This window comes from Balearica regulorum, chromosome 19, assembly GCF_011004875.1.
Source record: "Balearica regulorum gibbericeps isolate bBalReg1 chromosome 19, bBalReg1.pri, whole genome shotgun sequence".
Classification (NCBI taxonomy): domain Eukaryota; kingdom Metazoa; phylum Chordata; class Aves; order Gruiformes; family Gruidae; genus Balearica; species Balearica regulorum.
Window position 1 is genome coordinate 826151 of NC_046202.1, and position 205236 is coordinate 1031386.

Consider the following 205236-nt stretch of genomic DNA (forward strand, 5'->3'; position numbering starts at 1 on the left):
CTGAATAATTCATTGCAAATCAGAAGCTTGTGCGTGCGTGTGCAGACCTTCAGACCTCACTCGTCACCTTTTCTCCTGATTTAATGATTTCTCTTTTAGAATCATGGAATTGTTTAGGTCAGAAAAGCCCTTTAAGATCACGGAGCCCAACCGTTACCCCAGCACTGCCCAGCCCACCGCTAACCCATGTCCCCAAGCACCACATCTACACGGCTCTGAAATCCCTCCGGGGACGGGGACTCCACCACTGCCCTGGGCAGCCTGGGCCAGGGACTGACAGCCCTTTTGATGAAGAAATTTGTCCTGATCTCCAATCTAAACCTCCCCTGGCACATCTTGAGGCTGTTCCCTCTTGTCCTATCGCTTGTTCCTTGGGAGAAACTGACCCCCACCTGGCTGCACCCTCCTTTCGGGTAGTTGTAGAGAGCCATCAGGTCTCCCCTCAGCCTCCTCTTCTCCAGGCTGAACACCCCCAGCTCCCTCAGCCCCTCCTCATCAGACTTGTGCTCCAGACCCTGCACCACTTTGTTGCCCTTCTCTGGACACACTCCAGCACCTTGATGTCCTCCTTGGAGTGAGGGGCCCAAAACTGAACCCAGTGCAGCCTCAGCAGTGCTGAGTACAGGGGGACAGTCACTGCCCTGGTCCTGCTGGCCGCACCATTTCTGATACAAGCCAGGATGCTGTTGGCCACCTTGTCCACCTGTGCACACTGCTGGCTCATATTCAGCCAGCTGCCAACACCTCCAGGTCCGTTTCCACTGGGCAGCTTTCTGGCCACTCTGCCCCAAGCCTGTAGCATTGCCTGGGGTTGGTGTGACCCAAGTGCAGGACCCAGCTCTGAGCCTTGTTGAACCTCATACAGTTGGCCTCAGCCCATTGATCCAGCCTGTCCAGATCCCTCTGTAGAGCTTTCCTACCCTCAAGCAGATCAACACTCCTGCACAACTTGGTGTCATCTGCAAACTAACTGAAGGCGCATTCGATCCCCTCGTCCAGACCATTGATAAAGATACTAAAGAGAACCGGCCCCAGTACTGAGCCCTGGGGAACACCACTTGTGACCAGCCGCCAACTGGAGTTAACTCCATCCCCCACAACTCTTTGGGCCTGCCCATCCAGCCAGTTTTTCACCCAGCAAAGAGTAGGCTTGTCCAAGCCACGAGCAGCCAGTTTCTCAAAGAGAATGCTGTGGGAAATAGTGTCAAAGGTTTTACTGAAGTCTAGGTAGACACATCCACAGCCTTTCCCTCATCCACTAAGCAGGCCACCTGGTCATAGAGGGAGATCAGGTTAGTCAAGCAGGACCTGCCTTTCATGAACTCGTGCTGACTGGGCCTGATCACCTGGTTGTCCTGTACATGCCATGCGATGGCACTCAGGATGATCTGCTCCATCGCCTTCCCTGGCACTGAGATCAGGCTGACAGGCTTGTAGTGCCCCAGATCCTCCTTCCAGCCCTTCTTGTAGAATTAAACTCACCCTCCGTAGAAGAGCCCTAATCCCAAGCCCAGCTTTCCTCTGCTGGCACCAAGCCAGGCTGTACCACACCACTTTGCATGAGATAAGGGTCCAGTCTTCCGCTCTTACAGCGCAGGGATGTTACAAACCCCCCGTATTACACCTGGAGGATGCTCTCCTCTGCCTGCAGGCACAAGGCAGGGCTATTTCCCACGGCGTATGCTTTGCATAGCGTGGGCACTCAGAGGTCTGAAGCATCCAAGGGGAGGAAAGGATGTGGGATTACAAGATACCACAAACCATACCCTGTGGGCTGCCCTACAACACATTCACGTTCTGTTTGTGCACGGAGGACTGATAGACTGAAGGTCGATGTGTACAGATAGCAGCAGCTTTAACGTGAGGATGGCAGCACAATCCAGCTGAGCATCAGACCAGGAACACTGCACTCTCTGTAGCAGATTTTGGTTTAACGGAATGGGAATCAGCAGACTGTCAGCTGACGGGGAGGACGCTACCATTTCTCGGCGCCTTCGCTGCCACGTGACATGGAACAGGCCACCGCATCTGAGCTTCCCCTGCTGTAAAAGAGGCGCAATGAAATTAGTCATCTTTGAAAGTGGAGCCCCAGCTGCTCTGGATATCGCAAACAAAAGGCCATGAAGAATTAGTAACCACATGAGTAAACAACCTCTTCTCATCCTCTCTCTGACCACAGCTCCTGGGAAGCTCTTTTTTTTGACTCGCTCTTCCCACCGGTGTCCTCGCTGAAGCGGGGACTGCCCCACGTTTGACCCGAATCGCGTTAGCAGTAACACCCCGCAGGGGACCGAGCGCTCTGGCTGCCGGCAGACCCCGAGTTCCCCGGCCCGCGGCCAGGCGGCTCCCGCAATCGGGGCGGCACCGCGGCTCCGGGCGGCTTCAGCACCGCGGACAGCGGCGGGGAGGAGCCGAGCCCCGGCCGCCCCGAGGGACCCGGGGGAGCGGAGCCCCGGCCCGGTGGGGGGGGGTGTCCCGGGGAGCGGAGCCCCGGCCCGGTGGGGGGGGGGGTGTCCCGGGGAGCGGAGCCCCGGCCCGTGGGGGGGGGTGTCCCGGGGAGCGGAGCCCCGGCCCGGTGGGGGGGTTGTGTGTCCCGGGGAGCGGAGCCCCGGCCCGGTGGTGGTGGGGGTGTCCCGGGGAGCAGAGCCCCGGCCCGGTGTGTGTGGGGTGGTGTCCCGGGGAGCAGAGCCCCGGCCCGGTGGGGGGGGGGGGGGTGTCCCCGGGGAGGGGAGCCCCGGCCCGGTGGTGGTGGGGGTGTCCCGGGGAGCAGAGCCTCGGCCCGGCCCGTGGGGGGGGGGTGTCCCGGGGAGCGGAGCCCCGGCCCGGTGTGGGGGGGAGTGTCCCGGGGAGCGGAGCCCCGGCCCGGTGGGGGGGGTGGTGTCCCGGGGAGCAGAGCCCCGGCCCGGCCCGGTGTGGGGGGGGGTGTCCCGGGGAGCGGAGCCCCGGCCCGGTGGTGGTGGGGGTGTCCCGGGGGAGCGGAGCCCCGGCCCCAGTGCGGCTCCCCCCCCCCCGGGGGGCAGCGGAGCCCCGGCCCGCCTACGGGGCTGGGGACGGGGAGGGGGATGTCCCCGGCGCGGGGGGGGTCGGTCCCCCGGGACCCCGCCGCGCCCCGGTGCTGCCGGAGCCGCCGCGCCCCCGCAGGCGCCTGCCCCTGCCCGGCTCCCGGGTCGGCCCCGCTCCCCGCCCGCCCGCGCCTCGCCCCGGCGGAGCTCCCCAGTTCCGGTCACGTTGCCGCCTGTTTACGGCGCGGCTGCCGGCGGGCGGCGGGGCCGGGCCGGGCCGGGCGAGGCGGGGCCGCCGCAGGCAGCGCGGGCAGCGCGGGGAGCCCGGCGCGGCCCCGGCCCCGGCCCCGGCCCCGCCGCCGCCCCATGACGCCCAGCGGGCGCCCCGCGGGGCCCCGCCGCTCCCCCCAGGTAAGGGACCGGGGCTCGGCGGGGCAGGGCGGGCGCGGCGCGGGCTCGGCGGCGCCCCCCGGGCAGGGAGAGCGGCCCCGGCGGGCGGGGGAGCCCGGGGCGGCAGCGCGGAGCTGCCTGCGGGGCTGCGAGCGCGGGGAGCCGGCGGGACGCGCGGCCGGGCTGCGGGGAGCGGGGAGCGGGCCGGGGAAGGGACCGGGCGCTGCGGGGCAGCCGTCCCTCCAGAAGTTGCCTCAGCCCCTCCGGTGCCTGTTCTGGAAGTTGCTGCACGCTATACATAACCACCGGAGGCTCGTTCCTCCCGCTGCGGAGGCCGTTCCGAGCGCAGGCGGATGCTCTGCCCGTTTGCGCTGGCAGCTGCGGAGTTAAGTGTCTGTGGAAGGACTCAGCTGGGGACCGGAAAGCATTGCTCCAAAATTCCCAAAGTGCGGGACGGCACCACGGGGATCACCCACTTAAGACGATGATTGATTCAAAGCGTTGATGGTGGGCCAAATTCTGCTCCTGACGGAGAGCTGAATCCATAGATAATTCCCCCGGAGCCAGCGGGAGAAAACACGGCCTTGCTTTCAGCATCTGCAAACACATGACGAGCTTCAGCTTTGGCTGGTAGTCAGGCAGTTGTGTTTAGAGAATTGCGAGAAAACACAATAATTTATAATCAACGTTTGTATCGATTTTTATCTTTAAATAGATACTGGTAGACAATGAATAGCAAATAGGAGTCCGAGTGTAATTCTGCCTCTACCGAGATCAGGGCAGGTTTCCCACTGACTTTCCCAAGGCCAGGATTTCACCTCTAGTTTCTATTCCTGGCGTTGCTGCTACCTCTGTGACCTTCGGCAAGTTTCTTAGCTTCCTCCTGCCTCATCTTCCTTACATGTAAAGACATACTTGCTTCGTGGCGTTGTGGCGAAGTTTGCGTTCGTATTCTTTGAGATCGTAAACACTGAGCTGTATAGATTTCTAATATGTATCCATGTTTGTTCCTGCGTATGTTTTAATGCGATGGAGAGGGGGTTGCTGGCATCCACAGCGGGATAAATTATCGACCTGTTTCTGCAAACCTTGTTTGTGCCCTCTGACTCCTCATTAATTTGCCATTTGTGGGGAAAAATGATTACGTGGATGAGGGCTGGATCTCGGTGTGACGGCGTTTGTGCTGGGGTCTGTGTACGTGCACTACTGTATCTGCCTTTCAAAATGCATCGTCAGGAACTGAGGTTTTTTTTCTTGGGTCAAAGTTTTGGGATTCTGATTGGCATTAAACAACAGACTTCAGGATAGTTTTGCCCTGGAAGCAAATTCTCAAACAATCCGTCTGTGCAAAGGAAATCAGCGCTTAGTAGACTTGCCACTAAATCGGCCGTTGTAGCTACTTCAGGAGGCTGCTTCGGTCATTTTGTTTTGTGAAATAAGAATTCCGATCAATTGGGATGAAATTGCGAATCTCGCTGAGGTCTCCTGATGGCACTTGGAAACACCCAGCTGAGGTCAGGACTCCCAACATGCCTCGTCCCAACGACTGTGGTCATCATCTGGTGAAAAGACAAGGAGGGACAGAAAAAAATGTATTTTAGAGGTGGGGGCAGGCCCACAGGGAGGGTCAGCAGTCGAGACCGTGCCCACGATCACCCAGCGGGGGGAACTGCAGGGGACTGAGCCCAGCACCGCCGCACCCCACGTCGGTGCCGTGCCCAGGCGCCAGCCCACGGCCTTGGAGACCCTCTGGCGAGGGACCGGGCAGGGCCAGAGCGGGCAGGGGGTGGCCGAGCGTAGCAGGGAAGCTTGCTCTGGAGGCAGCAGCTCTCCAAGGCCCGTTGTGGCGCTCGCTCACCTGTCCTGGTGAATATGTCCCCATGTTCATGCTTGTGGGTTGCACTCACGCAGACTCCCATGAACTGCTGGTGCTCAGCAGCCCAGAAACCTCCTCTAACGTACCCGTCACTTTACCAGCTCAGCTTTCAGAGCTTCTCTGAGTAAATTTGCAGTTGAGGGTTAAGATATTTTTAAAGTTAAAGATCTGGTCCTGAGTGCCCTGCTGAGGGCTGTCCCACCACTCCGAGGAGAGGCCTGGGAGTCCTGTGCTCCAAACCTTGCATGGTCAGCAAGGGAAACTTGTTCCTGGAAAACTGTGATGGAGCAAAGCCCCTTGGATGCCCAGTCTCCAAAACCGGAGACAGTGTTCAGCCACAGCTCTGCAGGGAGAAGGGGCCAGCTCAGATTGTAGGTGCCACCTTTGAATAGGGGCAAAAATCAGCTGATTGCTGCCTCCTTTCCAGCTCTGTGTGTCTGTGTTATCAGAAGCACAAGGGCACAGAGCACCCTTCAAACTAAAGGGGACTATCACTTACCCTTGGCTTTCATTCTGAATGACTTTGTTTTCTAGAGGTGTAACCTCGTACGTAACTCCTCAAAGCTGACAGTACGTGGTCACTGCGAAGGCTTCCACCACCAGTTGCTCTGGCAAGTTAGAACCAGCCTGGAAAAGAGACGTGACAGCCACAGCAGCAAGGCAGGGATCAGAGCAGGGTCACTTCCAGCCCCGTCCCTACCTGCTGCACTACAACCACCCTTTTGGGAGCAGCGCTCCGAGGCCGCGGCGAGAGGAGCTCGTGCTTTTAAGCTTCCCTGGGAGTGACAGCCCTAGTCACCGTGCTTTGGGTCTCGTGCCTCTGACACAGGCTGAAGGTTCCCACCTTGCTTCACCCCATAGAAACATGGTCACGAGCACTTGCTGGGTGCCTTGAAGCCCTTGACATGGGGAGCAGCAGCTAATTAACTAATTAACTCCCAACACCTCCCAAGTGATTGTGCTGTGTGAAATGACCAAAGGCATGCATCAAACTAAAGGCTCAGAATGCTGCTGCCATCTCCACTTGACTTCAGAAGCAACGGAGGGAAGATACCAGTTGTTGAGAGTTCGGCTCTGAGACCCTTTAGGGTGATGGATGGACGCAGCCTCGGCGAGGCGAGAGTTCATCCGCTGCCTTCTGGTGAGGTTAGAGGCACTCAAACGGCTTACAGATGCTATTGAAGGCTCAGGACTAAATTGCAGCTTTGTTAATAGCTCCTGGCTCTTGCATCATTACCTGTGACACAGCTGTCTAACGGCCACGGAGCGGGACGGCACGTTTTTCCCCTCGCTCGTGGGGGCTGTGGGGCTGGCGAAGCAGCAGCAGCCTCAGGTCACCGCCCGCGGGTCTCTCACCAGGAGAGATCTCCCCATCTCTGCTCGGCAGCAGTGCGACCGTCACCGGCGATGTCCCCGTTTGCCTGTGAAGGCAGCTCCTGCCCTGCCTGCCGTGTGTCCGTAGTGCGGCCGGGAGTCTCACGCGTGGGCAAAACGAGGTGCTCTCCCGCAGACACGATACCTCTGACGTTCCTGCCACGAGCCGAGAGCTGTTTCTCAAGGGAAACGGTGAAAGTCATGTTGGACAGGCAAAGCTGATCCCAACCCGCTAAAGATTTCTCATAGCAATTTTGAAAACAGACTTTCCCCCCGCCCTCCCGAGGTAAATTATGCAGGCTTTGTATCTTCCAAATCAGGGACAGCAAACAGATCTCAATTCCAGAATTTTTTTCTTTGACTTTACAGCTTGATGTTTATCAACTATTTATTTGTAAAGGAAAACATTTTCATTGGTAAAAAAGGGCAATTTCCCACTTAAAGGGAGGAGGGAAAGTTCAATGGAAAATTTGCGGCCATTTCTACTAAAGACATTTCAACTAGACAGAACAAAGTGCTTGAAAATAGCACTACGTATCCCCCGGGCTTCGTCCAACCTACTTTCTGACGTTTCCTGAGATGAGGTGCCCCAACTCCCATCATGAAGCTGCTCTGGAGCGCAGCACGTCGCGCTTTCACAGCCCCCCGCAGCCGGGGCTGGCGGGAGGGTACGTGCTGTGATACGATTTGTGTTCCTCACCTACGGCAGATGCCAGGTAACTTCCACAGCTGGTGCGTGGCCCAAGTAAATTACCCCCCACCCCTTTAACGAATCCCCATCATTGCCAGCTGTCCTGGTACAACGAACGAATGCCAGCTCTCTTGTCTGTTAGTTATGGTGCCATCAAGAAAGGCTGGGGGACTTACAAGAGTTGGAAATCACCACCTTGTCACTCAGAAGAACAGGAATGATTAGGAAGTAGAGTCTGGAGCTGGGTATTTTTTCCACTGATCCGTTTTAAGGGACTGCAACCCCCCTGGGGTTCCTGGAATCGCCCGCGGTTTCCTTGCGCAGAGCGTGCGCACCTTCCGTTCAGCCAGGCAGGGCTGAGCAGGCTCGTCCAGGGCTACTTTCACTTCCATGGCATTGTTCCACAGGGAAGCTTTAACCCAGTATAAATCATACCTCCCACAATAAGCACCTGAAATGAGAAGCAGGACCTTTGTTATCTGTTGCTTTATGCCTCACACCAGCCCTGTTCATGCTTCCCCATAGCATTCATGGGGCGAATGTTTGGAGCGTTTCATTCCCTGAAGAGCAGAGCCACGCTAAACTCCAAATTGCATTATTTTGCCTCCAGGAATGGCTCCCTGGGACATGAAAAAACCCCACTGACAACCCCCCATGCATGCCAAAGCCAGTTCCCATTACCCAATATTCTTATTTTCGGCTTTATGCAGAGCCCCCGCAGGCAGACGCACCCCCAGGCTGCAGAGCGAGCCCCGAGCCAGCCCTCCGAGGGGGACGGCCAGGGCAGCCCCCAGCCCCCCCGCACAGCTTGGTCTGACCCCCTCGAGCAGGGGGCAACCACAGGAGAACACAGTTTCTATGATTTCTACTTAATTACACGCAGTTGGGTGTTGCAGCTGCCTCTAACCACCCTGCCTGTGCACCGGCAGCATCACAAGTTGGGGTGCCCACCCGGCCCCCTCCCAGCACACCCCACGCCGGCTGCAGAGAGGAACGGCAGCACCGGAGCTCCCGAAACCCTCGGCACTGCCCTCAGGGGCATTGCAACCGAGAAGTCCCCCGCGGAAGCCAGGCCGACGGCTGGCTGCTGGGCTTGCAGGGGGTGCAGCAAAGCAGAGCTCCCCCCATGCAGCGCCCCGGGAGGCAGAGCAGCACCAGCCCCTTGCAGGGGGTTTATACCCCAGGAGGGACGGAGGGAGGGAGGGATGGCTGGGGCGGCTGCGGGGCCGAGCCCGGGGCAGAGCTGGAGCAGAAGCAGATGTGCTCAGCCTGGGCAGGGGGGCGGCGTGAAGGCAGCATCGCGCTGCGCCACGGCCCCTTCTCCCCAGCCGCAGGGCTCACCCCCCTCTCACCCGCAGCCGCCGCCGGTGCACAGGGGCTGACGTTCCCCACGGATCCCGTGGCGGCCGTGGCTACGCGAGAGGTGTCGGCGGAGCCGCCGAGTTGCCGACGGGAAGGGTCACGGCCGGTGAGGGAGGGCTGGGGCTGGCCATGGGGCGATGCCGCAGCAGTGGGGCACGGCAGGCAACACCCCAAACCCGTTAGTTCTGGAGCCTCGCTGCACCCCGCCTTCCATGAAAGAGTAGGAACATGGAGACCGGACTTTAAGGTTGTCACAAATCTGGAGAGGCTTTGGGAAGAACGAAGCTTTGAACTCGGGGCACTGCCAAGATTGCTTACTGTGGAATCGACCTGAAATGCAGTTTGATTCAATTTTGGTTGCAGGAATTATCTTAAAATGTACTACACTACGGCGCTGGGCATGCCGGAAACAGGAGCCAAAGCCCTCGCTTGAAGTTTCTGTAGAAAGAAAACTGAATTCAGACGCGGATGAAGGAGGGAACGGAAGCAGCTTCCCAGGGACAGGACGGTGCACGCCGTCCCTCAGGCTTGCTGGCACAACGTCTCCGCGCTGTCACCGCCGTTGGCTGTAGCTCCCCCTCCTCCTGCACTGGGTGTGGGGAGCGAGGACGGATCCCACATCCATACGACATGGTATTTCCCAGGATTAAGGGTTCTTTCAGGGGTTTATTTTTATCTCCCTGGTGCAGCGGCACAGGTAGGCAGCTCGCGCCGCTGCTTTGCTGAAGCCATTAATTAGCACGTGGTGATGGACCCCCGACGCGGGCTGAGCTGCCTGGCGCAGCACTGACAGCAGCTCTTGTCTGCCAGGCGAATTACTAGGGAAGACGTTTCTTCTTCTGGAAGACAACATGACTGTCCTCGCCACGTAACACTGATCGGGTTAGATGGATCATATTCTATTTTTCATGTGTTAGATCTCTCGCTGCAGTTACTGCTTCATAATGTGTGGCTTGTCAAGTGAGAGCGAAAATCGTCTCTGGTGCAACTCCCACCTGGGGACTGCGGGGAGCAATCCTGTCCCAGATGTAATCCTGCTCAGTGATAAAACATTTCCTAGGGCCAAATTCAAAATAGAAACGAGCCGTTCCGACGCCAGGGTCCGTGCAGCAGCATTTTCTGCTCATGCAGTCTTTGAACCTCCCAGCCTGCGTGCAGGCAGGACAGGAGCCGGCCCCGAGAGGTGCTGGGGCGGTGGGTGGCTTGGGGACCATTCCCTGGGGATCTGCTGCTTCGCCCGCAGCCACGTCCCCGTGGAAAGGGTAGATGAGAGCAGTCACCCACCTTGCACCCGGCAGGCTCTGCCCCTCGCAAGGGCTCCAGGGATGGGGCTCGCAAGCCCAGTGTGCTGCTGCGTGTCTGATCGTGAGCCGTCTCCGCTCCCTGCAGGCCTGGACCGTGAATTTGGTTGCGATGGAGACCGTGTCCCTGGAGCACCAGATCCAGAGCGTGCAGCGGCACATCGCTTTCCTGAAGAAGGAGCAGATGGAGCTGCTCCATGACCTGCACCTGGAGATCCTCCGCTTGCAGAAGCACTGCTCAGGTGAGTGTTGGGGTGGCCGTGGCGTGCGGGAGTTGCGTGTCCACGGGGCGCATCGGGCAGGAAAGCTCCTGCTGGCACCCTGGGGCCGGGGCCGGACCCGTGCAGGAGCTCACGCTGGCGTTCAGCAGGATGCACAGGGGATCCTGCTCAGTGTGGGATCAGGGGATCTCCATCCCCTTCAGCCTCCCACTTGCACCCCTGGCCCAGGTGCCACCAGCCTCTCCCTGGACCATGTTATGTGGCCACCAAAGCTGGTGTGGATCAAACTCCCTGAAATCGCTCCTCTACGAACGGGTGCCAGCAGCTTCGTCCAGCTGCAACACTGAAGAACCAAAGCGATTTTTATTCTGGGCATCAGCTGGCCGGGTGGGTGATAAGACAGGAGGCTGTGTGATAATCCATCATTAAAATCCTCTCCCTCTGTCTTCACGCCGTGCTCAGGGCACGCTTCTGAACGAGGATTAGCCCCAGCAGCTCGGCACTCTCCCCGGCTGCGTGTTCCTGCACCTTGCGGTAGTTTGGCTGCAGGAGTCGCTACCCCGAGGGATTCACTGGGGTAAGGAAAGGGAAAACCCAGCATTAGCCAGTGAGATGGCTCTGCCTTTGCCTCCCGTGATCTGTGCCCGCAAAGGTATTCTGATCGTGAAAATGGAAAAGTAATTCATCATTTCTCCCAGGTGCCAGTAGACTGGAGGAATGAAGAGCGTTGAACGCTGCCAATAACGGGGGCGGTCGAGGCCACTTTAGAACAGGAGGAAATGTGATTTTCTTGTTTGTATTTTGTTACTCTTTGTTCTCTTGCACACAGAGAAGCAAAATCGATTCCCTTCCTGCCGGCCCAGCCCAGAGCAGCCCGGCACTGGTGCCGGCGCTGGTACCCCCTTGCCGTGCTTCACCGCCGCAGTGCTGAATGAGCACGAAGGCCAGCAGCATCAGCACATCTCTTCCCCCGCCCCAGGCTGCTCCCTGCTCCGGAGGGAGGGTCCCTGCCAGGCACCCTCAGCAGCCCTTCCCGCAGAGGCTGCAGCTCTGCGGCCGCAGAGCAGCCTCCCCGCCTTTCCCGAGGTCGGGGGCTGTCGCCAGGAGCCCTGTCCCTGGGGACCCAGGGTCACTCACGGCAGCCCCTGCAGCGGCCGGACGGGGTCTGCCTGTCTCCAGGCTCTGGGAAGCATGGCCACAAGCCTGGCACGGGGCTCGGGGACCTGCCCCGGCTGTGGGGTGCACAGTCACCAGTCCCCCACCCACGGCCCCGCTGCGGCAATGTCACCCTCCCCTTCAGCCAGCCTCGCGAGAGCGATGGCTCCCCGGCCTCCTGCCTGCCGCCGAAACTCGTTCCAACTTGTGCCATTGCTCTCATCAATAATTCAGCCGTAGCTAATTACTTCTTGTCTTCCAGCCTCTCGTCCTCCCTGATTCCTGGGAAACAAAGACAAGTCTGCATTGATAAAATTGTCTATTTTTCCCCATCCTTTGGCGCTTTTGCTGTTCTGTTTTATTGTTTTAATGGCTTCATCTACAGCCTCTCCAGATAGGCGAGACAGCAAAGTTCTCATGCCTAAATCAGGCCGGGGGGTTCTGAGTGCCCGGGGCAGAAATGAGCCCGTTGCACAGTTGTTTATCAGTGATCTGCGCTTCCCGGTGCGACCGAACGACAGCTCACTCTGACCGGACAAGGGTCACAGCCTCGTCTGTAAGGTGCGTGATTCCGCAACGCCTTTCTGCTAGGAGTGATGGGGGCAAACCCCTGGCTAGTTTTAAGGTGGCTTTGCTGGTGGTCTGAACGCCGTTATCTGGTGGGGCTGTTTGCACGAGGAAAGTGGAGTTGGTAAGTCAGTGCTTCCCCGGTTGTGGCCCTGCGGAGCTGCACCGCCTGCCCTGGGGCTGCTGTTTCAGCCCTTAGATTTTTCAGAAAGCGGGACGGAGCCTCTGTCTGCGCGCTCAGCCCCCGCCGGCCCCTGACACCCCGCAGCCTCGTGCCCTTCGCCGCAGCCCGGCGGCAGGAGGGGCGGCTGCTTTGGCCAAGCACCGCAAGCCCTTGCTGCGCGGCCAGGGCAGAGCCGGCCCCAGCAAACCCCCGCAGCGCGGCGTTCCCGGTCGGAGGCTTTACAGGAAGGTAACGCAGCCCAGAGCCCCGCGCTGTGATTCATTTATTGGAACGAGCTTCGCGTTACAGAGGAGAGTTGGCTTCCCTCCCACTCCCGTTTTATTTGCAAGGTATAAACACAGCAGAAATAGCAATAGATTCCTCTGACTCTTCTGTTTCTCCTTTTCCTAGAAGATGAGCTCAAGCCTTGTGGCAATAATTAGCCTGCTCGGCGGCGTTAGCAGAGCGACGGAGGGAAGGCTGGTGCCGGGAGCGGAGCGGGGTTTGGGGGATCCCTGCGGCAGCGCGGTGGATGGGGCTGTGCCGACGGTCCCTCCACGCTCTCACATGTCGAGGCACCGGGATGGTCCTCCCGGGCAGCAAAGGGAAGTCCGACGTGTTGAGAGCAACCGTGTCTTAAATAAACCCATTTCTAGCTTGCCCATGAGCATGTAGGCTCCCTGAGGGGCACATGGCCACCTCCAAGAGGGTCACAGCCCCTCGGGCAGCTGGGGGGCTCCTGCAGGGCAGACCCGTGTGTCCTAGCCCGCGGCAGGGAATACAAAGCCCTCCTCAGCCGTGTCCTGCGCCAGGCGGGTTGAAGTGCATCACCTGGCCGTGCCCCGTGCCCCGTGCCCCGTGCCCTGCGCAGGGGACACCCGGAGGCACCGGGGTCGGGGGAGAGCCGCTGGGAGCCGGCTGCGGCCGGGGCGGCGGCGCAGGAGGTGGGACACAGCAGTGCAGAGCAGCTGGTTCCATCCCGCCGAGGCCAGGAGCGCCTGGGAGCCCTGCAGGGTGCTCTCCCCTGGATTTGTCCCTCGGGGGCTGTGGGGACGGTACCGCAGCAGGTTCCCACCAGCCCCCCTGGCTCCAGCACAGAAGCTGGGACCCCGGGTTGTGCATCAGCCCAAGCCCTGTGCTCGCTCAGCAGGACAATGTCTTTTTTGGAAATGGGCAACTGCTTTAGTTTTCATTTGAAATAAATCTGAGACTCCAAACCTATTATTTTAGCTCCAGAAAAATAACACAGTTGCCATTGATTTCCAATGGGGCAGTTGGGAGTGCTGAAAGCTTTCCAGAAACTGCATTACGTTCTGGTTACTTCTGCCTTCTCGCTACAGATTTGTTTTCCAAGACAGACAGGCAGAGCAGCCTGAGCCAAGCGTTTCGTTTCAGAAGGATGGCAGTGATGAGGATTAGAGTCAACATGAAAGCAGATTAAAAGAAAAATGTAGGGCAAAGATTAACCGTTTGAACTCATTTTCAGAGAAAAAAAAGTCCCAAAACAACTGAATTCTGCTGCTGCCCCTCTCCTCCTCCTCTCAGAGCTGCTGGTGGTTTGGTGGGCTGTGATAATTAATTCAAAAGAGATTGTCTGTAAAAGTGTGCAGGGTAAAGTGAACTCCAGAAAGTCCCTGAGCTCCCTCCCTCACTGCCCTGTGTGAGCTGGTTTTGTGCCCAGGGCTAGGCAGAGAGCAGGCAGAGTGCAGGCAGAGAGCAGGCAGCGTGTCAGGGCTGAGCAGGTGGGCAGGGGCTGCAGCCCCGCGATGGGCTTATCCCCGCAGGACGCTGCCCTCGCTGCTGCTGCTCCTGGGTGCAGCGCGGGCGTGGGGCAGCTCTGCGGGCAGCTGCCTGCACCCGGACCCACAGCATCGCCGCCCTGTCCTGGGCCCAGAGCAGCGGGAGACGGGACAGTCGCAGGGACACTTTGTGGTGCCCGAGGTCTGCAGCCCACGTCCCAGCGCCCCTGAGGAGCTTCCCTGGGGAGGCCGGGGCCACCTCCCACAAAAAGCTGCTCCTCTCCAGCGCTGCCGCTGCCTCGCCCCGCTCTGCCCGGGGAGATACCTGCAGCACCCGGGCTGCGCTCGGTGGCAGGCTGAGAGGGGAGTTTGACGCTACACGTGGTCCCCGGAGCAGGGCAGCACCCTTCTGCAGAAGGCCATCCCGCTTGCGTTGTGTGCAGAGGCAGAGATCAGCCTGGAAGAAGTAAATTATGAAATACTTTGGGTGGCACTTACACTTTGGTCTATTTTCAGTCCATTGCTCTGCTCTTTGTCCTGATTTAAAGCACCGAAAATGGTTCAGCAACTCTTGTAGAAAAAGAGAAGGCATTACCGGAGAAATGGAGCCTCCCTCTCTGCTGTGGGGCAGGACCCACAGACACTGCCTTGGCCACGTCGCGGGGGCAAGCGCTGTGGCAGATTCCAGATCCGAAGGCTGCTTAATAACGTACAAATTGCTGGAATTGTCTGTTCTTGGCTCAGCCTGTGGCTGGTGCTCTGAGATGGCCGCGCTCGCACCGTGGCCCAGGCAGAGGCGGCACACCGGTGATCGCCAGTGCCCCCGGCAGCCCCGGCACGGGGCGGAGGGAGACGCAGGGAGCGCGGGATGCACGGGATGCTCCTTCTCACTCCTGTCTGACTTCTCTTCCAGAGCTCACCCATGACCTGGAAATAAAAGAGCTGGAAGCCCGCCAGCAAGGTAAGAGCACAGGTTTGTGCAGGAGATAAGATGAGGGCTGTGGGCGCGGGGAGGAGGGGGCCGGTCAGGGCTGCCCAGCGAGGGGGACGCAGACCTTGTCTGCAGGGGCCGGGGGCTGAGGGCAGGGCTGTGCACGTTCACAACCTCTTGGCAGCCCCTTTACATGCCTGGGCAGCCACCTAGGAAGGTTTTGCACGTGAAGGCCAGCATCTCTCGTTGGCTTTGCTGATGCCCTGACACAGCCCCCCCAGGAGCAGCTCACAGACTCCCGGGGCAGGACTCAAAGCCTGCAAACCCTTCAGCCCCAGGGAAAAGCCAACAAGGACATTATCAGCCCCCCTCCAGCTCCCCTCACCGATTGCGATCCAGACGCTGATTCAGAAAATCTCCCGGCTCTCTTGGTTCATCAGACAGCCAGCTTTGCTCACAAAGTAATCTTTCACATTCCAAAATAAGAGGGAGAAATGTCTTTGTGCATGAAAAATGCCTGCAAACTCCAGGCACCATCCCAGGCCTGGAACCAGCAGCGAAGAGCTGCCCGAAAGGCATTTCACAACACGCTGTCCCCTCGGACCACCGGCCCCGTGTCCCGCAGCCCCTCTTTGGGCAGCCCCGGATCCGGGACAGGCAGCCCTGCCCGGCTGGAGAGCCCTGGCAAAGCGCTTCTCCAGCCCAAAGGCAGCCTCAGCCGCCGGGAACAGGCCGCTGGGGCTGGAAACTGGAAACCCGCGGGCAATTCCTCCATCCAGAGGCCACCACGGGCAGGACATCTCCTGCCAGAGCAGCGTGGCACAGGGCTCCGGCGTCTCTCGGTGCTGGCAAGCAGCGCGCTGGCGCCTGCGGCCTGATGGCTATGGGCAGGTTTTCAAATGAAAGCCTGTGCCGAGGGACCCCAAAGCGGGGAGCTGGCGCTGAGCTCGCCCTGATTTCGGCTCGGCTCCTCCAGCAACGAGTGCGCAGACGGGCAGGGGGCTGGCCACGGGCTGGGCTGTGCCTGGCTGCGCACGGACACGGCGGTGGAGCAGGGACACCCCGGGCATGGCATCCTGCTGCCAGCACACAGCTGGGCACTGCTCCCCCTTCCCGAGCATCCCTCTGCCGTAGCCCCTCATCCGGAGGCAGGTGCAGCCGCTCCCTGCATCTCGCACACGCACTCACACACGCACACACTCGCAGCCCTGACCCGCGGAGCAGAGTCTGGCCAGCCTGGCGCCTGCGCGCGATGCGTTGGGCAACTCTGCGGGCAGTGGACTCTGGCCACGGACGTCCTCCCCGGGCAGCTGCCGTCCCCTTTCCAGCTGCCCCCGCCTGGCTGGGGCCATGGCTCCGCTCCGTCCGCAGCCCGGCGGGGAGGGGCTGCATGTCGGTGACCCGGGGGTGTCTCTTGGGGCCCCATCCTGCCTGGCCTTGCCTCTGTGCCGAGGTGCCACGGGCTGAGACCAGCCTCGCCGTGCTGCTCCCGCGGGCCAGCAAATGGCACCGCACAGCGCCAGGTGACACTTCCCTCTCGCCGGGGCCGTCGGGGTGGTGGTCCCTCAGCAGCACCCTCGCTCAGTGCCGTGGCTGGTTCCTGGGGCATTTGGTGCTCCCAGCCTCCCACCTCGGCCCCCTCCTCCCGCTGAGCACGGGGTCCCTTCCCCGCGCGGGTGGGCTCTGTGCTGGCGGGAGGGCTTGGTGTCCAGCCCGCCAGGTGCCATCGGTGTGTCACAGCCCACAGCGTGCAGCGAGTCCCACCCACAGGTCTCTGCCCAGCCTTCAGCCGTTTAACAGCTTACGAGGAGTACAATCATATTTGCCACGTTTATGGGGCAACCACCTAATCTAAGATGCCATCAAGTGATTGCTCTTCAAATGCCACTCATGTAATAATTACCGCGTGCAACTGCCTCCCTTAAGATCTCATTATAAAGCATTTTCCTCTGCAGAAGACACTTAGGAGCTGAGGCTATAAAGCGGTTGCAAATCATACTGTAAAAAGCAGAGATTATTGCAGACAATGGGAGCAGGCCTGGGCAGGCAGGGGTGAGTGCAGGCGGGTGCCAGCCTCGGCGGGGAGCGTTCGCTCCCCTCCCTGCACCCTCCAAGGGCTGGGTGCAGGAGCTTGCGGCCAGGGCTGCCGGAGACAGGAGTCCAGCTGTGGGCAGGGAAGGTGCCCCAGGGCGGTTTGGCCCCCTGTGCCGGGCTCACGGCGTGGCCGCACGGCAGGGATTGGGGAAGTGCGGAGCTTTGTTACCCAGGTTGTGCTACAGCCGTTTACTCAGTGCAGTCTCTTGAGGCCACTGTGGCGGGTGGGATGGAGGAAGGATGGATGGCGAGTGGGATGGAGGGAAGGAGAGAGGGAGGGAGAGATGGATGGATGGAGGGATGGAGGGATGTCAGGCAGGTGTTATCCTCCTGCAGGCAGGTGGAAGGGAGCCCACGCGGGCTGGCTGGAGCAGCGCAGGGTGTGCAGGAGTAGCGTGCAGGGCTCCACGTGAAGTCACGCTTTGTTGGGTGCCCGTGCTGTGACTCAGAAGGGCTGGGGCAGGGAGGGTGTCTGTCACCTGCCGAGGTGTGGGAAGGGCAGGGAGGGTGGTGGGAGCCGTGGGGAACCTGCCGCTCGATGCAGAGCCTCTGTTTTAACAAGTCCCGTCCCCATTGCTGGCAGTCAGCTGCTGGCAGGAGCAGAAGGGGGAACAGGTCAGGCGTTGGAAACCAGAGGTGGTTGGTGAGCACACAGCAGCCGAGGAGAGCTGGCTGCCTGGCCATCCTGCCCCCAGGACAGGCTCCCCCTGAGCCCACTCCTCCCTCCCGGGGCGGAGGTTCCTTCCCTGCTGAGCACAGCCCAGCTCCTCCGTAGTCCTGGAGTAGCATCTCCATCCTCGTTAATCAGGCTGTGGAGTCTCAGGGTTTGAGGTTAGTGACCCCTCCTAAGTCAGGCTGACGGTTTCACTGCCGAGGTTTCCTTTTCTCTCCCAGCCTGTATGCTCCCCTGTGCTCTCTGCACACTCTCAAAGTCACTTTTAGGGTGAAAAACTAGTTACCTAGGGAAGTTTTAAAACTGCAGCACAAGGCTGCAGCGAGGCAGAGGTGGCAGGTTCCATGGCAACGGCATCCTCCGCTGAAACTGCCTTTGCTTTCACCCCCCCACGTTCGGGTGCTACGCATTGCACTGTGCCCACAGCACCGCAGCTCAGGGCTGACGGGGGGTCCCGTGCCTGCCTGCGGTGCGTGGGGAAAGGCTGCCCGCGCTGGCAGGGAGCCTGCGCTCAGGCAGCTCCGGGGAGTTTTGGAGCCCCAGCTCCAAAAAGCACCTAGGCAGCCCCGATGGCACTGCTGGGACATGCTGGCACTGTGGAGTGGCCAGCAGCCGCGTCCACGTGCCCTCACAGCCATGTTGGGAGCGTGCGGGGACCCACGGGAGCTGTGGGCTGTGGTCATCGCGTCGGGCCGAGCCTCTGGTGCCTGCCCTGACCCCTTTCTGTGCCTTGTCCCCACAGACATCCTGGACCGGGAGCTGGAGGAGAAGTGCCGAGCGATGGAGGCCCAGCTGCAAGAGAAGGAGAAGGACAACCTGGAGCTGCGCAAGGAGCTGCAGCACAAGGAGACGCTGGTGGCCGCGCTGCGGTCCAGCCTCCGCAACAAGGAGCGCCGGTTCCTGGAGGAGCTGAAGCGGCGGAGCCATCGCGTCACCATCCTCGACACCGAGCTGCAGAAGCAGACGGAGGCGGCCGCCTACCTCTCCCTGCAGCTGCACGCCACGGCCCAGCGCTTGCCAGGCCCCCGGGCAGGCGGGCGGCCCCCCCCCGAGCAGCCCCCCACCGGCCCCCCAGCCGAGGGCAGAGCCCGGCGCCGCGGCCACAGGGCTCACCCCCGGCGCCCACCTGGGGACGGCACCCGGCCCAGGGACCCCGTGCAGGAGGAACACGATGCCATGCCTGACCCGGCCCTCTTCCTCTACACGGTGCGGCCGCACGCCCCGCACCGCCCGCCACCGGAGCCCCCCACCCAGGCCTGTGGCACGGCCAGCGCCGCCGCGGCCCCCCGGGTGCAGAGGTCCCCCCGGCAGCCCGCACAGGAGCCGGCAGCCAGGGCCAGGTCGGGCAAGGGCGAGCCCGGCAAGAGGCAGGGGTCCGGCCCCCGCGGTGCCCCCCAGGCCCGGGAGTAGGCGGCAAGGGTGTGGGACGGCCCGACTGGCCGGGAAGGCCTGAGCCCGGCGGCACCAGGGTGGGTGCCGGCCGAGGTTGCTTTCCCCCGTCCCCTCAGAGGGGAAGGGGCAGCGGAAAGCGGATGCCCTGCCCGCACCTCCTGCCCGCAGGCAGCCAGGGAGGATCCCCTTGCCCGAAGGGTCTGAGCCGGGGTGCTGCCGGCAGCACTGCGGGGCAGGTGGGCAACCCGGCACGGGGTCTGCAGAGCGGAAACGGCCTGTCCAGGGCTTCCAAGGGAAAAAGAAGAGAAGAGAAGAGAAGAGAAGAGAAGAGAAGAGAAGAGAAGAGAAGAGAAGAGAAGAGAAGAGAAGAGAAGAGAAGAGAAGAGAAGAGAAGAGAAGAGAAGAGAAGAGAAGAGAAGAGAAGAGAAGAGAAGAGAAGAGAAGAGAAGAGAGGAGAGAGGAGAGGAGAGGAGAGGAGAGAAGAGAAGAGAAGAGAAGAGAAGAGAAGAGAAGAGAAGAGAAGAGAAGAGAAGAGAAGAGAAGAGAAGAGAAGAGAAGAGAAGAGAAGAGAAGAGAAGAGAAGAGAAGAGAAGAGAAGAGAAGAGAAGAGAAGAGAAGGGAAGAGAAGAGAAGGAAAAGAAAATTAACATTTCTGGGATGAGATCTTCCTGCTGCTGGTGCCCCTTGGAACAGACACCGTGTGTGTTTTCCCCAGCCGGGGAGCCGGGAGGTGGGTGTGCAGCAGCAACCGACCAGCTGTGCGGCACACAGCTCGGCACAGCGGGATGAGTTCAGCCGTGCCTCCAGCCCTGGGCATCACTGGCACTGGGGCTGGGCTGGAGAGGGCCCCACACATCACCAGGAAGCTCCTCGGGGAGGCAGGCAGCTGAACGACGGTCGGTCCCACGGGTGCAGGAGGGATCCCCCGTCCATGGGGACGGTGCAGCTGTGCCAGCCATGTCCCCGGCCCTCACTCCCCTGCGCAGTGCTTCGGCTGTCTCTTAACACGGATTTCCCCCCCCCCGTTACACTTACACGCCGGACTTGGACAAGGTGGCTGGACGTCAGCCGCGAGCGCCAGCCCCGCCGGATGCCCCGCATGGCTCCTCGCCCAGCACAGCCTTGCTCCACGTGCCACTGGAGCAGGGCTGCGACTCGCGTCCCCGCGCCAGGCAGGTCTCGTCTCGGCACCAGCATTTCAGTTCTCGGTCACGTCCACGGCCAGGCCTGGGTTTCCCGCAGACGACTGAGCATCTGCTGATGGTGAGCGATGGTGCACCACGGTACACAGAAACCTTCCCAGGGGCCACGACCAGCCCCAGGATCAGCTTCCACGAGGAGCAGAGGCTGAAAAAGCCACTTCACCCATGTCCTTTGCTGTCCCTCCCAGGGCTGAGCCACCGCGGGGCCCTCCAGTTCTCCCACACCTCCCAGTCCCTCCCAGTACAGAGGCTGTACAGCACGCAGCCTTCATCCTGCCGGGGCAGCCTTGCCAAACCAAACCAGTGGCTTTATACATCCGTTCCCTGGATGTTCTGAAACAGCAGAAACAGGGAGAGGAAAGAACGGCTCCGGTGGCCAGGCAGGGCGAAGGTCTCGCTGCTCGGGCACCAGTGGGACCTGCGCTGCTCCACCATACCCGGGGCGGGTTTCGCCCTGGCGGTTTGGCTCCCAGCCCCGGCTGGCCCGGCTGTGCAGGCGTGCTGGGGAGGCGATGCCCAGCCGGGAGCCCCTGCCCGCAGCCAGCCCCTTGCCTGGTCGCCTCCCACGGGACCCCGCTGCCTCCGCGGCTGGCACGGGCAGGAGGAAGCCGTGGGCTGCGATCGGACCCCATTTACTTCCAATTTAGTTTGAAACCTCTTCAGAAACATCGCCCTCGTAGACCAGTCGGGCTTAGCCTGCCCGAGCTCACCCGCAGCGTGCCCATGCAGCCAGAGGTGTCTATTTTTGTAGTTCAATATTTATATACTATATTAAAATGCTTTTACGAGATTCTCAGCAACAGTCCCTAAGCCAGCTCTTTGGTAAAAACCAACCCATAAACGGACGAGCTGCACTAGCAGGACAGAAATTAGCAGGTTTTGTACCTTTTCTTTGGCTGTGATGTGAATAGTCAGGCTTTGGAGGGCAAGACCCCTCCTGCTCCCCCCAGGGCACCCTTGAGGGTTGGGACCCCCCACTGCTGCTGCTGTGGTCTCTAACGCCCCCCGAGTTCGGGAAGAAGCCTAGCAAAGCTGCGCCTGGGCAGGTCCCCAAGGCGGGGGCCCAGAGAGCGGTCCGTCCCCCTGACTGAAGCCCTGCAGAGGTGTGCAGCTCCTGGGCGCGAAGGCAAAGCCCTCGCAGGAAAGTTTTGCAGCCGCTGACGTGTCCGGAGCCGCTGCCTCAGGAGTGCAGAGCCCAGCAGAGCCTCCGCTGGCTCCCGCCTGCCCTCCCCGCCTGCCACCCCCCGCAGACAGTGTGCTCCCCTGCCCTGGCTGCGAAGCCGCGAAGCACGGTGTGCGCAGGCTGCCTTCCCGAGGCAGGCGGGGTGCAGGGCCAGCGTGGGGTGCCTTGGTGACGCCCAGCTGGGGTACGAGCACCGGGGTACAGTTGCACAAGGGAGAAAAGCCCCGAGCCTGGCTCTCGGGAAGGCTGCGGGATGCTTCCCGCCGTTGCAAAGTGATTTAAGGCAGGCTCTGCCTGCGCCCCGGCTCTGGGGTGAGCAGGGCGTGCGCGGGGCCCTGCTGTCGGAGCGGGGCAGTTTGTGCTGCATTGCACACGCAGCACCCGGGGGTGCAGCACCGCGGCCACCCGCGTCCCGCTGGTGTCACACAGGTGAGGCACCGTTTGGCCTTTGGGAATCGCTGTTTCTCTCAGGTTCCGAGAGGTTCTGCTGAGGATTTGGCTCTATTCTCTTTTAACATGAAAGAGGTAATACGTGTCGCTGCGCTGTTGGGCTGCTCCTTAGCTGTGGTGTGCACAGCTGCTTTCCTCTCTCCCTCCTAGACAATCCTGATAGACAGAGTATGTTGCGCTTTTGTTGTAAAATCCTTGATAAGATCATGGTGTTCCTGACTGACCTGAGCATTGAAAAGGGGAGGGAGAGGTATGATCCTTCTTCTGTGTAAATACCTTCCTAGCAATCAGCATTTTTAGTGCCTAGTATGTAAATGAAGCAACCCTGTCTGAGCTGCAGGATCCTTTCCTCTTCACCGCTAATTAGCAGCTTGCTCACGGAGTTGATCTCATCTCCAGTCCCCCCATTGCTTCTCCCTCCTGCCGGTGCTCCCCGGTGCTCGCGGGCAGCTGGGCAGGCCCTGAGCCCCGCAGCCCTTGGACGTGCAGGCAGAGCTGCCTACAGCGAGGGGGTGTTCCCAAAGGGATGGAGAGGGAGCACCCCAGTTCCCCCCCTTCACGCCAATGTAACGTGCTTGGAAATGAGTTGTCGGGGCGAGCCCTGCGCTTTTCTCTGGGCACCCTTGCCTCGGAGCGGGAAGGATCAGCTCCTGCGTGCTGTACCTGCTTCAGTCACTGCTGCTGTTCTTGGGGGGGAGGGAAGCTCTAGAGATACTATATATACACTTATATATATATATATATACACTCACGCACTTGTTTTGAAGGGAAAACACTGTATGATTGTAATAGAAATGATGTTGAGATAAATTATTTTAATCTTTGTATTTATATAAAATGATCCAATAGATCAAAACGATCAAAAAAAAAAAAAAGAACAAAAAGGTAGCGTTCCTATTTTTTAACGAGTAGGCTGCTGTTAGCCCCAGCGAGCCCTGGGGAGCAGCGGGAGCCCAGGCAGTGCCTGCCCTCCTCTCCCCGGGCAGGGGGCTCTTACAGACCCCCGGTCGGGCTGTAAGTCCGCCCTTGGCATGTCAGGTGTAACAGGGGTCTGTGGGTGCACCTAGTGCTGCCGGACTCCGTGGGAGCCCAAAGGGTGCAGGCAGCTGCGCCGTATACCTGACACGCGTAGAGCCAGGGGTGTAACCGCTGACACCTATGTGCTTTGTGTGCAACAAGCGATGTTTGATGTTGAACTCGTAAAGCTTAATGATTAGACTGGAAATGGATGCATAGCAATAAGGCTCGGTTGTTAAACAATGTCTTATGTGTATAAACCACAACGTGCTGAGAGCTTTCTGCGTACAGACGAACAGCCAGGCACCTCTCCTCTGCACCCCCCTTTCTTTCTGCAGCTCTGCAGAGGCTCATGGATTTGATGTGTTGGGTTTGCTAATCTCTCTCTTCCTTATTGCTATTATTTCTCCTAATGCTCTCTGAGAAAGTGATGTCTCAGATGGTGCAACCTCGCAGCAGGCGCGGGGTGAGCGGTGGGCGAGGAGGAGATGCACCAGTTCCACTCGCTGCAGCTGCGCCCGTGCTGGAGCCAACGGCACCGGCGGCAGAGCCAGTCCTGGCGACTCGGTGTGCCCTCCCCTGGACTTACTTTAACCCCAGGCAGACAGGTCGGGAAGTTCTCCCTCTTGACCCTGTTAATTAAAAAGCCATATTTTCTGAATGTGTTTGCTGGGGCTAACCTAAGAGCTCCCGGCTGCGTCCTTCCCGTCCCCGCTGTGAGGGTGCCATTGCGAGGGCCTGAACAGCGCAGCCGCTCCCCGAACCCCCCTCGGGAGGCTGCACGACCTGCCCGCTGCTGCAGGGCGCTGCAGAGACCTGTCTGCGGCGGGGCCTAATCCTGCTGCCTTGGGGAAGATTTGCCCCAGGTTTTCTGTAAACCGCCTTACTGCAAGCGAAGGTGCAGGGCACAGCTGATGGGTGTTACACGGGGCAGCTGCCGCGGAGGGGCTGCAGGGTGCCCTCTCCGGGGTGCCCAGGAAAGCTGGCAGCGACGCAGCAAGAATCCTCTTGCCTGAAGTGGCTGGAGAGCCGGAGCCCGCGGCAGTCAGGGATCGCTCTGCTCTGCGCAGTGCATCTCCGTGCACGGTTCCCCACAATAAGCTCCCAGGAGGCAGAGGAGAGGCAGCACCGCAGCGCTGGCTGGCTGGCTCTCCCCACCGGGAAGGTAAATCAGCAGCACGCTGATGGACTTTCATTTTCGGGACATTTTGGGGTGCCACATTTTGGGTCCTGCCCTTCTCCGGGAACACCAGCCCTCACTTCCCAGTGGCCCTGACCAGCCAGTCTCGCTGTAGTGACGCCGCAGCTGCCTCGCTGCACGTCTGTTCTTGTCACCCTCTTGCACCGTCGGCACCTGGCTGCCAAGTCCTACGGGGAATGCGAAGGAGGGGAGAGCCTGAGAACTCCCTGACATCCAGAGGTTGCCTCACGCTGTGGATAAGATCAGCAATGCCGGTGTGCCGGGGCTGGGTGAGCAAGAGAAACCTTGGATCAATGAGCACAGCGGCCAGGAGGATCCCACCGGACGACACGCTGCGTAAAAGCACGAAGATAAAAGTGCCGCGTCTCCTAGCTAGGTAAAAGCTGCCCGTTGCTCCCCAAAGCCAGGTTTCTGCCTCTGGCTCCTCTCTGCGGCCCTGCCCGGGGCTGGCCCTGCAGTGACGCTGCCGTCCCAGCTCCCTGCTGCAGCCACGCGAAGGGCCGGCTCCCGTGGGCAAGGGGACACGGCGTAACGCTCGGTACTCTCACCGTATCCGCTCCCTTCATTTCACCCTCCCTCCCCTCATGCCTTCGGGCAGGAACAGGATTGCGAAGCGGCAGGTGTGAGTGTGAGAAGCGCACCCAACAGAAACCCGAGTGGCACCTGGTCCTCCGCGGGGTGTGGGGATGCCTCCTGCCTCTTCCCGACAGAGCTCGCTCTTCTTGTGGCTTCCAGAAAAGATCCCCTTTCCTGACATTGCAATTCCAGCAGGAATGAAGCTATTAGGCCATGGGAATCCCTCAAATCTTTGTATGTCTGAAAAAAACAGACCCTTTCCCCCCAGGGGATGTGGGTAAGTTGCCGAGCCGCAGCCCCGCAGGGACGAGCACGTCTGTATTCGCGCGGGTGTTTCAAGGTCACGCAGAAGGTCGCTGTCATCCAAGTCCTTGCCGAGGCTGCGACAGGTCTCCCTAGGTGGGGACATCACCTCTGCCTGGCCAGAGCTGCGCTCCAGACCGCGGGGAAGGCCCTGCAGAGGGGACGGGAGGGAAGCACCCCGGGGTACAGCTCCCCCGGTCCCAGAACAGCTGCGGTTTCATCGGAGCAAAAATATTCTCCTTGGCTGAGCTTGCGAAGCTCAGCTGAGAACAATAAAAGCCTGTGCCTCGTGCTGGGGAGAGCCATTGCGGTGGGACAGATGCCAAAGGTTTGACACTGCTCTGCTTTATTTGAATGTTCATTTTACTACATGACACCGTTACTCGCCAGGACAATGTTAATGTCGACTTTGCTTTTTAACCAAGTGCTTTTCAAAACGTGTTAATACCCAGAGACTAGAGTATGGAGCTGTACTTCAGGAGTCGTTGTAACACGCCTTTTTCTTAATAAAGAGACCGAAATCTGCGGAGGATTGTGCTGTCCTACCCCAGCCACAAACCACGAACGTCTCCCGCCTCTCCGCTGGGCTGGAGCCGCATCGGCCAGCGGTGCCGGGCGGCGGGTCGCACCCTGCCCGCCTGTCCCGAGCGAGGGGTGCACGGCCGCGTCCCGGCTCCCGGCCCCAGCGCACCCCCCGTGCGCCCCGCCGCTCCCCCTCCAGCCCACCCTGTTCCTGGGACCTGCCTGGGGCGGCAAATGGCGGGTTCTCGAAGTTTCTGCCCGTGTTTACCGCCTCCCCGCTGCCCTGGGCAGCACCCGCGGGGCCCGGCCCAGCCCCCGGAGCTCCGCCGGGAGCGGGAGCAGACGCGGCCGTGCGGGGCAGGAGCCTGCCGGCTCCCCGGGGAGGCAGGCCGGGCGCTGTCATCCCCCCCCGGGCGCGGCCCGCCGGGCCGACGACCTTGCGGCCTCCGGGAAGGTCGCACGCAGCCGGGCGGGAGCGAGCGGCTGCGGCAGCCGGTGACCTTCACCGGGGCCTGCGGGGCCTCCCTGGGCCGTGCCCCCGCCTGGCGCCCGTCCGAGCCGGCAGCCCGCCCGCGGCTGTTGCGGGCCCTGTGCGGGGCCTGCCCGCGGCCCCACGGCACGGCACGGCACGGCACGGCACGGCACGGCACGGCACGGCACGGCACGGCACGGCACGGCCCTGGTCGCGGTGGCCGCCCGGAGGGGCGGTTCGCGCAGGGCGAGCCAGCCGCGCGGCGCTGCCCCTTTAAGGCGTTGCCGCCGGGCGCGGAGGTTGGTCCCGGGCGGCGTGCCGTAGCGGCGCGCGGGGTCGCAGCACCACGTGGGGCCGGAGCGGCGCTGTCCTTCGCGGCGGGCGGGCGGGCGCGGGGCTCGGCGCGGCCCCATGGTCATTAAAGCGGACGAGATGCCGCCGGCCGCCGTGCCGGCCGCCGCGCAGGGCGGCGAGCAGCAGGAGCCGGGCCCCCGCGGCAGGAGGCCGGCGGAGACCCAGCAGCGCCCCGGTAAGGGGGCGCCGCGGCCGGGCCGGGGCTGGGGACTGCGGCGGGAGCGCGGGCCGGGCCTGGCGGGGCCTGCTGGGGCCGGGGTGCCCGACCCGGGGTGCCCGACCCGGGGGTGCAGGCCCGCTCCTTCTTCCCGGCGCTAGCGCGCCCGGGGCCCGCCGGGGAGGTCGCGGGGTGCCGGGGGAGCGGGGGTCGCCGTGGGTCCCGGGGCACTTCTGCCAACTTCGGCTGCTCGTCCCGCCAGGGGACACCCCGCCGGAGCGGCCCCGGCCCGGCCCGCCTGTCCCGCCGCGAGGTCAGGCTGCCGGCCCCCCGGGCCCAGGGGCCCCCGTTCCTTGCGGGAAAGCCGTGCCGGGGCCCGACGCCCGCTCCGCGGCTGGGGGAGGCTCCGCGCAGCCCGCGCCGGGGCCGCCGCCTCCCCGGAGAGGCGCTGGTTGCCGGGGGCGGAGGCCGCGGCGCTCGCAGCGGGGCCGGGACGCGTGATTCCCGCTGCTCGTCCGTGTTCGGCGAGGCCGCAGCCGGGGGAGGGGGCCCGGGGAAGCGGCGGGGGGGACAGGCCGCGCCCTGCGGAGCCCCAGCCCGTCCCGGCCGGGCCTGTCCCGGCGGAGCAGGGAGCCCCGGGCCCCGGTGAAGGTCACCTTCACCGGGCCGCACCACCGCGCGGCCGCGGGGGGGGGGGGGAGCGGCCGCTCCGGGCCCCGTGCGCTGCCCCGGCTGTCCCTGCCGCGGCCCGGGCCCCTCAAAGGGCTGAGCGGAGCGGCGGCGGTGGCGCGGCCCCCTCGGCGGTGCGGGCCGGGGCGGGGGAGCCGCGGGGCCGGGCCTGCCCGGTGTGCCCGCCGGTGCCCGCGCCCTGGCTGCGGGGAAACGGCCGCCGGTGCCGGTAGTGCCAGGAGCAGGGCGGGCGGGGGCGGCCGCTCCTGGCGCAGGGGGGTTACGGGAATGGTCACCAGCCACCATGTCCACTCCGGACACCGGGGCGTTGGGTGCACCCGTACACGGGGTGCTGCTGGCGCTGCCCGCACTACGCGCGTTGGTGTCTGTGTTGAGCGAGGTGAGAGAGGGCTGGGGTGTCCTGGAAGTTTGGAATACAGGAGCCATTGACACGTTAGGAAATGCTCAAAAGCAAGAACTTGGGTTTTCCTGGGAAGGGCAGATGGCTTGTATGAGAGCTTGGCTGAAAATGACACGTTTTAACTAGTTATCTGCTGGCTGCCCTTACTTTACATCAGAGCCCGGGTGGCTCAGGCCAGGGATGAGGTGCAGCCCCACATCCTGACCGTCCCCAGCACCTGCTCCAGGGCTCTGGGCACAGACCCTGCGAGGCTGCCCCCTGCTCTGGGTTTTGCTGAGTTTGGTGCGTTGTATTTTCAAGAGGTGACAGTCCTGAGCGCCGGTCTCTGGCTCAGCCAAGGCCTTTTTCTCCAGTCGTTAACGTACAGGAAAAAAGGGTAGAAGCAACGTGGTTTGTGGCTGGCCTTCTTCCCGAGGCACTTGTATCCAGTGAGCGAGTGACCCGCCACTTCCTCCCTCTCCTGATTTTATGGTGGTGAGGTTGATTTTTGAAGTTTGACACCTAAAGCAAAGTTCACCAGCATTTGGTGCTGGAGCAGGCTGGACGCAGTTCAAGAGTGGGGAGCGCAGGGCTGAAAGCCTCCCCCTCCTCCTGCGCGCCAGTTTTTAAAGCAGGCGTCACACCTGCAGTGCCAGCAACTGGGTTAAAAAGTTACGCTGCGTAATCTCTGCCTCTTAGGGCGCAAGCTGACTGACGAAGGAGGCAGGGAGGTGGAAAAATCCTCCCCGTGTTTCAGCACTGCAGGATTGCTCAGGCACCTTGTGGGTCTGGGGAGGAGGGGGAGGAAGGCTCTTGTCTGGCCTGGGAGCCTGGGGCTGAGGCAGTGCCTCTGGCCGCGTGGCTCCCAGGCAGAGGTACTGCAGTGGAGGTGAGGACAGCCTGTCCATGTTGGCGTCGGCCTGATGAGCTCTGGCTCCCAGGCCTCTCTTTCTGCCAGGGAAAATCAGCCTCCGCTCTGTGTACCCGCTGTTGCCCATGCGGCTTGCAGAGCACCCGTCTTGGGCACCCTGCTTTGAAGGAGCCAGTCAGTACCGCTGGGCGGTGGGCAGGCCCTGTGCGGGCTTCTCGCTGAGGAAATACACTGCTCTGCCAAGCGTTGAGCCTTGGGGGTTACCTTCTGTGCATCTGAAAAGGCGAGAGGGCAGGTGACTGCTTCTGGCCACCTACTTGAGGCCACTCCATCCTTCTGAGTGCAGAAACACACAAAACCATGAACAGCTGGGGTTCCTGTAATGATTTCTGATGGGGCACTTATGGGTTAAGTTACCTTTCTTATTAGCTAGCACAAGATCAAGAGACAGCCATTGTATGCAGCATTTCTTGGATTATTTCTGTTCCTACAGTTGTCACTGCCTTAGAACAAGTTTCTCATGTGCAAGTTTAGCAGTGCTTCTAGCTACCATAAAATGGTTTTCAACCTTGCCTTGCCCAAAGATTTGCCTTTTCTAACTTGGTGCCCCTGTCCTTCCGGGCCACCCATATCTTCAGCCACGTCTTCTGTTAAAAAAGCGGAGAACGCAGGTGTTAATGGAAAACTGCTGTGGAGGCAAGGGTAGCTGTGCATTAGTAACAAGGTCAGAAGACTGATTTTTAATCTCAGGATCTGCTATCGCTGTCTGTCACCCGACCTTGGAGGTTTGCTGGTGTTTTGGAAAGGGCTGAATTGCTGGCAGTCGGGGTTTTTTAATATGCGGTTGTAACAGGCTTGGGGGAGAGGATCGGAGGAATATTGTGCAAGAGAAATCTGATCACCGCTACAAGGTTAAGAGGAGGAAAGGAGTGTGATAACACAGCATCTGTGTGGCAAGCTGGGGGGGCGGGAACCCGAGGGGATCGTGTCTGGAGCCGTTCTGCTGGCGGAATAAGAGTCGAGCTCCCGCTAAAAGCTCGCTGCTGTCTCTGCCTGAGCAGCCTCACTCATGGGTTTCCCAGCTGAAAAGTGGAAGTAAGTAGGTCAGGAACACGCACCTAGATAAATCCACTGCCTCGTGCACAGTGAGAACAGCGTTGTGTTGCAGAGTCCTGTGTTTGTCGTCTGTAAATGACTAAACTTGGCAGCGCACCCTCTCCTGACGCAGCTTTCCAGCGCTCCCTTTGCGTTCTTGCGTTGTGCTCTATTGGTTGTACTAGCAAGTTGTTGTTTCTAGAAGCTTTAAAGGTCTGAAGTTCATGCATTTTTTGTTTGCATTTGAGAAGTAAAACCAGTCCATAGAGCAGTGCTTGGACAGAGAAAGATGAAAACCAAAGTGTGGCTACTGCCATGGTGATGGTGGCTGTTGCTCTTTGGAGCAGGTCAGTTTTTCGCCAGTAGTAGCAAGGCTGTCTAAGGGTTAGCGTTTGGTTCTTGCCTCCTGCAAGTGGGCAGTTGATGTAGCAGAACTCGCACATGCCCGTTTGGTGGTTGAGCTTTCTGTTGCATTCCACCTTTTTAACGCTGGTGAGTCTGGGGCGTGTGGTTATCTGGCATTTTCTTGACAACTTGGCATAGGGGCACTTAGACAGGTGACAAACATTCCCTCTTTGGGTGGGAAAATAGATCTGTGCTTGCAGGAGTAAGCTCTTTCCTCGAGTTGAAGAAGTAACTGCTGTGGTGCTCACCAGCTGCTTTACCAGTGCTGAGGGAAAAGTCCCGTGAAGCAGGCCACTGAAGTAAGGTTCCCTACAGCTAAGTGACATTAGAGTAATGGCGCATTTTTTAAAAAAAACCATTTCCTTCATTTGCCTTTCACTTTGAAGAGAAAAGCTCTACTGTAGCCCTTTGACAAAACTGCGGGCTCAGAGGAGTTTTATGTAGTTACTGTCCAACAACATAAAACTGCAGGATCGTGACTCTTGCCCTGCTTGCCTAGAGCTACCACGGGTCGGATTAGCCTGACGCCAGCCCTCCTTCCCGGGCTCTCTGCTAGCTAACCTCCTGCTGTTACAGTTGGATGAGGCTGGGAGAAATGGTGACGTGGATATTGGCTGTTAGCAAGCCGTGCCGCGCAGAGTGCCCTGTGAGCAGACACTGGGGGTAAGTGTCGTTACCGTTGGTGGTGCTGGAGCCTCCGCCAGCCTGGAAGCTCAGCGTGCGGGTTCGGCTGGGCTTGAGGTGGGCTCTGGTGCCAGCTCGGGTTATGGCACTGTGCAAGGTAGGACAGGGTGCTCGGTGTCCCTGGCAGAGGGGTTTCTGCAGGCCAGGCCGGTTTCCCAGGCTCCCGCCTGTCGCACGCTCTGGTAGAGCTGCGGGGAGCAGCCGTCCAGCCTGTTCCCTGGGGCTGTGTGCGGCTCCAAGCAGGCCCAGGGCAGCCACGGGCAGCTGGCGCAGGGCTGGCCGGGTGGGAGGCTGCGGGCTAATCGGCACATCTGCACCGCAGGATGCAGGAAGGCAGCGGGAGCTGCTGAGGACAACATGGCAGCTGTCGGATCTCCCCTGCAAACCTTACCTGGAGCTCCCGGCCGGTACCTCTGCGTGTCTTGGGGCTCTCGGCCACATTAGAGTTTATATAGGGCTCTTGGGACCGGCAAAGTTGGTCTTTCCAGGCTTGTGCTGCGTGGAGTTTTCCCCAGAGCTGCTGCGGTTGTGGTGACAGGTGTCAGTCGCAGCGTGGGGTGAAGCTGGAGTTTTTGCTGCGACACTGTGGAGCTGTGGCTGTTGCCTCCCAGCGTGTCTGCTTCTGTCTGCAAGCCTGATGTTCCACTGGTCCCACTGCGTGCAGAATCTAACGGGATAGCTGGCTGTCTTGGGCTCTCGCTGTCTCAGCAGCTTTCTGAAACTAAGGTATGTGCCAGAATAAAATACATGTACCTGGAGAATTATCGACTGATGCTCGGTGCCTGTCTGAAATGTGATTCCTTTATCCAGCTCTCCTCTCTTGAAATTTGAGAAATGTGCTCTTACTAACAGAGTTGATGTTTTTGTTGGTGCTGATCTTTGCACTTTGCCTTAGGTCCTAGTCTTTGCTCCTGATTCTGTGGTGTTTGAATTGCATGTTGTTGTAGCAGAGTCATCCAGCTAGCTAGTTTCAGGACTTAAGTTTCGAAAGTTTTGGCCAGATAGAACGTTTACAAATGGGTTTAGATGTAGTTCCCAGGTGTGGAGAGCACAGCGCGGGTAACTCGGGGTGCCAAATGCAAAGTAGGAGGCATTTCAGTGGCTTCTAAATGCCTGAGCAGGCAGCTGTGGGACCCCATGAATGCCCAGGGGCATGGCTGCAATGCAGATGCCCCGGTATCTGTACAAATACAGAAAAGCCACAAACTTCTAAGTAGGCTGGAATGTGGCTTGAGTTGTTAGGTCTATCCAGCCAAATCTTACTGTGGATGCGTAAGAGCTAGGAATGAATAATTTCCCCACTTGTCATCCTTGGATTGTTAATGTCGCAGGACGTTAACTCTCTCTGTCAGGACCAGAGCGCCACACGCTGCAGCCCTGCCACGCTCTCCATGCGAGTCAGTCGCCAGCGTTGTAAAGCTGCTGAAAAATAAACGCAGTGCTTATACCTCTACCCACAGATGGGTTATAACCAATTTGAGTTTAATGATGGCAGTAGAGCAGCTCTAACGTTTCACTGTGGGCCCTTATTCAAAGAAGTGCTTGTTGCACCTAAAGTGCTGAAAGTTTCTGGGAAGCTGTGGTTTCCGCGGGGAGGTAGAGGGAGGCACGTCCGTGCTGTCTCCCACCTGCCCTGCTGGCATGTCCTGCAGAAACATTTCTGCTAGGGCCATCTGTGGAGCTAATGCCTATTCATTTCGTCAGTTTCTTTACATTCATTAAACTATTTATTTTGTTTAATTTATTATTCAGCTAAATGTTAATTTGCATTAGCTATACTGACACCAGCCTTCACGTGTTAAAGGCAGCACGTACTGCACTGCTCTGAACTTGGTTTGGCTTGAGTTGAAGAAATGCTGCTCAGCTTCACGACACCTCCTGACCAGGTACTTCTCCAGGAGGAGATTTCGCCTCTGCCCAGAAGCCTCTTGATAAGGAGGAAGAGTTGAAGTTGTCAGTACGTCTAAACGCCTTCAAAAATCATCAGAAAAACATGAGTTACTGATGCCGATGTGATCTGAAAGTTGGTGCTGGCTCTTGGGGCCGAGGGGTGCCTGGTCTCAGGGCTCCCAGGCTCAGCGGCTCCTGCGTCGAAGGAGCAGCCCTGGGGTGCCCAGGGCTCCTTGCTTCTTGGGCAGGAGCTCAAACGAGCTGGGGTGGGAGAGTCTTCTGATTCCTCTTCCCTTTGAAAGGACCACAGAAGCTAGCCAGGAGGTTCTGTGGAGAGCTTTTGCTCTGTTTTCAGCTGGTTTCTGCCTTTCTCCTGGCAGATGGCTTGCTGGCACAGGGGCTCCAGGGGCTGCTCCTGGCCTTCCCAAGGCCACCTTTGGAGGAGGGATTGTCCTTCCTCTGCGTGTGTTGTGTTGGCCTTGAGCAAGCGATCACGTGAGCCGTGTGATCTTAGCTTTGTTCTGGTTTTGAGATTTTTGTGCTAGGGATGTGGCACGTACTTTTCTTCTGCTCGGTGCAGAGTTGGGCCCCTTCCTGCCTGTGAAGCAGTGTCGAGCGCTCAGGAGACTTGCTGAGGAAGCCTGTGCTGAAACCTGGGCTGCCTGGGAGCGGGGGGGCTGTCAGGTTTGCTCACCAGACGCGAAGGCTTTCCCAGGCAGGTCCGAGGCTGGTCGGTTCAGGCTTGCACGTCACATCACGTGTGTGAATGACCTGGCTCTTCGCATGTGTCCCAGGAATCCGGGATCACTGAGGGGACCTGAGTAGCCAAATGCCAAGCAGCGTGTGCGTCGGTGCGGGACGTGTGCCCGCGCACGAGGAGCCGTGATGCCCGGCTCTTGCTGCTGGGGGAAGGCGAGGAGCGGGCGGCTGCGGCACGGCCTCTCTGGGGGCATGCTGCGGCCTGCTCAGCTGCAGCCTCCCCGGGGTGCCTGGGGCTTGCAGAGATCTCCAGCTCCGTAATCCCCGCTTCAGTTGCCGGGATTTCTTAAATGCAGAGAAAAGAGTGATGTTAGGGGGTTGTGTGTGTGGTTTTGTGGGGTTTTTTTCTGTGTTTGACATGGCAGAGCAGGGTGAGAGGACACAAAATTCATCTGGAAACTACTTACTGGTTCACTGCCTGGCTGTTTTGTGCTCGCCTGCTTAGTATGGATGGCTGTGCCTGGGCCCAGGCGTGCCATAGTAACTGCCCTCGCCTTGTAATTCAATGCATCTCACTTGCTTACAGGTTTGGCAGCACTGAAGCGCTCTAGCACTCGTCACATGCTGCACTGGTGCAGCACTCGAGATCGGACTATTTATAACCACCTCTGGGCCGGGGCGATCGGTCCGGCATCCCTCTGCGAGCGTGCCTGAGGAACCTGTTAGATACACGTCTGGTTTTCCTCTGGCGCGGCGGGGAGAGGAGAGCTTCAGCTGTGGGGAGCTGCTTTTGGTCTTCACGGATAGCGTGGCGATGTGAGCGTGGCGGTCAGGGAGAGGGGCGAAGGTGCGTGGTGGATGAAGGTCACTGGGCAGCACTTTGGGAGAACTGCTGCAAGCCCAGCGTCTGATTCTGGCAAGCATACGGGACGGGAGCTCAGGGTGTGCAGGATACTGCGCAGAGTCAGACAGTCCTCTGCGTCCCGCCACCCTGGGGCCAAGTAGGAATTTTCTTCGGAGAAGGCGGCGTGAGAAGGCGAGCAGGTCCTGGCTGCAGAGGGCGAGGGCTGCCGCGTGGGAGTTTGCCTTGTGGGGACTTCAATATATGTGTGCAAACAAAACGAACTTTTCTAATCCGGTGCTGCGTGAGCCAGGCTGCTTGTGATCATGGGGAACAGCCTTTTTGCAAACTGCTGCAGGCATGTCACCGATCTAATCTTCCAGACGCGCAGCTTTAACTCGCCCGACGAGAGGTCACCCCTCTTACCAAAGCCTCCCATGAGCTGCGCTGTCTGCCCGGAGGTGCCAGAAGCTGCCCAGTGCGCTGGGCTGTATCCAGACATCATCCCCAGCGAGGCAGTGGCTGGAAGCCTGCAGAAGTGCACCGAACACATCCAAGACCTATCCAAAGCCAAGGACGACGAAGGAAGGGTGACGGTCTGTGATGTGAGCCGTTTGAGACCCCGCATTGGCAGTGCCGGCCCGCTGCGGGAGGCAGAGGCATCCTGTGCGGTGGCTGTCCTTCCAGCCGACCTTGGGGAAGGGCCGGTGGGGCTGGTTGATCATGCTCAGTCGCTTGAGGCCCGCCAGAGCTGCGTGAAACTTGAGGACAGCAGCTTAGCCCACAGATCCTGCCGCCGGGCAGAGCACGTGGCAGCAGCTGACGGGGGGGATGCGGCCCCTGGAGCACGTCCTGCTGGCTGGGGCCACGGCGAGGGACGAGCAGCCTTGCATTTAGACGCAGCCTTAGCGGGTCCGGACAGCGTGCCGAAATGCAGAGGTACTGCTCTCTCCCCGGGGAGCCCTGCGACACCTTCCTCTGCTCTGCCAGCAAGCGCGGGAAAAACCCCGCTGGCCCAACAGACTGTCGTGCCGACTGTCCCCCCTGGTGAGGTGCCATCTAAGGCTCGGGACAAAAGTACTGGTTTTGTAGTGACGGGCCCTGCCGCCTGCCCTGGCGGCAGGTCAAGCTGTGATCCTGGCTCCCAGGCGCAGGCACTGTCGTCAAAGCAGCAGCAGAAGAAGAGGAGGAAGAAAAAGAAGCTCACACTTCTAGGTGCTCAGTGGCATGGTGCTCTGTCGTTCTTCGTGTAGCCAAAATGCTGTATGCCCGTAACAGGGGTGGGTGGCTGCGTACGCCCGTGGCATGGGGCAGGACGAAGGGGATGGGAGGCGGTGTTGTAACTTCATGGCAGAAGGAAAAGGAGGAAGGTGGTGTGATATCCCACCTGGTCACCCACAGTGACCTGTCTGTGCCTTCTCCGTGTTAGCAAAGCAAACATAAGGGGTTTTGCTTGTTTTTTTCCTTAATTCATAAGGCAAATCCTTCTCTTGTTGACTGCAAATGTGTTCTTGTAAAGAATGGGAGCAGATCTGCCAGGCCCAGCCTGCAGCAGTGCAGACAGGAGCGCGGGGCGGCGAGGGACCGAGCAGTGTTTGCTCAGAGCCTTTGGCTCCCTTCAGCTGCACACGGGTGGGAGGAGATGCCTGACCTGCAGGGATGGAGCAGCTCAGCGGCTGCTCCGAGCGCAGGGACGGGATGTTCCTTCTCCTTCACCCAGCACATCTTCCCAGCATGGTGGGGACAGCGAGGCCTCAGCCAGTTGCTGCAGCGTGGGAGGGGAGCAGCTACTTGATCGTATCCTGCTGTCGTCCTCTCCCACTTCTGTGCGAACTGACACAGCATGGCTGGAGTCCACGCCAGTCGCTCCTGTGTGGCACCAGTGGTAACTCAGAGTGGCTTTTGTCCTTGCCAGGACTTGTAAGATATGAGAAACTCAGATTATTATTTTTTTAAAGTCTCACAGTCCAGTTCTGCTTTTCTATCACCGTATTTTGGTTTTGTTCGGTCCCTGGGCAGTAGCTGAATTTTGGTCTCAAATGCTGTCTCTTGGTGTGCCTGGTGGCATGAGGGGATGTGTGGCTGACCCGCTGGTTGCTTGGTTTCTGGTAGAGCGCCTGGTTGGCTGTCCACATGCCTGTCAGCGTGCCAGTGGTGCAGGCACAGCTGGTTGGGAGACCGTGCGGAAACTGTCTTACGCTGCTCAGAATTCGAAATACCTTTGCAGTGGGAATGGCAGAATGACACAGGAGTGCATTTCTTATCGGCTCCAAAACTCAGTGATGGAAAAGGTAGGGTTTGAATTTTCAGTTTTTGCACCTCTAATAGTGTCTGCTGTTACTAACTGTAGGGGAGGAAACTCATCATCTACAGAGCAGTCCCTCCAGACCAGGCTAACTCACAGCAACATAATGTTACCATCTTTTTGACCTGATAATATAAGAAGAGGATTAGTGACTGTCTTTGGTTTAGAAGATTTGTTTGAACATTAATAAGTTATTAAAACTTCCCATGATCTATGCTGTCTATTACTGTGTGCAGCAGCAATATTCAGGTTCGGGTGTGTACCCCTTTTTGTGCCGGGATCCTGACCGGTCAGGCCTGCAAGGTGTCCGCCACCTCTGCAGGCTCACAGAACGGGAAGTGTGATTAAAACATATGTACTCGTTGTCCAGGTGCAAAGATGAAACTCAGTCCTTTTGCTGAACCTCTCTACCAGGTCTGAGCCGCAGTCAGGCAGTCGATTCCTCCCGGTGAGGTGGTGTCTCCGCCGCCGCCTCCTCCCCTCTTCAGTGCTCTGCTTTGCCTGTTCTCCTAACGCTGTAGTCTTGCGTGCACTCGGGATTTGTTCACACTGTGCTCCGCGTAGCAATGAGAACATTGCGTTACAGCTCGGCTGCCAGCCAGCACAAGCCAGAGCTTAGCAGCCTCAGACGTGCCTGCTGGTACAAACCAAGGGCTGAAAGGAGAAGGGTCCTTGCTGGGACGCTCCTGCGTCCCTTGGAATGACAGGGGAGCCTGGAAGTCACGGCCTCTGATCGAGACCGCAAAACCACGTCTCAAGGCTGACGTATTCTGGGAGGGACCTCCTGCTCAGTCTCCAGCAGCGTGAGCAGGGCGGTAAGCAGGAGTGGCGGGGTAGCACCCCTGGAGCGGGTGGGACTGCTTCCCCGTGACTCAGCTGCCTTCTGCAAAACCATCCAGGGTGCATCGCACGGCGCTTTCTCCTGCGGGCGAGAGCTTGCAACTAAACGCAGCTACTGACCCGTTTGGGGCTTGAACCGAGAGCAAGTAACAGGAGAGAGGTCTCTGCAGGTGTCTTTTGGGTGTCCATATTGCTCTTCACGCCATCTTGAATATGCTGAAATCAAGTGCCTGATGCTTTCGCCTCGCTCTCCCTGCGGGCGCTGCTGAGGCCGTGGCACAGCTGGTCTGCAGCAGGTGGTAAGAGCTGGTGACCCACTTTAAGGCAGGCGGGTGAAGCTCCGCTTCCCCGTGGGGAGAGCACACATGGTGAGTCAGCACCCAGCAGGCAACACATCCTCCAGGCAAGCTCGCCTGCGCTGCCATCAACTGGGGTTAAAACAAAACGCACTGTTTTCAGCAAAACATACCTGTTCTGTAAAATCCCACTGGAAAGCCTTCACTGGCCTTAAATCAGAGGGTTAACCTGCTGGACAGCCAGTCTTTCTTGGTCCGGGCTTAACTTTTGTTTCTAAACGTAAGACAGTGCTGGCTGGAGCTGGATCTTCTGGCGTAAGGAGATGTGAAGGTGTTGCCTCTACATGTCTCTTCTGTCACGCAGTGCAGTGCTGCACCAGCCCCGTCTTCACTCAAGTAGGAAAAGAGGGATGGAAAGGGGGAAAATGTTGTATTTCTGCAGACAAGAAATGGTCTTCTGATTTCCGAAACAATTGGTAGTTTGGGGATCTGATACCACTGAGTAGGGAAAAGCAGAAGTGTGGTCCTGGTTGGTAACTTTTCCTTTCTGCATGCAAGCTTTCTCTGTCTTGCTTTGCTTTGCAGCTGAGGGTGTTCGCTGTGCTCAAGACCGGTGTGTGCATGGGTTGTTCGGTGCTCACGTGAAGCCTCTCTCCTCCTGGTCTGGTTAGTCCCTATGCACTGCTTTCCTTCTCCCCACTTCCAGCTCTGGCCAGTTAATTTCTGTTTGCTATGGAGGCACCTTCTCTGCTGGATCTTGCTGAGAAAAAAGATGTAAAACAAAATCACGTTTACTCAGGATGACAGTGTCCCTTTCAGGAATATCCTGCCAAATGTTGTGGCACAGAAGTAGCTTCAGTGCCCACCTCGCTACTGCTGCTAAGTTGGTTGGAAAGCATCCTTGATCGAGCCTTTAGCATGACTACCAGTCACAGGAGTGTGCCTGGAGCATGGCACAGACTGCAGAGCATTGGGACAGGCGATGTGACTGGGAATGTGAGCAGAGAGACAGGAGCTGGTACATCCCATGGGCTGCTCCTTCCACGCCTCAGCTGCCAACAAAAGTCCGCTGTTTGTCAGCAGCACCTCGAGCTTGTCATCTGTGACGCTGTTGGAAAAGGTCCTTGGCCGTGGACGGGTGGAGACTGGGGGTCTCAGGGTGTGGGCAGCACCGCCGCGGCTGTGCCTGGATTTTGCCCTTGGTGTCTGCTGCCACAGCAGTTGAAGATGGGCTGTTGGGTCTTTTGTCAGTGCTACGGCCTTCGTCATAGCCAAATTCTGCCTCCCCTTTCTGGCTGCTACAGCAGGAGCAAAAGCTCAGAGATCCTGCCCTGCTTGGGTGGGTAGGGGCTGGACCACACCTGGCTTGGGAGCCTGCCGGGCTGTCCTGTCTGCAGGACTAGTAGCCCCAGGTGTAGCTGCCTGCGCTCCCTCCTCTTGTTCAGGCAGCACAGGAGGAGCGTGGCTGTGCTGGCTGTAGGGTGTGATGAGGGGCTCTCCCCAGCCCTCTGGGCATGGCCTGGCTGTTCTGAAACCGCATTTCTTGGGGCACTCTTGTGTGGAGCTTTTTTCCTCCTCTCTAGCATGACTGCAGCTTGCTAGAGCCAGAGCCCAGCCTCTTGTCTGGCTTGCCCATGGTTTCATCTGTCAAAGAAATGAACAGCTTGCGTTGGGGACATGTGCAAAGTGACAGGGAACATGAGCAGCAGCTGCTGAGATGCTGAAGGCAGCGGAGGCTGCTTAAGGTAGCTGGGTTACCTGCTGCCTTTTGGAACGGGTGTGCTTTCCTTGTGTTTCGTGCTCTCTTTCACCATGTCCTAATTCAGCCTTGACAGTCGTCCCTGAGGTGGGTTTGCTGTTGGCAGTCGTAGCCTGGAGCAGGAGCGTGACCCTCCAGGGACACCTCAGCAAGGCTTGTCGCTGCAGCCTCGTGTTGTGCTCCAGAGGTGTGCAAGCGGCTGTAGCGTTTCCATCCCTGTTCTTATACATGGTGATGGCTGGATGACTCTTCTGGGCTGCCGGAGCAGTTGGGGCTGATAGGCAAGAACTAACCGTGGTAGCTTTAGGTCTTCAAGCCACAGCGCCAGTCTGCCTTTCAGAAATGACAGAGGTTGAGCTGCCATCTCCCCTGGAGCGCAGCTGGAGCTGGGACTGATGCCTTGCTGGGAGGTGAGGAGGAGGAGGAGGAAAGAGGCCTGCCAGATGGAGCTGGCTGGGGGACTGCAGCTTGGTGCTCAGCAGCCTTGGGGCATTAACCTGGCTTTGTGCTGCCCCAACCCGGTGCAGCCTTTTGGAAAGGCCATTCCCATGCCTGGGAAAGTGCCCAGCCCGCTCCACCTGTGAGTGGGTGCCTGGGAGCACCAGGCTGGAACTGCCATGTGTGACTTTGGGGGTCCAGTGGCCGGGTGTGCTGGCCGTGCATGGCTGGGACGGGACAGCCATGCTGTGAATGCACCCTGCGGGCCGTGACGCCCGCTCCCTTCCAGCATTTGCTGCTCGAGGTAGGCAGGTCGGAGCGATGCCCTGCTCCCAGGCTGGGGGCAAGGGGGTCTCTTCCCTCTCTCAAAGGCTGTCATCAGCAGCTCTTTCCACAACTCCAGCTTACCCCAGCAGCACCTCAGTCCAACAACACAGTGTGTCCTCTTTAGCCTGCTCCCCAGCCTGGTTTGGTGGGCGTAGGCTACCCTAGCAGACCAGCAGCTTCCTGATCTTATCAGCACTCTGACATTATCCGCCTTATTGGAAAAGAAAACAAACCATTGCAGGAGCGGTGGAGTCGGTACAGAGAGCTCCCCATCCCTGTGATGCATCTGTCTAAATGAGCACTTAAAATGTCGTCATCTTTTTCTTGAATAAAATTGTTTAGGCAAAGCCTCGCCCTGGCACCATGGGATCTCTGCGAAGTATTTTGGAAATGCAGAGGGTGGCCAGATGCAGGCAGGGGTGTGGGAGCTGTTTGTGTGCCTGTGGAGTAACCTGGCTCCCACGTGATGCGCAGCTTAGCAATGCAACTGCCGTCTCTTCCCCTCCCTTCTCTCCTGGCTGAGCAGTAGCGTACCAGGAGGTATGTTAGGAGCTGCGTAACATGTTGGTGCAGAGGTTACAGCTGCCTCCAGGCCGCAAAGCACCACACACCCATTTCTTTTAATTAAGAGGCTTCTTAAGACTAAGCTGAATGTGTTGTACACTGACCCATCCTTCCTGCTTTCCTTCCCTCCCCTCTCCGCACACGGTTTGTGGAAGATGCAAACCCCGCAGGCGAGCGAGAGCATGTTAATTGTGCTGTGAAGGGAAGGGCCTGGCACACCTATGTCTAGTAAACACCAAGTGCAGGATAAAACCCTTGCTGCCTTTTAACCCCTGGTTCACTTGGGCTGGCCAGGGGACAGTGGTGCTGTCCGAGCCAGTCTCTCCAGGCACTCAGAGAGGACCGTCCATTTGCTCAGACCATGTCTAAATCCCTCTCTTCTCGTGCAGAGCACCCGTCTGGCGTGGCACTGATGAATGGCAGCGGCCCGCACGAGAGCCTCAAGGGTGAGAAGGATGCCAGGCAGAACGGTCACGAGGAGGCTGACCCGGGAGAAGATGGGAACGACCAGGAGGTCATTGTCATACAGGACACAGGATTTACGGTCAAGATCTGTGCGCCAGGGATAGAGCCCTTTTCCCTGCAGGTACCTCCCTTTGTCGGCTGGGGAGGGGAACGGAGGCGGCGCTGGAGGAGGAGGAGGCGGGAAGCGTTTGAGCCAGGGCGCATACACCACTGTCCATTCAGCCAGGCAGGGAAGGGGACAGGGGACTGTGCCCAGGAAGGTCCCTGTTAGCCCCCATGGTCTGGACAGTACCTTCAGGCTGCTCGCAGCTCCCTGTGTCCTCTGATGGGATTGAGTGGGGAAGGAGGCAGCAAAGCATGGAGGGTGCAGGAGAGAAGCTGCCTGACCAGCGGCTTCTAGAGAAAAAGGAAGGAAGAGGTAGAGGTGAGCAACAGGCTGTCTGGCACAGGCCTGCCTGGGCTTTGCGAGGATGAGGAGGGTGTTTTGCTCCGGATCCCAGGTGTGGAGCAAGGAGAGGGGGAGTTAGCCAAGGTGTATGTGCTCCTTGTCCAACATGGAGGAGCTCAGACATGGAGCTGAGCACAGGGCAAATGCCTTTCCACTTCTGGGCTGTTTTAAAGGAGGGATGTGAAAACATGATTTCTGGATCTGACTGTCAGGAAGGGAAAATCCCTTACTTGCCCAGTGGTTTTGGCATGCTGCTCCTTTGGGCTAACCTGGGTTTGGTACAGTGACGGGCGCTAGCACAGCTCGGGTAGCTCAAGCACCAGCCTGAAGATCAAGGGAACGATGCTCTGCACAGCGCTCTGCGTGTTGTGTGGACAACGGCATGTGCTGCCAGATCAGGACAGGCTTTGACGTGCCTAGCTGATATTCTGATTTAGCTTGATACTTCACTGAAAACCATTTGGATGAAGTATCTCTAATTTTGAGGGGAGACATCCGGAGTCTAAACCGAGTGAGAAGTCTTATCTCCCCAAGACTAGCAGAGAGTGCAGTGAAATTATATCCCCTGTGGAACTAGCTGTATCTCAGCCTAGCTTATTTCTCCTTTAAATCCCCTTGGCTGTTAGTTTTAATAGACTAATAATAGCAGGTCATGTTGTTTACAGCAGCTTATGTAAAATACCCTGAGTCCTCCTAGCTTGAGAGTAGTGTCGGTAGTGCTGGAGCCAGAACATGGAGGCAGGAGAGCCGCCCTGGCACACGAGCCGGGGCGGTTTCTTGCATCACAGGAGCTGTGCATTTGCAGGTGGCATGCCCTGGACGTGTGGCACTGGCACAGACATGCCGCGCTGCAGGTACCATGGCAGATCGAGTGGAGGAAATGGTCTGTTTTCCATGTGCATTGTTCAAAGCCTCACCACAAATATGCAGTGTGAATGGGTGAGGGAAGAGCCCTCGTTTCCCCATTGCCTTCTATTCCTTCGCTGCCCTCTCTGCCACCTCTGTCCCATGCCGAGTGCTTGGCACAGCACCAGGCTGTGACACCTCTGGGTGCCAAGCCCTGTGGGACAGAGCTGGGGTGGCCGACCCTGGCAGCACCCTCCCAGCAGGGACAGAAGTGATCTCCCTGGGAGGGAGAGCCTAGAGTCTGCCTTTCCGTGTCTGGAGAGGTACAAAAGGCATTTGATTCTGCGGCAGAGGGACAAAGTTTGGCAAGAACATGTGTGAGGATTGAGAATAAGTGTCTGGGTTCTTCCCTTCTTAAGGTCTCTCCTCAAGAGATGGTGCAAGAGATCCACCAAGTTTTGATGGACCGCGAGGATACCTGCCATCGGACTTGCTTCTCTCTGCAGCTGGATGGCAATGTTCTCGATAACTTTGCTGAGCTGAAAACTATTGATGGACTGCAGGAGGGCTCGCTGCTGAAAGTGGTGGAAGGCAAGTTCCTTCAGACTTCGGGAGGGAATGAGTGAGGGTTTTTGTAGGGAGTGGCTTTGGCCACCTGGCTGCCCTTTCCTGTGGTTCCTTTTTCAGACCTGTGTGCCAAAGGAGTAACCAACTGTGTAATTCCAGTTTCTTTCCTCCCTTTTTGCTCGTCAGAGCCGTACACGGTGCGAGAAGCCAGGATACATGTGCGTCACATTCGGGACCTTCTGAAGAGTCTTGACCCGTCAGATGCTTTCAATGGTGTGGACTGTAATTCACTGTCCTTCCTGAGTGTCTTCACGGAAGGAGACCTGGGAGGTACGGGGCAAAAAGGCTTCTCTGGTGTGGTCAGTGTTTTCATTCCCCTGACTCCTTGCTTCGTTAAAACATGTCGTAGCAATCGGCTGTCCCACATCATTCAGGAGTGCAGAGAAACACTCAGAGCACTCCTGCATTCCTCCTTGAATAATTACTGGAGGAGGGAACGCTATGTTTTTTCAGCACTGACTTGTTATCTGTGTCTGTTCTAGACAGTGGAAAACGGAAGAAGAAAGGTGCTGAAATGGAACAAATTGACTGCACCCCTCCTGAACATATCCTGCCAGGTAGCAAAGAGAGACCCCTGTGTGCCCTTCAGCCCCAGAACAGAGACTGGAAGGTAGAGTTCTCCTGTGTCATTAAAACACCTATTGGCACATTCCTTGCAGCAAACTGGTGTTCAGGGATTGAAAGCTGCACTGAAGTGGACTTTGGGATTTGCTCTCCTTGATGCTTAATGAGTGCTGGAATAGCACTGCTTAGCCAAAAGAATAAAGTCCAAGAGCTTGTGCGCAAAACACTGGCCACCGAGTCTGGACATCTGCAGAGTGTGAAATGGCCAGTCTTGTTGGGAGTGGTGGCAGGGAAGGAGAACAGCATTTCTCTGCAAAGTCCTGGGATGGGATCTGCAGATCACTACAAATTACCCTTAGCTTTCCCATACCCTCCCTCTTGGATTCCAGTTTAGAAGCTGCTATTTGAAAACCAGTACAGCAAGAAATCCATGCCTTGTGCAGCCCAAAGGCCCAGGGTGTCTGTTTTTACCTGTGTCTTGCGGTGTGAAAGACAGCAAACTGAGGCAAATTAGTGGACTGCAAGCGGTTTGAGGAAGGCTGTGCTCTTGAGAGCAGGGTTTTTTGTAAGCTGTGTTTCTGGAGCCAAGTGAGGGTGGCAGGTAAAAGGAATCTGGCATGTACATCAGGTGGCTCTGTAACTCAAGGGAATTAATTCCTGCTGACAGGAGTTGCTTGTGTTGTGTTCTTCTGTAGCCTTTGCAGTGCCTAAAGGTATTGACGATGAGTGGCTGGAACCCTCCACCCGGTAACCGGAAAATGCACGGAGACCTCATGTATTTATATGTCATCACGGTGGAGGATCGGCACGTCAGTATCACTGCATCCACGCGAGGATTTTACTTGAATCAGTGAGTAACTGAGATTCCTCTTGTCCTGCCCTGCAGCAGGGAGCTTGTGATAGCCAACTGGAAAAGAACTTGCAAACAATTGGTGCTATTTTATTTTTTTGGTAGAAAATAGCCTGTTTTAATTCGCTGCAACATGGGTTTGTAGGAGTTGCTATACTGGATTGGGCTGTTCAGTTATGCCTGGTACCATTTCTCCGCAGTGGATAAATGCCTGATGCTTTAGGGAAAGTTTAAACATCCCATAATGTCATCAGCTAATTAGAGCACTTTGAGTTGGGAGAGAATTCCTTCCTGACCACTGCAACTATCTCATTTTGCCCTAAAGCAAAAGCACAGCCTGTCAGAACTTCCTAGGCTGGGCACAGATTTGACTAGACTTATTTTTATTTTTAAATAGTGACTATTTAAAGTGCTGAGGAGTGTTAAAGTGGCTGCGCTGTGCTGTGCCTGTCAGAGCAGCTGTGTTGAGGGAGGTGCAGCGTCCATCCAGCCCAGTAGCTGTGACAGAGACCTGTTGAGTTGAGGGTGACCAGGAGAGAACTCCAGAGCAGCAAACCCTGCTGTACCTGAGCAACCATCAGCTCGGAAGCATCTCTGGATGGCCTCAGTCCTGCAATCCAGATAATTGCCTGGGCAACCATAACTGTGTGCTTTAAATACAAGGTTATAGTTCACAGGAGAATGAAGCTGCCTGAAAAGGAGACCTTAAAATATAGAAGGTAAAATTCAAGCACATTTCCACCTTCTGTCCCATTATGAAGTGGAAGTGCTCTGTGTTCAACTGGCTCGTGAAAGAAGTGATTTGTAGTCCATTGTTTCCCCTCAGATCTGTAAAAATAAGTGTGTACCCTTACACTCATTACTTGTAACATCTGAGTGCAGGTCCCAGGAGACCAAGTGGTGCAATGAACAGAAAACGAGTGGCCTCTCTGAGTTTGGCAAAAGGTGACCAGGAGAGGAGGACCTGTCGGTGTGCTCCTGGCAGTCTGGTGCTCAGCCTGCCAGCCGGGAGACCCGGTGTCTTGAGACGGCACCGGCTGTTTGCTGTAGTTGGTGACATTACCGTTGGGGTCTCTGTTTAGCAAAGGCCCTTTTGGTGTGTTTGGAAAGCTCCATGAAATCGGTCCTTCCCAGCTATAAAAATAAAAGCCTCTCTTGAACCTGGTGGTGGCTGAAGAAGTTCTAAATTAAATTTGCTGTGCAACCCATCAGGGCCCAGGTACAGGGTAGCTAACTGTATGGCATGTGGAGGGACTGGAGAGGGTCTTTGCAGCCCCTGTGTCACGTGGTCTCTGCTTTGCAGGCACATTGTGCAGCCCTTTCATGCAGTGCATATATGGAAAGCTCTCACTCATGTGTCTTTTTTCTTCTTTTCATCTCCTCCTTCAGGTCTACTGCATACAACTTCAATCCCAAACCTGCAAACCCCAGTTTTCTCAGTCATTCCTTGGTGGAACTACTTAACCAGATCAGTCCTACCTTCAAAAAAAACTTTTCTGCACTGCAGAAGAAACGGTAGCAGCATTTTCTCCTCTCTAGTTGCCTTGAATAGTCTGTTGTTAAGTTGCTTGGTGAGGCTCAGCTATGTGGTTGGTTCTGTGGGAAGTGGATGCCACTGATATAGCAAGGATTGCAATGCCTGCGTTTGCTGAGCTCATGTAGCGGTGGGGTGGTTGGGACATGCGAGTCTATGCAGCAAGGACCACCAAACACCTGACTAAATATCATGGCAGCACCCAGCTTTCCCTTGCTTGTAACATGGAGCTGTGAGAGCTGATGTGACGTTCAGCACGACAGTACCAGAGGCCGGTGGAAACCCAGAGTCCCAATCCTTATCCACTGGATGGTTTCTCTTGGCTGTAGCTCCCAGATGACTCTTGTGTAGAGCATGTAGATTTAGGGATTTTGGTTCTGCCTAAAGCAAAGGGTGAGAGGGCAGCAGCTTTCCGTTGCCATGCTGTGAGCTGTGCCTGGAATTCAACACTCTGTCCCTGCTGAGAAACGGAACACGAAGGGCTCTCTGCCTGGAGAGAGAGAGCCCAGAGATGGACTGCAGTGTTCAGACAAGGGAACTGCTGATGTGTTGAGCAGCTCCTGAGATGTGGGTCTCCCTGCTGAGTCTGTGTGTGGGCTACGTGCCTTGTGGGAGACTTGATGTCCTAGCTAGCCAGGCAGCAAAGAGTTCATGCCAAGTGCGGCCACCTGCTGCAGCAGGGACTCACTTCCTAACCTGACCAGTAGGTACTTCTCCCCTGAATCCAAAAAAGAGCCTGAAGCCTAGAATACTAGGGAAAGTAATGTATCAGGGCTTTGTGTAGGCTTACAGTGGAGAGAGAATAATTATTTTAAACATGTCTGTGCATGTTCATTTTCTCTAATATCCTTTAGCTCCTATAATAATAACAATAAAAACCAATAATGTATTGTTTTATTCCCCTGCCCTTGCTGCAGGGACCATTTATTCTGCTCCAGGACAGTGGGTCCTGTGCAAAAGCCTGTCATTCTTTAGAGTCCACTTAATGAACTGCCTCGGCTCAGCAGGGTGCAAATTGACAGGCACATTGTGTGGCTTTCAGGAGCTCTGCTTCTGCTCTCATTAAGAAGATGAAAGTGACACTAGACAAGGGCTGGAAATTAGCAGTGGCCTCCAGCCACCACTGTGACTATCTGGCCATTTAAAAATGATTATACTGTATTGCTGCTTGGGCCAGAAGTAAATACAGATGAGACTCCAGCACCTGCTGAGAGCAGACAGATTACACAAGAGGCCATTCGGTGAAGCTTGCTTTTTTGCTTCATTAGTGGATGTGTGCTGTAGGCTGCTTTTATAATGCAACCCGTATGGAGCAGCGTGAAAGCTGAGGGGTGCCTGGGTGGGAACGGGCATCCTCTGGCTCTGAATACAGAGGGTGATGGGGATCTCCAGAGATGCAACTGAGGATAAAACTGGGGAAAGGGGATGGGGAGAGCCCAGGTAATTCTGCAGACTGTTGTCGAGAGATGCTGCCTGTGGCAATCAGTCATCGTGGGGTATAGTACTTGTTAAATGGAAGTCCACTGTGCTGCTCCTGAGGCCTGGTCTTGTTCTGTTGTTTGTCAGAAGCTCATGTTGCAGCAGAAGGAAAATTCTCTTAGAATAGAAAGAAATCCTCCTTTGGAAAATGTCTAATAGTTTTCACTCCCGAACTAGGGTTCAGAGACACCCCTTTGAAAGGATAGCCACCCCTTTCCAAGTGTACAGCTGGACGGCTCCACAAGCAGAACATGCCATGGACTGTGTCCGGGCAGAAGACGCTTATACTTCTAGACTGGGCTATGAAGAGCACATACCCGGACAGGTACTGGTCTTGCTTTGCCTCAGAATGCTGGCAAGAGTTTTGCTGCCAGCTGCTCTGGGAACCAGTTAACTATTAACGAGTAGACCTCTGGTATTTGTTGAAGGGTTTTCCTCATCAAGGGAAAACTTGTGGGAGTTCTTGTTCTTGACAGTGCCCTTGATTATAGGGGCTGTGCCACTCAGGCTGCAGCTCCCTGAGTGCGTAAAGGTCTGAGAGGAGCAGCTTCTGCTTGGGTGTTTATAAATCCCGTGTCCCTGCTCCGATGAGCACCACTGCAGAGAAGGCAGAGCGCTCCTCCATGCCAGTCAGGCCTGGAACGGCTCTTGCATCTCTGAGCAAACTATTCCAAATGCTTCAGTTGCAGCTCGGTAGCATAAAATCTTGCAGGCTGTGAGCAGTGCAGGGCTGTAACGGCTGCCTGTGGGTGGCTGTCTGCCTGCGGTGTGACTACGTTGCAGCGTGCTGGCCATTGGAACCTGCACGGTGCTCCTCCAGAGCCAGCCAGCTGCTATTTCCATTAAACTGTGCTGCATAGGCTGGGCTAATGTAAGGCCTGTCCCAAACTGCTGTTGAATAAAGTCCACTCACGAGGAGTGTTCATTCCTGCTGCTAATTCGCTTCCTGTGAATTCCATGGCAGCCTGAATTCTTGCCCCTTCCCCTCCCTTCTCTCACGAAGTGCCTCGTACAGCAGAAACGCTGACTTGCCAGCCCCTTCCTACACAATGCATTGCTTCCCACAAGGCTTTGACTCTTTCAGACCAGAGACTGGAACGAGGAGTTGCAGACCACGCGAGAGCTGCCGCGCAAGAACCTGCCCGAGAGGCTGCTGAGAGAACGAGCCATTTTCAAGGTAACTTTGGGCTGTGCAGGCAACTCCTCCCACAGACCCTTCTCTGCTGCCCGTATCACATCTGGATGCTTCGCTTAGGCTGCCCTTTAGAAACTGCAAGAGGAGGGTCCCCGTTTCTAAGCTGGGGGGGTCTTGTTCTCTCTCACGTCTGCTGTCTGCTCCCAGCCCCACAGGGGAGAATTGTGCTCTTTGACCCCGTGTCTGCCTGCTGACCCTGAGGCAGCCTCCTCTCAGTCCTCTGCTCTTCCGTCTGATCCAGTCCCCCTTTGGGTTGGGGGGACACACACCTAAGCCCTCCTCTGCAGAGAGCTAATGAGTCTGAGCCATGCTGATCCCTCACGTTCTGGCTCCTGGAGCTTGTATCCAAGCCACTAGCCAGGCTCACAAAAGGAAAAGCCAGCTGGCTGGCCTGCCTGCCCGCTGGAAGGCTGTCAGGAGGAGAGGAGTGACAGAAATCTACAGGGAGCTTGGAGAGCGAGGTGCTGGAGGATGGGAGCCCTTCCTTACCCAGCTTTCTCTCCGCTTACCTCCAGGTTCACAGCGACTTCACTGCAGCAGCAACAAGAGGTGCTATGGCTGTCATTGATGGCAATGTCATGGCCATCAACCCCAGTGAAGAGACCAAGATGCAGATGTTCATCTGGAACAACATTTTCTTCAGCCTGGGCTTTGACGTCCGTGACCACTACAAGGACTTTGGCGGAGATGTTGCTGCTTACGTAGCTCCTACCAATGATCTCAATGGTGTGCGGACCTATAATGCTGTGGATGTAGAAGGGCTGTACACGCTGGGGACTGTAGTGGTGGATTACAGAGGTTACAGGGTGACAGCTCAGTCTATTATTCCTGGCATCTTGGAACGGGAGCAGGAACAGAGCGTCATCTATGGGTCAATAGACTTTGGCAAGACAGTTGTCTCGCATCCCAAGTACCTGGAGCTGCTGGAGAAGACCAGCAGGCCACTTAAGATCCAGAAGCACAAAGTCCTCAACGACAAGAACGAGGAGGTGGAGCTGTGCTCCTCGGTGGAGTGCAAAGGCATTATTGGCAATGACGGGCGTCACTACATCCTGGACCTGCTCCGCACTTTCCCTCCAGATCTAAACTTCCTGCCTGTTGAAGGGGAGGAGATGCCAGAGGAATGTAAGAAAATTGGGTTCCCCAAGCAGCACAGACACAAGCTTTGCTGTCTCCGGCAAGAGCTTGTTGATGCCTTTGTAGAACACAGGTGAGCTGAGCTCCCCACTTCCTCTACCCGCAACTGGTAAGGGTCCGAGTCAGGATCACGCTGCATTGTCGCGGGGACATCATGACAGAGCTCCCACACGTGGGCAGCTGATTCCCCGTTGCTTGGCCCTGCAGGTGCAATTATAGAAACGTAATTACCAAGAGGTGAAAACAGTAGGGATTCTGATGGGGTAAGGGGAGCTGGGGAAAGAGGTGGTTTGCTTTTCAGTCTCCAGATCTGTTTGTTGTTTCCTGTCCAAACATTTGGAAGCTCTTCTTTCCCTGCAGATATTCTGTGCACCTGATGGCTAGGGAGGTGGAAGGATTTATGCTTCTCTTTAAGGCTCTCCAGATGTTTTGAATGCTACCTGGTTTTGCCTAGAGGCTGGAAAAAAATTACCTATGGGAACTGCCATAGGCACTTTTGTGGTGGGATGTGTTGGTGTGCGGGCTCACTCAGTGGGGGCGAGGAAGCGGGGGCTCTGGAAGCAGGAGAAGTCGAAGTTGTGTGGTGCTGGTGCTGTTAATGCTGCTGGCCCCAATGTGAAAGGCTGCAGGTGCTCTGCTATCACAGATGGTCAGAGCCTGTGCTTTGCTTGCCGAGCAGACGAACCCTTCCGGTGCTGACAGAGGAGCCCTGCCTGCTGAGCAACCAGTTCTGCAGCCAGTGCCCTTCCCAGTTCTGCTGCGTGCCTGCAGGCAGGCTTTGCTGCTCCCTGGGAGAGCTTCCAGACCAGCAGCCTGCAGGACTGTGGCCGTAGGGTGCTGCTGCTCCTCCTTGGCTAGCAGAGGCTGGGCCTCTCTGTAAAGGTCTCCTGGCAAAAGTGCTGCTGGTTTGTGTTTGACTAGTCCTGTGCATCTGGCAGCAAGAGTCTTCCCGAGCCATCTGTGTGCAGAAAACAATTTGTAACCGCTGCAAGGAGATTAGTTTCCCATTGTGATGGGTAATGAAAACCCACTTTTTTTTTTTTTTTTTGCTTCTTCTGATAAACTAATGTGCGCTTTTTTGACTTTGGAAAGCTCATGGGCAGAGGGTGTACATCCTGCCTTTCCACAGGGAAACTGTGTGGTCTATAATGGTAACTTTGTGAGGTTTTTCCTCACAGAGCAGCAGTGATCTGTGATTTTGGATTCTCCTGCTGTGCTGAATTCCTCTTTTCCTTTACTGTAGGTATCTCTTATTCATGAAGCTGGCTGCGTTGCAGCTGATGCAGCAGAAAGCCAACAAGCAGGAGAGCTCAGGTGTGCTGGAAAATGGTGCCTCTCCGGAGAACGGTACTGCAGACAGCGAGAAGTCTGAGTCAGAGGATGGTAAAATAGATGATAACGTGACTGGACTTGATCAGGTGAAAGAGCTTGCTGAGACCATTGCCTCTGATGATGGAACAGGTATTTCATCCTCGGCGCAGGCCTCCTGCCCTAGCTGGTGGGCTGTGTCCCTGGGAGGAGCTGTGCCAGGCTGGGGGTGGTTGGGGTGACTGCTGTTAAACAGGACGAGCGCTGGCTGCTTCTGTCAATATTGTCTTAGCTCTTTGCGTGGACCTGTTCCTGCACTAACAAATTAATCACCCTGGGGGCCAGTCGGGTAGGTGGGCAAGTGTCTCTGACAGCAGCAAGCCCATCAGCTCCGCTGCAGGAGCGAGAGCCTGGCTGGCCTGCAGGGTTGGTGGCTGGGGCTGGGCTGCCAGAGGTTCGGTGCAGGCAGAGGGCAGCGGGCTGTGGTGGGGCTGGGGAGTGTGCAGACCCCCTTGGGGATCCCAGGCTTGAATTTCTGAGTGTCTGTGGTTGTGGAGTGGGAGGGCTCCATGGGTTTTCTGGGTCATCTTACATGCTTTTGTTGAGACTCTGCATTTTGCAGCCATCCTCCTTTCCAAATACCTTACCATTGATTTATTTTTTTTATAATGGATTTCTGCAGTACATGCCATCATTGTTGCTTTTAGTAACAAAGCGTTTCTCTTAATTTAATAGCTAGGCTTGTCATTTTCTGAAATCCACGTTCATTTGTATTCTGTTTTTCTTCCTGCTCCAGTGGATCCCAAAAGCAGAGAAGTGATTCGAAATGCTTGCAAGGCTGTAGGCTCCATTAGCGACACATCATTTGACATTCGGTTTAACCCAGATATTTTCTCACCAGGTATGTGTACAAAGAGCTGGTTTTAGTCCTCCTTCAGAGGATTGCTGTGTCCAGCCAGCTACAGACAAAAGATTGTGTTCTGTAGCTAAGAATATTGCTGGCTTTTGGTTGGCTGGGCACGGTGCAGGATGCTCTGTGAAGCACACAGATACGGAAAGAGAAAGAAGTGTAATTGATTGCAATGCTCGAACCACCAAATGCAGGCAGTAAGCTGTCTCCCACAGCTATGCTTGAGGGAGGTCTGCAGATTGCTGCCAAGAATCTTCTTGCAATTCTCCAGCATCCCAGCTGCTAGACCACATGAAAAGAAGCAGAGGGAGGGAAAAAAATTAAATTTGATCCTAATGTAGTAGTTTACACAAAAAACCCAACAGTTGAACAACTGATGTTGCATCCTCAGTGAAGGTCAGGGTTTGTTTTAGTAACATTATGGTAAGCAGGTCACAGTGCCCTTTCAAATGCATGCATCAGTCGCAGGTGTTGTATGTAGCTTTCCATGGCTGGAATCAGTATTTTTTTTATTTGGAAATACAGAAGAAGCTCCCAGAGTGTTTATGGGGGTTAATGCTGAGGCAAATTGCATGCAAATTGCAGGGGAATGGCCGTACAGTTGAATTTAGCTTGGAATGTATCATAAGGAGCATGTGTTTTGAAATGCCCAAGCATCTTCTAAGGCTGGTACGGATTAGTGCTTTGGCATCAACTTTTGCAGCTAGAACTTAAAAACCTTATTTTAATTTTGGTCTACAAAAGCAAAATGCTCTGAGTTTCTAGCACTTGCAGTATTTCATAGAATCCTAGAATGGTTTGGGTTGGAAGGGACCTCAAAGCCCATCTAGTTCCAACCCCCTGCCATGGGCAGGGACACCCTCCACTAGCCCAGGTTGCCCAAAGCCTCACTTGCTGGTCCACCTGCTGAAATGTTCCCACTCCAGTCTAGCTAGTTGACTCTTGCACTGGAAGTGTACACAGACCTTTGCAGTAGGTAGAATGGACCAGATAAAGAGCAGAATTTGGACTTTTAAAAGCTGTGTTAAGAATGAGTGAGTGGGCAAGAGCAGCACAGCTACTAACCAGCCAGAGCAGTAATGCTCTTTCCATTGAAACACACAGAGCAGATGAGTTCTTGAAGAAGCGTCTTTAATTCCAGGGAGACAGAATCACTTTACCTGCTCTTACTATACACTTTCTGTATGTGAGTTGTTTCTTCTTTGAGTTGACGTGGTTTATGTTTGTCTCTCTTACTCTCCTAGGTGTTCGTTTTCCCGAGTCTAGCAAAGAGGAGGTGCAGGATCAGAAGCAGTTGCTGAAGGATGCTGCTGCGTTCTTGCTGTCGTGCCAGATCCCAGGTTTGGTAAGGAGCTGAGAGCCAGCGGTGATGTCCCCTCTGAAAGCTTGCCTCAAGCTTGGCCGCTCTGAGCAAGCGCTGACACAGCGGTACGCCAGCTTTGCCTCCTGAGCTAACGCTGTGTTCTGCTGCAGCCGAGTTCTGGCACCCGTGGTGAAGTACAGCGAACAGTGCAAGCATCTCTGGTGCAAGCACAAAAGGGGCTTTCCATTTCCTGTCTTGCATCATGGCACAATTTTCCCACCTCAGTCCAACAAAGAATCTTTGGCACTAGTAATTAACAGCTATTGCTAATAGTTTGGGATAATAAAGACCACATAAGCCATCCTCCCTAGCCCTGGGCATCCTGCACAACATATTGTATTATCTGACCCTGATTGTGACTCAATTGGTGACTAATAATTTTGAGTGAACTGGGAAATTGTTCTTACTAATATCTATTGTAAAAACTCCTTCTGTAAGTCTTAACCATTTTGGATGCTTACCCATACACCTGGCTGGATAAGAAATACCAGCTTTTCCCTTCTCAAGATGTTCTCTAAATTGACTGCCAATGCATATGTTACAGCAGGCACTGTAAGTAGGAGGGTAGGATTGATGATCTCCACTCCAAGAGGTTCAGGAGTTGTTGGCCTTGTGTAGGAGGGGATTTTCCTTGCTGGAAAGTTTCTTCTGAACTCTAAATCTGCTGGTTTTGTAGTCAGTGTAACCTTTAAGACCACCTATTCAGTCTTCAAATAAAAAAGGAGTGAATCAGAAAAGGGCTTGGTGACTGTTGTTTTACAAGATAGTTGATACACTAGTATATAAACCCAAAATGCTGCACAAGCATGCGTGAGGGCAAGTTTCAGGCCAGCTGCTGTAAGCAGGCAGTCCTCCATACTCTGCGTATCAGAGAGTAACGTGTTACTCCGTGGCGTGAATTAACTGACTCTTTATCAGCTGACGCTTTATCAGCACTGCAGCACAACTTCAAATGCAAGTGCCATTTCCCCTTATCACCTAAGTGTGCACAACTCCATGTAGTCTTCTAATTGCCACGGGAGCCCTCTGAGTCCCTGCTCTGCTACTGAGCTCCTGCGTGGCCTCAGGCAAACTGCTGGAAGTCGTGTGCTGAACGCCGTCGCTGTCTGCACTGGTCTCCTTGGCCACTCAGGACGCTGCGTGCTCAGCACTTGGTTTCAATCCTCTGCGCTGCTCCGCGGGGCCGTTGCCTCCGCTTGTTTTGCACAGGGAGTTGGATGAAGCCTGAGCTGTTGTACTATGACAGTTATCTCTGCGTGCCTTGGTTGCCCAGTGCTTGTTGGAGTATGTAGTGCTGCTCATTCTCCACTGAGACGTGAGTGAAGATGGTACAAGTGGCAAGGAGCTTGCACAAGCTGCTTTGGGCTGTCTGCTGGAAGTGTTCCCCCTGCCCGTGTAGCACGGTGGTCTCTGGTACTCCCCACTGAAGGAGCCTTGCTTGGGGTCACTGTGGGCCTTGGGGTGACCCCGAGCCCCAGGTAACAGCTGTGTGTGACCAGCAGTGGGGAGCAGCTGTCCTGCCCCCCCCGTCCTCGCAGCGCTGGTGGAACAGCTCTCGCTCCTGCTCCAGCCCCGCAGCTGCGCGGGGGGCTCGAGGCTGTGGCCGCTTGGTGTTTCCTTCATGCCGGGTCCCACAGCAGCAGTCCTGCCACAGAGGCAGAGCAGAGACAGCACTAACCGAGCTCCTGAGGAGTCTTTCCAGGCTGAATTTATCCGCTTTGCCCCCTGTGGAGCCTCTGGCCCAAGGCAGGGAGCACCCAGCAGCCCAGGCTCCAGCTGATCAGTGCTCTGTACTGGCAGTTCTTGCTGTGTTTGTAACTTAAATGTCATGCCTGGAAACTGTCTTCTCTGTCAGGCAATGCCTTTTCCCCTCTTCAGTCAGAATTTTTTTTTTTTTAATTGAAATTCTTTTCTTCACGTTTGCTGTCTGTAACTGAAGTTTGTGTATACCCTGCAGGTCAAAGACTGCCTGGATCACACGGTGCTCCCGATGGATGGGGCTACCTTAGCGGAGGCCATGCACCAGAGGGGCATCAACATGCGTTATCTGGGCAAAGTGGTCAACTTCATCACCAAGACCCCTGGCCGTGCACAGCTGGATCACATTTTTGTAAGCTTCAGACTGACAATTAAAACTGCCTCTGACATCATTTGCCCCATATAGATTCCAACTTGGCCAGTTGTTTTCTATGTGTAAAAAATAAACAGCTTCAAAAATGGAGGAGGGGGGAGAAGGACCTGTAAGTGGTAGATGGGGAGTTTGGCTCCCAAATCCTTAGTGGCTTTCATAACTTTAGACGGTTTGAGAGTCCTTTGGGATAGAGAAGTGCTTCAGGGATTCCCAAGCACAATAGCAGGCACCACACTGTTGGATTTTAAGCCACGCATTTTTTTTAAGTCTCTAAGATCCATCAGGGCTTTGGATCCAATTGGAAGGTGCCCGTGAGCACACGCAGGGCTAGTGCTGCGGTGGCTCCTGCAAGCCACAGAGCTGAGCTGTGCTGCTGGCTTGTGGTCACCGTGCACGGGTGTGCAGGGGGCTGTTCCCTGGCACTAGGAGCGTTATCAAATGCAAAACTGCTGCAGGCTAAGGACTGGAGAATGAGTCTTCTGCAGGGCTTGATAAAAGCCCACTTCAAAAGCAAAGCATATTTTTAATTGTTATTGCCGACTGACTCTTAATCTCTGTTCTGTATTCTTTTGGGTAGAAAATAGGAATCAGTGAATTGATCACCCGATCGGCTAAACACATCTTCAAGACATACCTCCAGGTATGACCTGCAGTCTAACCTCTTGCCTTCTGTGTCCTCTCTAATGACTTTTTTCCCCAAATAGAGCCTGTTGGAGCCTTCTCTCATTAGGCAGTTCGCAGGGGTTGCCTAGCAACGGGAAGTACAATCTCATTAGTGCTAAAGTAGGTGCAGGCCTGTGTGTAAGGGAAAACAAGTTCCCACTTGAAGATAGCTTTCCCAGAGAGTAATCATTCATGCTTTTCTTCCCCAGATTCTCACTCATTATGTTGAAGGCTTTTAAAAGGGAAATCACAGCTTGTTTTCCTTGTAATACCCTTTCCTCTTAAACACTGTTGCTTTTGCCCTTCTAAGAAGCCTTTTTTAATTGCATAACACTAGTGCATCCGTGTACTGGTCCGTACATAGCATAGCAATACACCTGCCTTTATTCCAGTCTCAAAATCTTCTTTATGCTCTCTAGTTCCTCTGTCCCAGGTAGCAGCCCAAAATGGAATGATATATTTGTGTGTAGGTATATACTTATCTCTTATATCTGCATAATTCTGTCTGTGCTAGTTCCACTTGCAAATATTGCCTTCCTCTCCTGGAAGATTTTCCTGTTTCTAGTAGGACTGGATTTGTGTGAGACTCAGGGTCGGAGTTGTGCCTGCATGATGGCAGGTGTCTTCCCAACTGATTTCGGTGTCTCGCTGTAGGGCGTGGAGCTGTCGGGTTTATCAGCAGCCATCAGCCACTTCCTCAACTGCTTTCTAAGCTCCTTTCCAAATCCCATTGCCCATCTTCCAGCTGATGAGCTGGTCTCCAAGAAAAAGAATAAGAAAAGGAAAAACAGGAACCTTGGAAATGCTGATAACACTGCATGGGCCAGCATGACCCCTCAGGAGCTTTGGAAGAATATTTGTTCAGAAGCAAAGAACTACTTCGATTTTAGTCTTGAATGGTAAGCAGAGCAAGTTACCCTCGCTTGTGCCTGGACTTTCACCAAATGTCTGTAGCTCTTATTGTTCTTCAGTAGGATCTGCCTTTTTGACTTGTTTTCTGTTTGAATATAAATTTGTGTTCTTGAGGGAGTTTTACAGGCTTATAATGGAAAGAAATCAGACAAAGAGCAGCAGGGGGAAGTGCAACTGAAGTTTGAAATGTGGTGAAACCTATGAGGCAAAGGCAGCTAGGAGAACCAGAGGAGGAAGGGAAACCTCTCCTTAGTGGTGCAGGGGGAGCAGAAGGCGAGAAGCTGGAGGAGTGTAATCAGAAGAGATTTGTCTGGGTAGATGGTGATTTAGGCTGAAGGGCTTATGTTCCAAACCAGGGACAGCTTCTCCTGTGTCGGAAACAGAGATGGTGAATGAGGCTGCTGGAAGGTGCAGTAGTGAGTGTTAAACTGGAAGGGCAAACAAAGTGGCCCAAGAGAAAAGCGGTGGCTAGTTGGCTAAATCAGTGATCATCCCTTCACGTCAGGGACAGCTCGCTCTGTACCAAGAGCTGAAGGCATTCAGCCTGTCACCTGAATGAGTGAGCTTTGACATGAGCACACCAGGATTTCAGTAAAAAGTACTGTTGTGCATCCCTGTAAGCTTACAGAGACCGTTAGCAGCCACTGTAATGTCAGTCGTTGGTTCCAGTTAGCACCCAGCTGTACAGGGGCCTGTGCTTCAGATACACCACAGCGGAGGGATGGCTGTGAGCAGAAACCTACCCGAGAGCTGAACCTTGTGTGTGCGTTTTGCAGTGAGAATGCTGACCAAGCAGCTGAAGTGTATAATCTACAGAAAATCACCCTGCTTCGTGAAATCTCCCTCAAAACTGGAGTTCAGGTAAGATCCACGTCTTCCCTCCCTTCCCCATCATGTTCTGTACCGCTCATCAAGAGTGAAAACATCTCTATCAATGCTTTTTTCAGCACAAATCCAAAACATAGCCCTGTACTAGCTACTCTGAAGAAAATTAACTCCCAGCCAAAACCAGCAGAGTGGTGTTAATGTTGGAATACAAGTTCCAGCCCTGGGGAACGAGACTTCGATCCAGTTCCCTTTTAGGGTAGACTTGCTGTGCATCTCCCTTGGAAGATTAGCCAGCCTGAATGCAATCCCTGCGGCTTGCTCTGTCTGACAAACCAAACTCACACCTTAATTAAGTTCACGTGCATGCATGCTCCCCATCCAAAGAGAAGCAGCTCTTTGGCTGAGCGGAGCAGGACTTCGGGGTTGTCCTTGCGTGAAGGTCCAGGGGTTTCCTTCCTCACAGCACTGCCTCTCGCCCCTCTGGGGTGCGAGAGTTTGGCTGGATGGGGTTCCCCGTCAGGGGCTCCAGTACTGGCACGGCCGTGTGGTGTGATTTTGCCATGCACACCTACATGTGACCCCCCTCCAAAGCGCTGTCCCCAGGTAGTGATACTGGGGATGTTTTGACTGTGAATCCACACGCAGAATCCGAGGCTCGTTTTCCCCTCTCTTCTTGCCAAGTACCTATGAAAGTGGTGACCGTGACCTCCGGTCTTTTCGGTTCCTCCAGATACTGCTGAAAGAGTACAACTTTGACAACAGGCACAAGCCCACCTTCACGGAAGAGGATATTCTCAACATCTTCCCTGTAGTGAAGCACGTAAACCCCAAAGCCTCAGATGCTTTCCACTTCTTCCAGAGCGGGCAAGCGAAGGTTCAGCAAGGTACAGACCCAACGTGCCTCCGCCTCTTGAGGCAACTGCTGATAAAAGGAAGGGTGGGGGGGTGTGGCATGGCACGGTACACCCCCCAGCCACCCTGGTTTTGGTACAGAATTGTGGTCTCCAGGACCACCTGAAATGCACACCTGCTGTAACGTTACCAAGGACGAACGGGTGGATGCAGGGCAGCCACCTCCCTCTCCCAGGTTTTAGTCCTTGACGTAAGGCAGTGACCTATGGCTGCGTGTCCTGCTACTGTTTTCACTGCACAGGCAATGCACTTCTCCAGTGGTGTTAGGGGTTATTTAACATACATACACGAATATAACTTCTTTCAGGTTTCTTGAAGGAGGGCTGCGAGCTCATCAATGAAGCCTTAAACTTGTTCAACAATGTGTATGGTGCTATGCATGTAGAAATCTGTGCCTGCCTGAGGCTGCTGGCTCGTCTCAACTATATCATGGGAGATTATTCAGAGGTGAGCAAGGGCTCTGATAGAGTCTGTGTACTTCTCTCATTCCTTCCCCGTGCTTGCTTGCTCAAGTGCACGGCATGTGTGTGACTTGCTCTTGGGTCTTCTGTTCTGTTTAGGCCTTAAGTAATCAGCAGAAAGCGGTGCTAATGAGCGAGAGAGTCCTGGGTATTGAACATCCCAACACAATTCAAGAATACGTAAGTACAGGGTGCTGGGGGAGAAGCAGCACCTCGTGTGTCCACCTGGAGTCTATGAGCCATAATTCGTGTCTGCATCTAGAAAACAGTTGCTGTTCTCCTCCTCCTGTAATGTTCTTCCCAGAATTCTCCACTTTCATAATAAGCTTTGTGTCTTACGATTTTGTAAACAGAATACCTTAATGTTTGCATAATAAATGTCCTGCATGGTCAGTATTTGTCTTAGTGTAGAATTTTGGGGGTTTGTCTGCTGAACGTTTATATTCGTTCATTCTGCTGGCTTTTGCCCTGGGCTTATGTCAAAAATGAAGAAAGAGCAAGTACTATCCTGAAAGTGCAATCAGAGTATCGTATACATACAGGTCAATTTTGAAATATTCCTTGAGGTGCGTAAGGGAAACTGAAGTGAAACACTTCAACAGCTTCCTCAGTGCTGGGTCTTAGGTGGTACCTCAGTGGAGCTGTGAATCAACCAGCAGGCTTGGACTGGTCTGAGTGGTCAAAATCCCTGTCCATAAAGGAAGACCTTTTTATTTGTATGTGGCTGAGGAAAGGAGTAGAAAGGACAGATTAGTTTGCTTTACGGAGTGGGAAGTAAAAAACACTGATGCTGGGTTACTTCTTTTGTTATAGATGCACCTCGCTTTGTACTGCTTTGCAAACAGCCAGCTCTCGACAGCATTGAACTTACTGTACCGTGCACGCTACCTCATGCTATTGGTATTTGGGGAGGATCACCCAGAAATGGCACTCTTAGATGTAAGTAATCTTTTAGACTCTTCAAGTTTCTAATCTCCAAGAAACCTCTTGGCCTTTAAAATGCCCATAGTGCTGGCTATTAAATAAACATTTAGGCACTGCTTTTCCCTCTCTGGGTTACTACCAGTTAGTGCTATTGGAAGAAGGGAAAGGAGGAATTTGACTCTAGCTGGGAGGGTCAGCCTTCTGTGGCTGGAGCTCTGCACTGGGACGCTGGAGACATGGGTTCAAGGGCCAGTAGTCCTTGGGCAAGTGCCTTAATTTGGCCTGTTCTTGTTGCCTTTGTGTAAAGTGGAGAGAGTTCCTTTTGTCTGGCTTGTTTGGCCTGAGCTCCAAAGGGGGATGTTGGTCTCCCGTCACGTGTTACGTGCTATAGAGATATCTGCGGGGGACTTGTGGCTGCCACAGCCTTTTCAACAGCGAAATACCTGTGTGGTCTTGGTGTTTATGAAGCAATAAATGCGTAGTTTGACTTTGCCTTTCTGAATGCCTGCTTGGCTGCTTTGTGCAGAACAACATCGGCTTGGTGCTCCACGGGGTTATGGAGTATGACCTGTCCCTCCGGTTCCTGGAGAACGCGCTGGCCATCAGCTCCAAATATCACGGCTCCAAGTCTTTGAAAGTTGCACTAAGGTGAGGCAGGGTGGGGTGCTGGGCTGGGCCACTGTTCTGTGAGAGTGAGTACGTTCACCGTGCGCTCCTACGGGCAGGATCTGATCCAGTTGTGTCCTCCTAAATTAGAGATTCGGTCTTGTCCCAGCTGTCAGGCTCCTTGGGACTGCTGAGCTGTGCGAGTAAGGTCATTGTGCAGCGTATGAGTGAGTTTGTCTCGAAAGACAGAGATCCCTTGTTCTTAATTGTGGGATCTGCTATAATGCTGATTGCCCCAAAAGTCTGTCAAGATGACCCTGGTCCTTGTGGATTCTCTGTAGAAAAGAGTACGTGGCAAGTGATGGTTGGCGAGCAAGGCTAACGTAATTATACTGGGAGACCGGGATGATACGTAAACACTTGTATTTAATTGTTTCAGCCCTCAGGGAGCTATTTTTGAGAGCATATAATTTGCTTTTGTCCTTTACCATAAAGTCTTGTATTTGAATAAAATACTGAGCAGCTTTCTTGTGTTTCCAAGGGAGCTATGAGTGGTCAGCACCTCTAGGATCTGCTCTAGATACCTGCTGCTCTTCAGCACTGCATGCACTGTCCTTGAAAGCAAAGCTGGCTCGCTATCAACCAAGCAGTGGCCCACTCCTAATTACTACTACCACATTGCAACCCATCTGTTCTTCGTCAGGGTGAAAATAAATCTTATTAAGCACCCACAAGAGTCTGATTTGTTTTCCAGCAGTTGATGGATACGCATTCTGCAGAAAGCATCTTGCCTGCCCTTAGTAGCACTGGGATGCGTGATGAGATTCGTCACCTCCCACAGACTAATACTGCCAAAACCAGAAATCCTGTTTTCATTCCAGAAACACTAAGGAAGCCAAGGCCAAGCCAAGTCAGCTCTCCCACCTGGAGAGAGCCCAGGTGACTTAGGTCCCAGCTCTGCCACTGCTTTGCTGGTTGTTTCTGTGCCAGAAGATTATTTTTTTTTTACTTTCGGCTGTGAATAGACAAGTAATTCACACTTTGCTTTCTAAGAAACAAAAAGACCTGTTTTGAAGGGTAAGGGCTTCTGGCTGCTTCCTCCTCCTCCAGTTCACAAATCTAGCCCTGAGATGTTCCCGTGGATGTGCTGCCTCTATCCAGTTCACCACTGTGACCCTCAGCTTTCCTGGGAGCAGGAGGAAAAAATCCCCAGTTCAGACTTTCCTTTTGTAGGTCAATTCTCAGCATTTCAACAAAAATCCAGCCCAAATCAGCGTAGTACATTAATCCCCAAACGGGGTGGGGAGAAGTAACTGCCTTGGTGCTGTATTCAGAGTCCAGTATCTGCCTCCTTTGACACTGGTATTAAGACTTGTAGCTTGAAGGTTGTCACGTTAGTGTCATGCTCGCTGTGCTGCAGAAATATTACTTCGTCATTAAAGTTCCTCTGAACCCTTTTCCTTCCCTCAGCCACCACTTGGTAGCCCGAGTGTACGAGAGCAAAGCAGAATTCCGGTCAGCTCTGCAGCACGAGAAGGAAGGCTACACCATCTACAAAAACCAGGTAAGGAGCCTGCGTGCTGCTGCTCTGCGTCGTGTCACTTTGCTGCCAGAGACGAGCGGTACCGCTGCAAACAGTGCCACAGCTTGGAACTGGGGGAGGCCTTTCTTACAAACAGCCCTGAGCAGACACCAGGAAATCCCCTTTCTAGGGATGGGGCAGAATTGCTGTACGATAATTGACCGCTTTTATGCCAAAAGTCCCTGAATATCCTTCCTGCAACTTGTTCGTGCTGTACCCCTGTCGCCAGACAGAAACTTCTGTTGGTGGCATGGCCCCGCGTTCTGGCAGGCACCAAAAGAGCTGATCTGTTCTTTCCCCTTTTTTGTACCACCTGTCTTTTAAACACCAGATCCAAACTAGTTCGGTAGTTGCTGTTTCATGGGCAGTGCCTTCTCCTGCTCACAGCCCTTGCTGATGCACAGTGAAACTTCTGCATCAGCCCGGGTCTGTCTGAACACGTCTGCCGCTGCGCTCGGTGACTCGGCGCCGCCTCGCTGGCTGAAGGCACAGCCTGGCAGAGGGAATGCCGCTCACCCTGCAGACTTGCTCCTACTTGATGGAACTGTGTGACGTTGATAATAAGGCTCCTAGAGGAATTTTTGTTTGTTTGTTTTTTGAATGCCAAGGCAGGTGAAATCCAGTTCTGAGTTTCTATAGGGGTGTTGAGCTAGCAGAGACTAGGAGTGCACCCTCATGTGGGCCCTGTTCTCATTTGTAATGTTGTACGTGTTTTTTTCTCCCCCCCCCCTTCTGATTAGCTTGGAGAACACCATGAAAAGACCAAAGAGAGCTCTGAGTACTTGAAATACCTGACTCAGCAAGCTGTTGCTCTTCAACGCACAATGAACGAGATTTACAAGAATGGCTCCAACGCAAACATCATGCCACTTAAGGTAACCTACGTAACAAGAGCGATGCAGAGTGCTTGCCACGAAGGCAGAGGTTTGTGTTTAGCTGCTCCCAAAGGACACGTCAGTGTGCGCAGGCAGGCGCTACCTGTGCAGGCTGGTGGTAGCGGCTGTGTCGGTGGCAGACCCTTCACGGGCGGGAGATCCCTGCAGCGGCTCAGACCCAGCACAGCGTAACCGATGGGGACTGAGCCTTCCTCCCCTCCGCTTCGGAATAGAGTGGGTCTGGGCTCAGGCTCTTTCTCCTGAGCTCAGGCAGTTGAGTGCCGCTGACTGCGTCGCAGGGCACCCAGGGAACTCGGTAAGGACACGCTGGGCAGCTCGCAGTGCGGGAGCCTGGGGCACCTACGCACAAACCTGCCCCTCGGCTGACTCACTGGCTGTAGGCAGGTTGCTCAATCCAAAAGTACTTCAGTTTCCTCATCCTAAAAAATGCTGTCATCTTTCACCACGTGCTTTGTTCTCCTTCCAAGGATTCTGTGGTGGGGGGAGGCTGGGCAGCAGAGCAGAGCACTGGGGCTGCCTCACCTTGCCTCACACAGAGCACATCGGCCCTCCTGGGCCAAACCCAACCGCTCTCGCCTGCCCCGGCAGATCACACCAGCCCCTCTGCGGCGTGTCCGGGGCAGTTTGCACTAACGCGTGCGATGGGCGCTCTCCCTACCGTGCTGCACGCCAGTGGCTGCCAGAGGAGTGTGAGCTAGCGGGTTGGGCAAGAGGCTTCCAGCTGCAGAGGCTCCCTCCAGGGTAGTGCTCTGCAGGGGCAGCTGGGTTTTCTTCTCACTGCAAAGAACTGGGTACAGAATGTGAGAGTTTGGGGCAGAGTAATTTGAGCATAAGGCCCTTGAATCAAGAAAATGGTCAAGTCCAGGAAATAGTGTCCAGCTAAGAGGCTCAAACCCATAAAACAGTAATAAAGATTTTCCCCTTGTTACAACACTTGAATGAGAAAAAAGAAACCCCACCACATTTTTGAACTCATGTGTATGCTGTTTTTAACTGAAGTCCCGCAGAGGTCAGAGGGGAGGTTGCCCACAGGACCTGGGGACCTCTACATGCTGCTTTTCAACTTATGGGTGTAACGAGGTAGGAAATACAAATTATGCCACCTTACAGCTACTGCAGTGTCATGAGACCTAGCTTTTTCTGAGCTGTTGGTAAATGGTGTGGACTTGCTTAGGAACTGCGAGTTCTTCTGTCTGAGTTTTAATTTTAAAAACTGTTTTTTCTCTTGCGCTGTAGTTCACAGCTCCCAGTATGGCCAGTGTCCTGGAGCAGCTCAACATTATCAATGGAATTCTCTTCATTCCACTAAGGTAGAGTGATACCTCTCTGTGTGTTACTGTTAGAAATCAAGTAGTCCTTTTGTGTAAGCTTTGTTCCTGAGACAGCGTGACCCCAATGCTTCCCTTTGCACTGACCCAAACCGCAGAGTTCCCAGAGGTCGTTGGTCCCTCTTCTCTTTGGGCAGCACTAGGCAAATAATGGCAGAAATTGTCACTTCCACATAAAAAAACTGCCTTTGAAGGTGCTGGCTCTCCTGAAGGCACTGCTGAACATTTGTGAAGGGATGCTCTACGCAATCCCTGGGCAATCTGCAGTGGCACTAAAAAAAGCTCCTGGCTGGAGGAATGTTGCATGAGCTGTCTGGGTCTCTTTCAGAACCCTGACCCTGTAGCAGCAATCTGATCTCATAAAGCCTAAAGCCCCAAACTGCTCAGTGAAGCTAAAGGAAGTTGGGCAACTTCCTGGAGAATTGATGCATCTGTGGGCAAGACCACTAAGGTGTGACTTGCCCTGGGGGTCGCTCAGCAAGTAGCAGGGAGCTGGCATTGCCCCTGGGCGCCTGTTCTCAGCCCATCACCCTGCAGCAAAGGGATTCTTTGGTTTAGCATTATTTGCAGAGTGGGAGATAATTGAAGCGCAGTCAGTGGTCTCTACCCAGAAGAAATGAAGTGAGCAATGCCAGGCTGTGCAGAACAGCATCGGCTCTTCCACAGACAAGGCTGTGTAGCAGGGTTGTTGCTTAAAGTACAGCTCGCAGCTATTCCTTCCCAGCTCTGCTGGATTTGTTTACAAAGAACAGGAGCTGAGATTGTAATACCAGCCCTGATTATGATAATCTTTAGGACCACTACAACCAGCAGTGCTATTAAAACGTGGGGTTTTTTCATTTACTATAAATTGTCTCTTAGACTTCTATTGAAAATGTGATTGGGGTGGTGGTAGAAAAAGATGACCTGAGCTGAGACTGTATTTTTCTAATGCTGTAAATAATCACTGATGGTAAAAATTCACCAGAAGCAGCTGGAGGCTGCCTGGATCTAGACCAGATCAACCTCACTGCCTCTGCCCTGAGTGGCCAGAATTTCCTAGTTTGTTGAACGCTACTGTGGCCCTGTGCATCACACTGTCCCTAAGGCTGGTCTATTTACTACCCTTCCTGGTTTCCCCTTCAGCCAAAAAGACTTGGAGAACCTTAAAGCAGAGGTGCAGCGACGCCAGCAGCTCCAAGAAAGCATAAAAAGTGGTGAACAGCTGGAACCAGAGGACAAAGCTATGGAGGAGAAAGAGGCTGAGCCAAGCATGCCTTCTGCTGAGATCCCCTTAACACAGAGCTCTGCTTAATGTGTACCTCGCTTATAAAAAAAAAAAAAGTTTAAACCACCCTTTTTCTGAATCTGAACCAGGGTCTCGGACTCCCCTGGCGCAGCTCCTCCTTTTTTGACAATGTTATTGCACTGGTACAATTAATACACAATGCAAAGAACTAATCTGAGAAATGTAATCTGTCTGACTGAGCTTGTGTCTGCCACGTGACGGGAGAGGTGGCCAGGATGCAGCAGCGTACGAGACCCATCCTAGGTGAGCACAGCCTGAGGCTGTCACGCCTCTGTGTGTGTGTACGTGTTGTGTGTGTGCGTGCATATCATCAGTTATTTCTACTTTGTACATATGGATTCCAAATGAACTGTCTTGAGGTATGTAACATTTCTCAGGTCATTTTTATGTTGACTAAGGACACTGCTTTGCTAAACCAGTACAAAACCAGCCCCATCCACTGCTCAGCGGTCTTGTAAAATGTGGATTCCAAGCCAAAAGATTCATTTCCCCCCCCAGTCACTATCCCGATCTGTGCTAAGGAAAGCTAAGCAGCCATATTTGTATTGCTCAGATGACTGAAGCCTGTAACGTGTGTAAGTGGGGGAATGTACAGCGTTTTCTACATCAGGATATAGCCATTGGATTCCTTTAATCATTTTTTCTACTTTTGGTTGGCAGTTTGGCAATTCAGTGGGGTTTTGTAACATTCACATTCTAATTTTCAAAGTAAAGATATAGATAGATATATATATATATATGATACTCACAGTTCCACCTCTCTGCTCTGCTTGCAGCTGAGTAACTTAGGATACTGTATCCAAAGAGTGGGGGCTTGATGTTTAAAAAAGCGCACAACCTTCCATTACAATGGAAACCCCAGTGCCTAGGAGAGATTGATATGGCGTCACATGAGGTCTGAACAAGAGTGAGGCAGCAGGAACTCGCAGCCCTGTTAACAGAGGGGGGAAGAGGGGAGGAAGAGTCAGGAATGGGGACTTGGTCTCATTCGCAGTAGCAGCTGTAACACAGAGCTGATGGACTTTAACCTGACAGGCAAGTTGAACCAGAGTGGAACCCTCTGTTTCCCACAACCTGAAATTGCTGGCCTTCAGGGAGGGTGTTAAATAAAAACTCACTAAAACTGCTGGCTGATACCTTCTTACTGACTCTTTTGCACACTGGGTGGGAGATTGGTGCCAGGGAGTTTCCATTGCTGGCAATGGATGTTACTGAAAGGGTGATGCCACTAAACAAATCCGTACGTCCCCTCCCATCACATGCGTCCTGTGGTGGCTGTTGCCCACCAGCGTGTGCTCCCCCAGCCGCGCGAGCTGTGACTGCTGCAGGCCGTGGTATGCCGACAGAGTTGAATGTCCTGTTTCCAAATGGATCAAGCTGTAGAAGAACTCCTGAGCGCTTGTCCACAGCCACCCTGTGCTGACAGAGTCCCCCCCCCTCTCGTTGTCTGTCGTGGATAGTTCCCTGTGCTAATTTGCGTTGCTTCTTTTACTGCTGTTTGGAGAAGAAGTGCTGTCACTGTGCTCTGTACCCTGGTTCCTGTACTACAGGACAGGTCTCTGTAACTTTGGGGGGGGGGGAAGGAGGGGAGCAGCCTCCCAGGTGGTGGAGCTGACAAAGCAAGAGGCATCTTTACTTTGCTCCTACTAGAAAAATTCTGAATTTCCTGAAAAGCAATCAATAAAAATTACTACAGTGCATCTTTCCTACAAGATTTCTCTTTTACTAGTGTCTTTCAGTCCATTAAAAGCTTTTTAAACTATTTTAGGTACTTTATTTATTGGTTTCTTTACAGTTTGATGTGGGGTACCATTAATCTGAACACCATCACCAGAGCCTCCACCTCTGTTCCTTTGAGCAGGAGCCAGGCTCCAGATTCCCTGGAGGCTTTAAAGCCTGTAACTGCCCCGATGCTGCGGGGTCCAGTGCCCATTAAGCACTCCTCCACCCGCAGTATGCATTCCCTGTACCAGTACACCCAGTTCTACTGCTCGGGTCCTACTGACCTGCACAGCAGCAGGCGTGAAAGGGCTTGGACCACCGGGGAAGGGTTTGGCACAGGCGCCTTCCAGCAGCTGCAGCGTTCACAGATGTGCAGGTTAAGGCTGGCTCTGCGCCACGCACCCTCCTCCTCCTCTAACAAAACGCCCCTGTGGACAAAGGCATCGGCTCCAAACGATCAGTAATAAGCCCAGGGCCACTCACAACCACCGCACCCCCAAACCCTCCTCATCCAGCAACAGATGCTTCAGCACCACTTGGCCCTGAGGGAGAGGAGCTGCTGCTCCATCTTGGGGAGAAGGGGGGAGCAGGTGCTCGGGGGTTGTAAATGTGAAATGAAGCTGAAGGAGGGCAAGCCTGGCTAATAAGGCTGCACAGCTAGGCAGCATGAACACCCGCCTTAGCTGTTAACGTAGCTGCATTTAACACCATCAGGTCTAATATTCTCTACCTCCTTTGGGGTCTGGGTGTTCTCAGAAACTCAGTTCACAAGTTCTTAACCAAAAAATGATGCAGAACTGACTCCAGCCAGCACTGAGGAGTACCAGGGCACAAGGAGGGTGGACAGTGGGGGACTTGTACATAGCTCTCCCGGCCCTGGAACAACACTCCTCCAGCCCATAGTTCCACGTTGTTCCCAGCCCTGGTCTGGCTCAGGCAGGATTTGCCACTCCACATGGAAATGTCTGGGAGCAGCACTGAAGCTGTTCCCAGAGCCGGCAGGTCACTGCCTGAGAAAAATACCTACAGCAAATGAAAAACATCAGTGATGCTGAAGGAGCCACATAGACACACACTGTTCCTATCCTCCTTCCTTTCTTCCCAGAGGGATTCCCAACACTTCACGTCATCGGACATCGCACATCCCCTAAACGCTACAACTTTTTTCAAGGAAAAGTCACGTTACACCTTCTCTGCATTTAGTGGTCACACAGGCCAGAGAAGCCCTCTCAGTTGAGCACCTTATCTTCCCAACATTGACCAAAACTCCTATACATGTAATTTCATATTCAACCATGTCTGCTGAACTCACTGCACGATCGACAATTCACCCAGCTGGAGGGGAAAAGGAAATTCTTCCCCAGTTGCTCTTGGCAACTTACATCTTGACATCCCTCACCTCTCCCTTTCATCCAAACGCCAGGCTTTCCTTCCCAACCTGCACCCTAACACCGCCTCCGGCCCCCCCGTCACCTCAGCCAGCACCTCCACCTCACTCTGGCAGAGCCTGAAATTCAGGTGTTTTTCCCAAATGAGAGCCAGTCCCCCCCCAACTGCCAGTCCCAGCGCCGTTCCTGCTACTAAGCAGGATGCGTATGCAGAATGCATTTCATTCCCTCCCCCACAGCATGGTCGAGGTCACGTCCTCGCTCTGCCATCAATGAAGAAATGCCCATTTCCATTCCAGTGCACAGGCCCGTTCATAAGCAGCACTCGAGGCAATTAAGGCCAGATCAGAGGAGAGGAAAAACCAACAAACCTACACACCATCTGAAAGACACCAACGTGAAGACAAAAATTCCAAGAACCACTCAGCGCCTCAGCTGCCCAGGTACACACCTTCCACACAGGACTTCTGTCGCCTGAGAAGGCAGAGACAGACCCACTGCTGCCGGGGACAGACCGACCAACCCACTGGTGCCAGGGACAGACAGACCGACCCACCGCTGCCGGGGACAGACCGACCAACCCACTGGTGCCAGGGACAGACAGACCGACCCACTGCTGCCGGGGACAGACCGACCAACCCACTGGTGCCAGGGACAGACAGACCGACCCACTGCTGCCGGGGACAGACCGACCGACCCACCACTGCCGGGGACAGACCAACCAACCCACCGCTGCCAGAGACAGACAGACAGACCCACCGGTGCCAGGGACAGACAGACCGACCCACTGGTGCCAGGGACAGACAGACCGACCCACTGCTGCCAGGGACAGACAGACCCACCGGTGCCAGGGACAGACCGACCGACCCACCACTGCCGGGGACAGACCAACCGACCCACTGCTGCCGGGGACAGACAGACCGACCCACCGCTGCCAGGGACAGACCGACCGACCCACCGCTGCCAGGGACAGACAGACAGACAGACCCACCGGTGCCAGGGACAGACAGACCGACCCACTGCTGCCAGGGACAGACAGACCCACCGGTGCCCAGCTGCATCCCTCAGAAGATTCACCCCAGAGTGCAGCCTTCAGTGCCAACAGCACCAGCCGTACCAAGTAAAGAAATAGTGAAAGACAGTTCTGGTGCTGTAAAAGTAAGGTTCAAGGTAAGGGGAAAACACCAAATCCAAACCAAACAAGAATGGGGAAACGCACACTGGAGGGGAGCGGTGCAGAGGGAGCTCCCTGCCCAGCCACAGAACACGACCACGCAGGGCAGGGAGCCTGTCTGTGCTGTGCCTCCGTCACCAGGCACAGGATTGTACCCACCACCTGCACAAACACCCCGCGCACAACCCGCTCAGCAGTTTCCACCCCGCGTACGCTGCGGCAGACCAGGGCAGAGGCGGCAGCAAGAGCCAGCACAGCCCAGCCCAGCACGCGAGCCAGCGCTTCACAAGGGGCCAGACCCCCAGCGCTGCATCAGCGCTCTCCCAGACCATGCGTGAAACCAGCTTCAACAACAACATTTGTATAAAATCCCACGTCACCGCATGAACCAAGACAGCCTTTGGCTATTCCAGCAGTAACCAACTGCCTGACAAACGCTTCACGTTTCCTCAGGCGAGCACAATTTAAATTAACATTAGATAAGAGAAAAGCAGGTGTGGAGCAAAATCTGAAGGGTGAAACACCAGTAGCTTTTTTCAAAATAGTTTTAATTCCTGCATCCAAGGAAACAAAAACACATCTAGTTTTATATGCATTTAATAGTTTACCAATTGGTACAATAAGATTTTTTTAATATGCAGAAAACATGAATAAATTTTGTTTTACACAGTCTGAGAGCAACAAATCTTACTGTAAAACACAGAGCAGTATTATATACATTCCTTTACTGATTTTTTTTGTTTTTTAAATTGTGTCAATAGCTTCAGTTAACTCCTACAGCCTGGGAACTGTTTTCTCCAATTGCAACCTCTAACATTGTTCTTATGAAAAAATTTGACGTTTGCCTTCATGTCAATGTCAGGATCAACTTCTAAAACTTGAAGATTTTCTAACTTATCTTCAGAATGAACCTGGGGAAGCCCGAGGGACAGGCAGGACAGGAAAGCAGCTACTTACATGACACAGTGGAAGGATAAAAAGGCCAGTCAAATCCAGTTGTGACTTGTAAATCCAACTCAACCTTCCCCACCCCTAATGTGTTTATCCCTACCATTTTATGCACGTACTCTCGCTAGAAGATTCTCAGTTTTGACTTTTTTTAAATACACCGGACTTTATGTACAGCTGGACAGCAAATAACTCATTCTAAGTGCGTTTTTCCTTCACTCAACTCAGGGTTTTTTTAATATTCAAATCATTAAAAGGATTATCAAGCCACCACTGTCTACAAAAACAAAGTATAATCTTTTTCTTTTAAATAGCTTTCATGCGAGTCAAAAGCTATTTAAGAGTGATATTATCAGGCAGTTCACATAAAAACAGGAGGAGGCAAACAGGAGAAGCAGGGTACTGACAGTATAAGTAGACTGGGCCTGGTGAGTCTATAGCCAAAGCTTTCAAAATACTACAGTGCTCCACAGCCCTTGGACAACTTGCTAGCAACTATTTTTTTTTTTCTTTTTAATTAGTGCCCCGGGCACATCATTGGTCACACCATACACAAAAGCAGGACGGGTTTTTTTTAATCTTCTAAAGTGCAAGATGCTATAAAACATCAACTTCCGGATTATGTCTAAACCACAATAAATGTTGCACTTTTTAGAATGCATCTAAGACTTCCTGGGCACGTTACATTAGTGTGGCACTGGAATGTCTGTCTGGTTTTAAGCCAAAAAGTCTGTATTGTCTATTTGGTAACTCGGCCTATACATAGGTACTTTTTAAATGATGCCAATTTTAGTAAGGGAAGTGACAAAGCAGCAGTGAACCTCTTAAACCCTCCAACAAATTTTGTTTTGTAATCCAAACCAGTAACCTCATTATTGTAGTTATCATCACAGGAAAGGCACAGGATTAGCTGACAGAAAACACTGCAAACAGCGGAAAAAGTTCAACACAGCGTATTATCACAGAGCAACACTGCAGGAAACCCTCACAAACCCAACTCCTGTGTTGTGGCTTTCGCTTCTTCGTCTAAACAGGGCTTTAACTTCTGATCCATTCCGGACCATCCCTGAGATTATTCACTGCTCGTTAAAGGAGAAGGTTGCAAATTGCATTGCAGAAGTACTTAGAGTGTTTCGCACAAGCAATTAAATGCTGCTTACATGACTTTATAGTTAGTTGTCTGTCCTTGTAAATAGTTGTATGCTAAAGGGAAAAAACGCAGTAGACAGCTTCCACTTCATAGGTACCTTTAATTTCTCATTCACGTTTATGAATTATGTACATGAGTGTGGTTTACTTTATACTTAAATAAAGTTTATAGGTCCTATCAGGAATCAAACAGATGTCCTACTTTACAGTTGCAGTTGCACTGAGGAATTTTAAGATGCACTCACTACTTGTGTATCTGGAATTCTCGAATAGGACAAAGCAGCAATTTTTTCCAGTCCAAGCAGCTAACAAAAAAAAATACTTTATTTGTGCATGCTTAACTGCAGAAACACACACTGAAAATGACATAAACCACTGGATTTAAGAGATTAGCCTGAATCTTTGAGACTGGCTCCAAACCCCCCCCATCAGAAGTCCATCTCCCCCAGCCCTCCCCAGAGGCAAGCCTACGCCAGGATCCAGGAATCCACCCCCTCGCAGAGGAGGACGGATGCTGCTGAGGGCAGCTGTAGGAAGCTAACCACCGTACCCCGCTCCGCTTCTCAGTGTGTACACCCTCCAGCCGACGCTACGGTGGTCAAGGATTCTCATCTTTAAAAGGGACAGTTTTAAAAGCCATGTATTAAACAAAATGCATAAAATAAAGCACAAATTCACCTGTTAAAACATCAGACTGGTACTTCATTATATTGTAAATTTTAAAGTGGATTTTTAAAAAGACCTGGTTAGTTTGATAAGTATTGTAATTCTTAGTTATCTACAATGGAATTTGTCACAAAAATGCTGATTAAAATATTACTTTATAACATTTTCATTCACTTCAGATCAAAATAGGTAACTTTTGGGATATGCAAATTAAAAATTGTGTATACACCAAACAACATAAATAACTGATGCTGACAGGATTTCATTTTGGTTTTAAATATTTACTTGATAGCATCATTCCCACAGATGGACTTTGTTTTGTTGATGGTGTTTTCTTTTTCTTGTATCAATCTGTATCTGCCATTATAATCTGATTCTCAAGGTATTTAGTGCTTTCTTTAAAGCATTTAAATACTGTAACCCAAGGTATTTCTCAATATGCAAACCACAGTACGTTTTTATTCAAGCCACATTGTCTTGTCAAGGTAAGTATAACCTCATTTTCAAAAGGGTTTCCAAGGAGGCACTAAAGAAACCAAGAAACCTTTGTATACTCCAACCTCCTGTGAATGAACGAGGGAAGTGTACTTTGATACTGTTGCGTAATAGGAATTGCACATCTCTAACAAACATTGAAAGCAAACAGCAAGTTGTACCATGGCAGTCATTTGGGAGATTAAGTTCTATTGGAAATTAGATCACTAAATTCTAGTGGGATGGACAACTCCTCCTGGAAGTTTGTCTAGCACAAAAAAAAAAAAAAACCCTCAAACAAAAAAAACCCATTTAAACTTAGTTTAACAGCACAGCTTAACCATTGAATGACCAAATAAAAAATAAATACATTTATCACATCAGCTGCTACTAAGATTTGTTGTCTTATTTCAGATTTACAGTTAGTTATATAAATATACCAACCCTTGTGTGATAGGAGGCCAAAACAAGTGTATTCTGTTGATTTGGCAAATGTTTCATGACAAATATTCCAGAGTTTAATTAATTTCCATTAATTACATATAAGGTTCAGAAGATTCGGAATTGCAGCCTTATTATCTAGTATTCTTAGAGAAGATTTATTAAGCACACTTAAGTGATGTTACATAGATACACATTTCTGAAAGAGCCCTACAAAACTTTTCCCAAATGAGGTCACCAATTCAGGCACCAACAGACAGCAGAAAGAAAAACAGGTATAATTATCCGACATAGAACGACACTGTCAACTATTCAGTTAAGTGCCCTATTTCAATTATCCAACTTCTGCCTTCTTAGGTCTGATGTGACCAATGCCAGCCCATGTTCTTAAACCTATGGTACTTCTAGACAACGTATGTAAATTTACAGTATACAATTTGGATTCACCATGCATGAATACTTTGTGTGTAACATTTAATAAGCTCAATCTACATCCAGAATAATTTACATGAAAGGACAATATTTATTTAAACAGAGCTCAATGGGTAACCATGGTATCTGAGTGCATCCAGAGGAAAAAGGGGTCAAATGTGAATTCAATCAACGGCACTCCCACACTTTTACTGTTTGATCTACACTTCCAGTAACCACATACGGTGCCGTCTTGTGGAAATCTGCGAGGAAAGAAAAGCTTATGTTAAGAATGAATCAGTGAGAGTGGAAAATACTAATGTTTTGGAATGTCATTACTTTTTCAAAAGAATGATACCAGCTCAAAGACTAAATTTCAAAGCTCAGTATGTCTGTAGTTCTGAAGGCAAATTCTCTCATGCTATAATTTTGTAAAGGGTGAAAATCTACTTTCAGTTCATTTATAAAGGAGCTTTCATGGAAAAGAAATCCAGACAAAGCTGTAACAGAGGGGAGTCCAAAACATCTCAAACTGATAAAACCCTTGAATACCACCTGAAGACAGAACCTCATGCAGTTATGTAAGAGGTATTCAGAATCAGAAGTCAAGAAACTTGACTTTTTCTTTTTGCTGCAGACAGTACAGGCTGTGAGCTAGTATTTAACAAATGTAAAGTGCACTGTTTCTCAGGAGATCCCAAAATATTTCATATATACAAGTCAATTTTGGCCTGGGTCAGCGGACGGTACTGGGAAGTTTAACCAAGAGGAATCAAATGGCCTCACTGTGTAGGAAGGCTTCAAAGGAATCTGTAAGCAAAGCAGTTGATTCCAAGGTTAGCCAATCCATGCTAACTGTTTCACATTCTTCAACTCCTAACTCTTCTTTGCCCCTTTCTCATCAGCTGTCTTCAACGATTTAAGAGTGAAGTCAGAAGCCCTGCATTTTGATTGGACCTGCAAGTTTGATTAGCAAACCTTAGCAGCCAACTCCAGGTCCACTGGAGTAACCTAACTCACACAGCTTTCCTGAAGAAGCTACAAACTGCCAGAGGAGCACAGAGAAAGAAACAACAGAGAAGATTCCAGAATAACGCTAGCTTTGTTCAATGGGGAGGGGTTTGTTAGGTTTGGCTTTGCCAGGGCAGGGGGGAACTAACACCTACCAACATCTGGTAATACCAAAGAGGCATGCCCAGGAATTCCAAGTATAATCTTTCCTGACCATTTTGCTTTGCCCCTTTGCCCCCCTTGCTTTTTATTTTTTATTTCTTTTTTTCTTCTGGGCAAGCATTTGCAATATGGCACTCCCCAAATCCCTCCACACTCACTGACAAAAGGTTCCAGGACACCCTGGCAGTTAACATCTTTATCCAGTGTGCAACACTAGCAACAGAAGTGGGAAAATCCAGCACGTTTGAAATTCGTATCTGTCCTTATTTGATTAAAATATACATAGCACAAAACTTCACTGGAATCCAAAACGTCAATGTCTAGCTTGGTGCTCAACTTCAGCTGGTGAAGACGTAGCAATATCTGTACCTCTGGCTCTGTACTTTGCAGTAAGCACTGTAGAACAATACATACCCAAAGAGGTAACAAAGTGTTCGTGCGCATTGAGGGTTTTCATGCATCGTTTGTTCTTGAAGTCCCAGACGCGTAGAGTCTTGTCATCAGCACAGCTCAAAATAAATTTTCCCCCAGAATGGAACAGAACGCCACGTACCCAGTTATCATGGCCCACCTTGTGCATAAGAAGAAATTAGTGAGCAGGTGCATGTTTGAAGGCTAAACATCCTACAATTTATGCTACGGCAAACTGAGCCTTGCCCTGTTCCTGCAAGGATATCATTTAGCTTTCTAAAACCTATCAGAACTCAAAGTTTATCTTCAGTTTCTATTATTACATCTGTATCAGCACTACCAACAATGTGAGTTCCTGTCCTTGAAGGCAAACAAACAGAAGTCCTCATGTGATCTGCGCCAATTCTGCTCCCACCCCCAGCACCAACAGCAGTCCTAGCCTGCGGGGAGACCACGCGTTCAAAGAACACCGCATTTTACAGAGGACAAAATTCAGATGATTATCAGCATTTCTGTAGACAAACCAAGCTACTCATCACAAACACTACATCACAGTACTCCTGCATTTATACTATGCCTTTTGAGATTCTTAGTATTTCTTGCCAACAAGAAGATCTGAACTGGAGAAGCCATTAAAACTGTGTATTTCCAGTGTCTCTCTTATTGAAATAACCTTGGCTTCTCTTGAAAACAAACGTGAGATAATTCATTCCATTAAAACTGGTTTTACATATGCAGCTATGACCACCAGAAAAACACCAGTGAACTTACAAGTGTCATAAGGCACATGCCAGTGCTAATGTCCCACATCTTAATGGTCTTGTCTCTGGATCCAGACAGCAGAAAAGGCCCAGGCTTGCCACTCTTCTTAGTCTACAGAAAATGATGTTTCAAGTTATGCCACATGGGGGGGGGGGGGGGGGGGCGCACAAAAGGAGGGCAAAAGCAGATCCCTTCTGCCCTTCTGAGTGCTATTTCTTAGTAGAAAAATCGGATCCTATGACAGCTTAGGGTTAATAAACACAACACCAAAGCTGAGTCACAGGCATTTTGTTACTAATACTAGGAGAAACAAAAAGTGAAAGGAATTAAACAATCCATTTAAAGAAATGGTTGTATGTCCTGCTGATGCACCAAGCCAAATAATACTTTGAATTGACACTTGCCTACTGCAAGACATCCTCTTTTAATAGACACAGTTCAAGTAGACTCAGACATCTCAGGATAAAAGAGTGTGAAAGTTCAGACATACCTTTGTGTTCTCATTGTTCATAAAAAGTAATGAAGCAAGTTTAAGAATTTTCATAAAGTTCCTACACTGAACTTATTTCTGTCTGTAATCATGCAAAGTATGAATGAAAGACTTAGTTCTCAGAACGTGAAACGTGTGAAGTCAACCCTAACCTGCTGCTGTGCCAAGCCAAGCACTGTAGTGTGATGTACACAGTTGCTCAGACCAGCAGAGGGCAGGGGAGACACCACTTCAGATCCTTACCACTGCAAGAGGAAATGAGCATTTGGAATGTAGTTTTAATCACTTTTAATTAAAAGATTATAAGGATCTTTTAAGGACGCAAGTAAAATTTGACTGAAATAAGCTGTAAAATCCATCACCAGACAAGTCTCTGTCTTCAGCATATCTGTTTTTTCCCTTGAGTATTTGTGTTCTTTTTGAGGAAGAGGGCAAGGCAGAAACACTTGGAGTTTTTTAACTAGGAATTGGTGTTAATTTCTAGTTCACTTCTACACTTAGTCATCCTTAGAAGGAAATTCTTGCTGGCATGCCAGATAAGCGACCTTCCACATTTCTTCGCTGAAATAGGTGAAAGTGGTCTCACTCTCAACCCTCTCGCAAATAGAGCATCTCTCCAAAGTTCACTTTCATTAGTGCAAAGGTAAGGTCCTACTGTAAAAAACACAAAAAACGTAGGTCCTATGAAGCCCAGATGGGGGATTAACAGTACACCAAGTATAGTCAGCAAAAAATACTCATACACCTGCTATATCGGCCAAGAGCTTTGAGAACAAATGTTAGTTGTTCTAAATACTATCCAGTAAGTTCTACATAGAGCACTGTCAATTTACTGCATGCGCTTATTTAATAGCATTAGAAACATTACCTCTGATCCTGTAGCTTCTGATATGGTGGAGTACGAGCTCTCGGGAGCCCAGGAAATGCATTCTACCACGTGCTCATGTTCTCGGAGCTCAGCTTTGCATTCCTTTGTCGCTACCACCCAAACACGCACTGTCTGGTCGTTAGAACAACTGGCAATTAAGGTGCCATCCTGGTTAGGCCGCACCATGCGCACCCATTCTCTGTGACCCGTGAAAGTCTTCACACAGTAACTATTCAAAAAAGAAATACAGCATGACTCAATATTGCAATAAACCCACTACATATGCCTTTGAAATTTAAGGATGCTTGACCTGCTCTTAGAAGTTAAAATATTTCAGCATGCACATGTCTGTCCTAGATGGTGATGTACAAGGCCATAAAACAGTTCATGGAAAGGAAGTTGACATGAGAAAAGTGACAGCTAAGAACTGGCAAGTCCTTGTTAAGGTAGAAAGCAGGAAGCTTGGGAAAAAATGAAGTTGACACAACAGCTTGCATTAAATAGCTATTTTAAGAACAAGTACAGATTTTTACAGGTCATTCGGATAGCCTTCATCTACAACTTTTAGCAAATAGATGGATTAAAGAGATAACTGATGAACGAAACAAGACAAAACCAAAAATCAGTAGACACCTTGATCTGTGTCAAGAAAGTTAACAGATTTCTCCTCCCTCCTCTCATGCTCCCTTTAAACTTATGGTTAACCGCTAAACTTATATTCCTACCTTGTCCTGAGTTATGGTGTTCTACCCTCCTAGCTCCCATAAAGATAAAGTCAGTTTTAATTAGTTGGTACTAAAACCTAAACCCCTGTGCTTCATGATTTAAGGCAGAATCCTTAAATGAATTACTCTAAATGGTACAATACCATAACTCAATTCAAAGAATGTTTGCTGACATTCCAGATTTATGTGGTGCATTTCCTCTGTAACAGTGGTTTATGCTTGTTTTGTTTAGGTGCTGATGTTTAGCCAGAAGCGCACTTACCCTGTTTGGACTTCCCACATTTTGATAGTTTTATCCCTTGAGGCAGAAACTATATGATCTCCATTGGGCATGATGGCTACTGAAGAAACATTATGATCATGACCTAAAAACAAAATCAAACCTTTATTAAGGTTTTATTATTACTATAAACAGTTTTTACAGAGTACAGAGGACTTGCTATTCATTTATCTTAGGTAAGTAGCTACAGCAGTAGTGCATGTTTTATGGAATAATCTCTACATGTGAACTTGAGATTTTATGAAAAATTAGAACTTCCCAAAGCGGCAAACATTAGAATTAACTGTTTTCAAATTTTAGCATTATCCAGAAGCAGCTGTTGGGTAGGATGGGGTTTTTGACAAGTCCAGTGTACAAGCTTGACTATAACAGTTTGTATAGACTTAATGCACTTGTCTTACTTTAAGCTCTGCAATTGTCCCTACTTAAATTGTCGGGACTAGAAATGAATCTTCTGAGATCAGTAGTTTGAGCATATATAATTTCTAAACAGATTAGAGGCATGAAACAGCTTCCTTTTTTTCATCCAGAGATCTGATGTTCTTTTTTCCAAAAAGTTATAGCCAGTAAGTTCATGAAGTTTGTGGGGTTTGTCTTTCTTTTATTGCCAGCTACATTGCTTCTTGCAAGCCATATACCTACACTGTACAACGTCGCAATTTTCATTTCCATTTTTTGCACTAAGAACTCAGAGCCCCTGGTGAACTTCTACTAAAAAGCAATCACACCAGTGATTAAGTATGTGAAGTGTCAGAGAATACTAGTTTCAGTGCAAGTATGGTACTTCACAACTCCTCACTGAAAAGATTATTTATTTCTTTTTACTTGAAATGAGTTGAAGGGAAGTAACTGGCAACACACACGAAGCTAGTTCACCCATGCTCATGTTACAACATCCAGTTCATAAAAACAGACATACTGCATGTGTGCTCATCAAGAAATCTTTAAAGACCAAAAAAACCCACTGTAGCACTGCCTTATTTCCTTGCGATCAGCCAGCTTCAATGTCTGTTCTTCCTCTACAGTAGTGTTCTGTGGTGTTTAAAGAACTGTATGGACAAAAGTCAACAGCTTTCTGTTTTCTTTGGGGGGGTGTGTGTGTTTATTTTCATAAGTCTCAAACATTCTTTATTCCTACTCACCACTTCTACAAGAAGATATTAAAAGCAAGACAAGCAGCAGTATAAAAATGCCTTTACATCAAGACTATAAAATAAATAGTTGCTGTCAATATTAGAATCTTATAGTTGTGGCTATTTTACTTGCCCATTTTTTCTTACGGCTTTTAAGCCTAATGCAAAGGGATGTTCATTTGAAATCCGACAAACACGAAGCGAATCACTGCACAGTATATATACAGTGAACACCTTTTGCACTAATCACTTCCCTCCTGAAGCGGTATATATCAGGGAAAGAGAGGGGTGAAGGAGGAGGTAACATTTTACTGATTTGAAGGCACAGTTTTATTGTCTAGTAAACATTTAATTTTTAGCACTAATCCCCTCTAAACCACCATTTCATTTCAATATCATTACGGGATGCTTCCCACAGCACCACACATAGCAGGTTTGAGATGTTATTTCATTCCATAGACACTGAACATACACCTTATTTACAGAGCACTCAAAGCATCAAAATATCCCCCTCTCTTTCTTTTGGACAATACTCTGGTTTATAACCCCTTTCCACATCAGCAGTTTTCCTGGATGAAAAAAATCATCTCTTCACTTTACAGACTAAATCAATTCCCTTTATACCTTACCATGCATAGTTCTGATGCACTCAAAGCCCTGGAAATCCCATAGCTTAATGGTCATATCAGCAGAACAGGAGGCCAATAGTTTACCAGTGTGGTCAAAGGAAATATCTTGCACAGAGTCTGTATGCCCCTTAAGGGTTCGTTCAAAGTCTCCTGTCTCATAATCCCACACCTGACAAGTGAACAGAAAATCTGTTAACAGCAACCTATTACTCTTTGTATTCTCGAGCCTTACATTTGCACTCTGCAGGCCAGCCTGGAACCTTATTCAATAATTAACTGAGCAAGAGACAGACAGCACTAAAAAGCCCAACAGCATAGAAAAATAAGCATTATTTTTATATGATTTTGTTACTTACAAATTAACTGAATTAATGCATCTTGAAAACTGTTTTTCAGCTAACTTAGAACATTTTTCTAACTTAGAACTGTTTTTCAGCTAACTTAACACAGCAGGAAAATAAGTTCCATGTATCTAGAAGTCTTCACACCCAATACCCTTAAAAATAAAGAAGATTCATTTGGAAAACATTGGTCCGAACAAATCCACTTTGTACAAATTGTTTTTCTCTATCTCGTTCTATGCTAGTTCCCTAGCTTCAGCAACATTGCCCATTTACAGTTGGTGGGGAAAGCATCATCTTTAACAATCCCTCCTGCTCCCCCTTTCCCAAGCTTTACTGTGGCTCCAGAATTTACTTGCTTCTTCAGAACCAAATAGCCAGTATTCTGCATACTGAGGAGCATTATTCAGAATGCTCAGTTTTAGGGATGATAATCCAAACCACGTTGAAGTGTTTGATATGCCCACATTAGTAGATTACAGAATTTGTCAAAGATTAAATAAACATTTGCAGTTAATAACTGCAAGATAGCATGAAGTCCCCATTCTCACCTTCTAATTAAGTCAGTCCTCTATTATCAAACTGCAAACAAAAGCCTTTGAAACAAAGCAAGCTCCTACAGATTTTATGGTGTGCGTCTCAAGCACAAAATTAGACATTTCATTTTAAATTATATCCTAAACAAAAAAAACCTCAGCCAAACAAAAAAAAATCCCCCCCCAAAAACCCGCCCAACAACAGAAAGAATCCATGATCCCAACAGACTGCAATCATCGGGAATGCAACAGTCAGAAATTAAGCTATACAGCTTGACTTCAAGAATAAGGAAATTCATCCAGTGTATCCATAAGAGGGAGCAAAACCAAAGCTAAATAGGCTCCTCTGTAACATCCAACAAACACACAGCTGTCACTGTTTCAGCTAGCCCTGCCTGCCCGAAGAACAAACACCAGTCCTCTATGTTCAAGTCTGCTGCAGAAATGAGAAAAGGTTCAAGCTTTTCATGAACTAGATCTGGCTGACACTTCTTATGCTAATGTTCTCCAACAGGTAGCCACTGTTAGAACAGCTTGCATTTATAAGCACATTGCTTAATACACTACTCAATGTTTTTCAGAACGGCACTTTTCCAAATAGTTTTCAAACCAGCAAAGAGCAGCACAACGAGAAGTATCCTTTATCAGTGTAATTCCCTTAAATTGTGACATTCCATCAACAACAAAATGCACAGTCATGTCTTTATTGGATGTTGAAATAAGAAACTGCTTGCACACTACAACAAATCTCTTCATGCCACTGTACATTGCAATAAAGGCCTACGAAGACCATTTAAAGTTACTGAAAGTCACGGGGACTTCATGGGACTTTATTCTAAATGGGAAGACCTAATTTTCAGTTAAGAATACAGCTGCATAACCACTTTCACTCAGCTTTACTCACTTCAGATGACTTGGGGAAACTGTCTTCCTCCCTCTCATCATGTCACTGCTCTATACACTATGCCGTTCCTCCGCTACCGAGCAGTCTAAATGCATTCTTCCCCCATCGATGCTTTATCTATTTCTACAGTCTCTAAATCCACATTAGCTTAATTATTTTTTCCTCAGGTCAAAGGATAGTAAAATACTCTTGAAGATAGTAATTGGACCAGCATGAAACTAAAATTTGTAGATTACACAGGACATTATATTTGAAACAACTGTCCCTACTGAAGCTAAAGCAGAATCTGAAACAAACAATCGTCCATCAGGGAAACACACATCCACTCTGAAGTACTGATGTTACACATTACACATCCTCTGACTTGCTTTGTTTAATTTTCTGTAGCAAGCACCTACCTTTATTGTGGCATCCTCTGAAGCAGAGACCATAACACTGAAAACTGGATGGAAAATTACTCGAGTGACAGGACTCCTATGTCCACTCAATGCATACTTCTCTGGAGGACGAGGAATCCACTCTTTAGGGTCTCGTTTCTGACCAAGAGGTCCACCTGATGTAAATTCTTCCTTAGCTTCATTCAGCTTCGATTCTAATTCCATTACCTAAATTTATGAATTTTAAAGAGACGATTCATTTCTAGTTTATACCAAGGTTCACCTTCACTCATTAAAAGTCCAAATACCAACTGGCTGCCAAACTCACAGTAAAGCAAAGACTGCGTGATCCAAACTGATTACCAACATTCAATAACGTTAGTATTTCTAAAAACCAAACCTAATTTAATCATATCTCGTTTATTCTTTATAATTTAATCATTAGTCATTTATTCTTCTCCAACTTCCCAAATATTTTGACAGGGAAAAAAAAAAAAGTTCTACAAAATCACAGTCACTCAAATACTGTACAAATATGTTTGAGCTACTATTTTGACAAACTATTGAAGGAGGCTGTGTTAACAAAAAGGAATTCTACTACTGCAATAATTTTTTGTATCTCTGAGATGGCATGCATATTAACCAGCAGCAGAGAAACAGAAGGTGTAATAAAACTAGATATATTAACCTAGGTCTTTATAGTTAGCGCACTGTGATTTTTATTTTTTTAAAGCTTTTAAAACACTCTAGATCCATTGAAGCATTGCTAAAAGAGTTTTGTACTGTCCACTTGCAGTAGAATCACTTACTCTAATGCACTGGAGTTAATGGTTTCTTTCCTTTAACATAATGGCCAAAGACAACTGGCAGCACAGGTTTTTACCTTCTTTCTAAACCAGTTAAGCCTTCTGGAGACAGCTATTCAATCTTTCCATGCACAAACTGCCTTAAGGCACCTTTTTCTTTCCAGCTTCAGAAACTGCACATGCAATCCATAAACTGAAGTCAAGAAATTTTAATAAAGAAACTGAGAGATGTCTCTGCTAGCACTGAGATAGACAAAACATTGTCTACAACATGGATTTAGGTATTTTTCCTACTCAAGTCCTCAAAATTCATCTTTGGGGCATAATTTTCTAAACCTCGCATTTGTCTGATGAGGAAAATAAGTAGCTTTCTGTTCAGTGATGAATGTTTGATTTCAGTCATAACTTTTTACACAAGTAAATCCATCAGATGTCTACTTACCTTCTTTTGTAATCTTATAACAGATGTCCATTTTTTTTCCAGAAGTCCAGCATACTTCTTATCTAACTCTTCATTCTGCATTTAAAGAAATAAGTCCTAGTTCTAAAGTGTTTCTTCAAAGGCAACATAAACAACTCATTTTAATACAATCCCTTGACCACAGAAAGAGGAATTCAAGTAAAAGACTATAATCAGTTTTACTAGTTACATGTAACAACCACGCTTCAAATTTTAATAGCTAAAATTTACACACACAGAGAAGAGGAAAACATTTTAAAATATAATTTTTAATTAGAATCAGTACAGATTATTGATGCTAGATTCTGCAAATAAAATAAAAAACTAGGACTAAAAAAACTAGGACTAAACTGTTATCTATGCTGGTTTTTGTCTTCGTTACTTGAAAGCTTTTCAAGTGCTCTGCGTATCTGAGAATGCCGTATTTGTTACGGGATTCCCTCCATCCCTCGGCCCAACTAACTCTTCTAGAAATCAACAGCAGACAGCACACATTGACTGCAAGGACCAAGACATACAGAACTGGTAATCAGTTCTCACGGATAGCCTCCTTGGTCATATCCAGCAACTAAGAGCATTAGGAAATCATGAACTCCTACCTTCAGAGTTAAGACTGCTAGCACTATTACTTGTTAGCACAATGCACTTTTTCTCTGATGGAAGCACATAACATTTGAAACTGGCAGCCAGCTGTCAGAGTAGGATCACATATACTTCATCTCGCTTGAAAAGCAGTTAGCCCAAACTAACTTTGATTTATTTTTTTTTAAACTTGATTATAGTTAACCTCCAATTACCAGCATAATACTGGATTATTTTGTGCTACCTTCGCAAAGACAAGCTTTAAGTCCACCCTCTCTGCATCTTTACTTCAGTAACTGAAGCAGAAAGCAGACTAATACACCTGCCCTACTGAACACCACCTCAGCTACTGGAGAAATCAACACTGAGTTTGCAACTCTAATGAAGAATCATTTTCTTCCACTAAATATTTTTCTCCTTCAGGCTCTAAGGAATAGCCGAGGAGCAACAATGAACAGCTAATGTTATAAAAGCCAGAGGATTATACACTTTTTTCCCCTCCCACCTATTAACACAAGTAAGAGAAAGAAAAGCAACACAGAAAACCAAACAACAGAGGCACAGTAGATTAATTAAATGCTGCACACTTTCTTTCCATGTACAAAATTGCAATATCATACTAGAATAACTCTGAATTAGATGGAGAATAACATAGGCATGGTGAAAATAACAATGTCATGGCTTACTCCATAAAAGCCCTGAGGACTGGCTACCTTGGTCAGAGACCGGATGTTAACCTACTACTTCAGCAGCATTTGTAAAAAGTTATCTGCAGGAATAATCAATCCAAAAAATGAAATCCCTCTTTTTAGAGTTACACTTGAATCCTTTCCATTTACTGAAATAATTTCTGCCTTTAATTTTTTTTTTTTTGTCATTTTAGTATAGCCCCATCCAATTCAGATTTTCTTGCAAGAAAGTCATGTGGAACTTTTAGCAACTGCATTTTCTATTTCCCTCAGGACCATGTAGCCTATTTAGATCGCCTTTTTAACCTTTGGGAAGAGAAGACTTAATTAGGTTGATAGATAAGGCAGATAAGGGAATGGTATTAGGATTTTCAATTATAAGTATGGTATTCCAATTTGTCATTTCTACATATTTATTAGATACTAGAAGCAGACTGAAGAAATCAAGTCAAACCAGCCAAGCATCTTGGAAAAAGAACAACGCAAGATTTATAACAGAGAAAAGGCAAGGATTTATCAGAAGTCAGCACACAGAAGTTTACTACTCAATCCAAGTGTCTCCAGAAAAAGTTAAACGCAGATGAAATGCACACCACTTACACTAATAAGTGGCAAGTTTAAAAATTATACCAAGAATCATCTGTTACAAAGGCAAATGAACAGAATTAAGTTGCAAGAAATGACTGGTCTAAGTCACTAGCATCCATACAGTCTAACAAAATAGTGTTGCTTACCAGAGCTGATCAACTTATATTAACTATTTAGGCTTGCCCTCCTACTGTATGATTAACCAACTGATATGCTACAGTTTCAGGCAATGCTTTAACTACCGATCCAATTCCAATCACAAAACAAGACTTCTACCATTTGCTCTGTATGATAAAGAAGAGGACAAAAGCAATCCTGTTTTGTCTTCCCGTTTCTTAAACATTACCACGTGAAGTCAGCCCCCAAAGCTGCATCATCTTATACCATTTCAAGTCTGGTTACAAGAGAACAGTCTTCAGTTTTCTAATTTTGTATTGCAGAAAGTTTATGCTTTTATGCAGAATTCCATGACAGGAATACGCACAGTTAAGGAAATGAGTTACAAGGAGGGGAGGGGGGGGGATGGACACAACAGCAGGAAACAGAAATTAAATGTGTTAAACACATTGTTCTGAATATTATGCACAGAATAGTTCAGGTTGGAAAGGACCTCTTGAGATCTTTACGTCCAAACTCCCTGCTCAAAGCAAGGTCAGCTGGAGCAGACTGCCCAGGACTGCATCCAGTGAGGATTTTTAATATCTCTAGGGACAGACACTCCACAACGTCTCTGGGCAACCTATTCCACTGTTCAGTCACTCTCATTGTAAAGAAAAAAGTTTGATATTATGTTCAGATGGAATTTCCTGTGTTTCAGTTTCTGCCCACTGGCTCTTGTCCTGTCACTAGCAGCACCAAGGAGAGTCTAGCTCTGTCATCTTCACACCTGCCCATCAGATATCTATAAAGAACAAGATCCCCCTAAGCCTCCTCTTCTCCAGGCTAAACAGTGTCAGCTCTCCCAGCCTCTCCCCACATAAGAGATGCTCTAGTCCTATACAAAGTTGCTGGAGCGAGTCCAGTGAAGGGCCATGTCTGTCTGTTGTTTTCGTTTAAATACCATCTCCTATCACCTTTCTTATACATTCATGTTGCCTTTTGTTAGCTTTCTTTTCTAGGACTTTTCATCTTGAAGTATCTAGGTGCTCTCAGGACCAGAACCCTTAAAAGGCCATTACAGGAAAAACTTAGCATTGTATAGATGAGTGGTAGCTAGATTAAAAAAAAAAAAAAACAAAAAAAAAATTAAAAATATGCCTAAGTCATTCAGTAGTTGAAGAGAAAGGTAAGAATTTTGCTCAGAAATCACCAAGTCATCCAATAATTCATAGAGTCATACAATGGTTTGGGTTGGAAGAGACCTTAAAGATCATCTAGGTCCACCCCCCTGCCATATTTTTTAGTTTTATGACAAGGCAGTAAGTTGTATGAGTTTATCACCTCCAGTTCTGAAACTGCATGAATTAATAGGTAGATAATAGATATACATGTTCAGAATGGGTGCAAATGCCATAAAATTATAAACTCTTTACTTGAAATACAGATGAAGAATCTTGCTTGAACTCACCACATCCAACTCAGCTTCCTTTTTAAAAACCGAATATGCCTCTTCATAGCCATTAGAACGAAGGTAATCTGCTATTGCTCGATTTCTAAAAAACAAAGAACAGCATCTTCAGACACAATTATGAATAACAGAGTAGAAAAATTGGTTCAGACTTTTTTTGTTTTAAAAAAGCATGATCAACGTCTAAGTCTTCAGTGCAGTACAACACCTGGGATTATTATGTTTGCTAAAAGCCCGAGCAAATTTTATAAATATATTTGGCAAACAGATTTTGCTTCACAATGTCAAAAGCAGGATACACTTTTTATTTTAGGTTTGGTGAAGGGATTTTGTGGGATTTTGTTTGGTTGGTTTTTTGCTTTTAAGTTACCAAACACTGGAGTAGCACAAATATACTTACCAGTCTGTATCATACATAAAACCCATAGCAGATAAAAGAAGTGACACCCATATCTACATATTAAAGTTGTGGCTTCATCTCTGAAGAAAAACTATTTTGGGTAGAACAGTTTAGCTTACAAAATTTTACTTCAATTGAACTTGAATAAAATGCTCAGTTTAAGAGAACAAGTCTTAGCTTTGTTTTTCAGAATGATACAATAATTTTTAGTTAGATTACAGGAAGGGATACAGCCTGTGACCAAAATGTACAGTGCTTAAAATTTTACATTATTCTTCGAAATATTCTGCACTTTGACACAAGACAATTACCAAATTAATCTGTCTTGAACCTCTCTCTCAAGATAGCATACATTTGTGCTGGGACCTAACTCTTACAGTTTCTGTATTATTTTAAGACTTCAACAAGCAGTCAGCACCTTTTGTTTAAGAGAACCAGACTTAGGAAACTCTGCATTTTCAACATTTACTTCAAATGGATAAATATTTTCAAGCTACACAACAAAAAGTTTGCTTAAGAGAAGTAAGCTGAATGTTCTAAACAGATTTAAAGGTAAAATTACTGTCAGTTACTTTCTCAGCCTCCAGAAGCAAGTCTAGTTTTGTTTTCTTATTGTCACTTACTTTCTTGGGAAGGGATATGTGTGTGTATACATACATATATGGGGAGGGTGGGGAGAAGATACTACATATTTAACATACTACAAATATTTAAGTAAACTGATCTACAGATACTTTATTAAAAATCAGAAGGTCGTCTACACAAGGCATTCAAGAGAAAATTAATATCTTTTGGTAGCTGAATAAAGAAGCAATAATGACTTTTGTTGTGAAAAGAATTTGCTGTTTTTCTGAAAATAAATTGCTTGTCACATGAAAATTCTTCCTGTGGCTTCATCACATTCTTCTGTCCTACCTTTTACATGTATTCAATCTCTCCTCAGACATTCCACTCTAAATATAACTCTGCATTCAAGCAAAAATTTCAAATTTCTCCTCATAAACAACATATGCTAAGATAAAGTATTGCCGCCTCATCAGACCTCTAAAGTAAATCCTAAGTCTTTGGTCATTTCCAGTTCCATTCATAACAGTTCATTACTTCTATCTCCCCATTAATGCATGTACTCTTTGAAATTTTTGCCAGAAAAAAAACTTCAGAGAATTGCTAAAAGAAAAAATATGAATAAATCATAATCTTGAATGTGTTTAAACCCAGAGCTTCTCCAAATCCAATGAGCAGTTGTAAAAAAATGAAAATTTGAAGATAGCTTCTAATCTACTTTAAGAAGCAGAACAACTGTATTTAAGTATATTAAACGAAAAAGTAAAATCCATACTGTATTTAATATAAAGGGGGTTGAATAATTACTGGAAAATTGAAGAAGCTGTATTAAAAAAATAGAGAGCTTACCATGGACAAGAGAGACACCAAATGCTAAAAGATACTTGCTCCATACTTTTAAAAGGAATAAAAAACCAAAACCAAACCACAAACCATGTAAGTTTATGAAACCGAGTATCATGCAAGATATTGCCATCCCAGTTGCTACCCACCACTTGCTCTATCATGATTTATTACAGAAGAGATAGCAAATTAAGGCATGGAACTGACAGCCTATTCCTAGCCTTAAAATCTGGAAAGTATTCCGTATCTTAAATTGAATGAAGGTGGGGGTTTTTTGTGGGGTGTGGGGTTAGGGTTTTTTTTGTGACGTGGGGTTTTTTATTATTTAGTTTGTTTAGGTTTTGCTTTTTTTTTTCCTTCTTTAAACATACTGTCCATTTTAAATACAATCTAAGGAGACAAATATTGTAATCACAATGTAGCACATTCTGATCAGATCCTTATCTACATTGGGGAGTAAAACAGCAAAAAATTGTCAGAATTTACTCAACATAAAAGTAGAATTCACAAAATCAGTTTGGAGCATGTATTGCAATGTGCTTGCTGCTTAGTGTAACCCTTTCATAACTTTGTGACTGAAGTCACAACAAAATAGACAATAATAAATTATAGCAAATTAAAGAATCCATTTTTATGCCATAACTTTGAAATTATATTTTCACCATTTCACAATTCTATTATCAAATACCAGTAGTTGTACCAAAAATAAGAGTACAGAGATCTAAACCATAATACATGGCACTTGATCAGCATGTGAGCTGATCAAGTAAAATGTACTTGGAAACAAAAGTTAATATTCAAAGTTTAATGAAAATGTGACACAAACTTAAATATAACAATTCCTTACAGTTCATCTCGTTGCCTTTGTGACAGCACCATTGTGACTGTGATGTCAGGTTAACGTGATTCAGCAGTGGCTGCCTCCTCAAAAGCTAAAGTCTTAGGAACTCTGGATCCACAATTCAGTCTGCCACTGAGTGGCTTAAATCAAAAATATTTTTCCAGATGTGAAGTCCAATAGGAAATCCAGAGGCATTCAACACCAAAGATTCAATCCATCTAGAGGGAAGAGAAAGAGACATCATTAATTTCCTCTAAATAAGCATTCAGTTGCTCTGGACTGACATGAAGATTTCAGTACTCAGACTGCAACACCACTCTGGACAGAACAAACTGACTAAAATTTGTAAATGCAATTTTATTTTGCTACTCTGGATTATGTCCTTATAGCGTATCTCCAACCTGGACTGAGTAGCCTAGACAGACTTGTACCCTGTCTTTATTCCTCATCTTCCCACCATTAGTCCTTCAAGAAACAGGGAGCTTAAAGAGACATCTTCAGTCACAGCCCAGTTCCAGTTTGGAGGCAATTCCATCATATTGTCTCGTGATGAAAAGAACTGAAGCCTAAAGCAAAGAGCCAACTTTTTGCATTCACTACTCCTATCAGAAAGCTATTCTCCCAAAATCCTCTATCCTTATGGTAGATTTTTTTAAATCTCCTTACTTATCTTTTCATCAAACAAAATGCAGCAAGGTTCATTCAGTTAATTTTCAACACACAGCTAACACTCTCCTGTGTCTTTCAAGTTTTGAAGGAGAGTTTAAGGAAAGATGAGAACATTCCGGAAAGGGACTATGGAAGATGCTACAGCACACTTCAGGCCATAACCAACAGCATCAAGGCACACTCAGTTTGTCACTGTAGCTCATTCGTGGCATTATATTATGCAGTTCTCTAGGATTTAACCAAACAGCATCTTTAAAGACTATGGCTGTAATTCAGCATGTGAGCTTTACAGGTTGATTATTACACAATTCTATCAGACAAATTACTTTTTCTATTCTAGTAACACTATCTGAAAAAGTTCTGAAGAACCATGTTCTAAAAGACAATAGTTTCCACCTCTTCAGTCATGTGTTAACATGGTTTACCTACAGTTAATCTTTTATCTTGCCTGTACTTGGGGTACAGTGAATTTTTAAACTGATCTTCAATCTTATCAGAGTAGCACAATTACCACGGTGCAGAGTTGCCACAAGCCCGTTACTTCAGTTGGGTTCAGACAGCAACTCAATCACTACACATCTGATAATGCAAGCTAATTCAGAATTTGACATATTCAAGATAGTGTTCAAGTCAGAATTGTGCCTTTCACAAATTAATTACTTTCCACACACGCACACTAGTATCTTCTTATTCAGTAACATGAACTTCTGTATTCTTAGTGTTCAATCTACTTCAACTGGACAGTTTTAATCTTCCTCAAGGTGACATCATCAAAATCATTTTAGCAGCACTGCCTTTTGATTTCTGCACTGCAGGTACTCTTTTTGTAAGCAACGTAATTATGAAAAATGCTGAAGATAGCATTTCTTGCATACCTGACAAGAGTCTGTCTATACCACATAATTTACTCAAGCCGTTTAGCAAGTTTGACCAACCAGCTTTTAGCAACAAGATAAACTGAACACAATACACAAAGACTTAGGAGATAGCAGTTGGATTTGTAAACTTTCTACCAACTACTGCAGCAAACATGTGTTCCCACTGCCTCTCCCCTGCTGCTTCTTCATAGACATACAGGTACACAAGGTTGACTACAGATGTTGGATAACAATTTTGGTAAGGGGCCTGTTTTAAACAAAAGCCTTTCTTATATTAAAAAAAAAAAATTGAAGAAAATACTAAGCTTGTATCATTAATGTCTACTTATCCATCACAGGGGATCAGGAGCTTGTTTCTAAACCTATCTAGGCTCTGCTGTCTGCTTCAAAATAAGCTTAAGCTGCAAGTTGCTTGTATTTCGCTCTGCTGATGGATTTTCCACATCAAATGCTATACACCATAACACTGCACTGCAAGCCGTTTAGGACAGGAGCACTCTAAACAGGCAAGATATTATTTAATTAGTTTGACCTCTTCCCTAATAGCTATTTCAGAAACAATTCAGTTGAAAACTGATAGCACAGGCTACATCCTTTCAGAGAACAGAAGCAAACTTTTAACTTTTGTCCCATACCTCACTTCCTGACAGGTAAAGAGACAACTGGTTTTCAATAGATGCATCTTGTTCACTATACAGTAGAAGTATCACATACAAATTAATGGAAATTTAGTTAATATAAAAAATAATCTATTTAAATGATCATAAGAAGTGCCCTCTAGAGGGCAATGCTGCTATAAATTTAAGTACTGAAAAACAGAGGCTTATAATGGCTGAATCTCTGCACTTCAGTATGAACATAGCAATGTTTTCAGTGGCGATAAACATTGTGAAGACCAAAATAAGGCACTTTATACACAGAAGCACTGTTTGAAGCACTGAATATCAGAACACAAAGATATAAACTTCCAAAATCTGCTTGTAGTACTACCATGGTAAAAATCACAGTATTAAAACTAGAAGGTGGGTTTTGTGCTATGAAGTACTGCTAAGCAGTGAATGCCTTGTAAATCTAGCATCAGTGCAATAACTCCAGTAAAAATCATACTCCAGTATTTTGTCAATTTTGTCATTGCATCTAGATGCAACTATAGCACTTACCTAAAAATAACAGCAACTGACCTGTCATCTAGTCAGAAAGGCGTTTTTCCCCCTCAAATGTAAAGTAATCCCAAACTTCTCCTCCTGTATCTCCAACACTTCACAACAGCTGGCCTGCTCCATCGCTCTAACTCGGAATTGTTATTCAGAAACAGATCTTAGTACTAGATAAATTTCAACAGCTACAAGGCAAAGCAGCTATTTCTGCTATTAACAAATTACAGCTGATCCACAAGTCACCAATCAACTGATCTACCATATCTCACTTCTCTGAAAAGCGTCTGTTCCCAGCACCCTTCTCATATTCCTGCCTTTTTCACTACAAAGGCCCCTGAATATAAAACAAAGTATTTTTAGGGCAGCTTCCTTCATATACACCCTTTAACAAAAGACAAAACAAAACGAACAAAAACAAACAGAAAAAAACAAAACGACAAAACCCCCACAAACAAAACCACACAAGGAAAAATGTCCAAAACCAAAAAGGACCCAACTTTAATTATACACCTATGTCACTTTTAGAAACAACAGAGAATAGGTGAATATTGTCCATATGCATTGCCTTTTCTTTAGCTAGAGAAGGCCTGGTGATATACACAACTCAGTGGAGCAAGTCTAACCAGTCCTCCTCCATTGCCTATCAAGGTTTATAGTCACCACTGTGTTACACACACCCGCAAACAACCTCTGTAATGAGAGGAAGCAAGTGTTCAAAGAGAACCCTTGGGAAAAAAACACCACAAAAACACAGCGCCTGTTCACTACATCTTGCCTGAAATTGGTCATTTTTAACAGCAGCTTACTGTGAATAAGGTAGTGTCAAGACACAGAGCTAGATCTTTTTTGAAAGAAAGGATGTCTTTGTATGAAAATTGTAATTTGTTCTGTATTAAATACAGAAGAAAAAAAAAGACTGAACCTAAATAGAGCAATCCATGGACTAACTGCTACTAATTAAATATAAACCAGGATGTGTCTTTTATTAATAGCCCCACTTACACAGCAAAACATTTTAGTTTCAAACTTGTTTATGTCTTTGTTTCCATATCAATAGTCTTCATATATAAAAGCACTAAGTAGCAAACATCTGCATATGTGCAATCTTGCAACAAAAGTGGGCTACAGGTGTTTTCAGCAACATCAGTTATGTTTATAAGCATTTTAAAATTGGGAACTAGACCTGGCTGAATGCCTAACACTGGAATAGGCATGGCACATCAAACATTTGTCTTGTACTCCTCCTGGCAATACGGTACCTGCTCGGTTTTCTAGAACGTACAGGTACCCGGTGGAAGTAGAGACAAACATCACTCACAGCAGTTTAGGTAGGCTACTTCTTTATGAAACACAAACCATTTGAAAACTATATTAACACCTTCCTCAGCTCCATTAACAGTAACATATCCTCAACAGACAACTGCATTTCATCTCAACTGCTAACTTTTCCACTTAGCTAAAGATCAGCTTTTATACTTAGGACTGGTAGAAATGTCTGAGCAATAAGGATACAAGATCTAATTCACTTTTTAAGTGCTGTAGGACTGAAGAGTGGCATACTAAAGCATAATCTTTAAAAAAAAATATTGAAAAGACAGCCAAGAATCATCACAGGCCAAAATTTTTTCCCCACACAAGCTTCTAAAACATTCAGAACTATTGATAAAGAGCAACAAATTGGGCAGAAAACCCAAAAAAGCAGAAGAATCCTTTCTTGTAAGGGAAGGTGGAAGCAGCACAGTACAGGTTCTTCTGATTTTCTCATTAAAAAAGTGGAATACCCTCTGTTTCTTCACATCTAAGAATCCTCTCCCATCTTCCTAAACTGGGATTCAGAGATTCCTTAGCTTCACCACATACAGCCTGTGGCTGGAGCCAGCTGCACTCACCACAAGACTCACCCACACTTCGTGAGGACACATTTACTGCTGTCAAAATTGCTCTGAGGCCCAGGTACTGCCTGACATGCATTTAAAGATGGTCCCACCCTGCTGGTGACTAAATACATACCTTTTGCAACTGGTTAGTGTCAGGGCAGCCGGCTGAGTCTAACTTCACACTTGAAGTGGACATCACAGATCTGATATTGTATAGGAACCACCCTCTTCCTGAGGGTGACTAAGACATCCTAACAACTCAGAAGTTTCTTCTTCCTGACTTTAAACAGTAGGTCCTTATAACGATGTATATCATTGTGGTTCATGTCTTTCCTAGATTACTGGAAAACTTCACAATAACTTAACAAGAGAGACTTGCTAACCATTCATAAGATGCACAAATAGCAAAATGAAACAGGTTCAGCTATATTTGTTACCTCTTTGAGACAGCTATATAGTAACTATTCAAAGCACAATGGCTAAACAGATGCAGTCAAAGCAATGAGGTAGGAGGAAAAAAAACAACACAGAAAACACTCCCAGGCAAGAGATAGTCAGAATTCCTCTCAGTTCATGATACGTCATGCCAATAAATGATAAGCTGTGGCTCGCAGGTATTTCTATGATGGTGTTCATACTTGCTTCAGCAGGCATCGAAGTATTATTTTCCATAAGTATTCTCCAAATACAGTTGAGAAAGAGATTATGGAGTGAAATTAATCCTTCAGCATTTTAGTCTCAACCTGCCAAAAATACCTGTTCATTTACCTAAACTAGCATCAAGAAAGAGCAACATTACTGGAATTAGGATTTCTAAAGCTGCCCATTCTGTATACATTTAAAAAAAAAAGTATGTAAATTCCTTTAGAGTTTATTACATTTTTGCTTATGGATGTACACTGGATGCTAACCAGTACTAAAATTTGGTTTGAATACATATGTCTGGTAAAGAGACTGTGCCCTGAATCCAACATTTACCTTTTGTCCATTTCAAGCTAATCATCTACTTTGCAAGCCTACAATGAGACTAAACAGAAGTTTTCAAACACACTTGAAGACAGAAGTTTTTAAAATCAAAGCCAGCCTGCTTTCTTAGTTTTAACTAATAAAATAGTGTTTCTGGACTTAACTTTTGACTTATTGATTACTGCTGTTAATTACTGCATAGATAACACAGTTCATCCAAGTATTTTAGAGCAGGTGAAACAGAAGAAATAACAAAACTTTCATCCTAAGCCCTTTGTTTTACTGTTGCTATGACTTTGTTTACCAATTGTAATAACTCACTGCTACGGCTTTAATCAGAAGGTTTTATCTGTATGTTGCAGGGTACCTTTTAACTCTCTCAAAGTAATACATATATTGTACCACGACAAAATTGAAGCCATAAATACGGAGGTCAAAGCAGCCATTAGCTACTTGTTATTAACTCATGATATAAATTATACCTTCAGTAAGATGCTACATTGGTCCCTGCAAGGTATTAGTTCACTTGGGGATTTAGCATCCCAGAAAGAATGAGGGCTTTTGTCCTTTAAACTGCCTTATGGGAATCACACTACGGGGACGAATTGCACTCGGTGCTCACCAGCTGCTGGCACACAACCACCAAGCTTAACTTCACTAACATTGCCATCAACAGGGTGTTTCACCTTAAGTTTTTATGAAGTCTTTCCAAATCCAAACATTTTCATAAATATATCCCGATACCAAACTGTGGCATCACAACCAGCCTTATCATCTTCCTCAGTACTGTATCAGCAAGATCAATTCAAAGTTCACTACTGTCTTTCCTTCACTCCCATCAAGTGTGTCAAAAATACTGCTTATGGATCAACACCATAAACAAATTACTGAAATGGCTCAGCTAACAACACCCACTTCCACTCTTCAGAGAAAGTTACAGTAAAAATCACTCCCAATTGAGATATGATCCATCTAAATTGCAGTTTAGCAAGTTTCTAATAAAATATGTAATTGTTTAACAACAAATACCCCAGTAAATGTAAAAATATATCAACGGGAAGTAACATTTGTCAAACTCGTCTTTCATTCTGGAAGTACACTTGCTTTCCTAGACTCAGTTGAGTGTGCCTCTGCAGCATGAGCAAGACTCAATCTAACATGCCTGCGTTAAGATCAGTGCTCTCCTTTCACCGTGACTATGCTACACAGCAAAACCATCTGTATCAATGCCTTGTTGACCCGCAGTGTTCTGCTACCATAGCAATAAGGTTTAAGAAAATCTACACAAATATCAAGTAGTGCATACAGAGAGCAGAAAGCTATTCCAAGTTCACCATGAAGTATTTATTGAAGACATTTGTAGGTTCTAACCAGATTTTTAAAGTCACCTCAAAAAAGTTGTAAAGAGTAATGTAGAGAAAGATGTGTTACATTATAAGGCCTTTACAAGTCTCAGGAGTTCCATTTTACAGGCTTCTTTCACAGCCTAAGTTACTCTGATTACTTAAGCCAGGGCTCCAGTCATCAAGAAAATCCTCATCAGCACCACAATGAAATCCAGTCTCACCCACTGGAACTCCAGGCTCAAAGTCTTTATCATCCTGGTAATTTAAGTCCTCAAGCCTACAGAAACATTTGCTTACTAGCTACTACAAAAACAGTCAATCAGCCTTAATACATTCTTAAGTACTTTTCTTATCTCCCATAATTCCCACAGGCATATTCATCCCTCCTATATTTTATGTTTGCTCTCTTAACTTCTCAATTTTTATGAGTTAAACCAAGAAAATCAGTTTCAACATCATTCCTTGGTTCACAACATCAGCAGCAGTTAAATATATCAGCACCACTCCAAGCTCACTCTGCTGCTGTCTAGCAACCTAACAACCACTGCTGACCAATCTGTTATTGTAGATCTTGGAATACATGTTCAAGCTCCTCCAGGAACTTAAAAATAAATTAATTAAATTTCTGCAGTTTTAATGACCGTTGCTTAGGCTCCATAAACAGTCTTCTCCACAAAAACACAAGCTACATACACTAAACACGTAACTGTAACTCGTTATATCTGAAATTAGAAGAGATAGATGGCACAAATTAGAGCAAATGTATTAGCAGATACAGAACAGACCAACACCTTTCAACTTCGAACATCACTGCTGTGTTTCAAGAACAGTAAATCTTTGCTTTTTTTGCAGAATCCTCATACCCTAATAAACTCAACTACAAGACCATTTGTTTTCTAAGTATTATTATGACAAAATAACGTATTTAGTAATATTCTACAAGAATATTTCTTTGAAGGAGACAAAATCTGAGATCACGTTCTCAGATTGGCAGGTTAGGCACACCTAAGTGCTCAGACATTAAAAAGGCATATATGCCATTATGAACACAAGGAACACGCAACTGGGTTCACATTATGAAATCAATTACAGAGTTTTAGATCGCTCCCATTTAGCTTCAAATTTAAATCTTAATTTGCAATCATTTAGAATTCCAGCTACCAGCGTAAAACTCAAAACAGTCTTGAGTGTCCAGCTACATGCTACCCACTTTCAAGCAGTTTCTCTAACACATTCTACTGTTCTTAAAAGATGTTCTACCTGGAAGGAAACTCCTTATGCTTTCTTCTGAGTTTGTCAATGTATCTGAAATTCTAGTTCATTTAGCTTCCTCTCTTGTAGTAATTTTTCAGCCCCAAGTAACTAATGAAGTGGTAGCAGAGACCAGATCCACCAAAAGACTAACTGAATTGATATAATCAGAATTAAATTCCACAGGTCTTTAAAGTGGAGGGGATCCATTTATGAATCAACAAAGTAGAAACTCTTGTTGCATTGTCACTTGCTACATGGCTGGAACATTACAACCTTACAAAGTTTTTCAACAGCGTATCTTGTTTCATAACATATTAACAAGAGGACTTACAGTGGCTATTTGTGAGCATTTGCAGGCAATTAGAGCTACAGTCCTTTATGGGAGAACTAGATTAAATGAAATGTTCTCTTACACCTCTAGCTTATACTGCTAAATTCTAGCAAGTATATAAGCACACCTCCTTTTAATCCAGACTAATTTTTAATGGTCTGATTTTGTTTTGAACCCAATAAGCAAAAAGCTGCTTTATCAAACTCAAGTCACAGAATAGGACAACTCTTCCCACAAATGCACTCTAGAAACAGATTCCATAGAAGCTTCCATTTAAATATGAATCTACTTAAAAGTGAAGTAATATCCATATTTCTTAGGCATAACTAGTATGACCTGAAAAGATTTCTTAGAAATCTGTCTCCATCTGTTGATAGGAAAGAAAAATGGTAATAAGTAAATAAAACATCCAGTTCCTTTTTTACAGCAGAAAAGCACATACACAGCATAATCACAACAGAACAGCCATGCAGTTGTTCTTACGGTGCAAACACACACACCTTATCCTAGAAAACGTTAGAATTAATAACCCACTAAGCCAGCATGGATGAGTCGAAGAATACAAGAAAGCTACTCATTTATGAGCTGGGCTAATCTTTTTTCTACTTTTCAGCCTACATCAGTAAAGCTAGCTGAAGGATTATGAAAAAGTGAGCTCCAACAACTATCTTATTTTGGAAAAACAAAACAACAAGCAAATCTAATCTGAATTACAACTCTGAGACTTATTTTTAATTCACTTGTTTAGTAAGCCTGTTATTCTGCAATTAAGTGAAGTCTTAAAATGCCTGCAGGTCTTAAACACAAATGCTTTGCCAAGTTTATCAATATAGGGTTACACATAATACAGCATTTTGTGCAGTGTTTGTTCACATTTTGGAATAAGTTACCAAAAATATTCTCCATTTCAGTTAAAGGTTTATCAAAGCAAATATATTTTTTAACACAAAAAAAAAATTGAAAAGCCCTGTGCCTGTTTTCTTATCCATTTCACCTCCTTTACAGGTTAATTTAATTGACTTTGCTAAAAACCTGATACTGTAGTTTACTTCTGAAAATAATTCAACAATAAATCCATGGCAAACTAGAAAGTAATCTATAGCAGATCAGATATAGTGTCTATGTTTCAAAGACTTGGAATGCAGGTTGTAATTATATCCAAAAAATAAAGCTAAGAAATGTCATCAAAATGCTACAAAACAGGAGCAAGTAAACTACTCTTCTACATCTAACTCTACATCTAACTACATGTTCTGTAATGAATGAGTTTCTGTCCTAATTAGAGATGTGCATTTTCAAATAAACTTATGTGCCCATCTACTTTTCCATATTATCTCCAGTTATAATCACTACTGAACACATCACTGGCAGTCACTACCTACCTTTGGGACTGTAAAACAACAACAGACATTTTGGTCTTGTCACCTTCCCAGGCACCAACACTAATACATTTGGGCCAAATTTGCTAGAAAAATATTTTTTGGGAAAAGAAGTCTTTAAATTAATTCAGTCTTGGTATTTATCCTCCCTCTATCACTTCAGTTTTGCAATTCTGATAGAAGCATGATACACTTAACTCTCAGGAGAAACATCACGAGCACATAGTCACTATGTATGATTTTAGTGCTTTTAAGCTTCTTCCAGGTCAGAGTTCACGTTTGTAGTCTACATGTGGACTTTGGCAGAAAAAAAGTGAAAACATTCTACTTCTAGCCTGCCTGTTCAGTTCTGTGCAAAAATGCAGGTTAAAGTTTTGGGCATAAAACTCTTCATGCCATTGTTTAGTATGTTGTGATAGTGATATGATAGCAAGGAATTATTTCACAAAATTAGTTTAAAATTCATATTAACCTCCACTGGGTTTTCACTGAACTTCACCAGAAACCTGAATGACTTTTTGGTCAGATGTGGGTTAGTGACATTGGGGGGGGCAGAAGAGGGCTAACATTACAGTGGGCTTGAGTATTACAAGGTGCTACTCTAAACTTGTTCAGAGAAATGCACAATGTACATCATGATTTATCTGGATGACTTCAGCAAAAGATACCTGTCAAAATCATTTTTGCTAGGTCAAACAATACATACACATTTTGCAACAGCAATTCTAGAGCACAGTATTTAAGCTACTTTCTCTTTGTCACCAAGAGAAGAGCGCATGTACTCAGACTAGTTTCTTACAGTTGGTCAGCAGTCATGCACTGGATTTGAACTTTGTTCTTTTCAGTTCTTCCCCCCATCCTCTTCTGGCTTGAAGAATTGAGTAGTAGACTTGAAACTCACAAACAGGTCACAGGACTATATCCAAATTTCAATATTTCAATTATTAAACTGCCTGTTATATTTGAAATGTGATGTTAGCAAAAATGATAGTGAATTGATTAAATTTGTATATGAAAAACATTTGGAAGGAAATGCATATGTTAAAGCTTTAGAAACATGAGAAGGTCAAAACCACAAAGAAAACCAAACAAAAATTCAGACTGAACTTCTACTCTTCAAATCATGAGAACGCTTAGTCCTTTAGCCATTTTCAAAGCTTGTTGACCAAAAATGGCTTCTCTCGGCAAGTAAAGAGGAGAGAAAAAAAAAAGAAAAAAGGAATATTGTAATTGTCACACATATATCTTATCCTATTAGAGGGAACAGATTTTAATCTTTCATGGCACTGGTACCAAAAGTAATGAAATCAGGGTTCTTGTAGAAGGTGTCTCATCTTTCTTATGACCCATCTACACCTAGGACACTACTGTCTAAGCAAAGCTGAAGTTGTCCCTAAGCTGAACCAGTCCCTAAGAAATACCTGCCCTTCTCTTCCCAACTTTACCAGCATCCCTTCTCAGAATCCCTACATCTCCCATCTATTAGCACATGCAGTAACTCTCCTGCTAAAGAGAGAAACTGCTCTCCCTGGAGGAAGGTCCCTCATCTAAGCCAAGAGAGCAGAAGACAAACACAGAATTACTTCTTTTCCCACCGAAATGGAAAACACCTTCCATGCAGAAGCAATGTCAGTACAAAACAGGGCCAAGAGAGAGCAGACACTAGGCAGCAAACCATAATATTCACAACCATCTCAGTTCTCATTTTGTTGATGTAGAAATTCGTGATTGTGATATGCTGTGGTACGGGAAATCATCTATCATTAGTACTCATCCCAGTCTTATTAGTGTGAAAAAAACATGACAAAGATTAATTCCAAGTTTGTTGGAATAGCGTTAGCTGTTCACAAGATCTTATTACAAAAATGGCATGCATCATGTTAGAACTTTAACCCCATCCTCACTGTTTGCTGCAGATGAATACTAGGGTCAGAGCTCCTCTGTTAAACTTCCCCCAATCTAGTTTGTGCTTGCTGCCTACAAATCTAGCTGAGTGAGAACAAAAAACTTCTATCATTGCTGATTTAACAGACACCAGCTGTTTCAAAATACATATACACACTCACATTAATGACATCATCCTCTTAATAGATTGTAAAGACACTAGCATTGGATAAATAAACAATTTTGTTTATCCAATCTTTTTCTTCACCCCAAAATACAGGTGAATCGAGCACAAGACAAACTGCTGGCATTGTTTCTTTATGGAAGAAACAGTCATTATCTGCAGGTAAACAGGCTACATGTTTCCAACTGATTTTCCTCTAGTCTTAAAGAAGGATAAACTTAACACCTTTGCTTTAGCATTAGCCTACCTCCATGCAGAAAAACAAGGCAGAGGTAATGGGGGGCGGGGGGGGGCAGGTATGTACACTTGTCTAATTCAATCAAAAGAACTTCAGATTTGTGGAGCACAAAGGAACAATTAACATTGATACAAGAGAGAAGGTATAAGTAATCCCAGTCACGAAGGCCGCTGTGCTATCTCAGATGTAAACTAGCACGGCATCATGCCATAAACCTGTTACCTTTACCCCACCTCAAAGGAAGTCTGCCAGCTGACTCACGAGCACTGGAGAACAAGAGGTGCTCCAGAAGAGTGTATCTACGAACTCACTCAACAGGGACCTATTTAACAACAGACCTGAGAAAATTACAGGACAGACATTTGCTGCAGCACCACCTATAAACCTCAACCACAATGGATTGTCCCATAACTGGAAATACTTTTTCAGGACTGCAGCAACTAGTTACTGGTTAAAGACATCATTTAAGTCTTCCAGAATCAACGGAATCACAACCACAAAGATGTATTTATTACATTTATTTGGTCACAATCCTTTTATCCAAAAGTCCATAAGCAGTCAGGTCAAACTGCTGGGCTCTCTCAGGAGCAGTGCCAATAAGGAAGAAATGGCAAACGTACTTCTAAATGTATTAACTAACAAGTACTTTGAATTAATAATGTTTATTTTTTTTAATATAGTTACACATGCATCAGTGCATTTGATACTGCTTAGTATGACAATGCTGTGCAGACATGATTTGCTGTGAAGAGGACTGTATGTTCATAGTACTAATGAAACGGATCACAGCATACACTGAAGTGATAGGATAGGTGCCTTCCATGACAGTGAACTAAAAGCAAGATAGCCCAAGTCACACCTAATCCCCTAAAGAGAGAGCATGAGGTAAAAAAAACCAACAACAAAAAAACACCTTTAAACATGCTGAATGAGACACGCATTGCCTCATTCAAGTCCTGCCTCAGTGAATATTAAGAAGAAAAGGCCTTTCTTTAAGCAACTTTTATATATATACAAAAGTTAGATGCACATACTTGTTGGGGCTTACCTGCAGTACCTAGCAAGTTCATCAGGTTAAAACTAGAATTAAATTAGTCATCAGATAAAAATCATGGTTCTTTCAAATGTTTCTAATATGCAATACTCATCAGTAGGTCTCAAAAGACAGTAGGAATGAGGAAAAGCATTGTTCCAAAATAACTGTCATACAAGAAAAAAAGACATTTAACTCAACCTAAGCTAAGGGCACCGCAATGAAGCTGGCATAAAACAGCTACAGCTCAAATCACACCGCTGCATTTCCAGTAATGGCACAAGCCTTCCATGCAGAAGATGACCATGTATGTGTGCACTCCTGCTAACTTGGACAGCATTTATAGTAAGAATTCTGAAGAATTTTTTTTTTTTTAATGTACTTGAAAACTAGTTTTAAACAGGTCAGGGTTATGTCTTAGTGTAAATGCGTATTTTAAAAGACTTAAACTGAGGTGTAACCTACTCTGTCAGGCAGATCAAAGACAAAGCAACATCACCCATTAATAAACACCCATGCTCACAACACCCAAAAGCCACATTAGGAGCCCCATTCCCCTGGTGTCAGGTAATAAAGTAGCTCCCGAGAAAGCCATTCAACCCAGGCAAGGCTTCATCAACTGAATGGGTTTTTAGTAGACAGGTTGTTCTGCCAGTGATATTTAAGGCCTTTTAAAAAGGAGAAAGGAGACCTGTTGTGACTTCATTAACAGATCTGCATGTATAGGCAGTACATAACTTACTACTTCTCTATAATAAACCTCAGAGAAGAAACCCAGAACCATTTTGATTAACACGCATGGCTCTGATACTTGGGAAGCATCTTCAATTGCCATCACAAATTACATGTTATAGGCTGGAAACTCCCTCACACCCTATAAAAAATCTGAAATTATTATTTATTAATAATAGTTACTGACTTTTATTGTCCTCTTGATTTCCTAAATTTAGGCCTAGCAGTTCTTATTTTCAGGGTGACAAGTATTTCAGTGTTTACTTCACGGACATTTCAGCAGCCATCCCACAGTCTTTGCCTTTAGTTTAGAAAACGTGTCTGAAGTTGACAAAAGTAGGGGAAAGCTGCTTGAAACAAAACTGTTCAAAAGCTGCTCCCCTTCATACTACAGTAATTCCAACCACTCTAGTTCATCAATACCAGAAGCAGCTACAGAGGGTTGTAAAAAAACTTTGTAACAAACATACACAGTATACTTCTGAGCTATAGACAGGCAGGGGGGTCCCAGCTATTGTTTGCCTAGAATATTTTACAAGGGGTTACAAACACATTATAATTAGCACTGATGGAAGTTGGTTATAGAGTTCTTGAAGAAAGACAAGGTTGGAGTGGTGGGCAAGACAGTCAACAGATGTTAATTCAATAGCTGTCCCATTGATAGCAAGTTGGATAGACAAAAAAGTTGAGAGCAGACAAAGAATACAAACTGAGCACTCAAGGCTGGGTGGAGCATAGGAAACAGTATAGGCAGAAGAGTCAGCGATACAGGCAAGACAGACCTTGCATACAGTCATAAAGCTAAGTATTAATGCTTTTTTCTTTTCTGGAGCAGAAATGAACAAGTTACTCCTGTACAGAAAGTAACTACCATCATTTCAAGGACAAAAATCAACCAACGTTACAAGGAGGCAAGTGTTTTATTCGATTCTTCACTGCTTTTAGCCTGGATTCATTTTTAGACACAGGCATTCAGTGAACACATCCACTGAATCCTGTAACATCTACTCTAAGTGAATGAACTACATCTTATAAAAAAGCCACTACTATTATTGACAAATTAAAACCAAACACAGTCTCATCTGTGGCCATCTACCATCAAAAACTGGACTCCAGAAATGAGACAGACCCAAGAAAAAATAAAAACCTAAACCTGCTTCAGAATCATTCGTGTTCAGGGTTGTACTTCCTCTGATCAACACTGAATTCAGGTGGGAATGCCATGAGCCACATCTGGAATAGGAGAGCACTTCTATAAGCAGCCCCTCCTAGGTGCTTCATCTGATCCCTATTGTATTCCCCAAATCCTTTGTTCTAACGCCTCTCCTACACAACTTTAAGTCCGAGCATCTGTACTACCCCCCATGATGCAGCAGTACCCAAGCGGTGCAGCAATGCTCTTACAGAGCCGTATCATTCAAAAGGGCTTCCAAAATCTTGAGATGTTATTTTATATGAACTCAGCACATGAGGAAGGGTAATGCAATTAAGTCCGTATACTAATAGGAGTTACTCTACTGTGGGCATCAGAGAATGTAGGGATTGTCTTTTCGTGTGTCCACCCATAACCCACTCTAACCAAGAAGTTATATGAACAAATAATAGCACTAAGTAACAATACAGGGGGTTCTTTCTATTTCAGAGAATCTTGTGTGTAAAATACCCACACAAAAATTGTAATTCTTATCTAAAGTGTAAATAAAATAAATTCAACAAGTGAATATCTAAGTCAATAAATGGAAATGGCTATCAGACACACAAAAAAAAAAATCTGGCTTTGCAACAGTGACTGGTCACTTCTCACTGTCAGACAAATCAAGATTCACCCTGCAGAAAAATAAGCCTCAAAACAGAATGCGAGATTTGTTTCATTTCAGAAGGTTCCTGCACCATTAGATTCTTCCCTAAAGAAGAGACTTCATTGTTACGGCAATTAGTATTCCTCCACCCCAGCAAAACGCAAGCAAAGGAGGGGAAAAAAAAAAAAAAAAAGAAGCTATGAAAGGGTAATCTAGCCATTTCGCAGCTTTGCCTCCTTACTCCACCCAGTCTCTTCTCTGCTCAATGGCTGCACACAGCATCCATAAACATGGTAATATCAAAAGAAACACACAAAAATGAGATCCCTGAGAACAAATGAGAAATTTGCAATAAATCTTTCTGTTTAAAAATATTTTCTTTGTTTAGTAGCATGACATAATTCTCCTATTTAACAAAATTACTCTAAGGGCAAATAACATTTTGATAGCAGACCCTCCCTCTTCCGAAAACCAGCCGAATGCTGCACAATCATTTACAAAACGATTACCTCTGAACATAGGTTCTTTAACCCCCATCCCTAATACTATATAAACAATACTGTCAGAGGAATATACACTTAAAAGAATCTCCACATAAATACATAATTCAGCCAGGTCAATATGCCCAAACATTAATAAACACTATTTCACTGTAAATACAAGATTTTTAATATAGCTTAGATTAACCTTCCACCATCCCCTGGTTAGGTAATTCATTATGAATTGACTTGACCTGCAACAACCAAGCCCTCTGCTGCAGCACTATCAGCAAAGAAATTTTACCAGTGATACTACGGCAAAGAAAGGGAAGGTGTCACATTATTATTGGTATTAAAGGTCAAGTTTAATTGCATCCACCTTAAAATAAAATCTCACACCCACAGAACTGAGTAAAACCTAAACTTTTTAAGGGAGGCACCACTCCCACCCCCCAACTTCCATCAAAAGCCCTGCCTGCATATAGCCTCCTGCAGAAACAAAAACTCAAGAATAGCAGTAACTAGAGCATTTTAGCACACTCGGTTGTTATTAAACGGTTTTCAAGGAAAGTCTGTGCGACTATAGACAACCAGGCAGCGATATGACCCCAAGAAGGAGAGATTAGACCTCCCTCCCCCGTTTTTACTGCAGCTGGTTCTGAAGGTCTGAGCCACCTCCTATCAATGCTTTCCCTGCTAGATCACTGCAGGAAAACAGGGTGGATGTGAAACAAATTCTTAAAATAACACCTACTCCTTTCCCCCGTATTATCAATTCTCGTTTTGTTTTCCGTGCTGCGGCCGACTCTGGAGATCTGGGCCATCTCCTGACAAACGCCTGCCTTGCCCTCGGAGAGGACGGAGGAAGAGGAGAACGGAGAAAACCCTCCAGGAGGGATTCGGGGAAGGGATGCTCGGCATCCTCTCCGGCACACATGCACCGGGCTCCTCGCCCCAGACTGTTTTTTCATCATTATTCGCCTCTGGCCCGTCGCCTCCTCCCCGGCATCTTGCTAAGTCACCAGAAGAAACGAAGCGGCCTAAAGGGGGGGCAGGACACGAAGGCCGGGAGAGCCGGAGCCCACCGCAGGGGCTCCTCTCCCCCTCACCCCACCCGCTCCCTTGTCTGGCCCACTCCTCCCCCGCGCCCTGTTTTCCTGCTAAGTCACCGGCAGCGAGGACGGCGCTGAAGCCCGGGAAGGGCCAAGGGAGAGGGGAGGGAACCGCGCCCGGCGGCCCCCACCCCACCCCGCCGGGGCGCGGGGACCGTCCCCCGCCTCGCCTCCCTCCCTCCCGCCCCGCCGCCCTGCCTCCCCCGCCTCCTCCCCGGCTCCCTCCTCACCAACGGGCGCGGCCGCCATTTTGAGAGCGAGCTGGAGAGAAGGAGGGAGGGGGCAGGAGAGGGAGCGGAGGGCGGGGAGCAGGAGAGCAGAGGAGGGGAGGGGGGAGAGCCGAGCCGCGCCGGCCGCACGGCCCGCCGGGCCCCGCCGCCAGTCCGGACAGCCTCCCGCGGGGGGCGACGGCGGCCGGGGGAGGGGAGGCAGGCAGGCAGGGAGGGGAGGCGCGGCCCCGGTCTTACCCGAGCCGCCGCCAGCGCCGCCGCTTCGCTCTGCTCCGTGGGGCCGGCGCCGCCCGCCTCTCCCATTCACCGGTGCGGCGGGGCGCGGAGGAGGGGGGTGAGGGGCTCCGGGGGGTCCCGGAGGCTCGCGCCGCTCGCGCCGCTCCGCTCCGCGGTCTGTCAGTGGCGCCCCGGCCGCCAGGAGGGAGGGAGGGAGCGGCGCGGCCCGCCGCGGCACTGCGCATGTGCGCGGCGGGGGCGGGGACAGCCGCCCGGCCACCATCTTGGGCGGCTGAGGCGCAGGGCGCGTGTCCCGGCATGCCTCGCGCTGCCCGGCATGCCCCGCGCGCGCGCCCCGCTGCGGCCTGAGGGAACGGCCTGCCGCCCGTCGGGCCCCGGCACACCGGCACCGGGCCCCGGGCCTCCCCCGGGCCTCCCTCGGGTCCCCTCTGGCACCAGGCGTGGGAGCTGCTTGTAAGTGCCCCTTCCCAGGCGCCTGTGCGCCTCACGCTCCGGCTGCTGTGGCAACCTGCTGCCCTGTCACACACACAGCCCCCGCCACTGGCACTGCCTTTCTTTTCTTCGTCAGCGTCTTAATTAGTGTTAAAGCTGCGTTAGTGATGTCTGTGAATGGCAAAAAAAAAAAACTGCACATACCAGTGAAGAGACTAATACTGCTGGAGGTGCTAGAAGAGAAAGAAAAGGCAGAATAAATATATATAATTTCCATTTATCTGTACAGTGTAGCTTGGCAAACGCTTCTCCGGCTGTCCGCATCGCTAGCGCACGACATGAAACATAATGTCTGCTTCAGTGTGCTGCGAAGCGACGGAGAGGACAGTGAGGTGGGGCCCTGCGGCGCAGCGCGGCACTGCGCTCCGCTCCAGGTAGCGGTGGAGGAGCCGATGCTGGCTTTGTTCGAACCAAACTGGTGCAACTGCCAAGAAAATTCTTAATGTGGAGTTACACCGCTCCTTTCTGTGAGTTGTTGTGTTTGGTCTCGCAGCACAGGTACACTGCTATGGCATGTTCTGGCTTGTGTGGAATCTGCTCCTGAGACAGGGCTATTTTTAGTGAGTAACTTTGTCCTGCAGACCTAGAGTTACCAGATTTGAAAGAAGCGTGCGTATCGTTTGTGACCGTTACCTCCATAGGACTGGAGATCCAGGAACTTGGCGTGTCCCGTGCATCTTGCTAGTGTGCGTTCACTGTGTCAGTACGAAAAACACGCTTTATGCTTAGAGTGGAATCTTTTCATAATTTTTGACAAACCCCACTTAGTTAAATCTCAAAATACCCTTTGTTTACTATATCAGTGTTGGTAATGATAAACAGAGGCATAGACCACTGATAATTGAATCCACGTGCTCACGAGTGACTGACAGAAGAGAGTACAGAGTCCTGGAGAAATGGGCTACCGCCTCCCTCAGTTGCCATTGGACAAAGTCAAGCAGCCGAGTACATCAGAGGCCAAATTCTCCCCTCGGTTTTTGATGTTACAGTCCTCATAGTCTTCAGTGGTTTGTCCGAGTATGGGTGATAGCAGTCCTTACCCAGGTGCTTTGCAAAATGCTGTCTTTGGTAAGTGACCGAGATGAGCTGGCAGTGGACCCAACCACTGGAACTGCTTAATTTCAGTAAATCCAGATGCAAAACAGAAAGTCCTGCTGTTACAGGAAACAGTTACATGTGTCACTATCAAAGACCGGTGACCAAAGTCACCTCTAATGTTGGCAGCGTAACAGCATAATACAACGTTTAACGTGGGCCATAAAGTTGTCTGAAATGCTGATTTGAGGGAATAAGTCATTCCACGTGTAAAATTATCTGCATAGCAAAAACTTGAAGGAACTTCAAGGGACATTGACAATTTCATAATCAAAAGCTGTATGGTTTTATCTGTTTTTATTGCAGGTAGCAATGGAGATTACTAATATCTAAAATTTATGTAATGAATGTCCATTTATGTACCGAGGACCCTTGACAGTGCTTTCTGCCAGCCTCACTGTAGTGCTATGGCTTCTGGTCAGTCACTTCCTCTTTTGTTTATGTTATTTTATGTAGCAGTACGCAAGAGAGGGCTATTTAAACCCGATACACAATGCAAAACTGCAGATGCATCCAGGACAAATATTGAGTATGAACCTGCATTGAACTTATTTTTTCATTGGCTAGATTACAAGTTTTAGATCCATTTAAGCCTTGAAAATTTCTTACAGTTTACACCTAGAGATGATGACATCACAGACATTCCCAAATGTGCTGGTGACATTCAAAATGGGCTCAAAGTATAGAGTAATTCAATATACTGACTAATATAATTAATGATGAGATAAACAGTTGGATAAGTCAGTAGGCCAAATTTCCAGTGAGGAGATAATGCAGTGTGAGTCTGATCCTTTTGTTAATGACAAGCAATCAAAACGGAGCAGCCTGTGTCAGTGTCCCATACCAACATTTCAAGGAAGTGTTCAGATACTTCCCAGAAAAGAGGATTGGCTCTGGCCGTCCAGGGTTTTTTCCTCCCAGTATTTCTAAATTTCTGTGCTGACCACTGGCAATAGCACTTTCCTCCTGTGGCAGAGATGATGCTCACAGTTGCCACGTGAGGCATACGTCAGTGGTATTTCATAGGCACGTCAACAGGAGAAACACAGTGGATCAAAATTGCAAATCTGCACGATGCTATGCCACTCAGGGATATAGAAAATCAATGTGTCCAACTGAAGCTTATTACTCCCCACATTCTAAATCCTAGCAGCTATTAGCCATTGGTCAATTTTAGCCTCTTACATTGTTCTCTGGCAATGAACTTACTTTTAATTTTTAAATGCATTAAGTAAATTTTCTTATCTAAGAGTCACACAGTCACTGGCTTGTTTGTTTTTTAATGTGCTGATTATAAAAGGACAGGCCTGGAAGTGGCTTAGAGCCTTCCACTCCTACTGTATGTAACAGATATCAGCCTTTTTCACGTTCAGGTTAATTACCCATGAACACGTTCCCAGTTACATTGCTGGCATGTAGCTTACATCCTGAAGTCCCTGGGCTTTGAACTGCTGATCACAAGCCTTTGAGCCCGATGGTTCGGCCATTTTTCCCCCACCCTTACAGTCTACCTGTCTAGTCCATATCTCACCAGTTTGGCTACAACGCTACTGGGAGACCATGTCAAAGCCTTGCTGAAGTCAAAGAAAACAACATCCACAGCTGTCCCCTTGTCCTTAGAGCCGGTCGTCGCACTGCAGAGTATCAGGCAGTGCAGTAAGCACAGTCTGCCCTTGGTCAGTCGGTGCTTGCTGCTCCCAGTCATCTCGCTGTGTCTGGTGCCTGACCAGGGTGTCCTGGAGGCTGTGCTCCGCAGCCTTCCCAGCGGCTGGTCTCTAGAGGTGCCCATTACGTTACCTGCAACCAGCGAGCAGGATATCTGCAGAAACAGGGACTGAAGTGTAGGGTGAGACTTTAAAATGGTAATATTACCTTGGCTTTTCGTTCAGTTTGTTTGCAAAGCAGGCAAAACTGCTTTGACGTTCTCAAAATTCTAACATACCAAGTATTTTGGGGTGCATACTCAAGTGATAATTAAGAAGCAATTAAATCAATTTCACAGAGATCAATGAATTTTCCCAACGCTTTCATGACACAGATATTTGATTCTCCTTTTACAGCTGGCCTTCCCTGTAATATCATTGCTCGATACCAGGATGGAAAAAAAATCCCAGCTCCCAGCACAGCTAAACTACGAGGAGCCTCAGAGCCCATTTCTCTTGATAGTTTCCTCGATTGCCACAGTGTACCTTGATAATAGAAAGCACATACCCTGCACCTCAGCGGGGATGTGCAGATCCAAACTGCATAGCTCCTGATTCCAACTTCAAATTTTTCTTCAGGATATTCCTAAAGTAAATGTTTACAACTTGCACAGCCATGCTTCAGAGCGAGCCAGGCTTCTTCAGGGTAGTTTCTACCATATGGGGTGGCATACACAGCTGTATCTACCACACTGGAGATTACATATTTCAAAACGTTAGATCAAACCTTGCTAAAAGGTTTCTGCTAAACACTGAAAACGTCATTCATTGATAATTCATATGTTGCCTATGAATGAAAGTTGTCATTAATATTCTACGTGTGTAGATATTTGTGTAGCAAAACATCCGTAGCGACTGTACCACTGTAATCAACTAATTTACATGTTGCAAGTCCATCAGGGTGCCTGACCTACAAAAAATATGAGCTGTTACAACTACAGAGCTTTGAAAGATAAAAAGTTGCATGAAAATGCCTCCACAGATTTGATTGGAAAGATCGACTCAGTTTTAGGTTGGGAATAAATTCTGGTGACACAAATACTGTCGTAACTAGGTGCCTAAGCACATACCAAAGGAAAATTAACTTCTAGCTGTGTCTTGCCATTCAATTTAATGAGTCAATGGGCATGTCTACCTGTGTCATTAACCCTGTCATTGGAATAAATCACAAGAAGTGAGAATTTTCTCATCTTTTTGTTCACTGGTAAATAGTGGCTTCTCTGTGGCTCAAGCAAGGCTTGGCTCTAGAACTGCAAAATCATCCACTTCATTGTTTTTATGGATGGAATTACATGCAAACATTTCTGCCATTGTGGGTTTGTGCTTTTTTTAATTTTAACATCACTTGGGGTTTAACTTAAAGATATTGAAAAACCAAAACAGAGAGAAAATACCTGTGTGTGGGAAAATGCTGTGTTCCCATTCAAAGCACAGCATAAAAAGCATTCAGATTAAATTTTAATGTATCTTCAGATTTTAGAAATCCTCCTTCCAGTACTCCTGTGGCCTTTCCTATATATTATCAACATATGGAAGAGGGCAATCTGTAACTCTACCCGACCTTCTTAATAGCATTAAAAAGAAGAGAAGATAAACAAATCTGGTCTCTAATGTGTTTCAGTATTGAGAACCTTGGCCTTGTGCAAAGTCTTCACCCTTCACAGTAGAATTTTTTACTGAAGTGAACCCCTTTTCAAATTTATTAGAAAGTGAAAATTAAATTTTCAGCAAGTCTCCCATTTTTACCACTGGAAGTTCACATGCCTGTATTCCATTTTGCTTCTCAACTTAACTGATCATCACACATAGGTTACAAAGAGTTTATGCACGATGTTGTCTTTCTATTCCTTGATTCAATAGTCCGTATTTCTATGGATGTTATTTTCACATGGTTCCTTCTTTAAACTCACATGTTAGTCCAGCAACTATTTTTCCTAGAGCCAAAAGATGAAAGTCCAGGTACAAGTAGCATTTCATCAGCTTATCAGTTTTGGTTTTACTGGCTGTACGCTGACAGAGGACCTTACATAAACTTTATTGTTCACCTTTGAAGTACAGCTTTGTCTGATAGCTGTAAGCCTGGCTCACTTATGAAGTCACAATTTATCTGCTGGCTATTTTGTGTTTTAGTGAGGGTATAATCAGTGTCTGCTGTGCCTCACGTTCAACCTCCTCTGTCCCCATCCAGTGAGATATTAAAAGTATGCTTTTTTGTGATGCTGTGAAGACAAGTATTGCATATAATAACCTTTGCCAAGTTTTTAACATAAGAGCATTAACTGCAGGTATTTATTCCTGTATGTTTTCTGTTCCCAAATTTATATGAGAATTACACTTTTTCAAAGGATGAATATACTTATTTTTAAAACTTTAATGTTTCCAGCAAATTATTCCTTATATCTTCAAAATGTTTTTATGAGTTAAAGCAGATGCCAGTAACATGTACATCCCAATTACAAGTATAGTAAAGCAATGCAGAGATAGTAAAAAATCCACCTTCCAATTTAATTGGGCATGCACTTTTGCATGCAAAAGATGCACAGTTTCCATGCTAATTTAGAGGTGTACTACAGCTGAACATGCAGATTAGGTCATCATAGACTCCTGTAGCTAACTAGAATAATTTGTGTGCATAAGTACCTGATTTGCATGGAAAACTGCTGCAAATGCACATGGAGATAGTTTCGATCAGATAAATCATTCATCAATCATACAGATATGTTTCTCAGCATATTGCGACGGCAATTAAGCAACATCTGATGTACTGGAAGCCTTTGTTGTACCTCAGCAGCACTTTTTCATTCACATCTATAACCTTTAGAAATCACACTTCAGAATGAAATAAAAGAACTATACGTGGTGTTAGAAGTCGCAATGTAAGGTTGCTTCACAAATTTGTGTATCAAAGTAAAAAAAGCAGCTATACCGTAAGAGTTGGTCAGTATAAGGCTTGGGGAAAACAGTCCAAAGCATATTAGCGCAAGGTAGTAGTATTAAAGGAGGGGAGCACAAACTAACATTGAAGTATTCTTAATCCATAGTTATCCCAGATTTGGCTTAAACTGCCTTCTGGAGGGTTTTTTAAGGCTCTTTTTATTTTGAAGTATTTACCTTTGGTCACAGCATTTCTCCTTCTAATGCATTTATATTTTAAAAAAGACTGAGAGAAACTTTTCTGCCAAGTAGATCAATGGAATTGCTGCTGAGTCAAAAGCATAGTTAAAACCAAAGCAAATATGTTGCTTTTTTAATTCTTTAAATTCCATTGCTAATTATAGTAATGTGTAATCGTGTATGTTGTTACTGCTGACACTATCCACCCCCCTTCTAAATTCCTTTCACTATATTCCTTTTCACGTGAAATAATAAAGCACTGCGGGCAATGGTAAATGACATTGTTTGCATTTTATATAATCATCATACAGCAAAGGGTAGTTTCATTGCAGTCAACCTAATATTAAAGGATGTTCTCGTGTTATTTTTCATGCTTTTATAATTTTATTGTTTATATATAACATAGAAATCTAGAATTTGCTTCTAAGTTGAGAGTTTCTTTCCTCTAAATCATTTTCAGCCATACATGTTAGTTATTGCAGAATCACCAGAAGCTCTTTAAAGTTCTGCTTTTACAGCAGAAATCTGTTGCTCAAGATATTATAAAACAACAGGGGAATATGGCCTCTGCCCCAAGGATGCTGCAGCATTCTAAACACAGCTTTAATGGTACAAATATCTTGATTTAGTTGATCCATGAAAATTAGAGAAAGATGTAATTCATAAGGTCATTTCCATTACAGATGTGGGCAATGGAAAAAGCTATGTAGGAACTGCAACTTGTGGCTCTTCTAAAGGAAGTTTATCAACAGTTGATGACTTTGAAATCATTGCATGTCTTGTTGACATAACATCTTACTGTTCTTTTCAGGTGCCACAGCAAGCTGAGCTGGCTTGAAGACTGAGGAGCTGCCTCTCCAGAGGGATGATGGACTTTGCAGCTGAAGTTCTTACCGAGCTAACAGAGGAGATTTGTAACATGCAGGCTAAAGTATGCAGGAAGCCTGGTCAGTAGCTGCTTGAAAGATGATTTTTAATCTTGCATGTCTTCTAAACAGAATTACAACCCTGAACAGAAACACTTACCTCTTACAGGCAAAATGAATGCTTTTTTCCTAACGTACAATCTATTTAACTAATAAACCTGTTCCAAACTTTAATAAACTGACAATCTATTCCCCCCATTAAAATCAGCAGCATTTTTTAAAAAATAGAGCTATTCAGAACTGTAAACACCATACTGATGTTTCATTTTTTAAACTTTAGAATATTATTACCAGAAAATTCAAATTCCCTTTTAGATTAGAAAATTCATAACTATTGTTTCTCAGTAACGTCATGAATGTTATTGGTCTAACTAGAAGCTTAGGAGTTAAAATAGATGTGTGCTGAGACAGCCGTCAATTTTTAAAAAGATGGTCCAGGTTTCTTTTTAATAGGAAGGAATATTGCAGCTTCCCTATTACCAGGAGGTAGGTGGCTCATAATGCCTTATGATTCACATACGTAAGAATGTACCATGAACAACCCATGCACAGATACTCACACGCCCTAATCAAATTATATGTTTGACACATTCTTAAAATGAAACTTTCTGAATGCAATTATACTCGTTAGTTGTGCTGTGATTCAGTATTATGCTAGCCAGTAATGAAATACTTCAGTGGCATTTGGCTGTTCTTCATAACATATCTCAAAAGGAAACAGTAACCTTAGTTTGCTTTCTCAGCACTGTTTTTCCTTTGGACAACAGCTATAATTAATATTATGTTATCTAAAATTGATTATGAAGAAGAGCTACTTAGAGACATCGCCTGTCATAGTAGGTATTTTCTAGAAAATGTACTGAAAATTGTAAATGGAAGAAAAGATACGAGATTTAAAACTTTTGTCAGACAGCAAATACACAGAAAGAAGACAGAGTGGGGCGGAGTGCTTGCTGTTACTCTTGGGATGCTACACTGCTACCCATGTGGATGTTCAGCATTGAAAACGGTAAATGACAGAAGCAGAAAAAGGATTCATTCTGTAGTACATGAATACGTATATCTCTCTAGTTAATCCCTTCTAGCTGAAACTGTTATTCTGAAGAGTGAGGAAAATGGTAGAAAGAAGAACATGAGTTCATTTTGGGGGAAGTTACGGGTTATTAACACTGATATACTGTGATGTTGTCCTGTGCTTTGTTCTCTCAAGAACTTCTTTTGGGCAAATCATTTAACCTCTTTTGAATACTTCTTAAAACATTTAATGCCAGCATTATTAATTCATGTTTATGAAGTTTGTTTATGCTTCAATAAATGTCACCACAAAAATAATATTAACAAGTATTGGAGAATATCTCTTTCAAAAGCATTGTTAAAGCTGTAGGTGGCTGTGATAGAATTAATCATCTGACTGGTCTGTAATGTTTACAGCAGCAAGTTGAGGTGCATTCACACTCTGCTGGCTGAAGTGCTTTCTCCAACCTTCAGTATACTACTATCATTTGTGCTGAGCGTAATTTAGTGCCCTCAGTGACCTTATTATGGTTATATATATCATTAGAAAAAGGTATGTTTCAGGATATGACATTTTTTGGCCAGGTTAGAAAGCACACTTAATTAAAAATGCTTTGGAAAGGATGAATTGTCCCTGACTCTCTACTGTCATTGAAATTGTGTTACTAAATAATTACAATTCTTATTTAGAATTGAGAAGAATTTCTAATTGAGACTGATTTACTAGTTCTTAAAACAATGGGAATGAACTCCTCTTTGGTTCATTTACAGAATCCCAGTAGATTTCTATTTGGCCTGGAGAGTTTTCTCTGTCCCCATTTTCAGGCTTCACTGTGTTATCTGTATTCACTTCTTTATCTTGTATGGCAGCTTTTTCATTATTAAGCGGGCTCTGTGAAGGATATACTAGATTAAAACATTTGTGTCGTTTTATGGTACAAGACAATACAAAGCATCTCCTAAGATTTCTGACATACTGATAAAGCAGAAGATTTATTGATATAAACTATAACACATCTAATCTACAGTAGTCTTCCGAAATGATGTATTTACAGAGCTAGTCTGGAGTTTTTAAAAAACAAACAATCAAACAAACAATTTGCATCTTTTAAGGATTTGTTCAGAAGGATGTAAACCAGCCAAAGTTCCTGACCAGTCAGGGAGAGACTGGGAATTGCATAAATAAGAAGTTCGAGTTTGCTCTTTCTTCCCATAGCGATATTTCCTAGGATTCTTACTTCTTTATACATAGAATTAATCAAGCCAAGGGTATGTAACCAGCTTTAACACAGAAATATCTTTCTTTTGTTTTAAATTGGCAGTGTAACCATAGTTTTTAAAAAAAAACCAAACAGTGTTGGGGGGGGGGGGCAACTGATTGACATATTATGCCAGAATAATTAAGTTAGGTAGGGCTGTTAAAAATAAATTGAATTATGGTAAGACAGTAATAACTAGCATGGGAGTCTGGACTTTAAAATTTTCATCTGTAGTAGATCAGCAGTCAGTTCCATAAAATTCACCTTTCTGTAGCCACCTACACATCTGTAAGAACAGGCATTTACTGAGCTGGTAGATAAATACGTGTCTAAGAGCTCAATTCTGAAGCAAATATATATGTAATTGCCATTTCTCACAGAGGCTGTTGCAGAAGCAGAAAGAAATTAAGCAGCCCAGAAATGGCTAAGAATTACTTTAGTAAGTTGAAAAGAAAAAGTAACCTATGAGGAAAAAACGGGAAGCATTTGGGAAAAGCGGTTTGGTTTTTGGAGGGCACTATCTTCTTGAATGGACTTCTGCTTTCTCCATTCCTACCTTCTCCATCTGCTGATGCTCAGGATACTTCCACCTTTTATTTTCACGTGAGCAAAACTGGGCTCCATGTGCTAGCACAGCTTTTAGAAGAATTCTTTGAACATAGAGAAATACCTATAGGCAATTCCAGCAACGCAGCTTTTATTTTCATTTATTTGCAAGAAAAAAACAAAACAAGCACTGAAAATTGCGATGATTATATTTTAATATCCAAAGAAATCAAATAAGTTTTAAATAGATAAGAACAAATGTTCAATGGAAAATAAAAGAAAAATCCTTCCACCTTCAACCTAAGACATGAGTCTTCAGTGTATAACCTGCCAGATTTGGTACGTTCACTGTTAGGTACATTGTATGAACTACCTTTTTTAGTTCAGGGTGTTTTTCTCACAAGGGAATCCTTCCATGCTCCAAGTTAATTATGTTTCTCTCCTCTCAAGTTTCTTTACTACCTAGAAATTTAAGCTAATGTAGTCTATTTTAGGTTTTTAAAAGTGCTCAGTGCTATGATATCTATGTATTAATCTAAAAAGATTCTAAAAATCTGAACAGAGGGAAGTAAGAAGACAGCAAGGGATCATCCTAGTTCTCGCAGAACATAGTATCTTTTGGCTGGCTTAAATAGTTGTCCTGAAGTAGTACTGCATTATGCTGTGCAGAATGTGTACATTTTAATGAGGTGAGTTAATCCCTATATTCTAGGAAAAGACCCTGATAGCATTATCTGTCATTACTTACAATGCTGTATGTATTAGAGCGCACAGAGCTATTCCTGGACTGCCAGACCAGTTAAAGAAAAACAACCTTTTACAGGGAACTAAAATTTAGTTGCTTACAGGCTACGAATCAGTCACTGCAGTGAGCATCAGAACCAAGCAGTGACTGCTATGTTTGCTGTGAGCACTAAAGAAGAGCAACAGGGACACAGGTACGGTACTAAGGAACAACTCCCTGGCTTTTGCAAGCTGCAGGGGCTTGGCAGCACCCAGCTCCGATTTGGATCAATATTAGCAGTGACGGCTAAATAACAGAAAGAGGGCCACAGACTTTACTAAGATAACACCAAATGCTGAGGTTTTTGTAATAAATCCCTTGCCCCACATTTTCCATCATCCTTGTCCACAGCTGGAAGTCTTCAAAGCCTGTTAGCAACCAGCAACAAGTATTCTGCTGACACCTACGATGGGCAAAATGAACGCCAGCAGTGCTAAATGTCACACTTGGAAATGACAGCCGTACTTGTTCAGCAGCCCTTTACCAGTTAAAGATTAGAAAATAATGTGGGTCCTTGCTGATGGGATGCATCACCAGTCAGAGAAATGGAAAGCACTCTCAGATCCGAAAGAGCTGAGCCAGCTGAACGCGTTGGAAGGAGCTCTGTGCCAAGGAGCTGTTACCTAATAACTTGGTAGTTCAAGCTCTGATACAGAGTCAGAGAGCATAGGAGAGCCTCCGGTAGCCTGACATTTAGACACCTGAAACTGGAAGTCAGCTAAAATCACTGGATTTTTGTCTTTTTTTAGTATTAGTAGTCCAGTGTTTAAGTGAGCTGTGAGACATGAAGGGGAGCAGTCACACGTGGCTGTAAAGCCAGAATGGAGAAATGGGGTCAAATACACAAGCAGTACCCTCTCTAATGTAAACTGTGAGCAGTGAGGGCTCCATAGTCCAGGAGCGAGCAGACACTGGTGCCAGGAGCAGACACCAGCACTACCTGGAAGGTGATGAAATGCGGACAAGTCAGGAGGCACACACACTACGAGCCACATGTACCCCAGTGCCTCTTTGTCCCCAGTGTCCACGAGAACACTGGTGTGACCTGCGAGGCATCTGGCATGGTGACTGCAAAGGGGAGCAATGCTGCTCTGCGGGAAGACAAGGAGATTCTTTCAGTGGCTGGTGATGTTTGTGCTTTGGTGAGCAGGTTCCTGACTCACCTGTAAGTTCTGACCAAGACTGGCAGTAATTTTATTGGTAAAGGCTCACCAGGTAACGGAGAGTAAATGCTCTCACAGGCAAAGATGGTGCTCATGCTGATGAGGGCTCCCTGAAAAGCAGTTAGTTTCCTGAAACCTTTTCCAGCATGGATGAGGAAAATCACTTGTCCAGCTGAAAAAAGGTAAAAAGTAATGTGAAGACAGCAACTTGACTAGCTCAACATTCATTCCTGTCTTGATGAATATCTAAAATACTTTCTTCCATCTTTAGACTGTAGAGAGATACTCTTCCTATAATTACAGGGCTATTATGAAAATTGGAAAGAAAAATCAAAAGGCAAAAAAAAAAGGCTACAAAAGATAAGTAGGTTAATTCCAGGAAAGTTCAGAGACATGGAAGCACATAGCTGTTGTGCTTCTAAAAAGGTACCAGCACTTTGTCTAAGTGTCTGCTTCTGACAGACAGCTTCCCCAAATCGAATTTTGGAGGTGAATTAAAACATGAATATTTTGTCTCAGCTATTGTTGTGTTGCTCAGGGCACCAACACTCTGAAACAACAGATAGGAGGGGAATAAAAGGGAAACCAAGTGACAGATCACTAGAGAATTTACCTGACCACCTTCCTTCCTTTCCTTTCTTTTGTGATATTTTTATCTTGGACCACAAAGTGTAAACTTCTAATAACTTGTTAATGCAAATATATATGTCTATTAATATATTATTAGACACAGACACTGTGTGTGTGTAAATAATACAGTATAAATATGTACATTCATGCTTGCAATATTGCTAAAAGCTTGAGCTGAACTTACCATGCAGATTCAGAAAATTGAACAGAATTATTTCATATAAAGAGCCTTCTTCAGGATTAACCACATCTGCTACTTCAATATAATACCACTTTGCCATTTTTCAGTGCACTTTTTCAGCTCATAACATCTTTTTGCTGCTACACGAATCCTATGAACACTTCCTTGGTGCTGCAGTTATTAGAGGTGAGCTATTTATCTTGTGGCTTCACAGTGAATGCTAACGGCTCTAAGGCAGCGCTTGCAGCTAAAAGAAATGATCCCCCCTTCTGCAGTTCCCAGCCTCCTCTTTCTGTCCCCGTGCTGTTCCCTCCCTTTGTGTGATGAATGGATGGGAGAACAATCGAAGATAAACATAACCAGAGTGAAAAGTGACCCTAGTTTTTACCTGGATCAGTGCCATGACGTGTTTCATTATGTGGCTGCGTGAAAACTTTGCCTGGGACAAATGAACAGGCTGTATCAGCCTAGAAATGAGCGGATGGAGCAGCACGTGGCTGCTTCTGTCAGCACCAGTGCCAGGCTATGTTGGTTTAAACTGTGATGTTAGAACTACAGTATACTTCCCTCCATTTTTTGTAGCATATATACAATGAAAAGAGAAAAACAAGTTCCATAATCTTCACTTGGATAAATCAAAATGTTTCTATTAACTTCAGTTAAGCTTTGGCTGTTTAAAAATCCAGAAGATCCACCCCCTGGGCCACCTTACCTCTTGGCAGCCTGATCCAGTTCTTTCAGGCCCTTGATTGCAAATCTATCTTTGGTTTAAATTAACGAAGTCACACCAGGAGTGAATGTAGTCCTACTCCGATCAGTGATCTAATTTTTGTACAATTATTGCAATTAACAAACTATGGTATTTTCAGATCATTTTTAATCGACGTAAGAGCTTGACATTAGCTACCTACTGTATCCCAAGACCAGCTTAAAAACATTGTGGAACCTCATCATAGTACATTTGAAACTGGGCAGAAAATGTCAGTACTTGTGATACTTTTTTCTTTAAGATCTTGAAGTAATAAAATGCATTTTCATAGCATAACTTAGGATGTTTCACTAACGCTGACAGTACTCTAGAATTGTTTACTGATGTATTTTTGTGCATTTCATTCTTCATTTTCCATTGCCTTGCTCCTCGTGGAGTAATTTACATATATGCAAAATGAATGTAAAAAAATCAAATCAAAATTGTGGCCTTTCTCACTAAGGTTTTGCAAGTGCTAATAATAAAACAGGGTGCAAGGCAAGTGGAGAATCTAGCCTTCAGGCATGAATCTGATTTCACATTATTCTTGTCCAGTTCTTTGGATTGTTGTTGTTCCTATTTTTTATCAGTATTTTTACTAATTAAAAAACACGCAACAAACTACACCAATCAAAAATTGTTGTGAAACTCATCAGCTAATACAAATTTTAATCTGGAGTGTCGAGAATGATGGTGAGAAGCAAGACAGGATGAAGTGGGGGTAGGGAACTTGGAATAATTTAAAGAAATTGGAGAAGGCGAGAAGCTCATTTTGTTCTCATTCATTTAGCAATTAAGGCAGGAGTCTGTCTCTATCCGTCATAGCAGTCAGAGGAAAGTAAAGAGAGGAGGGGGTCATGAGTTGGGTGTTTCTTTGTGAGCACGCAAGTTGTGATGAGAGAGATGAATATGGCAAAAGAGAGAAGTTACTGTCAGTATCCACAATAAAAAACCGCCTTAGTAGGTTGGCAGCAGCTCGTCAGAGATTCTGTAGCCCTCGTATTAGCCGGGTGGCCAGTTCCCCACTTAGCCTGCCAAGTGAGTCGATCATCAGCTCGGAGCCAGACAGAGTGCCAGGTGGCCAGATCCGTCACTCAGCATCCAATTAACAGTGACACTGCTTCGGAGCCAAGCGGAACGGCAGCCGTGCGATGGGGAGAGGGAGCATCGCTGTACCACCAGTCCAGTCCCAATGTCAGGTCCAGCTGCCTTGAATTTCTCTACAAAGCTTGATTTTTTTTGAGACTTTGAGTTGTTTTGGTTGGTTGGTTTGAGGGGTTTTTTTAAGCAATAAAGCTATCTAAATCTTTTGGATGTCTCCAGTGTGCCACACTGTGAGTGGTGGGTCTGTCCATACTGGAAACTACCCAAGTCATTTAACTTGTGAACTGCCATTGAGCATTAACTTGATTTAGGGAGTGTTAGCCCGTGTCTCGTCCTGGGTATCATGGCACAGGGGGATCTCACCTGATTACACCTGAATTACGTGGCAAGAAATGATCCTCCGCTCAGTCCTCACCGAGAATTTTAGATATAAGGGCAGTTTTTGAACTCTGTTTTTCAAACTGTTTCAACATTTAATAAAGGCAATTGTCCTTTAAAGGCTTTTTCACTTCAGTGCATTTTGTAAGATGCTTTTTATTACATACACTTTACTTAGAGGGTCTACTTTTCCCACCCTTTAAATCTGTCACAAATTTTCCACAGGTTTAAGTGGAAGTATGGAATTCAATGTTTGTTGTGATTATGTGAGTATAATCATGCATTTCCTAACAAAGCTTTGGAAGACAATCAGAATTTGTGAGACACGATGGCTCCGTGAAGCTGATAGTTCAAATGATCCCAGGTTTGTCAGCACAGTTGTTGTGCACGTTGGTGACTGTCTGGAGGTCCCTACATGAAGTGCACGTGGTCTTTTCTTGAGCCTTACTGGTCTGCCGTAGGACCGAAGCCAAAAATTAAACACGTTAGAAGTCTTTTCCACTCCCTAGAAGTCAGGTTGAGACATGTAAGTAGAGAAAAGTTGTCAGTTTTATACACCTATTTTGAATAAATACAGGTCTTCACTTTGTAGTATCTTGCATAAGTACTAAGGCATTAAAAAAATTGAGGAAAGGGAAGTATTTAAAAATTAGGCTCTCTTTAGGCCTCTCTCATAGTCTGAAAATAGCATTCCACCTTTAGGCTGGCAGTTCGGGCGAGATAAACATTTTTGAATGAAGCAAGTCGACTGGCCAAAAGTGAGATAATAGTTTGCAGGGATAGAGCTATATATAGCCCGAAGGATACAGCCATTGGAACTCCCGGGGCTCACGCTCACCTCGGGGAAGGTGGTGCTCTCGGGAGACGCTGTCTGACATCTCAGAGCTGCTGCTGCAGGTAACAGGAATGAGAAACTCCCGTGGAGAACGAGCGTCAGGGTTTTGTGGGTGTGCCTAGGCACCTACAAATAATAACATTTAAACATTAAGTTCCACGGGCCGGGTCTCAGATTTGTCACATCTCACTGCTCCGTTATACATTAGTACAAAAATATGCATATGAGAACAATTAGCTACATCAGAGATTGTTTAAAGAAGCGATGGTGGTTATCTCACCTGACAGATGAAATGCAAAATATCAGTGCTCATTTCGAGCTCCCAAAGACTTGATTTGGTTAAATCATGCACTACTTCTCTGTATTAGATTTCTTGGTGATAAGACAGGAATAGCAGTTTGATGCATAATTCCTTAAAATCAATGCAATATCCCAGCATTTTTGGATGAAGGAGTTAGTAACTGATGTATTATAATCCTGAGTTGACTCAGAGTAGCCCTGTGACCTTGTGTTAGCCTCTGTCACCCGTTTCCATAGATGCAAAATGGAGCTAACAATACTTAATTATCCACTTTATCTACTAAATAGGGTTAAGACTCGGGACGTTTTACCATTTAATTACTCTTTGTAATGAGCTCTGAAAATAAGTGACTAAGAACCGGTGCTGTTGGAGCAAATGGCATAGCTGCTGGATAAACTTTGCGCGGTAGGGTGGGAAGGCTGAGCGCGTCCGGAGGGTTGCACAGCAGATGCAGCCGCAGATGCAGCGTGTCACCGTGGCTCTGCAGTCCCAGCTCTGCACACCCGGTGACGGCGCGCAGAGCTGGGCTGTCTCTGGTGGATTCCAGCGCTTCCTCGCCTCTTACGAAAGGGTGCAGCCTAGCGATTGCTGAGCACCATGCCAAGCTCCTTGCATCATCCGCTCTCCTCCCCCTCTCTCCACCACAGCTGTGATAGTAACAATTATGCTGGGAGGAGTGTGTCTATCTGTGGCATTTCCACCCATTTGATCCTTCTCAGACAACCACGGGGAGGTGGGGTTTCTGCCTTGCTTACGTGTCTGTATTTTTAAATAAGCCTCTCCTTGCGTTGCTGCTCTGCAGTCAACATGCCGCCAGCCGGTCCCTGCGCTGCACCGTGTACGGCACAACGTCTGCACCAGACGGTAACAACTTTTTACTGCGCACTGCATGCAGCTTTTCACAGGCACCGCCTGCAAGGACCGAACACCCAGACCCCCTGCTTGCCTCCAGAGCACCCCGCTATTCGTCTCTCCACCCTCCCCGACTGACCGGCCCTTTGGCCGTGCGCGGGGAGGAGGGAGATCTTTCAGTGCCTGGCAGCTTGGAGGGAGAAAAGGCTTTACTAGTCCAGTTTTTGGTTCTCGGTGCAGGGCACAGACTCCCGATGGAGGGCACGAGCGTTACCCAGCTGAGGCTGCTTGCCTCCGTCACCCGACACACCGAGCCCCGCGCTGCGCATCAGTTCTGCCTTTTGCTAGTACGTCTTACCGCAGCTGCTCCAGCAAACCTAAGGATACCCGTAATCTCTGGCCAGGACACGATGAACAAGCAGAGCAATTTCAGTCCCTGAAATGGATTTATTTTGTAAACAACTTAAAATAACAAGTTTTTGCTTGCTGGCTAGGTCCAGAAATGCTTCACTATCTTTGTCTTGTCTTCAGATTCTTGTGAAATATAAAGAAATGAGGACTTTGTGCCTTTTTCTTATATTTCAACGTAACTGCTTTTAGAATGCCTCCATCACTTTGAACCAGGAGAAAGGTGTGTTCCTGTCAGCTTCCTAAGGGCAGTTAATTAATGTAGTAGTATGCATGGATGAAGGCAGTGCCCAGTCAGAGAAAAAAGGCAGGGAAAGGAATGGTCACCTTTACATAATTCAAAACAAAAGGTCCCGGGTAGGTCCTTCCCCAGATAATTTTTTTCCATTTTAATTAATTCTTCAATCTCTATTGATGTTTTTTACCACCATCATCAGGCAGTATTTACATTTGTTTATTTTGATATTAGAATGTTGATGAACAACATGTGAAAGAACCAAACCAAAATGAGTTCAAAGATATTATCACTTTGTCATTATTGTAATTTGAAGCTTGTTTATCAACAATCTCATGTTCTCAGATGCCAGTTGAAAATCTGCTGCAGGAACATACAATTGGAATGGACCGTCTGTGATTCAGTCCAGTCAGCTGCCATCACAGGGGATATATAATCCTGTTCCTAAATGTCTGTGACACCATAGAATTTGTGGGGGGGGGGGTTGCCGCAAGAAGATGAGAGTCTTCTCCAGGTTAGAGGAACTTCTCCTGAACCTCTCTTTCTCCGGTGGTTAGAAATCCAGACTGCAGGCTGATGACTGTCTCCTGGATAGGCAATAGTATTTTGCAAGACTTTTTAAGGGTAAAACTCTTTGCGTTGATCGCAGGTGCCTTTCACTGGCAGCACTACTAACCATGCTCATTTCAGTGTATGTTTGACATACTAAGCCCTCTGTATTTCTAAGGGTGAAGCCAGCAATTTCAGATTTCCTTGCACCAGTCCCTCCGTTGCTCCCCTCGACAGCCACATAGCCATTATCTGCCGTTGCACATAATCTGATCACCAATGCAGCGAGTGCGGCTGTACGTGCCTGGCAGCGTGCTCGGAAAGGGCCCGATGGAATACAGAAAGCCCTGCCAGTCACCATAAACAATGTCGCCCCAAGGAAATGAAAAATTGCCTGCCTGTTTTACACCCACGTGCTTTACAGATTAGAATATGGCTTTAGGTATTTAGGTGCTTTAAGCCTGACTGTAAGATTTTTTTCCACCGCTCCAGAAAGTAATAATGAAGTGGAACTAAATGATCTATTTTCCAATATGCCACAAGGCTGATTAAATAGGAGGCTGGAAAAGGGGGTTTAGAGTCAACATTCAGCTTTGGCTATTCTTTTGTTTGTTTGTTATTTTTTAACAGTGGGTTGGAGAAGATTACAAAGCCTGAAATGAATATAAATAGTTTCCTGGGTTTAAAAAAAAAAAAAAAAAAGGTAGAAGAGGACTTAATTTAAACCTTGCCCTGAGGAGCTGGCAGCTCAAAGCCGACACTGTGGACTCGGGTAGTAGAACTGTAAAGAGCAATTCCTCACCAAAAGAAAATGAAACTCATCTAGTTGCTTTTGCTTCACAATGTTCTTCTAGCCTAGCTATTTGTGGTGCTATTACTAACATATTTGGATTAGGAACTGGGAAACTATTATTTATAATAGTAGTGCCTACATAGTTCTTCTCAGCTTCAGAACAGCATCAAACGATTTCTGCAACACTCCTGACATGGCAGTGATCCTCATCATTTTAATAGCACTTATCTGGGAAATATCAGTAAATGTTTCCTCCCAGCACGTGGGAATCAGCCGCCTCCCTACCCATATATGTGTAACTTATGGAGGTACGTAGGCACTTCACATACACAGCGGCACCGACACGGTCTATTGTGAGGACCTTGCAGCCCAAAGCCGTGACCTTGGGGCTGTTCCTCGCCGGGACTCCCGTGTCCTCCGAGGTTCCCGCTGCCTTCGCTCAGTTCTGCCCTCAGTTGTGTGATTGGGGTCAGTTGTAAAGTCACGCTCCAGAAAGTAAAGTCGGGAGCAGAGTACAGAGGGAGAAAGAGAAAGATGAAGGTGTGTAGGAGTGCGGCTGCTGACGGGGTAGGCAGGGAGCGAGGGAGGTGACTAGGGAAAGGAGTGCTGCTCAGAACTGCTGAGGGGTAAGATGTAAACTTCTGCGAAGCAAGGAAGGACGGGAGGAATTCCCTCCAGCTGATTCTGAGTGAGGAGGAAGAGGCTGACTTTATATGACAAGCTTGGGCGGGAAAAAAAGCTATTGTAGTTGTGGTGTTGGGGGTGGGCCGTGGTGACGGACCCCGTTGTTGGGAGGACTAATAGGATGCAGGCTGTAAGAACCAGGGAGTCCCCCCCTGCAGCAATCCTATGGAAGCATTTAAAATTGGAATTGTAGCATGAAGTTACTTCAGGTCCTGTCATTGGTATTTGAATGATTATATGATTTAGGAATGTAAACTCTTTGGCTATGCCACACAACGCTAGAGGTCTCAATCTGTTTGGAGAGTCCTGGATTTACTTATAGCATTAACATTAGATGATATATGTAATAACACTGATGTCATCGTTTGTTATCTGTAAGACTTACATGGGAAGGAAGCTGAAAAGTCCGTATTGATAGTTGGGAGGAAGGCGGCAGGAAGGGCCCGGTAAGGCGTTAGAAGAAGCCAGGAGTGGAACTTCCCAGCTCCCAGGGTGACCTCCAGACAAGCTCTTCCCATTCGTCCTAGCACTCAGTTTTTGTGAAGAAATCTGGCAAAGGTTCAGGCACAGCATAATGGAAAGGCTGTTGCATGCTGCAAGCGGCAAACCCCAAAGCATTTTGCATTTATTTTTGTTGCATTTGGAGACATGGACTGGGTAATCTAATTCGTCTTTTATGTCTTATCTTGTATTGTTTCTAGCAAGATTGTTTAGTGAGCATGCCACCTTTAGGCATTATTGATGAAAAACATTTGAAAATGGAACCTGAACAGGCTGCTGCTTAAGAAATATGAAAGCACAGATAATGCTTACAGCAAATCTAGGGCTACATTGCCAGCTAGCACAAATAGCCGTGATTTACTACCTGCTGAGTGACGCTTACTGAGGATGTAGTCCGCTAAAAGGCATGCTGTGCTTAAACTTTCTTAATTTAAGACTTTACATATGAACATATGGTAGGAATACGATGAAGCAGTTTGGAAATACTGGTAGAAAATAATACACCTTTACTTACCCCTATTTTCTTATTTACAGATCTGTGCAACCATAAGTAACATCCAAATGTGTTTGTTTACATCCACATTGCATCTTATGTCTGTTAATTAACAGGTACAAAATATCCCTGTCTCTGCCTAGTGCATTAAGAATTGTAGCGGGGTTTTTGACTCACTAATTAATATAGATTTTTTATCTGTTGAAAACAGGGCTGAAAATGGACTTAGCAAAAAATGCCCCGTGGTTGGTGTTTTTACATCCAAAGTGGTTTCAGCACTTACTATACTTTGCCATCTCTGCTAAGTAGAATACAAACTGATATATAAATATATAATTATACATTAATTTAAATATATATACAGTTAAATCTAGCTTTCCAGCACTTTGGGGAAGATGGGGATAACTCTGACCCAATTTCTCACTGGAGTGATTAGTAGTTCTATATGCCTCAAACTGAGATACATTGAAAGGTGCTGTCTCGTTAAAGTTTTATCTCTGGTGATGAAGTTTCTTTGAGAAGTCTGTAGTTAACCACTCAAAAATAGATTCACTAACAGTCACTAAGTAATTGCTGAATATTTAGGTCAGTTGTTCTTCTCGTTTCTAGTTTTCAGCTTTTGAGACAGAACCTGGTGCAGGTAGTTACTGATTTGAACTCATTTCTGTTTCCACTAAGTTAGCGCAAATTTTCCTGTGAACTTCAGTGGCCAGGACTTTTTCTAAAGGCTTTCTCTAAAATGATTTTAAAAGCTGTTTCCTTTGATCTGGGGGAAATGTTTGCAGAACGGAGCGTTTCCCATGGTGTCAGCGTTCTGACCTGAAACGGGCCGCTGCTTTTCCAGCGCATCTGCTGATACTCGGGCTTACACATCTTCCTCATGCCCACGGGTGCCCTGCAGGACTTGAGGGTCGGCGAGGACGGACTGAGCGGAGCATGCTCAAATTTTGATTTTAGGAACTGCTGAGCGATTTTGATTCTAGGAACTGCTCATGCGCAGTTTCTTCTTTTCTTGACCGGTTCATGCGTACCTTCTGTGGTGGGCTTTTTATTTTTCACTTTCTTCAGGAGTTAGAGGGGAAGAAATACAGATACTGGATTGTCAGATTAGAGGTTACTGTAACTTTCCTTTTCAATATAAGAGAAATATTTTGATTGGGTTTGTAAGCTATTATTAAAAAGTCTTCAGCATGTCTGGAGGATCACTGCTACGGGTCCCTGCTGGCCAGCTGCCGTTTTGTGTGGCACTGACACCCTTGGGAGCTCCAGCTGGAGAGGCTGGTCGTCTTAACGCTGCAAAGCCACCTCCTCGGACGTGGGTATGTTCACATCCCCTCTTCCCAGGTTGCTGTACAACCCGCAGAAGGACACTGCTAAAAGGCAACGTTCATGGCACTTGCTCAGATTCTCTTTCAAGCTTAAACTAACAAAATTTCAGCATTGCTTCCACTGCAGTTCCGTGGTTTGGAGCTGATGTATACCTTGCTGCTCTTCAAGGTTTGGTTTTGGTTTGGTTAGGAGTCCTTTTGACTGAAATATCTATGTCAGTGTAAGCCCAAGATAGTTTAGTTTTTTCTAGCATAACTTCTTTTCCTTCCTTTTCTGCTATGCCAACTATATCTGGATTGGGGATTTGCTGAGCTTTAACAATCCCATTATAATCAGAGCAATGCAATTTGCCTTTGGACAAGCTCTTAATGTCACTTACAGTGATTATACCTGTGTTAAAATTACAACATTGGTTCAGAGCAATCTAATTATCTTAAATAATAATTTCAGAATAATTGTAAACCAAATCGGTCATATCCTTTTTAATAAAATTGCTTCAAATACCTTTTCTTGAAATACTTTTCTTCTCCTCTTTGATGCATTGATATTATGAGGCCTCCTCTTGTTCTGTCTCAGCGACTGTCAAGTGCAGCCAAACTCAGCTCACTTCGGCATTGCGACTCTATTGTGCACATCTGGCCAAGCAGAGATGTAATCGATCTGCTCTGAGCTGCTGCGAGAGACCTGTTGGATGCTCCGTCTTTCCTGGAGCACGAGGAGCATTGAGCTGCAAGCCGGGGCCATTCAGAGCACAGCAAATGGAAGGCAGCGAGCCAGCCGCCGCAGGGCTGTGCAGCCCGGTATATCACCGCAGAGAATGAAGCCTGAAAGGTGACCGTGCGGCCCCAGGTCTCCTGCCCTGGCTCCGAGTCCCTTCTATGAGCGCTGTCCTTAAGGGGTGTTGTTCTTTGAGATAAAGAGCTTATAATGAGATTGTTTCGTATACTGTCACTTGCATAATTAAATGGGGTTGTGTTTTAGGTTGAGGAAATGTTGAAAAATCATGCTGTTAATTGTACAGTAGAAAATAAATGCACAGAAGTACATACCTGATGGTTGAAATGGACCCGATCCTAACTTAATTTCTTCTAGTTGTGTATCATAGACTTAAAAGCAGTTACCACCAATTTAATTTTTTTTTCCCCAATTATGAGAGCTAGTGAGAATCAGGTCTGGTGTTTTTAATTTCCAAGTTGTTTTCTAGTGTTTATCTTAATTTCCAAAACAAACTCTAATTTATCATAGAATCACAGACTGGTTTGGGTTGGAAGGGACCTTAAAGCCCACCCAGTTCCATCCCCCTGCCATGGGCAGGGACACCCTCCACTAGCCCAGGTTGCCCAAAGCCCCATCCAACCTGGCCTTGAACATTGCCAGGGATGGGGCATACTTTTACATGTTAAAAGAACTTTGTCTAGATTTTTTTTTGTATGTAATTTTGCCACTGGCTGTTCTGTTGTCATTGACGGGACGTTCAAGAGAGGGGTTTTTGGTCCTGAGCATCGTTATCGAGTGTTTCTGTATTTCCTTACAGCAGATTTCCACCCTGTGCCAAATGAATTACAGTCAGTTTTTGCTCCAGGATAACTACGCTGTCCCTGTACGGGCAGGAGTTAGCGGCTGGCATTTCAGGTTTCTGCTTTGTACTGCCTGTGACTGGCTCTCCTTGCAATATAGTTGGGACCTTGCCAAAATGGAGCTTTATAAAAGTAAGATTCACATCAGCTAACTAGAGTTAGATTTTTAATTTTTTATTATTATTTTATTTTTCTGGATTTTCCATTTTCATTTTACAGTCCTTGGCTCAGATTCTCCATTACCTTGCACCTTGTTCAATGGTTTTATGCTTATTCTGGCCGGTTGTGTTAACACACAACAACCACTTTGCCAGTGCAACTTTTCTCACCCTTTGGAGAAACAGATCTTCTGTCCTTTAACCCTACAAAGAACATTAGTTTAGTTTATCTTCATTTTCTCTACTTTGATACTTGGTACTTGAAGATTTTAGGAGATAAAGAATAAAAGTTTCCTTTTCTCCTCTCCCCATTCAGCAGCGTATCTTGACAGCTCCTGATTTGGGCCATTTTCTGTAGCCGTGACTCTGGACACGTTTTGATCAGACAGAATCAGATTTGGAATTGAAGATCTGAAGGCATCTGTTGTCTGCGCTGGAAGCCAGGCAGCTCTGAAAGGGCTTCAGTTGGGCTGTCCATGGGAGGGAGACAGTGCGCGATGCCAGGGCTGGAAAGGTGCCTTTCCGCCCAGGACATCGCCAGGTAGCTGGGGCTGCCTCAGGAGCACTTTGCGGGATGCCGGATTCTGCATGCTGGTTCTGCGCAGAAAGCACGTGGCACAGGACAGGAATTTACTGTCGGGAAAACAGTGAAATTGAGAACCTATGAGTTGCTATCAGATTCATTAATGAATCGCCAAAAAAAGAAAGTATTAAACCAGGCACTTCTTATACCATATACTTGATGGAAATGTAAGACTTGAACAAAAGCTTTCAGCATCTGAAAATGTTATCGCTATTAGGTGTGCTCAGATTCATCCTGTCTTTAGAAATTTTCTAATGCCAAACAAATGCTGTTTGGGTTTATGTATTCGGACTAATAGTGACATCCAGTGGCTGATCAACCCAACCACAGGAATGGGAACAATTGTTCCAATGGAGCGTCCAGAAGCAATGAGCTGATGTTGATTTAGATCAGATGGAGTTTACAGTAAATACATGTCATATGCCACCTTCAAGATTGGCCAAAACCTTGCCACCTTCACACTTGTTCTTCTGGGAAGATGGCAACGAAATTGCACAGTGTCTAGAGCAGGAACCGCTGCGTGCTCTCCTGTGGCGGTGGGCAGCTTTGGACACAAGTCGACACCTGGTTTAAAATCTCATTTTGTCTCTCTAAATGAGTCTTACTCAGTACGTAAGCGCTTTGGACATAAGCAAAGCTGATGGTTCTACTGAGAGCTGCCTAGGCACTGGGAAATACGCAACAGCAGTCCTGGTTTAAAATGTGGAAGATTGTTTCATGTGCCCATGAGTCCTCCAAAACCCTTAAAAGGGAACCACATTAAGAAACCATGACTAGTAGAACTGGTAGTGCAGTGTCAGGATTAGGGTTTCTCTGTGGCCCTAGAGCATCTGATCAGACCATGTGTGTAGAGGAAGATGTTATGTATTACTGAGATGTTCCTTGTTACTGGCCTCGGGCCCAAAGACAGCAGCTGGAGCGACCATTGCAAGACTGACGGCTGCAGCCCTGGGTGCGCCCCAGATGAAGGACCCGTTGCTCGGTTGTGATGGCTGCAACACCCTTTCTGGTGGTAAAAGGCAACGGTGGGGTCAAGGTTTGGCATTTCCTAACCCAGCTGTCCTTCTATCTCACTGCTTAGTTTCCTGAGAGCACATTTGTATTTTGGTTCCCAGAGCAGCCTGCAGGTTAAAGGAGATTTTAATGACGTACCATTCACAGAGCTTTGGGACGTCGATGATGACAGCAATACTGTCTTCTAGGAACCAAACAAGATATTTCAGAGAAACCTCACACAAAACCAGGAACATCTCCCAGAAGTCTTCTGATATTAAGCATACAAATAGCTTGATGGAATACATGGTTGCTTCCAGCATGAACAGAACTAATTTTACACAGGAGTGCCTAATGTGCCTGTCAGTACTTCAAATGAATGATTAAAGATAAAAATAGATTTATTATGTTTTCAATTGCATCAGGCCTCAGATCTGCAGGAAATACGGTATCTGCTTGCTGAAAACACCCGTGTAAGACTGTCCTAATGTATTCTGAAAATGATTTCATGGTGTCTGTTGAGCACAACTAATTGCATTGTCACAATTGTAAATGTTTCCAGTCCCGGTTGCCATCCCAAGAAGCACCTGATAAATTTGTTTTGACTTTACTATCTTCTGGTTAACTTAAAGTGCCAGGTGATTTAAGTCCCATTTTGTGGTATACTTCATTTTCTTCTAAGAGTCTGCCAGTAAACTGCACACATGATGAGAAACCTGCTTGGTAAGACTGACCTGAACATAGGCGTTCTCTCTTCTTGTTTGTACCTACCTAGCAGAGCTGCCGAGGCATTGCCACTCCTCTCCCTTCCCATCTCTCTTGGACTCTGGAAGCCCAGTTCCCCTCACTGTACGCTGCAGTAACTCCACCGGCATCACTGGTGTCGCACGGTGGAAGCTGCACTGAAGCGCGTGGAAGGTGAACCAGCGTTTGATCATCTCACCTAGCCGCAGCGGGCGTTGGGAACACGACTTGGCTCTGCTCATCATGAGCATCGCAGCAGCACAGGCTTTCACTCCTCCACTTGGACAGGAGTTTCTGATAGAAAGATGCATGAGAGACACATTCCAGAAGCATGTATTAATGAATGTTTAAAAAAAGGTATTTTCTTTTAAAAAGCTTAACTTCATGTGATGTCACTGAAAGGAAATGTGTTTTTTCCCCTCAAACCTTTGTTTAGTTTAGTTTATTTAGTTTATTTACTGTATAATTGAATGTGATGGCAGTACCCATTTAGCAAAATTTTTTCTTCTAAAATAACTCTATTTCACTTGCCCCTGTCTTGTGACTTAATTTCTAAGAAATATTACCAGAAATCTGTAATAGCACCAGTAATATAAAAATATTGCCCGTGGCAGCTCCACCGCGAGCATCCTCAAGGCTCAGGCAAAAATCTTTTGCAAAATACCTGATGAGAAGATAGCTCCATCACACCTGCTCAGAGGGCCAAATGATTTTGCTCTCTTTATAGGCACATAATTTATCCAAAGAGCACTGAAGAGTTAACAGATCTTGTAGTTAAGTGCTTAATTAGCAACTAAAGAGTAAAGTCAGAAAAATGCAGTTCATTATTTGTCATGGATACAGAGTACATTTCACTTCACTATGTAGAGTAATACATTTATATTAAGACTTTACGCTTTCAAGGTTCACAGGTCAAGATTAATCAGTTGTGACCTTGGAACACAGCTCTTCTCGTCATGAAGTAAAAGCTGAGTAAGGGAATCTGAAACAAGAGTCCATACGTTTATATATAGCTCGATCTGATTGAATGGTTAAAATGTAATTGAACGGCAAAATAACATTCCTTTTCCGAGGAAGAATTAAAGACCTTTGGAAAAAGAGAGGTGAAATACAAGTGATTTTTCAGTGCAAGTGACATTATGAATTAATCTTGAACATGACTGAGGTGGATGGTTAGAGTGTTCCTTTCCTACTACAATTCTTTCTCCAGAGCAGTTCTTTCTGTTTAAAATATTTAACAGAGAAAGATACAAATATCAACGTTTAAAAATGCCAGGTGCTTTGGTAACAAAGCTATTTGCTGCCAAACAGAAATCATGTTTGTTTCCACATGACATCTTTATTTACAGAAACTTTAATTTTTTGTCTACTGTATATGTTTTGTCATAGCAAAACAGAATATGACTTGATGATGGGCTGTTGCAGTCACTCCAGCAATGGTAATCAACAAGAAAAGATGCTTAAAAAATACGGACCGTGTTCTCTGGATCCGAACTCTGGGTCTGCAGGAGAGCAAGGCTCCCGTCTCAGCTTCGTGGCCCTGAGTTTACAGATCTCTGGGTATGGTAAAGCTGAAAAGGAACAGCTTTGATTTATATCCTGGCAGTGACTTTCAGTGATCTGTGATGTAAATAAACTCTCCTCTTTCATGCTCCCCCCCCTTTTTTTATACCCACCGGAGCATCTCAGACCTCTACCCTACTGTGTCCGTACAGTTCCCCTTCACGAGGGGAATTCCTCACTCGCTGCTTCTGGCTGGTTTAAGGTTATTTTGTGCTATTTGTCTGGCCTGGCACTCCAGACATTCCTGACCTGATACTTTAGATTATTTTTATTTGTGACTCTGGAAACAAAAGGCCTTTACAGTTCCATGCACAATACTGGCATGAAAGTGGGTGTTCTGCTTGTGGTCTGGCTGCAGTGATGCTATTCAGATTGTTGTACTCGGCTCTCGTTACAACCATTTTAAATTTGTCCACTCTACAGTTTAGCAAATCTTCACCTATTTCCACAGCTATAGAAGCAATTCCAAAAAAATAGTATTTTTGCTTAGTTATGTAGTTTTCTCTGCCCTGCTCTATTCTACACATTATTCATTAAAGTTTACACATGCCTGCATAGAAAATGCATGTCTGTTACCATAAAGAGTAGCTATTTTGAGCCACAACCTTTCTTCCTAATACCTTCTGGGTTTATGGCTTCTCTGCCAAGACTAATCAATATGTAAATCTCAGCATGTTTGTAGCTAGTTTCATCTTTTCATATTAAAAGTTGTGTTTCATAGCTTCCAGGTCTCGTAATTTCATCACAGCTTTCATGATATTCACCTTTTCCTTAACTCCTGCAGGCAAGTGTTTTGTTATTTTAAATATTCTTTTCGTTTTTGCAGTTGTTGATAAAAGCTTGCAAATATGACCCTACAGGCTTGAAGATTTCTAGGGACATTACAAAGCGCAAAAGCTTAAGCATTTAAAATGCGGTCCTATGTTAAAGCTTAACTCGAGAGAGTCTTCATCCTGATTCACGGGTTTGGAACTGCAGGACTGTATCTAATCTACAGTCCACTCTCTCTATTATTTTATATTGATGTTCCAACAACCCAGAGAAAGGAATTAGGAGACACCCTGTCGTGGTCATGGGTGGCCCTGGAGCCGCCTACGCGTGGTACCTGCCCCACCAGCAGCGCGCAGTCTGCTTCAGCGCCGTGGGTCCCAGACCTGCCCCGGCACGCAGCGATGTCTGGCAGCACCGGCATTGCCAAGGTGACAGCCACGGAGAAGTCGGAAATGCGGTTGCATCCATTTCCTCTTCCATTTCTTGTGCCTAGCACCACGCTTTACAGCTTGATGCGCGATTTTTACGTTGATAAGTATTTGAACCCAAACTAGGATTTCTACTGTCTTTTTATAGATCTGCTGAATCATTTATATTTGTATTAAGGTTTGTAATCTTGTTTTTGAAAAAGGAGCACTGACCTCTGGCCTATGTCATTTGCCAGACTTCCTCTAAGCTATGCCGTCAGGTACTATGCGGATAATGAGGTGGAACAATTTATTAATCTGTCATCCCTGAGCAAATGAGTTACATTTGTTTTGAAGCCTTAATGTAATGGTCATAGGTTAACCATCTTGTAAAATCCCTTAGGCTTTTCTTTTCAGGTATGTATAAACTAGCATCTTACTGACTTACCCCATATCAAGGAAAATAATGGGTGAAATCTATAATTAATATCAAAACTGTGTGGATTTTCACAGGGTCAGGAACCCGCTGATGGCTTCACTGCCGCAATTCATTGCACCTACAGAGCTCTATACTGACTTAAGAAGGACCCTATCCTGCATCGCGATTTGCAGGCTCACCATCTAAATTAACAAATATGTTCGCCTGGTTTTGAGCATATAGCAGTCAGTGCTTTCAGACATCATACCCATACTTAAGACAATTATCGAAATGTTGATTATTTAAGCTATGCTTTTATAACCTTATGTATGCTTAACTGCAAAATTTATTATAATTCACGTAAAAATAACTGTGGGATTGACTCACAGCTCTTTAGTGTTATTCAACAATCTGGAAATTATCTCAGAAAGAATAGAGTTTGATTCTAACATAGGCTCAATCAATACAATACAATACAGTTAATCCTAATGCACATTTAAGTATTCAGGCTATGCACAAGAGGATAATAGTTATGTAGTGTTGGCTGGCAAACTGGAAAGCATAGTTCGCTTCAATCTTACAGCAAATTTGTTCAAAGTATTATTTTCAGTATTTGGTATTTTTTGTAAGAGAGTACGGATGACCCAGTGTTTGAGACCAGCTGTCTTACCTGACATTTTTTCCTATCAATAATCATGTAGAATTTTGTGTGTGGTGGACGTTTGTGGACAAGCACAGTTCTTACTGTGCTCTTCAGGACTAAATTTCCCGGTAGGTAGTAGATCTAATTGGATGTTGTGAACGTAGCCAGAAATCCTTACAGATCCTTTGGCATGAGATTGCTGTCACGTGCAGAATGCTTCTGGTCACCTAACTGCCAACAGAAGAGCTTACGGGTCATGCTTTTTGTGGCTGTAAGGATGAGTTTCTTCAGGAGCAGCAGTCCCACAGTGAGTGTTCCTAGTTGAAGCATAGGAGCTGTTTGTACGTAAGGTCAGTGAGAAACTGCTACTCTGCAACTGGAATACAAGGGCAAGAAATCAGCAAATTTGGTTTGGAACTAATTCAACCTTTAGTTAAGCCTGCTTGGCAGTTCCATTTGTTCTGCACAGAAATCCAAATTTGCTGTTTGCAAAATGCGAGTATTTTCAGATGAATCAAAATACCATTGTACTTTATTTCTGAACTTCAAATGGTCCTTTTTATTATCCGTCACACTTGTTTCTATTTAATATTTTCACTAGTATGTGCGTGAAGAAAACTTCATCAAGAGAACACCTCCCACAAGTGCGTTCTGTTGCTCTCAAAGCACGTGCAATTTGAACAGTGTGTTATAATCCTGGATTAGCTTCCCTCCCAGCAGACGCTCGCTGAACTGCTGTATCCAGTCTAGACCTTGTGTCCCACATGTTCTTGGCTTGCTGAATCTGCACAGGAACGTTGCCTGGCTGGCTCCGGGCCTCGCGTCACGCGCCCCAGATGCAAAGCAAGTGTCTGATAGCACTTCTGGCAGCAGGAGCGACACAGCCTGGTAGCACTAGGCACTATCGCTAGCGCTTGCTTTCGAAAGCTTTCATAATAGCTATTGAATACGCTCATATTATTTCATAACTGTGCACCCTCTACTCCACTGTTTTCTTGGAAACACTAACAATGGAGAATATCAGCAAATTTAGGTGCTAATGACCCAGATAGCAGTCACGATAAACAAACATAGAAAAAACTGGAGAAACTTAATGCAGATACTTATTTCATTTTTCTTAAGCATCCAAAAATCAAAAAGATTTTGTCAGTGTCTTCTGACCTCCTGCTTGACCTAGTTCTCTTTTAGTCTAGAACTATTCCCTCCCCTTTGCCTGTCCGTAAGTCTTCTTTCCAGAGGAGCGCTCGGGTAACTTTTCACACCCTTATTAGCTAAGCTGCTGCAAGGACAGCAGCCCACCTAGAAGAATGAAATCCATGGGGAATTGTGCTGCCTAATGTCTGCAGACTTTCTCATTTGAAGAGGCCATTATCCTGTAATAGCCTCTGACCACTCTACATTTGCCATCCATTGACAGTGCTCTAGGAATCACAGTTAAATGATACGGCATAATTTTACAATCGTCTCGCCCGCTCTTTTAAAATCAAAATGACTGTTGCAATTAGAAGCTGACACATACAGCCATATACTGATTTGTCACATAGTGCAATGTAAGTCCTTCTTTAGGATTTGCATTTTGGAAAAAAACCCTACGGATCCCCTCATCTGAGCTGACCCTCCGCAGAGCAGCTGCGGCAAGTCAGTAACGTCCTTACGGTCTCATTTACTGTTTTTCCATTCCAAAAATATCCTCCCTGTTTCAAATCCAAATGAATTATTATCTACCCAGACCCTCCCCATCATAATCCACACAGTCTCTCTTCAGCCCTCCTACGCTAAGCCAAACATCTTGAAATCTGAGATCTTCTCTCATTTCCCCCAGGCTGGATCTTGGGGTGTTTCCCCAGATTTTGCCCAGGTTGTTCCCCAAGTTTCGGGATCCGACGGAGCTGCAGTTTCTCTGTTAATCTCCTCTGGGTCACCAAGCACAGGTAAACTTTCACAGACATCGGTCAGCTTTGTCATCGTTGGGGGAGGCAAAGTATTTTACTTCATAGAAACAAATAATTAGAAATTTAAGCTATAATTTGATTCATCACATTGTTTTCCTCTCTTGATGTAATTGAGAATCATATTAGAAGTGACTGATGCAGCAGAAACCAGACACCATGCTGGATCAGACCACCCAGTTCAGTATCCTATAGCTATTTAATTTCTTAAATTTTTTGTTGTTTATCATCTTGTAATGGGAGTACATCTGTTAAAATGCAAGACCTGAAACTTCACTGGGAGAAAAAAAAAAAATTGCATCACACCACTGAACAGAAAAGCTGCCAGGGATGGAGTCCAGTCCTTCAGGAACAGTTTCCGTTCCTGCCTTACTCATCGTAGGGTTTCCAGCTTCCAAAGCAAAGTATGTGGCCTGCGGGCAAGAGTCCATTTGTTCACAAGAAACCTGACTTAACCCTACTCCGGTTCCTCCTTTGCACAGAAGAACACAGGTACAAAATGCGGCATAATTTACAGCGCGTACACACAGTCAGGAAAGTCGGTGTGTCTGGCACCTGAAAGTTGAGTTTATATCCCAGGCATGAAGAAGAGAGAAGTGTGAACCTGAATAGAGTGCAGAGTTGAGTTCATTGCTATACTTAAATGAGGAGTAAGGTGGGATAATTTATGAGGCCAAGGTTTTACCTGGAATTAAAAAAAAAAAAAATCGTAAGAAACTTCCAGGTTAAGCCTGTAGGTCAAAAACGCCCAATGACCTAGTCCAGTGATTGATTAAATCCGGCATGCAAGTGCTTGAATATCAGACTACTTGCATTTTAAATATCTAATTCAAATAAATGCAGCTTAAATGAAGAGCACTACCTATCATGTTTAGGGCAGAGAGAAAGTCTAAGTTACGATATTGCTGACACCGGTATTGTACTGTGATTAAAATATGGCTTTTGATTAGTAAACAGATGGATTTTGATCTGCACCACGAGCCTGAATGCATTTGTTGCCAGTTCTTGAAGCGATTTGTGTTCTTGGAATCAAACTCCCAAACAGTAACAGATGTGAATACATTGAGCTGTCAAGAGCTTAATGAAGTAAAACCAAGATCACTAACCAGTTCTAGGGAAGGGTTAAGGGGATCCCTTTTTGAAAGCTAATTGCTTAGGACAGCACACCTGTCATTAGGCAGCAGAAGATACCAAAAATTAACCATTGTCTCGCTTGAATTCTCACTGTGCCACATGTGGTTGAAATGATAGACAGAGTTGTAGCTCAAAATTAATTGAGCTTTCAAATCTGGAGAAAGTGGGAGAAAAAAATTGATCTAGGGTTATTAAAAACAGTTGCAATCACTAGCACAGCATGCCTCCCATTATTATGAAACATTTCCTTTTAATTCTTAATATTATAAAGACATTTTGGTACCCAGAATGCTGATAGTTAAACCCAGCACAGTAAATGCAGCCACACGGAGACATCTGCGTTGAGCACGGTGTGGCGACAGTCAGAAGAGCACGGCCTCGCCGGGGGGCGATGGGCAGTGCAGGACCCCCCGGTTCTGGGTCTGCTCTGGCCTCTGCCCCTGGGCAGGTCCTTGGCAGCGATCTGGAGGAGGAACACTTCCCTCCTCTGCCCGGTCTGGGCGGCTGCGAACTCTCGTCTGGCAAGAGCTGCCGTCATCTTTGGATCGTGCCCAGCGGCACCGGACCTTCATTCAACCAAAAGCTCCCTGGGCTGATGCTGGGACACCACGCCAGTGAGCAGGGATCGGTTATATGCACGATGCCTTTGCTACGTTAGTCTGAGCGAAGTGTGAGCTTCACTAGTCACTGTATTTCAATTTGGCAGCGCTCTGATGACCCAGGCTGTATTGCTCAATGAAGGCAGGAGTTGCTCCTTTCCCCCATCTAAGGATGTAAACGTAAAGTCACAGTTAAAGCTCCGAAGAGGCCGTCTGTTGCTTTTCGTCCCACGTGAAATGGGCTGGAAAGCTAACCTGTGGGGTCAGGCCTGCGGAAGTGCCCGCTGAGCCCCCTCCGAATCTGGCAGCAGGCAGCTGCTGGGCAGCAGCCCCCCTGCCTGCACCCGATGCAGGGGGAGCGTCAGCGACGTGGCTGGGGGTAGGTCACCTTCTAGCAAGGGACATTTATGTCTGCAGGGCTTGTTTGATCCCTCCAGTGAGAACAATTTAGGTTCATCTTCATTATCTTATTGCTGTTGTAAAAATAGCCATTGTGAGCAACCAGTACCTGCTGGATTAAAATCACCTTTTCTGAGTACTTTCCAGTGAGCGGTGCTTCCCGCAGTCATGCGGGGAAGAAACAGGATCTTTCCCAGTTTGGATTTTCTGAGGGCGTGTGAGGGTGTTGGGCATGAAGCCACCTCCAAAGATACATAACTATGAAATAATGCTTCTGTGTACATCAAACTTCTGCTGACAGAAAATGGAAGTTACAGTTTGTGCCTAAAATAATCTTGTCTCGGTGGTGGGTGTTCCCTGGACATCCATCACATCCCTGTTCCCAGGATGTCTGGGTGACTCCCGTGGAGGCTGGTGCCCGTGCCGGTGCCTGCCCCTCGTCGTGCTGACGGCCTCACGGTCCGTACCGGGTTCTGCAGGCGAGTGGTTTTACTCACGCGACTCCTACTACTGAAATCAATCGCCTGCTGCTGGCAGATGGAGAGGCTTTAAAGCACAGGCACGTAAAAGAGAGACAACGGCTGCCTGGCAGGAAAGTATGGAAAGGAGAGGAAAATCTGTGTTGGTATCTCTTTCTGCGGTACACAAGGGATGCACATGTCTGACCCCAGGGCTCCTTTCCAGAAAAGCAGGTTTATGGGCCTGAGGAGATGCTGCATTTTTACAGGAGATTTGGGTGAATGTATAACTGCCTCCGCAGGAGCTTTTTATCATTTAACATCCGACTGATGTCTGGTTTTCCTCTCCACAGGAATCCTGCCCCAAAATGATTGTAAATTACCAGGCAGAAATCTTTGATCACTCACCAATTATCTCTCTTCCTTTCAACACGTAAAGCTCTCTGTATGCGGTAACTCCGGTATCTTCGGTACAGGGAGTAACATTTGAAATCAGCATATTGGGAAGCCGATTACCTGTTACTTATTCTTGAACAAAATATTTCCTCTGCGGTTCCTCTTTTATACTATTCCTTTCAATGTAAACACAAACCTAGTGTGTATGCTTGAATAGCATCACTTACCTTATACATCTCCTGCTACAAGGACTTGAATCTTCTACCAAAGTCTTGGGGCTTTATAGGTTATTTTGGTGAGAGGTAATACCTTGCCGTAAGCAGGGAGCTTGAGATGGAGAAAGGATTCTCACTTCTTACGTTAAACTTTTCTTTTTTTTTCTTGGAAGATGATGGGAAGCAATGAAATAGTCGAGATCTGCTTCAGCTTAGCAAGTAAGTACGGACTTGGCTTTAGCACTGCCACTGACCTCAGGGTCCTAGTCCTGTGCTTGGAATGGAGGCACCTTGCTCAGCTGGAGCCTACGTTATCAAAGGGATCACATTCCTCCTTCATTTTTTAGAACTGTGAAGAGAAAGATTTGCTTTCTTTTTGAATGAAGGATTTTTCAGTTGTAATTCTGCACTATTTTTATATTTTTAAAGATTTAACAATACTTTCCAAATGGCAAACTCCATTTTTTAAGGTTGTGTCCTGGTTTCAGCTGGGACAGAATTAGTTTTCTTCCTAGCAGCGGGTACAGTGCTGTGGTTTGGGTTTAGGATGAAATACTGTTGATACCACACTGGTATTTTGGCTGATGCCGGGCGATGTTTACCCCAAGTCAAGGACTTTTCAGCTCCTCGCCCTGCCCCACAGCAAGGGGCTGGGGGTGCACAAGGAGCTGGGAGGGGGCAGGACAGCCAACCCGACTGGCTGTTATTATTATTATTATTATTATCATCATCATCATCCTTTTCTGTCATATTAAACTGTCTTTACCTCCTGAGTTTTACCTTTTTCCCCCCGATTCTCTCCCCCGTCCCACTGGGGGCAGTCAGCAGGCGGCTGTGTGGTTGTTTTAGCCGCCTGCCGCGTCAAACCACGACAGGTCGAGATGTCAGTATGATTTCAGCCAAGTTCCATGCAAGGGGCTGAAGTCACATTGCCCCTTGAAATGAGCTGGGCAGCAAATCTCTACGCATGGCTGTTTACAGGATTGGGTTTTACATTCACAAAATTTTGACCTTTTTAAGTCAAAAGAATTCAGCTGATTCACGCGACCTCAGCAGCGGTAGCCGCCGGACGGGAGGGCGGCTTTGGTCGAACCAGCTTCTCGAGCGGAGTGAGGAGCAGCCTGAGAAGGACCACGAGCCACTTCCCTCTACCAGGGACCGCAGGCAGCGTTGCCGCTGGGAAACCTCGATGTGGCGGCGTCGCTTGGACACGCAGGACGCAGTTCCGCCGCGCACAGAGCTCGGGCACTGAAGTAGCTGCTGTAGCGCAGAGAGAAGGAACGGGGACTGGCAAACGGCCAGCCTGGGAGAAAAGCGGTGCTGACCTGCCGATGGTCCATCATGCTTTGGTTCATACTGCGTTTACGCTTACTTTATCGAACTTCCCGTCGTTTGAAAATTATTTAACGGGACAATATAGACTGGAAGAAATCTGTTCTTCAGTACCGACATTTTGCACTTTTAAACAACTTTCCTCTACAAACTACTGCTGAGTTTTAACATATTCTCAAGTTCTCATCTTGTAGTAAGCTTAGGACTTTTATTTTTTTAACTCTACGTTATCTTACTTATTCCTTCCCAGAGGGAAGTGTCCCACATACCGAATCCAGCAGTGGCAGCCACAGAATTAGACTCTCGCTTCCCCAGTGAAAACGTTGCAAAGTTTCTCTTGAATTTTGTTCCACTTTTGTTAAACCTATGCAGTGATTTTTATCTCTAAAATAAGCTTTCTGACTCTTCCGCTCCCAAAGCAGGTATCTAAACCAAACAGTGGTTATTAACTACTTATATTACAGCAACTATTCAAAAGACAGAGGGGCACTGGTGTGGGTACCACTGAAACGGTGGCAGAGTAAACAGAAGGGTGAGAGGTCCCGAGGCCACAGCGGGTCCGGGGACGAGCCCTGCGGAGCTCTGCAGACACCCCGCCGGCTCCCGGGGGTGCCCCGGGTACGAGGGGCAGCAGGGCTGCCGCAGCCGGGCAGGCAAGCCGGGAGAGGCTTTTGCCAGCAGAGCAACGTCCGGTGTGGTGTGAGGCACTAGTGGGAGTTTTAAGCCGGGGAGTTCTGTGTGCGTGCAGTTCTGCTCCTCGCCAGTGGCCTTTGCCGCTGTACTTGATGTGAAAGCCACACTCACAGTTACGCTGGCAAAATCTCCTGGGTAAACGCAGGAGCTTGTACCATCAAGCCACGGCAATCTTACGCCTGTGCTTGTACCATCGAGCACACGTCAGCTCCCTTCCCTCGGAGCATCGCAGAGGGCTTTGCATACATTTACATACGTACATACCCGTGCACGCTTCCACCCCGCTGAGGGCTCACCCTTGTTTTACAGATGAGAAACGTGCAGTAGGGAGGAAGGGAGTTTATTTTAATCAAAGGGGGCGGACTAATCCAGCACAAACATTTCATTTCCAACCCACTACTCCGACTCCTCTTCCAGCCCTCCCTGCCACTTCGCAGCATGACGGCGGTGGAAGGATGCTGGTTGCCTGGGAGGGGCCGTGTGGAGCCGGGGCGCTGCCCAGCCCCTGCCCATCGCCTGCGCAGGCAGTGGGGTTCCTCATTCGTGGTCACCCAGCAACAAACAGCCTTAGTGCTGGCTCAGCTGATGCGGAGTCCCTGTCCCTGCGTGTGGCCGTGTGTCAGTGCGCACACGCGTGTGTGTGCGCGCAAAGCTGCAGCTTCCCGAGGCGGTGAGGGCAAGGGCGTTTCTCAGCTGGGGGCTAAATAAATGCGAGTTGCTAATCTGGCCCTGAGATGCAGGCAGGCTGAGGAGCGCAGCAAGAACAAGAGCCAGCTAAGCAGAAATATTGGCCTACATTTTTTTCTCCTCCTGGTGGAAGGCATGCGAGTTTCTATGGCAACTTGTGTTTTCTGTTCGTCAGGCCTACTGACTGACTTCTGGGGGAGCCGCGCACAGAACAAGGGTTGTCTCCTTTCCCTGCCGAGTCAAGTGGCTCCTTTCCTGCAGCCCGTCGCTCTCGTGAGTCGCGTGCTCGAGGCTGGTGTGGCTTTGCAGAGTCAGGTTAGGGCCACGAGAAAAGACAGTTGAGCGTTACAACGCCCTCGTCCCCTTGAAAAATCACTGGCAGTAATCGGAGCGGACCTGCTTTACGAGAGGACGTCAGCCCAGCTGAACCCCGGGGGCGCGTGCGCTGGCTCTGGCGCTGCCGTGGCTCCCGGCACGCTGCAGCTCGCCCGGTCTGGACCAGAGCACGCGCCCCGTGAGCGCTGGAGGCCGGACGGAGAGGTCGCCGAGAGCGGCCGCCTGCCCCCGTGGCTGCTGTGACGGGAATCGGAGCTGGCGAGGGCACGGCTCAGCGGGACACGTGTTCAGAGCCCGGAGCCAGGCAGTGCAGAACACATTTGTTCCTCAGTACCTTCGCTGTGAGAAGCCTTTGGGGTTTTTATCTACCAATGCATTTTGTCTTTTACTGACATATTAGATCATCAGCCTGGCTTCAACAGCTGTATCCCAAATGGCTTCCCCCCACGCAGACCAGTGTCCATTGCTAAAATATTTGATTTATGGCTTTGTGGTGGCATCTTGAGCATCCTGGATCAAAACTTCCATGGGAACAGACTGGCACACCTCCCGTGGCCTCACCCAATCACCCCAGTTTTTCTACTTGGGAAACTTCCGTAGGTATACAAGCTTGATTTTTCAGCAGAGCCCAGGGATGCTGAGTAACCATTTTTCCTTGAAATACAGGGAGAGCTTTGCATCTACTTCTCCCAGGCTCCACTGAAAATTCCAGCTACTATACCCCAGAGAACACTGTGAACACTCACACCACCAGCAATTCTTCTGAAGCTTTTTCTTTTGCCTAATCACAAACATATGATATATTTTAAGGGAGACGATCTTTACATCGTTAGCTTTAACATGCAGCCGCCTTCTGCTTTACAAGGTCACGGCAGCTATCCAGTTAAATGGTAGAGCAGAAATAAAATGTTAACGCAGCATGACCTTGGTCAATCAGTTAATCTTTCTCTACACTATTTACTCCAGCAAAATAAAAATCCATCCCCACACACTGCAAAGTGCTTAGAGATCCTGGGGTGAAAGGTACATCATAAGCCAGAGCATTAATTATTCAAGCCCTGATGGTATGCTTGGTACTGGAGGAATACAGATACATTTACTGTTATTGTTTGATTACGTGTAGCTCCTGTTTACATCGAGGGCAGCGATGCAGCTGTCAGTAACCCGGGGAGGTGGGAGCTCGCAGACACGGTGTGCTGCTGCTCCCTTTCTCTGATTCATCCCACTATGACTTAGAACTGACAGGAGGTGTGTGAGGGCTCGAGCAGCAACAGTGCTACTACTCCAGGGAGTAAGAACGCTTTGCAAGACTTATGTCAGCATTTTATGTAGAGCTCCTTATTAATTCCACTGCGAGGGGGAGGCGGGTCAGGGTGTAGCCAGCCCCGAGAGTCACAGCGCACGCCGACAGCCCAGCGCGTATCCTACAAAATGGTCTGTGTGCGTAACGGAGGGCAGGCAACGGCTCGTTCCTCTTGGTCCGTGTTGCAATTGCAGTTCCTGAGGGTTTGTGGGAAAACCTAATCTAAAATTGCTGATAAATTGGTTTTCTGGTTGTTACATTAAGCTGGATTACGCAGCGTAAAGCATTGATTTTTAGATTTTAGAATGCTGAATAATTTATGTGCGTGTTGCCTGCTAAACCAGATTGTGGCAGTTTGATTGCTCTGGCCCTTCTCAGAACAGATCCAGACGACGACTGCTTTAAGATACAGGAAAACTTTAAACTCTCTTACTTTTTAGTGTCTGCTTTAAAAAAGAGGGGTGTGTGTGTCTTTTCCAACATTATGTTATCGAGGTTTTATTTTATAGTGACCAATAGTGTTATCCTACTGCAAGCACAAAGCATGATTTTTAGAGCTGCTGTTCCTTAAAGCCTGCTTTGGCTATCATTGCATTTTAATATGGCCATATATTATGATATAGAAATGTTCAGTACAAGCATGAGTACATATAGATGGAAAGGGAAAATTGTATTTTTATGAACCATGCAGATGTTTATCATAAATGTGAAATGCTTTTTCAGAACTTTTGTCAAACTGAATTGGCTTGTGCCATTCAAAATCTTCTATTTTCACACGTGTATATTGTAGAATGCGTTTAAAAATAAAATAGCATGTTGACACCTAAGTTACTTAAATGGGTGTTTGCACTGTCGTTGCGCAGAGACTTTGTCTCCGAAGATCTTAATACTCTCCTGTATGGGTTTAAGGCATGTGCGGACATTGATGGTAGGTTTGCAATTTCTCTAACAACTTCATTTTATTTTTAATATTCTGTATCTTTTCTGACGGTAGCAAACAGGGCAGAATGCGTTGATTATTCCTCTCGCGCTGGGTCAGCTTTGGTTAAATCATCAAAAGCTAGAAACATCTATTAAGTGTTCTTTTGCTGAGTCTTCAATTTAAATGAACTTGCAGGGAGCAGCAAATATTTTTCCTCCCATTTTCTGTAGACCAGTTCCTGCGTCCCGCAGAGGTCACAGCCTCCCCCGAGAGGAGCCTGATGCCTGAGGAGCACCGCTCGGAACAAGTCCAAATGCCGCTGTTCAGCAACACCGGAATAATCTCACCTAAATACACCAGATTCCATCCGTCAAACGACTGACCCCATCTATGAACCGCCCCGGTAACTGCAGTCGCACAATGCCGGCCAGCAGACCCGTCTTCACCCTGGCCTTCACCAAGACGGTGCGTTATCCTGACACGATCGGTTACCGACGCCACGTCCGAGGCCGACAGTCGGAGTGGGGTCATTGCAGGGACCGTTTGGTGCTGGAAATAGATGGCTGCTCGTGGCGCTTTGCGTCCTGCCCCGATCACGCCTGCCTACCCTTGGCTTTGTAAACACGGGGACGGAGATCGCTCCCCGCGCAGGGACTGCACGGCCAAGGCAGCGGCCACGGCCGCGCGGGGAAGGCCTTAAAGCAGGGGTCGGCGTTAGGGGGGACGCACAGGGGTCCCCTCCACCCGCAGCACTGGCTCTCTGCGTACCGATACCCCCTCGCTCAGTAAATCGAGACCTGTTTTACACTACGCATCCCTCTCTGGCCGCCCCAGGTAAGGTTCGCTCGTCCGAACTCTCGCGTCCTCGTTTCTCACTCGGCCGTGTCACCAGCGCAGCCTCTTCTGGTGGGTTTGGTTTTACTTTAGTTGTAGCCTGACGCAGCTTTTAGCGCGTTTGCATTAAGGACAAGGACTAACGCGCCGCACAGAGACCCCCCAAACGCCGTGCGTGAATTCGGCAGTCTCGGACGGGCACCGTTCCCCCCGCGTTGCTGCAGGGGGGGTGGTTACCCGCTGGGCCCATCAGCCTGGAGACGTTCGCAGAATTGAACTAATCTCCGCGTCCGACAGCGCTGACGCTCTGCTGGCTGCGAAGCCGCAAAGGCCGGACGCCCGCCGCCCCCCGCCCGGTTCGGCACCTGCCGCCGCCCCCCGCCCCCCCCCCCGCCCGGTTCGGCACCTGCCGCCGCCGCCCCCCGCCCGGCTCCTCGCGGCGCTCTGCGCACCCGCCCCGGCGGCTCGCGGCACCGGCACGTGCGGAGCGGCGCCGGGCGCCCCCTGCCGGCCGCTCCCGGGCACCGCGGCCCTGAGGGACGGGCTCGCGCCCGGGGGGCGACAGTGACACACGGCCGGGGGGGGGGGGGAGGAGGAGGAGGGGGGTCCCCAGTGGCCCCCCCGGGGCTCCCCAGCGCTCCCTCACGGCTCCCCAGTGCCCCCCGGGGCTCCTCAACCCTCCCCCGGGCTCCCCAGTGCTCCTCGGGCTCCCCAGTCCGTCCCCCCCCGGGCTCCCCAGTGCCCCCCGGGGCTCCCGAACGCTCCCCCGGGCTCCCCAGCGCTCCCCCGGGCTCCCCAGCGCTTCCCCGAGCTCCCCGGGACTCCCCACACACCCCCCCCCGGGCTCCCCAGCGCTTCCCCAGGCTCCCCAGCGCTCCCCCGAGCTCCCCGGGACTCCCCACACCCCCCCCCCCCGGCTCCCCAGTGCCTCCCGGGGCTCCCAAACGCTCCCCTGGGGCTCCCTAACACTTCCCCAGGCTCCCCAGCGCTCCCCCGGGCTCCCCAGCCCTCCCTGGGCTCCCCAATGCCCCCCACCCCCCGGCACTCCCCAATGCACCCCCAGGCCATCGCGCCCCGCGGAGCCCCGTGGAGTCGCCCCCCTCTTTGCAGCCTGGCCGCAGCAGCACCCTTCGCACCAGGACACGAGGCGAGTACGTACGTTAAACCTGTTCTTTGGGGTTTGAGGTTCACGTGGCAGGAGAGCACGCTTGGGTTTGGTGTGTCAAAATCGCTCCGCAGCTTGCTTCTCCAGAATTCTTTTATCTGGCACAATTTTAACACAGTTAAGAGGTGACTCGAGCAATGTAGAGGCAAATCCAGTTCTCAGTGGAGAATACTTGGATTTCTCCGTGTATTTCGTAGATGAAATTCTATCGTTCCGAGTAGGTGTTTTATCACAGGCAGCAGTTTGCAGCAGATTGGGAAGTATGTTCAGTGCCCATTTCTTAGTCAGCTATTGCTGCCCAAGCCCAGGAGACCTTAGGACGTACTCCGTGGACTTTGGATGGACCTTCCCCCCACTATTTATCAACAATTCCAGAAGCACTTTCTGCAGCCGATGGCAGCGTGTTACTGCGACACGGCATTTCCCTGTTCTGCCATAAACAACAGAAAGTCGGGGGTTTACCTACTTAGAAATCTGCAAAGCTGATCTTGCCTGCTTGTGCTCTAGCACAGACATCGAAAGTGCAAATCCAGACCTGAACAAATGCTCACGTTGCACAAGCGAAGACGACAGGATTTAGCAGCGTGCCCCAAAACGCCAGCACCGAGCGTGGCCGCTGGGAGCCCAGCGAGTGTTTCTGAGTGCCAGAACGACGTCGTGGTTCCGTTTAGCCGAACCACTCTCTCTCGTGCACTTCTGTAGCAACGCACGGCGTGTATTGTAGGAATACTACGAACGGTGTTAGGGAGAACGTAGCCGGAAGGAAACACGTAGCAATGGTGACGGCACCGTCGCGCTGCTGCAGTCCCTACACGTGGCTGCCGAAGTACCTAAAGGTGACTTGGCAATAATTACCAATGTGTACTGCATTGCTGTGATTGATGCTGATATACGGTACAGAGCTCTGGGGTCCGCAAGAGCGGGTGAAAAACAGAGAGTAAAGAAAAACTACCTGTAATGCTCCTGGGGGGTTAATGTTAATATACCTCACAGTCAGAAACTTGGAACAACTCCGTCTGTTTGGCTTACCCAGAAGATCAAAAGGCAATTGCGTGACAAAACACAAGTAGTTTTCTTGGAGGAAACACAAGGTATTTGTAGGCAGATAGCGTAAGATAGCAGAGAAAGCCGTAGGGAGGCCGAGCGGCTGGAAGCTGAATTCGGGCTCTTCAAAGGAAAAACTAAGCACGGCTTCTTCCTGGGGGTGCAAATAGCCACCGGGAGCAGCGGGAGCGCCGACTTCTGCTCGTGGTGTTTCCAGATGACAACCAGGTATTTTTCGGAAGATGATACACTTTAGCATAACACAAGCTGTGCTCATGGCATGCCAAAGTTATTGGACCAGTATGGAGATTACTGGGTAAAACCAGGAGAAATCTGGAGAGTGTCCGAGACCTTGCAAATCCCGTGTCGGCACTTCCCGGCGCTGCCCCAGGGTGGATGTCGTGCGCTGCTGCGGGGAGGAACGGGGAAGTTTTCAGCGTATCGGCAGATCTGTGCAAGACCCATTCATCGCATAAGTCCTGCTTAACCACTCTTCATAATTAAATATTTACAGTAAGAATTTATTCATCATTAAAACCATAAATAAAAGGATTACAGAGAAAGTCAGAATGGTTCAGTCAGGAAAGAACACTAATTATTTTCACCCTTGTGGGTTTTTCTGCATTCAAAACTTGAATTTCAAAATGAAAATATTGAGATAAACTCCCGCTTTCATGTGAGTACAGTTGGTGTAATTTCTTATTCAGTGTGAAGCCTGAAAAAGGAGGATAAACACTCATCTAATCATTTACGTTCAGTCATAATTTGGGCCCTGAGCAACAAAGTAAGCAGACGATAAAACTTTAGGCAGCCGAGTATTCCCACCGACTCCAGGAGGATTATTCCGAGGCCCAGAGTGAAAAGTTGTTTATTTGGCGTCGGGGAAGAGCGGCACAAAGCGAATTCACGTGTGCTGGGAGCCGGGGCGTGGTGCCCGAGCTGGGCAGGCGGATGGCGAGGGCTCAGGATCGGGACGCAGAACGCAGAGCTTGGTCCCACGTGCTGGGGGCGATGCCCTGGCGAGCCGCGGTCATGCCAGTTAGGAGAAGTCGCGTCACTTGTCCAGTACTGCCCCAACGATCCAACCTGACGCAAGCGTGTGGGACAGCGTGGCACAAAATCAATTACCTGAGTCGCTCAGCCAATTTTTATTTGAACGTTTACAAATAGTATGAATAGTGAAAATTACTTAACTTTAGAAAGCAATTTAGCTGGGTTTCTAAGAGAAACCAACTATATTTCCAATTAAATGCAAATAATTTTGACTGGGATGTAGCTGTTTATCTTGCCAGTAAAAGTTCCCATTCAGGGATTATTCGTTCTACCAACAGGCACAACTAGGAAGCGATATTCCATAAAAGCTCCTTCCCGATGAGAAAGAAAAAGAGGAAAGCAGGTAACTGATGCACGCACATCGGACATGGCTACGCGGTGGGACTGTCCACAACCGGCAGACGAGCACGTAGGGCCAGCGGCGAGAGCGTCGGACCGAGACGGGGAGACCAGGCTGCTCCCCAGCTGCAGCGTGTGAGCGACGGGGATTCTCCGGTGCCGTAGCACAAGTTTTGAAGAACATCCTTGTGCCAACAGTGTAAACACCCAACAGCTGCTCCTCGCCAGCCTCAAACCACCTCCTGCTCCAGGTACCTCCCGCCAGGAAATGAACGTCAGTAATTTCTGACCGGGGGGAAGGGCTTGGGGATGAATATTGCCAGAAAGCTGAACTTACTGACGGCCACGTGATGCAAAAATTCTGAGGATGGTTTTGTGTAAGGAGAAGCTGTTTGCTGCATCGGCGGAAAGGAAATAAGCAGAATAACAGGAAGGAGGAGATTGTCGAGTCTTCAGCAGTAGTGCAGTTACTCTTCCAAATTTGCACAGCTGGAGTTGTTTGGTTTTTTTAAACATCCGTCATATCCCTGGTATAGAACATGATGTTTAGGATTTTAGGTGATCCTTGTGGCATTTTGTGTATAGGTGGCATTGTAAGATAGCAAACGTTTCATGGCAACTTTTCATCTCCTTTGAAATCCTGTCCTTTTTTGGGGGGAAGGGCGGATATAAGGAAAGATAACGGCACCTGTAACCATCGCTTGTTTTCCCTGCACTATCAATACATGAATATCACGATCGTAATTATAGCTAAATAAATCTAAACCCATTCAAACTTTATATAATGCCATCAATAACCCTGAAAATAAAGAAATGCATTTTACTGAGTACAGTAAGACTTTGCATGTGTTGCGCTATTCAAAATGCTTAAACATTTTTTTCACAGCCCGGCTTCACTTTTAAGATTTTATCCAAACTCACCACTCATAGCGTATGGGAGCAATTTCATTTATGCTCAACTCCGTTGATTTTAAACTTACTGCAGCCAGAATATAGCACAGATGAGTATCTGTACCTTCTGAATATCATCCAACATTACCTAAAGGACTGACGAAGCGGGAAATTATAAACAAATAAGAAGATAAAAGGCCCTCGGCATTCCCTCAAACCAGGTGGAGACACGCCTCTGAACGCACATATGCTCGTACAGGAAACAAAAGCTTTAAATTCTCCTACGTTCCACCTAATCTGCGGAGAAGATGAGAAAAGCATTAGTCAGAGGATTCGACTGAGAGGTTCAGGAGCACAGATGGAAACGGTGGCCCCTCCTGTCCCCGCCGCAGAGGTGGGGAGCTCCAGCGGGGCCGCAGGGCTGCAAGCCAAGCCGCAGCGCTCCGGGGCCATCGCTGCCGGGGACGCCGTGCCACCCCCCGGGATTCCTGCCCCGAGACGGAGCAGCAGCGGAACCCAGAGCAGCGGCCGGGGCCCGGGCGGCCGGCGGGGAAGGACGGCTCAGACTTTGGACCGAGCCGCGCTCAGCCCCCAGCGCCCGTTCGTCTTTGGCTGGGTTGTGTAAGAGCACAGCCTCTGCTCTGCACGAGCGTGGGGCGTAACGGGGTAGAAATTGGACCTCTTTGTACTTTTAGCACATACGCAAAGTTTCAAAAACTCTCCTTAAGTGTTCAGAAAGTCAATCCAAATAATGTAAGTGTTCTGCTTTATTGCTGTCCCTAGTAACAGGGTCAAATGATTCAGCGAAAACCTTTCTTAGTATAATCCTCCAGAGGTAGATGAATACACAGTTGATGGATTTTGGATGTGTTCCCAAGCTGCTGCATCGGCTGGGTCCAAAAACTCGCAATAAATGAATTTAATCAGGAAACATCGCTCCAACATGAATGTTTAATGGCACCGATTTATATTTTCGGCTGCCAAAGTCAGGAGCTAGCTTAGCAGTCGAGAGCCCACAGAGCTCAGGGTTTCAGAACAAACAACTCTCCTCGGAGATTAAAGCGTTGCAAAAGATGTTACCAGACAGGCAGAAGGAAAGTTTGGCCTCCTACTAAAGCAGTTAACCCAGCACGGGACTGAACTATTCAAACGTATCTGAAAACGTTTCTTTTAAAGGCTGCGTTCGAACAGGTATGCTCCTTCAGACCACTGTTGTGCTGTCAGAAAGTTCCTCTAACGGCTCGTTTTTGTTGTCTCGGATTTTTCTCTCGCCCGCTAACCCCGCAGAGCTCGCGGCAGTTGCGGGAGCGCAGAGCCCGGTCCCTGAGCTGTGCGGTAAAGCCGCGGCTCTCTGCGAGGGCACAAGCTCTGCGGTTAAGAGGTGTAAAGCAAGTTTGATCGCAGAACAGCAATTCCTTCTTAAAACTGAGGACGTCTAGAAGAACACTCTGTAAGCCTGTGTGGTCTGCAGGATTACGCACAGCATGAAAGACAAGAGAGGTGGCCGGAGAGAGAATCTGCGGTTTAGCGCGCTTACGCCCATGGACCTGGCCTACAACGCTGCAGCCCACGCCATCAACTCGGACTGCAACACAGGTTTGTCCCCGCTGTGGACTTCGACCCTTCTTCCCCTCAGGCAGACAGAGCCACCTTTTAGTTGTTGTCTCCTCGCCGTCCGGATGCCCCGCTTTTTGAAGTGTCACCTCGACCAGTCCAACGTCTGGGGTCCGATAGCGCTGTAGCACGCACAGCAACACCGCGGAGCTGCAGGCTGTCCTGCCCAAAGCTCTGCCGGCGCTCCCTCCCCAGCTCTGGTTTCAAGGCGCCGTCCGATCCTCGGCTCCGCTGCCACGATCAGACAAACCTGATTTTTGGGCGCATCATACACAAACATATGCCACACGTGCAAGACGTATCTAAACATGTCCAGGTTACAAAGGCAAGGACTTAGGAAATGTCACTCGTGGGCGATGACGATACACTCGCTGCTGCTGTGAGGTACTCAGGGCACACGAGGCGAGCTCACGGCAAAGCCCAGGAGGAGATGACTACCCCCACCCGACGGGCGTGCAATAGGGGAGGCCGTCAGCCCCGCGCCGAGCGAGGGGGGCGAGACAACGTCCTGACGGGCTGGCGGGGGCGGCACGAAGGGGTGCACCCTCCGAAGGCAGCCCCAGCTCCGCAGACCAGCACGGCCCGGCTCACAAGGGTTTGGGGGTTTGCCCCCTTCAGTGGCCGCTCCTCAGCGTAGATTTTGGTCTGCAAATTCCTTTTTTAAATTGAATGAAAATTCTTATGTGGAAATCCAGTTTTTTCAATCTCTTTCTTTCTGTGAGAAGCGTTAGTTACTTTTGCTAACCCATTTCTTTTTCTCTCACTTCAGTATCTTTTCCCAGCCCTAAGTCAACCAGAGGCAGATACTTACGACGGAAAATTTCAGGGTGGGTAATTAAAGTCTAATTTAGTTCGGGAAGCCACTGAAAAAGGCCCCTCCACAGGCCGGCTTCGCTCCCGCTCCCGCTCGGCAGCGCTGGGGGGACGTTCCCCGGAGCAGACACCGCCTGCGGCCGCTCGCAGGAGGCCGCCCCTGCCCCACGGAACGCCCGGCCGAGAGCACCGGGGCCGGTCCCGCGGGGGCAGCTGCCGTGCCTGGGGGCCGGGCCGGCCGCAGCGCGGGTGTTTCTCTCTGCCGGCCGTCGGGCGGTTGGGGAGATGCCGGGGCGGGGACGCGCCACCCGCCCCTGGGCGTGCACGCGCGTTCCGTGCCGGCGCCCGGAGCACCCCCCCGCCCTCCGCTCCCGGCCGGGCCGGGCTAACGGCCCCCCCCCCCGCCCCGCCCCGCTCCGCTCCGCAGCGCCCTGCGGGAACTTACTTAGAAAAGCGCATTTCGGTGAACCGCCGCTCCCGGGGCGCCTGCCCCGCTAGCCGGGAGCGGCCGGCGGGAGCCTGGGGGCAGGGGCCGCCACCGGGGCCGGGAGCGCCGCGGGTCCGGCCGCTCTGCCACCCGCGGGGCGCTGGCGGGCGGTTGGGGCGCGGCGCAGCGCGGCCCCTTTAAGGCGCGCGGCGGCGGCGCGGGGCGCCCATGTGGAGGTGCTCCATGCCTTGTTGTCCTCCGCGCCCATTGGCCCGCGCCGCGGTGACATATTGTAATGGACCGCGAGCGCACTGCGGGGGGAGGGTCGCCCGGAAAACCCGGCGGCCGGAGCGCTGCGCCGCCGGCTCGGCCCGGCCCCCGCCGCGCCCGCCGCCCTCCCGCGTCCAGCACCCGCCCCGGGGCGACGCCGGCGGCCGCGGCCGCTCCGCCGCGGCCGGCGGGGTCGCGGGGCCGTCCCCGCGTCGCGGCGGGCCGGGCCGGCCGTCTCGTCCCGTCCCGCCCCGTCCCGTCCGGGCGGCGCCCCGCGCTCCGCGCCGCGTCTTGCCGCCGCCCGCCGCGTAGTAGCGGGGCCGCGCCAGCGCCCGCCTGTTGTGTTTCTGTTGCCGCCCGCCATCTTGTCGCCAGCGCTGCTGCCGTCGGGGCGAGCCGCGGGGCGGCGCGGCGCCTGCGGCCGGGCCCGCGCGACCGGGGAGGCGGCGGCGGCGGCGGCCGGGGCCCGCGCCATGAGCATCGAGACGCTGCTGGAGGCGGCGCGGTTCCTGGAGTGGCAGGCGCAGCAGCAGCAGACCGCACGTGGTAAGGGGCCGGCCGCGCCGAGCCGGGGCCGCCGCCTGACAGCCCGCGGCCGGCCGAGGCGGCGTGGGGACGGGGGCGGGGGCGGCCGCGCCGGCACCTCGGGGCGGAGGGGGCGGGGGGGGGCAAGGAACGGGGGCGCGGGCGGGCGCGAGGCGCTGCCGCCGGGGCCCGGCCGGGGGCGGCGGCGGGGGGAAGCCCGAGGCGGGCGGCTGCTGCCGGGCGGGGAAGTGACAGGGCGCGGGGCGGGGGGGGGGGGGGGGGGGAGGAGGGAAGGAGGAGGGGGAGCGCGGCGCCGCCCCGGCGGGGGCTCCCTGCGGACGCGGCGGCCCCGAGCGCCCCGAGCCCCGGTCCCCGCCGGTGGGGGGGGGGGGGGGGGGGCGCGCCGGCCGCCCCCGCCCCTCCCGCGGGCGCGCCTCCGCCGCGCGCTGCGTGTCCCCGCGCCGCGGGCGGGGCGGGGGCGGAGCCGCGCCGCGTGACGGGCCAGGCGCCGCCCGCCACCACGTGCGCGCGGCCCCGCCCCGCCCGCGCGCGGGGAGCGGCGCCCGCCCCGGCGGGGAGCCCCGGCCCCGCCCCCCCCCCCCCCCCCCCCGGGCAGCACCGGCCCCGCGCCCCCGGGTCTGCCCGCGCGGGGCTGCGGGGTGCCCGCCCGGGCCGGGGGCAGCGGGGCCGGGCCGGGCCGGGGAAGCCCCGCGGCGGGTGCCCCGTTCCGCCGGGCCGTAGCGGCTGCCCCGCCGCCGGCCCTGCCCCTCGCCCCGGCCGGCCCCTCTGCGCTTCGCTGCTGTTGGCGCCCTCCGGCCCGGCCCCGGGCTCTCCGAGGGCGGCGGCGGCGCGGTCGTGCCTCCGGGGGCTGGGGCCGCTCGGCAGCCCGCCTGCTAACGGCTCGGGAAGGGCCGTCCCCGCACACGCCGCTGCCCGATCGTTTGGTTCCTTCCGGCTGCGTGCTGCAAGCGGCGGCGGAGCCGTGATGCAGCATTAGCTCAGTGACACGCGTGTGTACCTGCGGCAGGAGCGGGAGGGAACGGCTCTTTGTGTGTCACTGCCGGCGGGAGCTGCCCGCCCATTGTTTCAGTGATGAGTCATGCAGGAGATAGTAGATGTTATGAAGCAAGACAGCTCGGAGACGTGCAGGGGCAGGAGGCTTCCCGCACACGAAACAGACCCGTGGGTCTCTGGGCTCCAGCGCTCCTCTCTCCCGAGCTGTCCTGCGGCCCCGGCGGGCCGGTGGCACTGCTCTGTCCGCCTGTCCTGATTAGCCTGTGACAATCTCATCGCCGCTCTCGTCAGGCGTGCTCGATGGCTGTTAATATTCGCGGCTCTGTGCCTCACAGATGGTGAATGTGCCCGCGTATAGCGGAGATTAAACGTTGGAGAACTGGTATGAAGCGAGGTTATTTATTGTATCTTCTGCTGCTGGAAAAGATTTTAATTACTATCCGGCTACCCCACGTTAGGAGAACGTTTCGCAAACGGATGCAACAAGTGCGGATCTGGGATCGATAGGGAGCGGTGTCACTGCAAGGCGGGAGGGGCAGAAGTGACCTGGCTGTGTCGTGTTGGGTCACCTCTGAAGGCAGAAATTATTTCTGAGCGGGGCGCGGGCAAGGCAATGCACCAAAACCCAAGAAATCGGGCGGGCTTTCTAGTTACAAGGAGCAGCACGCAAGGACGTGCGGAGATGCCGTTTTATACCACCGCCCGCTCCAGGTAGGACCTGCCCGGGTGAGTTGCACGGCACCCAGCGCAGCGCTCCTCGGTTGTGTTCTGCTGTGATACACGCGGGTACCGTTCCTGCTGCAACAGGCACGTCAGGGCTGAACTGGCTGGTGGAGCAGCAGCGTCAGTGCAAACGTGGCTACTTCAGGGAAGTGCGAGCACCAGGAAGATGTGTGGCACGAGAGGGAGGAGCCCGTTGCTTGAACTTTGGGTAACAGGAAGATGTCAGGGGAGAGCACAAGCAGAGAAATAGCTGGGAAGGACTGTTCGGGCAATGATAAAGCGTTGTGGATTGGCTTCCTTCCCTCGTTGTCTTCTTCTTCTCCTCCCCCTTCAAACGTGTGTTCAGAGAAGTTTTACGGTCTGCATTACACCCACAGTTACACTGCGCAACGCTCGGGGTCCGGTCTGGCCTTAAAATCAATCCAGTTTGGAACAGCATTAAAAATCTAAAGCAAAGCTGATTTAAGGCTGCTGGGTCTAAAGCTGACAGCAGTGCTGCAGAGTGCTCGGCCTCAGGCAGGAGAGCAGGACGGGGACCTGCTCGGGAGTCCCTGCTGCTGCAGCGGTGAGCTGGTCTCCTGGCCTCCTACCAGCCAGATGATAAAATATGGTAAATACTTCAGCTGTTACTTTTTCAAACCTGGGAATAAAGGAGGAAAAAGTCTTCTGTTCAGCCAGATGTTCATCATCCTGTCTTTATGAGGAAGAAAACCAACAGAAGGAAAACCCAGAAAGGTTTAGGAGGAGGGAGAGCAGAATGGCTTTAGGAGGGAAGAGGGCGAAGGTACGGCTGGTCCCCCGTCGCAGGGACTCCCAGAGACACGGAGCGCTGCAGTACTCACACGTGAAAACGCGGTATGGAGGCATCATCGTGCGTTCTGCCTGCCTGGAGAGAGCTGTGGCTGCTTCCCAGCTGGGCAGCGGCGGTGGAGGACAGTCTCCGTGTGCAGTTCGTGGCTGAGACAGAGAGCTTTCTGAAGAGAGGAGAGGCAGAAGGGTTCCCTGAAAGCAGGCAGCGGCTGGATCTTCACCTTCTCCTTGGACTCGTTGGGAGGTCAGGCCAGCAGCTTTGGTCACTGCTTTGTACTTCTTTTTGTGGTTGATGGTTGCTGGGGTGCAGCTTGAGTAACGTCAAGCTTGGGGGAGTACTGCAGGGTTCTGGGAGAGCTCCGTGGGCTGACCTGAAATGAAATCACGTCCTCCAGGGAGCAGAGTGGGGTTTGAAAAGCTGTCAGATCGACACCTGCCCAGCACCTGCCCCAACATCTACCCTCTCTTTCCACGTAGCGCGCAGGGTGCTGCGTGTGGCACCCGAGTCCCCTGAAGCGTCGGGAGAAGGCCATCGGCGCAGGCAGGGTGCTGGTGTCCCTGGGCGAATGCTGCGTTTCACAGGTCCGCAGAGAAAGCAGAGCTTGACTTTGGAGTCAGGTCCTGCTGTGTTCCTGTCAGCACACACGTGGGGTCCAGGAGCTTTCCAACCCAACCCAAGTGCCGCCAGACGTCCCGTTTCCCTGGCCCTAGCCGATGCCTTTGCTCCGGGCTGTTTTGTTCGCCGGTGGGTACGCGCGTGGCTTTTCCTGCTCCCTCAGCCTCTTCCACCAGTGGAAATTAAACCTCGTGGGCTTTGTTTTTCTTAATTTATAACCAGAGCAAGTCATGTCGTGTGCCTCCAGCCCTCTGAGGGCCGTTCATTGCTTTGGGGAGTTGTCGGCGACCCTGTTCGGGTTTGCCTGTGTGGCTGGGGCGAAGCCGTGCCGCCGGCCGCTCTGACCCACCGCAGGGTGTTAACGCGGAGTCTGCACACAGCCACATCGCTCCTTGGGTCCCTGGGCAACCAGGCGCTGCCTACAATATGGTTCAAACTGTGTTTGCAAGATGTTTACCCAAAAGTCTGTTGAATATTACATATTACGTGTATTAATATTTCAGAGAACATAATTTCAAATTGCCGAAAAAAGCAGAGTCTAAATACATCAGCCGGAGATGCATCCATAAGAGTAACAGCTTGACAGAGTATCGTACGGTCGTGATTGAGACCTCGGGGGCCAGAAGGACTTCAGTGCTGTGGGCATCCTTGAGTTGTGCCATTTGTTATTAAAGCTGAGCTCAGGCTTTGCTAAAACACTGGCTGGAATTTGAAAGGTGCAGCACGAGTGGTTGGTTCTTACCTCCCAGGTAAACTGGGAGCAAATGAAATGCAAGTAACAGATTAAGAGGGAATTGCATGCTTATTAATTAAGCAACTGCCCAGATGCATCTAATGATTTTTACCTCTATAGACTCCTCACTCTTGATGACTCTTCCATGACACAAACATTTCTGCTATTTACTGACTTGCAGTAGTGGTTTTTGGGGGCTCTTTTGCTGGTGTGCTCACTGCACGTCCCGGTGGGATCCTGTGAGTAGCGTGGTTTTGCTGCATGCTTTGTGCTGGGCTTGTACGGCTCGGAAATAGTTTCTTACAATGCGTGTGACGGGTTTATGTAGATACGCAGAGAGATGTAACGAAAATGAAACTTCAGCGGTTTGGCTCGTCACCCGTACTCCTGTTTACATGCTCAGCAGACCCGTTCTCCTACATGATGACAAATGTTATGTAAATGATGATACTAGTAATAACGTTATTTGGATCTCGTTAATTTGTGAGGAAAAACCAACAGCCTGGGGGAGGCGAGGGGGCTAGTCGATGTTAGGCATTTCTTCTTAGGACATTAACGCTGTGGGAATGCAAACAGTGACAGACACACCCTGGACGTGCACCATGTTGGCCACATTCTTCAGCCTTTCTGATTGTTTTGGGAGTCAGGATTTTGAAGTGCTCTTGTCCGCATCTGCGCTTTCATGCTTCATAACATTGCTGCTCCTAACCCTTTTTCTGTAAACAAGCGGCTTGCATGCACGTAAATGCATGTTTACACATGCACAAACCACAAACTGAGGTCCTTTTTCTGTTATTTGCAAACTCCAGAGACATTTGACTTGAATTAGATGGTGGCTGATTTCTTTGCATTCAGGTTAATCCAAGAATGTTTCATGATCTAAGAAAACAAATTTATTTTTAATTGCAAGTAACTAATAATTGTTTTCTTAGGGTTTTTCCCATCCATGCTTGTCTACAACCCGTCAGCTTGCGTGCTCTGCTTTGCTTGGTGCTGCTCAATGATGTTTACGGCCTCTCATATTTTTGAACATTGCCAGCGAGGGTGGTGACCGAACAGTAAGCAGAGTTCTGGTCCCTTCCCATCTCATCTAACTGCCATTTTGGCACATGTCTTAATTGCATGAGATTGATAGCAAGATGTATGGTGACCAGAAAGATTTCCTTTGGCTGCGGTGCCACCCACCGAGTGCTGATGGGTGAGGAAGAGGACCAGCTCATGCCCAGAGTCTGTGTTTCGGCAACAGCTTGGTGTTGTGCTCAGTCTGGTCCTTCTCTGTGTCTCTCAATGGGTCTCATCAGTACAATGTCGAGAGACATCTCCAGATTCCCCACAGGGCTTTTAGGCCCCAGCGGCTTTGTCTGGGCGGCTGAGGATGCACGCAGGTCCTGAGCATCTCTGGGTGCGGGTCCCCACGTCCTCCATCACCGTGCTGCGGGCAGCACATCCGCCTGGATTTCTTTCAGGAGAAGATAAAACACCTTCCAACAAATAGTGCAGTGGTTTATCTTTTCTCAAAGTCTCCCAGGTACACGAGAGCTTCGCTGCAGCTCCGCAGGACGCCGGTGCCACAGTGGCAGGTGGAGATAGCTCTGCTAGGCCTGAACGCGAGGTTGACTTTCTGGAGTCTGCACAGGCCTGCCGAAACCACGGAATAAACTTGACAGCAGGCTGGCTTCTGGAGAGTAATTGCCTCACGTAATCCTAACCTATCTCGTTACTCGAGTCCCAGACTAGCTGTGGTACTCACCTTTTCCTGTATTTCTTTCCCTTTTTTTCCCTTTATGATGAGTGCAACCCCGGTGCCGGCAGTCAGGCCGGGTGGGGGGTAAGGGAGTCACGCTGGCTGCAGAAGAGGACCCTTTCCACATCTGAAGTTGCCCGCACGATACATCTGTCCTGAGGCAGTAATGTAACTTTTTATCTCATTGTTTTGTGAAGCAGCATTGCGTCATCGGCCAGCAGCAGGGCTGGAACTTGGGAATCTGCTTTCCTTAATCCCGCTGATGCCTTTTTCTGTACTGTGGGACCCGTCAGTTGAATTTTGTGTATAAAATACTGAACTTCCCAAAGCCTGACAAAACTGTATACGTCAAAACCTTCAGGTTTTTTTAATTGACGAGAGCTGTGATCCTCAATGGAATCTTGTGGCAGTGAGTCCCACAGTGTAATCATATTCAATATGTGAACGAGTTTATTTGTTTTTAACTCATTGCTTTTCATGTATTTGAGCTACATAGCGCAGGAGAGCACGCTGGCTGCCCGCCCTGCGCGCGGGTCTGGGGGCTCCGGTTCAAGGCAGCTGCGGTCTAAGGGAAGAAGTAAAACTGCACATAAGTTGTCCTTCGTTTCCCATCTTCATCCCCTCCTGTCTTCTCTACATGTACAGGCATATGGGTATGCTTGGAAAATACAAATACAAAATAGAGCACACAAAGTTTGCAGGCCTCCGTTGCAAAAAAAAAAAAAAAAAAAAAAAAGAAAAGCAAACTTCCCTTCCATTGGCTGATGAATTATTTCACCAAGGGACATCAAAGCATTTTATCATCCTTAGTTGAATTTTGCAGCAGTTCTGAAAGGTCACGAGTGGAAGAGCTGAGGTGCAGGGGTGTGAAGTGCCTTACTCAAAGCTGTGCCTTGGTAAAGCAGGATGTAAAGTTGAGCTGTTTGGTTCACAGTCTCCTGTCTAGCTGGATGTGGAGGCTGGAGTATAGAGAGCCCCAGATAAATCTCTGGAACATCACATCTCACTGGAAGGTGCCGTGTTGCATTGCAGAGGATGGGATGGGGATGAATGAGGAATGTTGTGTGCTGAAATCAGGTCCGTCTTATTGCAGGTGGTACAATTCACTCTACTTGCTAGTTAAGGATTCTCTTGGGCTCTCCCTGTCCTTCTTTCGGCCTCTGATCTTTTCCATAGCAGCATCTGATAACAAAAGTTGTTTCCTCTGTGTTTCTGTGCTCAAGGTTATATGCAGAAGCACGATGTATATCTGATGGTAGGTCACAAGAGCCTACAAGCTGGTGATAACCCTGCGGAAGGTGATGGACGTGCCATGTGTTGGTACGCGTGGTATGTCTGGTGCATACACAGATCCTGCAACCAGGAACTGTACCTGAGTGCTGCTGCTGGTAGTGGGATTCCCAGTGTCCCTGGACAGTGTGTTGTATCTCTGTATGTAGAAGAGGCAAAGGTCAGAGTGACCGCAGCAGGGTGGGTTGGTGCCTGGGAGCTGGTTCTGCTCAGGCTGGCGAGAGATGCTGGGAAGGGGATCAAACTCTGTAGCGCTCACTCCCATCTCTCCCAAATCGCCTCGTGTGAACAGGACCATCTGAACTTGATGTCCACTGTATGAAATTTTGGTCACATTCTTGATTCCGTTTCCTTTGTATACCCGTTTAGCTTGTTAGAACTAGTGCAGCCTTGCTCATGAAGTCTGCAGACCAGACTCTGAGTATTTGTGCAGCTCAAAAGGCACCAGGTTTTCCCACTGCAGCACAAAATACTCCCTGGTTCAGTCGACCCCTCACATCAGTGCAGTCACATCACCATGAGAGAAGGTTTGAGAGGACTCGTTGGCACCTCATGTAGATCAGTGGATGATCTGGGTGTTGTCAGGCATCTCCCTCTGGAAAACCTCCTGCTGACAGCTTGAAGCATTCAAACAAATCTGTCACCCTGGTTTTGATTAGCTTTGTTCTCTCTGATTAAAATTGCAATGGCCAAATGGCAGGATCTTGCTAGTGAGGACGTGATGTAGTTTCAGGTGTGATGTGGATTGAGCTGTTGTCCATTTGCAGGCAGCCGAGCGAGCAAAGACCGTACCAAGTATTTTTAATGAGGAGCGCACTAAACATGCCTGGACCATTGGCAGATGATGCCATAGGTTCAAGGTTGTCGTGAAGGTGGACAGAATCACAGTGATGCTGTGTTGGAGGAGGATGTGGCCCGCTCCGAGAACCTGCTTTTCCTCTCGGGGTAGTGGCGCGCTGGCTCTGTGAGTTAGATGTTAACTTTGGGAAGAGCCTTGCTCCGTGACGGAGACCAATGTCCGTGTGACTTCAGAGATGGCAGGGATAACTGCCCTGGTGCAGCCAGTTCAGGAGATGGGGAAAGCTTCCCACTCCTGTGCACCTGTGGTGTGCTTTGATGGGCAGATACCCTTGGATTCTTATCTCCTCTTTCTTTTTCAAGTACGGAGATAGGATTCTGAAGGGTAATCTGCACATTTCCATTCGTTTCCTTGAGAGCTGACCGGTGTGAGCAGCCTGTGAAGGCAACCCCTGGCACAGCCCTGGGATGAAGGTGCAGCACTGGGCTCTCGTTCTCATCATGGGGATCGAGGAACATTACGTGAACTGGTGTCGAGTAAATACGCTTACCTAACAGGCTGGTAATTAACCAACAGATCCGGTTTTGCCATGACTCAGTGTGTTACATGAAGTCATTAACCTGTCTTTGCCTCAGTTTCTAGTGCGTGTAAAGTACGAGCAGTGTGTTGTCTGACTTCAGAAAGTTTGCAGACCACTCGTGTCTGAGACCCACGTGTGAGCGGTGGATGAAGCGGGGTCTCGGAGTCTCTTCTGTGGGCACATCAAGTGTCTGGGCTTTTTGTTTTGTCTTACGAGTGCATAGTTTGTTTATAAGATGGTTTATTCTGTCAGCTCATCTTTACCATTCTTTTCCAACCAGTATTTTTAAAGTGCATCATCGTTCACCGTGTTTCTGCAGACTTCAGCGTGCCACGCTTTCCTCAGGCCAGGAGTGGAAACAGCAGCTTCCCTGTGCGGTGGAGCAGGTGGGGTTGGATCCTGCCCGTCATCAGCGCCGCTTTTTGCTCTGAACTGCGACACAGAAACTGTTCAACTTGCAAATAACTGCTTATCAGAACACGTTGCTTTGTCTCCCTATTTTTTAAAAATGCCGATGCCCAATGGAAATCACTGAGACGGCATCTTGTATAGAAACGGCTCTGCAGGTTGTCTGCCCAGGTTGGAGCAAAGTCGGTAGTCGGTTGTGCGCTGTTGGTGCCCGCTCTGCCTGTCTCAGCCAGTGCTTTTCTGCACTTCATCTGAATTCCGCAGAAAGCGACAACAAGAGTTTTACATCAGTCCAGCCTGCCGAGCTTCGGTGCTGCAGCAGAGATGGTGCACGGTGTGCTCGGCACCTTCACGGCTTGAAAGTGCTGGGGCGGTCTGTGCATAGATAAGGCTGTCCACCATGGTTTTATTGTTTTAGCAGTCTTGATCTGTTTTCTTTTCCTTTGTTGCACTGCTAAATCCTAGCCCTTTCTTTCTTCTGTCCACTAAGAGTTAGTTGTAACTAAAATGCAGCTAAAATGACTATCTGGAGCTGATTCACGGTTTCAGTGAAGCACTGGAATAGCAAATTAAAGCACAATGTAAATTATCCATAGAGATTTGAGAAGCTGTTGTTTTAAGAAACGTCTACCAAGTACTGGTTGATTGTTCTTTGGGGCTTGGGAGATGAACTACCCGATTTCTTGAGGGTCTTTCCAACCTTCCTTTCTGTGTTCCAGGAGCTGTGATGGTTTTGTTGAGAGGAAGTGCTGGCTTTCTTGTAAGCCATCTGTCTCCCTAAAGTAGGAATAATGCGTGTCTGCTCCCTAGATTTTATCAGGCAAGAGGATCACCTTGTCATTTCTGTGATCAATGATTTCTAAGAGTTACTGCTAAGCCCATCACGTTGAAACCATTAATGGTCTGTCTTGGTTGGCGTTGAGGAGGGGCAGTTTACGTGAAGGCTGATTTTCCTTTACTTTTACAGATAGGACATAAATGTGTCGTCATCCTCGGGCTGAGAAAATGGAGTATCGAGTATGTTTGTTGTTAATAGTGAATGGTGACGTTGTCCGCAGGTAAGGTGGTGAAGAGCGTGTGGTGTGCTGGTGTAGTGAGGATAGCTCAGCAGAGGAGTATCGGGTGGGAGCTGGGGTCTCTCAAACCCTGAAACTGAAATCCCAGGAGGGCTGGCTTAGCTCTCACTCCCCCGGAGTGTGTCATGAGCTTCTGATTTCTAATCCTGAAGTGTTTCGATATCTTTTGTGAATAGCATGCTTTCAAAATACAGTTCAGTCTTTTTTTAAGAGGACAGTGTGGCCCAGTCCGTGTGGATAGGAAGGAAAACGGGACGTTTTGGTAGCAGGCTGAAATCTGAACACAGCACCTAGACGTGCAGCAGCGAGTGGTCTGGCTGAAGAGCCGCCGGGTGCTGTGCCACCGGCACTTTGCTGTGGTCTCGACAGCGAGGGCCTGCTGCAGGTGCCGGCACAGCCGGGAGCCCAAAGGGTTTTGGGGAGAAGTGCTGTGTCTCAGGGCTGCCACATTACGGATGGAGAAGCAGTGGTGCAAAGGGACAGGCACCAAACGCTGCAGTTTTGGAAGAGTTGGGCTTGTGTTATGCTGTTCTCAAACAAAATTCAGAGCGGCTCAGAGGAAGGGGTCACCGTTTCAAGGGGGTCTCAGTCCTCCAGCTTGTTTCTCGGCACTGGAAAGCACCAGCAGCTGTTTGCTGGCATATCCTCTTGTGTCAGCAGCCTGAGTTATGACTCAGTTAGCCTGGCTCAGGCTGAGCGTTACTGGGCTCCAGTACTGCTGACTCGGGTCTTATCTTGCCTTTCCCGATTCTCCCCTCCGGAGCTTGGGACCTGCAGAAACAGAAACCAAGCTCCAGGCTGCAGCCTGCCCTTCTCTCAGTGCGGCAGTCTCCCCTCCCCGAGTGCGGCCAGGCCAGGCTCGGAAATGGAAAATACCTGGAGACTCCTGGGGTCCCCAGCAGTTCCCTGGTGCGAACCAGGACTGACTCCTGTGGGTGACGCTGCTGTAGAACTGGTGTGAGTGAAGCCCTGGGTCTGTAATGGTTTGTGGTGTGCGGTGTAAGCTCCCAGAAGCATTGAATGATTCAGAGAAACGTTTCAAACTATTAAGAAAATTACACCACAGAATTGCCAATGCCTAACTGTTCATGGAGTTAAGCGATTTTTCTGTCTATACTGGTGAGGGACCTGTAAGCATACATAGAGGTAAGATGCTTGGTTTTGCAAAAGCACATGCTGTTCATAAATTGTGCATACTGATAGTGTCCCTCGTACAAAATGGGAGCATTAAAAATGGCATTAAAATTCCTTTGAGGCATGCTGATGCAGTGCTCTGGCAGCACGACGGGGGCGGGAGGCTCAGGGACGTACCCTGGCCGCTGCCGAGGGCACGTGCGGTTCTGCCTGCACGGCTGCTCCCTTTGCTGGCAGCACTTGCTGTTACAGAGGGGTGGCATTTCCAGGGCAGGCGAGAGGGAGGAGATAAATTTAAAGCCGGCAAGATGATTAGGTAACAAAGTTAAGAGTGCCTGGCACTGTATATTCCTGGATCATCAGGGCCCTAAAGTAGCACCAATCCACCGGTCAGGAAGGCTGACCCTGTCTCTGTGATCTCCTGTGACAAGATTTGCTGTTCTGTCCTGCTGCTGGCATTGCCATCATCCTCCTTTACAGCGTACCGCCTCGGTGGCTTGGCCGGGAAGCTGAGGTCCCCCGCTCCTGCGACGCGGGCCTTGCGGCAGGCGGCGTGGCGTGGGCAGGGTGAGGGTCCTTGTCCCCTCCTGCCTCGGCGGTGGCTCAGACCCCTGAGGGTTTGCAGGGCTGGTTTGCTCCCTCGGTTCAGTCAGTCCTCGGTCCCTTCGATGAGGGTGTCAGGAAGGAGTGGCAATTACACATCATTTTGGTGTGCGCCTGCTGGCTCAGCTGTACCCCCGAGCCCAAGAAAGTGCCCTAAGCCTCGCAGCTTTCTACGTGCTGGGCTTGCAGAAGCTCATGGGTGAGCGCACCGCAGGTGAAAGAGTGTGCCTGAGCACATGGCGCTGCTTACTCTTCGCTGTTTGTGTCCGTATGTGTGAAGGAAACTGGGTGAACTTACTTCAGATGGAAAACCCAAGAGCTCTAGGGAGCTTTTCTAAAGCGTGTCTTTACTTTGTTTGCAAGGTGCGAGCACAAAGTGAGCAGAAGACAGATCTTCATAGCTCAGTGGAAGTGTTTCTGTTCTGAAGGGGTGTGTGTTAGGAGGAGGTGGCTTGGAGACCCTTCAGTCCTCTCGCTGGAGCAGGGGTCAATAGCGGGGTTCCTTTTTGCCTGTGGGCGAGTCAGACACAGAGGACAGTGGCTCACTGGTGTCAGATTTTGGCTAAAAAAATCCTTGAAATAAACTCTTTAGCTCAAGGGAGCTGAAGATTTGCACCACCAAAGGCCTTGTTGGCAGCTTGTCAGCAGCCCCAGGGCTGCACCTGCTTCAGAGAGACATTTACATAAATATTTCTGATCAGTAATGCACGCTTGTAACCTTACTTTCCTGTTCTCTGGGCTTCCCCGATGAATGAAGATTACTTGTAGGAATTTCGCTGCCAACTCCTGCTCATGCACTGGAAAGCATTGCCATCAGTGCAGACCTCAGCTGCAGGTCTCATTTCTAGATCCTCTCCTCTGCTGTCGTGATGTTTCTGCCAGAAGCCTGTGCAGGAGTGAACTGAGCGTGGGCAGGTTCCGCCGTCCTCACCAGACCCCGAGCGGTGCCAGGAGTTGCCATTAATTGCCTCCTTTGCTGCTGCCCCCCGTCTGGCACGGTGCAGTTTGAGGCCTGGGTGGAAGCTCTGTGGTCTTTCGTCTGGCGTGTGCCTGGTCGGGGGCCGGCGCCAGGTCATCCCCGGGGATGCTCTCCCTCTCCCAGCTACCTGTGCTGCCCCGGTGCTGGCTGCGTGGCCAAACATGTACGTCGAAAACGTGATTAGTCAGCAGGTCACCGGGGTTGAATTTCCTCGTGCGTCCTGTGCCAGGGCCATCACGTTGGCTCTGGCTGCAAACCAAGCAGTAAAGTGGAGCAAAAGAATTGCAGACAAAGGGCTTTTATTTATTAGTTATTAATGTTGTTCAATTGAACCAGTCTGAAATCATTGGTAGCTAAGATTTATGTTGTTTACATCAGGGGATTCCTGCTGGGGTTTTTGCCACCGTGCCCTGCTTTACTTCTTCCTTTAAGGAAATGTTGATAATTATGTTTTCTCAAAATGTTTCAAGGTAGAGAAATACTGCGTTCAGACTCTGAGTTTCTATTTGAACAACCTCACATTTTGGAGTAGGTCAGATCTTGAGCTCACTTACCCTCCTACTTAGTGCTACAAAGAATTGAATTAAAATTTTGGGTTTGGGTCTCGAGCAACCATGGGAAAAGTACTCTTTGGATGTGAAACCCTTCCAGATCAGTGAATTTCATGTGATGCCTTTCCCAGCGCTGTGGGGTCAGAGCCCGGAGATGCAGCCCTGGTGCTGGAGCTCGATCCAGGTGTTGCCTTCTCCTCGTGTAGGTGTTACCCTGCCAGCTGGGTGCTTGACCTGGTTCCTGGTCTCATGAGGTGTGTGTGTTGGGCTGTTGCTGCAGCCGACCGTTGAACCAGGGCTGCTATGGTTTGAAGTTCCCCTCCTTCCCCCTCTGCAGCGGGTTTGGAGCTGGGCTGCCTGTGCATCTCTTCGGACGCTCCTCGCCGGCCTCCTCCACCCCGGGGGTCTCGGCCGCTCTGCTGCACTGAGCCTGGTGTGGCTCTGGATGGAGCCGTTCAGGCAGTCAGCGAGCAGAGCTGGGCCAAAGTGCTTTGGTGAAGGTTGGAGGAAATACGACGTATGCTGTAGAAATCCTGGGCCGAAGGGAACTTCGGGAAATGACACAGTCTGTGAATGTGGGACAGTGACGCTGTGCAGTCACACGTACCAAAGGTCATTCAGAATCGGGAATAAAAGTTTTATTCCCTTAATTGCTCTCTGTTGTTTTTGCACGACACCCCTCAAAATGAAAAGCTGGGTAAGAAAGTACCCGGGCAGGGGCAGGGCCCCTCAGGGGCAGTGTGAGGCCTGGGCAGCTCCATGGCCGGGGAGGGAGGTTGCCTCACTGGGGGGGCCTTTTCCCCTTGTGCCACTTGTATTTAATATAGCTTCTTCTTGAAGATAACTGGGCGGTTGAGCACTGGGCGGTGATTCCAGGTTGCAGTACACATGCTTTTCTATCAGATTTCCGAAATACGCACTCCGACTTCAGTGTTCAGGTCAAGCCCAAGCTTCTCCGGTGGACAGGCTCTTTCGGGATGTTTCTTTGAGCTTCCTCTGAATTACCTGGTACTGGCTGCTATTTGAGACTGTATGTGTTATTTCTCTGATCCCTTGCTTGACGAAGTAAGGGTTTATTTTCCAAATATTTGTGTATTACTGTGAAGAAGTCGTAGCTCCAAGCACGCTGTTGGTGCACCATTTCTTGTTGCAACGCCTCGGAGGCCGTGAGGAATGGGATCTGCTGAGCTTCGTGGACAGCGGGTTTGGAGATATTTGATTAAGGCTGTGAGATGTCTAGATGCCGGGGCCACTGGCGCCACAGGACTTGTATAAATAAATTTCATTTGTGCCATGTTCACACAATTAAAGCCGGAGACCTGGATCGCATTTAATGAGGTTTATTTTGCTAGTCGGGCCACACAGATTTCATTTACTTTGTCTGGTGTTCTAAAAACATATAGGAACGTACGCACATCAAAGCCAAGTTTAAAAGCTTGAATAAAATCCACAGTAGTAAAGAAGCGCCCTGACAGGTTTGTATCAGTGTAATGTCCATTGAGCTAGGATTTGCACTTGATAGTATAAAATACAGGGTATTTTCACCTAAGGAGCCTGCCCTGCCCTGCGCAGCCGGTTGGTTATGCCCAGCTGCTGTCCTGCAGCTGCTGTTTGTTTCACCAGTTGGGTGTCCTGGGTCGGTGCTGGGAGAACTGGGAGCAGGGGACGCCTGGCCCTCGAGGTTTCCCTGTCTTCCGCACACCAGCTCCAGTTCAGGAGGTGATCCCGAAATGCAGTTTTTCCCTGCTGTTAGTCAGGGCTGGTCTCCAGGCTTGTCCTTACCTCCCTGGAAGCGAAGGCTGGCATTGTCCTGGGGCTGCTGCAGGGGCAGGGCTGGCTCCTTGGTAGAACGCCCCATAGCTCTTGGGCAGTGTAAAAATAGGAGAGGAAGGATTGAAAATGTTTTGTTGTGGAGTGATTTATTCTTCTGTATAGAGTGCAGTGACATGCTTACGTACAGACACAAGCAGGGAGGGCTTTGGGAAGGCACGGTAGAAGTAAGCATCGCTCGGAGTGCTGAGTCCGTCCCTGCCAGCTTGTGCAAGGGCAAGCAGGGACTGATCCTGCACCAGATCCCTCCAGGAGTAGGCACAGGCTCCCTGCCACAGCTCTTGAAGGCCCATTAATCTTCTTCAGCTCAGTAATGCTTCCCCTTGGCAGAAACGCCTTGCAGTTTGTGGGTTTGGATGTTGGGAGTGGGAAGTAACTGGATCAGGCCGTTTCTCTCCATGCGGTGCTGCGATGGGGATCTCAAGAAGGAGGTTGATCAGCTGGTGTCTTGCTTTTCATCTGCTGCTGCGGTTGTCGTGTCCCTGCGGACGTTGGGGTTGCTGCAGACGGTGGAGGAGTCAGGCGTCGCCAGTGCTGGCTGTGGGGGCAGCACGTGGTTCACACTTACGTCGTCGGTGCTGCAGCAAAAGGGCCACGAGGGAAGGTGCAGCTGGCTGGGACATGGGATGGGGCTCCAGGGGCACAGGTCCTGCTATGGGCTTGGGATGCGCCGTGGGCTGGGCTGTGTTACCCAAGGACTCCTCCCAGAAACACGGGCAGTTAGTCACCAGCCTGGTCGGATGGGGAAGGTCAGGGAAGTGCCATTAATCGCTGTCGGTGTTTCTCTTTCAGAGGAGAATGAGAAGCACGAGAAGCTCCGCCTGGAGAGGGAGCAGGAGCAGAAGAAGGCCGGCAAGGCCAGCGTGCCACGGGCGAACAGTGCCGTTATCCCGGAGGAGCCCCGGAGTGAACTGCTGGTGCCCATCTCCCCCCCGGCCCCGCTGCCACCCCCGCCCCTGGCAGCCCCCATTTCTGTCATTCCCATCCCTGTTGTCACCAGCCCCCCCCAGCAAGCAGCCCAGACTACCCTGTCCTCACCGCTCGTACGCCACCAGCCCCTCATAAACACTCCCAGTGTCACTAAGGAAGCATCTTCGGTCGCGCCGGTCATCCAGAGGCCGCCGGGCCCACTTCTGCCTGACGGGAAAGCTGCTACACCCCCATCGGGCAGCCCGAAGCAGCTCCAGCATTACGCAGCGCCGGTCCTGGCCATCTCCCAGCACCATGTGGTTCAGCAGCCCATCCAGCCCCAGCCTCACCAGCCCCTGCAGCACCCGGGAGCCCCCCCGCAGCTTGGTGCTCTGAAGCTGACTCCAGCAGAGGACACGAAACCAAATGAGCAGAAGAAGAGACCTGGAGGGTGAGTGCACCTTGTGTGTGGAGGCTTTTGAGAGGGACCAGACAAAGTGATACTGAAAGCTGCATCGACCTGGAGCAGCTGCTGAATTTGCAAAGAGTTGTCAGATCAGAAATACCAAGATCCGTGGATGTTTGGATGTCTGGTTTTTTGATAGCAGGGTTTCTTAGCTTGGTGGTTTTTATTTTTCCTCCCTGACTACACACTGTAGGATTCTGTACAAGGATTTCTTTTTCCAAGCCAGGACTGTATTGGGAAGCAAGTCCCAGCACTGCCTGTCTGATCTCAGGTGACATCTTATGTTTGGCAAAAGATCTCTGCTTGTACTGATCAGGGAAATCGTGCAGCAGTGCTGCTCACAGGAACTTTCTTGAAAACTGGGACGTAATCTGGGAGGTTTTGTTTCCCAGTACAGAGATCACCTTAGCTGCTGTTTCAGTTTCTTAGTGCTGTAAGTGCTAAGGGCCTCCTGCTTGTTCACAACTCCTGCAGCTGGAAGGGACTGAAGGCTGTTTAATCTGTCCTGAACTCTTGGACAGGACTTGTGACTCTGATGTTGCTCCAGGTTAGTGCTTATCTAACTTGTTCTTAAGGACTTTGGCTGGTGGAGACTCTGTCGTCTTCTCCTTAGGCAGTTGTTTCCAGACCACAGTATCCTAATACGTAGTCTGGTATTATTTCTGGTGGACTGGGAGAACAAATCGTTCCTTTCTTTGCAGCAAGCTTTTACCTGTTTCCCTTGGCCCCTCAGTCTTCCTTCCTGCAGGGTAAATGACCTGGACCTGTTCAGTCTTTCCTCCTGGGCCATGTTGTCTAGACCTCTGACCATTCTCCTGACTGCCTGCAGCTGGTAGATAACTCTTTGCGGCGGTGTTTGAAATGGTACGCTAATCCCACGGAGGCTGGGCAGAAAGTCGTGCTGTGCGTCTTGCCTCTTCGGCGCGATAGAGCACATGTGCCCCTGGTTTCAGGGCAGGGATGGGGGTCTGGTCAGGAGTTCAGAGGAGATGCTGCTAGACAAAGTGCCAGCTGGAGTGCCGCTTGCTGTGCAGCGCAGCAGCAGCAGCCTTGTTCTGCTCCGGGATGGCTCAGGCTGCCAAGCTGAGATAGACCCAGCAGAGCTGGAGGCCCTGCTAGTCGCTCCGGTCCACCCAGCCTAAGCAAGAGCCAGCAGAAGAGACCCAAAATGCAATCCTTTCCCTGGTGGTGACCTGCTCGGGAGAAACATTCTGGCCAGGTGAAAATCCGGCCTTGCCTTTTGCTCCCTCCTGGATGGAGTCAGTATTTTGAATGTATCAGAAGGTCAGGATGTGGCAGTTCACTTTCTTTCCCCCATGTCCTCTGGTCCTTACGGCGTTTGCTTTGAGCTGTAACGCAGAACTGCTGTAGCCCAGTTGTGAAACGAGCACGAGCGCAGGGCTGCGAATTGGCACTGACCTTCCCCATGGACGGCCTCCATGCAAGGAGCGGTAGTTTCAGTATCATCTTGTGGGAGCAGGAAGAGATGTAAGATGTAGTAGATTAAAAAAATGGTTCAGAGTGTCCCATTGGGATGTAGAGATCCCAAAATGCATAGAAGGAAACAACAAAAGTCATGTAGATAAGAATTTGTAAAGATAATGGCCTTCGTAAAATGCCAGTATGATTCCTCTACAATAGATTGTGATCTTTAGAGCTTGTCTATAAAAGGCTCAGCTGCAGAAAGGATAAGTGTATTTGTGCTTTAATCAAGCCAACCTGTCCCCAACATTGTTATGTGGGCGTAGGGGGGGTTCCAGTGGCACGGGGGTACCAGTGATGGCTGCGGGGAGTTTTGCTGCCTGGGCAGCAGCTCTTTTGGCAGCAGGCAGTAGGATGGCTGCAGTTGCACCAGGAAACTGCTCTTGTGCAGTCACGCCGAGCTTTGCTCCTGGGAGGGCTGTTGTCCCAGTGCGAAGTGCAGCACCGCTGCCGTAATCGGAGCATTTTACCGTCCAGGATTTCTAGAGCTCTTGCCATAGGTGCACCAGAAAAACACCTGTCTGCTGCTGAGCGAGTTGCAAAAGGTTTCCTGAAATGCATTTTGACGGGTTACCCCAAGGTGCATGCTCCGTGTCTCCCCAGAATTACTCCTTTAGACATAAGCACAGAAAAGGTGTCTTTTTCAGCTTGTAAATGTTTCATGGGAAAAGGCTGTCAAATATTTGTTTTTAAATGCCTGAATATTTATTAAATATTAACCTACTTCCTGAAATGCTTACCTTAATGTTGGTGTATTTTCGGCCAAAGGCAAATAATTACTTTGCATAGTGTATGGAAGATATTGAAATCTCCGCATGTCTAATAGTGTACTTTATCACCACTGTAGCCGAACAACTAAGATAACCTGAATTTGTTTGGCTTTCCCTAAAAGTATTCCTCTGATTGGGAGGGTGGGGACAGACCAGAACCCCAAAAACCAGAAGCTCGCCCTGGTTCTTCCTTTAGCAGTGACTGGAGGATTCCTGGGATTACTTCATTCCATATTTATGCTCAGCTGTGTTATTTCAGGCACAGTAAAACACTGAAGCGGTTTGAAGTATGTCTGCCAGGTCCCGCACGCTTTAATTTGAAACTGAATAAATCTTACCCCATTGGAGTGTAGGCGTAGATCAGAAATGGGTCAGGATCTGGGCTATCTAGTACTGTATAAATACTTACAATTCATACTTTGTGTCTTTCCCTGTCATTGATAGTAGCCGTGTCTGTGTATATATACGCACATTATGCCTGTTTGTATCTTGTGTGCAGTATATGCGTAATGCTTATCCCATCTAATATGTGTGTAAAGTATGGATTTTATCTTGATACAGCATAGGTGGAAATATATATGCAACTAATATTAAACCAGTGATATCTGAGCACCTCTATTGCTTTTTAGTATTTACCTGTATATCCTAGACACACACGCACTGCTGAAAGCACAGGTTGAATGGCAGTAGTTTTAAACCTGCACTGAGTTTATCTTTGTTCTGTTTGGGTTACAGGGTTGGGACCAGGGAAGTACATAATAAATTGGAGAAGAACAGGTGCGTAGAAAGCCAGGGGTTTGTTTTGGTTTTTTTTGTTGTTTTTTTTTTAAATTGTAATTCCCCTTCCCTTTATTTTTTTCAGCCTATAGTCTGTCAATATTTGTTTGGCTTTGGTGGTTTTTTGTTTGTTTCTTTTTTAACAAATAACCTGAACAAAATTCTTAGTGACTTTTAATGACTCTTGCAGTATTGCTTTGCTTTCTCATAGCTCAGTTCTGCATCTCTTGCTTCCCAGAATGTTGTACTTAACTGTGGAATTGCGTTATAATAACCCTGCAACGCCCTGATCCCGCAAAGTATGTCCCCACGTGCATAACGGTGTAACTTCTCTTTTGATTTAAAGTAATAAAATAGTCAAGATCAGGGATCAGTGTACAGTGTGAATACAGAATAAAGACCAGTTCCTGATCCAAAACTCTTATAAGACTAACTAGCTAAATCGGAAATGTGGTGAAAGTGGAAGCAACAGCAGAGGGAGATGAGATATTTCATTTAAGATTGCACAATGGTTTCCTAACAAAGCTAGGACTAGAATCCAGGCGTACAACCCCATAGTCTTTCTGCTGGACTGAGCTGGCTCAGTTGAAAGCATGCAGGTAGTCTGGGTGACTGCTATGCACATGTGTAAGTGCTTTGCTGGATTAAGGCCCCAATTAAGCTCCAGTCCGCTGCTAAACTGGTTTCTGGTGCGTGCTCCCCAAGCTGACAAACCACCTGTGTTTTCTTTAGACGTGCGCATTTGAAAGAATGCTTTGAGACCTTAAAACGCAACATCCCCAACGTAGATGACAAGAAGACCTCAAACCTCAGCGTCCTAAGGAGTGCCTTGCGATACATCCAGGTATGCATAGCGTTCGGGTTACTGTTGGCTGGTATTGTAGAGCTCTTTATCTGCTGAAACCAGAGAACAGTGCTAACTGCTGTAATGCTAAGGAAAAAGGGGAGAGAAAAGCTCCCATTCCTCCTTCTCCTCCCACGCAGAGTGTAGACATTTATAAACTCCAGATTTCCAGAACGTTTGGATCTTCTAGGAACACTTGCTTTATGCAGTCTCCTTATACTAGACGTTCCTAGTTAACCACAAGTCATCCATCCCTACCAGCGACGGGGATGCAGTGAACAGATAATTCAGGTGATCTTAAAGAGGGACATCCAGACTGTATAAACTTAAGCTCCTCCTTTTTGGATGAAGATGAATTTTAGTCCATATGTTTTGGGGAGGTTTTCTGTTTGCTTGACCAAAAGATACTGAGTTCTATGAAGGTTTTGAATGTCTCACATTTTTGATGAGCTGGAGATGTAAATACAGGTCATTTGCTTGCAGGCAGGGAAAGACTGGAATTTGGGGTTGCAGTGTGAAGTTCTAGGTGAACGGGGTACCAGGAACAACTCTGGGAGAAAGTAGAGATAAAATTCAGTTGTGGTGTTTGCAGGTTGAGAGAAGTAAGTGTTAGGGTTTGCTTGTTTAATATTTGTAGAAGTGGTTAATGGTAGCACAAAAGAAATTCTTAGAGATGTCCTCTGTGACTGTGAAATCAATAGCATGTAATGCAATTAAAATTCATCTGGAAAATGGAAGAGTTGCTAAATTTATAGTGTAAATGAAGATACCCAGTAGACCTCATAAATTTTGGCTGGAATAAAGGGAGCTGAGGACTGTTCACAATAGGCTTTTCCACAGTAAAGCGTCATCTTTTTTCCTTGCTTTCATCCCATTTTTCTCAGTCTCTCTCAAATACCTTTTCATTCCTATGTTCAGAAGTACTGGACATTGATTATTTGCATCAACCTTACTTTGGAGAGTCTGTAATTGCTGATCACCTTTCAGAGTCAGAGCAGTTCAGCCCTTCTCAGTGGTCTTCACTGACGGCTTCCCCTGGAGAGCCTGGTTGGGGCAAATTCTAATGGTACCCAGCCACTGGAGGATGGCAAACAAAAGGAAAAAATCTATGTTGCTTTAAAAGGTCATTTTTGGAGATGTGGTTGTATTGCAGCCTAATGGGCATTAGAAAAGATCTGAGCCTTTCATTTGATTTCAGGCAGGCTGGTGTCGGTAGAGATGAGGTTCCATTAGCAGTGAAGGAGATGGAGCGATCTGCTCACCTGTGCTCACATTCGGGAGTCGATTCCAGAGTCAGGATGTCAGGAACGGAGCTGTTTCTGGCATGGGAGCTGGTGCTCTGTGAATGTTGATACATGTGCAGACCTATCCGTGAGCAGACTCTGCTTTCTGGCAGCATTTTTATTCTGCGCTTTTGGAAAACAGCTTAAAATTCTCTTTGAGGATGTCAGTGGGGATTGCTGATTCTTCCTGTCCCTCTGCTCTGAATCCGTTTGTGAAATGTTTTGAGGTGTAGGTGCAATGCAGTTTTGTGCTACCTACAAGTGTGTGTACCTACATCTCTGTAAGTTGCTAGGAGTTAAACTCTTGTCACCTCCTCTTAGGAAGTGTGGACTACTTTTATGATGGTCCAGAAGGTATTCACAGATTCAGAACCCCATTTTGTTTTCTTTAAGTTTCTGCCACTCAGGGTCCATTTCAGTGCCGCCTTTGAATTGCTTTTCCTGGCATGGATCCATTCTGGGAATCAGAATGGCTGGGATCAGGTCTGCCGAGCCGACTACTCTGGTGCGCCCGTGCTGTTGTGTGTGCCCACCGCCTGGGACTGAAGGGAGTGGGGCTGGTGTAGTTGCAGTGTATTTAATCATTCAGTGAAGTGAAAATGCAGAAGTTCTGATGGTTAACAGCGCAACATTTAGATCCTAGTGTCGGAGACCATCACACCGAGGTAGCTGTATCTGCACAGCTCTGGTTTTGCACCACAGACGTCGTGGCTTGTGGGACAAACTGCTGCAGTGACTCGTCTTGGGTGTGCGATGCTGGTGCCTGCATCCCAGAAACTCCCCTGGTTGCCCACATTCCCCCTGGGCTGGCTTCGGGGAGCGCGCAGGGAGCAGCCACCCCTCCCTTCTCCCACCAGTTTCAGTGCAGAGAAGTTGAACTGTCTTGTCCAAACGTTGTCTCTCCAGCTTCCCACTCACAGGTGGCTTTAAGGGTAACGGAGCTGGTTTTGCGGTGGGCACGGCAGATTGGGGCAGCGCAGGACCCCAGCACTGAGCCGGCCCCACGGGGGTGCGGGCAGCTGGGAGCCGGAGAGGCGCAGGTGGGGTGCGGGAGGTGTGTGCAGGAGCAAACCCGACCGAAGCCCCAAGGCTGTGGGCTGTGGGCGCAGTTCCAGCTCCCCTGCCAGGAGTCTGCTGGGAGTGCCGCACAGGAGAGCTGCCCCGTCACCCGGGACGGCCCGAGGGCAGCCGCAGCACCGGGATGTCTGTCCGTCCATCAGTGGGGTGGCGCTGGGCTGGCACCGGCAGAGCCAGCCTGCGGCCGGGCGCTCGCCCACCGTGGTGGCGAAGGTCACGGCAAACTCGGCCCGTCCCGGCCGGGACCTCCCCTGCCAGCGTCCACCTCCACGTGTGCAGTGAGCACATGGCGAGCACAAGCCCCCACATGACGGCACTGCCCATCCGGGGCGGCCGGCCAGCAAGCCGCCGGGTTGCGTGGCCGTGCCTCACCAGGCACTGGCAGCCGGGCTGGCCGGCCACCCCGCGGGCGGCAGACATGGCAGGGCCGTGCCGCTTGTGTAACCTCCTCGCAGTGTCCACTGCAACGCTTTGCCTTCTCCTCCGGCGGGGCGGCGAGAGCGTCTCTGGCGGCTGCTCGCTCGAGTTCGCAAGCGGCAGGGAGTATCCTGAACGCAGAGTGTTTTCCTTGGCAGCGGCCTTGCCGTGGGCCTGCGCCCGAATCACGGGATGCAGTTGCACTAAAAGCTTGAGCGCTCTGTTTATTTGCCTGAAAAAACATATTATTGGAAATCTGATTTGAGTTTTCAGAGTTCAACATTAATTATTTTTTTTTTTAATTCAGTTTGAATTTAGCTTTGCTCTGTCTCCACAAAAATAACATGCATCAGTGTGGGGACGGGATGAACTGCCTGCAGACGACACTCGCCTCTTCCCCAGGGGTTACAGAGAGCATAGGTGGGACTGCAACTGGCTCAGCAGGGTGAGATGAGTCCCAGCCTAGTCGGCAGGCAGGAGCACAGAGTTTGTCATGATTTACAAGAAAAAATAAAAGAAACATTGCCTTCTTGGCAGCAAATACGCACCAGACTCGGTGTGTTTCACTCGACAGGCTTGGTGCTTGCTTCTCTCCCTTGAGAACAGGAGAATTGTACAAAGGAGATTTAAAAGTAAAACGTCTTACTCTCTATATAGCAAAGTAGTTTTTAACTAAAGGGGAATAAAACCCCAAAAAAACAAATGCAAATGAGCCTAGCAGAGGAGTGCAGCATGCCGGCCCCGCAGCTCTGCTTAGCTGATGATCTGTGCCCGCGAGAAGTATGACAGTGCACTAATTGTTGCAGCCTCTCTTCCTGCAAAATCCTTTTTCTCCCATTCCAGCTGGAACTTCTTAGTAACAGGCTGTTTGTTTCCTTGTCTGGATTTAAATATTTGTATCTGCATCAAATCAGATAAGTCAGAAAGTTAAATTCCAAACTTCCCATGGAGCTGTCATTTTAATTTATCCTCAGAGTTGGGCTTGTGCTCTGCAACAGTAAATTAGAATCTCTGCAATTAAACACACTGTTGCACAAAGGAAATTAGGCTGAACGCAGCTGGAAGTTAATAATCCTTTTAAACGGTGATTCAGTTGTAGGCGGTGTAGGCTGTCGTGCTGTAGCTCTCGGCTGAGGGAGTCGTCCCTGCGGGTCAGGGCAGCGGGGTGGGCTGCGGTCCCGGGCGGCAGAGCCTCTGACGAAGTGCGTTTCTTACACGGGCCACCTCGCCCTCGTTCTTCACTTTGCTGCCTGCAAAACACCGGTAAAAATGCTGGAGGCCTCCGGAAAGTTTCTAAGATGAGTGAAGTGACTTGGAAAAAAATGCAGTGGGATGAAAACGGTGTTTGCTTTGAGAGAGCGGAGCCCTGTCCCCTGGGCCGAGGCAGGCCAGCACCTGCTGCCGAAGCGGCATCCCCGGCAGAGAGCAGGCAGGCCAAGCCTGTCATCCCACCGGCGAGCCACGCCGCCACGGGGAATTGCACCGTGCTTCCCTTGTGCTGGGGAAGGCGCTGCTGGGGCGGCGGGGGAGCGGAGCTCTGCGCAGAAGACGTCAGACACAGCGCGTAGCCGGGACGTCCGTGCAGCTGCGTGTTTTGATTTGATTCTCTTTGAAGGATTCCTTTCCCCCTAGGAAATGTTGTAATCGTCTTAGTTGGAAGCTAATTGAAGTCCTTAAGCAGGACTGTTTTCTCTTCTGTGTCCTCAAACTGTGCCTGTCACTATGGTACCTGAACACCTTCCAGTTTTGGGGGTTATTTTCTGTTGCATATTTAGTGTAAGATGACATCCAGGCGATTTGCTCACCGGGTGACATCGGGACAGCCAAAATGAGACAGCTCGCGAGCAGCACGGCCACAGCCTGGCAGATTCAGATCACGCTGCAAGTCCTGCTTGTTTGCCAGTTTCCCCACTACAACCAGAGTCAAATGCTGACTAAATAATAATGTGCTTACAAAATATTAGACAAAGCTGAGCTTCCCAGGGTGTGCAAGAGGCAAAGAGTAAAATCCCTTGAAGTTCGCAGAGCAGGGCACTGCTGTGATCCAAACCACTGCGTGTGCTGCTTAGATACTGGAGATGCGCCGGGGGGATGTTCTGTGATGGCAGATGCTGGCCCTTGGTCCTGCAGAGGAGTATTTGCTCTGTGTAAGAAATCAACTTTGCTTACAAATTCATAGAAGTCATTTACCAGTCCTCCTTGCTGCTTGTAGTGTTAGAAAATAGCCGTGATGAACTTATGACAGATTGGTCATATTAGAAGTCATTTATTGCCTCTGGAAGGGGCAGGAAGGGCAGAATTTCTGTCTGGGGTTGGCATCGTACCCCATGTCCCACTGCTTGATGGGTGTTGGAGCAAAGCCCCTGACTGACACCAGCTTGCCTCTTGGGCCATGCCTGTAGTCTTCCTTCCCAGGAATCACCCAGATAAATGTTTGTTGCAAACCAATCTTTAGATTTTCCTGGTTGTGTGCACTTACAAATGTACACACAATTGGCAAAGCTGTTTAAAAGTCACAAGACTGCTTGTGTGAGCAGGCTGCAGGCCTCTTACTGTCACTTGAACCATAGAGCAGCTAGCCAGAGAGGTATTTTACCAAAATAAAGTAGTCTCCATCTTCATGGTGGAAATCTTCCCTTCTGAGGCTGGGGCAGGCTCCTCACCCTGAGCGGAAGCAGCACCTTACAGTTTCTGTGGTCTGATGCCTTTCTCGGGAGATTAAAAAAAAAGTTCATGCTGAAAAAAAAAAAAAGTGGTATACTTGGCTCAAGGTAATTCGCATCTCTTTAGGTTCCCGGTTCAATAACTGCATTGTTCATTTTGAGGGAAGTGTGCCTAGTTTCCTCATCTGATGAGGAATGCTGGCTTCCTCAGCTGAACTGCCTTCACACGGCCGCACTGCGGCCTCAGCCGACCTGCTGGCCAGGTCACCGCTGCCCAGACGATCTTATTTTCCTTTGTCATATGTGACTGCTTTAGTCATATGGAAAGAAAAATAGTAGTTCAGCGAACTCAAACCGTGGGTGTGAAGTAGGCATTAAGGGAGAAGTCATTATCCTAGGCAGGAGAGTGGACTCTATCCCTTCGTGAACAAAAACCCATAATCCTGCAGCAGAGGACACGTTGACATCAGTCATGCATTTTGATACAGGAGATGGGTTCAGGTTTTCACCATGTAGCACGTTGGTTATTTTGCCTTCCCTTGTGCCCACTTCCCCTTTCCTCTCCCTCTCCTCTCCTCTCCTCGCCCTGGGGTATATTCTCAGCAGCCACCGACTAGGCTGAGAGCGTGGGGTGCTGCGTCAGACAAACAGTAAATTACAGAGCCGAATCCTGACCTCCTGCCAGGAGTAGAAATCCATTGCGAACTGACTTACCTGTGCTCATTGGTAGTGCTAATTGTTTATATGAGATGTTTAAATTGTTTATTCTTGCCTGGTCTTTTTTGGCTTTTCAAACTGTCTGAAGCAACATGCTGTGCACCTAAAAATGGTGCAGTTTCCCATCTGTGCCAACTATAAACAACAGAATTGACTCCCTCAAGGACAGAATGTATACGAAGTACCGTCCAAGGATGCCTAAACAGCGCATGTAAAAAAATCCTTTGTGCTGTCCTTTTTAAGTTGATCTTGTGGACGTGTGAACAGACCAGATACTGTTTTCACATTTGTTAAATTTTCCTGTTAATAACCACAGCATCTCTTCTTCTTTTGGTTTGGTTTTATTTATTGGTCGCTCCATCAGTGCCAGAACACAATAATTCATCCCTGTCTAGCGTAGAGGACCAGAACAAGAGCAGTGGATTTTTAAAGTCCCATGGAAATGCTTAAGTTAGGGTTCAAGCGTTACACAGGTGAGAGACACTCCGAACACGGCGGTTCCTGACGTAGGGAGGTGCCGTACCGCAGACAGAAACCCCACACACCTGATGTCATTTAGTCATGTGTAAAGAATAGAGCGCATTTACCTTCGAGCACTGCAGCGGCTGGGTTATCGATCGAAATGCATAAGCCAAACTGTGCTGAATCGAATTAGGTTCCCCACCTTGAAGAGTATAGCTGTAACTGCTAGTGTTTGTTCTCCGCCAGCTACTGGGGGAAGGTACTTGTCTTCTGTAAAACTTGCCTAATAAGAACTGGGTCTCTTCGCACTTTCAGTGCCTCCTTCATGTGCACAGGACTCACATGCCAAGCAGTGCTTCTTCATGTTGTTTACCTGACCTGATCAATTGATTCTATCTTGTCTAATTAGCCTGAATTTCATTGCCAATGCTAAAGTCTTCCAGCAACAGTAGGCTGTGGTCATGCAACGTGGTGTCACCTGTAGATTTCAGAAAGAGATGTGAAATAAGAGCTTTAAAAACTGGTGTTTATTACAGCAAAGCAAGTTGGAACCTGCTTAAGAACGTGAAATGGGTAAGAATTGGGATGTAGGGCTGATCTTTCACTGGAGTCAGCGGGAGTTGTTCATGCACAGCTAGTGCAGGGTCTAGTTCCTGCCCTTAATGGAGCCACTGAAGAATTGAGTTTAGCTGCAGAGGCAAGAATCAGGCTACATCGATATGGGAGATGGGGTGCTCAACCTGAGAAGCTGGGGATGCCCAGATTGCTTCCAGGCTCTTGGCACTCAGCGTGCCAGTGTGAGCCAGGCAGGCAGTTTCCACCATCAGGCACGGTTTAATAGCTTCCAGCACGCAGCCTGCGACGGAGCTTAGCATGCCGTAGCACCGACATCGTTTTCCCTTCGGATAACTTGTGCAGTCATTGAGTAGAAGAAATGGGAATTCCCTTCCTGAGTCAGAGTTTGGTCCTGGAGCTGGCGCACCCACCAAAGCTGACGTGGGCTCCAGGCAGCTGCGGGCGCCTCAGCCCAAATCCTCTGCCGTCCCTCCCCAGCTGCAGCGTGGTCTGCCCCAAGGGAGGCTCCATCCAGAGCAGTCAGTGAATTTTTATTTGCAGCAGCGGCCACAAAACATGTCATGCAATAGAGTGTTTAAAAATGCCCGGTGTGTGAACCTTCTTGAGTGAGTGGAAGCTGTTTCTTAACCTTTACCAGAAGGGGTGGTGTTGGGTTTTTGTTTTTTTTTTGAACAGTGTCTTGCTTGTGACTCATACATGAGAGTTTGGAAAGGGTAAACAGAATTATAAATCTTGTATGTGTCTTTTTAATTATTAGAGAATCTACATCTACCATACTGCTGTCACTTAAGTAATAGTTTAAAGAAGCACTCAGGGTTGTAAAAACCAGAGCGAGCTGTAAGGGGAGCACAGCACGGGGTTTCGAAATGACGGTTGTGTTATAGCCTGTTTAGGTGCCATTGCTTGTCAGGTTGTAGTGTGATGTCAGAGAGCAGGCACAGGAGAGAAGAGAGTGCACGTGATGTGACAAAAGCAGCGATAAGTACAGCTTTATTTTATGTGTAATATTGCAGAAGTCACCTACCTTTGAAACAAGGCAAAACCCCCAGACAAACAGGAGAACCCCACTGGCACCGTAACTGTTCGATTTGGTTTGTATTTTTGCTCTTCCCTCAGAGCCCGACAGGGAGGAGGTCAGGGCCCCGTGGCACAAGTTACCAGGGTAGTTCGGGTTCCTGTTCTTGTTAGCAGCAGCGAAGGTGTATGGTGACACTCTTTAAATTTACAGTGAAGTAGGTACTGACCTATTAAAATTACAAACAAATAATTGCAAGAAAACAACAATCATTGTGTGTGCCTAAGTACGGCAGAGTTCCCCCCACGTTGTACAAAGCTTTGCCGGTGGCAGCCTTGCTAGACGTTGCCAACTACAAAACAATAAATGAGGGGGATTTTGGAGCTGTCTGTCGTACAGCAGCAGGAAGTTGGTATCGGCTTGATCTCCTGTTGTCATGTCAGTGTTACTCTGATGTGGTAGAAATGCTGATGAAACGTGCTTTGGAGGATGTGGAAGTATGAGTAAGATTTTTTACAAGGCTCCCTGTCTCAGTTGTTATTTATCAAAAATTAATAGTGACTCTGATCCTGCCTGTGCCTTGGACTTGCCCTGCCAATTCTTGTGGTGCTATCCAAACACCTTTCCATGTGCAGCTGTGACTTCTTTTTTGTTTCTCGCTGTCACTGCGGGGAAGACCCACACAGGCCGTGGGATGCTGGGTGACCTGGTGGAAAAATGAAGCTGCTTCTGCACAGGATGTTAACGAGCACTTCAAATAAACAAAAAAAAAAGGATTTTTTTTCCCAATTTCTTTTAGCTGTCTTCGTCATCTTTTACGTCATTATGAGTTAAAATACTATGTCAAGTTTACGTTTAGAATGTCCCTTTCACTGTGGAATTCTTACTGTTTTCTTAAATCCCTCTTGGTGCCATACTGTTCATCCAGGGACAGCCCGTATAGCGCCCATAGGAGGAGATACAGCCCGCAGTCTGATAGTGAGGGTGTCGGGTAGGGACTGTTGGTCCTGCCATGCGGAGATCCATCTCGATCTCAATAACGAGGCGGCTCAGGTCAACCTGAGAGACCATTTAGGGAAGATGATGGCTTTGAAAATTACGGCTCTGGCTGAAAGAGGAAGGTAGGTGGCAGGTGACCTGCTGTCCTGTACAACGTAGGTGCGAGTTGGTGCCGTCATCTGTTGGGCAGGTACCTGATCATTGACTATATTTGTATTTAGGAGAACAGGAGCTAGCTCCTTGAGGGTGATTGTGCAGTTCCCTGCAGCATTAGAAAGAACAACTTTTATTTTGCTCCTCTTCCCAAAAGGCCAAGATCTTTGAGAGGAAAGTATCTCTAAAAGAAGACTGATTTCATTCTGCAGTGATGCTAATGTTGCGCAGGTTGGGCGGGTTTGCAGAAAGCCGGTCGATTCTTGCTATATTCTGCACTTTCAGAGTAGCGTGTGTCGTGATTCAGAGCTCATCGTCCCCAGCAGCTGGCACCTTCCTGTCGCTTCATACTGAAGAATTTCATGGGGCTTTACGTGCTCCAAGGCAATCTCAGCCCAGTGGGACGTGCTGCACCGTGCAGAGGAGCTTCAGCCTCGGGACCACCTTCACGAGCAGCAGCCAGGAGCCTGGGTACTGGCGGTGTGCAGGCAGGGTGGGCACCGCAGCTGCTGTGCCAGCCCTCAGCCCTTTAGCACGGCGGCAGAGATCTCCCTTTGTGTGCACGGCTTCGATGTATGGCCTTGCGTGGGTGCTGGAGTCGGTTCGTATGTAACAACTGTATTTTATGTCCTCCCGCTGCCGCTGTGGCCATAACAGGGAGGGAGGGAGGTTGAGAGAAATCCCGTGGTGACCCAGATCTGCTCTGTGGGCCGTAGGTGGAGCCATCGGGATGAGTAACTGGCACCGACCTCCTTATGTGGATGGAGAAACAGGGAGGAGAGGTGGTGTGGGAGGATGGCATCCTCTGAGTCACCAGACCTTTGCTGCAGTGGGTTAGAGCCCTGCGTGGTGCCAGGCGTGCCCCCGGCTCCATGCAGCGGGACAGCCGACCTCTGCCTGCCCCACCGCTGGTGGTCTGCAGTCGGGGGGACTGCCCGTCTGGTAGGCTTTGAGCCTTGCTCCTGTGTCCTGGGTGGGAGACGCATGGGAGGACCCCGTGCCACCCATGCTGCTGGGGATGAGTGGTGGTCCTCTTCTGCTGGGGAGGGTGGTTTTCTCCGAGCTTATGGCTGTTGGAACCGCCATCACCTGCCAAAACTGTGTTTGTGCCGCTCTCCCCGGCGAAGCCCTCACCTGCCTGCTCCCCCGTCACAGCCTTGGCAGCGTTTGGGTTCTGATGCGCGGCCTACTGCTGCGTTGTGCCCGTTGGCTGAGCCAAATTTGTAGGAGTACAAACAAAGGGAGTGCTGTACCCGGGACCCATCCAAAACTGTGCTTTGTCTCCCACAGCGGCTGCTGTGAGATGCCTCCAAGAAAAATACAAGAATACTGCAGCAAGTAGATGTAGCGATAACGTGTCTCCACACTAATCTCCTCCTCCTCTGTAGCAGTAAGAGGTCTGGCTGTAGCTCTAAAGCATAACTTTTTTTTTTTTTTGCTTACAGAAAATTGTTAGAGTTACAGCAGAGATACATTTCCCACTCCAAAGAAATTAAAATAATTTGTTTGGGATAATTTTCCTAATAACAAACACCACAGTATTCCAGAGTATTTTGGGCATCCAGAATCCATTAGCATCATTGAAAATTCCTCACTTCCTGAATGACAGAGACTATTTAAAAAAATAAAAATAGAAGAAACAAAACACGCAACCAAACTTAACACCTAGTCAATGCAAGTAATACTTCAGTGCTTTTAATGCTGAATTTCTCTTAACCTTGAAAGTCATATCAAGGAATAAACCAGATCTGCTAAACTGGTAGAAGCCAATGTGGTTTTGGTGAGTGCCCTGGGCATGGTGTGCCTTTCCCTGGTTTGGTTTTGCACTCTGTGTTCCAGTCATTTGCTGCCCTTTTTTTTTTTTTTTTGTCTTTTCTGAATTTACTCTTTGTCTTCCTGATTTGGATTCTTCCTACCCTCTACCCTAGTAACTGTTTGTACTTTGTCCAGAGAGCAGTGCTTCAGGAGCCCGGGTCCGTTTGGATCTGCAGGGCCAGTGCCGATAGCAGTGTTTCAGCTGTATTTTTGTTCCACAGGTAATGGCCCAATGTCTTTTTTTATCAGGAGTCTTGAGTGCTAACAATGGGAAATAATAAATGTAAATAACAATGCATGTTCTCATTTTCCCAGGATTTCTCTCCTTCAGGCAGATTTCCTATTCTGTGAGGTGTTTCTATCTAGATATTCATCTCTTCCCTTGCGACTAGACTGAACAGTGGTGGGTGCACAAAAACACGATGATGACAAGCCCCTGCCCAGCGCACTTCTCTTGTGCTTTCAGAAAAGCCGGTGCAGCCTCTGCAGCAAACGACTTGCTCGTTTCCTGAAGTCACGGCGCTCACTGCACACGCGTGAGGGTGAAGTCACCTCCCAGACTATAACAGCGCTCTTTGGCTGCCAGCCTCGTCAGGGGGTTAAACGTGGAAGAGCTGGGTCACGAGGCTGCTGGCAAACGGCCCGTTGGGTCTGAGAGACCTGTGGACAGACCTGCACCCAGGGCTTCACGCCTCCTTTGAAGGGTAGCAGCTGTGCCTGGGATCGGATCGAGTAGCCTAGGATGGTCTCTGCGTTTCCCTTTGCAATTTTTATTTTGGTTTTGGTGCTCATATAAAGTGTTGGCTTTGAGAGCTTAGGAAGTTGAAATTGGTGCACAAACAGCCATAGCCTAAAGTCCTTGTTCTGCTGCTCTCCCTCAACACACAAGCTGTCACTTCTCAAAATCCGCTGAGAACTGTCACTGCAGGACCCCTCCCCACGTTCCCCCCAGGGCTGAGCACTTTGCGTTAACATCTCAGACCCCCGCGTCGAGCCCGTCGTCATTTTGCATTATGTTTGGGGAAAGCAAGACCGTAATCCTATAGCGAGCAGAGGCTCTCAGGAGGACGCGTGGTGGAACTGCTGTAGTACAAACTCTCTGGGTGTAGCTGCATGTGGGTGACTTTAGTTGGGTGACGTGTGTGGGAGAGTGGAGCAGCAACGGTACGGCGGCTACGTCAGCCGCTGCGGTGGTACTGTTGTGCTGCAACCTGTATTTTCCCGTCGGTGGTACCAGGCTAGCGCATCCGGCACTGCTGCGGGATTTCATCTCCAAGAACCAGCTGAATGATGCAGTTACTATGGAAACCATGGCTTTGGTTCCCATGGCAACCAACCGGGGTTTCACACAAGCAGGAGAGGTACCACAGTTAACTCTGCTGGTGGCCTGATCCTGCCCGGTGCTGCTTGCCACAAATTGAGGGGCCATTGGCGTTGGTGGGAGATTGGGTCCCAGAGGCCCTGGAGGTCCAGGGTGCAGGAGCCTTTGCCTGCAGGCTCCGGGGGGTGCCGGCACCTTTGCTAGCACAGTGGGTGCGGAGGCTGGGGACACCGGCCTGACACCATGCAGGGAACCGGCTCTTGATTTTCCTGCTTTCATGGGCTCTCCTTCATCGCAGCAGGTTGGGTTGAGTTGGGGCAAGGCATTTCTGTAGATGCTGCGCTTTAAACAAACTGCTCATCGCACATGAAGAACTTCATAGCAAACTTAGCAAGATTCCAAGCAGGAATGTCAAAAATTGATACAACTAATGCAAACTCCCAAAAGTACTACAGGTGAGTGTGGCACCTCTGCCAACGGAGTCCTGGGGGCTTGGGCTGTTTGGGGACTGCAGGTTCCTCAGCACCCCACTGTCTTCTGGTGTTTCTGATTGCAACGTTTACGGAGTCAGGCTGGTGGGCGACTCATGCTGTAGATCTGTTGCAGTGTGGCAGTCCCTGCAATAAGATCGTTTTCTTTGATTTTTCCCATTATATATAGCAATCAAGACTTCGTATGGCAGTGGCAAACCTGACCAGCTGGGTCGGGTCTGCGCTGAATCGCGCAGGGGTGGGATTGCTGCTCGGGGACCTGCCCTGGCCCAGCAGCTCCTGGTTTGCTGCAGCAGCTGCAATCCCAGTAGCAAAGAGTTAAAGAATCTGGTTCAAAATTGCAAATCACTTTCATGATTGCTCATTGATGAGCAATTTTTAATCAGTGAACACCATGTAATAGAACACAGCAGCTGAAATATGCTTTTGGAAAAGCTCATAATTGAAAGTGTGTTTTTAAATTGCTAATATAATGCTTATAAGGGGAGCTTTTTAATAAGACCTTTTAAACCTCACTGATGCCAACCACAGGGCTAGCATTATTCTTGAGGCAAGCGCAGAGAAAGCATTTGGGGGCATTATTTTCAATCTTGACATAAGAATAAGCAATTTAATTACAGCCAGCTATAAAATGGAAAATTCTTTACAGTGACAAACGACTGTTGCTGCTTAGTGACAACAGTAGTTTGTGTCTGGTTTGTTTACCAAATAATGGCAAGTGGGATGCACACAAGGACCAAATAGCAGCTCTGAAACGGCGAGAACGATGGGCACAAAGGAGAGAAATGTTACAGCTGGTATTGCATCGGGCGTTTGCTGTCACTGTGGTTGTGCTGGTCTTGCTTTAATAATCCACGTGGGTAAAGGCTGCTTTGATGCTGACAGCTACGTGTAAAGGAGGAAAATCAGATACTCACGGGGAGCAAAAGCAAACCCACGTATGGATTTTAATTTGGTTGCTGCTGTTTAAATAAAAGACGAAGGGACTCTTCACCGCTGCCCTTGCTTCCTTGTCGCTGTTCCCACCTGGATGTGGTGACAGCAGCTGCTCCACGCAGCGTGGAAGGCGACTGCACGGGAGAGTTGGGTCGCAGGCCCTCGGTCTCTGCAGGCGTTGCCGAGCAAAGGACCTGCTCTCAGCTTCAGAGCCAGGCGTGGTTTCCACGGGAGCACTCTTGTACTTTATGTTACACACCTGCTGAAGTGTGTGGTTAAAGCACCTTTTAAATACCGCTTTCACGTTCAGAATTGTTCTTGCAGGGATACTGATCCCTGCAGCAAATGATTACTGCGCACTTTATTTGGCCGCAGCTCCCTATTTCACGTGCGGTTAGGAGTTAAACTGTGAGAACTGTAAATGTTCAGCGTGAAATGTTCAACCCATTTTCACCAGAGCCAGCAGCTAATTAGCAAAACTTCCCAATCATCAAAAGCCATGCATGCATTCACATGAAAATGAGGAAATCCGTGATTTCTTCCTGGGGTAGATCAGCTTTCCCCACATCAGGGTCAGAGTTTACTGGCTCTGTTAAGTGGTGCTCTAGTGGAATTTTTTTTAAGTGTATAGAAGTGAAAGATAAAGTGGTTTTAAAGTTGTGATTCTCACCGTAGCTTCCTTACACTGCAGAGTAAAAGTTGCCTGGGCAACCCAGGCTTCTAATTTTGTATCATGAAAAAAAAAAAAAAAGAAATCCTACAATCATCACTGCACAAACATAAGGAGAAGAGTCTGTGCTGAAGTTTGTTGCTGGGAAAAGAGCAGTCTCGGGGGTGTGTGTGCGTCTGTTGAGCTGGCGGAAGTCACGCTGCCTTCTGTGGTGCACGTGGGTTGTGCGCAGATCAAGTCTCACCGGCTCCGCGTTGTGAGTGCCCGGCTGCTTTGCACAGAACCGAAACTGCGGACGGCTACACCGTGCCTACTCCAGGGGTTTGCAGCTCCCAGTGCCAGCTGGTCCTGGCTGCTCTCTGGGGCAGGTGGGGAAGCAGAAATGAAGGTAACTTCAGTGACCTTTCCACCACGAGATCAGTGTTTCATGAACCGGGTTAAATGAAGGCGTTCGCACCAGGCAGCCGCAGGCGTGATGCTGTCAGCGTGCTGCTTCTCTGGTTAAACACAGGCGTGCGGGGTGGCAGCGACGCCAGCTAGGCACAGAAGAAGGAAGGGGCTCCAGGTCTGATCCCACCGGCTCCCTGGGGCTGGTGGACGCTTCCCAAACTGCAGCATCGTGCTGCACAGGGAGGGACCTGGGCACGGTGAGAGCCTGGGCAGTGGGAGCTCTTCCCCACGCAACAGACTTTCCCATCACGCTTTCCCTGGGCGGGCACTGGTCCTCATGCTCGCCAGGGACTAAGTCCATGACATAACGTCAATCTAGGCTAAGCATGAAACTCATAAAGCACAGAACTGCCTATCAGGAGGAAGCTCAGCTGGATTTTTTTAGTGATTGTTTCACATTCAGGTAATTCAAGGTCAAATAAACTTTGAAATCACATAGATTTTCATCTCTCCTAGCATCTCCCAGCCTGAAGCTGCAGCAGATGCAGAAGGGAGGGGGACAGAGGGTCTTAACAACAGTGTTTGAAGTCTAGCTGCAAGGTCAGCACTGGAATAGGGACTCCAAGCCTGGATGCAGGGCTTGCTAACCATGGGCTACTGCTAGCCCAGAGTTGTCCTCGAGCTTGTCACCCTGGGTGAAGGGACTGCTGCGATGGGAAAGGAGTCTGCTGGTGGTCCTGCGATGTTGGGGGCTTGTTGAGCTGCTTGTGTGTGGCAGGAATTTTTGGTCAGTTGGTTACAGCTGCAGGTTTGGGGTGGTTTGGTTTGGTTTTTTTTTTTAATACTGTACCTTAACCTTGGGAGGAGGGAGTCCAGCTATCTCGGTTACATCTGCCAATATCGGCAATGGCAAAGCCGCGTTTTGGTGACCCCTCTTGCCTGCTGACTTCTTATTCTGACAGGCAAAGCCATTTGGTTTGAGCTCTGCTCGGGATTTCTCACCGTTTGGTGCAAGTGTCCTTAAAGTAGTGACTTCAGGAGTTGGGGGACTCCAGACCTGTCCCCTGCTGCAGGGTCCTGAGAGAGGGAGCAGGACGGTGCAAAGGAAAGCAGCATCTTCTGGGGAGGGAATTCGGAACAAGGGTTTGAGTCTTCAGGCCTGGCTCAAATCTGGGGATGCGTATCCTTCAGGATCTTGGCAGGCAGGTTAATTGTCACCCGGGTTATCAGGGCCTCGCCATTGCCATTCCCGGCCCCCAGCGGGGCGGGTGGCAGTTACCAACTTGCAGCTGTCCCAGACGCACATGCCTCTGCGTTAATGACATTCCAGACCTTGTCAGACTGATAGTGTGTGAATTCCTTTTATTGAAATTTCATTCTTAATTAGTTATTTTGTTGTATGTAGTTTCACGGTCCCGTCTGCCTGTTTCAGCTCTAGCCCTATGTGCCACTTCTGTTGGAAGATCCCAGAGGTTTGGGTTCGGTGAAAGGAGTGTCTATGTAGTTTCTTCTTATTTTAGAACTGCTGTGACTATTTTGTTGTTGTTGGTATTGTATCGTGTAGGATCCATTGTGATACTGCTGCTGTAAGAAATTCCTGGTTTAGAAAAACCTACTGGAGATCAGTGCATGTCTCTAAAGGTGTTTCCTGTTTGGGAGTAGGTAGGCGAGCAAAGTCAGGATGCCTAAGGTTTGGCTTCGCTGGGGACTTTCTGCTGACTGATGGGAAAACCTGGCACCTCACGAGAGCAGGATGATTTGCGGAAAATAACGTGTCGACAGGTAGATGCTAGACAGCGGTCTGTCCGAGGGGCTGCCAGTGGTCAGAGGGTCGCAGGGAGGTGTGCACCCACCTCCCTCCATAGCGGCTGCAGGAGGGTCCCTGCTCCCTGTCCCCTCTCCAGCAGGTTCCTGCGGGAAACGGGTGCCTGCTGCTGCACTGGGGCCGGCGGGTCGGGGCTGGGTCTGTCCTGCTCCCAGCCGCAGGGCACGCACGCAGCCCCGGCAGAGCCTGGAGGGAGCTGCGCCCTGCAAGGCCGGTGTCCGTGGGGAGCGGGGCAGTGCTCGGAGGGGGGGCTGCTGGAGAGGGAGGAAGGCTCCGGTTAATCACACCAAGTTTGTTATTAGGCCAACTAGCAGCTCGTCCGGGAGATCCGTCTTTACCAAGTGAGCCACCCTGAACTGAATCCTAGAATAGTTTGTGAAAGATCAGTGGTGCCAGCAGCGACTCCAGCCCATCTGCTCCTCCAGCCTCCCCGGCAGCTTCCCCTGGAGAGCACCCAGCCTGCGCGAGCACTCCGGCCGGGGGGGCCGTTGCAGGAGCCCTGGGAGGAGTGTGCAGTTGTGGCGAGTGGCTGCCTGGAGCTGGCACCCCGTCAGTTCCCGTTCCCAGCATGGGGAGGGCCGGGGCCGCTGGCAGCGCAGAGGGAGGCAGAGCCTGTGGCACCCGGCTTGGGGCAGCGCCACGTCCCCAGCCTGAGCTGGAGTGGAGCACCCGGAGAGGAACAGAGCTCTTGCCAGGAGACTTGTCCTGGTGCTCGCCTGCCTTTTTTCAGTAATTAAAAGTTTGTGACTAATTACCAGCCGCCCAGCCCATACCTGATAGTCATGCTTTCCCCTGGTGCTGGGAGTCTCGCTGCCGGGAAGGAAGCCAGATCTGCTTGAGTATGCTTGTGCTGTGCGCTATACGGGTGCTGAGGCTGCGTGGATTTCTTGCTTACTCTTCCTGGAAAGCCGTGTTGCTGTGTTCTGTCCTTTCGTTATCGTGCCCTGTGAGTAACTGCATGGAGAACGTGCTTGGAGAGAAACGCTGCAGAGAGGGGCCGGGCTCGTGTCTGTAGGTAGTGATTTTAGTCGCAGGCTTCTCCTACTTGTTTCTTTCCTTATTAGAGAGTGAAGGGGAAGACATTCAGACAAGTTCTCTTCTGGCATATTTAAAGCTGAGCACAGGAGCGTGCACCTTCCTCATCGCCTTGGCTTTGCCCTCCGTGTCCCACCCACACCCCTTCGGCTGCAAGGAAATCAAAGCACACATGCAGCATTACTGTGTTTTCTGGGGCAGGCAAAATGTGTTGGCCGCACTCAGTAGGATAACAGACGTTAAAACTAGCGTATGGATTTTGGCTTCAGCCACGTACAGATCTAAACGCCGTCTCCGGGCTAGAAGTCAGCACTGGCGCAGAGCTGGGGGTCCCGCAGTCCCCGTCCCTCCTGTACCGACAGACCTTTCCTGCTGCGGACACCCTGCTCTCCCAGTACCTCCTCTCACTGCTGTAGGCTACTGGTCTGCTGGGCTTTCCCAGTATGAACCCTTGGCATTGAGGAGTTGGCATGTCTGCTGCCTGTCCCCCTTGGCCTGAAAACTCTGTTTGGAGAGGCTTTTAGCTGAGCAGAGCCAGCTGTGCCGGGGGGCACAGCATAAGCCTCGTTGAGAGGAGCTGTCTCCATTTACACATCTGGAATGATTGTGCCCTGCTAATACTCATTGTTTGGCCATTTTAAAAATACTTCCTTTTTTGTTATTATCAGGACAAAGGTACCTTTTTTTCCATTTTACTTTTCTATAAGAAGGCAGGAGCTACTCTAGTCGTTGTGTTGGCTTAGGCTGAATTAAAGGCCTGGCTGAACAGACTTTAAAGTTATTCCTGTCTAACTTTTGAGATAAAAAACCAGCAGAACCATTGAAATGCATGAGGTCAGGTTCTGATTGCAGTTGTCCTGGAGAACTTGAGAGAGAAACAGAGAGTACATATTCCGAAGATCATGAGTCTGATCCTCTGCCAAGTCTAAGGTTTGCTTTTAAATGCAGTGCTTGCCAGCAGCGAGTGAAAAAGAGCATCCGTGCAGGCTCTGTGGAGGTCTGTATAGCTGGTATTTTCAGAAGTGTGTATGTGATTTAGATTCCCAGTGGTGAAACTTAACTTTAGAAAATGGACTGGCTATACAGGGCTTTGCAGATTTCACTTACTTTGTCTCTTTTATGCTTATGGTAAGTGCTGACCTGGGCTGGGGAACAGATTCTCCGTCCCGTTACTATTCAGTGCTACACTACTGGCTTATAATCTCATAAATTAGTAGCTTTTGTGAAGATCAGCTATTGTTTTTCTGCTGCACTGCTCAATAATTGATCCCCATCAGATCTGTGTGGTTTATATTTCCATTAATAGTACTGGGCTTGGCATTTTTGTGTACTGCACTGACTGACGCAGCATCTCTTCCCTCCCCTGCCTGTGATCGTATCAGATTTACAGCGCTGGGTGGGCATTAGCAGAAGAGGAGAATGTATACTGTTCCTTCGCATTTGACTTCAGGATTTCCCCTGTATTGTCGGCTCTTAGCCATCTCACCTAGTTCAGGAGCTCTTGGTGTGGTGTGTGTTGCTCAGAAGCTAATTAGTACTTGCGCTTTTTCTCTTCTTCGGACCGTGTAAAAGTTCCCTCTCTCTCCATCATTCATGTGCTGGTTACACACCAGAGCGTGTAGGTGTAGAGCTTGTGTACCCAAAGCTTGTCTTTTTTCCCCAACTACTGTCAGTTGGGTTAGTAAAAGATACTATCTCTTCCTATGCACCTTGTCTTTGAAGTACTTCAACATGCCTGTGGTTTTATCTTCCCGCGTAAGAGCAGGGTTTCTGTCCTCGTGCGAGCTGTGGGGTTGTTCCCACCCTTCTCAAGCCACGGGCCAGCGGTCTGTTGCTGAGCGGGAGCACTGCTCTCCGTCTAGATGCGTCCTTTCCTTAGGGATGTTTGGGAACAGACGTCTGTAGTAAAAACTGCGTAGCCCCGCTCTCCAAGTGGCTAACTGACCGTGGTCTCGTGTCCGCTCGCCTGGCGACCGGAGGGAACTGCGCCCATTTCCCTTCCTTCGCACCTTCCCACGAGTCTGCGATAAGCCCTAATCCTCTTCAAATATTTCATAAGGCAGGTGAAGGGAGGCTGCCGGTGGGAACTGAGTTCTGACCCCTGTCGCTCTAAACTGATGTGGAAGTGCAACAAGGAGCTCCCTTGGCCTCAGTCAGGAGAGAGGAGTCCTGCTTTATGTTGCTGCACCTCCCACAAATCCCTCGGACCCCGGACAGTCTGCTTCAGGGTCCACGAGTGCTCTTAATCCACGAGTCATTTGTGGGTGTCCTTACGGAGGTTCTTTCTTGCCCGTGTTTGCACACACGTACCATTGGTGTCCTGTGTGTAGCTGGGGAAGTCAGCAGGGTGGAAGTGCTGTGCTGGGTTTGGCATCCACATTACAGATGTGAGTCATAGTCATAGCTCAGTGCTCTTGGTTCTGAATTTTTTAGTTCTGTTGGGGAGGCTAGAGTGAAAGAGGGAGAATGCAGGAAGAAGATTTCACTTTCTGTTTTTAGAGTGCCAGAAATACTTCTTTACAGCTTTTCCTGAGGAGTTCTGGGCTTTAAGCTTACCCCTGGAGTGGAAGGGATTCACACCTGACATGGTTAAGCATTTCAGTTTTGGAGGCTCATCACTTGTCCCTCAGAAGGCAGTTGGCCAAAGTAACCCTTTATGGCCAGCTCTTGTCCTTTCCCTTTCTGCCTGAATTTGAAAGGTGTAACTATATCTGAACACGTTTTATACCAACATGACTGGTAATAAAAAACCCAAGCTATGTACCTGGGAGTGACCAGGTTAGTGTAGATTATACTTGTCTTTGTTCTCCTTATATTTCTTTTTTGTCCCTCTGTCTTTAGACTTTAAAAAGGAAGGAAAAAGAATATGAACATGAGATGGAGCGGCTGGCAAGAGAGAAGATTGCTACCCAGCAGCGACTGGCAGAATTGAAGAACGAGTTGAGCCAGTGGATGGACATCTTGGAGATTGACAGAATTATTCGACAGACAGTTCAGCCAGAGGATGACCAGGCATCTACCTCGACAGCATCAGGTACCCATAATTATTTTTCTTTTTGTCAGTCACTTGTCAATGACTGTACACCACTGACACAGTCACATAGTGATGGTGGGGATCTTCATTTAGCACCCTCAATGTTTCTTTGCATTCAGAAAGTTTTCAAGTGGTTTGTAATCATTATTGTTGGCTTAATAATACACTGCCGCTTGCGTAAACTGAAAACTGTGCATCAACATTAGGTAGATGCAGAGCGCAGGTTTGCACATTCAGTCTGCTGATACCTCACGTGGAGATCCCTGCATTCAAAACTTAGTTTTCCTCTGGCACAACTGTGCATCCCTGCTTGTTAGAACTGAGTGGTGTATGAGCATCCTGGTGTATTTGTCGTGGATGTGGGAGGAGGGTGTTCAGCCACGTAGAGAAGAAGGAATCGGTACAGGAAGGATCGCCAGAGCATTTGAACAACTTAATGAGCCTTCACATTGTGTGAAAAGGAGCCGCAGTGAAGATGAAATGATACTAAGGAGTATCTGATGTGCTGTTCCCAGTAAGAAGTTTTTGTGAGATAGGAGAGTGCATGCTTTTCTCCCTACCGGTGATCTGCAGCAGGAAGAATAGGCAGTCCGTGGATGTACAGTGCTTTGCTACCCAGAGGTGGGGAGGCTCTAGCAGTCCATAAGCATTTGCAGCAGTTCCTTCAAATCGTGACAGCATTTGCTCTTGGCACTCCAGGCAGACGATACAGCGGGTTCCAGGAAGGGAAAACCTGAGCTTCCTGGTTCATTGAGGCTTGTACGGGGCTCATCACCTTTGAACGCGCTCGCAGGCTCCACACGTAGGCTGCTGGAAGTTGGCAGTAGGAGTGCTTTGTCAATAGGAGTGTCAGCCATTCACCTCTCCAGCCGGCCTCTGCGGAGAATGATCGCTTCAAGCTACTACTAACCACAGAGCTTGCAAAAGGGAAGTGTCTTCCCTGGTTTTCCTGCTGCTTCTGTATCTTCTGAGATTTTTAATCTCTACTGCATGGCTGGCTTTAGCGCAGGCAGTGCAAGGTGCCCTGCTCGTCTTCCTCATCTCCACAGGGTCAGCATGTTCCTGCATTGCTGCATTAGTTCCTGGGCTGGACGAGAGTCAGTTTTCCAGACCCGGACAAGGAACCCACTGCCATGTTTGTCCATGGCTGTTTCCTTCCCGCTCTGGGAGCAGAAGGGGTGGTACCGATCAGTGGAACAACTGGACAGGAAAGGAAACCCTGTTCCTCTTCCCAGGAGGAGCCCTCTTCAGCCCAGACGGAGTTCAGCCCAGGTGCTCTCCGCCTGCCTCTGCTGACGTTGCTTCCCTTGCCTGCTGAGCGGGACCTCAGCCTGCTGTGAGCACCCCTCTCTAGCCGGGGCTTCGAGCTAGTCATGCCTGCTTGGCTCCAGGTCCTCGGCCCACCAGCAGGGAGGAGAGGCGTGTGCTGCCCCACGGGGGCTCAGTGGAGCATGCCGTGCCGCCTGCCCGTAGCTCAGTGACTCCTCCTGCTGTTGTCTCTGCCGCCTGTGCTGCCCTTTAGGGAGGCTGGTTAATCCAGTTCGTGCTCTGCTTTCTTTTTTATGGGAGTTTCTTCCTTTCATTTTTTCCAGAGGGTGAAGACAACATGGATGAAGACATGGAAGATGACAGGCCAGTGAACTCATTACCAAAACTAACCCAGCGCCAGCACCCAGAGCTCCTGAAAGCCGTCCCTTCAAACGCTGCTTCCCACCACCCGGCGGTTCTGCCTCAGCACCTCTCCATCCAGCAGAAACAAACCCCAGCCCACGCACAGCCTCCCATCCAGACACAAGCACTGGTCCAGCCGCAGGCGATCGTCCCTGCACAGACTCACATCGTGGCGGCTTCGACCGTGCAATCGACTGTTATTGCCCACACCGCCACTACCCACGCTTCGGTCATTCAGACTGTCAACCACGTGATTCAGGGTCCACAGACCAAGCACATTGCTCACATTGCACCTTCCACGTCCAGCCCTGTGCAACTTACCACTGCTGCTCAGCCTATCGGCCACATCACTGTGCACCCAGCCACCATCAACCACATGGCTCACCTCGGCCAGCAGCTGCCCATCTACCCCCAGCCCGTGGCCGTCAGCCAGCCCGTGGTGAGCCATATCGCTCACACGATCTCGCACCAGCAAGTGAACGGAACCACAAACCTTGGCCAGCAAGCGGTGATGGCCAAGCCTGCTGTAGGAACCCAAGTTGTCCATCACCCGCAGTTAGTTGGGCAAACAGTCCTAAATCCGGTGACTATGGTAACCATGCCATCATTCCCAGTGAGCACACTGAAGCTGGCCTAGAGGGGATCGTCCAACGGCGAGGTCTTTGTTGGGAACCTTTCCTAAACTCCATACATTCCAACCACGTCCGACTCCACGGGAGGGAAGTGCAGAAGCGCCGAGTGGCAGGACGCCGGGCTGGGCTGTCCTCAGCCGCCCAGTAACCAACCTGCCGCTGGCAGCGAGAGACGGGGCCTCTCTGCACTTGACTTTTGCTAATCTGAGAAAACTTCAAAGACAGTTGTTCATGGTGATTTTTTTTCCTTTTATGTGTAATCAGTGAAATATGGATATGATGTTCTTAAGACTTTAATTTTCCCCTTTTATGTGTTGCTTCTTTGTAGAATAAAAATTGCTGATCTCTTTATTGAGACATTGCGTAGAATGGGAAAAAAAATCATAGAAGTCTATATTTATATATATGTGTGTATGTGTGTGTATATATATGTATATACATATATATATAAATATAACATTTGAAGAAGGCCTTTTGTAAGGTTGATTATTTTGCAGGATTATTAGACAAAATTCATTTTTGGAGGAAGAAGACAGAGTGTCCTCTCTAAACAAGAAACTTTAAGATAGATGGTTTGGTGGACCAGGGTACATATACAGTGACAAAAAAAAAAAAAAGTTAAACCATGTTAAAGGTATTTCCCGTCAATATATTACATTTCAAAAAACCATCTAAAATCACTGTGACTTGTTATGGCATTTTAAGGAGATTCTCTGTCCTGTCTAATAAAAGGAAAAAGAATACACAACCGGACTTCATTTGTTGCAGTTTTATAAATGACTTGATTTTTATAGCTATGTCAAAAAACTAATGTTTTTTATTATTTTAATGGTTGACAATGTTTTGTTTGGATGGTTTTTTGGGGAGTTTGTTTTTTGTTTTGGCTTGGTTTTGCTGATGCAATAATTGATTTTGCAGATCTCTGTGCATGGCGCTCCCCCTTTCAGGATTCCTCCTGCCAGTCCCAAGCCCCCAGGTTTCTCGGGTTCGTTTTTGTTTTGCAGAGGCAGATACTTTGTGCTGGCAACTTGCAATATGTTTATTTGGCCTGATAGAGTGGAACCTGGGACAAGACGACCAACAGAAATTGAGTAGATTTGCTGCATGGGTTAATTTTCTTTGTTAGTTTGTTCCTGAACTGACCTCGGTTTAGTGTGGGAGTCAGTGGATAGAAAGGGATAAATGTGCATGTGGTATCTTCCAAAGTGCAAGCAATTTTGACATCTCTTGTTTTTTTCTTCGGGGGGAAAAAGTAGCTAGTCTTGTACGGGATAACGGTATGCTCCAGGAGATCAGCATGTATAACTCGTGTCTTGCAGACCACAGCGAGGCGTGCACCAAAGAACAACCCCTCATCCTAAGGGACCCTCTTGTTCCATCCTTTCCGGCGGTTAGGTCAGCTTTCGGTGAAGTCTGGCAAACTCCCACGGAGTCACGAGAGGAGGGACGTGGTTTGGCTCTGCGGGCGCCTGCCAGCCTGCCTGGGAGGTCGCTTAGGACGTGTTTCATTGCTGACTGAATTGTCTGGTCCTTGCACCGCTTTGCGTGTAGTACTGCTGTTAATGATCTCTTTTCCGTCTTCCTCTCTTTTTGAAAACAAACACGCCGCAGTCCTTAACGCAGGTGAAATTCCTGCTGTGGCCAGCGGACGCTTTCCTTGGCGGGGTGTGCGGACGGTCCGTGCTGGGTGCGCTCGGAGCGGCACCCGGGAGAGGAGGCGGCGAGGTGGGGCGGAGTGGTTGCAGCTCCTGTGCTGGCTGGCTACGCCTGGATTTGGGTCGAGATCTTCCGCAAGGAAAATGTGGTTCGTAGTCTGCCCAAAATGCCCGTTGACTCCAACGGGCCTTTTGCCTGGTTGTGGACTGCTGTAAACAGTGGCAGAGGTTTAATGAAGACAACTTGCCGGTTCCATACCGTCCATGCTGTGGTTGAAACTGCGCTGGAGGCAGGAGTAACTACTGCAAACGGAGATGAAGCGTGATTGTGCCTTCTGAGCAGACATGGCTGAGGATTGCATTAAATCTGTCTATAAAGCCCTGGGTTGCTCCATAGTTAACACTTTTTAAAATTATTTTTTATTTTTTCTTGCATCCTTGAGTCCAGGAAGCTCTTGCCTGTGTTGCTAGCACCGTTTCTACAGCAGACCAGACAAATCTTTAAGGATTCCTTTTCCTTAAACCACATTTAAACAGATGATTGTTCTCACTTCTAGTGCACCGTTAGCACTGTGGGGGAAGCGGAATCGCCAGGGCTTTATCGTCTCCGTGTACACGCGGGGGCTTTCCCAAGGATGTTGTGTTTTGTGTGCCAGTATTTCAGAGATCAGCGTTAGATACCAGGACAGTTGCTCCTCATCAGAAACTTTTGAAAACTGACTATTTGCTACAGGGCCATCTCCCTTCTTGGGAGGAACCGCATAGCTTTGCCTTCCTTAGCGGCGTTAGGAGGGGGAGAAAGCATCTTTCTGCCTTTCTTTGCTGTTCCAACTCATAAAATAAAACGGAGGCAGGAAGCCTCATTTCTAGTCAGGAGTGGCTGGGATTATTGAAGGAGAAACAGCCTGGATGGGGAAGCGGGGCTCAGCACACGAGCGTTGGCCGAGAGCCCCCCGCACCCCGATATCATTCCCCGTGTGCCACGTTGGCAGGAGCTGCGGGATCAGCCTGCGCGGGGTGGTCCTGCTCTTCTTACGTGCGGTTTTGCATGGCGGCTTGCTTTGTGCATTGAAAACTCTGCTCCCACCTTAGCGCCGTGGGCTCCTTGTCCCGGGACAGATGCTGGTACCTGTGACCCAGGCGTGCAGCCGCTCCATGTTTCCCACGCTGGAAAGTGGACGGGATGGAGAGAAGAGCTCCCATTTTACTTGATACAGGCAAGTGGGCGGATTATTTAATGGCCTTTACTGCATGGACAGGTGACGCTCCTGACCTCCTTGTCCTTGCCTCCCTCGTGGTTTGAAGGTAGCGGTGTCACTACCCTGCTCACGTACAAGTCCCACATCTTTGCCAGTTTTTCTCTCCCCCTTGGCGTTCTGCAGTGCCGATGTGTCTGAACCCCTTCATCGGCGTCAGCCTCCGCTTGAAGAGCAGCTTGTCCCGCTCGGCCGGCCCCTAAGCTGGTCCGACCGTCTTGGGTCCCCCCGTTCTCATCTGCCTTTTCCGTGGCTACCAGAAACGCTTCTTTGGGGTTTTTCTGTTTGTTTTTTAAAGTCAGCAAACTTCTTCCTGTTCTGTGGGGAAAAGAGCAAACCGCAGCTCTTTCCCCATGCCTGTCATTCCTGCTCAGAAACTTCAGATTTACGCTAATGCTCTTAGAAATCATGTTCAGTACTGTATAACAAGGGGCACTTTAGAAATGTCTCTCCTCCTTTGATATATGTGTTTTCCCTATGGAGAAAGCTATATATATAAATATATATATATGTACACTTTGGGATTCAGAAGATCTAATTTGTCCCAAAAAAAAAAAATCAATAAATATGAAGTTTACAAGAAACCTCTTCTGTTGTTGAATAGTATTAGTTATTGGTAACCATACCACTGAAAAAATAGCAAATGGGTTTTCTATGTAGTAGTTTTGAGAAGACACTTCTGTCCTGTCAAGCCGGACCCAGAGCCTGTGGGTCTGGAGATGGTTTCACCGAGGGCAGGCTCTGGGTCCGTCGCCTGCGGCTCTGTGCTTCCCGACCTCGCAGCCTGCCTGCTCCCCGACAGCAGAAACGTGCTCAAAAGCTTCATCTGTGCTTAAAACTGCAGCCAACACGGCCGTGGGTGTTTGCAAAGGACACCGGCAGATCTGTGCGAGCAAAACCCCTCAGACAGCTGCGGTGCGTGCAAAACTGCTCCATCGCTTCCGCAGCTTACCCAGGCTGGGAGCTGGGTCGCTGTCCCAGCAGACGAGCAGTTTTGCTCCCCGGAGCCGAGCCCGCCACAGGGAGCCCCGTGGCTGCCCCGGCGCCCGGCAAAGCCAGGTCGGCTGCTGAGGAGGAGCGGGCTGGTGACCGGACACGTCCACCGCTTTGCTTCAGGCCGCTTTCCTCTCGTCTGCCAAGTCAGTGCAGTCAGCGAGGAATAAACCCAAACTGCTGCTTGAAAATTAGCCTGAAAAGAGTTCTTAACGGCTGACACTTCAGATACAGGAATGTTTTCCTGGCCTCACCAGTCAAAATTAGCCAGAACCTCTTAGAGGAGCTTAGGAAGGGAGACGACCTGATTTCCTACGTTCTCTGCAGTCGCTTGCACGGGGACCGAGGCGGTTGGGCAGCCCTGGGCACGCGTGTGTTGGTGTGCGCGGTTGATGCCGTCTGCGTGTGCTTGACTTGCCAGCAGCAGGAGTTGGAAAGGTGTGTGTGCGTGTGAGACTGTTCTCTCTGACCTGCCCGGTCTGGTGACAGCAGAGCTGCTGCTGCCCTGTGCTCGTCCTCGGATTGCTCAGGATTTCTAACAGCGATCAAGGCAAAACGGGTGGGGAGGGTGAGGGAGAGAGGAGAGTTTAAAAAAGGCAGAAAAATTACCAAAAGGAATTATAACCATTTTTTTGCATATTATCAGGTGGACAAGCGGTAGGAATTTTTCAATTCCCAATTTATGAGCTGGGTTTTAGGAGCTGCTTAGGGCTACACTCCTGTCCTAGCACAGGGTGAGGGATGGTTTTGGCTGCAGAAGCCTGGGCGTTACGCAGAGTCCCAACAGTCCCAGCCGTGCCACCGC

The 205236-nt window shown here is 48.9% G+C and overlaps 4 protein-coding genes and 1 long non-coding RNA gene across 8 annotated transcripts; 4 read left to right on the forward strand and 1 right to left on the reverse strand.

The window, feature by feature from the left end:
* Positions 1 to 3274: 3274 nt before the first annotated feature.
* Positions 3275 to 22650, forward strand: CCDC92B (coiled-coil domain containing 92B). Its single transcript, XM_075771580.1, has 4 exons — positions 3275 to 3413; positions 10085 to 10238; positions 14755 to 14802; positions 18282 to 22650. The coding sequence occupies exons 1-4, from the start codon at positions 3369 to 3371 to the stop codon at positions 18947 to 18949; spliced, it is 915 nt and encodes a 304-aa protein (XP_075627695.1). The 5' UTR covers positions 3275 to 3368; the 3' UTR covers positions 18950 to 22650.
* Positions 22651 to 26155: 3505 nt separating this feature from the next.
* CLUH (CLUH binding protein of NUMT mRNA) lies at positions 26156 to 67470 on the forward strand. Of its 2 annotated transcripts, none has more exons than XM_075771914.1 (26): positions 26156 to 26386; positions 40841 to 41037; positions 42630 to 42801; positions 42964 to 43107; positions 43320 to 43447; positions 44097 to 44251; positions 45641 to 45766; positions 47442 to 47589; positions 48349 to 48441; positions 48975 to 49669; positions 50840 to 51057; positions 51701 to 51805; positions 53059 to 53159; positions 55135 to 55287; positions 55886 to 55948; positions 56626 to 56870; positions 57660 to 57744; positions 58442 to 58595; positions 58931 to 59070; positions 59184 to 59264; positions 59898 to 60023; positions 60535 to 60656; positions 62085 to 62178; positions 62937 to 63071; positions 64329 to 64402; positions 65546 to 67470. In XM_075771914.1, exons 1-26 carry the CDS (start codon positions 26269 to 26271, stop codon positions 65712 to 65714), a joined length of 4041 nt encoding a protein of 1346 aa, XP_075628029.1. In that variant the 5' UTR covers positions 26156 to 26268; the 3' UTR covers positions 65715 to 67470. The 2 variants fall into 2 exon arrangements, with proteins under 2 accessions (XP_075628029.1, XP_010302943.2); XM_010304641.2 differs by lacking the exon at positions 26156 to 26386 and adding an exon at positions 33746 to 35137.
* Positions 67471 to 70573: 3103 nt separating this feature from the next.
* Positions 70574 to 108055, reverse strand: PAFAH1B1 (platelet activating factor acetylhydrolase 1b regulatory subunit 1). 2 transcript variants are annotated; one of them, XM_075771811.1, is made up of 11 exons: positions 107836 to 108055; positions 90057 to 90268; positions 87403 to 87487; positions 83959 to 84033; positions 82732 to 82938; positions 80553 to 80721; positions 78773 to 78875; positions 77786 to 78014; positions 76437 to 76538; positions 75669 to 75825; positions 70574 to 74344 (listed from the first exon to the last, which is right to left on the reverse strand). In XM_075771811.1, the coding sequence occupies exons 2-11, from the start codon at positions 90086 to 90088 to the stop codon at positions 74271 to 74273; spliced, it is 1233 nt and encodes a 410-aa protein (XP_075627926.1). In that variant the 5' UTR covers positions 90089 to 90268; positions 107836 to 108055; the 3' UTR covers positions 70574 to 74270. The 2 variants fall into 2 exon arrangements, with proteins under 2 accessions (XP_075627926.1, XP_075627927.1); XM_075771812.1 differs by lacking the exon at positions 107836 to 108055 and adding an exon at positions 107599 to 107685.
* Positions 108056 to 108167: 112 nt separating this feature from the next.
* Positions 108168 to 135656, forward strand: LOC142604475 (uncharacterized). Of its 2 annotated transcripts, none has more exons than XR_012838339.1 (4): positions 108168 to 108288; positions 115051 to 115170; positions 134039 to 134364; positions 135397 to 135656. It is a non-coding gene; the product is annotated as an uncharacterized LOC142604475 (long non-coding RNA). The 2 variants fall into 2 exon arrangements; XR_012838340.1 differs by having other exon boundaries at positions 134042 to 134364.
* Positions 135657 to 157093: 21437 nt separating this feature from the next.
* MNT (MAX network transcriptional repressor) lies at positions 157094 to 201280 on the forward strand. Its single transcript, XM_075771117.1, has 6 exons — positions 157094 to 157228; positions 172890 to 173457; positions 176460 to 176501; positions 177234 to 177345; positions 198032 to 198224; positions 199817 to 201280. Exons 1-6 carry the CDS (start codon positions 157156 to 157158, stop codon positions 200530 to 200532), a joined length of 1704 nt encoding a protein of 567 aa, XP_075627232.1. The 5' UTR covers positions 157094 to 157155; the 3' UTR covers positions 200533 to 201280.
* The last annotated feature ends 3956 nt before the right edge of the window (positions 201281 to 205236 follow it).

What these genes read in the sequence shown, in the direction of transcription:
- CLUH (XM_010304641.2), top strand. Translation starts at nt 34,249, where the DNA reads ATGGGGAACAGCCTTTTTGCAAACTGCTGCAGGCATGTCACCGATCTA. An exon ending in CCAACACAATTCAAGAATAC is followed by an intron (nt 59,265 to 59,897) that starts GTAAGTACAGGG and finishes CTTTTGTTATAG; the next exon opens with ATGCACCTCGCTTTGTACTG. An exon ending in ACACCATCTACAAAAACCAG is followed by an intron (nt 62,179 to 62,936) that starts GTAAGGAGCCTG and finishes CCTTCTGATTAG; the next exon opens with CTTGGAGAACACCATGAAAA.
- CCDC92B (XM_075771580.1), top strand. Translation starts at nt 3,369, where the DNA reads ATGACGCCCAGCGGGCGCCCCGCGGGGCCCCGCCGCTCCCCCCAG. An exon ending in GGCCCCGCCGCTCCCCCCAG is followed by an intron (nt 3,414 to 10,084) that starts GTAAGGGACCGG and finishes CGCTCCCTGCAG; the next exon opens with GCCTGGACCGTGAATTTGGT. An exon ending in CTTGCAGAAGCACTGCTCAG is followed by an intron (nt 10,239 to 14,754) that starts GTGAGTGTTGGG and finishes CTTCTCTTCCAG; the next exon opens with AGCTCACCCATGACCTGGAA.
- PAFAH1B1 (XM_075771811.1), bottom strand. Translation starts at nt 90,088, where the DNA reads ATGGTGCTGTCACAAAGGCAACGAGATGAACT. An exon ending in TTATAAGATTACAAAAGAAG is followed by an intron (nt 82,939 to 83,958) that starts GTAAGTAGACAT and finishes TCATAAATTTAG; the next exon opens with GTAATGGAATTAGAATCGAA. An exon ending in CAGAGGATGCCACAATAAAG is followed by an intron (nt 80,722 to 82,731) that starts GTAGGTGCTTGC and finishes TTCACTTGTCAG; the next exon opens with GTGTGGGATTATGAGACAGG.
- MNT (XM_075771117.1), top strand. Translation starts at nt 157,156, where the DNA reads ATGAGCATCGAGACGCTGCTGGAGGCGGCGCGGTTCCTGGAGTGGCAG. An exon ending in CAGAAGAAGAGACCTGGAGG is followed by an intron (nt 173,458 to 176,459) that starts GTGAGTGCACCT and finishes TTTGGGTTACAG; the next exon opens with GGTTGGGACCAGGGAAGTAC. An exon ending in ATCTACCTCGACAGCATCAG is followed by an intron (nt 198,225 to 199,816) that starts GTACCCATAATT and finishes CATTTTTTCCAG; the next exon opens with AGGGTGAAGACAACATGGAT.